Here is a 209,874-nt window from a genome sequence, read left to right as displayed (position 1 = left end):
ATCTAATCAGATCGTCTTCAGTGACATTCTGTGTAGTAAATGAAACTAGCCCACTAGTTGATATACAGTATTGCAAATCTTTTTTCGGAACATAGGTACTTTCAATGCAATAAGTTAGATTCTTGATTTGCAATTGACCAGTGTAAATTTCAAGACAACTTCGCAATGTTTCATATTTAATTCATTTGTTCGACTGCGCTGAACTGAGGTGCCCCATCGGATTGCATCGTTTGTTTGCGAAGATGCGATAGCCAGCGGTAAAGGGATTACAGTCGAACAAATGAGTTAATTTTAAAACATCGCGACGTTATACCGGGTGGTGAATCGTAAAACGGGCCATAGGAAACTCAATGTAAAATTCTAACTGTTGTGTGTGGCCTAATTTTGGGCTGAGAAACTGAAAAATGTATTACATTTTTACAAAATTTTGGAATATGTTTAATTCGTAGAAAAATTTTAACAGTTATTTTCAATATAGATTTTAATCATCTACAAATAGTTTCTAATGTCTTTTTTGATGTAAAATAATTAGGGAAGCAGAAATTCAACAGTTTAGAATTTTACATTGGGTTTCCTATGGCCCGTTTTCCAATTCACCACCCGGTATAGAATTTTACACTGGTTAATTGCATATTAGAGACCTCAGTTCGGTGCAGTCGAACAAATAAATGAAAAATGAAATATCGTGACGTTGTCTTGAAATTTACACTGGTTAATTGCAAATCAAGTATCTAAACGTATTGCATTGAATGTGCCTATGTTCCGAAAAAAGATTTCCACTACTGTATAGTCATTAAAATTACATAGTTATTGATTACAATATACTTTTGTAAACACAAGGTCGATGTTAACGGATTTTAATATTAATACTTAAAAGCAGCATGGCTTCTCTGCTCGAATAACTGAAAGGGTACTTGTCGAGACGATTGATACAGACCGAATGAATTTTTTAACTACGGTATACAGCCAATCACTGGGACTTTCCCTTTAATTTGTATATTAATATAAACAAAAAATACTGAATCCTTTGTAAAAGTTATATTTAAAAGACCCCAATAAGGGATACATCATATAAACACGACGTTTTCGGATTAAAAAATAATCCATCATCAGTGTTTAAAAGCCAATAGCATGCATGCGTGAGCCACCAAAAAGTTATGGGTAAAAACCCTGTAAATGTTGCAAGATCTTAAATAATACTACATATAAACAAAATTGATGGATGTTGCAAATATTCCTGGATATGACCCATGGCAACACAGGACTCTAACCCACGTGGATGTAATATGAAAGGGATGAACCTCACATATTGTGAGTTGAGTGTCAAGTGACACAGTTCCTCACAAATGAGGAGGTCCTCAGAAGAATGAAGAAGAACTGAGAGGTACTGACCACCATCAAATCTCCGAAAGTTAGAATACTTTGGACACACTACAACCTCCTTCCTGCGAGGAAATATATTTTTAAAGCGAAGTCCAGGAAGAATAAGAACATCCTGGTTGAAGAACCTGGTTCAACACAGCGTCTGTGCAGCTTTTCCGCACTGCTGCAGATAAAATAAAAATTGCCATGGTGATCGCCAACATTCGTTATGGATAGGCACATAAAGAAGAAGAAGGTGCAAGAAGGTATATTGAGATGGTTTGTAATTGTAAGAATGAGAACGTTGATTATGACCAATAGTCAAATTATTTTAAAATATTTTTTAAAGAGTTGTTTGGAATTTTTTTCTAAACAAATAAAAAACTATTGATTTAAAATACCGTGAAACATATTTTTTATATCCTTATAACCAACATTTATTTAAAGAAAACATAATTTACAAAAAGCCGTAAAATTTACGACAAGCGCCCGTTTAGGATAAATTAAATGGCGCGCCCGTTGGAAGGTTAAATAATTGTTACTACTTGTTACATAAATGTTTTGCGAGTACGTCTTCTAATACTCTCTATGTTAAATTAATCAACGAATAATCAAATTTTCAATAATTAACCGGTAATTAGGATATTTTTCACAAAATTCAACAAATCCTTAAAATCTACCAATTTTAAAATTAAATTAATGTTATAATATCGCAATAAGTTGTAATATTTATCATCATCATCAATTGGCGCTACTGCCATTCGTGAGCCTTGGCCTCCTTGGACGTGGACGATACGGCAGTCTTACGGGGCACGTTGAAGAATGGTCTGATATGAAAAGCATTGGCTACTTTATCATACAACGGAACGGGGCGACTCCGGAGACGTGCGCTTTCATTTGTTCTACGGCACGTATCGTGCACGCCCCGTCGTAACATAAATCGGCCTTTATTCGTCTATCTTTCCCTTTTTTTTCTGCATATAGTCCAGATATCTGAGTTTAGGTAACCCCTTCTTCTTTCGATTGTCCTATTTAGCATAGTTATTTTAGCAGGATCACCTTTATTCATTCATATATTCAAAAAGCACTGGCAGAGTTTCTCAAAACAGATGGAACACGACTTCTACGGAACACAAAAAGAAGTATGGAGAATGATCAGAGGGCAAAGAAAGGAGATGAACGAATTAATAACCGCGAATCACATTCAGAAGGAAACATGGGCAGACTACTTCCGATCTCTATTTGCTAAAGACGACGATGATGAATCACCAACACCTGAAGTTACAACAAACTAAGAAATAAACATCGAGGAGGGAGAGAAAGGAATCATTAAGAAAATTAAAAAATAGAAAATCTCCAGGAGAGGACAGAATGTCGAACGAACTCCTAAAGTACGGAGGACAAGATCTAACTAAACAACTATTAAAACTAATACAAAAAATAATAGAACAAAACAGAATACCACAAGAATGGAGATCAAGCATCCTAATACCTCTCTTCAAAAAAGGAGACAAATCGAACCGGAGGATTACAGAGGAATTAACTTATTAAACACAACATTAAAATTAACAACCAGAGTGATAACAAACAAATTGAATGAAAGCAGAAGAACAACAAGGTTTTAGGTCGGGAAGGTCATGCATTGACGCTATATTTATAATTAGGCAAGTTCAAGAGAAATCGTTGGAATACAACAAACCGGCATATTTATGTTTCGTGGACCTTAAGAAAGCGTTTGACAGGGTCACATTAAAGGACGTTATCTATTTGTTATACTCGAGAGAAGTACCTCTAGGAATAATTAAAACGATCGAAAACATCTACCAGAACAACATAATAAAAGTAAAAGTGGAAGATGAACTAACTGACCCATTTGAAGCCGGCAATGGGATAAGACAGGGGGATTCCTTGAGTCCTTTTTTGTTCAACCTGATCATGGACGAAATAATAAAAAAAGTAAGAACTAAAAAAGAATACCAAATGGGAAAAAAACAACTTCAATCTTCTATGCCGACGATGCAATACTAATCTCTCAAAGTGAAGATGATTTACAACGTATGCTGCACCAATTCAACATAATCGCCAGAAAATGTAACATGTTAATTTCCTCACAAAAGACAAAATGCATGGTTATAACAGCAGATAAGATGTAAATTGGAGCTAGAAGATCAGATAATAGAACAAGTGATGGAGTTTAAATACCTAGGCATCACACTATCTAGCTACGGAAGGCTCGAAACAGAACTGGAAGATCAAGTGAATAGAGCAAACAGAGCGGCAGGTTGCCTGAATGACACAATATGGAAAAATAAAAATATCAGAAAAGAAATGAAAGGCAGAATTTACAAAACAGTCATCAGACCAATAATGACGTACGCGGCAGAAACACGACCCGACACAGAGAGGACAAAAAGGTTGCTCGAAACAAGAGAGCTGAAAACCCTTCAAAAATCGATGGTAAGACTCTATGGGACAGAGCTAGAAGTACATATATACGACGGAGATGCAAAGTATATAATATTAATAACTGGGTAAGAAACAGAAGAATAGAATGGAGTGACCACATAAGACGAATGACAACAAATAGGGTTTTCAGGACAGCAAGAGACGGTTCCCAAATAGGAAGACGAGCAGTGGGAAGACAGTAAACGATGAAACGACAACTTACTAGAGGCACATTGAAAAAAAAAACAGACAGAGTTATGTCTATACGAAAAGAAGAAGACCTTTATTCATCTGCATAACATGACTCTCCCATCTTAAGCGGTTTATTTTGATGGATTTCGCCATAAATGATCATAAAAAAATAACCCTGACAGCTATGGGCATAAGAGGCAATCGATTATGTATGTACATATGTATGATCATCAAAAAGTTTATATAGTATGAAATTTACTGTTCGTTACCTCCGCCATTTATAATCCTCAATACTTTTCTTTCAAAGATTCGTAGTAATTCTTCATCTCGAGTCGCCATTGTCCATTTTCCAATCTGTAAGTGAACACTGAGCGTATTATTGTTGCTCTATTGTAGTGGATAATAGAGGTCTAGGACGCAAAAAGATGTAATGACTGTGTAATCATCAATGAACAGGAATACACAGCTATGAAATGCTTCGTAATGCTGCTAAAAAGAGAATAATTTAATCCAAGCTATCTAACATCTCACCTGACAAGACAATATAGGGTGGACGCCTACGTAGAAATGCACGGCACCTTAACAAAAAGAAGTAGTTGTGAACATACTTTTCGCTCTTAGTTGAGGGCCTATGCCAAAATAACAGCGGTTTTCCTTCTTCATGTGCCTTGTCGAAGGCCTCTACTTTTTTCATTAGTGTTGCAGTCATTGTCCACGCCTCCATTCTATATAACAAAACCGGGAATACATAACATTTGAGAAGTCGGATTTTGAAAAGTAGGGTGAGGCTGTTAGAGGTGAAAATTTACTTCATGCTAGTGACAGCGGTTACCCACGCCTATTATTTTTATTATTTTTTTGGGTGTGTTGTTTTTGCAGTCCACTAGTGACCCTAAGTAGCAGAATTCTTCCTCTGTTTCTACAGTTTCTTTACTTTAAGTTATTTTGTTGTATTATTTTAAAAAAATATGTAGTCTATTGTATATACTATTTTAAAGGAATTGTAAATGTAATATAATGTAAATATTTAATTATTGCAAATTCTTAGCTCATTGTATAATTTAAGAACTACATACTAGATTCTATACGATACTTCTGTGTTCATTTTATATTGACTATTCAATTTTAGTTTAGTACTGTTTATTTAATATTGCTCTAAATAAAAAAATAAAACAAATCGGAATAAAATTATTCTAACTTTAACTTAGACTACTTTGCTATGTCATGATCCGAATTGATTTTGCGAAAATGTACGTAGATGCGTGATGTGACCGTCTTAACTTGACGACGTGATAATTGTACGGGAAAAGAAAAAATCCTATAGGAATCTTACAAAAAGGGGAACAATGATTCTTCAACCGTTTTAACATATATTTAACCGACAACTTCTAACGAACTTTTTGTGGGTTGTAGTTTGTAACCTTGAAGCAAACAAAGTGGTTGCCCGTATGAAAATCAAAATATTTTAATAGAATTACAGAAATAAAAAATACATGAATAGACATAAAGTCCTGACAACAACCTAAGTGTGGCTAATCCCATATAACATTTAACTTAAACATGCCACAAGTCAACAGTTTTAGAAACCTATCATCAAGTACTTTACTTTTTTGGCAGGGAAGATCTTTTTTTCCTCCAGGGCAAGGGTCTCTGGACCCCGGACCGTTAAGGATCATAGTTTGACTTTTCTCGGCCGCCTGCATGAGGTCCCTGCTTTCCATCCACGTCTTCACTTTGTTGAGAGCTCGGTTCTCTCTAGTCATGATTGATCAGTTTTCGTTGATCTCTACCAGCACCACCAGGTCATCCGCATATGCTATTGTCTGTACACCAATGCCCAAGTCGGTCTCCAAAATGTCATTGCACAGAACATTCTAAAGTAATGGCCCCACGACGGAGCCCTGCGGAACTCCCTCCATGTTATTCATAGAGTTACCCCTCGCAGTGTTGAGGTATTTATCTTTGAAGTTGTCCCTGACCAAGTTCTGCAGATAGGGAAATATCCTCAGTAGTCATACGTCGGCATTTTAATCTTGTTCATGGTTACGATAATACTAAATCTATATTGGAATCAGAAAGCTAAAATCAAAATAGAAAATGAGACATCACAAGCAATAGAAATACGTAGAGGAGTACGACAGGGATGCATTTTCTCACCACTGCTATTTAATGTATATAGTGAAAGTATCTACCAGGAAGTCCTTTTACAAGCAAACGAAGGAATCGTAATCAATGAAGAGGTTTTAAATAATATTCGATACGCGGACGACACTGTAGGTACTAGTTGCAAAAAGAGTAGAAGAATTACAAGATTACAACTATTATGTACTTACAAACATAAATATTGCTTGCAACAATTTTGGCATAAATATCAATATCAAAAGAACCAAGTATATAATATTATGGTCTTCGGTAAAAACATGACACAACCAGCACATCTTAGTATAAACGGCATTCGAATTGAAAAGTATTACGTTACAAATACTTGGGAACTTTAATAAACGAAACTGGAGACCAAAATAATGAAATAAAAAGACGTATCGAAATTGCTAATACTACCTTCATAAAGATGAGAAAATTCTTCTGCAACAGAGATATTTAACAAGCTATATTATACGGTGTAGAGGCCTGGACTCTTAAACACAACACCATAAAAAATATTTAAAGTTTCAAGATGTGGTGCTACCGTCGAATGCTGAAGATAAGTTGAGTTGAAAGAGTCACAAACTTTCAAGTAATACGAAGGATAGGAACAGACCCAGAAATTATGTTAACGATAAAACGAAGAAAACTTGAATATTGTAACCTAATGAGAGGACAGAAATACGCATTATTTCAAAATATGATGCAAGGACAAATTAAGGAAAACGGAAACCAGGCCGTAGAAGAATGTCATGGTTGCGGAATTTGAGAGAGTGGTTTGGCTGCACCACTAAGGAACTCCTTAGGTCAGCTGTAAACAAGGTCAGGATAGCATTGGTCATTTCCAATCTCCGATAGGAGTGGCCCAAGAAGAAGATGGTTACGCTATTCACGACAATGTCTTATGCTGTCTCCAAGGCTTCAAATGAGGGTAAGGGGAGATGGAGCAGGTAAAATTCAGGACTAAGGACTAAGCTGGAATAGGAGCAATTCAGAATTCTCTTGATAGTGACGTCATACTTTTTGTTTTCCAAAAAAATGTGGGCAGCGTATTCCACAATTGACATTTTATATCATCATCAAGGCTTTTCATTCCTAATGGAATGTTTGCCGCTCTTACTTAGAGCTCTGATCCGGTTATTGCGGAGAATCGCATTCTTCTTGTGTGTTGCCGAAGTTTGTTGTGTGACTGCTTTCGTTACAATTTTCTTCCATTCATTTTGATATGTGCATAGTTCCCTCCAGTTTCTCACTTCCAGAATTTTGATATATCTCATGACCTGGTCCTCCCATCTCTCTCTGGGTCTTCCCCTTGGTCTTGCAATTTTGACGTTTTATATAGCATCACTAAATTGTTTCATGATTCTTACGTATTCTTAGCAACGGTAGGTATGTATATTATACTCACTTTAATGATTAAACGGGACATATTTTTACTGTAAGTATATTATTACAGAAATGCATTTTAAAAATGTACTTGTTTCTTTATGGACACATCATAAACCATGTTTAAGAATATTTCTTATGATTTTTTTCTTTATTTATGTGTTTTCGTTCTAAAAGAATGTAATTGTAAGGCATATCACTTTTATAGTAGAAAATTTCGACCACTCTGTAAAATGATGCTGTACCTACTTGTTTATACTGACTGATTTTTTGTGAAATCTATTGCTATCTCGAATGTATTATATATTGTATTCTATAGAACAGCAATAAAACAATAATATTATAAACTGTTATAATTTTTAACCGTGTTTCTCCCTAGTTTTAGTTAGACAAAGATACAGGAGCGCAATTATATCAGTAAAAACATATCAGCGTGCCGACATAGGATCAGATCACAAACCAGTCTTCTTCTTTTGGTGCCTATTCGTTTCGAATATTGGCGATCATTCTGGCTATAATTATTTTATTAACTGATGCTTTAAAGAGATTAGTTATTGTTGTGGAGAACCATTTCCTCAGGTTCTTTAACCATGATATTCTTCTTCTCCCAATTCCTCGCCTTCCGAATACTTTGCCTTGCAGGATTACCTTCGGTAATCTGTATTTAGTGCCGTTTCTCATTATGTGTCCGAGATATTCTAACTTTCTCCTTTTAATGTTGTACATCACCTCTCTTTCCCCATTCTTCATATTACGGTCTCGTTGGTTATCTTGTCCGTCCATGATATCCTTAGGATTCGCCTGTATAGCTACATCTCGAATGTTTCAAGTTTTTTCTCCATCGCTTCAGTGAGTGTCCAGGATTCAACTCCGTAGTATAATATTGAGAAGGTATAACATCGTAGGAGTCTTTCTCATCGTAGAAGCAATGGAAGAGATTTCTGCACTGTTAACAGAGCACAAGTCATACCTACACCCGAGAGGGTAGAAGGTCTAAAGATTATATATTTAATGGTGGTCAAAAGTTCTCTGTCTCTTCCCATTCTGTGCAATACCATTTCGTTTGTAATACGATCGGTCCACGGTATTTTCAATATTGTCCTAAAAAACCACATCTCAAAATCTTTCAGCTTTCTCATTAAGTCAACGTTAACAGTCCAAGCTTCGATACCATAAAGAAGATATATAACATTTTACCATGCGATATCGGATTTGTAGATTGAGTTTTGGGTTACTCAGAAATTTCCTAATCTTCAAAAAGGTCGCTCTTGATTGCTCTAATCTTGATCGAATTTCGGATTTAGATCTTCCGTGAAAAGGAGAACAAATAAATAAAATACAAAATTAAGCAAGCGAAAGAAGAAAGGCAAAAAGAACAATTCGCAAAAATAGTAGAATACCAGAAAATACATGATAGTTTTAACGCACAAAAAAAATTAAAGAGATGGGCGACAATAGAAAAAAAAAAACAGGAATACTGAAAGATATAAATGGGAAAGATTCAAATGAATCCTAACGAAAAATTAAAGAGATAGACAGAAAATATCAGTGAGTTCAAGCCAATAGAACATAACAGATGGAAGTAGGAGATGGTGTGGTGTTAAAGATATTAAAAGAGGAAATTAAAATATTATTAAAAAATAGCAAAAGTGGCAAAGCAGAAGGCCCAGATCAAATCCCAGTAGAAAGCTTAAAATGCATAAATAATGAAACTTTACATCATAGGAGACTTGTTATATAAATATGTAGACTCATGAGTAAAATAGTAAGGTGTACTATAGTAAGGAGTACGGACTCTCTCTCAATATCAAAAAGACGAAGTTTATGAAAATTAGTAAAAACAACCATAATACTAACGAAATCTTGATAGTAGAGGGTCAGCGGATCAAAAGAGTAAAAAAGTACACTTACCTAGGAACACTTAACAGAAAATAATGACTACACTGCAGAAATCAAAGTCAGAATCGAAAAAGCACGTTCTAATTTTATGAAAATGAAAAGGGTTCTATGTAGCAAAGATTTAACATTAGCTCTTAAAGTACGCCTAACAAAATGTTACGTATACAGTGTACTGTACTATGGAGTGAAACCATGGACTTTAAATGTAGAGACAATGAGACGACTTAACGCCTTTGAAATATGGACCTATAGAAGAGTTATAAGGGTTTCCTGAGTAGATAGAGTTACGAAAAATAAAGTACTGAGAAGAATAGGTAAAGAGAAGGAAGTTGAACTTACAATTAAAGAAAGAAAGCTACAGTATCTCGGACATGTGATGCGGGGCGAAAAATATGGGATCCTGCGACTCATAATGCAGGGAAAGAAGCAGAAAATGGCAGAAGAAGCATCGGAAGAAGACGAATTTCATGCCTGAAGAACCTGAGAGAATGGTTTGGATGCAGCTCAAAACAACTATTTAGAGCTATTACCTCAAAAATTAAAATAGCTATGATGATTGCCAACCTCCTTAGCGGAGATAACACCTGAAGAAGAAGAATTGTTATACTTACAATATAAAAATAAACAGGACACATACTGAAACAATGGTTACTCTTCACCTTTTAAGCTATCCCTAAAAATAGAAACGCTAAAGACTGCAGTGAATACAGAACAATATCATTAATAAGTCATGTTCTCAAATTATTTTTGAAAATAATACATGTCCGTATAAATAAAAACTGGAGGAAGGAATAGATTATAGTCAATTTGGGTTCAGAAACGGATTAGAAACCAGAGAGACATTTTATTGTGATAGCTCAAAAACGCATGGATATGAATATGGATGTTACGTTGAATTTTGAAAAAGCATTGACTGAATAATAACAAACCTTTACTGGAATCAAAGAGCACACATTGTAGATAACGATTAACGGACCCAGTTCAAAAATTGAAATCAGGAGATGAGTTACGCAGGGATGTATTATGTCTTCATTACTGTTCAATGTGAATACATTCAAAGCATTAACTTAAGAATAATAACAAACCTTTACTGGAATCAAAGAGCACACATTGTAGATAACGATTAACGGACCCAGTTCAAAAATTGAAATCAGGAGATGAGTTACGCAGGGATGTATTATGTCTTCATTACTATTCAATGTGAATACATTCAAAGCATTAACTTAAGAATAATAACAAACCTTTACTGGAATCAAAGAGCACACATTTTAATACATAACGATTAACGAACCCAGTTCAAAAATTGAAAGCAGAAGAGGAGTTACGCAGGGATGTATTGTCTCCATTACTATTCAATGTGAATCCATTTTTGAAGAAGCACTACTAGCTGAAAGTGAAGGAATAATCAATAACGGAAGAACTATTGACAACATAAGATATGCAAATGGCACCATGATTATAGACGGAGAATGGCAGAACAGAAACGACTGGAGACATTGGGTGAAAGAAGGAAGGCGGCGACATCTGTAAAAATCCTTATATAGATAGATAGTCCATGATTATGGCAAGCTCTGTTGAAAAATTCCAAGTAGGTACCGCTAAAGAATATAAGCAGTTTTTGTGAAAAATATGACCTAAAAATAAATATAGAAAGGGTTGATATGTACAAATACGTGGGAATCTTTTTCCTTTTATGACACCATTTCTATTGAAGGCCAACAATCACAGCGAATTAATATCTATTTTGTGCAACTCGAAATAATGAATATGAGTCCAAACCAATCCAATCTATTATATGTTCCGACCACGAATATTTGCGTTTTTGCGCCCTCTCTAGCCTTCTATTTTCTAGATAATTAAGTTCAAAAGCTTTGATCTACGCTTTACTGCTTTTTATAACATGGCTAAGGTATGATAAGTTATGTTACGAATTATCTCTATTTCTTTATTAGGCCTTTGAAGAACTTCCTCGTTGCGTACATAAATCGTTCAGGGTATTTTAAGATCTTCTGTAGATCCATACTTCAAAGGCTTCTAAGCGTCTTTAAATATTAATTTACTTTGAGCTTCTTGGTCATCATCAACATTCAAATTTTATAACCCTGTGTGGATCCTAGCTTCCTCAAGAATGTCTCTCCAGTCGTTCTTATCCATCGCCTTCCCCTATCAAGCATATATTCCCATATTTCTCATGGTCTTCATCGATATTATCAAGCAACCTTATTCTTTCTTATAATATAAGCTCTGAATGAATGCTTCTTAATTAATTAATGATTCTTAATGCTCTGAATTCTTTCTCTCTGCTAGAGGGTTTTCTATATATTTAAGTTCCTTATTTAAGAGATTTCATTTCTTTCTTTTGTGTATCCTAGTTGTTCTAGTTCGTCGGATAAACATTTTTCTGTAGGCTCTATTTTTTCTCTTGCTATACTCTTGCATTCATGGCCAAACCAATGATTTTTACACGTTTCTATTGCTATTTCATCTTTTGTTGTTGTTTGAATATCTTCTTTTATTCTGATCAAGTAGAGTAGCAAAGTAGTAAGCAAATATAACAGAATTTTATAAGCAAGCAAATATAAAATTGTGTACAAAAACTTTCAGCTGTTCAGAGAGAAACAGGCAAGAAAGATTACCGACTCAGATTATATTAGGCATTGTTTACTGTTTTATTTGTTTAGACCATGATTTGTTTTGATGATTTAACTTATTATATCATGCAAATAAACGCAATGAAATATATATAATTTTGAATAAGTTTGTGTCTATATTTATTTCTATATGTATAATACTCGTAAATATTAAAAAAGAAAATTGAATCGAACTGTATCTAAAAAGCTACTTATTTTGATGACATTCAACATATTTAACAATAATGTGTATAATGTATTATCTAACTTTGCAAAATATCGCATACGGCTAGCGACCTCACCTCTAAAACTATTTGTACTAATATATTGGTGTTTTATGTATAATTGAAAATAGGATATGACACTCTAACAGTAGATAAAAAAAGAGAAAGTATGATGTTGTGTTCGATACGTAGCACGAATTGTACCGATGACATTTACTGTTTCTTCATTATTTCTTTAGTAAAACAAGGAAAGCATGACTGGTAGATTTGAACGCAAGCATCACAAAACTATTATTTAGTGCGCAGACTCATGTCAAAAATTTACCACACCACACGAAATACAAATTTGCTTTAGTTTGAGAAAAGCTGTCTTAACGTAAGGTTGTAATAATGAGTTCCGAAATAAACGTTGGTGATTTAGTATGGTAAGACTTGTTAAATTTTTTTGATAAATTTCTCATGTAGTATAAATAAATTTTAAATTTTTTTCTGTATTCTAGGGCCAAAATGAAGACATTTTCCCCTTGGCCAGCTCGTGTAAGTATTCTTACCGCCACTAATTTTGATCCAACGGTAGCTTGGTCTTGCGCGCGTCCTTTGAAATATAAACTTAACCTAACTTGTGTTTGTTTTCAGGTTGTTCAGCCGGGTCCAAATACTCCAAGTAAAACAGGAAAGAAAGACATGCACTGGGTATACTTTTTTGGAAGCAAAAATTAGTGAGTATTTTTAGTTCAAATTTTTATTTAAATGCCAACATCACCTAATAGTTCTTACTTTTTAAACTCTTATGACATACATGTTGTGTCCTTGTTTACAAACAGAAACTATTTAAAAACAAAACTGTAACTATTTGATAAAGACTTTACAAATTTTTAAATCTATGGACAGTTTTTTACTGTAGAATGAATTTTATTACACTTATATCTGCTTTATATTCTGAGGGATTGTAACAGTATAAGAAGGGATGTTTCTTATGTCTTTCTTTTTTCTTTACTGTCAAAATTACTATGGCAAGTTATATTTTTATAATTTTTTCTGACTTGCTTGTCTTTTATCATGTTTTTTTTTTTTCAAATGAAAATGCAGCTAGTCCTTTTTCCACAGTTGTATTCCTTTTCTTTGCCTGTTCCTTTGGATATCGTACCCCTCAGTTGGTTTTCTTCTACTAGTTTTTTGACAATTACTCTGTTATTTTCTTTTAATTGCTGTTTTTCTTCATGCCACATTGATTACTTCACAATCAAATTTCTTATAGCCAATTTTTATCTGTTTTCCTTTACTTTTTGTTTCTGTAGCTCTTTTAACTATTTCTTTCAGAATTTCACTTTTATTTTGATGTCAGATCATTATTTATCTACATAGTTATGGTGCTTCGACTTCTCTTATTATCTACATAGTTATGGTGCTTCCAACTTTTCTTACTATTTATGTCAGGTTGCACCAACAAATCTTAAGCTCAAACTTAGGCAAACTCAGCTTATAGATAGGGCTGTTTTATTTTTCACTTACGTTGCACCATAATTTTTGATTCTTATCTAAGCAATCTACGTGGCAAACTAAAAATTGGTCCAGGACTCAATGGTGTAACGTGTATTTTTCGTAAGTGGAGCTTAAAGCATGTCTTCAGCTTTAGATCTGTTAGTGAAACCAGGCAGTAATGTCTCAATTTTTTCTTGTAGGTTTCTGTTTCTATTTTTGTTACATTCTTCAGTTTTATTTGTGCCTGCAGTTATTGTGATATGATTTTTTTTTTATTTAATGGCATAGACATTAGTCATTCAGCCATTTGCAATAAATATACAATCCGATCCCTAATACAAAATTAAACAGAATCAATAGACTAATACGCTAATACAATAAATAACACAATACAATAAAAACAATGATGGATTTCTGATAAAGTGATATAACATTTATGATAAAAAAGGATGCAAATCTGAACATAAATCATAAAAAATTTCACTCCCGCTTACAAATCTTATAGGACTGTGCGTGTATCTGACAAGAAATCTATAATGATCTTGTATATTTGTTGTGAGCCTGTAGCCAACAGAGACTGGATATTGAATTTTATTGTTTTAGTTTAGATTAAGCCACAATTTTACTTTGAAATTAAGTTTATTTGACATTTTGATTTCCACTTCGGAAATTGTTTTCAAAATACAAAACATTAATGCCTAGTTGCACCATTGAGTCTTAGATCAATTTTCAGCATACTACAATGGATTGTCTCGTGGATTGCATCTTAAACTTCGTCTCAGTTAAGATGTGCATAGATAAGAATAAAAAATTATGGTGCAACAAGTGAGACTTATGCCTGGTTGCACGAACAAATCTTAAGCTCCAACTTAGCCCAGCTCAGCTTATAGATAGGGCTGCTTTAAGTCTCACTTACGTTGCACCATAATTATTTTCGATTCTTATCTATGCAATCATGTTGGTGCAACCAGGCATTAAAGCGGTCCTATCTGAGCTGGTTGAGCTGGGCTAAGCTGGAGCTAAGATTTGTTCGTGCAACTAGGCATAATATATTTTATAAAATATTAATAATATAATATATTATTTTATTTTATCTACTATATATTAGTATACTATATATTAATCTATATATTATTTTTGCTGACCTGTAAAAGTACATTTGTACATTATTACCAATAAATACTCTACTCTACTCTACTCTATCAAAATTTGTTTATCACTTTTATTTTATCAAACTAAATAGTATAGGCACTACTTTTACTATACTTTGTTTGTCAACTAAAGCAGCCAAATAAACATAAAAAATGATGAAAATGGCAATATGACCCTTGTGCATTCCAATGGTGTACATAAAATTCTAATAGTATGTCAAAAAATGCGCAATAACTACCTCTTAAATTTCATTTGCATGTCCCAACCGGTTTTAGAGCAATAAATAAATTGTCAGTTTGTAAGAAAAAAGTCAACATCCTGTATCTCAGAAACGAAGCTTTTGCGGACATATGTTTATAAAGCAAACAGTCATTATTTACACACTGTATTGATGAAGAACATGGCTAGTTATTAAAGTACCTAACTTTTTTATTATCCGACATAAGTGAATGAATCTAAAAGTAGAATGTTAAGAAAACGTGAGGCTATAGTTGGGTTTTAATTTCAGTGTTTTATAAATGCTAGAATATTCCGCAGGGTGTGGTGAACTAAAAAAAAACACTGTTTGATTGGTACACCTGGTATACAATGAAAATTTACCTGTTTAGCAACAATATTATTACAGCGATATGGTTAAAGAATAAGACTATAACATATTAAAAAAAGAATGTGTGTGTACTTTGTACGCACGTTAAAAGTTATACTTTTATTATATATGATTTCAACCAAATTAATATACTTTAAACAGTTTATTTATATTTATTTAAATATTAAACTAATTTTAATACTTACTACTTCTCAAAATTTTTTATTAAAACAGTGCCAAAAATTAAAAGAATAAAACACACACAAACAAACACATTGAAAAATGCCACAAATGATTTCTGAACAATGTAGGAAAATTTTTTAATTAAATACGTATTTTCTGAAAAAAAATTATATAATAAATAAACTTACAATCATAAAATGTATAGAAAAATAAAAAATAAAAGTTTCCATTGGGGTTCGAACCCGCTTATCAGCGCAGTCAGTATTGAAATTCATTCACCTTAAACTTTTACCCACGGAGACCATATGTCATCATGTGCGAAGATCAACTAACTAAACGGATTAAACTTTTGACAGTTCTGAATTGAACCAAATTATTTTGATTTTGAATTGAAATTATTTAGAATTGAAAGAAATATTAAAATACAACAAAACATAGAGTAAGAAAACAATATATTAGGTGAATATTGATAGAAATTTTGATGGTAATCAAATTATGTAAATCAAAGCATTACATACTATTTTGGTAGGTTCTTTTTAAATTTTCCAAATAGGTAGGTAAGAATTACCTATGTAATTTTTTATTAGGATACCTACTGAAACATTTACAATTATTACATACCTGTCGCTTTTAAAACTATTTAAAACGTCACTACAATATTATAAACTTGCTTTTTTCTCTGCCATAACAACAATAAAAACTAATATACACAACATTAATTTGTTTATCCAAAATCTCCATATTGAACAATTATTGACAGATGATTTTAACACCCAATCAGATCCTGTATAACGTTTATACCATACTGTCGGTGTGCGCATGCGCCCAGTAAAATGAAAAATTTACCCTCCTGCCTAAAGAACTATAACTTCAAAAATCACTTAAATCAGACAACAGGTTTAGGAAATATGAGACATCATAAATGACCCATTTTGTGGGATGCCCGTTTTTTCTAACACGTAGTGTAGATATACAATTTGTGTAATCCAACTAATAAAATAAGTGCATTAAAGGAACTTCTTCAAAACAACACCATGGCGGTATAATGTAGTTTACCTCCGAGGTTGAGATATGTACCTAACATAAAAAGGTAACAGGAAGTTCAAACTAATTTTTAAATTACATATAGATTTACATCACAACAAAAAAAATAGTATTTTTAGTAGCTGAACTTTTAATAAACGTCAGTCACTTTGGCTTGTGATAATTTTTTTAGTCTCCTAATGTATTCAGTGCAAGTTAAAAATATCGACAATATAATATAGTCTAGTACAGCGTTTCCCAACCGGTGACGGGGCTCGTACAGTAGCTGAATAACGTACATTTATATCATCATAGGTGAGGGATGGGTCACGAATATGAAAAAACATCAGAAGGTGGGTCGCCAGACATAAAAGGTTGGGAACCCCTGGTCTAGTATAATATTGGCAGGTTCCTCATCCTCCTGATTCATTACTCTTTTCATTGGCACTGCCCCGTCATTTTCTTCATCTTGATTCTTATTTTCAGATAAATCAGTTTGTCCATTTCAGTTATTGTCTTTATCCATTGCTAGCAAAACTGTGTCATCGACAAATCTCAAGTTGTTGATTACTGCTCCATTAATATAAATTAAACAATAGCAGAGATAACTTCTTCAGATGTCTGATTTTTAATTCTAATGTCAGCTGTCTGATTCTAGTATGTACAAACCAAGTATTATTCGAATATGCTGCCCATCTAGACCAACATCATTCAAAACTAACTAACTATGTTAAAAAGTGTCAAATGCTTTCTCCTAGTCGACAAAGCAGCCATATACATCAATATTTACATCTCATAACTGAAGCCAAACTAATTGTTCTGTATTTTTTGCAGTACTTGCTATTAGCTGTCTTAGTCACCAATGTTGAATGTTGATACTTTACAAGTTCATCAAACATTCAAATCCAGTAGAAGTCCAGAACAATCTAGACTTTATTTTCCAATTCTTTGTCGTTTTTACAGGTTTTACAAATGTGTATGAAAAATTTAACTAAATGCACAGTTTTTCCTTCTTTGTTTTTACAGGTTTTAAACAATAAATATAACTAAATCCAGACTTTCTTAATCTGTCCTCTAATATGCTTTCTTTATTTCTCTCCCTCATTACTTTTATCCTTACGTTTCTGCTAGTTGTGCCATTGAATCATATACTCTGAATGTTGAATCTTCCCCAACCACCTGTTGGTATGTCTTTGATAGCAAAAGGCATTTACAAATATACTCACAGACAAAAATATTGCATATGCATGTGGAATGAAATTTTTTTTGCTGCTATCCTTAGCCCCCCTGTATCATAGGAATAGGATTTCTTTCCCGAATGCAATGTTTTAAAGTATCACATATTCACTAGAATCAGATTTAAATCTGATCTGGGCTATATACTGGCCAGTATAATTTTTAAATTGAATCTCATCAAGGTAAGTATTCACTATGCTAGCGACATGAAGATGTTATGTCATATCCAATATGACTTTCAAATGGCAAAACATGATCTGCTAAAACGTTTTCAATGTACATATCAGTTGGCATTCACCTAATCACCTTCACATGGTCGGTATGTCCTTTCAAAGCAATACCGCTCCGTAGCACTATGCCACCCCCACCAAAACTAACGCTCTGTATGAGGTTACAACTGATACACTGTTCGCCAATTCTTCTGTAGACGAAGTTTTGTAAATCGTGCTTCCATATAGTGAACGGTATACCAGATGTAACCTCATACAGAGTGTTAATTTTGGTGGTGGCAGCATAGTGCTATAGAGGGGTATTTCTTGGAAAGGAGATACTGAACTTGTGGAGGTGATTGGGTGAATGACAGCTGATACGTACATTAAAAACATTTTAGAAGATCATGTTTTGCCATTTGCCAGCCATATTGGATAACAAATTCGTGTTAATGCACCATAACGGAGGTCTTCATGTCAGTAGAATAGTGAATACTTACCTTGATGAGATTCAATTTAAAAATTATATTCAATTTAAAAATTTAAATCCATTTATATGATACATTAAAACATAGCAGTCAGAAAAGAAATCTTATTTCTAGGACACTGGGGCAGCACAAAAAAATTTATTTTACAGGTTAATTTCAAAATATGCATTATTTTTGTCCGTGAGTGTATAATGTATGAGAACAAACTTTTGGACTCTCAAAACGTCTTTAGAAAGATATTACAGTACTGTAGGTAAAAATCCCAAAAAGTATTTTTACAACGAATTTGTTTTTTGGAAATTGTAGATAAGGTTACTTAATTAAATCTTGGGTCATATTTATAGCTTTGTTTAAAATTAATGAAGTTGTAACATTTAATTTATATTTTTTTAAGTGCATGGATAGAGAGCAGTAATGTAAAGCCTTATGAAGAGTATAAGGACAAGTTTATTTCATCTAACAAATCGAGCACTACAAGTCAGTTCAAGAAAGCAATTGTCGAAATTGAAGAATTCAGAGAAAAACTAGCTGTAAGTATTGTGTGGTGGTAAAGTATTATTTAGAATTAGAATATTTGAACTAAGGTGGTTGTGTAAATTGTGTATATTATTAATTATCCTCTTTTATTTGTTTGTAGCAAGAAAGTGTTATATACATTATTATGGACCTTACAAAGCTGTCACATTTTTTAAAATTCTCAAATCGACGGAGCAGTTTTGATTTCTTCTTCCTTTACATTCCTTCATTGTTACATTATTATGGACTTTTTTTAACTATTTATAATGGGAAATAAGCCACAATATTATTAAAAAATGATTTTTATTAACGTTTCGACACCCAAATCGGGTGCCGTTGTCAAAATACAAAATACTATTAACATAAACAAAAATGTTGTTGCTTAGTAAAAAAAAAACTCTTCCAATAATTTATTTAATTTGACTCATTTATATCGGCAATTCAGATACATAATATGATACATTTTAAAGTAGAAGACTTTAAAATGATATTGCCAATATTTATGAGTTGCGTTCCTGGGATGACTTTACTGAAAGATAGTTCATTCGATTACATGAAATCAACCCCAACTCAAGAATATCCGTCACAAAAAAATCATAGCATGTGATCTGTCTTTAAAAAGACAACCACATGCAACGGTGACATTAAAATTCTCGCGTTAGAGATCTCATAGTAAATCACGAGGGAAAACCAGGAAAAACCTCGTGATACTATCCCGACATCGTAAGTATTTGGTCTTACATTTAATTTACTCTCAAAATTAATACCAAATTCTGACTTTACTATAATTTTGTTTAAATTATAAATAATATCAATAATACATGGATATATAAGTAATACTAAAATATAAAATATGTACTAACTTGACTATTGACTTACTAATTGTGGTATTTTCTTTCTATTGACTTCCTCTTTCAGTATGGGTATCCACATCCTACTGCATTCCACCGAGGAATTTGCGACACAATTGGTTTCGTTTACCATAATTAGAGCCGCTTCTTTGATTTTTCTCTTTTTACTATCTGTTTCTTTCAGGACTATACTTGAATCTCTCCACTGAACTCTATGTTCATTATCCCATGCGTGTTGACATATTTGAGATCTATCAAATTCTCTATTTTTAATATAAGATTGATGTTCACTTACTCTAACGTTTAATGGTCTTGATGTTTCACCTATATAAAACTGTTCGCATTCACAAGGTATTTTATAAATACAATTCTTTGTCCTTTCTTGTTCATTGTTAGGTTTAGTTTTAGATAGAATAGATCTCAATGTGTTGGTTGTTTTGAATGTTGTTGAAATGTTGAATTTATTTCCTATTGTTTTAAGTTTCTCGGATAGTCCTTTTATGTATGGTATTGATATTTTCCTCGGTATTATCTCTTGTGAATGTTGTAGGATCCCGTTCTATGTTGTTCTGTTATAGTTATAATTGTAAAAATGCCACAAGAAAATAGCTTCAGAACAACATTATTATGGACCTTACAAAGCTGTCACATTTTTTTAAATTCTCAAATCTACGGAGCATTTGTGATTTCTTCTTCCTTTACACAAGTAATTTTTTTGTTTATCAGCGGGTTGTGCCCTCTGCGAAAGATTGTCACTCCATCTCTTGAGTGATCGACCAATACGTCTTCTACCACGTGGTGATTTGTCCCCTGTTTGTGTCAGACATTCTACTGATGTGATTGTTCTATTCTTTTTTTATTTAGTGTCCGCTTGTTTATAAGCTGTGTATTAAATTTTTTCTGATGTAGATACCTACTAATTATTGTTTGGTCTCTCAGTATGTTTCCTGTACTGCCGTGCTTAGCTTAAAAGTGGTATCTCCAATTTTGTGCCAAATGGAGTTATGATGTTATACATATAAACCTTTACATTCTACATCATTTTTCTTAACTTAAAAGTTGTAAAAGCTTATAAAAATATATTGTTAAAAAACTTGTGGTATGTACAACAAAACAGCGCAGTAATAGTCTTAAACGTGGTATCTACTATTCCTTAGCTAGTAAGTGGTATGTTCTCAAAATTCTGTACATACCACTTTTAAGACCGGCTTTTAAGTAATTCACTGGCTTATGAATGCGCGCCTAAAAATGCAATGTTTGTTTTCATTTGATTTAAATCAAATCAACAAGTGTGTTAGTGTTTCATTCTACCCAGCAAATTTGCTTGTTATAATTTTGTTTTTACCTAGAAGTGGGCACAGTTTATGTAAGTGTAGTTCTGGGGAAAAAGTACAAGTTTGCAAATAATTTTTTATAACGACATTGGGATACAGTAAAAATAACGATCGAATACTACAAGACTGCTTTTCTAGAAACTCAGAAAAAATTATCTGTCACAGTATTAGTAAACAAGGTAAGCATACCAAGACTCCCAAAATTGATAGAAATGTGATAAGAGCTCATGTTGAAAAGTTTAATCCTGCTGTATCTCATTGTCGGTGCGAACACGCCCCAAATAAACGATACCTACCGAGTGATTTAACTATCCAGTTTTTGTATTCAGATTTCAAAGAAAAACATCCCAATTTTTTTGTTCTTACGAAATATATCGAACGGTAGTAAGTAAAGAAATGAATATTATTAAACTCGGCCATGAAGAGCGTTAAGCCTGTGAAACGTTTTTGCTACATAATCCGGAACATACAAAAGAAAATCCTTGTGTAGACTGCGAAGTTTGTTTATTGTGGAAAAACCATATCTTCAAGGCAAATGAAGCTCGTTCAGCCTACCAGCTAGACAAAGAGTATTTAAATAACAAAACTGTGTATTTTTCGGGAGATCTTCAAAAAGTTATCATGCTCCCCAGGTTGGATATGTTTAAAAAGGCGAAATTTTGTCCAAGAATCATAATATTCAATCAGAGATTTGTTCTGATTGGCACAAAACAGAAAAAAGTTATACCAATTTGCCTACTTTGGCATGAATGCCTCGCAGGAAGGCAAAAAGGAGACTTGGTGACCATGTATTACAATTTCTTTTTAGAAATGAGAGATTATGAACATGTTGTGTTATGGGTAGACTACTGTTCGTCACAAAATAAAAATTGGACGGTATTTACTTTCTTAACTTCCATTGTTACCTCACCAGAGGTCTCTATTAACGAGATTGTTATTAAATACTTTGGACCTTGGCATACGTTTTTGTCTGCGGTCAATTTTCATCATCAAGTAGAAGCTTCTATGAAAAAAATCCAAAGATATATGATTTTAAAGATTTTGTTGATGTTGTCCAAAAAGCTAATTCCAGCAAAGTAAAAGTTATTACACCTGAAAATTTTTATGAGTGGGATGATCATTCTTCAATTTATAAATTAAAGAAACAACAATCGCGCATTTATCTAAAGTCAGTGGTTCCCAACCTTTTATGTCTCGCGACCCACCTTCTGATGTTTTTCCATATTCGCGACCCATTCTTCACCCATGATGATATGCTATTCCGTACTCTGTACGCTATTTAGCTACTGTAAGAGCCACGCCGCGGCGCACCTGAAATGTGCCCGCGACCCACTAGTGGGTCGCGACCCACCGGTTGGGAAACGCTGATCTAAAGGATATTCTGCAAATTCGAGCAAAAAGAGGAAAACAACTTTGGCTTGCAAGAAAAAGTTTACCAAAGTTGAAGAACTTGAACTAAATTTTTAATGAAAAATGAGAACTTGAAAAATGGAGGGCTTTTTACCAAAAAGAATAAACCAATAAGAGGTATCACTGAAGAAAGGCCAATATTATTAAAACCGTGTCTTCCTTAATGCCAGCAAATAGGCTTACAATTTGGGAACATTTACAAGTTAACAACAAGGCCACTGATTTGCTAAGCAACGTAGAATATTAAAAAATATCCGTTGTGGTTATTTGCAAAATTATTATTCAATTTTATTTTCAAATTTATTTCTTTAGTATACCAACGTTGCCTACATGTTTTTTTTTCTTTAATGAATATGAATAAACAATTTATATGTACTCGTTTACATTTTTTCTCCTCCTGATTTATATCTATAAATATAACAATTATGATTTTTCTTAACTTAAAAGTGGTATCTTCACTGGCAGTACGTTACCACTGTTAATAATGTAAATAATTCTTGACTTGAAAGTGGTATTACCATTTAGTGGCTACCATTTTAAATAAAAACCAAAGTTAGCTACTTTTTTTATTCAGTAAGTTTAAATCTACCTATTACTAAATAAAATGCATCATAGTATTACACAATATAAATTTACATGGGGTCGGAATGTGTTTACAACTTTAAACCCCTTTTTCTCAGTTTCATAATTCTGGCAGATACCACTTTTAAGCAAAGCATGGCAGTGTAATTCTTCTAAGTATTCTCATTTCTGCTGTTTCCAGCAGCATCTCTATTCTTGCTGCGTTGGGTATTGTTTCTGATGGTACATCATTATTGATCTTATATTGGCCTTGGAGCTTACTGATTTCATTGCACAGTTAATGTGTCAGTCACATCATTAGTGTTAATGCATCCTATTAATCTATTTGATCTTTGCACTTGATCTCTTACTTCTTTTTCAATGTCTCTATAGCTGGGCAGTGTAATGCCTAGGTATAGTTCTGCAAGCAAACTAAGAGAGTCATTAATATTCAGTTCAGGGAGGTACTATTGATGGAAATGTGTATTTAAATAAACAGGGGATCATTCCATAAAACAGGTAGATCCCTTGTTTATAGAATTTCACAACTCAGACAATAGCACCCCGCTCAGCTGAATATTAGTGACTTTAGTTTGTCAGACTCTACTTTATTTCTATTACTTGTTCAATTGCTAACTCTGTCAACTTCCATTTCACATCTTATTGGTTCTTTACTTATACTATTGTTCTATACTAAATTTACAATCAAGGTGCAGTAGAGATAAACAAACCAAGACACGTTAAATGCTACTAGGAGCACTCCCGAATCATAATTTACAATGATGCATATACATTGTAAATTCCAAATCATGATTTCCGAAGTTTATAATACAGTCTCTCCCAACGAAAATTTGACCTACTCAGAAACCAGCAGCAGCTTCTTCAAAATTAAAAAAAAAAAATGTGTGTGTGTACTTTGTACGCACGTAAGAAGTTATACTTCTATTATATAATTTCTAAGAAATAAATATACTTAGGTTATTTGTATTTTAGGTAAATATTAAACTAACTTTCTTACCTACCACTTTTAAAAATTTTTTTATTAAAACGATACCAAAAATTAAAAAAAAAATATGAATCGTCCGGGATTTGAACCCGGGACCTCTCGATCTCCGGTCACACGCTCGCCACCTGAGCTATATTCCCTTTGCTTTGACAGGTTACAAGATTTCTCATACATACTGACAAATTTAATAGACCAAGTGAAGCATACAAAAATACTTTAAATATACTTACTATTATTATAAAATATCTTATTCCCGAGGAAGACAAATCCAAAGAGACAAAAGTTATAATAAATAATACATTTACTAAAAACACTAATATATCCTTTTAATGACTTATTTGCGCTGACTGATACATACATATCTTGAAAGATTAGCAACGAACTACATACTGCCTATGTGGGCATGCGCCCGGCATTATAAAATTTCACTCTCGATCGTAAAGAAGTATAACTTCAAAAACACGTCAAATTTTAATGGGGGGGGGACGAATTTTCGTGCAAAATTCATGCCCTCAAGTGTAACCCCCTACTGCCCCGCATTGACCCCCATTTTTGAAGTTACACTTTGTTAGGCGCGATTGAGAGTAAAATTTTATAATACTGCGCGCATGCGCACACAGATAGTATGGCGTTTAGTTGCTAAATCGTTCAAGTTGTGTACAAGTCCGTCTAATTTACTTACCGTTGCACGTCATTATCTACGCCAGAGATCTAAGTTGACATATTTGCCAAAGTATAAAAAAATCCTGAATCCATTTTAAATCAAATAGATCACATAATTATTGTAAACGTGGATTATACAACAAAACAAATGAATATTCAATGTAAATAAATAAAAACTTAAGAAATAGAGAACAAGAATTAAGTTATAATCTTTTAAGATTTGCACTGCATTGTTAATAATTATTAAAAAACGGCTCCGAACTCTTGGGAGAAGCCGATAGGTTTCTTTGTATATGTCTACAATAACAGCTAAAAAAGCTGTCAGATTCCTCGATTATTCCAGGTCGTGATAAAATTAGGTGAAATTTATATTTTTATAGTACAGGATCTTTTTATAGTAAAGTAAATAATAAAAACAGTAAATATAATAGAACACATACTTATAGTACAGAATATAAACAAATATGAAGTGTCATTACCGCAACTGTCAAATAAATGTTACCAATTTATTCTAAAATGTCACCTTCGTTCGATTACAGTTACAGTTTGTTCCAAACAAATTTGCTTCATAAAAACGCTTTATAATCCATTTTTACAAATTAAATGAAACATATTATTGTGTATTTCTTTAGGTTAACATTAATATAAATCTTCAAATATTATTTCTACGCTTATATAATAAAATATGTCTAGTGGCTGTAATTCCAGTGTACTCGTCAAAATGATTCGAAAAAAGAACACACCTGCCAAATATTTCGTGTTGGTATCATGCGACGTCACAGGCTATGACGCGGATGACGTACAACGGTTAGTAAATTAGACGAAATTTATAAATATATCAGTGCAAGAAAAGGTGTGAAAAGAATATATTAGTGTTTTTAGTAAATATATTTATTATAATTTTTGTGTCTTTGGATTTGTCTTCCTCAGGAGTAAGATGAGTATTATTAAAACATTTTATTGTATATTTATTATACTTCACCTTGTCTATTTGTTAACGTGAATTGTCATTAGATACGTCCGAACCGATACAGACACAGTCCTCGTAGCGTATTTGGTATAGCATTCGGCCAGAGATCGAGAGGTCTTGAGTTCGAATCCGGAGCAACCCTATACTTTTTTTTATTTTTTTGAAAGCGGTAAGCACAAAATTAGTTTGGTGTTAAAAAAAAATTAAAACAAACTGTTTAAAGTAAATTTATTTTTAAGAAAGCATATAATAGAAGTATAACTTCTTACGTGCATACAAAGTACACACACATTCTTTTTTTTAAATAGCAAGTGTGCTCGCTCTATTTTTTTTAATTTACGTAATAAGTTTGAAGATAACTTTGGACTTAACAAATCTATTATAAATTAGTTAAATCCAAAATTATCTTTAAAGTCATTCCGCAAATTAAAAACAAAATTAGATGGTTCTGTAGAGAAAAAAAAATACCTTTCAAATGATGTGCCACTCAACTACACTTGCTATTAAAAAAAACTGGTGGTTGATGCGGGGCAGGGAAATGGGGACGAATTTTGCATAAAAATTCGTCCCCCTTTCAATACAAATTGACATGTTTTTTTTTCGCGTCAAGATAACTCTATCTGGAAACCAATCAAAAACAAAAATAATCCAATAAATACTTCACCTCCAATTCGGAAAAACTCAATACCACCAGGACCATGGGCAAAAAGCAACAAAGAAAAAGCTGATTTATTTGCTGAACATCTAACTGAAGTCTTCAAGCCACACGACAATGACCAAGTACAAGAAGTAGAGCAGGAACTAGCCTTACCAATTAATCAACGAGAGCGACTAATTTTAATTACACCGAAGGAGATCAAAGATGAAATTAATCATTGGAATGAAAAGAAGGCACCAAGCACTGATCTCATAACAGCAACAATGCTAAAACAACTTCCTAAAAAAGGTTAAAGCTCCAAACATCCATGTTAAACATCCAAACTAGTTGAATGAAGTTATTGTACATATTAAATGCAATCTTAAGACTTAATTATTGGCCTATATCACTAAAAATTGCCCAAGTAATTATGATACCGAAACCTGGTAAAGCTTTAACGGATGTTTCATCATACCGCCCAATAAGTCTACTACCAATAATGTCAAAACTTCTTGAAAATCTGTTACTTAAAAGAACTATGAGCGATCTAGAATTCCAAAACTGGATCCCAGAACACCAATTTGGATTCCGGCAAGGTCATTCTACAGTGCAACAATGCCATCGCATATCAAATGTAATTAATAGAGCTTTGGACAATAAACAGTATTGCACAGCAGCCTTTCTGGACATCAGCCAAGCATTTGATAAGGTATGGCACCCAGTATTACTTTATAAAATCAAAAAATCTCTACCCAACAAATACTTTGACTTATTAAAATCATATCTAAATCACAGAGAATTTGAAACTAAAGTGGAGGATGAACTATCAAACCGTAACAAAATTCAATCAGGAGTCCCACAAGGTAGTATATTGGGTCCACTTCTTTATGTACTGTACACATCCGATTTACCAACCTCTCCACAAACCACCATTGGAACTTTCGCTGATGACAGCAATATTTGCAACTGAACCAGGATCCAAGAGCTGCAGTATTAAATCTTCAAGAACACCTAGACCAAATTGGACAGTGGTTAAAGAAATGGAAGATAAAAGCTAATGAAACTAAGTCAACACATATAACTTTCACACTAAGGAAAGACCAATGCCCATGCAAACAGAATATCGTCAAATACCTGGGGCTTCATCTTGATTCTAAATTAAACTGAAACAACACATTTTAAAGAAAAAGAAACAAATTGAGTTGAGAGTGAAAGAAATTAATTGGCTTATAGGTAGAAAATCTCGACTCTCAATTGAGAACAAACTGCTGATTTATAAAACAGTCATCAAACCTATATGGACGTACGGTATAGAACTATGGAGTTGTGCCAGCTAATCAAACACAAAAATTATCCAAAGAACTCAATCAAAAATTCTACGCACCATCGCAAATGCCCCGTGGTACATTTCCGACCAAACCCTTCATGCAGACCTAAACATCCCGTTAGTCAGCACAGTAATTCAAGAAAGAGCCAACAGACACCACGAGAAATTGGAAGGCCACCCCAACCAATTAATATTACCATTACTGCAGCCACTAAACAACAGAAGATTGCGAAGATTATGGCCCATGGATCTTCGCTGAAACTGAGGTGAAACCGCTGGGTGATGTACCTCATAACGCCATTTTAGTGTACAATACTACATTGATATATTAAGTTATTGTACTTGTTATCAAATTAACTCATATAATATGTAATTCTGATTGTTAATAAATGCTTACAAAAAAAAATTGTCAAGAAACTCTGGGTTTCTGAGTTACTGGGGGTGGGGTCAAATTTTCATTGGAACACTCTGTATATTGTAAATTATGATTCGGGAGTGCTCCTAGTAGCATTTAACATGTCTTGATTTGTTTATTTTTACTGCATCTTGATTGTAAATTTAGTATGGTTTTCTGAGTTGAAATCATCATGTTCTTGTTCATCTTTTGCTCTTGTATTAAATCTGTATCTGTGAACTAATCTAAATTTTGAATATCAATATTGCATAGTCTGCGTAACAGAGAATTTGTATTTCTTTATGTTGTCCTGAAGCTATTTCCGTGTGGCATTTTTATAATTAAGTATTTTCTATGGGAAATAAGCCACAATTTTACTAAAAAAATGAATTTATTAACGTTTCGAAGCCCAAATGGGGTTTCGTTGTCAAAATACAAAATACTACTAAAATAAACAAAAATGTTGTTACTAAGTAAAAAAAAAATAATAAGTAAAAAAAAAATAATAAGTAAAAAAAAAATAATAAGTAAAAATAAATAATAAGTTACTAGCATAGCTAATCTAAATCATATATTTTTTAACTGTCCCTTAAATCTCAATGCAAGTATGTGGCTGCTACAAGAATTGCTGAAAGCAGGTTTAAGTACTCCCCTAGACTTAAATGTGCTATTAAGTGTGGATAACATTAAAATTTTTAAACTAATTATGACATTTCTTCAAAAAATTAAATTAAAAGTGTGAATGTAAAACTAATCGTTTGAATGAATAGGCATTTCTTTTGTATTATGTAATGTATGAATGAGATATTTACTGTAATTAATTATATTATTTTGTAACCTATGTATTTTAGTTCATACCGTAGGGAAAAAAAAATTAATATAGTTGTATTTATTAACATAGTACGTAGGCATTGTTATTTGTAAGCTTTATTTTTTTTTTATTTTTTATTTTTAAGTGTATACTGGACAATTTATACTTATGAACGAATAATAATTTTATATGTAGTTACGTGGCTAAAGGTTCTGAACCAAGGCCAGAATAAAATTAAAAAAAAAAAAGTAAAAAAAAATAGTATATTATTAGGATATTCTTGAGTTGGGATTGATTTCATGTAATCGAATGAACTATCTTTTAGTAAAGTCGTCCCAGGAACGCAACTCATAAATATTGGCGGTATCATTTTAAAGTCTTCTACTTTAAAATGTATAATATACAGTTGAGTCCGCGAGTCTTTACCCGTGCGTCATTAATACCTGGCGAGATAAAACACATACTTTTTATCTAGCTTCATTCTCTTCCACGCATGAAACTCATGACAAACCAGCTGCCGTTTGTTATTAAGTGAAAACACATGTTATTTTTATGAACCATCTAGACTCAGTGCATTGAAAAGAGATAGGTACAAAAAAAGACGATTCGGTATGTTTTCATATTTTAAGCACAATTTGTTTGACGTTTCTGCTTTGTTTACTTTTGTGGCTGTCAGTCAGTTGAATTTTTTGCGGTTTTTGTCGAATTTTGCGTTTTGAAGTTTCTTTATATTACACAAATAGTTGTTTTCACAACTAATTTTATATTGGGCTTTGAAATTTTAAGGTAAATAATTATATTTTGGCAATTAATATTTAAAACATACAAAGCTAACGTCATTCACACAGTAAAGAAATGATTGTGTTTATGTTTCCGTCAAAGTGAATAAAATAACAAAAATAAAATATGTTATTGAATTTTTTTATAAATTGTTTATTTATTTATTAATATATAATAATAAAAAAAATTATTAAACTACTTCAAATGTAGCTGTAATTCTGCACAAAAATTTTGAAGCAAAACTTACATTTGACATTCTATATATTTGATAACGTCAAATTTTATAATAAAACCCGTAATCGGAACAGTAGCCACTTTCAGTTGTTGTTGGGTGAAATAGATTTCCGACTTATTTCGTATGCTTTAAATGATGACGCACGGGTAAAGACTCGCGGACTCAACTGTACGTCTGAATTGCCAATATAAATGAGTCAGATTAAATAAATTATTAGAAGAATTTTTTTACTTAGCAACAACATTTTTGTTTATTTTAGTAGTATTTTGTATTTTGACAAAGAAACCCGATTTGGGCTTCGAAACGTTAATAAATTCATTTTTTTAGTAAAATTGTGGCTTATTTCCCATAGAAAATACTTAATTTTATTTCTTTGTTCTCTATTCTGTTTCATCTTTATGACTTCATCCATGATTAAATTGAATAGCATAAGGCGTAGTAAATTTCCGTCTTATTATGTTGCCTGTATCTATAGGTTTGTTAAGTTGTCCATCTATTCTGACTTCCATCTTATTGTTTTGATGGACGTTTTCAATTGTTTTTATAATATCCAGCGGAATTTCTTTATTATACAAGAGATGCACTACATCTTTAAGCCTTACTAAGTCAAATGCCTTCTTCAAGTTAATCAAACATAGAAAGCGGGTCTATTGTATTCAAATGTTTCTCTGTAATAATCCACAAGGAAAAAGTTTGCCTGTAGTTGGCTGTATACCATGTGATACAAAAAACAATAAATCCTGTATAAAAGATATATTTAAAAAACCCTCAAAAGGGCCACATCAAATTCACATAGCTAGTTTTCGACTGGTTTACCAGTCATCATGTGAACAAGTCGTACCTAGATCTCAGATGTTACCTAGGGCAAATTAGATAATATTTTAAACATCCAGGCTTAAGGTAGCATTTTATACCAATGTTTTCTTGACGGACTACTTTTACTGGGCTTTGACCCACATATTTTTGTGTAATACTATCTTTAGACCAGGGCGCATCTGTAAAAATATTAGTACATTTGGACGTTGAGAGGTGACTAAAATTTTTTTTCAGAAATTGCTTGAAAATAACTCAAATAATAATATTTGAGTTATCCTCCCTCTCAAAAAGGTCCGGAACATTGTTTAAATAATCAAAATGTCAAAAAATGAAGGAAAATTTCGATTTTTTTCTTCGTTTTTTGATTATAACTTTAAAAGTATTCATTTCCGAGAAAACTTGTACTGACATAAAAGTTGCGTAATTAAATTTCCAACAATATAGAATTGGTTAAAAATTTAAAATATAGTCACCCTTGTTGCAAAATAGCAATTATTGCGAAAAAACCATACAAAAACAAGTATTCGCATTTTACGTTTTTCAACCATTTATACTAAGCTTAGGACCTTCATATTTCATTCACAGAAATTGTATGATACAGTAAAACAATATTGTAAATTTAATTAAGATTGGTTAAATAGATTTTGCAAAATAAATTTTGCAATCAAGCTTTCGCAAAAAAAATCATTTTTTCAAAATGTTACAGGACTGAAAATAAAGCAGATAGCAAGTTGAAATTTTTTTTTGCTTATAGAAATGTACTGTACCTTTCATTTGCAATTTGCAAAACTAAAATCCATTAACTACCACGGCGTCAGGAATTTTTTAAATAAACATTAATTATTGGTGTTACGCGCAGGACAGCGGATAGTTTGCTCTGATTGGGCATTCCAATGACCTTTGATAATGATTGATACATTTTAATTTTTATTAAATTTCGATATAAATAAATAAATTTGTTTATTGCAAAATAAAAACACATACTCTATCCTTTGAAATAACACTTTTTTAGCAAAAACTTTCTTTGTTGATATATTTTAACTTAGAGAATAAAAGTTTATTATTTTTAAACATATGCAATTGTTTAAACAATATTTCACAAACAATAATAAAATTAGTTTGATTTTTGTGGAATTAAAATATTAAAATACAACAAAATATAGAGTAAGAAAATAATATATTAGATAAAGATTGGAAGAAATTTTGGTGGAAATCAACTTGTGTGAATTCTACACCGCTGTCCTGCGCGTAGCACCAAAAATTAATGTTTATTTAAAAAATTTTTTTGACGCCGTGGTAATTAATCGATTTTAATTTTGCAAATTGCAAAGGAAAGTTACAGTACACTTCTACAAGCAAAAAAAAAATTCAACTTGCTATCTGCTTTATTTTCAGTCCTGCAACATTTAAAAAAAAATTAATTTTTTTTGCGAAAGCTGTATTGCAAAATTGATTTTGCAAAATCTATTAAACCGATCTTAATGAAATTTATAGTGCTGTTTTACTATATCATAAAGTTTTTCTGGGTAAAATATGAAGGTCCTAAGTGTAGCATAAATGGTTGAAAAACCTAAAATGCGAATACTTGTTTTTGTATGTTTTTTTTTTCGGAATTATTGCTATTTTGCAACAAGGGTGACTATTTTTTAAATTTTCAACCAATTCTATATTGTAGGAAATTTAATTACGCAACTTTTATGTCAGTACAACTTTTCTCAGAAACGAATAGTTTTAAAGTTATAATCAAAAAACCAATAAAAAAATCGAATTTTTCCTTTCATATTTTGACATTTTGATTATTTAAACAATGTTCCGGACCATTTTGAGTGGGAGGATAACTTAAATATTATTATTTGAGCTATTTTCAAGCAATTTCTGCAAAAAAATTTGAGTCACCTCTCAACGTCCATCTCAAAACAGATCCGCCCTGGACTACTTGGTGGTTAAGCATGTACATTGCACATAAACACTGATGATGACTAGTAAACCAGTCGAAAACTAGTTATGTGAATTTGATGTGGCCTTTTTGAGGGTTTTTTAAATGTACCTTTTATACAGGATTTATTGTTTTTTTTTCTCTGTAATGTTTTATGACAAATATTGCATTTGTATACGGCATTCCCATACAGAAATTATGTTGCTCATCTGCTAAGTTTATGAGCCGATTTATTTTCTTTCAAAATTTTAGTTGTACATTTCTGTGTAGCATTTAGCAAATTGACGCCTCTTTAGTTTTCTGGTTGTTTCTTATCGCACTTTTTGAATACATACTAGGATTAGCTAACTTGTACTCTATTCTTCTGGTATTTTATTTTGTCTCATTCATTTGGTATCTCATCAATATACATAACATGAAATGTTAATTTAACTTAAAATTAAATGAATAAACGATGATTAAGGATTTTTAACTGAAAGGGAATTATATAATTCAAAATGGGTAACCACATCTGGGTCAAGCCAGGGTTACCAAGGAACAAGAAAGTCATATACATAGTACGTTCTTTAACGGTAAACTATTGCAAAACCTATTGTGAAATGATATTCGTCCAAAGTAAGTCTGGAAATGGATAAACTGACTAATTTTAAGTAACTTTTGTTCTATAGACTTTTTTCCCTAAGTCAATACTTTTCGAGTTATTTGTCAGTGAATATATTCATTTTTTCAACAAAATAACCACGTTTTAGACGGTTTTTCGCAAATAGCTCAAAAAGTAAGTATTTTGTGGAAAAAAACGTTCTTAGCAAAAATATAGCATGTAAAAAATTTAAAAAAAATGGTGTATATATCACGTCTCTATACCTAGTAGAAGCGGAGTTATAGCTAATGAAAAATAGGTTCATATTCGTCAAATTCCAAATGGAATACTTTAACGTGAAATAACCAAAAATGAAGCACATTTCGGGGAAAACTTCATTTTTGTTTTATAAAAAAAGTTTCTAGCATCAAAACTAAACAAGTTACGCTCAAAACAAAGTTAGTCCCCTTTTTTTTGGTAAAAAAAAGGGAAAATCATTGCCTAATTAGTATCTCAAATGAACTTAATCGTTACGACTTCACAAGTTTCTTGACTCGCGTATGTATTGTTTATATGATCTGTAAGTTTCATCGGTTCAAAGTCCTTATTTTTGAAAGGGATGTAGTTAAAAGGGGTTGAACGAGTCACTAATCACGAATGTATGCAAATTTAGAAACACCAAATATTAATCAATTTTTGTCTAACAGAAAAACAAAAAATACATGATATTTAGAAAAGCAATGCTGACTTTTTTGTTTTTCGAGATTCTTGGTATCTCTAACAATTTTTAAGTTATTTTGAAAAAAACATATTTTTCAAAATTAAAATTTTTAAAAATTTTACTTTAAAACCAAATTTTTTCAAAAATAAGCACTTTGAATCGATGAAACTTACAGATCATATAAACGCAACATAAGTAAAATAATTTGTGGAGCGGTAACGATTAATTTCATTTAAGTGGCTAATTAGGGGGTCGTCTTCCCGATTTTTTTTGCCAAAACAAAAGTGACCAACTTTATTTTGAGTGTAACTTACTTAAATTTAATACTACAAACTTTTTATAACAACAGAAATAAAGCTTTTTTTAAACACTTTAAAAAAGTCATAATGGGTTTTTCCCAAAAAAGTGCTTAATTTTTTGGATATTTCACGTCGAAATATTCTATTTGAAATTTGGTGAATATGAATCTATTTTTCATTGGCTATAACTCTGGTTCTACGAGGTCCAGAGACCTAACGCGTACACCATTTTTTTTTACTTTTTTCAGGCTATATTTTTGCTAAGAACGTTTTTTTCGACAAAATACTTACTTTTTGAGTTATTTGCGAAAAACCGTCTGAAAATGTGGTTATTTTGTTGAAAAATGAACATATTCACTCGCAAATAACTCGAAAAGTGTTGACTTGGCGAAAAAGCTCTATAGAACAAAAGTTACTTAAAATTAGTCAGTTTACCCTTTTCCAGACTTATTTTGGACATATATTTTTTCACCCCAAAAAGGGGGTGAAAGTCACGTCAGGGCAAAAGCACACATCGGCACAATATCACTTTTTTTGTTTGACATGTAAGCTATGCGTATGCCAAATTTCATGTCAATCCAAGCGGTTCTTTAAAATTTAGAGCAAAAACCGTGAAAGAATGTACTAAGGCAGGAATTCAACAGGAAGAAGATCCATGCTTAGATATTTCGTGCAAGTAGAATAAGACTCAAAAACTAAAACGTCAATATTTTGGACTATTACACATAACATGAATTTGAATATCAATCAATTGACACTAAATCTCATATTCACACTAATATTCATAACATGGGAGTGGCTATATTATGAAGCATTGCCACATGTATCTCTTGTCTGTAGATGCGTTATAATAATATTAAGTTATCTAGGTTTCTAAACCATTGCAGCCATTGATTTCTTTCTATGCATTGGTATTTAATAACTACGCAAACAAAAGGGTTTATACCTTAAGAATAATGAATTAATTATTATTATATATGCGTTTCTGATTGATGTTCTTTATAATTAATTAAATATTTTTACATTATTTTAGGAAGATCCAAATTATGAACTACCTCTGCCTGAAAATAAGACTCCTTCGAAGGAGAAATCCGAGGAGGACCCTGATAAGAAATTCAACAAGCTTTTGTCATCTAAGAAATCAGTAAAGAAGGTAATAATCACATTTTATTTGTCCAATTTTTTTTAGCTACGTACTTAATCATTGTGAAGGTATTATTTTTTGAATCTCAGTTTAAATAGTCGAGGAAATGAAGCTGGAAAAATGGCAAAACCTCGCAATTTTTTCGTCCAGCATCGATTTCTACAAAAATTTGGGATTTGGCTCATTACACCCTCTAGTTCATTTTCTATATTGAGCCGTTGTACGCTTTTGGTTTTTTAATAGTGAAAACCACCCCTAATTGTAAATAATTATAAAATAACATTTTAAACTTTAATATTGTCAACATTTGCTACTTATTAGTTACATAATGATTGTTTTGTGCTTTAAGATATAATATCACAATATTTCAACCCTTAAAACCACCCTTGTTGGAGCTATATATGAGAAGTTTACTTATCCTAATAGAATAATTTCGGCTTGCATCAATTTATATAAAAATTTGGGGTTAGGATCATCTTACCCTGTACTTCATATCTTATATCATGTTCAAGGGCTTTGATTATTTTTAGGGGTGTAAACTACCATTATTTTCAAAAATTATATAAAAACATTGTAAACTTTAATAAAGGTAAAATTTGGTTTTGACTAGTTAAATAATGATTGTTTTATGCTGTAGGATATAATATCATAATATTTCAACCCTTAAAATTAAAAACCACCCTTAATAACATTGCAATTTTTATAAGTAGACAATTTAATAGATCTATACATAAAAAAAGTACAGTTAAAGAATTGCAAAAACATTTATTTACACAAAAATACGAATTTACAAATATATAAAAATACACATACAAATAGTTTTTTAGTCATCCAGTATACGAACCGGCTCTGTGGTATTATATAGGTACATTGAAAATGCCCTATAAGGGGACTATTCAAATTTTTCGAAAAAAAATTAGTTTTATAAACATAGCTTCTTCATTTTTGGCGATAAAAAGTTTTTTTCAATAACAGTTTTGTAGGATTTTTGAAGAGTAATACGACTGTGTAAATTAAATTCCGTAAGATCCCTTGATTTTTAATTGAGGTGGGTTTAAAGGGCTCGAATAAGGGAGTGTTTGCTCGTAAATAGATGTTTTAAACAGCTATATCTCGTTAACTGTTCACTGTAATGAAAATCTATGCATAAGGAAATTTTAGCTATTAAAAAAGCTACAATTTAGTAATCTATCATTTTTTTCGTATCTCCAGTATTTTCAGAGATATTTTGAAGAAAATGATAAAAAATGCAAAATTGCAAAAAATAAATTTTTCTTTAAACTGCAATTTTTCCTAAATTATGCCTTTTAAATAGGTCAAACTTCTTGGGTGTATTGATAATATAAATATAAAAGAAACTACAGAAAGGCGAAGACCAATTTTTAGTTACAAGGGTAGTTACGGGGTTGTTATCACTGTTTTTTTTTTCGTAGAGAAAAACAGGTACCGACTTTTTTTTGATCATAAGTTGGTCAATTTTTATGCTAGAAACTTTTTATTTTTTTTTTAAAGATCTTATTGTATGCTTAAAAAACATGAAAGTTTTCCTGGAAAAATGCAAAGTTTTTCCGTTATTTGGCTTTGATTATTTCAAATTATGCATTTGACGAAAAAAGCTAACCTTTAACATGCCGTACCTCGGTTTGTGTTGGTCGTAAAAATATTATAGAATACCAGTTTCGTTTGTGTTACTAAAAGATACAATTTTGATATCCACAGTTTTTTGATTAAATGCATATTTTTCGAGTTATTCTCAAAAATCCATCTAAAAAGTCGATTTTTCCGTAGAAAAACTGTTACTTCAACCACGAATAACTCGAAAAATATTAGTTTTACGAAGAAAATGTAGAAAACATTTTTTTCTTAGAATCACTTTTTACATCGATTTACATGGTTAAAATGTAATAAAAAATTCCCACCCCCGAGATGGGGTGGCAACTACCCCCAAGTTTATAGCGTACAGCAGCATGATATAGAAAATGATCCTTGGACTATTTCCTACCTTCTGTGAAAATTTCAAGTAAATCCATGCTGGACGAAAAAATTGCGAGTCAAAATGCTTCATTTCCTCGACTAAAATGATTTTTGGGAACAATAACTGAGAAATATAAATGTTTACCATTTTGGTTTTTAATGTATCGACTACTGTCAATATACATTGCCTCCTTTCTTATTGTCTGCCCACTACAGAATCTCTCGAGGAACTCTATCCTTATGCTTTCTAAAGACCAATGTTTTGCATATGAGTGTTTGTTTATTCCTGTATTTTGCCACCAACTGCCTTATAATTAGTGATGTAAGAAGAGAATATTCTCAAGAGAATATTCTCGAGAACGAGAATATTCTCGGCCAGAAAATTCTCAGCGAGAATATTCTCGAGCAGAAAATGATTTTCGAGAATTTTCTATATTGTTTTTGACAATTCACCTCGTATATTTTCTGCATCCGAAACATTATTATTCTTGAAGCTCAAACACCTACTTGCCGCTCCGCTTATGAAATGCTTTTTCGCTTTCACGCGATTTTAGATCAAATCCCCGAAAGTCTAACTAGCCGGAGCTGGGGAATCCCATGAACCACTAGCTAGGGTGTTTACAGTGTCAGTATTTATTGGTCCAAGAGCTGTGAGACATTTTTGAGTAGGTATTTTAGGCAACCTGAAAATTTTTCAGGTGACTCTTCCATGATAGCCTAATACAAAAATGCCGGTCTGGCTGGAGGGTAGCGGTTATTTTCCCCAAACATCCCCCCCAAAGTTAAAAAAAAGGGTAAAAATTGTTATTACAAAAAATATCATTGACGTGACTTTAAAGTAAATTTAAATATTCGAATATAAAGAAAATAAACAGGCCAGGCGATTTGAGGGCGATTTTAACTCTGCAAGATACTTGCATGGGCGCCCCAGGATTATTTTCAGGGGATGCATCTGAACTTCAGAAGATTTCATCTGAATCTGTACATACTATTAACGAGTATAAAATATACAACTATACATGCAAAGCTATGCACATTCCTTCCGGACAGGGAAGTACAATTATTATTTTGACAGGGTATTTTTTTAATATCAAAAATAAATATTCTAAAAAAGACAGAATTTTTTTTGGTGAAATTTCTCAACTGCCATGTGATCAAACAAATTACGCGTACATATAAATGAAAAGCGCTATAGGTAAGCAGCAGTGTGAGAAAGAGCGTATACCGATAGCTGTTTGCGTTCTCTGTTGTACCTGAGCGAGTCCGTTCGCTCTAGAAAAATCACGTGACCTGGCGATCCCATGTTGTTGTGTCTCGAAACGTTAGAGTAATTATTATATATTATAGTTTTTTAAGTAACTTTTTCTTAATTAAAGGAAAATAATACGTACTATACAATAGATTTTGCAAATATGATAGAAAAAGACAGATTTATTATTATAAATATATAGGTAGAAAAGTATAAAAGTATAAGCTAAATTAATTCTGTGTCCGAATCTTGTACTTCTTCTTCAAATTCCTCATCTGTGCTTAAATATTCACTGTCTTTTTCTTCGTCAGACTCCCCTCGAGACTCAGATTCCTCTTCTACATGATCTGTAAATAGTTGTAATATGTATTTAGAATTAATTAAAAATTAATTAGCGATAATTTAATTGAATTACTACGTATTCTCTGTCCTTTTATACGGAGTCGAAGCCTGGACAATCACGGGCGCATCTGAAGAAAGACTTGCCATTGTTGAGATGTGCTGTTATTGAATAATGTAAAAAATATCATGAACACAACACGTAACAAACACGGAAACATTAAGAAAGATGAAAAAGGCAAAAGAAATACTCAACACTATAAAGGAAAGAAAGGTGAGCCAAAATAAATATTCATTCTCTTCTTCTTCGTCAGACTCCCCTGGAGACTCAGATTCCTCTTCTACCTGATCTGTAAATAGTTGTAAATATGTATTTAGAATTAATTAAAAATTAATGTATAACTAATACTTAATACTTTTCCTTATATTATAAATTACATCATGTTTTTTATTTCTTAGTATATGACCAAAGTAGCTCATTTTTCCTTCCTTCATAGTGTTGAGTATTTTTTTGACTTTTTATCTTTATTAATGTTTCCGTGTTTGTTACGTGTTGCGTCCATGATATTTTTTACATTATTCGATAACACCACATCTCAACAATGGCAAGTCTATCTTTAGATGCGCCCGTGATTCTCCAGGCTTCGACTCCGTATAAAAGGACAGAGAATACGTAGCAACTCAATTAATTAATCACTAATTAATTTTTAATTAATTCTAAATACATATTAACTATTTGCAGATCATGTAGAAGAGGAATCTGAGTCTCAAGGGGAGTCCGACGAAGAAGAAGACAGTGAATATTTAAGCTCAGATGAGGAGTTTGAAGAAGAAGTACAAGATTCAGACACAGAATCAATTTAGTTTATACTTTTATACTTTTCTACCTATATCTTTATAACAGGGACGTAACTAAGGGGGGGCACGCGGGGCATGTGCCCCGGGCGCAAGTTGTTGGGGGCGCCAACACGGCCACAGATTTTTCTAATAAAAATTGTTGAAAATATTTTTAATGTGAGGTGTGTTGCAAAAGAAAATCATTATATTTATTATTTTTATTTGATTTAAGTCTAAGAAAATGCAAAGTGAAATGATGAATGCTCTCTGACTATTTACAAATCATGTTTACGGTCCGGATAAACTTGTACGGAACGAGTATGGGCACACTGTGTTATCTGTGGAATGAGTCACTCGGACGGCGCGGCGTCAGAACGAGCCATTACGAGGCTCCCATGAAAACCTGGATTTCAGTGACCCTAGATGCGGTAGGTTTTTGAACACTATTGAACTAGTATCTCATTACCATGCACCTCTGAAAGAGCACATTCTTCGCCATAAAAAAGACCAAGTCAGTTACTTTTCGCTGCTCATCCAGAATGAATTTTTAGACATTATTGCAGGAAAAGTTAGAGAACACATATTTTGTGACATCAAGGCTTCAAAATACTTTTCAATTATGTTTGACTGTAAGTACTTCCAACGTAAGTCATTTGGAGCAAATGTCTCAAGTCCTTCGTTATGTGAAAATCACCGAACAGGGTCCGGAGGTAGTGGAGAGTTTTATTGATTTTGTAACAGTTAGTGAAAAAACTGGATTGGGTCTTTCGCAAGAAATTTCAGAGAAAATCAAAAAAGATGGCTTAGATTTGAAGAACTGCCGGGGCCAGTGCTATGGCAATGGTTCGAATAGGGCTGGCAAATACAAAGGCGTCCAATCTAGGATTCTTGCCGAAAACAACCTGGCTTATTTTGTGCCTTGCGCGGCTCATTCTTTAAATTTAGGAGGTGCAAATGCTGCTAGTATGTCAGGGGAGGTACAGTCATACTTTGGAACTCTTAACTGCTTGTACAATTTTTTTGCTTCCTCCACCAATAGATGGGAGGTTTTATTAAAACATGTCCCTCTTTCTCTAAAACTACAAAGTAACACCAGATGGTCGGCTAAGAGGGAAGCTCTACAAGTTATATACAAGCATCTAGGTAAAATTATAAATGCTTTAAATGACCTCAGAACCATCCTAACTACCTCAGATGAAACAAAAACTGAAGCAACTAATCTTTTGAAAAATGTCAAGCAGTTTGAGTTTATATAGTTCTCTCCTGTTTTTGGTACAAGCAATTGACCCGCATTGACATTGTGAACAAACTCCTACAAGTGGAGAATATCAACATAGATAGATCGGTCAAACACATCAGTCGATTGATCTCTGAACTAGACTCGGAAAGGGCAAACTATTCAAACGCTGCAATGAAAGAAGCCAAAGAAATGGCAACAAATCTTGGCCTTGATCCGCATTTCAAAGTAGTTCGAAAGAGAAGAAAAAAGCGCATGTTTGATGAGAATGCCGAAGATGAAGCACCTGAATTCTCAGAAGAGAAAAAATTTCAACAGCAGCTATTAGAAATCGTCGATCGCATTCTTTGTGAACTTAGAGAAAGATTCAACTCTATTCAAAATGTAAATCATTTGTTTGGTTTTCTCAAAGGAACTAGCTTTGGAACAATGAGTGGGGATGACCTAAAGGCTAAAGCAATCGAATTAGCCTCCACATATAAAGAAGACTTGGCCAAAGACGAATTGGCAACCGAAGTGGAAAGTTTCAAATACCATGGTTTGGATTTGGTACCAAATATCCAAACAGCTAATTCGATTGATCTTCTGAAATTTTTGTGTGTGAACAAAATGGAGGATGTATATGTATATCCAAACATAATGACTGCCTTACGAATCTTCTTGACAATTCCGGTTTCAGTGGCTTCGAATGAAAGAAGTTTTAGCAAACTTAAAATAATAAAAAATTATTTACGAAATTTGACGGGGCAACAGAGGCTGACAAACCTAGGGATTATTTCCATTGAGCACCAGGTAGCCTCAAAACTATGCTTCAGTGAGATTGTCAGTACATTTGCTGCAAGAAAAGCCCGAAAAGTTAAATTCTAAGGAAAATTAAATGTTTAAATCAATATTTAAGTTAAATTTTTTATAATTTTATCTAATACTTGATCTACTTGTACATAATTTACTATCTTAAGGTTTTAGTATAAATGACGTTGTTTTGAAATAAACTATTTGTTTTTGAAAATACGTATTCTGTTATTTACCAAATATAATTAGGCCTATATACTTTGAACTTGAGGTTGAGTATTTTAAGATCAAGATAGTATTAATGTAGCGTGACGATGGACACACCACACTTTTTAAGAGGAGTTATAAGGAATTAGTTTCAGTCCAATTGGTGGGGGGGCGCCAAAATAGGTGTTTGCCCCGGGTGCTGAATAACCTAGTTACGTCCCTGCTTTATAATAATAAATCTGTCTTTTTCTATTATATTTGCAAAATCTATTGTATAGTACGTATTATTTTCCTTTAATTAAGAAAAAGTTAAAGTAAACACCATCTATCTATCGCCCGTCGGCAAATTCAAACAAAAATATAACTCCAGACCATCTTTGACCACCTTTAGTCCAGACAAATTAATATATGTATTTAATATATTTTTACCACCAAAAATGAGATGTTTTAATCAAATATTGCTTCAAATATAATCTGCAGAATAATTTTGAATCACGTTCCGCTAATGAACTTGCTTTTTTGTCCTTAAAAGTAGAAAAAAGTTTCAATTCTATTGCTTAATATTTCATCTAAATATAATCGTCTAACAATTTTAACTGTACTAATGCCCAAGTATACATTTTCAAGTGTTAAACTTGATTGATTTACAATGAGTAACCCGGTTGTAAAAATACCGGCGTGTGCTTAATCAAAGGGACATTGGTTTACTCGAATTTCATAACAATACAAATGTTATCTGTTTGAATTTGCCGACGGGCGAAATATCTATGGACCCGACTTTACTTAAAAAACTATAATATATAATAATTACTCTGACGTTTCGAGGCACAACAACATGGGATCGCCAGGTCACGTGATTTTTCTCGAGCGAACGGACTCGCTCAGGTACAACAGAGGACGCAAACAGCTATCGGTATACGCTCTTTCTCACACTCCTGTTTACCTATAGCGCTTTTCATTTATATGCACGCGTAATTTGTTCGATCACATGGCAGTTGGAAAATTTCACCAAAAAAAACCTGTCTTTGTAGAATATTTATTTTTAATATTAAAAAATACCCTGTCAAAATAATAATTGTACTTCCCTGTCCTGAAGGAATGTACATAGCTTTGCATGTATAGTTGTATATTTTATACTCGTTAATAGTATGTACAGATTCAGATGAAATCTTCTGAAGTTCAGATGCATCCCCTGAAAATAATCCTGGGGCGCCCATGCAAGTATCTTGCAGAGTTAAAATCGCCCTCAAATCGCCTGGCCTGTTTATTTTCTTTATATTTGAATATTTAAATTTACTTTAAAGTCACGTCAATGATATTTTTTGTAATAACAATTTTTACCCTTTTTTTAACTTTGGGGGGGATTTTTGGGGAAAATAACCGCTACCCTCCAGCCAGACCGGCATTTTTGTATTAGGCTATCATGGAAGAGTCACCTGAAAAATTTTCAGGTTGCCTAAAATACCTACTCAAAAATGTCTCACAGCTCTTATACTATATTGTTTTGGTGCTATATTAACGTGCAAATATTTAGAATGGATCGAAATAAAGCATAATTTACTAAAAAACCAAAAACGCTCACTATACTACTCGTGAAGTCGATGGAAGTTCAGCTAGTACCAGAGTGTAGACAGGTTTTTCATGCGACTTTGCTGCGCCTCGGCCTACTTGCATTCTGTGGCGGTTTTTGAGACCAAGTCAAAGGAACCGAAGTCCTTATCGCCCGGCGTGAATGTATTCCTCACGAAGTAGAACGAGTGTGCAGTGACGGGTACTTCGGACTTCAGTAAACTTTCCCGAAGTAACTTCGCGAGAGTGTGATGCTCGCTTTAAAAGGAATATATGGAATTACTGTAAAATTAAAAGTGTACAAGGTAAAACAAGTACTTTTGCAAATTTTGTGATAGTCAATGCTTGAAAAATGCAACAAGAATGACAAAACATTTAGTAAAATGTGTTAAATGTCCAGTGGGGGCGAGACAATTATTTGAAAAGGATCAACAGAAACATTCATCGACTGCTTTTCAGCCAACACAGTTGTTAGATTCGTCCAATGACGGTAAGCATGCCTTCATCCAGTGCATCGATTGAAAGAAGTTTCAGTACTTATGATTTTATCCACTTCTCTAAAAGAAACCGGCTTACTGGTGAAAGGGCTGATAAGGTAACTTTTATTAAAAATGGACGTCATGTCCGTGGTGATATTTTCCAAATCGAACATTCGCTATCTTTGTCATACAACGCACTGAGCCAAATAGAATGTGATGACAAAGACAGTGACAGTTTTAAATATTTGACATGGCATCGGAAATATTTTGAGTTGTTGATTAAATACTATTGATAGTGTATTTGATAAATAATTGATGTAAGACGTGAACTTAATAAAAAGTTATTTATTTTTTATTATTCTGTGATCAGAATACATCAGGATATATTCTGTGATCCAAGTATTTTTTTGTTAAAATGTTCAAAATTGTAAGCGTTCCATAGTAACAATATATTATTAAAAAATCACTTTACTCTTCCTCTTTTCTCGATTGAATATTAGTTTTTGTTGTACATATAAATTAATACAATCATTGAATACATAGGTAGTGAAAAAATTATCACATTTATTAACTGAATTAATAATTTGCAATTATACAAATAACAGTTATCCAAGAACATTCAAAAGCCATCTCTTTAAAGTTAATAATGACATTGTCAAGTCGAATGACATTCTAGTAATGTTTACATATCCATACCAGTGTGAATTTTACTACACGTAATTTGCCGTGTAAAGACAGAAAAATAGGGATAGCCGTAAAATATTTGCGAATTATGTACCGATGGTCTTAATAAAAAACTGTTATGTTGGACAGACAAATCGACATATTGGTCTCGTTTTCAACACATTAATAATATTTGAATAAGTCTAGGAAACTTGTCCCTCTAACCAATAGTTTGTTTCCTTTTCAGTCACCCAAAATATTGAAAATTTCAAAGACTATATTTAATAAAAAAGGATCAGGAAGCGAGGTAAATAAGAATCCTTTAAATTTTTGTGCATGTTAATACGAACCATTTTAATCATTAACAAGGCTTTTGGTGTTATCGGTTTTGTTGCTAACAAACCTATGTGTGAATCGTTTCAGTAGTAAAAAATAATAGTGTTATGGATTTTCATTGGTAGTGTTACGTTTGTGTGATTCAGTGTTGGTAGTAGTAGAAGAGAATAGTGTGATGGAACAAGAGAAGCAATAGTAGCAGCACAGGTGCTGGTCCAAAATTGTTACGATCAGAGGAAGGACGTGTTCTTATGCTTTTTAGATTACGAAAAAGCGGTTGATCGTGACCAACACCACAAGTTAATGCAGATCCTCGAGAAACTTGATATAGACAAAAAAAATAAAATGCATTGAAAAGTTGTACTGACAAACCCATACATATAAGAAGGAGTGGGGTGTTCGACAGAAATGTGTGCTTTCTCCTCTTTTATTTGACATTTATTCGGAAACATTATGTCAAGAGTCTTTGGAAGATGCAGAGATGGGAATCAAAGTTCCTTCAACTTATAATCGATGGTAAAATTGAAGGCAAGAGAGGAATAAGGACGCAAGAAAATGTTCTGGCTCCGAAACATAAGGCAATGGACAGGGATTAACGACATATAATCTCTGATACATACTGCAAGAAACAGAGAGTTAATGGAAAATGTGATCGCTAACATCCATTAGTGGATTGGCATCTGAAGAAGAAGGAGAAGATTGATTTTTATTGGTAGTGTTATAGTACGTTCTTTAAAGGTAAAATATTGCAAAACCTCTAAATTTGAAAAAACCGCTTGGATTGACATGAAATTTGGCATACACATAGCTAACAAGTCAAAGAAAAAAAGTGATATTTTATAGACTATATACTGTGCCTGATATTGTGCCGATGTGTGCTTTTGCCCCAGGGGTGAGTTTCACCCCCTTTTGGGGGTGAAAAATATATGTTCGAAATAAGTCCGGAAATGGATAAAATGACTAATTCTAAGCAACTTTTGTTCTATAAAGTTTTTTCACCAAGTTAATACTTTTCGAGTTATTTGCGAGTGAATATGTTAATTTTTCTACAAAATAACCACGTTTTCAGACGGTTTTTCGCAAATAATTCAAAAAGTAAGTATTTGGTCGAAAAAAAAATTCTTGCACGTAAAAAAGTGAAAAACGTGGTGTATAATATTAAGTCACTATACCTAGTAGAAGCAGAGTTATAGCTAATGCAAAATAGGTTCATATTCGTCAAAGTTAAAATCTAATATTTTAACGTGCCATAACCAAAAAACGAAGCACTTTTTTGGGGAAAACTCATTTTAACTTAAGTGTTTAAAAAATGCTTATTTTTGTTTTTTGAAAAAATATTTTAGCATCAAAAGTAAACAAGTTACGCTCAAAATAAAGTTGGCCCCTTTTCACTACCTAATTAGCATTTCAAATGAACTTAATTGTTACCACTTCACAAGTTTTTTTACTCGCGTATGTATTGATCATATTATGATCTGTAAGTTTCATCGGTTCAAAGTCCTTATTTTTAAAAGAGATATAGTTAAAAGGACTTGAACGAGTCACTTATCACGAGTGTATGCAAATTTAGAAACACCGAATTTTAATCAATTTTTGTCTTACAGAAAAACAAAAAAAAAAGAATGTGTGTGTGTACTTTGTACGCACGTAAGAAGTTATACTTTTATTATATGATTTATTAAAAATAAATATACTTTAAACAGTTTGTTTTCATTTTTTTGCTCCGGATTCGAACTCAAGACCTCTCGATCTCTGGGCGAATGCTATACCAAATACGCTACGAGGACTGTGTCTATATCGGTTCGGACGTATTACCTAATGACAATTCACGGTAACAAACAGGCAAGGTGAAGTATAATAAATATACAATAAAATGTTTTAATAATACTCATCTTACTCCTGAGGAAGACAAATCCAAAGACACAAAAATTATAATAAATATATTTACTAAAAACACTAATATATTCTTTTCACACCTTTTCTTGCACTGATATATTTATACATAACTTGAAAGATAGCAACTAAACACCATACTGTCTGTGCGCATGCGCGCAGTATTATGAAATTTTACTCTCAATCGCACCTAAAGAAGTATAACTTCAAAAATACAAAATATTCAGAAAAGTAAAGGTGACTTTTTTTATTGTTTAAGATTTTTGGTATCTCTAACAAATTTTATGTTATTTTGAATAAAAAAACATTTTTTTCAAAATTAAAATTTTACTTTAAAGCCAATTTTTTTCAAAAATAAGCACTTTAAATCAATGAAACTTACAGATCATATAAACACCACATAAGTAGAGTAACTTGTGAAGCGGAAACGATTAATTGCATTTAAGTTGCTAATTGGGGGGTGATCTTCCTGATTTTTTTTTTGCGAAAACAAAAGGGACCAACATTATTTTGAGGGTAACTTGCTTACATTTGATGCTAGAAATTTTTTTTATAAAAACAGAAATAAAGCTTTTCTTAAACACTTTAAAAAAGTTGTAATGTGTTTTCCCCAAGAATGCTTCATTATTTGGATATTTCACATTGAATTATTCTATTTGGAATTTTTCGAATATGAACCTATTTTTCATTATAGACAAGTCGAAAACGGCGTGTTCGTTGGAAAAAATATTCCCATGAGATTTTTTTGCATAATCACATTCGTGTGACTCCCCAGAATAAGGTTCAAGAAGACGCCCACGCGAAAAGTGGTCCAATTTTTTTTAATAATTTTTTTTATCAAATTGCAAAAGTCAATATTTTCGGCCCGGAGAATTTTTTTTTTATTTTTCGGGCCATTCCGGACAGTAAAGTTCTCTTATAATTTTTCTCGTAAAGTTGATCGTGTTCGAGTTATAAGCAATTTAAAATTTGAAAAACGCGAAAGTGGCCATTTTTAAGACTTAATAACTCGGTTAAAAATGATTATTATGAAAGTCAGAAAGTGACTAAATCAAATTTAAAACCCCCCTTCATGATCCTGAAGAAATTTGTGTCATTAATTTATTACTAAGATGTTATTTTTAATTATTAATAATGAGTGGTAAGATCGTATTGACGCGGCTGTAAATGTGAGTGCGAGTGAGATTCGCCATTGGACTGCCTGAAGGCATCTCTTTCGCACTCATCATGGACGGCCGCCTAATACGTGCATGGCGCTCATTATTTTTACTTAAAAATAACAGCTTAGTAATCAAATAATGACAAAAATTTCTTCAGGATCTTGGAGGGGGGGGGGGTTAAACTTTGATTTAGAGAATTAATGAAATTAAATTAAACTATCGCCATTTTTCGTTTTTTTTTCAATTTTAAAATGCTTTTACCTCGAAAACGATTAACTTTAGAGAAAAATTATAAGAGACCTTTTTAATTCAGAATGGTTCAAAAACCCCAAAAAAAATTGTTCCGGCCAAAAATATTGATTTTTGCAATTTGAATAAAAAAAATTGTTAAAAAAAATTTGGACCACTTTTCGGGTGGGCGACTTCTTAAATCTTATTCTGAAATGTCTCACGAATGTGATTATGCAAAAAAATCATATGGGAATATTTTCTCAAAAGAACCCGCCGTTTTCGCCTTGTCTATTAGCTATAACTCTGCTTTTGCTAGGTATAGAGACCTAATATATACACCGTTTTTTTCACTTTTTATAGGCTATAGTTTTGCTAAGAATATTCTTTTCGACAAAAGGCTTACGTTTTGAGTTATTTGCGAAAAACCGTCTAAAAAGTGGTTATTTTGTTGAAAAATGAACATATTCACTTGCAAATAACTCGAAAAGTATTGATTTGGTGAAAAAACTTTATGGAACAAAAGTTGCTTAAAATTAATCAGTTTATCCATTTCGGGACCTATCTTTTACATATATTTTTTCACCCCCAGAGCAAAAGCACACATCGGCATAATATCACTTTTTTTCTTTGACTTGTTAGCTGTGTATGCCAAATTTCATGTCAATCCAAGCGGTTCTTTAAAATTTACAGCAAAAACCGTGAAAGAATGTACTATTACGTTTGTGTGATTAACGCTTTAGAAGTTTGTCAAAAAATGTTAAAATGGACCATTTTAATCATTAACAAGGCTTTTGGTGTTATCGGTTTTGTTGTTAACAAACCTATGTGTGAATCGTTTCAGTAGTAGAACAGAATAGTGTGATGGATTTTCATTGGTAGTGTTACATTTGTGTGATTGTGATTCATTATATTAGCGCTTTAGGAATCAATTGCTTTGGTGGAAGTTATTTCATTTTGAGTCTGTGAAGCTAGGCCATAGTCATTGACGATTTATTCACAGATAAAATATGTACAATATTTAAATTACGTTTATTTCATAATTGTCATTTTAAAATTCATCAAAATAACAATAAAAGGTATAGAATTTGTTCAAATAAAGCGAACAAACACTTGTTTAAGAAGAAGCATAAAAACAGACAGACACACACAAAAGTAAATCCCAGCTCCAAGGGACATCGGAGATCAAAGAGGTCACGTCTTGTGGAGATGGTACCTCCCTAACCCCCCTCCCCCCCCAAGTTACCACCGACACCTCCACAATTGCTGACCTTACTTGTTTTTAATCTTGGTTCCCTTGTAAATGGGAACTCCTAGAAGCCTTTCTGCGGTGGTACCGCTTTCGTAGTGGTGGTGTTATGCTCCTTTCTCTCTTATTTCAATTTTATCGCATTAAATAAGAGATAATTAATTGTTTTTAATTTCATTAAATGAACCTTCGATTTAGATGATTTCTAATCATAACTATTTCGCCTGCCAATGAAGCAGAACAGACTTTGAATTTAGCTTTATAAATATTAACCCTTGTCTAGAGTTAGCTTCATTTAACCAAGACTCCCGAAATTTTTGTGCTGTGTTAGTATTGAAGCAAATTTTCTTTTTCGGTGGTTCACTTATATTTTGATCAATTAAACAACTAACAAAATATCAAGTATGTATATATTCGTTGGTTTGGAAGTAGAACGTTACAAGTCGAAAAGTTCTAATTTTCAGGAGCGACGTTTTAAAATTTTAATGTGCTAATTTTCATTATAATTTTGGTAAGGTAAAAAATAAGAGGTAAAATCTTTTACAATATTAAAGAGCCCATTATTATCATTTAAATGTAAATAGAAAGCCCTTTCTTGTTCTCACCTTTCTACCTGTAATTAACATTTGTAACAGTTTTTCCCAAAATTTGTTGTGAGTGAGTGAGTCTGTGGAAAATGGCTTGGATGCGAGTCCGTTAGCCACAGATTTTTATTTTATTTTTACCTCAATTTATTAGTTTTGTTATATTTATACGTATTTCACTTAAATGATTATATTTGTTTCTTTCAAGTAGTTTATGAGTAATTTAAATATTTCCATTTTATGACAACTTAGTAGATATTCTATACTAATTGGAAAATGAACTTGTGCTTGTCGTAAATTGTAATATAATTGATTTATATATCTCGTTAATTTTGCATTCCAAGAAAATATGGTTTAAATCTCTAATCGAAACATTATCACAAAAACATACTGATGAATTAATTATTCCTAATTTGTGCAGATGTGCCTCATATTTCCCGTGTCGAGTTTTTAATCTGACGATAGTAGAAATATCTTGCTTTGGCGGGTTATATTTAAATATGTATTCAGGTGGCGGAGGAAGTTCTTGATGTAAAGAAAAATATAAATTTGTTGAAATGTTACTTGTATTGCTCCTAATAATTCTATATAAACGCACATATTCTGTAAGGAATACTTACCTAAGACGAAATGTAACTGTCTTGCATTAAATATTAAATAAAAAATCCCCAAAAAATACGTTCCTTTTTTAACTTGTAATACTGTTCTCCAAAAAACACGTGGTAACTTCCACAGCAACTGAAACACAACTATATTGCGACGCTCTTCCATAAAAGGTAATGCATGGGTTTGACAAAGTCAAACTGTTGTAAGTCGCCATCTAGCAGTAATTACATGAGTGCAACTTCTGACAATTTTTCCCGTAATAAAGTTTAACATTTAGAGTTGGTTAGAGGATCATCATCATCATCATCATTCTCTTTGCCTTATCCCTATGCGGGGTCGGCTTCCCTAATTGCATTTCTCCACACAATTCTATCTTGGGTCATATCAATGTTAATCCCCTTTACCAACATGTCCTGCCTTATCGTCTCCCCCCAGGTCTTCTTTGGTCTTCCTCTCCTACTCCTTCCAGGAATCTGCACTTCAGCTATTCTTCGTATTGGGTGATTAACCTCTCGACGTTGAACATGACCAAACCATCTTAACTTATGCTCTCTCATTTTGGCATCAATTGGTGCCACACCTAGACTTCCCGACATTCAGTTCCGTGCATCATAGCCGGTCTTATGGCTGTTTTATAGAATTTTCCCTTCAGCTTCATTGGAATTTTTCTGTCACACAACACCACTCGCTTCTTTCCACTTCATCCATCTAGCCCTAATTCTACTGCATGCATCTCCATCTATTTCTCCATTACTCTGTAATACCGATCCTAGGTACTTAAAACTATTGCTTTTCACAATCATTTCACCATCCAAAGATACCATTTTATTTGTAGTAAGTCCATCTTTAATTGAACATTCCAAATACTCTGTTTTTGTCCTACTAAGTTTTAAACCTTTTTCCTCCAGAGCTTGTCTCCACTGTTCCAGTTTTTGTTCTAAGTCTCTTTCACTATTTCCTATTAACACTACATCATCAACATACATTAGGCACCTTGGAATACTACCCTCTAGTTTCGCTGTTATCTGGTCCAAAACTAATGAGAATAAATAAGGACTAAGCACCGAGCCTTGGTGCAATCCTACTTTCACCTGAAATTTATCAGTCTCTCCTACACCTGTTCTAACACTAGTCGTTACTCCCTCATACATATCTCTCACAATCTTTACATATTCGCCAGGGACTCCTTTCTTATTGAGTGGCCACCACAGAATCTCTCGAGGAACTCTATCATATGCTTTCTCAAGATCAATGAATACCATATGAGCGTTGGTCTCTTTATTCCTGTATTTTTCCATCAGTTGCCTTACAATGAAAATTGCATCTGTTGTTGATCTGCCCTGCAGAGTTAGAGTTGGTTAGAGGGTAAACCTCAAAAATGGCAATTTTTGAGTTGTAGCGTTCTTCTTCCAAACCGACGAAACCTTCCTAAGCACCGTGGTGCAATCCTACTTTCACCTGAAATTTATCACTCTCTCTCACACCTGTTCTAACACTAGTGGTTACTCCCTCATGCATATGTCTCACAATCTTTACATATTCGCCAGGGACTCCTTTCTTATTGAGTGGCCACCACAGAATCTCTCGAGGAACTAGTATCATATGCTTTCTCAAGATCAATGAATACCGTATGAGCGTTGGTCTCTTTATTCCTGTATTTTTCCATCAGTTGCCTTACAATGAAAATTGCATCTGTTGTTGATCTGCCCTGCAGAGTTAGAGTTGGTTAGAGGGTAAACCTCAAAAATTGCAATTTTTGAGTTGTAGCGTTCTTCTTCCAAACCGACGATATAGTTTACTAGTTCACATCACATCATTTCAATAGGGAACTTGCATAAAAATTCTAAAAAAATTCTATAAATCACAACAAAACATAATTTAAAAGATATATATCTAAGGAAAAAAGTTGTTTGTGTCTTTCATTTGGCCCTAATGACGATTAAAATCGAGAGAAAATTCAAATTATAGCAGCCAGCCCAAAACGCGCACTCATTGGTCGTGACGTTATATCATTATGTTTGAAGTCCGCGCCATTAATTCATTAGGTTTGGTATTCGTTTACTTGTAATCATTTATGGTGTAAAAAATGTTATCTCAATTTTATAAATCTTTAGATAGTTGCTGTGAACTTATTTCATAATATTTGAGTGTTTTTGTTAACACAATTTAAAGTTTTGTTAACACAATGTTTTAAAATGACCAAAGAGCGTTTTTCTAAAGGGCAGTATGATAACATGAACATAAATCTTTATTATTATGATTAGTTTATTTTAATTTTATAGTAAAAACGGTTCCGAAACATATTGTATAGGTAAATATCATTCAATATGTAATATAGGTAAATCTACTAAAATATACCAAGCTATATTTTCTTCTTGTTGAAACTTGAAACTACACTTGATTTATTAAAAAAAAACTACACTGACCGGCAAGAAAAGCGGGCACCCCACAAAATGGGTCATTTTTGATGTCTCGAATTTCCTAAACCTCTTGTCCGATTTGAGTGCTTTTTTTTAATAGTGATAGCTTTATTCTTTAACAATATCCCTGTAATTGTCATTGTGTACTGGGTGTACCAATCAAACGGTGTTTTTTTCTCAAAGTTCACCACACCCTGTGGAATATTCTAAAAATACTAAAATTAAAACCCAACTATAGCCTCAGGTTTTCTTAACATTCTGTTTTTTATTCATTCGCGTATGTTGGATAATAAAAAAGTTAGGTACTTTAACAACTAGCCATGTTCTGCATCAATACAGGGTGTTTTTAAATAAGTATGGCAAACTTTAAGGGGCAATTCTGCATGAAAAAATAATGACCGTTTGCTTTATAAACATGTCCGCAAATGTTTCGATTCCTAGATATGGGATGTTGAATTTTTTCTTAGAAACTGACGATTTATTTATTGCTCTAAAACCGGTTGTGATATTCAAATTAAGTTTGGTAGGTTTTAAGAGGTAGTTATTGAGCATTTTTTGACATACAATTCAGAATTTTATATTCACCATTGGCGTGCATACGGGTCATATTACCCGTATGCGCGCCAATGGTGAATATTAAATTCCTAATTGTATCTATGCCAAAAATGTAACATCTTAAAACCTACCAAATTTCATTTGCATATCTCAACCGGTTTTAGAGCAATAAATAAATCGTCAGTTTGTAAGAAAAAATTCAACATCCCGTATCTCGAAAACGAAGCATCTGCTGATATATGTTTATAAAGCAAACGGTCATTATTTGGTCCTGCAGAATTACCTCTTAAAGTTTGGCGCACTTATTTAGAAACACCCTGTATTGATGAAGAACATGGGTAGTTGTTAAAGTACCTAACTTTTTTATTGTCCAACATAAGCCAATAAATTAAAAAACAGAAAGGACATAAGACTTATGTCCTTTCTGCTGTACGTAACCACTTTTCCTTAGCGACTGGTAATCTAATAAATATTTTATTGGAGGTTTTAATGGTTTTGTGGGTACACAAAATGGTAATACTAAACAACACTTAAAGTATTTACTTTTATTTTCCATAGTCAACACCAAAGTCAATTCAATACTATCTCTTCAAAAACTGTTTTAACTCCAAAGTGGTATATAATTTTATATTAGATACAATATGAGAAATGTCATTAATTTGTATTTCTAAGTTATTATGAGGTTCTGAAGTGTGAAATTTTGGAAATCTTATTTTTAAACGAAACTTCTTATGTAATAAAACAAAATGTGCAAGTTCCCTATTATCATCACAATTGAGGTTTGATTATATTATGTACTCTAATTTTTCGGTGCTGAGTCCAACAATATCTTTAAGAGAGTGAATCACTCTTACAAACCAAATCTGATACCGTGAACTATTAAATTCCACAATTTCATTGACGTCGTTATTTTATTATTTTTTATTTTAATAGAAATTAATAACATCCTAAAACATGGTTTATGAAAATTGTATTAGATAAGGATTATTGCAAATGCATGATAGTACATAGTAAAAAGGAGTGTAATTATAATATGATTGTTAACACTGGCTTGACGATCGAGTTTATTTGGCAAGTGGTGTTTATCTCGCCAGCAGACCACCCGGAGGATTTGACCACCAAGGTCGTGTCTAAACGGTACACGGCCTCGTTAAGGAATCGCGATTGCTTCATCTGGGGTATTTTGCTTGGGAAAAAAATTCTGTCTGCTTTTGGATGACCTAAAATAGAGAAAGAAATTGGTTCAATGGTGTGAAGTGGTGGTGGGATGGGGCATGCACTTGCATGTGTATTCGCGGTGTGCAAGTATTTGGAAAGGGAAACGAGAAACGACCGTGCGCGAGTCGCGGAGAAATATTGCATCTATCTTAAATAATTCATATTGTCAATTGAAATTGTCAAATTGACGTATATTTCATACCTTCTGTCATTGACGCAGAAAAATTATATATTGCTCCACAATATTGATATGATAAGCAATTATTATATAAAGGTAAATTTAATTAATTGTATTTTGCTTGAAGTACTGCATTTTAATAACTGATTTTATTTAGTACATACAATTGTTTACGTTTGCTAAACATAACCTGCATCTTATTTTTTCTTCTTATTATTTTTTTGGACTATGGTCTTGACAATTATCCAGCAACCAGGACTAATATAATTGGCCAATATAATTAAAAGTGCGAAAAAAAGTACAGAGCGTAGAAATAGAGGTCGCTTTGCCGAACTTGCACGGTCCCAATAGTGCCCTCACATGGCTAGTGAATGTGTTTTTGTATTTATAAGTTTTTTTTATAAAACTAATTATTCTATGTTATTAAGTAACCTATTCTAACTACTTCACTTGCCATGACCTGTGAAATGCCAATCCACAGAGTGCCGTTTTCTACTCTTCGGGTTGATACCTAGTTGGTGTCTGGATCTTCTGTTCCTCACCAGTCGTCAAAGTTCGTCAAGTTCTAGGATCTAGGATCCTTATTTCTTTGGTTTCCTTGTAAAGGAACTTTTCGGAAACGTGTGTTAGCCTCCCTTATAGTGTGGAATCTTCTTCGTGGTGGTTTGACCCCAAGCTTACCATATGTTTTATCTGGTATGATGATGCTGTTTGCCATTCTTATCTTCGTTCTCGGGCGTGCTTCGTAATGTCTTGGTCGTAGTGAAAGCGCTGTTACATGTTGTACGTCTGGTACTCTACGGAGTGCGGTGTTGCCATTAGGCATAGGTTATATATCTAATTTAAAACTAAACATGCTGTATTTACCGCGATGGATAATGGCTATGGTTTACAGAGCCAGGTTGGCCTGATGGGACCAACAAATATTTTATTTGGTGGCCTACAAGAACTCATTGTAAAAAACAAGGTTGACCAACACCTTCGTTAAATTATAAAATAAGGTTGGTACCGTACATTCTAAATTCTTTCCATCTTGACCTTGGTCTTCCTATTCCCTTCTTTCCTCCCATTGAACTAGTTAGGAGGCACTTTGGTATCCTGGTTTGAGGCATTCTCTGCAGGTGTCCCATCCATCTTAATCTATGTGTCTTTATGATTGCTATTATTTCAGGCTCTTTGAATAGTTCTTTTAATTTTTGGTTTGTTCTGCGTGTCAATATGCCATTTATGCCGTTTTTCCGCCGTATATTTTTCTCAACACTTTTCGTTCCCATATCTGAAGTTTCAACTGCTGTGTTGCTGTTCCTGTCCATATTTCACTCGCATAGGTGACTACAGGTCTGATTACGGTTTTGTAGATTCTGATTTTGGAATCTCTAGATATGTGGTTACTTCTAAGCACTCTATTTAAGGCATATAGAGAGCGATGCAAAGCCACGACTCTTTTTTTGTATCTCCTCGCTGTTACCAGGTTCGCACGAGAATACAGCTCCCAGGTACTCAAATTTCTTGTCTTTTTCAAATCTGTAGGTTTTATTCTTTGATGTAGTCAGCGTGAGGTACTGTCCATTAATGAACGGTTCGTCTGTCCATTCCATATACAGTGATGAGCACGCTAATAACCGGCAAAATAACGCAAAATATGGAAAACGTATTAAGTTGTAAGATAAAAAGAAATGAAACTAGTGGAGGTGGGAAATTTAGCCATAAAAACATGTAAATTTATATTCTATTTATTGTTTCCCATCTTTAGACGTGTCAGGAGTATGTCAACTAAAACTGCCACTGTCACAGTGGCAGTTGCCAAACTCGTCCGATACGTCCAAAGGTGGGAAACAATAAATTATAATATAAATTTATAGGTTTTTATCGCTAAATTTCCCACCTCCACTAGTTTCATTTCTTTTTATCTCACAACTTAATATGTTTTCCATCTTTTGCGTTATTCTGCCGGTTATTAGCGCGCTCATCACTGTCTTTGGTTTTCGTTTCATTAATATACAAGCCCTTGCTATTTACTTTTTCTTCTATTCTCACTGTCTCTCTTAATTCTATTTTACTTCTGGCTATGATCACAATATCGCCTGCAAATACTAGGCATACTCTTGACTTGTCTATAACCTTACATTCTTTCTAGATGTTCGAGCCATTCTAGTTTATGATTTTGCACTACTTGTATTATCGGAGAGTTAGCATACAATTATTATTCTTCTAAATTAGTTCGTCTTCTCCATTCTCCATCTACTACTTTTCCACCAAAAATTCTGCGAAGTATCTTTTTTGCATTCTTCCAATCTGTTCTGTATGGTTTTGTTCATACACTGGTGTGCAAAATTAACCGGACACCTTAAAAATAAGTCATTTTTGATGTCTCGAATTTTCTAAACCTGTTCTCCGATTTAAGTGATTTTTTAATATGGTATAATACTCTGGGCTAATTAGCAAAATACAAGGAAAAGTTATTTACCAGCAATTTTATTGCTGGAATCGAATCTTATTATTGTATGTATTAATAATATAGATATGCAAAGTCCGCAGATAGTGTGCTACTTATTTTATAAACAAAATGGAGCCCGAAAATCGTGTTTTTTTCAATTTTTGCTGTATAACTCCAAAGATTTTACTTTCAGACCAAAAACACCCAAATAAAAATTTACCGCAATTAAATTCTGCATAGAGACGTGTTTTTTCCGATTTACTTCGACGAAAACTTCCCCGGAAAAAGCGAGTTTTTCCAACAAAATCTTTAATTTTCAACTAAACTTTTAGATAAGTAGTTGTTAATCAATAATTAAATAACTTGGTAACGTAAAAGCCCTTACCGTATATATTATAATTCCAGAAGTCTATGGAAATTGAATGAACAGTTTAGCAAAAATTAAAATGTTAATTAAAAATTTACGGTCGCTATAATAACGACAATAATTATGATGCATAAGAATAACTATGATTTTTTCATAAAAAGACACTATACCTATCTAATGTACTTTACAGAATTGAAATTGGACTATTTAAGCGGCCTCAGGAATATTTTAAAATTATAAACAATTTTTGAAGTTATACTTCTTTACGGGCGTAATGACGGTGAAATTTTATATGGGAAAACCTAGCGACCGGGCGCATGCGCATTATAACTTTGTTCTGATTGGATGTTCAAATGACATGACAAAAATTATCCAATATGGCAGCTGTGGCACAGCTGTGGGACTGTGTTTGGTTATAATGTATGCTTGTTGCGTTTTAAAATTTGTAGGAAGAGAAACAACAAACAAAAAGTTAGTTAATGGTTATACTGCCTTTTTAAATAGTTTTCATATTATATTTTTGGACTTATTTACATAGAAGAGATGATTGTTGCATGCCAATGTGAAAGCTCATCAAACTGCGCCTAGTATGAGTGCCGCAGATCTCGCTTATTCAAAGCTAAAGAATCTTTCACTGGTAAGTGTTTTATAAATAGTTGATCAAATTTTGTTATGATATTTGAACATAGCCACTTTGCACGACGCAAGTGATTGCGAAATGTATTAGTCGTTATACGGGCTCCGATACCTACCTTGAACCTACCAAAATACATAAGTAGTATGTAATACTTTTTTTTACATAATTTGATTACCATCAAAATTTATATCAATATTCACCTAATATATTGTCTTCTTACCCTATGTTTTGTTGTATTTTTTCAATTCTAAATCATTTCAATTCAAAATCAAAATAATTTGATTTACATAAGTTAAAAATGTCAAAAGGTTAATCTGTTTAGTTAGACGATCTTCGCACATAATGACAAGCTGCCTCTGTGGTGCAGTTTTAATGCGGGTGAATCCCAATACAACGCAAATACCAGCCGCGTGGTAAGTTGGTTCGAATCCCAATAGAAACTTTTATTTTTTTATTTTTTTTTATACATTTTATGATTGTAAGTATATTTATTATATAATTTTATTTTCAGAAAATACGTATTTAGTTAAAAATTTTTCCGACAATTAATGTTCAGAAATCATTTGTGGCATTTTTAATGTGTTTGTGTGTGTTTTATTTTTTTATTATTTTAATTTTTGGCACTGTTTTAATAAAAATGTTTTGAGAAGTATTAAGTATAAATTAATTTAATATTTAAATAAAATATAAATAAAAAGTATATTAATTTCGTTTATAATCATATAATCATATAATAGAAGTATAACTTCTTACGTGCGTACAAAGTACACACACATTCTTTTTTGGTTTATAAACAAATAGAATATCTCGGAAAATATTAAACTAAATTAAATCGTGAAAACGGTATTCGAAAGACAGCGGCAGGACGCTTCTTTTAAAAGAAAAAAGCGTTTAATTATGACGAGTGGTTCCTGAGATACAACCGGTCAAAGTTGACCGGAATTTACGGCAAAGATATAAACAATAGGATCATAATTTTCAAACCATCACCTTTCTATTTTTGTCCTCTTTCTCCGCACCAATTTTCATATCTTTAAAATCCTCATAACATATATTATTATAATAAAAACTATCGATAATACGTGTGAAAATTGCCAAAAATAGCAAAATTCCAATCAAAAATTAGGTTGGAGAAAATGTAACCCTCAAAGTTCAAAATCGGTATACGTTAACAAAATGCATTTTCTCGGCTTCCCATGGAGCAATTTCCTTCATTCTTTTTTTGTTCCCTAATAACTCGAGTAGAGCCATCTAACTAACGCATTATTAAATGTCAAACTTGCTTTTGTTTTGTTAATGGTTTGAAAATTATGATCCTATTGTTTATATCTTTGCCGTAAATTTCGGTCAACTTTGACCGGTTGTATCTCAGGAACCACTCGTCATAATTAAACGTTTTTTCTTTTAAAAGAGGCGTCCTGCCGCTGTCTTTCGAATACCGTTTTCACAATTTAATTTAGTTTAATATTTCCCGAGATATTTCAATTCTGTAAAGTACATTAGATAGGTATAGTGTCTTTTTATGAAAAAATCATAGTTATTCTTATGCATCATAATTATTGTCGTTATTATAGCGACCGTAAATTTTTAATTAACATTTCCATTGTTGCTAAACTGTTGATTCAATTTCCATAGACTTCTGGAATTATAATATACACGGAAAGGGCTTTTACGTTACCAAGTTATTTAATTATTGATTAACAACTACGTATCTAAAAGTTTAGTTGAAAATTAAAGATTTTGTTGGAAAAACCCGCTTTTTCCGGGGAAAGTTTTCGTCGAAGTAAATCGGAAAAAACACGTATCTATGCAGAATTTAATTACGGTGAATTTTTATTTGGGTGTTTTTGGTCTAAAGTTAAAATCTTTGGAGTTATAGATCAAAATTGAAAAAAACACGATTTTCGGGCGCCATTTTGTTTATAAAAAAAGTAGCACACTATCTGCGGACTTTGCATATCTATATTATTAATATACACAATCATAAGATTCGATTCCAGCAATAAAATTGCTGGTAAATAACTTTTCCAAAAATGGCCTATTCTCCGATATAATCAGCCCAGACTATAACCTTATTCTTTAGCAATATCGCTGTAATAATATTGTTGCTAAACAGGTAAATTTTCATTGTATACCGGGTGTACCAAGGAAACTGTTTTTTTTTTCTCTAACTTCACATCAACCTGTGGAATATTCTAGCATTTATAAAATACTCAAAGTAAAACCCTACTATAGCCTCATGTTTTCTCAACATTCTGTTTTTTGATTCATTCGCTTATGTTGGCCATAAAAAAGTTATGTACTTTAACAATTAGCCATGTTTTTGTCAATACAGGGTGTTTTTAAATAAGTATGGCAAACTTCAAGGGGTAATTCTACATGAAAAAATAATGACAGTTTGCTTTATAAACCTATGTCCGCAAATGCTTCGTTTCTGAGATAGAGGGTGTTGAAATTTTTCTTAAAAACTGACAATTTATTTATTGCTTTAAAACCGGTTATGCACATGAAATACTATGTACTTTACAGAATTGAAATTGGACTATTTAAGCGGCCTCAGGAATATTTTAAAATTATAAACAATTTTTTGGCTTATAAACAAATAAAGTATCTCGGGAAATATGAAATAAAATTAAATTATGAAAACGGTATTGGAAAAAAAAGCGGCAAGGCGCTTCTTTTAAAAGAAAAAACGTTTATTTTGATAAGTGGTTCCTGAGATACAACCGGTTAAAGTTGACCGGCATTTACGGCAAAGATATAAAAAATAGGATCATAATTTTTGAACCATCACCTTTTCGTTTTTGTCCTCTTTCTCCACACGAATTTTCGTATCTTTAAAATACTCATAACATATATTATTATAATAAAAACTATCGATATTACGAGTGAAAATTGCCAAAAATAGCAAAATCCCAATCAAAAATTAGGTTGGAGAAAATGTAATCTCAAAGTTCAAAATCGGTTATACGTAAATACGTTAAAAAATTACATTTAAATATTAAATAAATTACATTAAAATTAAATATTAAAAAATTACATTTAAATATTAAATACATTACATAAAAAATACATTTTCTCAGCTTCCAATGAGTCAATTTTCTTCATTCTTTTTTTGTTTCCAAGTAACTCGAGTAGAGCCATCTAACTAACGCATTATTAAATATCAACGTTGCTTTTGTTTTGTTATAATAAATTAATTTATTTATTATAACAAAACTTGATTTGTTTAAATAAAAATTATTTAAATAATTATACAGCTTTCAAATGAGAATATTTGTGTTTTTAACGTTAAAAGGTACACTTGTAGTAAGTTTATTTAAAAAAGTCTACAACTGGAAAAAATATTTAGTTTTCTTTTCTTATAAATAAATTAATGTATTATAACAAAACAAAAGCAACTTTGACATTTAATAATGCGTTAGTTAGATGGCTCTACTCGAGTTACTTGGAAACAAAAAAAGAATGAAGAAAATTGCTCCATTGGAAACCGAGAAAATGTATTTTTTTAACGTATACCGATTTTGAACTTCTAGATTATTACATTTTCTCCAACCTAATTTTTGTTTGAAATTTTGCTATTTTTGGCAATTTTCACTCGTAATATCGATAGTTTTTATTATGATGATATATGTTATGATTATTTTAAAGATACGAAAATTGGTTTGGAGAAAGAGGACAAAAATGAAAAGGTGATGGTTCGAAAATTATGATCATATTGTTTATATCTTTGCCGTAAATGCCGGTCAACTTTGACCGGTTGTATCTCAGGAACCACTCATCAAAATTAAACGTTTTTTCTTTTAAAAGAAGCGCCTTGCCGCTTATTTCCAATACCGTTTTTATGATTTAATTTTATTTAATATTTCCCGAGATACGCTATTTGTTTATAAGCCAAAAAATTGTTTATAATTTTAAAATATTCCTGAGGCCGCTTAAATAGTCCAATTTCAATTCTGTAAAGTACACTAGATAGGTACAGTGTCTTTCTATACAAAAATCATAGTTATTCTTATGTATTATAATTATTGTGGTTATAATAGCGACCGTAAATTTTTAATTAACAATTCAATTGTTGCTAAGCTGTTCATTCAATTTCCATCGGTTTCTGGAATTTTAATCTGTACGAAAAGAGCTTTTATACTACCAAGTTATTTAATTATTGATAAACAATTACTTATCTAAAATTTTAGTTAAAATTAAAGATTTTGTTGGAAAAACCCGCATTTTCCTGGGAAAATATTCATCGAAGTAAATCGAAAAAAACACGTCTCTATGCAGAATTTAATTACGGTGATTTTTTATTTGGTTGTTTTTGGTGTAAAGTTAAAATCTTTGGAGTTATAGAGCAAAAATTGAAAAAACACGATTTTCGGGCGCCATTTTGTTTATAAAAAATGTAGCACACTATCTGCGGACTTTGCATACCTATATTATTAATATATACAATCATAAGATTCGATCCCAGCAATAAAATTGCTGGTAAATAACTTTTCCTTGTATTTTGCTAATTAGCCCAGAGTATAACTGTGTTGGCTGCATCTCTGAATTGAACAATAATTGTATTGAACTGCACCCGTACCACTATGTAGTCTGTGGTATACTGAATTCGCTCTATCGAGATTCACTTTGACACTGACGTTAGTAATTTCTTTTTTGAAAAGTTCTGTTGTCAGAAGTGACTGGAAATTACTACAAAACCAACGCACCTGCTCATATCCAATATTATTAATAGTAAACAGACATAAAAATAACATAAGCCATACGCCACTCAATAAAATTATTTATTTGCACCATTATAATGTATTGATAACAAATGACAAAATTATTTATTGTACAAAATAAAAATATTTTGTAGAAATAAACTCCACAAAATTTTATGAGATTAGTAGACACTCCCACTATTTCTAATAATTCTTATTTTTTTAATGAAAGATTAAGTTGATTTTAGCAGTTAATAGTGTGAGGTAGGAATTTTTGTGTTGTATGTTTCCTATTCCGAATGTGTCAAAGTGAATCTCGGTAGAGCGAATTCAGTATAGCAGTAGCATTCTTTTAATGTTTTGTAGGATCCATGCCATCAGAAATTCATATACATACTAATATTTCGAATTTTTACCTGTTTTTTTTTTCAATTTTACTCCCTACCTACGTATGATGTCTTTAATTAACTAAGTCTCGTTAATTGTTTCAGACACCTACACAGAAGCGCAGGAGCCTCGATGATGGTTCTGGACCATCCACGTCTAAGAAATCTAGAAGATCGTCCCCAAGGCTAGAAGAGAACGGAGTTCGCGACTACTCTAAACTTCATGATCTCAGTTCAGATGCGATGCATCGTCGCGACGTTGGACTGGAGATTTTAAACAGACACGCACTAATGGATGAACCCGTAAGTAAGATTTTAAAATTTTCCCAGTAGAAATTTTTTACCCCAGTCAATAGGGAAAAAACGAGACCAGGGCGGATCTTTTTTGAGGTGGATGTGAGAGGTGGCATTCGGATTTTTGCAGATAAAGTTAGGTGACAACTTCAACAATAATAATTGACTTATGCTCCTTCTCAAATATGCCCGGAACATTAATAAAAAAATTTAGATATTTAAAAATTTCGAAAAATATCGATTTTTTTTCTACTTTCATTGCTTATAACTTTAAAACGATTCATTTTGGAACAAAGTCGTACAGAAAGAAAATAAAGACAATTGAATTTTGTATAGACTAGTTTAAAATGCCTTAAATTATTACCCTTTCTGCAAAATAGCAATAAATAGTAAATCAGGGGGCAAAAAAGACTGTTTTTATTCAATGTTTTTCAACCACTTTGGTTGCACTTAGAACCTTCATAATTCGCTTAGAAAATTCTTACAACATAATTAAACCGTCCACCAAATTTCATTAAAATCGACTTAATAGATTTTGCATAATAATTTTGCAATCTAAATTTTTTTAAAAAAGTTCAAATTTTTTAAATACTTTCTGAACAAAAAGTAGACCATTTAGAAGTTTGCTAATTTTTTTACATATAAAGAGGTTCTCTACCTATCTAATACACTTTACTGAATTAAAATCGGAATATTTAAGCGGCCTCAGCACTGTTTTTAAGTTATAAACAATATTTTGGCTTATAAACAAATAGAGTGAGGACGTTTGAGTTGGAATAAATTCATTTTCTTGAGAATGGGCGACTCTGGAGATAGATCCCGAAACGGATCGATTTTTATTTTTAAATTATAAATTTTTGTCATAAATATCATACTAGTGACGTCATCCATCTGGGTGTGATGACGTAATCTAAATATTGGGATTAATTTTATTCAATTTTTTTTTTAATTCAAGCCATGTATAAATACATAATTATGTTAATGTTTATATTAGTGAATACAAAATTGAATAGCCTTTCGATTGAGCTATTCTCATTTAAAAAAATCATCGATTACGTCATCACGCCCAGATGGATGACGTCACTAGTATGATATATATACCAAAAAATTGGAATTTAAAAATAAAAATCGACCTGTTTCGGGATTTTTCTCCAGAGGCACCTATTCTCGAGAAAATGAATTTATGCCAACTCAAACGTCCTCACTGTATTTGTTTATAAGCCAAAAAATTGTTTATAACTTTAAAACAGTGCTGAAGCCGCTTAAATAATCCGATTTTAATTCTGTAAAGTGTATTAGATAGGTAGAGAACCTTTTTTTTATGTAAAAAAAATAGAAAACTTCTAAATGGTCTACTTTTTTTTTCAGAAAGTTTTTAAAAAATTTGAACTTTTTTAAACAAATTTAGATTGCAAAATTATTCTGCAAAATCAATCAGGTCGATTTTAATGAACTTTGGTGAACGATTTAAGTGTGTTGTAAGAATTTTCTAAGCGAATTACGAAAGTTCTAATTGCAACCAAAGTGGTTGAAAACATTGGATAAAAACAGGCTTATTTTGCCCCCTTATTTTGTATTTACAGTGGAACTTGGATATTACGGCCTCGGTAGTTACGTCATCTCGGTTGTAACGTCAATTTTTAATAGGTCCGGCCAAAACCTATTCAATAACATTAATAAAAACCCGGTTTTATCGGCTAAAAATAAGGTAACCCTCGTCTATAGCGTCATAAAATTTTAAAGACACTTGTCATTTTTTTTTATTTTATTAAGGATAAAGTGCAATGGGTTTCCGGTTCGCAAATTTTATTTTTCGGAAAGGGTTGTGCAGAAGAAAATAATTGACTTTTTTCAGCATTAGAGAACTTTTTCATAAAATGTAAGTTTTATATACATAATAGGTTTTATTTCTTATTTTTTTATCCTAAATGCAGCAATAATGCTGTAATAAAATTTTGCCTCGATAAAATCTCATTTTTTTCTACCTCTTGTATAGCGTCACTCTGATATAGCGTCATTTTTTTACTGGACCCTTCAATGACGCTATAAGCAAGTTCCACTGTATTACTATTTTGCAGAAAGGGTAATAATTTAAGACATTTTTGACCAGTCGTTTATCATACAAAATTCAATTATTTTTATTTTATTTCTGTATGACTTTGTTCCAAAATGAATCGTTTTAAAGTTATAAGCAAAGAAAGTAGAAAAAAATCGATGTTTTTCGAAATGTTTAAATATGTTAATTTTTTTATAAATGTATAGGGCATATTTGAGAAGAAGCATAAGTCGATTAGTATTGTTGAAGTTGCCACCTAACTTTATCTACAAAAATCCGAATGCCACCTCGCACATCCAAAAATAGACGTTTTTTCACAGATCCGCCCTGGTCTAAACATGACAAAATGTTAGACAAGTTTGTGAAGGTGCTAAACGGTAGATGAGTGATTTAATTTTTTTATTTTTAGGGTAAAATTGCGATTTTGATACTGTTCATTTTCGTTTTCAGCACCATCAAAAACATAAAGTAAGACCAAAATTAGCTATAGGGCTTTTCATCGATTGTCATTTGTTTCGAGCTTCGGTCATATGTTGTATAATCTTTGTATAATATTAATATACACGGATTATACGACATATGACAGAAGCTCGAAACAAATGACTGTAAATGAAAAGCCCTATTCACCACACATGGTCAGTATCTCGAAAAATAAGCGTTATTTTGGGAATTTATAACGTCAACATTAAAAGTTGACTTTTAGCACCGGTTTTTTTATAAACATTTTGATCTATAAATTTCCAGAAAACTTCTTTGTACTCTATATTTTAATATAAACGTGATTAAAAGGCTAAATTTCAAATTTTGTCATTCAACTTTTGCGATTAAACTTTGCAATTCAGGAATCTGCACCTTTTACTTAAAAGAATTCATAAATTTTATTAGAATAAGGCTGAAGCTTGAAACAGGTCCCATTCAGGTCTTCAGGAAGGTGAGACATATATATAATATATACCATAAAAATTTCATAAAAAAATATCGAGAGGCAACATTAGCGCATCATCAATGTTACTTCGGGAAATAGTATCATATTTAGATATCAACAGTGACAATATTGTGACAATTTGTGACAAAGATAAATATTGTGACAATATACTCATAGGCGCTACAAATTGAAGTAATAGAAAACAATTTTATTATTGGTAAATAAATATTTATAAAAATAAACCAGAATAGGTGAAAATTTTATTAAAAGTGTGTATTTTGGTTTTTTTTATTTAAATTTTAAACTATTGATGATATTTCTAGAATAAAAAATCCTCCTAAAACTTTATATACACTGGTGGGCAAAAAATTTAGGTCACTAGGGGAATTATACACGTTTGATGCCTTGAATTTCCTAAACCTGTTGTCCGATTTGAGTGATTTTTTTAGTATCTTATAGCTTTATTATTTAAAAATCGCAGTGTATTAATATTGTTGCTAGACAGGTAAATGTCATTTTATACCGGGTGTAACAATCATACTGTGTTTTTTCCTTAAAGTTCGGAACACTCTGTAGAATATTATAGCATAGATAAAATATTGAAATTAAAACCCAATTGTAGCCTTAGCTTTCTTAACATTTTATTCTTTGATCCATTTGCTTATGTTGGATAATAAAAAAGTTAGGTACTTTAACAACTAGCCATGTTCTTCATCAATACAGGGTGTTTCTAAATAAGTGCGACAAACTTTATGGGGTAATTCTGCATGAAAAAATAATGACTGTTTGCTTTATAAAGATATGTCCACAAATGCTTCGTTTCCGAGATACGGGATGTTTAATTTTTTCTTATAAACTGACAGTTTATTTGTTGCTCTAAATCCGGTTGAGATATGCAAATGAAATTTGGTAGGTTTTAAGAGGTGGTTATGGCGCATTTTTTGACATACAAATAAGAATTTTATATTCGCCATTGGCGTGCATACGGTTATAAATATTTTAGATACATCCCGTATGCACGCCAATGGTGAATATAAAATTTTTAATTGTATGTCAAAAAATGTTCAATAACTACCTCTTAAAACCCACCAAATTTCAGTTGCATATCTCAGCCGGTTTTACAGCAACAAATAAACTGTGAGTTTGTAAGAAAAAATTCAACATCCCGTATGTCGGAAATGAAGCATTTGTGGACATTCGTTTATAAAGATAACGGTCATTATTTTTTCATGCAGAATTACCCCTTTAAGTTTGTCGCACTTATTTAGAAACACCCTGTATTGATGAAGAACGCTAGTTGTTAAAAGTACCTAACTTTTTTATTATCCAACATAAGCAAATGGATCAAAGAAGAAAATGTTAAGAAAGCCTAAGGCTACAATCAGGTTTTAATTTCAATATTTTATCTATGCTATAATATTCCACAGAGTGTTCCGAACTTTAAGGAAAAAACACAGTATGATTGTTACACCCGGTATAAAATGACATTTACCTGTCTAGCAACAATATTAATACATTGAGATTCTTAAATAATAAAGCTATAAGATACTAAAAAAATCACTCAAATCGGACAACAGGTTTAGGAAATTCAAGGCATCAAACGTGTATAATTCCCCTAGTGACCTAAATTTTTTGCCCGCCAGTGTACTCTCATTAGAATTTAAAATATTTTTACGTAAAAGTTACTTACCTATAAGTAGGTAAAACGCACAATTAACAATAATCTATTTTTTCAAATAATCCAACAACTTAGTTCTATTACACAAAAATATAATTAATTAATTAATTATAAAAAATAAACACTACTTCCCTATGGATCAACACTATCGGATGGAACAGATATCGATACAGATAACAGAACAGATAAGAGAATCGTGCTATTACACTAAGAAATCTGACGCAGGTTTGTCAAAATGACAGTGACAATTTCTCTGTGTTGCCTAATCAGTTATTAGTTATATGTTCGATTTCTTGTTAGAGATAAAATTTTTAGTAGTTCCAATGTAACACAAAATCTAGGCATGAGATAAAAAGTTTATTTGAAGAAAGTGTATTTTTTTGTTCATCTTAATGGCGGTACAGGCACGTTTTTTATAGTGTATTTAATTATAGAGTAATTTCCACATACTAACATATTTCTCAAATTGGGCTCTGTACCGCCATTCTTTACTATATTACGAATATGTGTGCCAAATATCTCGACAAAATATTCAAAATTAAAGCCGCAATCTTGGAACGCGTTTTCCGTTTTGATAACGCTTAAAATGGAACAAAAGTTGTAGTAAGTTCAACGCAAAAAAAGTGATTTCTTTTTTTTATTTTTAGGGTAAAATTGCGATTTTGACAATGTTTCCCTAAATTCAAAATAAACCTCATTTTCGTTTTAAGCACCATCAAAAACATACAGTATGACAAAAATTAGCCATTCACTACACCGTGGTCAGTACCTCGAGAAATAAGCGTTTTTTTGGGGGTGTGTCGCTTGTCTATTAAGAGTTTCTTCTTAGAGTGAGAGTGTATTGGGACCATGCAAGTTCGGCAAAGCGACACCTGGTTTCTACGCTCAGCAACATTATTCACACTTTTAATTATATTGGCCAATTATATTAGTCCTGGTTACTGGATAATTATCAAGGCCATAGTCCAAAAAAATAATAAGAAGAAAAAATGTTAGAAAAAATAAGATTCAGGTTATGTTATTAAAACGTAAACAATTGTATGTAGTAAATAAAATTAGTTATTAAAATGCAGTACTGCAAGCAAAATACAATTAATTAAAGTTACCTTTATATAATAATTGCATATCATATCAATATTGTGGAGCAATATATAGTTTTTCTTCTTCAATGACGGTAGGTATGAAATATACGTCAATTTGACAATTTCAATTGACAATATGAATTATTTAAGAAAGTTGCAATATTTCTCCCCTATTCTCGCACCATCGTTTCTCGTATCCCCTCCAAGTACTTGCACACCGCGAATACGCTATATGACTTATCCGTGATACGATATATTTTAATTTTTCTCTTAAGTTAAACCAATTAAAGGGTTGTTTGGAGGTGAAGGGGATGAGCTCAAAAATCGAAACTATATCAAAAAATTTAACGTTTTATGAATTCCATATATGTTAAAAACTATAGATTTAAGTTAGTTGTTTTATTTGTTCGACTTTGTAATTAGGCACACGCCACCCTTAGATATATTCAATTTTTGTATTTTGTCAACCTGACCTGACAGAACACTCTTATGTCATCCACGATTAAAAGCAGTTTCAAAATTTGTCACAATGGACCAAGGTCTAACATTCATCACATGTCAACGCAACAGTCCAGGAAACAGCAGCGGCCAGAGCGGCAATAAGAGGACTCACAGGAAGAAGAAGCAAATTAGCTATGAAAACAAAATTAAGACTGATAAATAGCATTATACTGCCAATAATTACATACGCATCTCTTGCATGGGGTCACACAAGTCAAAGTAACAAAAAGAAGATACAAGCTGCACACAACAACTGCCTCAGAGAAGCTGCAAACGTGCCCAGATACGTCGCCGAACGGTTCTTATTTAGAGACCTAAAACAAATAAGAGTACTGGATATTATGGAGGAAAAAGCCAGAACAAAATTTGCTGAGCTAGAAGACCACCCAAACCGGATCCTGCAAGAGATATTAAGGTATGATGTGTACCATAGATGGAAACACAGGAGACCCAAACAGCAAATATTAGTAAATATATAATAAAGGCTAGATAATCGTAGGCTCTATCAAAAGAAGACAACTTGCTCACCTTTGGCATCTCATTATATTTATTAATGTTGATTTTTATACGTTTCAGACATCCCTCAAAAAAAATATACAAAAAACTTAAAAACGGCTTCAGCCACTAAACAAGTCAATAAAATATTAACAATAGGCGAAAGCCACAAAAAAAAATATTAGTAACAAAACCCAAAAAACGGGCATGAGGGGCCCACATCCTCGAGCGCCGAGCCACCGAACTGGACATAGCCCAGAGCGGGGACTCGGCGCCCGAGCAAGCAAAACAGATCGAAGATAAGTCACTAGAGATAGCGAGAATAGAGCGCCTCACGCTGGCCTGCATTGATCGGGGTAGGATTTCATATGGGAGTCCGTGTACCCAAGACTCCCATATGATAAGCACTTTGCTGATTGAGAGCCCCTATAGCGCATCAGAGTGCTATCGGGGGGTAAGTGGATGGTCTGGAGCATTGAAGCGGGGTGGAGTGATTCCTGCTTACGGGAGTTAATCCTCCTCGCCCCAATGAATTGTATCACCCGAATGTCATTCTCTAGGGGTGAGCAAGTCTCTCAGGCTGGGTTAAATCACTATGCTTGCTTGCTTGCAAAATTTGTCATGCTGATTTTTATTTGCAAATTACATCAAAAACAACGTTGAACTAGCAATAAAAAAGATACAGTCCACTTCAAGAAGAATTTAAGCAACGATTACAAACAATATATTATATTTTATTAAATTATAATTCATTGGATATCTTTCGATATAAATTAATGTTTTTTGTTTCTTGTAGGAAGAAGATACTGACTTTAATTTAGGAGTGTCATCAAAACTGCTGGAGACAAAAAATATAAATCCTTCTACACTCAAATTTGGCTTCATAGGACTAGGTACTATGGGCACGGGAATCGTTAAGAACTTAATTAACTCCGGACACAAGGTGAATATATACAACAGGACGACAAAAAAGGTAAGTGAAACATTTCTTTAGAAAATTATTTAGATAGCAACTTTTGCAAATACAAAAAAAGTTACGCCTATACTGCTGGAAGTATACAGGGTGTAACAAAAATACAGGTCATAAATTAAATCACATATTCTGGGACCAAAAATAGTTCGACTGAACCTCACTTACCTTAGTACAAATATGCACACAAAAAAAGTTACAGCCCTGTGAAGTTACACGATAAAAATCGATTTTTTCCGATATATCGAAAACTATTAGAGATTTTTTAATGAAAATGGACACGTGGCATTATTATGGCAGGAACATTTTAAAAATAAATTATAGTTAAATTTGTGCACCCCATAAAAATTTAATGGTGGTTTTGTTCCCTTAAACCCCCACAAACTTTTTTGTACGTTCCAATTAAATTATTATTGTAGTACCCTTAGTTAAACACAATGTTTTTAAAACTTTTTTGTCGCTTAATATTTTTTCGATAGACCAGCTTTAATCGAGATGCGGCTTCTTTTTTAATATGATTACATAAAATTTTTATGGGGGTTCTGTGCCTTTAAACCCCCCAAATGTTTGTGTACGTTCCAATTAAACTATTATTGCGGTACCATTAGTTAAACAGGATGTTTCTAAAACTTTTTTGTCTCTTAGTATTTTTCCGATGAGGCACCTTTTTTCGAGATGTGGCTTCTTTTCTAATATGATTCAAAATATACCTCAAACTGTAATTTATAAAAAAAAATTCATATTATTACCTTCTTCTTCTTCTTGTGCCACTCCTATCGGAGATTGGAAATCATCAAGGCTACCCTGACTTTGTTTACAGCTGACCTAAAAAGTTCATTAGTGGTGCAGCCAAACCACTCTCTCAAATTCCGCATCCACGACATTCTTCTACGGCCTGGATTCCGGTTTCCTTCTATTTTTCCTTGCATTATATTTTGAAGTAATGCGTATTTATGACCTCTCATCAGGTGACCCAAATACTCGAGTTTTCTTCGTTTTATCGTTAATAAAATTTCTGGGTCTCTTCCTATCCTCCGTATTACTTCAAGATTTGTGATTCTTTCAACCCAACTTATCTTCAGCATTCGACGGTAGCACCACATCTCGAAACTTTCAATATTTTTTATGTTGTTCTGTTTGAGAGTCCAGGCCTGTACACCGTATAATAGCGTGTTAAATACGTAGCCACTTAGCATTCTTAATCGTAGAGGGATGCTTATATCTCTGTTGCAGAAGAATTTTCTCATCTTTATGAAGGTGGCCCTGGCAATTTCGATACGTCTTTTTATTTCATTGTTTTGGTCTCCAGTTTCGTTTATTAAAGTTCCCAAGTATTTATAACTTGATACTTTTTCAATTTGAATGCCGTTTATACTAATATGTGCTGGTTGTGTCATGATTTTACTGAAGACCATATACTTGGTTTTTTTGATATTAATGTTTATGCCATAATTGTTGCAAGCAATATTTATGTTTGTAAGTAATCGTTGTAATTCTTCTACTGTTCTTGCAACTAGTACAGTGTCGTCTGCGTATCGAATATTATGGTATTATATTATTATATTACCAATATATTATTACATTATATTACTACCAACATTATATTATTACCAGGTCTCTACAATCGTACGTAACAGTATACAAATATGTGGTGGATTTGACAAATATTCAAAATATCTCGATAAAAACTAGCTTGTCCAAAAAATACTAGGAGGTAAAAAAGTTTTATAAACATTGTGTTTAACTAATGATACCACAATAATAATTTAATTGCAACGTACAAAAAAGTTTGGGGGGGTTTAAGGGAACAAAACACCATAAAATTTTTATGGGGTGCACAAATTTAACTATAATTTATTTTTAAAATGTTCCTGCCATAAGAATGCCACATGTCCATTGTCATTAAAAAATCTCTAATAGTTTTGGATATATCGGAAAAAATCGATTTTTATCGTGTAACTTCAAAGGGTTGTAACTTTTTTTGTGTGCATATTTGTACTAAAGTAAGTTAGGTTCAATCGAACTATTTTTGGTCCCAGAATATGTGATTTAATTTATGACCTGTATTTTTGTTACACCATGTATATCCAATACATTTAAATTGTAATTAATTATTTATATGGGAAATAAGCCACAATTAAAATGAAAAAAATAATTTTATTAACGTTTCGACGCCCAAATCGGGTGCCGTTGTCAAAATACAATTTAAATTGTATTTGTAATTTGTCTATATATCCCCCATTCAAGTATAGAAAGTTTAATATAAGTTACTGTGTAGACCATTAGACCTCTCTAATACACTCCGGTGCAAAAAAAATCGATCCACTGAAAATTTGGTCATTTTTGATGTCTCGAATTTCCTAAACCTGTTGTCCGATTTAAGTGATTTTTTACCATGTTATAGCCTTATTCATTAACAATATCGCTGTAATAATATTGTTGCTAGACAGGTAAACCGTCATTGTATACCGGGTGTACGAATCAAACTGTATTTTTTTCTCAAAGTTCGCTTCACCCTGTGGGCTATTCTAGCGTTTATAAAATACTGAAATTAAAAACCAACTATAGCCTCAGGTTTTCTTAACATTCCGTTTTTAGATTCACTCGCTTATGTTGGATAATAAAAAAGTTAGGTACTTTAACAACTAGCCACGTTCTTCATCAGTACAGGGTGTTTTTAAATAAGTGCGAAAAACTTTAAGGGGTAATTTTACACATGAAAATAATGTCAGTTTGCTTTATAATCATATGTCCGCAAACGCTTCTTTTCCGAGATACGGGATGTTCAATTTTTTTACAAACTGACGATTTATTTATTACTTTAAAACCAGTTAAGATATGCAAATCAAATTTGCTGGGTTTTAAGACATAGTTATTGCACATTTTTTGACATAAATTAAGAATTTAATATTCACCATTAGCGCGCAAACGGGTATTATGACCGATCATATTACCCGTATGCACGCCAGTGGTGAATATAAATGGATGGATATTCGTTTTCGTTTTCTGTTCTTAGCTGTCAGCTTCCAATCTCTGATTCCCATCTCTCTGACATCTTCCATCACTACATCTCTCCATTTTGTTCGTAACCTCTTCTCTTGTTGGCCCCCAGGTACTCTCCAACCAATATTCTTGACTTGTCTATTACCTTGCATTCTTTCTAGATGACAGCCATTCCAGTCTACGTTTTTGAAGTTATACTTCTTTACCGACGATAGAGGGTGATTTTTTATATGTTAAAACCTATCAGCCCGGCGCATGCGCATTATAACTTTGTTCTGATTGGAAGTTCAAATGACATGTCAAAAATTATCCGATATGGCAGCTGTAGGACAGCTGTGGTTTGGAGGTAAAGGTAAAGGTAAACAAATGTATAATATATTAGTTTTATTGTTGTGAGGACAGAAACAAAAAAGTTTATAATATTGTAGTGACTTTTAAATAGTTTTTAAAAGCAACAGGTACGTAATAATTGTTAATGATGTATTTGATCTGCCAAAATACATAGTATATAATACTTTTATTTATATAATTTGATTACCATCAAAATTTCTATCAATATTCACCTAATATATTGTTTTCTTACTCTATGTTTTGTTGTATTTTTTCAATTCTAAATCATTTCAATTCAAAATTAAAATAATTGATCAATTTTCAAAATATCAAAATATCACAAGTTTAATCCGTTTAGTTAGTCGATCTTCGTAAATAATGACACATAGTGTCCGTGGCTAAGCGTTGAAGGCGAATGAATTCCAATACGAACCGCGCTTATCAGCGCTGGTTCGAGTCCCAATAGAAACTTTCTTTTTTGTTTTTTTTTATTACATTTTATGATTGTAAGTATATTTATTATATAATTGTATTTTCAGAAAATACGTATTTAGTTAAAAAAAATTTCGACAATTAATGTTCAGACATCATTTGTGGCTTGTTTAATGTGTTTGTGTGGGTTTTATTCTTTTATTATTTTAATTTTTGGCACTGTTCTAATAAAAATGTTTGAGAAGTAGTAAGTATAAATTAGTTTAATATTTAAACAAAATATAAATAAAAAGTATATTAATTTCGTTTAAATCATATCATAGAAGTATAACTTCTTACGTGCGTACAAAGTACACACACATTCTTTTTTTCGTTACTTTTTGATTGGAGGGTTAGCATACAATTGGTAAAACGTCTTCATTAGTTCGTCTTCTCCATTCTCCCTTTACTACTTTTCCTCCAAACATTCTTTTACTCCATTAAAATGTTACATTTTTTTAAGCCGTACCTTGCATTTGTTAGAGGAGTCAATTTTATTTCTTTAATGTGTAGGGGGGGTGAGTAGAAGCTTAAGTTCAAGTTTTTGGGGTAGCCACCCTTGTCCCCCGGCCGCCATCTTTAAATGGTGTGCAAAGGGGTTTCGCGCTATATCTCGTAAACTACCAACCCTACGGAAAATCTAATTAAACATAAAATGTAGCAAATTAAATTTTCTACAATTTTATTTCTATTACTTTTTATCGTCAAGTGACCAACGAAAAAGATATAAACAAAAATATGTAAAAAATTTTTAACAAGATTCCTTTTGGATGTTATAACTTTTTTTCAGTTCATTTTAAAATAAAATAACATTATAGCAATTTTGTAGAGGGTTTTTCAGCGAACAATTTCCACATAAATTTGTTTAATTCTATTTATTTATATAGGTGTTACAGCGCTCCAAACTTGACCAGATTCTCGAATGCTCATAGGGATATAATAACAAAAGTTAGGCTTACTTTTCTATCTATATATATTTTTTATTCATACAATTTATTATGATTTTAACATTCCTATGCTATTACTAATCTGTTTTTGACCTTTCTCCCCACTATAAAACTTATAACCCGAAGCATATAGAAACGGCCCAAGAAGTTGTTTGAGGACAAATTCGCCGGTTCAGAAGGAGAATGACGCAACCGCATATTGCAAAATTTTTAAGACGAGCAAAAAACGAATTTTTGTTATCAAAATCATAAAGTATGATCAAAATTGGCCATTCACCACGCCGTGGTCAGGATCTCGAGATATAAGCGTTTTTTGGGGTGTGCCGCTTGTTTATGAAGTAAAATAACTTTTTTCCTATTGTATATTTTGACTTAAAATTTTCCAAAAAACTTCTTCATGAATTATATTTTATTGCTGTGTTGGTTAAAATTATAAACTAAAAAGTTTGTCACTCAACTTTTTTAAGTAAACATGAAATTAACGAAATATGATGACAAAATGTTTTAAAAAACTAACAACTCCTTTTTTAATGTGTTTAAATATTTAGGACAAATCCCATTGTTATCTACATACTTCAGAGATTAAACAGTAAAATTTTCAAAAGGAAATATTTACAGCGACCAAAGATACAGCGAGGTAAATTTGAAAAATCATCAAAATTGATTTTCGGCATTTTTGTATAAAATTTGATTTTTGAACATGTTCCACCAAATCTAGATAAAAATAAACTTCATATTCGGATTCAGCGACCTCGAAAACATAAAAATAGACCAAAATTGGTCATTCACCTTAAATTTGATTTTCGTGGTCGGCATAAAGATTGCTGCCGCTCGACTAATATACAGGGTGTTTCATTAATAATTCCATATTAGTGTCCATATAGTAACTGGAGAAACCTTAGCACAAAATACGAAGATTTAACCTAAATCACTTAAATAAAATGTGGTTCCTTACTGAGCTACAGGGTGTTTTATCTAAAAATTTAAAAACTATTTTTGCTCAGCATTTTAAAACTGTTAGACGTATCCTTTTCATACTTGGCAGAAAGTGCGACTACTAGACACCCTACTAAATTATGATAAACAAACGTTTCTAGCTACTACCAGAGGCGTACGGCAGGGGATGGTTAATGGTTGACCCTTCTCAAATTCTACGCCACTGGAGGAATTACTATTTTAGTGCCATTTTTAGATTCTACAATACTTTCTACGTGCATAATATACTCTTCATTGGTAACGATAAAGTCATTAGTTTTCGAGGTATTTGAAGTTAAATATGAAACGGCACAGTTCTTTTAATTAATTTATTAAGTATATGATTCATATGATTAAAATTTAAAACTTATTTGTACCCAGTACTTTAAAACTGTTTGGCGTATCCTTATCATACTTGGCAGAAAGTGTAGGTACTTTACACCCTACTTAATTAAAATAAATAAGCGTTTCTAGCTACTACCAGAGGCGTACGACAGGGCATAGTAGCTGGTTGACCCTTCGCAAATTCTACGCCACTGACAAATTGCTATTTTAGTGTAATTTTTTTATTTTGCAATACTTTTTATGTAAATAATATACCCTTCATTCGTAACGATAAAATGATTAGTTTTCGAGATATTTGAAATTAAAAATGAAGCGACACAATACCTGATCAAAATAACCGTGTCGTTTCAGTTTTAGCTTCAAGTATCTCGAAAACTAGTGACTTAATCGTTACGAATGAAGAGTATATTATTTTTATAGAAAGTATTGAAGAATCTAAAAATTTAACTAAAATGGCAATTTCGCCAGTGGCGTAGAATTTGAAAAGTGTCAACCATTCACTTTCCCCCGTCGTACGCCTCTGGTAATAGCCATAAACGTTTGTTTAACATAATTTAGTAGTTTTTACCGTACCTATACTTCCTGCCAAGTATGAAAAAGATACATCGAATAGTTTTAAAATACTAAGCAAAAATAGTTTTTAAATTTTTAGATAAAACACCCTGTAACTCAGTAAGGAACCACATTTTATTTAAGGGTTTTAGGTTAAATCTTCGTATTTTGTGCTAAGGTTTCTCCAGTTACTATATGGACAATTATTAATGAAACACCCTGTATAGATAGAAAAGTATTTTATTTTATTGTATTCCTATGGGAATTCGAGAATCTGGTCAAGATTGGAGCGCTGTAAAACCTAGATAATAAATAAAATTAAACAACTTTATAGCGAAAATTGTTCATTGAAAAATCCTCTACAAAATCGCTATGATGTTATTTTATTGTGAAATGAACGGAAAAAAGTTATAACCTCCAAAAGGAAAATTTTCTCATATTTTTATTTATATCTTTTTTGTTGGTCACTTGACGATAAAAAGTAATAGATATAAAATTGTAGAGGGCGCAAAAGTCGAGGCCTCGAAAAATGATGGCGGACAGTTAATCTCAGAATTGGGATATCTGAAACAAAAAAATCGTACTGCATTTGAAAAGAAAGGTTTCTTACGTGACTTTCACTACTGGTTTCACTTAATAGAAATATGTTAATTTCTAAATGATGAATATCTTCGATTGGAAATTTTTCATATGGGTGATTGTAAAAATCTTTTTGTTGAGCAGATCTCTTCTTTTAGAAAATATCGCATGTTGTCAAAAAGAAATAACAAAAAAATGTGGTGTATCTTATTGTTTAGTTCGAAGGTTAAGTCAAAAACCTAAATAGGCTATTGATTATGTACTATAGAAAGGAACTACAACGTTAACGGGGTTTTATTATTTGATATGGTCAGTGAATCTCTATATATGAAAAAACCGCGGAGTGCTACCATTTAAAGGGGTGCGTTTTTGAGAAATGGGTGAATTAGTCCCTGGGCACAGGTTACATTAGGGTGAGTTCTATGCACTTTTGGTACAAATATGTCTACATAAAAATTGTTCCTGGTTAAATTTCCTATCTAAATATAACTTTTTAAAGTCAAAGATACTTTTTTTTACAAAAATATATTCAAAAGAAAAAGCACAAAGAAACTCAAAAGAAAGAAATTTTGTTTTTTGTCCCATAACTTTTGCCCACGGGGATATAGGTATACGATTGCCCACGAGGATACATTGCTTAACAGAAAAAAAACTAACATATTTTCTCTTTAAAATGATGTTTGGTAGAGGTCATTAGGATTTACAGTTTTCGAAATATGATTTTCAAAGTTCGCCACTCACAGCAATTTTGGGCAATTTTCCTTGTTATTTCGCAAATATTGTTCTGTAACTTTTTTCTACGCAACTTTAGGCATAATGCAATGGTACATGTAAGAGGAATAGAAATCAATTACCTTTAAAATGTTCTACTGTATAATGTTGTACGACTTCTTTTAAAGAGGTTATCATTTTCAGGATTTTATATTTTTAACGAGTTTTTATATTTTTTACGATTATTTTTTAAATTTCCCATCATAACTTTTTTTCTACATTTAGGTATATATTATATGTATAATAAAAGAGAAAGCTTATTCTGTTTTATAAGTATTATAAAAAATTCTAGGATTATTTTTGAATAAGATATGCTTTTTCAAAATGTAATAAGTACTTGCAACGATTTTTGATTTTTGGATTATTTTTAAAATTTCTCATTATAACTTATTTATGTGATTGTGTGTTATGATTGAATCTTATTTTTTAAAGGTAATACTTTCGATCCACTTGTCTCGGCCGGGCAAACTTCAAAATATGGATTAATTCCAATATTTACTGTCAAAGCTCCTGCACCACAAGCTTTGCTTGAAAAAAATAGCATGTAAATGTACCAAAGGATGTACAAAAAACTGCGGTTGTAGGAAGATAGGAATTAGTTGTTCAATATTCTGCAAAGGGTGCATGTGCACCACTAATTGTGGGAACTCTAAGATAACTGAGGTGTCAGAGGAAGATATTGAAGCTAATGCTAACGAAGAGATAGACTTTGATTTTGAAAATTTTTTAAATGTCAACGTTTAAATAATTTTAACCAAAGTGATGTTTTCTAAGACTAATGTTAATGTAATTTTTGTAAAAGAAATAATTTTAAATAATACAGGTAAAGAAATATCAAAGAATCACTCGGTTTCCATTATTTAGATATAGATGATACATCATTTTAAAGAACAGAAAGTAAGTCCTCTTTATTGAGCAATATATAGTATATTCATGTACAAGAAAAAAAAAGTTATAATGAGAAATTTAAAAAATATTCCTAAAATCAAAAATCGTTGCAAGTACTTATTACATTTTGAAAAATAATATATTATTCAAAAATAATCGTAAAAAATAATATTTTTTTATATTAGGTATTATATAATGTATAATATAATATATTATATATACTATATATAATATAATATTATATAATATATAATATATTATATAATAATATTATTTTATTTTTATATTATATTATAAAAATCGTCAAAAGTATAAAACTTTGAAAAACCATGATCTCTTAAAAAAAAGTCGTACAACGTTATAAAGTAGACCATTTTAAAGGTAATTGATTTCTATTTCTATTACGTGTACCATTGCATATACCTAAAGTTTCGTAGAAAAAGTTACAGAACAATATTTGCGAAATAACAAGGAAAATTGCCCAAAATTGCTGTGAGTGGCAAACTTTGAAAAATCATATTTCGAAAACTATAAATCCTAATTACCTCTACTAAACAACGTTTTAAAGAAGAAATATGTAGGTTTTTTTCTGTAAAGCAATGTCTATACCTACATCCTCGTGGACAAAAGTTATGGGACAAAAAACAAAATTTATTTCTTTTGGGTTTCTTTGTGCTGTGCTTTTTCTTTTGAATATATTTTTGTAAAAAAAAGTATCATTGATTTTAAAAAGTGATATTTAGATAGGAAATTTAACCAGGAACAATTTTTATGTAGGTATGTTTGTACCAAAAGTGCATGGAACTCACCCTAATGTAACCTTGCCCAGGGACTAATTCACTTATTTCTCAAAAACGCACCCCTTTAAATGGTAGCACTCCGCGGTTTTTTCATATATAGATGTCCATTGACCATATTAAATAATAAAACCCCGTTAACGTTGTAGTTCCTTTTAGCTATCTTATTTTGAATATAATCAATAGCCTAAAAGGAAAACATCATGTTACATCGATTTGTAGGGGTTGGTATGGCAGAAAGATTTCAGTTACTTCCAGAGGGCAACGATTTTTAATGAATTTGGCTGTAAAACACAGAAAAGTCACCCATAGCGATATACGTAATGAATTTAAAGAATCTGAGTGTTCAGTATCGGAGTCCACTGTACGCCGAAATTTGTATAGTATGAGATTCAAATGTCATAGACCAATTAAGGAACCAACTAAACAACCAAATATCACCACAAATGCTTAAAAAGGCTTAGTTTTAGCCAATTTCCATAAAGACCCTATAGTCGTATAGTATTTATGCAAATTGGCCGAAATTAAGCGTTTCGTGAACATTTGTGTTGATGGTTTTGGTTCCTTAACTGGCCTATGACATTTGAATCCCATACTGTACAAATTTCGGCGTACAGTGGACTCCGATACTGAACACTCTGCTTCTTCCAATTTATTCCTTTATCGCTATGGGCGACTCTTCTGTATTTTACAGCCAAATTCATTAAAAATCGTTGCCCTCTGGAAGTGACTGAAATATTTCTGCCATACCAACCACTCCGAATCGATGAAACATGATGTTTCCCTTTAGGTTTTTGACTCAACCTTCGAACTAAAGATTAAGATACACCGCATTTTTTTGCTATTTCTTTTTGACAACATGCGATATTTTCTAAAAGAGCAGTCACAGAAGAGAACTCAACAAAAAGATTTTTACAGTCACCCATATGAAAAAATTCCAATCGAAAATATTCATCTTTTAGAAATCAACATATTTCTATTAATATCTTAAAATAAATTAAAAAAAATTAAAAACTAACGTTCACATAGAACAACATATGAACAATATTAACACTCACCATTTGTAGCTTAATTATGTAGCATGATTATTAAGTAATTGTTATTTAACCCATTTAGAAGTTCCCTATCACTTTGAAGATACTTCAAGGTGCTTGAAATAAAAAAAAAAACTAATATTTCTCGGGTGAGTCTAATAAATTGAGCAGGGACTGCAGTTATGGATTCAAACTATATGAATGTTATTTGACACTTGGAGTGAGATTTTGTATACCACTTAATTATCTAGGATTTTTATCAAAAGCAGCAAAGTCTTTTTGTTTCATCTCATTGTCTTTACGTTCGACTTTTTAGTTAGACTATTTTAGCGTCTCCCACCAGATCTGCATTGTCTTCCTCTCATACTTCTTCTTCCAAAAACCTGCAACTCAGCAATTCTTTGTATGGGGTTATTAAATCTAGACGTTAAACATGCCTTAATCATCTGAACCTGAGCCTTCCCATTTTGGCATCAATCAGTGGACTCCGATATCTAGACTTCCTCTAGGACTGTATCCATTCTTAATTTTATCTTTTTTGTCAAAACATTCATCTAGCTAAACACTCTCATTTCCACCACATTCATTAGTTGTTGCTGTTCCTTTTTAACTACCCAACATTCATTTTCATTGGAATTTCATTCATCCTGGTGCATGGGTCGGCAACCTGCGGCTCTTTGCACACGCAAATATTATTTATTTTACCAAAATAAATATATACCAAAATATCGCGATAAAACCAGCGCAACTGTTGACACGAATTACTTCAGCACAGTTACAAAAAAAATTAAAGATGAATTTGCTGGCAGATTTGAACAATTCAAAACCACTCTAGCATTCATAGTAAATCCTCTCAACACAAATGGTAACAAAATCCACGTGGAGCCATTTGAAATAACTATACTGGATCTTTAGAAATGCAATTGATCGACTAAAAAAGTAAAGCTTTGTGGAGTGGAAAATTTACAGAATTGAAAGGCAAGTTGGAAGAGTTGGAGGTCCAGAAAAGTATGTACGTAACGCAACAAAAGTGGACAGCTTTGAAAGAAATGCCGCGAATTGAGGGACTTATATTCGACGCATGGAATAGTCTTCCAGATTGCTAGTGCTACAGTGAGGTAAAGAAGTTGGTATTTGGAGTGTTAACTATCTTTGGATCGACACATTCTTGCGAGAAAGCCTTCTCTTGCATGAATATAATTAAAAGTAAACTAAAAAGCCAACTAAAAAATGAAAATTTAGAGTCGTGTTTGAAACTTAAAACAACAAGTTATGAGCCAGATTTATCCAAACTTTCTAAAACCATGCAAAGCCAACGCTCCCATTGAGATTATTTGCTCAATTGTTTGTCATTGAAGTACAAGTTAGTGTTGTAAGTGAATATTTGTTTTAATTTTTTACTTGAATAAATGAAATGCAAGAAAATATATACATATGTGAAAAACACTATATAAATATTATGAATAAATAGATTAATTGTTTTTTAAAAAGAATTTTATTTATGCGAGTACTATTCACTGTTGACAAAAAAAATTGTGATTCTTTAAAAACTTTGAAATTTTGTAAATTGCAATTTTTTGGCTCTTCCGACTCAAAAGGTTGCCGGTCCATGTCTGTTGTAATTGCATCACGCACGTGAGTTATATTTAACTCACACCCTGTTTGGACCAGGAATTCTGTGAGTTAAATATAATTCACATTAATATTGAGATTCTGAACGTGGAACCTGAAGACAAAATTTTAATGTGGCGGCTAGTGTGTTAAGTATATCTAATAATACACATTAAGAATATTTCCTCAAATTGTGTTTCTCTCATCTTCCAGCTCAAGTTTCTTCTATTTTTGCCCTGAATAAAGCTTATTTTCTTATCTTTTAATATTCACTTGATTTTTTGTGGTCCCCTCTTGAATTCGTGAATATAAATATTTTTTTATGTATACATTAGTTTAATCACCATTTGTAAATACTTTTGATATAGTTACGATTATCTAGAATCTAGAGTTTCTGTCCATCTATGGGACACAACATACCTTAGTATAACTTAACGTGAAGTAAAAACTCCCGGGTGTAGTTGGTATATTTTAATAAAAAATTAAATTTTTTTATAATATCCGAAAGGATTACGTTTAAAACGTTTTCGGACTTATCAGTCCATCATCAGTGAACTCCCTGTCCTTGCAAAATAGCCACAATACCAAACACTGGTTAGGTTAATTGTTCTAACTACATAGCAAAAATTATAAAATAGTTTGGCTTAAAGTGGATGCCAATAGATTGCTTCCAGGAACATATGCTCTACTGCTCTACGTTAACATATTTTTTGTTATTAGGTCTGCATTGAACCACGTTTAGTCTGTCCTTGTCTGTCCAAAAATATGTTAACGTAGAGCATAATGTTGCTGGAAGCAATCCATTGGCATCCATCATCATCATTCTCTTTGCCTTATCCCTATGCGGGGTCGGCTTCCCTAATTGCATTTCTCCACACAATTTTGTCTTGGGTCATATCAATGTCAATCCCCTTTACCAACATGTCCTGCCTTATCGTCTGCCCCCAGGTTTTCTTTGGTCTTCCTCTCCTACTCCTTCCAGGAATCTGCACTTCAGCTATTCTTCGTATTGGGTGATTAACGTCTCGACGTTGAACATGACCAAACCATCTTAACCTATGCTCTCTCATTTTGGCATCAATTGGTGCCATACCTAGACTTCCCCTAATATACTCATTTCTAATTTTATCCTTCTTTGTCACTCCACTCATCCATCTAAGCATTCTCATTTCCGCCACATGCATTCATTGTTCCTCTTTCTTCTTCACTGCCCAACATTCAGTTCCGTACATCATAGTCGGTCTTATGGCTGTTTTATAGAATTTTCTCTTCAGCTTCATTGGAATTTTTCTGTCACACAACACACCACTCGCTTCTTTCCACTTCATCCATCCAGCCCTAATTCTACTGCATGCGTCTCCATCTATTTCTCCATTACTCTGTAATACCGATCCCAGGTACTTAAAACTATTGCTTTTTACAATCAGTTCACCATCCAAAGATACCATTTTATTTGTAGTAACTCCATCTTTAAATGAAAATTCCAAATACTCTGTTTTTGTCCTACTAAGTTTTAAACCTATTTCCTCCAGAGCTTGCCTACACTGTTCCAGTTTTTGTTCTAAGTCTCTTAAGTCTTAGTTCATTAAGCACCATGGAATGTTACCCTGTAGTTTCGCTGTTATCTGGTCCAAAACCAATGAGAATAAATACGGACTAAGCACCGAGCCTTGGTGCAATCCTACTTTCACATGAAATTTATCAGTCTCTCCCACAGCTGTCCTAACACTAGTCGTTACTCCCTCATACATATCCCTCACAATCTTTACATATTCACCAAAGACTCCTTTCTTATTGAGTGCCCACCACAGAATCTCTCGAGGAACTCTATCATATGCTTTCTCAAGATCAATGAATACCATATGAGCGATTGTTTCTTTACTCCTGTATTTTTCCATCAACTGCCTTATAATGAAAATTGCATCTGTTGTTGATCTGCCCTGCATAAAGCCAAATTGATTCTCGGATATTTCGGTCTCTTCACGTATCCGTCTATCAATTACTCTTTCCCAAATTTTCATGGTGTGGCTAAGCAGTTTTATAGCCCTGTAGTTTGTACATTGTTGTATATCTCCCTTGTTTTTGTAAACATGTACCAGTATATTGCTTCTCCATTCGTCTGGCATTTGTCCAACTTCCATAATTCTATTAAATAGACCTGCTAGCCACCTTGTTCCTGTCTCTCCCAATGCTCTCCATACTTCCCCAGGAATATCATCTGGTCCTACCGCTTTTCCTTTCTTTATTTTTTGAAGCGCTTGAGCCACTTCCTCGTTTGTTATTTTGGTGACCGTTGCTGCTACTGTGTCTCTGTTGACTCTACAGGCTGTCTGTCAAATTCTTCATTTAATAAGCTGTCAAAGTACTTTCTCCATCTCTTTTTGACATCCCTTTCGTGAACTAGTATTTTATTATTTTCATCTCGAATACATCCACTTTAAGCCAAACTATTTTATAATTTTTGCTATGTAGTTAGAACATTTAACCTAACCAGTGTTTGGCATTGTGGCTACTTTGCAAGAACAGGGAGTTCACTGATGATGGACTGATAAGTCCGAAAACGTTTTGAACGTAATCCTTTTGGATTTAAAAAAATAATAATTTTTCATTAAAATATACCAACTACACCAGGGAGTTTTTATTTCACGTTAAGTTATTTAACTAGATGGTATACAGCCAACTTTCGGGAATTATCCCGTTTTATTTATACCTTAGTATCTCACACGAGATCTGGTTTGGGTGGTCTTCTAGCTCAGCTAATTTTGTTCTGGTTTTTTTTTTCATCGTATCCAGTACCCTCATTTGTTTCAGGTCTCTGACCAGTGGCAACGTTCAGCGACGTATCTGGGCACATTTACTGCTTCTCTAACGCAGTTATTGTGTGCGCTTGTATCCTCTCTTTGTTGCTTTGACTTACCAGTCCATTCTTTCACGGTTTTTGCTCTAAATTTTAAAGAACCGCTTGGATTGACATGAAATTTGGCATACGTATAACTTACATGTCAAAGAAAAAAAGTGATATTGTGCCGATGTGTGCTTTTGCCCTGGGGGTGAAGAAATATATGTCCAAAATAAGTCCAGAAATGGGTAAACTGACTAATTTTAAGTAACTTTTGTTCTATAGAGCTTTTTCGCCAAGTCAAAACTTTTCGAGTTATTTGCGAGTGAATAGATCCATTTTTCAACAAAATAACCACATTTTTAGACGGTTTTTTGCAAATAACTCAAAAAGTAAGTATTTTGTCGCAAAAAACGTTCCTAGCAAAAATATAGCCTATAACAAAGTAAAAAAAATGGTGTAAGCGTTAGGTCTCTGGATCTCGTGGAACCAGAGTTATAGCCAATGAAATATAGATTCATATTCACCAAATTTCAAATAGAATATTTCGACGTGTAATATCCAAAAAATTAAGCACTTTTTGGGGAAAACCCATTATAACTTTTTTAAAGTGTTTTAAAAAAAGCTTTATTTTTGTTTTTACAAAAAGTTTCTAGCATTAAATTTAAGCAAGTTACGCTCAAAATAAAGTTGGTCCCTTTTGTTTTTGCAAAAAAAAATCGGGAAGACCACCACCTAATTAGCAACTTAAATGAAATTAATCGTTACCGCTCCACAAATTATTTCACTTATGTTGTATTTATATGATCTGTAAGTTTCATCGATTCAAAGTGCTTATTTTTGAAAAAATGTGGTTTCAAAATATAATTTTTAATAATTTAAATTTTGAAAAATATGCTATCATGTATTTTTTTGTTTTTCTGTTAGACAAACATTGATTGAGATTTGATGTTTCTAAATTTGCATACATTCGTGATCAGTGACTCGTTCAACCCCTTTTAACTACAGCCCTTTCAATAATAAGGACTTTGAATCGATGAAACTTACAGATCATATAAACAATATATACACGAGTCAAAAAACTTGTGAAGTCGTAACGATTAAGTTCATTTAAGATACTAATTAGGGGGTGATTTTCTCGATTTTTTTACCAAAACCAAAAGGGACTAACTTTATTTTGAGCGTAACTTGTTTAATTTTGATGCTAGATTTTTTTTTATAAAACAAAAATGAAGCTCTTTTTTAACACTTTCAATAAGTTGTAATGAGTTTTCCCCGAAATGTGCTTCATTTTTGGTTATTTCACGTTAAAGTATTCCATTTGGAATTTGACGAATATGAACTTATTTTTCATTAGCTATAACTCTGCTTCTGCTAGGTGTAGAGACGTGATATATACACCATTTTTTTTTAATTTTTACAGGCTATATTTTTGCTAAGAATGTTTTTTCGACAAAATTCTTACTATTTGAGTTATTTGCGAAAAACCGTCTAGAAACGTGGTTATTGTGTTGAAAAAATGAACATCTTCACTACCAAATAACTCGAAAAGTATTGACCTAGTGAAAAAACTCTATAGAACAAAAGTTACTTAAAATTAGCCAGTTTATCCATTTCCTGACTTTATTTGGACGAATATTTTTTCACCCCCAAAAGGGGGTGAAAACCACCCCCAGGGCAAAAGCACATATCGGCACAATATCACTTTTTTTCTTTGACTTGTTAGCTATGTGTATGCCAAATTTCATGTTAATCCAAGCAGTTGTTTAAAATTTGGAGGTTTTGCCATATTTTACCGTTAAAGAACGGACTATACAGTGGGTGATCATATTATTAGAGCCACCTAGTAAAATTCACTGTTTTAGAGGAAGGGTATATAATTGAGCTGTATCATATATTAATGCATTTGTTTCCATTTGGCTATCTTGTTACACTTTATGAAAGTGCATTAAATAGTCTGACGATAGTGGCAACACGCATGTGTGGCAATGCGTGACTCCGATGCCATTGTTTATCAGTGCTGCCCAGCCTAGCTTGCAACTCGTGTGCCTATTATTTTGTATTCTTGGTGTTTAGAGTTATAATAAACTTTGTGAGTTTCCATTGCTCTCTAGTGATATTCTGACGGTCCTATACTATATTTTGCGAATTTATTAAAAATTGCGCTTTCGTTACACTAGTGGTACCAGAACATCATGGGAAATTCAAAGACATCTCACCAAGGAAAATAGCAGAAATAAAAATTTTAATATTCAATACTAATCCCTCCAACAGAAACATAGCATCCATTTCTAAAGTTTCAAAGGCAATGTGGACTGTATAAAGAAAAAACTTACATACCATTATTAAACAAAAGTAAAATTTTCTGAGGTGACTCTAATAATATGATCACCCACTGTATGTGTTCCTATGCGAGAGATGCATATTTATGTAATTATTGGTAGTATGGTGCTGTTTATCAGGCTTAATTTTTCCTCATCTAAATAGTCAATTATAAAAATGCCACAAGGAAATAGCTTCAGAACAACAGGCTTAATTTTGTTTTAATAGCTAATGTTCTTCCTGTTCCTGTGAGTCCTCGTATTGCTGCCCTGGCCGTTGCTGTTTTCTGGACTGATGCTTTAACATGTGGTGCGAATCTTATACCTTGGTCCATTATTATTCCTAGGTATGTATTTAGCGTGGTTTTGCTGTTCTATGGATCTGTATTGCACTTTTAGCTGTTCTTCTTGGTTACTCCTTCTCTTTTTGAAAATTGTCTTGTATCGCTTATTTCTTCTCTGGATTTATTGATATTTTATTGGATACTCCATTCTTCTATGGTATCCAGTGTCGTCTTTAGATTTCTGCAGAATATTTTGCAGGGAAAGATTATTGGAAAGCGTGGCTTTAGAATGCGACGAATGTCATAGCTGCACAATCACAGGGAGTATGTATCTACTTTGATTACAGTCGGAAAAATGAAAGAATACCTATGAACGAGCACATCAATCGCTTATTTTGTATTTGCTGTCTTTTTCTATAAATGACAAACTTTTGTTATAGAAAAAGATAGCAAATACAAAATAAGTGATTGATGTGATCGTTCATGGGTATTCTTTCATTTTTCCGACTGTACTTTGATTACTCTGATTACTTCGTACCAATCGTATCAGAGCGAGTAACGACTATTATATCTACTTTGATTACTTCGTACCAATCGTAACAGAGCGAGTAACGACTATTGTACATATCTACTTTGATTACTTCGTACTTCGTGAAGGTCGTTATTATATTGGAATACGTATACAAAATACCTACCTACTGAGAAATACGATTCTCGATATGATTACCGGTACTCAATTGCAGAAGTAATCATAGTAATCAAATCATTTTTATCCCTTAAACAGATCGGTGAAGGTCGTTGTTATATCGGAATACCTATACAAAATAGCTACCTACTGAGAAATACGATTCTAGATATGATTACCGGTACTCAAATACAAAAGTAATCAAAGTATGGTATGTTTAACAGTAAATGGTTGAGTTCAATTAGTTACCACTATAAACATCCTGGACTAACCGATAATAGTATAAAAGGCCCGGTTTCAGGTAAAATTTATTTCAGGCTTTATTATGGGAGTACCGTCTAGTCAGTGTTAATTGCAAAAGACCAACTCTGTCTACCTCGGTGGCTTATCGCTCCGGGTGGGTCTTAACAATGGGCCAGGTCAGATAAATTAAATAATATTAACGACCGCACTAATTGAACTCAACCATTTACTGTTGAACAAACCATAACGAATACTGTAAATGATTACTTTATACAAAAGTACCGATTTGTAACCAATACTTGAAAGTAGCTATAATCACTTTTTAGAGCGGCTGTAAGCAGGATACAAATCATCATCAGATTTGTTTGGTAAGACTATTTGGGGTGAGGGTGGTCACATAATATAACGTCACATACATACAGCTATCTGTTTAGAGTCGGCTTGAAATGCTGGTTTTTGAAATTTCCATTTTTGGCAGCATTTTATATAAAATCCATTGTGCGTTGGTCGACTAAAATAGGTGGCATTTCTGCAAGATTATAAAGAATATACAACATTTTTAATTCTCAATACATTTTATTACCTAAATGATACTATGTAACAGTTTATTTTATAATCACATTCGAAAGGAGTACAACAAAGATATTTAATAAAAAATAGTTTTTACTCTCCATGTAAACCCTCTTTAAATGTGTAACCTCCAATTGCCAGACGAACATTTACATGCAATGGAGTGCTCCTTTACATACAAAAGAAATCAACTATAGAGAAATGTGACAATTGTACTACTACATAATTTTTCGTGTGTATTAATTAAACCAAGATTATTATACACCAAAATTCACCCTAAGGATATAACTGATGCAAATACATATTATACAAGTTCACATTCTATTCCTATATCCTATCGATTAACCTATTTTGAAAAGATCTATCTTCTGGAAGCATAACCTAAGAAATTACTACTCTACTTAAAAAGAGCCCCACCATAATCATACAAAAGTATTTTGGTTAAAAGTTTTTCTTCATTACATCCCCTTTTTGCAAGTTACCCCTGCAGGCGAACGGTTTACTTCTTAGACGCTTGGAAATAAAATATACCGAATACTTTTTTTTTTATTTCTTCCACACCCAACTTTTTTTATTCGATTCTCTAATTATGTATATTTCTCAAAGTTCAAATAATGTATTTTTTAATTTTTCCAAGAGGGCCGAAAATTGTTAACAAATAACTTGTCTAATAACTAATAAAAAAAAACAATTTCCCAGAGGACTTCGAAATAAACACTCTTTCTCTCTTGGTAATTTTTCGTTTGGAAAATATGTAAAACAAGTATTTGTGGTTTCTATCTGGCGAAAAACAGTTTTAAATTTAATTAAATATTTCTACGCGCAGCGCGCCTGTATCGCCACAACCGTTGCGTACAACCGCGGTAAACTGCTCGAAAGGATATCCCAATTATTTGGGTCCATGTATTCAGAGAGATAGAAACCGTTTACTCCTATCAAAATATTGTTACTTGTATTTTAAGGTTTAGAGATTATAAAGTTTTTTGTAGAATTGCAATTTATTTGGTAGTTAAAAAAAATCCAAAAAGCACTAATTAAGGTATTTTTCCAACAAATAATTGCAAATAATAACTCGCAAAGGAAGAAGCATTTTTCGAAAAATTACCGAGAGAGAAAAAGAGTTTATTTCGGAATAAGCGATTCGGAAAATGTTTTATGTTTTTGTTATTTATTAATAATAATTTCTGGCACACCTGGAAAAATAAAAAACATACATTTGAACTTTGAAAAATATATTAGAATCGAATAAAAAAAGGTTGATAGATATGCAAAAAAAAATCGATTTATGTTCTGCTTATGGGGGGTAAACCGCTCGCCTACTGCCACAATTAGGGAGGCTAAAATAATATGTATAAGAATCAGAACTGATTCAGTGATGTGTTGTTTTGAATAAGTTTAATTTTTTGCACGTGTTTTTCATAACTTGGTAAACAAAATAATGAATACTTTTACTTGTTTGTTAGCTTTTGAATGACATTGAATTTTAATCGTTTCTACAAAAAAATGTAGCAAAATATAACCATATGTTTATATTGCAAATATTGGAATGTCTACAAACTATTGAATAATTAGTGACAACTGTGTTGCTACCCCGGTTCCTGGTATACATATAGGAGTGGTCAAAATTCTGAAAACTTGACAAGAATTGATTTTCAGTAACACTCATGTTCTTATCATGTTTCATGATCGTGAATTATATAGTTTATCAATACAATTACATTGGTATTGTATTGTTTTATATTTCTCCTTATTTTATCTATTTCTCACTCTATATTTACATAATTATTTAATAAAATGTGGAAACGGAAAAAGAGATTTGTGAATGACTTGTGAGTCTGTCAATGTATACCACGAGTGACATGATTTAGTCGTCCAATTGGAAGCACATTCGTGCGACTTCGTGTTTATTAGTGACTTCGCGAGGGTTCGCAAGTACTCTTGATAAAGAAGGTTACACATGCTGAAATAGCAAACAAATTGAGTAGTCCAAAAAATCAGCAAAAAAAACATGCAGAAAACCGAAAGTTTGGAAAGCGAAGTTGGACGTTTTAATTTAGAGCAATATTAATGCAAAAAACTGTCCGGAAGAAATACTTCAAGCCAAACTTCTGCTGATTATCAGAGATTCGTTTGAAGAGGATGCTCAACAATGCGACTTACAGCAGGATGGAGCGTCCTGTCACACGGCCAAGACTTCCATGGAATGGTTGAGAAACCATGGCGTTACTATCCTGCCTTGGCCTAGAAATAATCCCGATCTAAACTCAATAGAAAATGTATAGTCACGGTTGAAAGTGTTAGTATCACGCCCAAGAAAGGGAGAACTGGAGGAACCCATTATTCAAAACTGGTTTAGAGTTATTCCACCCAAATATTTGGCTCCTCTCGTAAACTATTTGCCTCGCAGAATCTCGAATCTGTGTTAAAAACAAAGGCTATCCTGCCAAATACTAATTTTCTTCATAATATATTTTTTTCAGTTTCCACTTTTTCTTTACTAATAGCTGACGGTTATTATTTGATTTATTTTTAAATTTTTCAAGATTTAGTCCTTAAATATTAAGTAGAAACATAAAACGATGCAATAAATTTATAGATTATAGCTTATAGAAAATTAACCAACATACAAAAGGATATTCTCTTTACCTCGTCCGTCAAGTAAATTCTTTCTGACGAGCTAAAAATAGCGAAACACGTTTCTCAGAATCGCAGGTTAGACGAGGATGCATATTCCTTTTTATATACATATTGTATTTTGTATACATTATTTACATATTATTTTTATAGATAATCTTGTAAAACATATGTGGCCTGAAAAAAAAAAGAATGCTGCTGAGAAAACTAAAATTTTTAAATTTTTTAAATTTATTTGTCGAAAGAATTTTGAGGGCAGGATATTTGTTGTGGCAGAGATAACTTGTGGTGTAATTTCGAAAAACTTTTGAAAATATTTCACGGAACGATAAAATTTTTGTGATTAAACAATCCCGAATCGAAAATGTAGACATTATGTAGACACGAATACAAAACAATAGCATAAAAAATTCTAAATTAAATTCCAAATCGTTGTTTGAAGACAATTTAAAAATATAAATCACAATTATAGGATTTCAGGAATATATGTCTTGATGAAAAATTCAGTCTTTCCAAAAAATGACTAGTAGTAAATCTTCTTTCAAGTTTTAAACTTACACTAATACAAAACATAATAATCTTAACATCACTTTCACTGTGTAATAATTAACATAAAAGTCTTTTGGCAATTTGTGTAAACCAAAGAAAACGATTGATTAGCTCCACAGCTTCTAAGTTGGCACTAAGTCAGGCAGTTCCTACACGGTATATCGGCTCGTATCACAGTAAATTTTAACAATACGGAAAAGTCCAGTTAAGGAATACCTATTAGTGGAAACATGTCACAAAAAAAACGTTACCTTAACACTATTTTATCTATTCATAACATTAACATTGATTTTGTTTTGATTCATCGAACACTATTTTATCAATTCATAATATTAACATTGATGTTTTTTGATTTATCGATACTTTTATATACATATTTTGAAAGTGTCAGGAATATCCTATGGGAAGCAGTGAAATGAAACTGCTAATGCAGGTTAAGTTATGTCGTTTCCTCTACTGCGAGGATGATGAGCATGAGAAATAATAGGTGATTACCAGTTTGGCTTCCGACCAGAAAGGCAAAAGATTTGGGAATACAGCATAGATGTGCATCAATTTTTTTATAGTTAAACAAGCGTATGGATCAGTATGCAATTAAAGCCAGAAAACAAATATCTGGAACATGTCATAATAGGTGAGCGTTATCACTTGTTGCAATTAATAATACAAGGAAGAATACAGGGTAGAAGGAGTCGTGGAATACAGGGTACAGGAGATAGCATCTCGTGGTTAAACAATTTGAGAGCTTGGTTTAACTGGACTTCTGCTGATCTCTTTAGAGCAGCGGTATCGAAAGTGCGAATTGCCATGATGATTGCCGACTTTCTTAGACGAGATGGCACATGAAGAAGAAGATGGATCAGTAATCTGGTATACACTATGGAAGGTAGTGGTGGAAATGGGAGTACCCAGAAAGCTGAGCGGATTAGCTCAGTTTCAGATGTGTGTGCAGAATTCATGTACACGTATCAGAATTGAAAGCAGTATATCAGATGAGTTTCAAATCGAAGCGGGTCTAAGACAATGTGATCCACGTTCCCCTTTGTTATTCAACTTCGCTTTAGAACACACTAAGAAAGCACAACCAGAATTATCAAATGGCTTCGCTGCCCAGGGAACGAAAGTACTGTTAGGTTTTGCTGACGATGTCGACACAATTGTACAAAGCACCAGAGATGCAAAAGAAGTTACCCTTTTTGAAAGAGGTGTCAGGGAAGTTGGCCTTAAGGTCAATCAAGAAAAGATGCACGTAAATGGTGGTTACCAAAAATCCAAGACAACAAATTAGACAAAATTTTTCGATAAATAAATACAATTTCAAAGTTATCAAAGAAGCAAGCGGTATTTTTTAGTGACTTTTCTGATTCCACAGCAGTAGAAATAAGATCTATCTCGATATTCTAAAACTACCACCACACGTGAGGAATGTACAGGGAAATTAAAAATATACCATTGACATTTTTTGTGTTCAAATGTTTTAGTATCAAAAGAGTTTCTGTTGGTATAGGTTAGAACAAAAACTCTCTCGTTTACATACAAGAAGCTTTTTCTTACAAAAGTTTGTTACTCTCCATAGTTGATTTTCCCGTGAATTGAATACCTGATTTTTTTTTTATAATTTTTTAGTTTTTTTTCTTTGGTTTTTACATTGTTGGGCAAAGGTTTACCAAACCTCTCTTCTTAGCTTATACCGAGTGGAAAAGAGGAAATGTTTTTCTTGTTTAAGTTTGAGACACCCTGTAGGGAGGACAGGGTACAAGGGTGGGTTGGTATACATCGAAATCATGTTGTAGTCTCACGTTTTGTGAACGTTTTGTTTTTTTTATTTTCTTTGATATCTTTAAAAATAAAGAAAATAGATGGTTTTATTCTTTGGCATGTGCTTTTAAGAATAAAAAATAACAATTAACAAAACAGTCTAGTTTGTAAAGATATCAGGGAAATTAAAAAACGAAAATGTTAACAAAACATGAAACTACAACATGTTTTCAATATATACCCACCCTTGTACCTTCTTCTTCCTACAATGCGTTTCAAAGTTAACATAAGCAAATAATTTCCTTTCCTCCACCTGGTATAAGCCTAAAAGAGAAGTTGGAGTAAACTTTTGCCTAACAATGAAAATACCAAAGAAAAAATCTAAAATAAAATTAGCCGAATCCGTTAATATGTTTATTACGAGAAAACCAACTACGAAAATGAGCATAATTTTAGGTAGTGCAAAACTTTTATAGTTAAAAATGAATAACCATTTTCAATTTCGTTGCAAAACGAAAATACAGCCGAACCATATTCCAGTCCAATCAGAGAGTGCTGCAAGCACCTCTACCGGTTTCGAAACTTATTAGTCTCTCATCAGGAGGCACATATGCTGCTCTCCCTGATCCAACCAAAACAAACCCCAGCGTGCAGTCCCGAATTGCAACGAACGAAATGGCATAGATGCCCTAGCGGCAACTGCTAGCAAAAGACTAAGTTTTCACTCTAATGGCATATAACATATCCCACCAGAATGAAAACAATGGGAACCTTCTCTGGTTACACCTCCGAGGCTTCTACAATTTGCAAGCCATACGGATGCTGAGACTAAGGAAGATGAGGGAATTCTACAATTTACAATTCACGTCACATCTGCTCAGCGCGGTAAAGTTCCAACGAGACTGGTTCCCTTCATACTCCCTTCATACTGGGAGTATGAAGGGAACCAGTCTCGTTGGAACTTTACCGCGCTGAGCAGATGTGACGTGAATTGTAAATTGTAGAATTCCCTCATCTTCCTTAGTCTCAGCATCCGTATGGCTTGCAAATTGTAGAAGCCTCGGAGGTGTAACCAGAGAAGGTTCCCATTGTTTTCATTCTGGTGGGATATGTTATATGCCATTAGAGTGAAAACTTAGTCTTTTTTTATAGTTAAGTGTATTATAAACTTTAGACTGACGTATAATGTAATATCTAAAGTGCAATATTGAAAATTGTAGCAATATTCTAAATGAGCAGTGTCGTTCATTACACAAGACAACTACCAGTAAGTGGGAATGAGGTCATTATAAAGTGAATACATACTTAATAAACTCGTAAGTGTCTATACATTAAAGAATTTAGTAGATAATTTAAAAGTAAATATTGCAGAAAGTATTTGAAGACTATTTGATTATACTATTATGGAACAATTTGTGGTTTAATAATTTAAAAACATGTGAAACGCAGTAGCGTAATAGGAAATGCTGTTTGGCAAAGTGACACTGAAAAGAAACTCTCTAGCTAGATAAAGCTAGATGACTAACCTCCAATTTAAATAATGGTACAACACACTTGATAAAGCTATGAAGCTAAGGTACAGGGAATGAAATTTATTATAAGACTATTACAAACGACCAAATCATCCTTCTTGGGTCAATTGCCTGACCGGGATGATTGGATGGAATGAACCTGCACTGATCTATCGCAGCAGGCTCACGTAGCATCTGCTAGCAAGATTGGATTCAAGTCTAGCCAGGCATCCGGCTCTCATGTATCATTCCTTCAGGACGAGATCTTTGCGATCCTGGTAGGTGCTCAAGATATAATACAGAGGGCTTGCTCAGATAGGACCATCTCAATCTGCTCTAACAGTCAAGCAGCACTAAGAACTTTAACCAAAGTAGGCTCAAAACTGGTTCTTGGTTGCAAAAGAACACTGGCTGATGTTGCGCTAACCAATAGGGTCAACTTGATATGGGTACCGGGGCACACAGGTGAAGAAGGGAACGAATGGACTGACGCCGTGGCCAGACGGGGCTTATCCACTCCACTCTGTGATTCCTGGGCTAGTGGTGGAATTATCGGATGGACTAGACTCCACATAGTGGGGCCATAAAAAGTCTTACAGCCCAATTTCTCTTTCTAAACCGTAGAAGCTCTCTGGTGGTCAGTATGCTTACCAGTCACTGTAGACTCATGCGGCATGTATATCTGCTTGGATTTTCTGATGGCCCAAGGTGCCATCTATGTGATTAGGAAGAGGAGAAACCTCCTATGTCATGGAAGTGCCCGGAACTAACCTACCAGAGGTAGTACACCCTAGGTTCGGCCTTTATACAACCGAGCCAAATGAAAGAGTTACCTCTAAAAAAGACTTGTAGCTTTCCGTGAGGCCACAAGTTTAATAAAGGATTAGACGGTCGAAACAACAGGAAGAGCTCAAATTTGGAGCCCCTGTTTATTCTAGCAGTTGTGGGAACTCGGAATAGGCTGAGCCCCAGAAAGAGAAATAAGAAAGTTTTTATAGAAAAATTTCCGCATCAGAAACAGATATTATTTATTTACTTAAATCTAGATCAAATACATAGTATAAGGTAGCGTTTTTTACTTATAATATTCAAGTAGTCCCTCACCATAGTCCGTATCACTTATCTTGAATTTTCTATAACGAAGTCTCGTGTTGCACTGTCGATTTCGGTGGAGCAGAAATTCCAGATATCGTTGGTAAACTAGAACTCGGCACTATTTCGGGCATCTTAGCTTCGTCTTTAAGTAGACCATCGTAGCTGAGATCCGATAGCACGCTATCGACGAAACCAACCTTTCTGCACACCGAAGTAGTGGGTTCCTCCATCATCAAGAAGCCTCTAGGCGGTTCTTCGATATAATTGATGAAAGGTATTTCGGTGGGCGACTTGTCCATTACCGACCTCTCCGAAGGCGTGTAGTACAAAGACATTCTACTCTGCGTCACGTCTGTTAAACTAGCGTCTAGGTTAGCAAGTTTTTCTATTTTACTTTTTATGTAGCAGTCTACGCTCTCTGCATCGGTGGGATCGAACACTAGGGATTCTGCTCTGCCGCACGTCCCCGACCGACAATTTTCAAAATACAAGCTGGGAAGATTCTCCAACACTTTGTTGAGGGTCTGCTGTTGATACTTGTACGTCTCTCGAAGCTGAAGGACTTTGTGAGAACTGAATTTGCGGATCTTGTTTCGCTGGAAGACGTAGTTTTCTCTGACCCAATTCAGCTGACCCGTGGAGTAATCTCTTACTTTCTTCACCTGAAATTAAAAGATGTACAATAGGAGACTGGTTTATTTGATGTAGTTATTTTAAATTGATTTATTTGTTAGACATCAGTAACTAACAAATAAATCAATTTGGTTGCCATTCAGCCTTATCCTTGGAACCCATTCAGCCTTGTCTTCACTTATTGTAGCTTGAAGTGCTTTTGTCTTGTACTATGCTTAATAATTGATACTTAGACAATTGTAAGCAGCAATGAATATGTATATCTGGGAATAAAACTAACGAGTACAGGTCCACACTTGAAAGGAGAGTAAAGGGAAGACAGGTGATAGGAGCCCTGAATTCGGGACTGTGTCAAAAAATATAAGACCAGAAAATAAAAAAGAATTTACAAACTCAATGTTAACACCACCCATGGAGCTAAAGTCTGGCAATTAGCCAAGAAGTACGGAGTTAAATTACTAGCCACTAAGATGGATTTTTGGAGTAGGTCAGCAAGAAGATCAAGACTAGAACACATAAGAAACGACGACATTAGACAACAAATGGACAACCATCATGGATGACATCGAAAGACGACAGCTAGTATGGTACGGGCATGTACGACGAATGGAGGAAAAAAGAATCCCCAAAAAGTGTTAGAATGGACCCCCTCAGAAAAACGAAAACTAGGAAGACCAGCAACCACATGGATGAAGGGCATCTCCAAGGCTGTCGGAAAGAAATTTAAGAGATGAAAGACTACCACAATAGAAAGGAGTGGCGATTGGGAACGGAAAGGCGTATAATGTTATAAAGCCTGTTTAGTATACAGAGTTGGGATAAAGTATGAAACCAAGCAAATATCTTTGAAACGAAAATAACAATATTTATGAAACTTTGCATGCAAGTACAGTGACGCAAAAGGCATCATGCCATATTTTTTGTTACTACTCCACTTCCGGTTTCACTGGAAATACCCTTAACTTATTTACTTTAAATGGGACACCCTGTATATTTTTTGTTTGGAGGAAAAAAAACTATTAAAACAAGAAATAAATCTCTTTACCGTTAAAAAATAGGTTAATTTATTTACGTTAGCTAGACCAATGATATTAAAAATAAAAAAAAATAATTTCAAATGTTGAAAATGTTGCTGTTCACCTTCTGACAGCGTGCAAGCCTATAAATAAATTCGTGAGTCACTTTTTGTAAGATTTCTCCACGTATTAGTTCACGTTCATCAATTCTTATTCTTTGTCTCAAATCCTGCAAGCATGTTGGTCGCCTAACGTAAACACGTAATTTTAGATAACCCAAAGAAAAAAATCTAAGGCTGAGGTCCGGAGAACGAGCGGGCCACTCTATGAATCCTCTACGTCCAATCCATGGATTTGGAAAATTCACTTCCAAAAAATGAAAATTCACCTATTATCATTAATATTTCAATACGATCTTTTCCACTTAATTATCTACAGACACTTTTTAACAAATTTTCTCTACCAAATTTGGTATGTATGAATTAAAAATAACAAGTTCTTTTAAAATCCGCAAAAATATATAGGGTGTCCCATTTAAATTAAATAAGTTAGGGGTATTTCCGGTGAAACCGGAAGTGGAATAGTAACAAAAAAATATGGCAACAGATGCCTATCGCGTCACTGTACTTGCATGCAAAGTTTCATAAATATTGTTCTTTTCGTTTCAAATATATTTGCTTGGTTCCATACTTTATCCCAACCCAGTATAATATGTATGTAGTAATTGATTGTATAAATATTAAGAACTATTTTTGTTGAATGCGTGGAATAGTATGTTACTGATAAGATATGAATATAAGAACATAATGATATATTTGCAAATTCCTGATTGATCGAACAGCCTAAATCTGTCAAATTAATGTTCAATTTAAAATGCGACAACACAAATTGGTATCTATTTATGTCAATAAAACAAGTGTTACTTACTTGGTCGTAATATTGACCTCTCAAAGTGCTCAGATGAGCGGTACCAATGTCCCGAAAGTCTTTCAGATGTTTCGCCTGGGCCTGGTAGCTGTTTTGGATCCATTCCATCTGTTGTGCACAGTTGTCCTTTATTCTCGTCACCTGCAATTAAAGAGTAGTAGTAGGTACATAAATCTAACAAAAATAGTATTAGACGACCATTAAAACATATATTGCTAGTTATAAAAGCAGTAACATTCATCAAATTTTATTACTTTATTCATTTAGAAAAACACTAATAAAATTTCGAAAAATATTTCATAGTTGGCGTTATTTTGATCTAATTACTCACAGTAGATATATATGTCACGTCTAATAAACTTATGGCATTAGTAAATTTGCATAAACCCATAAAAAATAGTTAGATGCATTTCCAATATATAAATAACTAGCTGACCCGGCAGACTTCGTACTGCCTCAATAGATAAAAACAAACTGTTGTATACAATAAACTTAAAATTAACAAAAGGAATTCGTAATTAATAAACAAAAATGCTCGATGTGAATCAGGTTTTATTATTATTTTTAATTAATTACACATGATGTTTGAAATAATAAAGTTTAGTTAGAAGTAACAAAATAAAGTTTGTAGTGCAACAGTTACAATCTTAAATTTGTTTATCTTATAATGAATATAACAGCTTTATTATATCTACATTCAAAACAACCATCTATTTATTATTAGGTTCGGGGAGATTCCAAGTCTATAGGTGTTGATTAAATAAAATTAAATTCAATTAAAATTAAATAAAAAGTAAATGAAGTAAATTAAAATTAAATGAAATTGAATAAACGTAAATAAAAATAAAAAAAACTGAATAAAATTAAATACAAATAAATAAAATCATATTAACTTAAATACAATTAAATAAAGTTAAAAAAGAATTAAATAAAAATAATAAATAAATTAAAAAATAATAATAAAATTAAATAAAAGAAAATATAGTCTAATAAAAATAAATAAAATTTAATAAAATGAAATAAAATAAAATAAACAAAAATAAATAAAATACTTAAACTAAATAAAATTAAACAAAATGAATTAAAATTAAATAAAATTTTATAAAATAAACAAAAATAAATAAAATACTTAAACTAAATAAAATTAAACAAAATGAATTAAAATTAAATAAAATTTTATAATTTGCTGCTTGTTCTTTTCGTGTGCTCAGAATTTTTCTCCTGCTTACGGTTCCGTTTAGAGATATTTTTTGAAAATTTCGCAAAATTAAAAAATTCATATGTTGCCCAATTTGAGTCCCAAAGTTAAACTGTGCCACTTCTCTTCTATGAAATTTGTCGCTCGTTCTTCTTCTGTCCTCAGAATATTCCTACGGCTTGAGATATTGTATTTCGGACACCGATTGTGCTAGACAAAAAATTTTAGTACGGTTCTGCTCGGAATTCAGCAAGGAGTCTACCTACTTAATTTCATATTTTTCACGTCATTATTGTGAGAGTTACGGCGTCATGGGCAACCCCCTAATGACATACGGGTATGAAATATAGACAGCAACCTACTCCCAGTACAGTCCAATATACCTGCAAAATTTCATAAAAATCGGTTAAGTCGTTTCGGAGGAGTATGGTAACAAACACTGCGACCGGCGAATTTTTATATAGATGTAAAATATTTAAATGGCTATTAAAAAATAACGGTCTGAGATAAAAAATTGAAAATTTAGGATTGTATGTATCTTTTGCTTCTACATCTCATAAAAATAGTAAAAAACGGTTTTTCCAAAAATTAAAAAAATATATCAGGGGGGCAACACCCCTTATGACGTACGGGTATGAAACTCCATATTATCCTATTCCCAGACCGCTAGAATATACATGTAAAATTTCATAAAAATTTGTTCAGTTGTTCTCGAGTTATAAATGGTGTAACTAACACAACCTCGACTTTCTTTTATATATATAGATGTAAAATATTTAAATGGCTATTAAAAAATAACGGTCTGAGATAAAAAATTGAAAATTTAGGATTGTATGTATCTTTTGCTTCTACATCTCATAAAAATAGTAACAAACGGTTTTTCCAAAAATTAAAAAAATATATCAGGGGGGGCAACACCCCTTATGACGTACGGGTATGAAACTCCATATTATCCTATTCCCAGACCGCTAGAATATACATGTAAAATTTCATAAAAATCTGTTCAGTCGTTCTCGAGTTATAAATGGTGTAACTAACACAACCTCGACTTTCTTTTATATATATAGATGTAAAATATTTAAATGGCTATTAAAAAATAACGGTCTGAGATAAAAAATTGAAAATTTAGGATTGTATGTATCTTTTGCTTCTACATCTCATAAAAATAGTAAAAAACGGTTTTTCCAAAAATTAAAAAAATATATCAGGGGGGGCAACACCCCTTATGACGTACGGGTATGAAACTCCATATTATCCTATTCCCAGACCGCTAGAATATACATGTAAAATTTCATAAAAATCTGTTCAGTCGTTCTCGAGTTATAAATGGTGTAACTAACACAACCTCGACTTTCTTTTATATATATAGATGTAAAATATTTAAATGGCTATTAAAAAATAACGGTCTGAGATAAAAAATTGAAAATTTAGGATTGTATGTATCTTTTGCTTCTACATCTCATAAAAATAGTAAAAAACGGTTTTTCCAAAAATTAAAAAAATATATCAAGGGGGGCAACACCCCTTATGACGTACGGGTATGAAACTCCATATTATCCTATTCCCAGACCGCTAGAATATACATGTAAAATTTCATAAAAATCTGTTCAGTCGTTCTCGAGTTATAAATGGTGTAACTAACACAACATCGACTTTCTTTTATATATATAGATGTAAAATATTTAAATGGCTATTAAAAAATAACGGTCTGAGATAAAAAATTGAAAATTTAGGATTGTATGTATCTTTTGCTTCTACATCTCATAAAAATAGTAAAAAACGGTTTTTCCAAAAATTAAAAAAATATATCAGGGGGGGCAACACCCCTTATGACGTACGGGTATGAAACTCCATATTATCCTATTCCCAGACCGCTAGAATATACATGTAAAATTTCATAAAAATCTGTTCAGTCGTTCTCGAGTTATAAATGGTGTAACTAACACAACCTCGACTTTCTTTTATATATATAGATGTAAAATATTTAAATGGCTATTAAAAAATAACGGTCTGAGATAAAAAATTGAAAATTTAGGATTGTATGTATCTTTTGCTTCTACATCTCATAAAAATAGTAAAAAACGGTTTTTCCAAAAATTAAAAAAATATATCAAGGGGGGCAACACCCCTTATGACGTACGGGTATGAAACTCCATATCATCCTATTCCCAGACCGCTAGAATATACATGTAAAATTTCATAAAAATCTGTTCAGTCGTTCTCGAGTTATAAATGGTGTAACTAACACAACATCGACTTTCTTTTATATATATAGATGTAAAATATTTAAATGGCTATTAAAAAATAACGGTCTGAGATAAAAAATTGAAAATTTAGGATTGTATGTATCTTTTGCTTCTACATCTCATAAAAATAGTAAAAAACGGTTTTTCCAAAAATTAAAAAAATATATCAGGGGGGGCAACACCCCTTATGACGTACGGGTATGAAACTCCATATTATCCTATTCCCAGACCGCTAGAATATACATGTAAAATTTCATAAAAATTTGTTCAGTTGTTCTCGAGTTATAAATGGTGTAACTAACACAACCTCGACTTTCTTTTATATATATAGATGTAAAATATTTAAATGGCTATTAAAAAATAACGGTCTGAGATAAAAAATTGAAAATTTAGGATTGTATGTATCTTTTGCTTCTACATCTCATAAAAATAGTAACAAACGGTTTTTCCAAAAATTAAAAAAATATATCAGGGGGGGCAACACCCCTTATGACGTACGGGTATGAAACTCCATATTATCCTATTCCCAGACCGCTAGAATATACATGTAAAATTTCATAAAAATCTGTTCAGTCGTTCTCGAGTTATAAATGGTGTAACTAACACAACCTCGACTTTCTTTTATATATATAGATGTAAAATATTTAAATGGCTATTAAAAAATAACGGTCTGAGATAAAAAATTGAAAATTTAGGATTGTATGTATCTTTTGCTTCTACATCTCATAAAAATAGTAAAAAACGGTTTTTCCAAAAATTAAAAAATATATCAGGGGGGGCAACACCCCTTATGACGTACGGGTATGAAACTCCATATTATCCTATTCCCAGACCGCTAGAATATACATGTAAAATTTCATAAAAATCTGTTCAGTCGTTCTCGAGTTATAAATGGTGTAACTAACACAACCTCGACTTTCTTTTATATATATAGATGTAAAATATTTAAATGGCTATTAAAAAATAACGGTCTGAGATAAAAAATTGAAAATTTAGGATTGTATGTATCTTTTGCTTCTACATCTCATAAAAATAGTAAAAAACGGTTTTTCCAAAAATTAAAAAAATATATCAAGGGGGGCAACACCCCTTATGACGTACGGGTATGAAACTCCATATTATCCTATTCCCAGACCGCTAGAATATACATGTAAAATTTCATAAAAATCTGTTCAGTCGTTCTCGAGTTATAAATGGTGTAACTAACACAACATCGACTTTCTTTTATATATATAGATGTAAAATATTTAAATGGCTATTAAAAAATAACGGTCTGAGATAAAAAATTGAAAATTTAGGATTGTATGTATCTTTTGCTTCTACATCTCATAAAAATAGTAAAAAACGGTTTTTCCAAAAATTAAAAAAATATATCAGGGGGGGCAACACCCCTTATGACGTACGGGTATGAAACTCCATATTATCCTATTCCCAGACCGCTAGAATATACATGTAAAATTTCATAAAAATCTGTTCAGTCGTTCTCGAGTTATAAATGGTGTAACTAACACAACCTCGACTTTCTTTTATATATATAGATGTAAAATATTTAAATGGCTATTAAAAAATAACGGTCTGAGATAAAAAATTGAAAATTTAGGATTGTATGTATCTTTTGCTTCTACATCTCATAAAAATAGTAAAAAACGGTTTTTCCAAAAATTAAAAAAATATATCAAGGGGGGCAACACCCCTTATGACGTACGGGTATGAAACTCCATATCATCCTATTCCCAGACCGCTAGAATATACATGTAAAATTTCATAAAAATCTGTTCAGTCGTTCTCGAGTTATAAATGGTGTAACTAACACAACATCGACTTTCTTTTATATATATAGATGTAAAATATTTAAATGGCTATTAAAAAATAACGGTCTGAGATAAAAAATTGAAAATTTAGGATTGTATGTATCTTTTGCTTCTACATCTCATAAAAATAGTAAAAAACGGTTTTTCCAAAAATTAAAAAAATATATCAGGGGGGGCAACACCCCTTATGACGTACGGGTATGAAACTCCATATTATCCTATTCCCAGACCGCTAGAATATACATGTAAAATTTCATAAAAATTTGTTCAGTTGTTCTCGAGTTATAAATGGTGTAACTAACACAACCTCGACTTTCTTTTATATATATAGATTATTTTGTAGACAGATTAGAAAAAAAATTCATATATCAATATTTTCTAAATAAGTAGTATCCTGATATTCCCGAATACAGGAATATTCATTATTCCTCTGATTTCTTCTCTCCATTGTCATGCTGGTCTTCATATCGCTCTTCTACTCCATGGAACATAGTTTAAAGCCTATTTTGGCCATTTTTCGTCTTTCATTCTCATTACTTGTCCGTACCATAAAAGTTGTTCGGATTCTATTGTAACGAGCGATCCACAATTATTGGGATCAAAGTTAGCTGTGCAAAAAAATATGTATGTCTTGTTTTAATCTGAATTTATATCAATGGTTTATCAATTAATTTTGATTAACATTATAAGACATAAAAATCAGTCAAAACCTTTAACAAAGAACTTTAATCATAAATAAAAAGAATTAACAAAATTATAAGTAACAATCATAAATAAAATCAAACAAGATGCTGTATATATCCACCACCAACATCTCTACATAACCTAACTTTTCTTGTTAAGTTGACGTACACTGCAAAGTTGACGTAAACTGGAAAGTATATTTGAATTAAGAATAGACATGCACTGTATCTCTGTCGTTCAGAGCCACCTATGGTGACAATAATTTTGGATCACACGTTATATTTCTTTATTTGGGATGTAATCAAGTCTGGATATCTGACACGCTCTTCTTTAGATAGTCCATTTCTACCACAAGTTTTTTCTTCTCTTTCATCATTTGCCAACATTCAGTTCCATACGTCAAAATTGGTTCTACAACCGACTTGTAGATTGTCGTTTTTGTTCGTAAACTAATTTTAGGAGACCAAAGTAATGAGGTTAGTGTTTGTACCACATTTCGGCCCTGTTGTATTTTTTTATGAATGTCTCGTTTCGATGTTCCTTCCTTCGCTATCACTGTCCCTAGGTATTTAAATCCTTCGCATTTTTTATATCTCTATTCGAGAGTTGTGGGTCTCTTTCTTCGTCCTTTATTCAAAAGTACATATTCTGTTTTGTTAATGTTCTTAACGTTTCTGAGAAGAGAAGTCAGGTTTTCTCAGTCTGGAATGATAACAATTATTAAGTTGGCGGGAAAGTAGAACTGTTTAATTCCAGACAGACAAAAGCTGATAATATATCAAGAAGATTATTTTAAATCAGAGGTTCTCAATCTGTGGTACATGTACCACTGGTGGTACATACCATTATTGGCGGTGGTACACAAAACACATAAAAAATTAAAATACATAGTAGTACTTAGTAAGTATTGATAATACAATTTAAAAATATAGGTGGTACCAAAAATAATAAAAATAACTGTAGGTGGTACATCACTCAAAAAGGTTGAGAACCGCTGTTTAAATAATATACGGTTGATAACAAAAGAAAACAAAAAATTATACTTTGGTATTTCTTGGCAACAATTGCAAATTTTTGTGTGTTCAAAAAATGCTAGGAATTTCGGTCACACAATAAACACAACCGGCTACTGGTCCATAGTAAATGTTTTGATTTGGAGTTAAAATAAATTAATTTGTTGACATTGTCACCATAAATAAATTTTGGGTTTGATGAGACTTATCAAAGGTTTATGAAAAAATGTTTTTTTGAATTGCGTAGCCGGAATTCCAACATTCTGATAGGCATTTTTGTTATTTAAATAGACTATTTGGATCATATTTTTCAAGCTTTCAAAACGGTATATATTTACCTGCAGGGCATAGTTTTCTCGCAGCCTCTCGAGTTGTTGACTTTTGTATTGTTCAATGTTGTCGAGCATAGCGTATATTTGTCTTGCTCTTGGCGACACTCTATCCCGTTTGCAGAAGCTGCAGAAGTTATTGAAGACGCCGAACCTGGAAGAAATTTAGATTTAATGGCTTCATTTGTGATCTTAGTGTCTCAAAGATATAATAAAAATATTTCAATTCTTTCTCGTCTTTCAGATCTCCGAAATTATTAAAATATATATTTCACACCATGTGTATGCATGGTGTTTTCTCAATAAGAACTGAATTTATATCGTTATACAAGGTGTAGATAGCAGCACAAAAGTACGAAAGAATTCTTGTAAACAAAAAACGACAGTACCATTAAAAAATTTAATATTAAGAGCCCTAACAACTAACAACTCAATGTTCGGATAAACGACAATTTATTGAAAACATTCTCAAAACAACTTTGCTTGTTGAATTAAAAAAAAAACGAGATCAAAAATCAATTAGAAATCATTTAAAATATAAAATGTTAATAAATTAATTTTTTTGAGAACACTTTGTAGAATGTGGTTCTTATTGATTCTGAAATATATGTATATGTATCATGTAAACAATATTTTGAACATGCGAGTGATTTATCTATGCAGATACGCCAAATGCGTTTATGGTGTAAATTATTGCATCTAACTGATTCTAATTCTGGATGGATACAACTTTCATTTGTTTGCTTTTACAATTTATAAATAGCTTGTTACATCAAAGATTTCCTTGGTTAAAAGTAAACTAGATTTCATAAAAATTACGATTTTACTGTAAACATCATAAAACTTGATAGCTATTTAATTCATTATACTTATAATCGTTATAACTTTGTAGGTGGTATATAAATTTGTATTAAAAAATTAAAGAATTTTCTTAAAAAAATCATAAGTTTTACTAAAAGTACATCACAAACGTTTTCGGTCTTATTAGACCATCATCAGGTTAAACTCAAGATCTTAGTACATAGTTGAAACTAGCCACAGAAATTGGTCACAACATGACCTTTGTATTACAAAATTTTAGCCATTTGGGCTTAATAGAAAGCGACACTGAGTCGATGTTTATAGATTAAAAACTTTACAATGATGTCTTCACCTTTGCTCGAAACTTCATAGTGCACGTGCTTGTGTGAGAGAGCCAATCAGTCGGTTCCTGTTGGCTCAAATGGCTCAAATTTTGTAATACAAGGGTCATGTTACCAATTTCTGTGACTAGTTTTAACTACTAAGATATGGAGTTTAACCTGATAATGGTTTGATAAGACCGAAAACGATTGTGATGTACTTTTAGTCAAACTGGATCTTTTTTAAAAAAAATTTTTTAATAAAATTTTTGTCATTTTTACTTTGGTGTGCAGCGAATTAGAGGGCCCTTTTTATGAAAACTGTTTTTATGTCGTTCGTATGAATATTTCCATTCTAACTAAAAGCGATTTTACATATGAAAATCTTCGCCAATTTGATCATATCGGTCTGAAATATAACCGGAAAATTCTAGAGACTTACTCACGCGACAGTTGAACATGAAAAAATAAGTTTATTTAGCTGTTTTTATGTGTGTATACTCATTAAAATGCAAAACGTTTTATTTATCAATACCAACTTAAATATAGTATTTAAATATTTTTGTCTGGCATAATAACCATTAACTAAATAATGTAAATTGTTCGAAAACTACGTTGTTTTAAAAAAATAAATTAAAACATGGGAAAAGACCAAACAGGAAGAATCATTATCACTATTGTACTATTGTACAGAAATATTACATAAGGCAAAATACTCTTCCATTACCAACCATTAACAGAACAGTTTTGCGATGTTTTGAAAACTTAATGGCGGAAATAGAAAAAAAAATTGATTAAAAATATGGGACATTGAATCGAGAAATATTAGCTAAGAGCAGTTAATTATTTGTAGATTTTTTGGTAGATTGATAGCGAAAAATTAATATGAAATCTAAAAAAACTTACAATGAAGACCTAAATAAAAAACTTGTATAGTGATATATGTATAGTGATATATTTTTTATTATTTTTTTTTAAATCATCCAAATGGATTATAAATCTTCAAAACGTTTTTAATCTAGTCGGACCATCATCAGCCATATTTTTGGTTACCTATAAAACCTGATTTTTCACTGAATGATGGTCAGACTGGATCGAAAACGTTTTGAAGATTTATAATTCGTTTGGATGATTAAAAAAATAGTAAAAAAAATACCATTATACATAGTAAGTAAGAAGTTTTTTACTCCATTATAAGTTTTTTTTTTTTAATTGGGCTTTTTCCTTTCAATTTATTTGTTTTTTAATAAAATAATTCTGAGTGTAGATTTTCTCTAATTTGACTTTTTTACGATTCCACTAGGTAACTTTCTATTTTATACGTTCCCATATTTGGAATTCAGCTTTAAGGGTTCTAAAACATTTATAATAATCGACTTTTTAGTCTGTCTGCCCCGGTTATGAACGGCGCCTAACTTGGAATTGATATATTTTTTTTGAATAGCTAACTGCTTTTCGCTTTCGGCTTTTAACTTGAAATTTTAACATTGTTTTCCAAGAAAATTACATACTATACTTCTATACCGCTACCGATTCTATACAACTTCTATTCCAAATCTATAATATTTTTAATTAAAATATGAAGTATTTTTATGATGTGGAAAGAAGTCTCTACTCCCAATCACAATATTCGTCATAAAACAGATTCCGGATAAAAATTTAAATACAACAGACCCGCATTCCTATGTTTTATCGACGTGAAGAAGGCATTTGACAGAGTAAGACTTAAAATATGTAATACATCTCTAGTAAAATAAAGAGGTCCCGCTGGATATTATAAAAACAATTGAAAGCATCTATTAAAACAATAAGATGGAAGTCAACATAGATGGACAACTTACGAAACCTCTATGCTATGCAATCTTATCATGGATGAAGCCATAAAGAGCGTCAATAAAGGAGGAGGAGACAGAATAGGGTATAATGAAATTAAAATTCTCTTTTACGCAGACGATACAATAATGATAGCACAATATGCAGGTAACATTCGAAGACTAGTTCACAGATTTAATAAAAGAGCAAAATAATTAATTTAACAGGATTCAAGACTTAATGAACATAAAGGATTGAGTTTTGTTTCCACATCATTGAGATGAACTATTTCGACAATTATTTCATCACTTGTAAGTATTTTTATTAAATAAAAAGTAAAAACTTACTTGGCTGCTAAATATCGTAGGAACTGTATGATCAGGGTCAGCCCCAGGAATCCAGCAGCGCTTTGCGTTCCCACAATCAAGGAAATGATCCTGACGTGGTTCCAATCCGTGGGATCGATGTGCAGCAACACATTATCCGTTAAATTTGCTATCGGATTACTGGCGTAGCAGGTGTATCTTCCACAATCTTCTCTAGTTACGTTTTTAACCCAAAGAGTTCCGTTGTCTAGTATTTGAATACGCGGAGGGATCACTCTTAGAGGTATCATCAGCTGGTCGTGCGCGTGGGGATGTTTATTAAAGGCGTCTGGAATACTTTGATCCGGATTCCAGTGGTAGACTTCTCTCTTCGGCGTAACCCACGTTATAGAAGGAGAAGGATTAGCTGCAAATCTACACTCGAGTAATGCATCCGAGTTAAGTCGGTAGCGTCTAGTGGGTGTTTTATATACTATTCTAGGGGAAGTGCAATTAAGATGCTGTAAAGTAGGCAACATGTCGTTTGTGTAGGCATCAGGACAAGTTAGGTCTGACAGGACCATATTGCCCTTCATTTTGATGTTGGGTACCCAACTAGCAAACCAGTACATGCGACAATCGCACGCCCATGGATTGTTACTAATATTTAGCTTAGTTAAATAAGTTAGATTCGCAATAGATTGCGGTAGGAACGTTAAATTGTTGCCGCTGATATCCAGTTCGTTCAGAAAAGGAGTATCAGCGAAGACGTAAGTCTCTATAATTTTAAGTTTCTTATTTCGTCTTAAATTCAGTACATTCAGTTTGGGTACTCCCAACAGCTCGGTATTGTGTATTTTTTCAATCAAGGTGTTGTCCAATGTAATCGAAGTCAACAAAGGACTAAAATGTAACAGACCAAAGGTTAATTGAGAAAGTTTGTTGTGGCTCAGATCCAAGATTCTCAAGTTGCGCAAACCTCGGAAAGTACCGCTCGCCATGTTCGTCAACGGATTATTCGCTAGATTTAAGTACTGTAAATTGGAAAGCGAGTCGAACAAACCTTTGGCGATGAATTGTAGGGAATTAGTAGATAGATCGAGTCTCTTGAGATCAGTCAAATCAGCTAAACTATTAGAAGTGATTTTCGTGAGATTATTGTTGTTGAGTAGCAACACTTCGATGTATTTGTTGAATTTGAAAAAGTGATCTAGGAACGTGACGAGTTTATTGTGTGATAAATCTAATTCCCTTAGTCCTTCCAAAGGCGAAAAGACTTGAAAAGGTATTGCTTTAAGATTGTTATGGTTCAGACATAACACTTCCGTACTGGTATGCGACTTAAAAACGTCTCTGGGAAGATCATCGATGACATTAAAAGATATATTAACTTTGACTAAATTGGTGTAATTGCGAAATTGGTAATCATCTAAAACTGTAAGATTATTGAAAGACAGATCTAATATTTGTAAATTTTGCGGATTGACTATCGCATCGTTGATGACACGTATAGAGCTGTGTAACCATTTTAGCTGGTGAATGTTTTTTACGTCCAGACTTCCACCTGTAACATACTCCAGGTCCAGATGGATGACATCTGCGGGTATAAGAAGATTTTCTACCGTTCTGTTGCGACATTGCAAAATGTTGCTTCTGACACGAACGCAGTTGTTCGAAGAAGTATTTCTCGAAATGCGTTGAGTTATCACTCCATCTCCGTGCCTTGTGTGCGCTGCCGATATCCCAACAAATAATACAAACAGCAGCGACCATCTTGTGTTACCGGCTTTTTTCGGCCGGCGAAATAGTTCCATATTTTTCGTTACTCATTGTCTTAGGAGAAGTAAGGGCTTTCAGTTACCTGTAACAAAATAAGTTTAAACAATCAAAAGTTTCCTAGATAAATAAAGCTTATTTAAACACGTCAAAATATCTATAGTGCAGTCACTGAAGGTTTTCGCCTCCGATTTCGTTGAACCTCCATTGATTTTCATGAAAATTGGTGAGTAGTTAGAGAATACCTCAAGGAACAAAGGTGACATAATGCCAACTTGCGCTTTTATCCTGGGGGTCGCTTCCACCCCTTCTCGGGGTGAAAATTATTTTATTAAAAATAATACCATAAATCGATAGAGGGACAAATTCTAAGCAAAATTTGTTATATAAAGTTATTAAAATAAATCAAAACTTTTTGAGTTATTAAACATCAAAGATTTTAATTTTTCGTGAGAAAAATCCATGTTTTTAACCGACTTTTCATAAATAACTCAAAAACTATAAGTTTTTTCAAAAAAGTTCTAATTACCAAAATTGAAGCTAATAAAAAACGAAATAACTCCTCGCTTAAAAAGCTAAACTAATGTTAATTGAAAGTGAGTTAGGGGTAATTGACTGTATATTTTTTGGCGAGTACTCAAATCTAAGTATTCAAGCTTAAATAACGGGAAAACGATGCATTTTATAAAATATACGTGCAATGCACTTATCAAAGTACTTGGGAATACCTATCAATTGAGCTCCAGGAGAAGTTAATAGCATCAAAATTAAGCAAGTTATGATGAAAATAAGAGAGCCCTTTCAAATTTTTTAGGAAAAAGTGAAAAATAAAACATACGCCATTTCCACAAAAATTAAGATTAATAGTAATCCTTTTCAATAGATTTCAATAATTTTCACCGGTTTAGAATGCATATTTTTGAAAAAAGATGTAATTTAAGAAAATCAGAATATTTAAAATTATTGTAATTCTTATTTTCTCTTGATAATAACTCCAAAAATTCTCAATATACGTAAAATATGATATATAACCAAATTTTAGTTTTTTCTGTACCAAATATTCTACCGTTTTTACTATTTCCCTAGGGTAAAAAATAACCTAGATAGAAACGTTTAAAACTTAATTTTGCTGCGACAACCATGTAACCGGGACTATTTAACCTTTTATTTTTAAAAAAGTAAGAGGTTTAAAAGGATAAATTCGACTTGGTTTATTGTCTCTTGAAATTAGCTTTCAAATGGTTTTTAGGTGAACCTGATATCGTAAAAATTGACGGAGTTATTAAAAAAACAACACCATTTTTTGGAAAAATTTTGAAAAGATAAATTTTGAAAAATGTTTGGTGCATAAACTTTTAACTTTGAAAAATGTTTTATACTTTATGTTATAAAATGGAAAATTTTCCCGTTATTTTAAGATTGAATATTTGGATTTGGGTACTCGCCGAAAAAAATATACATTCAATTACCTATAACTCACTTTAAATTAACACTAAAATGTTTCTTTAGTAACGAGTTTATTTCTTTTTTTGTTAGCTTCCATTTTGGTAACTATAACTTTTTTCTAAAAACTTACAGTTTTTGCGTTATTTTAATAACTTTGTATAACAAATTTTGCTTAGAATTTGTCCCTCTATTGATTTATGGTATTATTTTTTATTTTATAAAATAATTTTCACCCCCGAGAAGGGATGGCATCCACCCTCAGGGTAAAAGCGCAAGTTGGCATCATGTCACCTTTGTTCCTTGAGGTATTCTCTAACTACTCACCAATTTTCGTGAAAATCGATGGAGGTTCAACGAAATCGGAGGTAATAGCTCATATCCACGTTCACTGACTCCACTACTAAGGAACACTAACTTTTTTGTCATAATATGTAAATCAATTTTGATTGGATTTTAGAAAGTGGCCTACCGTTATAATGCCTCATTAGTCAGAAATGTATTTATCTTAATTTTAGTGTATGTAATGTGTTTTCTCTAAATACAGAAACAAAAGTCAAGAATTGCTCTAATTTAATGGACATTTTTAAGATAAAAGTCAATACAAGACATAAAAATCTAATAACAATAATCTGTGTTTCCTCCAACAGCATTAATTACAGCTTGAAACTACTTTAGCATGTTTAAAATTAAATTATAAATATCATTTTTGGGCAATAGTATCATCCCTCTGTTGTGAGATCTTGAAGACTGAATCTAGTATGAACATTGTACAAATAAGAAGCAATCCGTCTCTAAAGCATATCCCAGCCATGCTCGATGGGACTAAGATCTGGCGATTGTGCTGGCCCCCTATAAAAGTATAATATCCTCATTGTAAAACCATATCTTAATGTTGCTGCAGTATGTGGCCTTGCATTATTCTGCAAATAACGCAAATCAGAACCTGCAGTGGTGGCAAATGGAAAGATAACATCTTTTCAAGATAGGATCAATATATTGATATTGATTGAAAATGCCTTTTATAAAAACGGGAACAGTTCGATGATAAAAAATTATTTCAGGTCATATAGTATCTTGTAGTGTAGACTACTGTATGAACGAACACCCTGTGTTCGAATCTTTTGTCGACCATATCCTCTCCAAACTCTCACTCTTATTGAATCATGATAGTTTCATCTCATTCAGAATGTAGTTTCATCTGTGAATAACACAGAACTTTATTCTTGTAAGACAAAATATCTTTAAAAATCAAAGTACTTTTTTCTTGTGCTTGAAGCACAAGTTTTCAAATCGAATGGTATGTATTAAGGGGGTAGGCGCAAAATCTTGGTCCAATGCTATTTAGATGCATTTATTTTTTTTCGAATCCTGAGAAAAGTAATAAGTATTTTTGAAAAATTTAGACGCAGAATGAAAGATTACATTATTACTGTTGGCCGAAAGTCCCTGAAAACTACTATAATGGTTATTTTAATAAGTTACCGGGGTGAAAAAAAGAGAAAATTTTGTGTGATTTTTAATTTCAAATATTGCATTCAAAAAAAATTTTTGTTTATTCTCAGTAATAATGTAATCTTTCATTTTGCTTTAAATTTTTCAAAAATATGTTTTAGTTTTCTCAGGATTCGAAAAAAACTAATTCATTTAAATAGCATTGGACCAAGATTTTTCGTCTACCTTCTTAACCAAAAAATGTTTAATTTTTATTGAAAGTGTAATAATAGTGTTGTTTCTTACACATTTTGGATGTGTATAGTTTTAATAATAAACAAAAAATTATAAGATACAATGTTATGCACTTTGTCAATTTGAAACATCGAGATAATAGATAAACTTTCAATCACTTTACGTATTTTAGAGATTGGTATTAGACCTCGTTTCAATTACTTGCATAGTACAAGAAATATCGTTGATTTCCCTAGTGACCCAAAGAAGCCTTGAACTCTCATAACCGTTTTAAAAAAATACGAGACTGGTGTCAGTTACAATTTCAAATCAACTGATCTTATTGGCTTATGATATCGATCGTACAATTGGACCAGAAACAGACGAAAATATCTCACTGATGCGTTAATTATCGATTGAGTTTTATTTTATTAGAAGTCGACAGGAATTGGCTGTGCTTCTCATATTTATAAAGCCTCTGTACAAGGTCGCCGAGTTATAAGAGGCGATGCCATTCATGTAACCTTTCGATCGAAAAGATCGGGATCACGGCTTGTATAACCATTTTCGTTACAAATGAAATTGGCAAATAACTTTTTACTAGATTGTCTCTGATCAGTAACCGCCTTTGAAAATGAATAACATGGTTTTCCAGAAAATTCTTTTATTTTCTTCTAAATAGTCTTTTAGTTCAATACAACGATTTTTCAAATTCTTTATGCCGTCCTAACAATACGATTCTGAAAGCTCTGCAAAATATTTATTTCATCAATTATCTCTTTGTTTGAGCTGAATTTTTTATGTACGAACCATCTCTTACGAGGAGAATAAGCTGGACGGGAAAGAAATTCGAAGCTCAACTCATGAATTTTTGCCATTGTCATAACTCTTATGGGTCGGTGTATTGTCCTGGAAACAAAAATTTTTCTTCTGCATATGGGGCCCTGTCTCACTGAGTTCCTGCTTCAATTTGTTCAATAATAATAATGCACAATAATATTGGCTATTGATAGTTTTACCTTTTTCAAGACAGTCAATTAAAATTATGCTTTTGCATTGAAATCGCGCCTTCGGAGCACTTCTGTCGGCTTCAGTCCACTGCCGTGCGTTTATTCTTTACTCTGGTTTGTAGTAGTGGATCCAGATGGTCCAAACACTGCTGAGAAGTGGTCACACGCTGGTGTTTTTGGTCAATGATCAGCAAACGCGGCACGCATCGGCAAGATAATTTTTTCAGATTCAAAACTTGATTCATATAACTAATGCGCTCTTTACTAATTATTATGGTCCCTGCCAATTCACTCACCTTCACTTTGCGATCAGCTAGAATTATGTCGGGACTTTCTTCACATTTTTCGGTGTAACTGCATCGGTGGGCCGTCTAGTACGTGGTTTATCCATTGTAGATATACGGCCACTACGAAATTCACGAAACCAAAATTTTGCAGTGTATTCTAAAGAAGCAGTAAGTCTTAGTCCCATAATATTTATCCAGCTTTTATTTTGTTTTCTTCGTCGATTTATTTCTCAAATGTTTAACGGGAGATTGAAAATCGTTTTTCTCCATATACATCATTTTTCCAAACATGTCAATTTTAGGACATATTTACAGAGGAGAAAAATACAACTTTCTACGACTCATAATGGAAGGGAAAGTGGAAGGAAACAGCGGTCCAAGAAGAAGAAAATGCTCCTGGCTGAAGAATGTAAGAGACTGGACAGGCATGTACACTTGTACTTCTTCTTCTTCTTATGCAATCCACTAATGGATGTTCTCGATCACGTTTGACCATTTTTCTCTATCCCTTGCAGTATGTATTAGGTCTCCTATGTTTTTTAGTCCTGTCCATTGTTTGACATTACGGAGCCATGACATTTTCTTCCTGCCCACTCCCTTTCTTCCTTCGATCTTTCCTTCAATTAAGGTTTGCAGAAACTGGTATCTTTTATTTCTAATTAGGTGCCCCAGGTATGCCGTTTTTCTCTGTTTAATTGTGCATAGCAGTTGTCGTTCTGTACCAATTCTTCTCAGGATTTCTTCATTTGTTATTCTTGCGGTCCAGGGAGCTTTAAGGATTCGTCGATAGATCCACATCTCAAATGCCTCTAGCTTATTCATTGTGTTTATTTTTAAAGTCCAATCCTTCCATGCCATATAGGAGCACCGACCGTATATAGCATTTTGTGAATCTTAGTCTTAGGTTTAGGTAAAAGTCAGAGTTCGTAAAGAAGTTTCTGAATTTCATGAATGCACTTCTGGCCCTTTCTATCCGACATTTAATTTCCATATCCGACTTCCAGTCTTCACATAGCCAGGTTCCCAGGTATTTACTTAAACTTTCTTACGCGCTCTACATCTTGGTTGTTATATGCTAGTCTTGCATTTTGATGTTGACATAACTGACGACTGATTACACTGGTCAACAAAAAAAATTGAAAAAAAATGAACAGACACTCTGATGGGTGTTCTTTACTAATTTTGGGTCGCTGAACTCGAATATGACCTCCGTTTTTTTCCATCACCCTCCATTTTTCCGCTCCCCCCTATTCTTGCCAAAATAGTGGTGAAATAGGTAAATTTCGTTTAATTTGCTCATTTCGCCGCGATAAATGCCAACTTATAGATTAAAATTACAGTAAAATAATGATTAAGATTATGCCCAACGATAAACATAATTGGGGATCCGAGGGGGCGAAAAAAGGGGAAGAAAGGGGTATTTTTCTGAAAAAAACGTAAAAAATCAGCATTTATCAGTATTTTTTTTAGAAAAAAAAGCGACATTACAGGCCTTTTGCCATTTTTTACACCTTCCCAATACCCCCCTTGAACCGCCTTGCATCATCATATCTCTCTTTTTCACCCTCCCCCCTTTAAAGCCCCCTCGTTCTTCAACAAGAACAAAAAACATAAATATGGATGTACAAAAAAAAAAGAAGTTAAATATTTATTTGAAACAAACTCTTATGTGGTTTTGATTGTATCTGAGAATTATGACAAAAATATGATTAGACAAGGTGGAGGGGGAGAAAAAGTATTGAAATTAATCATAAGGCTAAGCAATCAAAAAGTCTGAAAAAAAAACATACCTGCATCTACTTGGAAATTTTTCTCCTTTTGTAAGCGTCCTCCGGTGTTTCTCGAATTTGAGTCCAACAGTAGTCCGCCAACATACTAGGGTTCCATTTTCCAGCGTATCTCTTCTCCATTTGGGCAATCTGCTGATGAAATCTTTCACCATGCTCGTCCGAAACGGCTCCACAATTTTCCGGGAAAAAAAAAAGGTGGGAGTGGAGAAAATGGACTTTCAATGACATATTGCAACCTAAAGCCTTGTAAGATTTAAGTAGCTCATCAATTCGTTGTTGATAGTCATCTGACCTTTTGTTTCCAAGAAAATTGCGACAAACAAAAACAAAAGATTCCCAGGCTCTTTTCTCTTTTCTTGACAAACTGTTGGAGAAAGCATCGTCATCAAATAACTGTTTAATCTGGGGTCCCACAAATACGCCTTCTTTGATTTTGGCATCACTTATATGCGGAAATTTTTGCTTCAGGTATAAGAATCCTTTACCATCCCTATTTAGAGCCTTAACGAATTGTTTAAAAAGGCCCAGCTTAATGTGAAGTGGAGGTATAATGATTTTTTTTTGTCTACTAAGACACCAAAAGCGATGTTTTTACAACCGGGAATATCATTCACGCGCAAGGGCCAGTCTTTTCGAACACATAATGTTGATCTTTAGCACGGCTGTCCCATTCACAGAGAAAGCAACAAAATTTAGTGTATCCAGCTTGCAATCCAGTTAATATTGCCACTACTTTGAGGTCAGCACAAACATTCCATTGATGATGATCGTAACTAATTTTTCCAAAATATTTCTTAGATTGTCATATGTTTCCTTCATACTGGTTGCATAGGCAACAGGGACCGATGGTAGATCATTTCCATTATTAAGTAAAACCGCTTTTAAACTAGTTTTTGAGGAATCAATGAAAAGTCTCCAGTTTTCAGATACGTATGGTATTTTTAGCTCAGTCATTAGTCCTGCAATGTTGTTACAGCTAATTAAATCTTCATCATCATCATCTAGCGAGAAAAAAGAAATGAAGGCGGAATTTCTTTTTCTGAAAAACGTAATATTGACATCTTTCTGCAGGAGATTTTTCTGCTGAAGTCGTGAACCAAGAAGCTCAGCTTTTATTTTAGGCAGGTCTAAATCGCGAACTAAGTCGTTCAATTCCTCCTGAGTAAAAAGTTGTGGTTCGTTCGAACCGTTAGGCGTGTAGTCTCCATCTTGGCTCCCATGTGAGGTCTCCTCTTCCAGTGGTGACGCATTCTGTTCAGTTGCTGATTCTTCATCATCTAGGGTGTAGTTTACGGGTGGTATGGGAACAGGTAGCATATTACTATGTTCCACGGGTCTAATTGCCGAAGGGATATTCGGATAAGTGATGGTACGTTTCGATTTTCGCGAAAATCCAGATATTTTCGTCTTACAAAAATAACAGTCCTCGGCATGAGAAGTGGGCTCACGCCAGACCATTGGTACAGCGAAGGACATCGGACGTGATTTCCCACGTAACCATGAACTTAAATTAGTGTAACAACTATTGCAACATAATTTTGGGGCCCATGGCTTGTCTTGATCCCCGACTTTGCAACCGAAATAATGCTCATAAGCTTTTCTAACCATCTTATTTAAAGGTCTCCTTTGATTCTTAAAAGTTACTTCTCCACAAATATAACAGAAAGAATTCACATCATTCTTACAAAAACGCGGCATTGTAACTCCAAAAACTTTACAAAGAAATGTACTTGAAGCACAGAAAAAAAACACGTGTGCTAAACGCAAACACCTCACTTTTAAAAACTTCGAGACAGTCTGTCTCGAACAACACGCTCACTGCAACTGACAGGTGCTTGCTTGCGAATTCAAGTAGTGTAAAAGAGAGAAGGGGGGGGGGTGAAAAAGAGAGATAGGAAGGTGCAAAGGGGTAGTGGGAAGGTGTAAAAAATGGCAAAAGGCCTGTAATGTCGCTTTTTCTCAAAAAAAAATACTGAAAAATGCTGATTTTTACGTTTTTTTTCAGAAAAATACCCCTTTCTTCCCCTTTTTTCGCCCCCTCGGATCCCCAATTATGTTTATCGTTGGGCATAATCTTAATCATTATTTTACTGTAATTTTAATCTATAAGTTGGCATTTATCGCGGCGAAATGAGCAAATTAAACGAAATTTACCTATTTCACCACTATTTTGGCAAGAATAGGGGGGAGCGGAAAAATGGAGGGTGATGGAAAAAAACGGAGGTCATATTCGAGTTCAGCGACCCAAAATTAGTTAAGAACACCCATCAGAGTGTCTGTTCATTTTTCCATGTTGACCAGTGTAATTAGTGATACACCATTGTGCTTTCAAACAAAATTATGTATAATACGACTGGTATATTGGCGATTGCGTTAGGTGATATGCACACAATACCTTCGAAATTAAATCAAACTGGAGCTTTGAGCAGACCTCGGTTTTTTAATACATACCAACATTAGTTTCATCATTAATCTATTTTGTATATTTTACAGTAAATTTGTACAAACATTCGTTCTACTATGTCAGGGGTGGCCAAGCTGGTTGATAGTCCGAGCCATTTTTCAAAATTAGAAATTTTTCGCGAGCCGCAATTAAACCATTATTTAAAAAGTGTAAAATTTTTTCTCTCAGTGTTTGAATTTCACGAATTTTAAAGTGAAATTTAATGGTTCACATCATTGTTTCACCTAATATGAAAATAATTCTACAAGCAGCCTTTTCTATTTCAGGATACTACGATTCTTTATCATCCTTACATCTTTTTCTGGGACGACCTACTGATCTTCTATTGTCAGGTCTATCAAAAAACACTGTCTTTACCACTCTGTCTTTCTCTGATCTTACCACATGACCTGCCGATCTTATTCGGTTAGTTTTTATATGTCTGCCGATGTTTTCAGTACCATACACCAATTCAGCTTTGAGGCACCTTCTCCACTCTCCTGTCAATAAAATTTGCAAATTATCGTACTTGTCTTTTAGGGCTAAATATCATTCTGAGAACTTTACTTTCAAAAACCAGCAGCAAATTTATTTTCCGCTACGTAGCGTTCATACAATCTTAATTTAGATTGTCATTTTAGCAGCTTAGGTCTTAATAATGGTAATAAGGAGTCTAATGCTCTATTCCACGCAGGTATCCTTGCTGAGACCTCTTTTTATACGTGGTTGTCATCTGTCATCTGTGATTACCGCCCCCAGATATTTGAACTCTTTTATTACTTCGAAGTTGTGGTCATTAAAAGTTATGTTCTGCCTAACTCTTGGTCTTGAATTTTTGGTTACTGTCATGTATTTCGTGTTCTCTTCATATATTTGAAGGCCCAGACTACCTGTTTCTTCCTCGAGTTGTGAAAACACCTCTCTCACGTCTCTTGTAGAATGAGCGACTGCACCTAGATCATCAGCGAAGGCCAACAATAGTTTTGATCCTCGATTCGCAAATCTCCCTGTCACCTCAGACGATATTTTATTTATTACACATACTCTAAGGGCAAATTGAATAGCAACGGTGATAAGGGGTCTCATTCTCTAAGTCCTGATGTTACACTTAGTCTTCTATGTTTGTTGTCAGTAATTTAAGACATTTTGAAAGACAAAAATTAAAAGTAATTCAGGTACACTTATTGAGAGCCACAAACAATCCTTCAAAGAGCCACATGTGGCTCGCGAGCCACAGTTTGGCCACCCCTGTACTATGTCAATATATCTAATATTTAGTTCAACAAGTAGTGCTATTTTCTTGTTACATAATTTCCAAGTTCTTTAAACGTTATTAATGTATTGCTTATTGTAACTGTGTCTGGAATTATTCGATAAGCTAATATATTTTCCATGGTGACATATCATGATATAAACAGAATAATGTTGTTTGAACAAGAGAAATGACAATGTAAAAGTCCGTTTGGAAACACACACACGGTGGACTGGTAGGCCTAATTACCTGAAATGACTTTTGAAAAATAGTATCGTTGCTTTTGTCGATAAATAAATATAATTTATTCAGTAATTGTTTTCGATAAAAAAACATTCAAGGTGATTAAACAAGTATGTAACGACCAAATATAACAAAAAATACTAATTACGGAATAATAGAAACCTACTGATAAGTTAGTAGCTATTGTTTCACTGTTATTTTTATGTTTTTTTATTAAACCGCAACAATGGTATAATTACATAAAACCGTAAAGGAATATTCAGTTTTTTTATTGCAACAGTTTCGATATCATTCAAGATTGCCTACATACTTAGGCTTAGGAAATACTCAAAAGGAAATGTGAAAGCGATTCATCAATAATTTATATAGATCAAGTAGCCAGTACAGTATGGTTAAAAGGGGTAAAATTTGATCAATATTTAAAATTTTAAAAATCGTCCATTAAAATGATGATCCCAAAATTTTGAAATTGTAGAATAGATTTGAATGCAAAGGATATATCAGACATGGCAACTCAGCTACAAAATTACACATTTAATTGATAAACCAATGGTTATACCGAGCAAAAATGTGTTATCAACTAAACGGAAATTATTAAAATGCACGTTACGCAAGATATTCAACCTAATTTTAATCATTTAAAAGAATATACAGTGATGAGCGTGCTAATAACCGGCAAAATAACGCAAAAGATGGAAAGCATATTAAGTTGTGAGATAAAAAGAAATTAAACTAGGAGGTGAGAGATTTAGCGACAACAACCTATAAACTCACATTCTATTTATTTTTTCCCACCTTTAGACGTATCAGATGAGTATGTCAACTAAAACTGTCACTGTCACAGTGGCAGTTGCCAAACTCGTCCGATACGTCTAAAGGTGGGAAACAATAAAATGTAAATTTATAGGTTTTTATCGCTAAATCTTCCACCTCTACTAGTTTCATTTCTTTTTATCTCACAACTTAATATGTTTTCCATCTTTTGCGTTATTTTGTCGGTTATTAGCACGCTTATCACTGTATTACAATACTAAAATAGGGTGCCCCGTCGAAAAAGCTCCGACAAAATAGCCGCGGAACAATAGCTCGCCCACAAAATAGCCCCGACAAAAAAGCTCCCTTTAGAATTCATCATCAAAAATAATCCCTTAAAAAATATATTTTTTCGGAAATGGTAATTATTATCCTCTATTCAGATGTTTATCTTATCCACATTAAATAAAAATGGTCTTTTTAGAGAATTCGAACCCTGTGTCTTGCTGTGGAAAAAAAATTCCTGGTTTTTCCTCTTGATTCACTAACACGAGAATTTTACTGTCACCATTGCGTGTGGTTGTCTTTTTCAAGACTGATCACATGTTATGATCTTTTTGCAATGGATATTCTTGATTTAAAATTGATTTCATGTAATCGAATGAACTATCTTTCGATAAAGTCGTCCCAGGAGCGCAACTCATAAATATTGACAATATCATTTTAAAGTCTTGTACTTTAAAATGTAAAATATATGTCTGAATTGCCGATATGAATGAGTCAGATTAAATTAAATTATGTATTAGAAGAATTTTTTTATTAAGCAACAACATTTTTGTTTAATTTATTATTTTGTATTTTGACAACGACGTCCGAAGTGGAGTCGAAACGTTAATAAAATAATTTTTTTTTAGTTAAATTGTGGCTTATTTCCCCATTAGAATAGTGATTTAAAATAAATGGGACTCCGTTTTGGGGGTGTTTTCGCCGGGGCAGTTTTAGCCGGGGCTGTCTTGACCGCGGCTATTTTGTTTACGGGCTATTTTGTATCTGGGCTATTTTGACGGGGCTGTTTTGACGGGTCACGCTAAAAGAGTGATATAGGAGACAACGGAATTGACGCAATTGAGTAGGGGTAAAAAATAGTGAAGTGGAGAAAGTTCGTAACCAACTTAAATTACAAACTTAAATCAAATTACATTAAGTTTGTTCCAACACAACGAAAAACCGTCATGTAACGATCACGCTCCTGCGCACTAAACAAAATAACCAATTAGCGGACCGCGGTCCGCATCCGGACCGTGAGCTAGTTTTGTGCGGACCGTTAATAAATTCAGAATATACCTAGTGTTTGGCAATTTTGAAAATGTTTGGCCATGAAATTGTGTACTATGTTGAAAACATAAAGAATGAACTTTATTAAAAATCGGTAGAGCTCTCACTTAACAGATAAATATCTCAACTTCCTAAGGAGAATCAGTTGCACTAAACTCACTCCAAACTTCAGACAGGTTGTACATAACAAAAATGTCATTTTTCTCTCTGTCATCTCTGATAATTTAATTTTGTAAAGAGTTTTTCCCCTTATTGTTATACTTACTAATCACTAATTTTGAAATTAAGTAAAGTTTAATATAAAATTGTCGTGTGCATTTTTTTATATTCATTTCCTCTCTACTATATGTTAAGTAGGAGTAGATACTTTTCAGATGTGCATTTAATTAAAATAATTGTCAGATTTAATAAGTTTGCCACAAACACCTTGCAAAGAAACTCATAATGTAGGAAAGATAACATGTTAATTAGCATTTTGTACTATGATTATTTATTTTAAATTCCTCAGTTTCCTTTCTACAAAACTGGAGATGTCTAAAAACTTCATTAGCATTCAAAATATAAATTCCTAACTTTTAAAATATTCTCAGTGACAATTTATACAATACTGCTGTTTTCAAAATATACTGATAATAACATCAAAACAATACACAATGAATTTATATTTTAATTATTGTACCAGGAAAACTTACAGAAAAGTATACAGTAACCAAAAACCATCAGATATTAGTTTTCCTTTCCATATTAGTCCATGTCTGAGGCCACTTTCGTATGAAAAATGTTTCTGACTCGATTTCTTTGCGGATTCAAAAATGTCCCCTTTAAACAAATCAGAAGGGTGCCGGACGATACATTTTTTTAAGCAAATTCAAAATTACTTTTTTTGCCTCGAAAAATGTATTTTAGGTTGCTTGGGTAATTATAAACAAAAAAGGTCTCTTGTCATATTTCTGAAAAGTTGATAGTTTTCGAGTTATAAGCGATTTAAAATCTGAAAAATGCGAAAATATGCATTTGCGATGCTTGAAAACTCGCAAGTTTGAATAAAATGACAAATCGTTTTTGTTTAAGATGACCCAAAATGCCAAAAACATATTTTCGGGGGCAAAAAAGGTGATGTTTTGAATTTGTTAAAAAAAAAATGTTAAACAATTTCTGCCCAAAAATTTCGCCCGGCACCCATCTGATTTGTTTATAGGGGATATTTTTTAACAAGAATCCGCAAAGAAATCGAATCAGAACAGCCAGACACAGGCAGCATAAGTCCGGACCCCGGAAGTGTCATAGGTTTTCGAAACGGACATAGTCCTGTCGCCAGGGGGGGTACAACGGCCTCGTTAATTCAGATGGACTTACTCAAGTTTTTTTTATGTATTTTGACCCGTAGAACACGAATTTTTTGGGTAACAGTTGATCCGAATGTCGATAAGATTGTTATAGACCAAGAACTTGAGGAATCAAATAACAGCGATTTTTGGCAAAACAAAACAATATTTTGTATTTTTTGGGCCATTTTAAGTAAAAAATATTTCTACAAGTTTTTTCGTAGGATGCACAGTTTTCGAGATAAACGCGGTTGAACTTTAAAAAAATCGAAAAATTGCAATTTTTGAACCCGAATAACTTTTGATTAAAAAATAAAATAGCAAGTCTGCTTACCGCATTTGAAAGTTTAAGTCAAATTATATCGGTTTTGATTATTTGCATTGGTAAAAATTTATTTTTTTATTGTTTAACAAAGCTATAAACACGTAGGGTTTCCCGTGCTTTTACATGCGTTTTAACGCATGTAACGTAGAAATAGTCTTGATTGCACTAGTACCTATTCTACCTACTCGTTCGATTTTAAATGAGAAATCATAGAAACATCACTCACGCACTAGTTGTTTGTAGCTTTGTTTAACAATAACACAATAAATTTTTAGCAATGCAAATAATCAAAACCGACATAATTTGACTTGAACTTTCAAAGGCGCTAAGCAGAATTGCTATTTTATTTTTTAATCAAAAGTTATTCGGGTTTAAAAATTGCAGTTTTTCGATTTTTTCAAAGTTCAACCGCGTTTATCTCGAAAACTGTGCATCCTACTAAAAAACTTGTACAAATATTTTTTGCTTAAAATTACCCAAAAAATACAAAATATTGTTTTGTTTTGCCAAAAATCGCTGTTATTTGATTCCTCAAGTTCTTGGTCTATAACAATCTTATCGACATCCGGATCAACTGTTACCCAAAAAATTCGTGTTCTACGGGTCAAAATACATAAAAAAAACTTGGGTAAGTCCATCTGAATTAACGAGGCCGTTGTACCCCCCCTGGCGACAGGACTAACAATCAGGGAAACTAAATAGTGACCCCTGACCTGTAGAACGCACGATATACTGGATATACAGACACAGAACGCATGGAACATGGAACGTATTATTTTATAGTAACGTGATCGTTTTTCCTTGTGTTGGAACAAACCTATTATTTTTTAATCACAGGACAACTAAAATTAGGCTAATAAAGATAACAGAAGGCTTGTTGTATTGTTTATTACCAGAACGAGATAAGAACTCGTACCAGCTACGACTAACAATAGTATTTGTTGTAATAACAACAGGAAACTTAAAATTTATTGTGTTATGACCAAATACAATGTTTTAAAACGAGTTTCTACCTAGTTCTGATAACACAATTTGAAAAGACAGAAAGGTTTTTTAATTAACAAGGAATCGTTCTCGTATTTTGTTTCTACACCACTAACCAATAAAATGCAAAGCCTTGGTATTTGTTATTGTTTTTCATCAACTCAATCGGTACTTGCAAAATAAGGCATATTCCAAAATAAACAATGCTTTTATCCTACTCTGGCGCTTTTTTGTTCTGATATTAATAGTCTAGGACAGGATCCCACCGCAGAATCACTACGTTAATTAAAACATAGTGTCATACTGAATTACATAACTTAGTTCAGCGGTTCTCAATCTGTGGTACACGTACCACTGGTGGTACATATAATTATTTGCGGTGGTACACAAAACACACAAAAACTTAAAATAGTAGTACATAGTAAGTCTTGATTATACAATCTAAAAATATAGAAATACAATAAAATAAACTTTAGATGGTACATGACTCATAAAGATTGAGAACCGCTGACTTAGTTAATTAAAATTACAGTTTTATATAATATTATTATAAAAATTTAAGAATAGGAAAATACATTGAAAACAGGTTGCCAGTCAAAAAGTGGCCGCAAATAGTTTTAATTAAAAATAGTAATTATTCAATTTTTGAAAATTTCTTTCTTGACGTAGATGCATGCTTTTTATGTCAAAGTATGACTAAGTTCTTTTCTAATATAATATTATAATATGTGAAAAAAGGGCCACAAATTAGGATTGCCAGCCAGCTGTTAAAAGGGCGAGGTATCAGAGGTAAAGTGAAAGAAAGCTAGCGCGCAACGCCACTGGTTTGACAAGGTTTGATGGCGAATGCGAGTTGTTAGAGCAGTCATCTTGTCAAACCCGTGGCGTTTCGCACTAGCTTTCTTTCACTTTATATCTGATATTTAACATTTTTAACAACTGGCAACCCTAATTTGCAGCCATTTTTTCACAGGCAACCTTATATCATCGTATTTTAAAAAAACTTTAATTTGATATAAAAAACATGCAACTATATCATGAACGAAATTTTGTTTAAATGATTGTCAAATGTCATGAATCAAATGTAGTGATTCTACAGTGGGATCTGGTACCATACCTAGGCATATAAAACCAAAGTTTGAATAGATATAAGTAATGTTTTTTTTTTAATTAACAAGGATTCGTTATCGTATTTTGTTTCTACGTCACCTACCAATAAAATACTAAGTATTTTTGTTAGTGTTTTTCAGCTACTCGATCTGCACTTGCAAAACAAAACTCTCATATTCATATTCCACAATAAACAACTACTGCTTTATCTCAGTGTGGACGCTATTTTGTTCTGATAACAATAATAAAAGGCCCTGGTCAACATTTTCACAAGCTAGTCTTTATTTCAAGATTTATGATGACTAAACAATCATTTACTTAATGGGGTAATTGTTGAGTTGTTTGTCTTCATCTACCAAAAGTTTTTCCACTAGCTTTTATTTATGGTGCTGGTTTTTAATGTAGTCTGGGGTTTTCTAATATTTTTCTTTCCCGTTATAAGTAAACTTTTCACTGATTACTCAGCATTACACGATTCAGCAGCCATATATTATATAAAAAGCCATTTTAAAACGTTTGAACATAACATCTTTATTTTATGGCACTATTTTATTTATGAATGTCTCCGCCTAAAATTGATAACTTTTTAAAAAATTCATAACGTTGGTCATTTTAAATTTAGAAAGCTGATTCTCTGGATAATATTTATTTAGATGTTGGTTAAATAGGCCTGAAGTGGACTTCTTCTTGTGCCACTCCTATCGGAGATTTTGTTTACAGCTGACCTAAAAAGTTCATTAGTGGTGCAGCAAAACCACTCTCTCAAATTCCGCATCCATGACATTCTTCTACGGATTCCGTTTTCCTTCTATTTTTCCTTGCATTATATTTTGAAGTAATGCGTATTTATGACCTCTCATCAGGTGACCCAAATACTCGAGTTTTCTTCGTTTTATCGTTAACAAAATTTCTGGACCTCAAGATTTGTGATTCTTTCAACCCAACTTATCTTAAGCATTCGACGGTACCACATCTCGAAACTTTCAATATTTTTTATGTTGTTCTGTTTGAAAGTCCAGGCCTCTACACCGTATAATAGCGTGTTAAATACGTAGCCTCTTAGCATTCTTAATCGTAGAGGGATGCTTATATCTCTGTTGCAGAAGAATTTTCTCATCTTTATGAAGGTGGCCCTGGCAATTACGATTCGTCTTTTTATTTCATTGTTTTGGTCTCCATTTTCGTTTATTAAAGTTCCCAAGTATTTGTAACTTGATACTTTTTCAATTTGAATGCCGTTTATACTAATATGTGCTGGTTGTGTCATGATTTTACTGAAGACCATATACTTGGTTTTTTTTATATTAATGTTTATGCCATAATTGTTGCAAGCAATATTTATGTTTGTAAGTAATCGTTGTAATTCTTCTACTGTTCTTGCAACTAGTACAGTGTCGCAACCTCTCCATTGATTACGATTCCTTCATTTGCTTGCAAAAGGGCTTCCTGACAGATGCTTTCACTATATACATTAAATAGCAGTGGTGACAAAATGCATCCTTGTCTTACTCCTCTACGTATTTCTATTGCTTTTGATATCTCATTTTCTATTTTGATGTTAGCTTTCTGATTCCAATATAAGTTGAGAATTATTCGCAGATCTTTATTATCTATGTATTTTCTTTCAAGAATGTCTCTTAGCCTATCGTGGCGTACTCTGTCAAACGCTTTTTCAAAATCGATAAAACTTGCATGTACTTCTTGATTAACGTCTAGGCATCTTTGTGTAAGAACATTCAAACCGAAGAGAGCTTCTCGAGTACCTAGTCCTTTTCTGAACCCCATCTGTGTATTACTAATATCTGACTCCAACTTTTGATAAACTCGGTTGTGGATGATTTTTAGAAATATCTTTAGTAGATGGCTCATTAAAGATATTTTTCGATGTTCTGAACATTCTTTTGTGGACACTTTACGATAAATAGTTTTTTATTAAGTGAGGTTTCACTTTTGGAGCGAAGGAGTGGTGGATTGAAGGATGCGAGAAGTGTATACTTCACACTGTGTACACTACTTGTCGTTTCCTTCAATCACTATAAATAAACATTTTACATAGAATTAGCTTTCCAATTTTAAAAGAAATAAGTAATGTTAGCGGTTTTTTCGACTTTTCTTTGCGAAAATGAAATAAGGTTTTATAAAAAAAATTGTTTGTTTTTGATTGTCTACAAAAGTCACACTGACAATATTATGATTAAAATATTATGCAATAAAGATTTTTCACAAAAAGAATGAAAAATTAAATTTTTTAGATTTTTCATATAGAATTTGAGAAAATATAATTTAGGTACTTATAATTCATCGTAATGCTTAATGTCGTGCTAAATTTTACTTTAGCAACATCTTAAAGCGTTAGATTTCCTCTACCTTAACTAAATTTATTTTATGATTCAATAGAATTTTCTGTCAATACTTCTTGTCATTTTAATACTTTTTTCATACACATACGGTAGTTTTAAAATCACTTCTAACCATCTCAATAATGAACAAGCTGTCGATTGAAATGCACGACATTCCTTAATTCCCGCCTGGCCTATGCACCGTTTTTACACTAATCACCAGCCAAGTGAACAGAGTGCGGTCATCTTCACTTAATTAAATAATAAAAGGAAATGGCGTACATGAGGCGTTTCGTAGCTAGCGTCCTTTATCTGTGCTCTACTAACTTTTAGAACACATAACGCTTGCGAAAATATCAACTGAAACCGGTAATAAATATCGATGCGCTAATAATATCCTTGATATTTTAAGATTGTTGACCTATTATCATTGTGCTTATGAATAATGAATATGGCTGTTATATTATGTGAAATGTGAGCAATCGGCCAAGATTTTCAACACGATCATTTCGATGAAAACTGACTTTCTATCGCTTTATACATACAGAAAACTTAAAAGAACAGAAATTGTATAGTTTCTTCTGTTTATCCATCTGATAAGAAATGTTGATAAGCATCATAGTTATCCTATCATGTTAACAACAGTATCGAAACAATTTGTGATGTAAGGGAAACTGGTTCGGATATATCTTATCTTCTTCTTCACGTTCCATATCAGACGTTATTATCAGATGTTGACAATCACAAAATAGCGTAGGCGTAGAAAATTAAGGTGGAGATATTCTCGGAGGTGTATATTGACCATAGGCGCCCATACCCATGGGCAGGGGGGGCGTGCCCCCCTAGCTTTTCGGGTGCTTTAAACTATATATTGTTATCCATAATGTACAATGTGTAATGTGCAAAATCTTCACGTCTGCCCCCCCCCGAAAATTTTTATATGGGCGCCCATGGTAGTGACCGAATCATATTGGACTATTGTAGCATTTTTAAATATTTTCTTACTTGTTAGAAAATTTTTAGTAGGGTTCCACAAAGAAGGAAATATTTTATAAAATTGAATTACTGAAACTCATTGATCTCATGGCAAAAATTTATAGTAAATCAGATTAATCTTCAAAAAAGTGCAGCAATAAAATTTGTCCGAATGTAAGATGCAAATTCTTCCCACGAAATGCTAAATCATCTACAAGGAATTTGGCAAAGGTCCCAATATTATCTTGAGTCATCATTTTATAATATGTATAGTAAAAAATGTACAAGTATTGTATGCTCGACTCACGTCATTAATGTACTGAAAGTATTTAATATATTATGTATATCTTAAAATACAGCGCATAAAACACAACCTATGTCTAATGTTATTATTGAATATGAGGCCATGATAGCCAGAGTGGCCTAACTGATAAGAACATTACTTTACATAATCAAAGAAAATGATCAGAAGCTATCAATGTCCGATTGTTTTAGTAATTGTATGTTGACCAATACCTAATGATTTTTGGTCAACATAAAACTACTAAACAATCGGACATTGTTAGCTTCTGAACATTTTCTTTGATTATGTTAAGTAATGTTAAAATCAGTTAGGCCACTCTGGCTCTCATAGCCTCATAATAATATGTGGTTTATATTATGTAAGGTAGGGTGCATCGAAAAAATAAAAGTTGGAAATGTTATATCTAATAGCGTGAAAAAGTTGCTAGTGTTATTTTTCAGCATATTAGTATTTTTAAATCTTTTTTCTAAGCGAATTTTCTGCCCCCCGACCTTGAATTTTATTAAATATCTGATTTTTATGGAAATTTCAATTTATATTATTTGGAATAAAATGTGTGCAACTCGATCTATGATTAATTTAATCCAACTAAATTGGAGGACATATGGAAAAAGGCTTTAATTCCAATAATTTAACATACAAGAATTATTCAGCTTTTAAAAGCCTATCATGACAAATATATGAAACTTATGAAACCATTTAAGAACAGGCAAAACAGTGAATTTTACAAAAATAAAATTCAATGCTTTAAGAACAAAAGTAAAACTACATGTTTCGATATCGCAGCATGCAAATGTGACACACTGATTAATTGTCTTTGTAGTAAATCTCAAAATGTGCCTCTGGATGATCGCGAATTTCTATTAAATCAAAGAGTTCCCAGAAAAATGGTGATAAGCTCGATTGATAGGGAAAACAAAAACAAATATAATCAGAGAGAACAACGGTAAAAGAAGAAAGTTACCGACGCAAAGACAAAACTTTAGCTCATGTAAAAAACAGTACCAAGTTTTATGGTCAATCGATCGCGGAAGAACACATAACACTTCTTGTGCATGAGCCAGGGTGCAAATATTTCGTATATGGGTATCCGCTGTCTGGTAATCAAAAAGTATCAAATCCAGCTATTGCATGTGATGAAACAGTCGTAAATACTGGCGTTAAGGGTGATGTAATACGGCTGTTAGAAGAACATCTTAAAAAACCGCTTCAGTGGTTTGTATGTCTGCGACATTCAAATGACCTACCCCTTAGACATCAAAAGAAGTTTGCCAGTGACCAAATCAAAAAACGTTAGGGTCTTTAAACTTTCTCCTATAAAAATTTTGATTCAAACGACTACTTTGAGTTAATTAACTAACAAGAATTTCACCTTACAGAACCACCTTCTCTAGATTTTCGAGTGAAAATCTGCAAGATTTTATTAAGAATCCTAACTTAGACCCTTTTAACATTGAGATTGAGAAATATCACTGCCACAAACAATGTGTAGAACGATGTGTCAAGCTTTTGACACGAGCTTCTCTAGCAGTTTGTGGAACGTATTCGAGGGATGGATTTATAAAAACTCGAATTGATTCCAGAAAAACTATGCCTCACTTTAATGCTAAATCGGAAGACATCTTCGAATAGAATGCTTTTACAATATTTTTTGTAATATTTATATACCTAATTTTTTTACTTTGCTTTATATTTCTTTTAGTATTAAAAAACTTGGGTGACGTCAGGGAGACGGATAAGTTAGGCCATTTTGTTATAAAAAGAATGTTTTAGTAAACTTTTCTTAAGTAAAATTTTTAATTGACTTGTGAAACCAGAAAGTATTTTCCAATTTAAACCGAATTTATTTATTCAAGTTATATAAGGTATTAAATTTCCCTTAAAAAAATTCGCATATTAATGTATTTTTTCTAATTTTTTACTTGCCGTAGGAGGCAGAAAATATTTTTTTTATTTCAACGCAATTTTACTAAAATATTAAATAGTGTGTTAGGCAACTTTTGTGAGCTATCAGCTATATCATTTTCGTTTCGAAATAAAAATTTTTTTCGTCTGTTAACATTTTTTCAAAATTTTTAATTGTCTTGGGGGGCAGAAGATATTTTCCAATTTCGAAAAATTTTTATCAAAATTCTTAACAGTTGATTGGGCAACTTTTGTGAGGTATTACTTTTCCATCGCAAAAAAAAAATTTTTTTTCGTCTTTTTCGATGCTCCCTAGTGTAAGGTCAATAAATCAATGTTGACCCATGTTAACATGAAAAAAAATGTTGTTCCGCGTATTCCCTCCCGAATTTTTTATGTACCCGGGAAAAAAATGGTTGAAATGTTTGTTAGTCCCGAGATTCCTAAGAGGGAACATAGGACTTCCACTAACTGTCTCCACCGAACTATTTTTGTCGCTAGTACTTTGATTCCAAGCCAGGATTTTCCCATTTTTCCCTTCGTTAAGTAATTTTTTTCGTAATTCTACTTTTTGTCAGCCTTGTAGATTACAATCCAACACTGTCCTGGCAATGTCATCTGGGGTTCTATAGATAGAGTGTGTGGCCCGGTCATCTCCATTTTCTTCGCCTTATTTGTTTATGACATTTTCTTGATTGGTTTGATTCTGATTTCATAAATTTTCATTCGAGATTCGATTAGGCCAAAATATATTTCGTAATGCCCTTTTGATGAAAACTTTTAATCGGTGTAATAATTGTGCCGATATCTTCTACGTCTCAGAGCCATATAGTAATCCTGGATTTCCGTAGTAGTTTCTTTACCTTTGTTATTACTGAGTCCAGTACAGTGATAGTACAGGGGATAAAACATAGCTATTGGGTCAGATGTTTGCCGTTGTCTAGGACTTTGCTTTCTGTATACCTAACTGTAGAGTTATTTCAATGATAATTCGGTTTTTGCCTGATAGGCAAAAGAAGCCGGCTGAAGTTCCTTCCTTAACATTGGTTCCACACTGTTTTCTCTCAGTTTTCGCAATATCTATTGGTCACCATTTTTAGTGTTTTTAGTCCCGTTTTCCATTCTTTAAGGAACTTTTTCTCTATCCAGGCCCTTCGCAAGAGTGGTTTGATTAGCTTTATTGTTCTCTTTGGTAAACTTTTAACAACTCTGGTGGAATATTGTCAGGACTGGGTGCTTTTTGCGTTTTCAGGTTTTATTTGTCGAATTTAAACAGTTATTGACGTATCAATTCCAGTTTAACCAAACTTTTAGTATTCTTATCATACCTTTCTTGCCACTAGAATCGACTACCTTTTCAATGTTTCTATGCTATCCCTGTTCGATTTTTTCAGCTTGAGTCTTTTAAAGAAGTACATATGTATATAAAAAACTAATAGATTTCTAAATCAGATAAATACTTTTTTTCTCTATAAAAGCATCACTAACTCACATTAAGATATACTATGTCTAAAAGTCTTATTTTCAACATACACCGTATTAGTCCTGTCGCCAGGGGGGGTACAACGGCCTCCTTAATTCAGATGGACTTATCCAAGTTTTTTTTATGTATTTTGACCCGTAGAACACGAATTTTTTGGGTAACAGTCGATCCGGATGTCGATAAGATTGTTATAAACAAAGAACTTGAGGAATCACATAACAGCGATTTTTCGCAAAACAAAACATTGTTTTGTATTTTTTAGGTCATTCTAAGCAAAAAATGTTTTTACAAGTTTTTTCGTAAGATGCATAGTTTTCGACATAAACGTGGTTAAACTCAAAAAATCGAAAAATTGCAATTTTTGAACCCGAATATATTTTGATTAAAAAAATAAAATAGCAATTCTGCTTACTGCATTTGAAAGTTCAAGTCAAATTCTATCGGTTTTGATTATTTGTATTGCTAAAAATTAAGTTTTTATTTGTTAAACAAAGCTATAAACACATAGTGTTTCCCGTGCCCAATGCATGCGTTTTAATGTACGTAATCTACGTAGAAATTCTCTGTATGCGCGACTACTCGTTCGATTTCAAATGGGAAATGCATTGAAAACATCATTCAATCAGTATGTGTTTATAGCTTTGTTTAACAATAAAAAAATTAATTTTTAGCAATGAACGTAATTAAAACCGATAGAATTTGACTTGAACTTGCAAATGCAGTAAGCAGAATTGCTATTTTATTTTTCAATCAAAAGATATTCGGGTTCAAAAATTGCAATTTTTCGATTTTTTGAAAGTATAACCATGTTTATGTCGAAAACTATGCGTCCTACGAAAAAACTTGTAAAAACTTTTTTTGCTTGGAATGACCCAAAAAATACAAAACAATGTTTTGTTTTGCGAAAAATCGCTGTTATGTGATTCCTCAAGTTCTTTGTTTATAACAATCTTATCGACATCCGGATCGACTGTTACCCAAAAAATTCGTGTTCTACGGGTCAAAATACATACAAAAAACTTGGGTTAGTCCATCTGAATTAAGGAGGCCGTTGTACCCCCACTGGCGACAGGACTATATTTAATCATTCCTGAAAACTGTATACCTAATTCTATTTTCAAATTACATTGTTTCATGTTTTTAATCGAATGAACTTCCTAGACAAAAAGCGAAAGTTTTGAACCGCTGCCATTGTATTTTTGCTGTAGACTAACACTTTTAGTAATACTGAGTGGGAAAAATAGTATTTTTGTCTTTTACTTAACGACGTTCTACACCTTCGTTGCGGGGTATGCCTCTCAGAGGAAAGAAGGGGAAATTTATATGCAAGCGAAAGTTGGTAACAATGCATTTATAGCAGAATACTCAAATCATATGTTTCAGTATTGAATACTTTATAAAAATAAATTATAATAAATTACGGAATAAATTACGGAATTAATTATAATAAATAAATAAAAAATAAATGGGACGGTAAACAATCCTCATTTTTTAATATGTTATTCCTTACCAAAAAACCTTTAATTTAAGCACAAATAATTAAAAATCGTAAATTTGGGTCAAAAGTTATTAACTTTTTAAGAATTCCCATAAGAGCCCATGTTAAAACTTAACTTTGACCCTTAATAGTAATTAAACGGCACGGTAAAACAATTTTTAAAAAATCAAGTCTTAGTTTTTTGAAGTAAACTATAACATACTAAAATTTCATGCAAATCCTTAATTCTTTGCCGAAAGTGTAGAACGTCGTTAAATGTGAGATTCTGTATTTCTTGCGAATATAAAAATGATCGATGTGGCCCGCGAATATTATTTACAAAACAGATGATGCTTAATTGGTTTATAATAACAAATTAACTAAACACTCGATTTATTTTTAGTATGATTAAATAATAATCGGCGTTGAAATCTAAAGGTTAACCTGAGTTATCAGATACTTAAAACCTAGTTGGCACTTGATATAAAAAAAAGTGCAATGTCTTTCCGCTAAGTTATCATTACTCACTTCCTGTACCAACCAGAATTGTCACACACTTTTCATTTCGTAGCTGACGAGAGCACCGAGGTAATACAGACGGCAACGGTTGCGGTTCTTCGCCCTCTGTTCACTAAGCGACAAGATATTTTTAAAACGGCCAATTAGGAGAAGTAATTTCTCTTGAGAAATGCTTAGTGTAAACAGTGAAGAATTTCCCTAAGAAATATGTGAAAAAAATTAGGGGAAAATGTTCTAGGTTTAGTTACTAATAAAGTAATCTGCAAAATATGATCAACTATCTCTAAATCAAGTGTTACAATTTGCACGCAAAAATAGTTCAATTCATTCCAGTTCAGTTCAATGTAACAAAAAAAATATATACTTATTATTCCGTTAATTCTATTTTTGATATCAATTTATAGAATTTGGCGTATATTCCACATTATCCAAAACTATTCTACACTGGGGTGCAAAATTAACCGGCCACCTTAAAAATGGGTCATTTTTGATATCTCGAATTTTCTAAACCTGTTCTCCGATTTAAGTGATTTTTTAATATGTTATAACCTTATTCTTTAGCATTATCGCTGTAATAATAATATTGTTGCTAAAACTAGTAAACTAGTAAAACAGGTAAATTTTCATTGTATACCGGGTGTACCAATGAAACTGTGTTTTTTTCTCAAACTTCGCATCACCCTGTGGAATAATCTAGCATTTATAAAATACTCAAATTAAAACCCAACTATAGCCTCATGTTTTCTCAACATTCTGTTTTTTGATTCATTCGCGTATGTTTGACCGTAAAAAAGTTAGGTCATACTTTTTAACAATTAGCCATGTTTTCATCAATACAGGGTAGTTTTAAATAAGTATGGCAAAGTTCAAGGGGTAATTCTACATGAAAAAATAATGACGTTTGCTTTATAAACCTTTGTCCGCAAATGCTTCGGTTTTGAGATAGAGGGTGTTAAAATTTGTCTTACTGACGATTTATTTATTGCTTTAAAACCGGTTGAGATATGCTAATGAACTTTGGTAGGTTTTAAGAAGTAGTTATTGTAATTTTTTCACATAAGTACAAGTAAGAATTTAATATTCAGCATTGGCGCGCATACGGGTAATATGAGCCGTCATATTTCCCGTATGCGCGTCAATGGTGAATACATATTAAATTCTTACTTGTACGTGAAAAAATGTACAATAACTACGTCTTAAGACCCAGCAAATTGCATTTGCATATCTCAACCGGTTTTAAAGCAATAAATAAATCGTCAAATTTTAAGAAAAATTTCAACACCCCCTATCTCGGAAACGAAGCATTTGCGGACATACCGTTTATAAAGCAAACTGTCATTATTTTTTCATGCAGAATTACCCCTTAAAGTTTGCCATACTTATTTAAAAACACCATGTATTGATGAAAAACATCGCTAGTTGTAAAAGTACCTAACTTTTTCAGTATCCAACATAAGCGAATGAATCAAAAAACAAAATGTTGAGAAAACATGAGGCTATAGTTGGATTTTAATTTCAGTATTTTATAAATGCTAGAATATTCCACAGGATGATGCGAACTTTGAGAAAAAAAAACAGTTTGTTTGTTACACCCAGTATACAATGGAAATTTGACTGTTTAGCAACAATACTATTACAGCAATATTGTTATAAGAATAATATTAAAAAAATCATTTAAATCGGACAGCAGGTTCAGGAAATTTGAGACATCCAAAATGACCCATTTTTAAGGTGTCCAGTTAATTTTGCACCCCAGTGTAGAATAGTGTCATATATTATACATGAAAAGATATAGACAGCACAGTGAGAAGAAAAAATTATCCATAGTTTGGTTTTCGGAATGCCGAGGGTACGAGAGAGGTTCTATTTAGCATACCAGTGCATTTCAACGATGTAGAGACGTGACTTTGATTATGTATGGTTCATTGATTACCATAAAGCGTTTGATTTGATACAGTAGGTAAAGCCCGACAATGATATTGGAATTAAACATCGTCTATCCTTACGGAGGCAGGAGAAACTGATGATATCAAAATCAAACGTGGGGTCCGACAGGGATGTAAACTGTCACCCCTGCTGTTCAACATATACTCTGAGCAAATATTTCAAGCAGTAAGGATGTTGGAACCGGAATTTAGACTTTCACTAAATATTAAGGAAACAAAATGTATGGATGATCTCTATGAAGGAACGTCAATTTGGACGAATCAGTGTGAACGGCCACTGAATAGAAAGAGTAAAAACATACACACACCTACCTTGATATAAAAGTCGATGAAATTCATTAATTCCCTAGAAATCAAATGTAGCATAGAGAATGCGCAAGATCTGCATTTCAAAAAATGGCTAAGCTATTCAAATGTCAATGACTCGTCAGTACCATAAAAATCGAGTTACGATGTGACATCGTTCCTATACTGTTGTACAGAGTTGAGTAGTAGACTTTCAAAGGCGCCATATGGACGTTACTTAATCAGGACGTTTTATTAAGAATGCAAAAAAGAAAAATAGCTGTTAACCACAATAAAAAACAGCAAAATCAAGTACCTCGGTCACATCATTACGAACAGCAAAATATATGGAGTGTCGCAACTAATTTTACAGTGAAAAGTAGAAGGAAACGGATACCAGGAAGGCGAGCGATTGTCTTGATGGACGCCAACATCTGAAACGTATACTAGGCACTAGAAACTACTATTCAAAATAGATCTTAGAAATGCATTCATAAAAACAAGTGCTACTCTGAAAGCATGATTAACAACACAAACATGTAATAACAGATCTTTTGTATCCTCTCGTTTTAAAGAAACTGAGTCACAAAAATTAATATTATAGAGGGCGGATATGCACAAAATGCCAGCGATTGTATATCACAATAATTTTTAATCCCAGAGGTTTTGATAAGAACAATAATGCGTTTGATCTTTAATAATTATTGCAGAAAGCATTTTTATATACAGTAAAACCTCCGTTAACCGAAACATCGTTTAACCGAAATGGCTGACAGTTTCAATAATTTCGTCAACAATAAATAAATAAAAAAAAAGCTATAAAATTAAGGAAAATGAACATCTTGAGTGAGTTTTTAACGTAATTTTCTATTTTCTTTTGTTTTCCTTTGACAACGATGTTTTGCAGCTATACATTTCCAAGACTATGTAATTTGATACAAGAAGAATTCAAAAAACAATGTTATTTTTAACCGAAATTTTTGTTATCCGAAATGGCTTTCCCCCCAATTATTTCGATTAACGGAGGTTTTACTGTACATACAAATGTTTAATAAAAAAAAATTTAGCTGAGTTTTAATATTAATAAGCCTATTAATTATTCTAGATTTCTAATTTTGGTGCAACAAAGTATACATACACTTAAATAAATTCTTGATGATATATCTTAAGTGCTGTATACCAAAGAGATTAATCAAGAATTTTTGAGGTTTAGTATAACATCAAAAATATTTATAATATTTAATCTTATCAGCATGGACCTTGTATTTTCATATTTGCTTTCGAAATCGGGGTGAATCTTGAATCCTAATCAAATATTTTGATTTACATACCACATGCTGCATTTTTGCCAGATTATCAATTCTCAAAGAAGCGAAAATGGTTCTTAAAAATATAGAGTGTTAAAATAATTTTAATGGATTCTCAATGTAATGCTTTCTTTAAACTTTTCTGTGTGATCCCACACTGAATTTCATCTTGGGATTCTACATTCATAAGTGTTATGTTGCTTGTTTAGAGAAGGGTGAATGTTGAAGGTCAGATCCATCCAGCTTTTGAAATGTCTGGGATTAGTGGTTAAAAATTTATTTCAGATGAAACATTTTTTTATTTTATGTTCCTATATGAAGAATCTACTTGGAAAAAACATATGTATATTAAAAGTCTCTTGCATTACTTACAAATTAATTACTTTTAAATGTTCATGCTGATTACATACTTCATTAAAAATATATTTAATGATTTTAGGAGGGTTTAATGTCCAAGAATTTCAATTATATATGTTCCTATCTAGAATAGTTGCTGTTTTGTGCACTTATTATTCTTACAATAAAGATATTGGAAATGATAAAGGACAAAAATAACTATCAAAAATCATACAACTGGCTGTGGCCCAGATATGGAGTTGATATTACTTAAAAATACACTGCAGATATTGAGTTTGAGCCAAGTAAGCAATGCTGAATGTAGGGAAAAGTTTTGGTTTTCATTGTAACTTTTTGTATTGGAATTTGAGACAATAATAACTTTCTTTTCAACATTAGAGCTTCTTGAGGTACATTATCCTTTCATAATTTGAAAAGATGTTTGAACATAAAGTAAAGCTTCTTTTAACGGGTTTTCCTAGAAGATTTTCAGGCAGGAAAACTTTTAATATGCCACAAAAGGCAAGTGATTCATCATCGAAAAAAGTTTCTGCTGTAATAATTTTTAGTTGGTCTTCTATTGGTCAGAATCTCTCTGAATAAAATAATCAAAATAATGCAATTAGTGAACAAAAATAATTATCTCTGGTTTCTTTTATGAAACTAATACAAATATTTTTCTTGTCGAAATACAAGAGTTACTCACTCGAAAGCAACACAACAGCTATCTCCATAGCAAAAAGCATTTATATAATACATGCACTTTGCGGAACACAGTTACTCATTCTTCATTATTATCATTAGAACTGTTTTATTTAATAAGGATACTTGACGTTTCAAATATTTTAATGGCCAAATTGTGTTTGAAGCGCCATAGATAGTCACATCTCACAAAAAAGAAGAGTTTAATGGTATAGCTCTATAAAGAAATTGCAAGAAGTTTACACACTTAGCCTAGAACAAAGAGAGTGCATAAATTGACTGTTAACCTCGACACATATATGTTTATGTGTATGTATGGAAATTGCTTGAGTAATTATCTGAATGAACTTTCACATGACAAAGAAATGATCAGTGTAGGCTACCTCTATTTTTTAATTTCTACATTTAAAATAGTTACACATTAAATCAATAAATATTCTATCAATAATAGTCTATAATAAAATATGATTTGCGCATTGGATTGAAGGTTAAACAACATGTGTTATTGAAGTATTTCATTAATGACTAAATATTGTTGAACAATAGTAATTAAATTATAATTACATTTAGGTGATTGGTTGTCTGAACATCAAGCCTAAAAATATTTTTCAGAAAAAGGTAATATTAAATGGTTGATCCTAAAAATATTGTTGTGTACATTGACTTCAGCCATTTAACAGTTTAGATATTTCTAACCTACTATGTACTAAGAGTATAAGTCATAAATAAGACCTTTCTGCATTATTCTATATTTTGAATTTTATAATTAATAAGGTATTATAAAAATAGAAAGTAAAATAGTTAATTACTACAGTTATGAATCATACTTCATCACCATGTTGATATTCAGTTGTAATAGTTATTTCACCAGTGGTAATAACCTATGTCCTAAAAGTTTTGGCAAAAGTTTTCGCCTCATACAGGGCCATGTATCGCCTCATTTTTTGGCAAACCTACTAGACCATCGCTTTTTGTGAGAAAGACTTGGTTACTGCAGAACAAAGAGAACAGGCTTATGAATATTTAAGTTCAATAACACAGATTTTGTTCCGTTTGTAATGGCCCTAACTTCGAAGTCTAAACCTTTTTCGTCTTTCATGTATGGTCCAAATTTCAAAAAAAAACATCTCCATTATTATGGTAGAAGTCTGTGGCAATCGCTGAATCTGCTTGGCCTGATAAAAACATATTTCTCGAACGAATTAACCAATTACTTGCAGCAGTAGCCTCAACGGCAGGCATTGAAAGGTGCTTTTCAAGCTTTGGACTTGTGCATTCCAAATTACGGAATAATTTAGGAACCGAAAAGGCTGCTAAACTTGTATTCATGTTTAGATATTTAAACAGTTCTTCATACCAAAAACATGACAATTTGGAATGGATTTGGCCTGAACAAGAAACTGAAAGAAGGGAAAATGAAGAGGCAGAATTAAGTCTTGGGTACTTTACTGGTTTTGATTCCGACACTTCCGATGTTGAACCATCATCTTAATTAATTTTCTAAATTTTGAATTTGTTTTTTAAATGTTCAGAATTTTGAGTTATTTTGGAAAAATAGAAATACCTATATGTTTGAAGTTAATGTTTTCAATATTTTTAGATAATTTAGTTGTTACTTGGATACTCATATCATTTTGTTTTCTGTTTTTGTAACATACTACCATACATAGGTTTATATTTTTGTATTTTTTATTTAAGTAAAAATATATCTTTTATACTGTTACATTCTACATTTAGAGTCTTATTTTGGCCAATTTAGTTTCTCTATTGAAATGTTTTCCAAAATATCATAAATATCATATAAATATCACATTTTGGATAATATATCGGATATATATCATATAATATCCGATATTTTGATATTTATATAAATATCATGGATATTTTGTGCCCTGGTCAGGACATTCATCTACAGCTACGGTGTCCATATAAAATTCATCATTTCCCTTCATTTCAGAATTACTCAAAGTGAAATACTTTTCGTCATCTAAAATAATGATTTTCTCATTGCCAAAGTGTACTCGCCTCAGCTGAAAACAGCATCTTGGTATATAAAGGAGTTACGCTTGAATATTTGGGGCACTTACTTATCTTTCAATATTTCAGACTAGTCCTCTTCAATTCCAATGATATCGTACTCTTGGAAGATCTGTATTGATGAGCCAATCTCCTAGTTGACATTCCAACCTGGTTTTTTGCTCTTCTCACTAATCTTTCTGACCTCTGTGCACGTGGTCTTCCAATTTTTTGGTAGATTCAGACATGGTATACTTTGCTTGCACTCTGCACTCTTTTATTGTTCTATAAATTGTTCTGAAATGCCCAACCAAATTGTAGATACTTTTTCTTCTTTCTAATTTATATGACATCTTAAAGCGAAAACTTCAAAATAAATAAATCTCAACTGATTGTAAACAAACTTTTGTTTCCAAAGCCAAATTAGTATTATTTTATTTTTGTTAAAATTAAAACCAATGAATTTTGTGCCAAAACTTTAAGGACATTTTTGGCTTATACATTATACTGTTAATACATAGCACTATAGATTTAGTTATAAACCACATCAGCCTTCTAGAAAAAACATTCTGAAAGTGTTCAGTGTAAACATAGGGTGTATTCGGACGACCACTGTGGATAGTTGAGTAAGAGGTAGCATTCAGATGACACCGCTGGAAGTCAGCTGCTGAGAGATTTACTAAGCTTTCCCCATTAGCACTGAATGCAACCACTAAGCCGCTTTGTGCTGACAGTCAGCCGCTGTGGTTGTCCGAATGTATCCATAGATAAACATCAAATTCTGGTCTTTTTATGCCTACTGTTATGTGTTCTGTTATCTTAGATTATCAAAAACATCATCATAAAAATTGAGGGCGCAATGTAAAATGGAGAGATCAATGCTTGGAATAAGCTTGAGAGATAGACTATGAAACGAGGAAGTTTGTAAACGAACTGGACTGGAAGACATTATCAAAATGACATGTGGCAAGAAGGAAAGATGACAGGCGGACAAAAAAATTGCTTAAATGGAGACCTCAGGCACACAAGTGAAGCTGGGAAAGACCACCAAAGCCATGAATCACAAAAGAATTGTGAGTAATTGGATAGTAGAAGCGCTGAACCAAAATAGATGAAAATATCTGGAGGAGACCTATGTTTTAGCAATTGACAAATCAGGATTGATAACGATAGTGATCCTCAATATGGTATTGCCTCATCAATTTAGCTCCTTCATTAATTTCTTCTATTCAATATTTCCTGACAGCTTACCAGTGGACACTCTGATGTTTGTAGTTCCACATGAGTTTGAACATCTGAGATTTTCTGAGAATGATACATGAAAAGTAGAGAATTCAAACACTCAGGAATAACAAACATAAGTCCAATGGAGGGAACATCCATCACTAATTACTACGAAGCAAACAGCAAAACGAAGAAAAGTAAGGAATCAGCTCATATCATTTCACTGAAAGATGAAGTCAATAATAATAAAATACCAACACTGATGATGAGGTAACAGTATATTGGAGTCACATTAAACAGAAGAAATAAGAAAAAAATCAATACCACTGGTTGCTATAAGAATCTGAAGCATGTAAGACATAATTTTCAAATTTTTATGATAAGAAGACAGAGGAGATCAAATCAGGATTGGCAAACATGTATTTGATAAGTCATTTTATCTAAATGTGTTCAGTGCATACATAGTTGTTAAAAACGAGCTAGATTTAGAACACTTCTGAACCTTAAAATGTTTATAAAATTACGTTTTTAGTAATAAAATAATAAAATCATATTGTAGATGATGAAAGAAAAACACCTTGAAGCCCTCATTTCTTTTCTCTTATTGGCACATCTATTACGATTTCTATTGATTACAATAATTGATCCCATTTCAATTGATTTCAAGCTAGTATTTCAACGGGAGAAAGTAAAAATAAACATTCGGTAAATAAGCCAAAATACACATAAAAGCGGGGTGATACTTTCCCAAATTTTTATGAAATAAGAACTATACCAAATACAGGAATTGTATTACAATATTTGATATTTGTTTAGTCAATATTAATAAAAAAACCAACATGGTTAAATAACTGGTAAGTATTCTAATTTGAATTTAGAAAATACTAATATTCTTCTGAAACTATCTTCTTCTATGCAATTTACTATTTTTGTTGGAAATAGCCACAATTTTGCTTTAAAATAACGTTTATTTGACGATTCAATTTCCACTTCGGAAATCGTTGTGGAAACCGAAACGTCAACTAAACATTACTTTTAAAGTAAAATTGTGGGTTATTCTATTCCCAACAAAAATAGTAAATTAGAAAAATACTACCTAAAAAAAGGTATCAGGGCAAGTGTTTTACAGGATAAAGGAATGCCTTATATAATGTCTAAAAAGAAATAAAACTAAAATATAGTGGGAATACATTCTAAAACATAATTTCTATAGATTAACATAAAAAACATATATTTATTGAAATACGTAATTTATTGTGTTGGCAACTGTAAATATTTACCACAAAATATAGATATATTATGCAAATGGCATAAGCAAAACGGTACTTATGGTTATGATTGTTAAAAAGAGTACTAATACAATACTAACCAGCCATTTGTAACAGTAAAATCACACGTTTCCAGAGATATTACTGATTCAGATAACACGTGCAAATACACAAAAAACAAGCGAACTGAATGGAACTACTAGGACAATTGATCAATTTGCGATACTGATAATTTTATTCACATGTATTAAATCCGGACAAGAAGCTGTTGTATGTAATATACGTCAAAAATCGACCGATCCGCAAACTGAACCGTCCTACGTATAATCTCACTTCACAGCTGTTAACCAACGCTTGCTTTCTTGCTTTGTCGTTGTCGTTTTTCGAGCTAGCAAAAGCGCGCCGGACGAATCCATTCTCAGCCGATGTCGAGGTGAGGTCCGATACCCGAGTCGACCTAATAATTTGTAGTTTTACCTGTTTTTAACTAATTATTGTAGTCTTAGGACGTGGATTTTTTCTGATCTATTTTTACGTTCGGTTTGTGAATGACCGTTCCTAATACATTAAGTAAATTTAATTATCGTAAGAGCAAGATTTACGGTGAAATCGATAAGTTTTGCGAGGCATGTCGTGGGTTTTAGGAGTTGTTTGGCGATTTATGCTAATGCTTATCTGCTCGGGACCGATAAACTATCTACGATTCGCAAATTGTTATATTCCTAAAACATTACGTGGAGGAAAGTTCCTTATTTAGCTGGAAAGATGTTTTTTTATATCACTCAAGTTATTACTTTTATGCATCATCTTCGTGAACAGATACCGCCATCTTTACTCCTTGCTGGAACTACCGTAGATAGCTATTTCTTCGGTTACAGTTATCTACAGTACAGATTTACATTTCGATGGAAAGTGAACCAGACAAGAATTCCTTGTATTATGTAATTTTACAACTTGTAATAATCTCCATCCGTGTCGGTTAAATTAAAATGGGTAGGTTTCTGGGAAATCAAAATGATCTTTACAGCAACGGATTAAAAGAATTTTTTATACAAGAGTCATAACAATCTGAATAAATGTGTGTATGTAAAGCATGAAATTTATTTTAATTTATACATACCAACATGGCCGGCCAACAATCTGTCATTGGTTAGAAAAAAACTGATATTTCTAGATTTCCAAATAGACCAGGGCATTTAGGAAAAAAATTAATCGATTTTTAACCCTTAACTTACTATTGACGTGGATGTTTCTGGACGTAGACACTGGCATATGCGGTATGTCATACCGTTGTATGTCATACCGTTGCCTATTTACCCCAGTAATAGGGAAAAAAACATGAAAAAATGTTAATTTGAAGGTGCGAAACGGTAGATGAGAAATAACTGATGCTAATTCCGTGAAGACGTACAGCTAATTTTTCTTCTTCTTTTTTTAAGTTACAAAGAATGAAAAACTCAGTTTTTTGACTATAAAACGTTTCTTGTTAATTTTAGAGAAAAATGTTTTAACACCGTACCCCTCAGAGACCTTCCAGTAGTTGTAACCCCCCCCCCCCCTTAGGATCATCCTGGTTATGCCTATGGATTTTACTAATAATGGTAACGGATGTACGCTAAAATTAGTCTTTTTTGTAAATTCAACGTGGGACATATTATTATATTGTTATTATAACATCAAAAATCAGAAATTTCGCATAAAAACAAACGTTGTCAAAAGATAAACATTTCACATATCGCATTACTGTAAAACATAAACAGAAGTAAGGTCATACTGAATATAACCATGTTTTAAATCATTCCAATGTTTTACTTAATTATTTCACCACTATCAATTAAATGTTGTGCTAAAATGTTTATGCTTTTTATTTAATCACTTTTTGTTTTATCAAGAATGTTCCAAAATAAACGCAAGACAAAATTTGATTAAAATTATTTTTTCTTATAAAAAATAATTGTTAAATGTGTCTAAGGACTCTTCCCCTATAATTAGAACAGTGCAAACATAGATTTCTGCATTTAAAAACTGGTTCTACAATTTAAGGACAGTTTACGTAAAGTCCGTCCAAATGTCCAAGAACAACCAGCAATCATAATAAAAAATGCAAAATATGAATCTCATTAGGAACTTTGAACAATATCTTAGCCAAAGTTTGTTGAATTTGTGTTATTATTCGAATTTGAATGGCTGCTGCATTCATTCACAATGGAACAAAACCTTACCATACTTTGTCACACAGTTCAAAATATCATGGAAATCAGTAAATTAAAGTATGAATGGTTACAAAATCCACCCTATCCGCCAGATTTACGCCCTTCCGATTTCTGGCTGGTCTCACATCTCAAAAAATTCGTGTATCGATTTTTATCAAGGTAGAGATAGGTAAGAGCAGCCGTCGAAGCGTATTTTGGTCTTCCGGATTCTCGCTCCAGGGTTGGAATTAATAAGACTATTGGAGAAGTGTACTAAAGTTCAGGGAGATCATCATAATAAAATGTTCAAGAAACTAAGTTTTCAATCTAATAGCATATAAAACAACATCAAAAAATATTACTCTACATCCTAACAGATTGAAACAATGGGAACCTTCTCTGGCAACACCTCCGAGGCTTCTACAATTTGCAAGCCATAACGGATGCTGAGCCTAAGGAAGACGAGGGAATTTTACAATTTATAATTCACGTCCCATCTGCTCAGCGCGGTAAAGTTCCAACGAGAATGGCTCCCTTCGTACTCCAATCAGAGTAAACATGTAAATAAAAAATGAATAACCATTTTCAATTTCGTTGCAATACGAAACTATAGCCGCATTATATTCTAGTCTCTAGTCCAATCAGAGAGTGCAGCAAGCACCTCTACCGGTTTCGAAACTTATTAGTCTCTCATCAGGAGGCACATCTGCTGCTCTCTCTGACCCAACTAGGACAAACCCCGGCGTGCAGTCACGGATTGCAACGAAAGAAATGGCATGGATGCCCTAGCGGCAACTGCTAGCAAAAGACTAAGTTTTCATTCTAATAGCACATAAAGAAGCCTCGGAGGTGTTACCAGAGAAGGTTCCCATTGTTTTCAATCTGGTAAGATGTAGAGTAACATATTTGGATGTTGTTTTTTATGTGCTAGTAGATTGAAAACTTAGTCTTTTGCTAGCAGTTGCCGCTAGGGCATCCCTGCCATTTCGTTCGTTGCAATCCGTAACTGCACTCCGGGGTTTGTCCTGGTTGGGTCAGAGAGGGAGCAGCGTATGTGCCTCCTGATGAGAGACTAATAAGTTTCGAAACCGGTAGAGGTACATGCTGCACTCTCTGATTGGACTAGAATATAATGCGTCTGTAGTTTCGTGTTGCAACGAAATTGAAGATGGTTATGCATTTTTTAATAAAATGTTCCTTCTTTTCAGACTGTTGTTGTACGCAAGGATATGGTGACGTCATGATTTTTGATTGACTGTGATTGAGCATCACCATTATTTTTTTAAACAAAAATAAGCACTTTAAACCGATGAAACTTACAGATCATATAAATAATACATAAGTAAAGTAACTTGTGAAGTGGTAATGATAAAATTTATTTGTGATGCTAATTAAGAAGTGATTTTCGCGATTTTTTTACCAAAAAAATAAAAGAAACCAACAATATTTTGAGCGCAACTCACTTACTTTTAATGTTACAAGTTTTTTTAAAAAACAAAAATAAACCTTTTTTTAGACACTTTAAAAAAAGTTGAAATGAATTTTCCCCGAAAAGTGCTTCGTTTTTGGGCTATTTCATAGTGAAATATTCGATTTAGAATTTGATGAAGGAGAACCTACTTTTCATTAGCTACAACTGCTTCTACTGGGTCTACATACCTCAAGCATACACCTTTTTTTAAGTTTTTTATAAGCTATATTTTTGCTAAGAATATTTTTTTCGCTGAAATACTTACTTTTTGAGTTATCTCCGAAAAACCGTCTAAAAGCATGTTTTTTTTTTTGTTAAAAATGAACATATTCACTTGCAAATAACTCGAAAAGTATTGACTTAAGGAAAAAACTCTATAGAACAAAAGTTGCTTATATATAACGTTCTTGAACTCCTAAGTGGAGCATAGAGCTTTAGTGAAAACGCGCCATCGGGTTCTATTTTGCGCTAGGGCCTTCACCTCATCCCAAGACTTTCCTTGACTTCTTATCTCGTCCATGATGGATCTTCTCCAAGTTTGTGCTTGGCGACCTCTTTTTCTCTTTCCTTGGGGATTCCACTCTAGGGCAGTTTTTGCAATACTGGAACTATCTTTTCGGAGTGTGTGACCTATCCACCCCCACTTTCTGGATTTTATTTCATTTTCTACCCTCTTTTGTTGGTTCAGGTGTAGCAGGTCTTCGTTTCTGATAGTGTTTGGCCAGAAAATACGGACAATTCTTCGTAGACATTTGTTAACAAAGACCTGCAATTTGTCTGTAAGGGATTTTGTCACTTTCCAGGTTTCACATCCATAGAGTAGAACAGACATAACATTTGACTGGAATATTCGGATCTTTGTCCTTGTAGTATATTCCCCAGACCTCCAAACAGAGTTAAGCATGCTGAATGCTTGTTGAGCTTTTCGTATCCTCATACGAATATCGTCTTCTGTACCTCCACTTTCTGTTATGACACTTCCAAGGTACGTGAAGTTTTCCACATTTTCAATCTGCTTGTTGTCGATATTAAATAGCGTGTTGTTCCTTGCATTTATTCTCATGGATTTGGTTTTACCAATATTGATTTTTAAACCTATTTTATTGGCCTCAGTGGATAGTGTTTCCAATTGATCGGCCACATCCTGGAACCTTTGTCCTAACAGGCAGATATCGTCGGCGTATTCTAGATCACTTAGGCGTGTGGTTAACGTCCATTGTATCCCTTTTGTGTCTAAGTCTAGTTTGGAGGGAACATAGTCTAGAGCTATGTTAAACAGAAACGGAGAAAGCACACATCCCTGTCTGACTCCAGTAAGTACGTCAAATTCGTCACTGTTGATCCCATTGTGTGTCACGCTGCACGTCGCCTCAGTGTACAATAACTTTATAATGGAAATTATTTTATGAGGAATGTTTCTTAGCTCTAAAATTTTCCATATAGCAGCATGAGATAGGCTGTCAAAGGCACGTTCGAAATCAACAAAAACCATGTATAGAGGTGTGTTCCATTCAACCGATTGTTCCATTATTCCCTCACAGTATTAATGTGATCTATGCAGGAAGATTCTGGTCTAAAACCTGCTTGATTCGCTCGACATTCAACCTTGTTTGTTAATCTGTTATGTATGATGGTTGTAAAAATTTTATTTATGACGGTAAGCAAGGTTATTCCTCTCCAATTTTTGCAGAGTGTGAGGTTGCCCTTTTTTGGAAGCTTAATAGTGTTACCTTTTTTCCAGCCCGCTGGAATGCGGTTTGTTTCCCACACCTCTCGGATTATGGGGAGCAAAAGTTCAGCGGTTAGATGCGGGTCAGTTTTAAGTAGTTCGGCAGCAATGTTATCGATTCCCGGGGACCTGTTATTTCTCAGAGATTTGATAGCTGTTATTATCTCCGTTTTGGAAGGGGACTCGCAAGATATATGCAGGTCTATATTCTGCGGGTTTTCGACAATTTCATCTGCGTTATCCCTGGGGGTGCCTAGCATCCTGAAAGTGCTCTTTCCATCTCTCTACTTGGTCATCCGTTGTAGTAAGTAATTCACCTGTCTTGGATCTTACAATGTTCGAACAGTTGTTGTACGCTTTCAGACTGTTGTTGTACGCAAGGATATGGTGACGTCATGATTTTTGATTGACTGTGATTGAGCATCACCATTATTTTTTTAAACAAAAATAAGCACTTTAAACCGATGAAACTTACAGATCATATAAATAATACATAAGTAAAGTAACTTGTGAAGTGGTAATGATAAAATTTATTTGTGATGCTAAATAAGAAGTGATTTTCGCGATTTTTTTACCAAAAAATAAAAGAAACCAACAATATTTTGAGCGCAACTCACTTACTTTTAATGTTATAAGTTTTTTTAAAGAAACAAAAATAAACCTTTTTTTAAACACTTTAAAAAAGTTGAAATGAATTTTCCCCGAAAAGTGCTTCGTTTTTGGGCTATTTCATAGTGAAATATTCGATATAGAATTTGATGAAGGAGAACCTACTTTTCATTAGCTACAACTCTGCTTCTACTGGGTCTACATACCTCAAGCATACACCTTTTTTTTAAGTTTGTTATAAGCTATATTTTTGCTAAGAATATTTTTTCGCTGAAATACTTACTTTTTGAGTTATCTCCGAAAAACCGTCCAAAAACATGTTTTTTTTTTTGTTAAAAATGAACATATTCACTTGCAAATAACTCGAAAAGTATTGACTTAAGGAAAAAACTCTATAGAACAAAAGTTGCTTAGAATTAGTCATTTTATCCAATTCCGGACTTATTTTGAATGTATATTTTTCACCTTTGAGAGGGGGGTTTTCCCCTCCATTTTTGTAAAATGGAGGGGATGTAGAATTGTAAACTTTTTCTTATATAATAATAGACAATTTCAACTACCTTTTCCCAAATTTTCATCCTTCCTTTATTTTTTTTGGGGTCAGATTGTTCTTTGATCGGGCTATAGTCAAAAATCGTCAGCAAACAGTTAGCCAGTAGCCAGTGCGAGAACATAATAGTCATCAGTGATATCCCTTTAGGTCTGGATCCCGCGTATGAAAAAAAAGTTGATTAATAGCAAGCTGAAAATTTGTTAATAGCTTAAGGGTGTCTATTCGGACAAACTTTGATATATGGGAGCACTGGAACAGGGGAAGTTTTAATTGTGGAACAGGTTAAAAATTTGGAACGGTCAGACCACGAAAACGGCACATTTATTTTGTCCGACAGAATAGACTTAAACTCTCCGAACAGAGATTAAACTCTCATGCAAAAATCAGACTGCTATTTATCACCTGTCATAATTCCTCTCATTTGACATATTCTACATGTTCCACTCATTAAAACGCCCATTTGGTGATAAATAGCAGTTTGATTTTTGCATGAGAGTTTAATCTCTATTCGGAGAGTTTAAGTTTGTTCTGTCGGACAAAATAAATGTGCCGTTTTCGTGGTCTGACCGTTCCAAATTTTTAACCTGTTCCACAATTAAAACTTCCCCTGTTCCAGTGTTCCCATACATCAAAGTTTGTCCGACTAGACACCCTTAAGCTATTAACAAATTTTCAGCTTGCTATTAATCAACTTTTTTTTCATACGCGGGATCCAGACCTACTTCTACTCGCGCTGATCGACTATTCGCTGATAGTTTCTGATTGCTTTGACCGCTAGTTGGAACAAACCTATACTGTCAAGCATTATCATAAGAGAAGATCTACTATCCTATTATCCCGCTATCTTCCTCCAGCATCTGCCTCCAAGCCTTTTGTAGAATTGCAATACATTTAGTAGTTTTTTTAGAAAAAAAATTCAAAAATCAGTAATTAAGACATTTTTCAACAAAAGATTGCAAATAACTCGAAAAAGAAGCATTTTTCGAAAAAATAAAGAAAACAAGTATTCATTTGAATGAAATACGCGTAAAAAATTGTATACGAAGTGATTCGAGAAATTGTTTTTTGCTATTTCGGCACCATGGAAAAATAAAAAAAAAAAAAGAATGTGCACTTTGTACGCACGTAAGAAGTTATACTTCTATTATATGATTTCAACGAAATCAATATACTTTAAACAGCTTATTTATATTTAATTTAAATATTACACTAATTTTAATACTTCTACTTTCCAAAAATTTTTATTAAAACAATACCAAAAAGAAAAAAATAAAAGAATAAAACTCACACAAACACATTGAAAAATGCCACAAAGAAATGAGTTCTGAACAATAATTGTTGCCAAAAATTTTAACTAAATAAGTATTTTCTGAAAAAAATTATATAATAATATACTTACAATCATAAAATGTATAAAAAAAAATAAAAAAATAGTAACTTGCATTGGGGATCGAATCCGCTTCCCGTCGATCCCTTCGATCGAAAATCGAAGTTCTTTTCCATTGCGCCACCTTCGCGTATCTGTCATGTGGGAATATACACCAACTGAACGTTTACACCCTTACACCATAAACTTTTTGACAGTTGTTTATTACTTATATGAATTTAATCAAATTAGTTTGATTTTTGTGAAATTAAAGGAATATTTTGTGGAATAACAATATATTAGGTGAATATTGGTAGAAATTTTGATGGTAATCAAATTATGTAAATCAAAGCATTACATACTATTTTGGTATTAGGTTCATTTTAAATTTTCCGAATAGGTAGGTCTCTGTGTAATTTTTTATTGGGATACTGAAACATTTACAATTATTACGTACATGTCGCTTTTAAAAACTATTCAAAACTCACTACAATAATTATAAACTTGCTTTTTTCTCTGCCATCACAACAATAAAAACTAATATACACAATTTTTTGTATCCATAATCTCCATATTGAACAATTATTGAGAGATGATTTTAACACCCAATCGGATCCCGTATAACGTTTGAACGACTAATAATACCATACTGTCGGTGTGCGCATGCACCAGGAAATGTTCAAATTCACCTTCTTCTTAACGTGCCCTATCAAGTCCCCTTGACGTTGGCGATTAACATGGCGAAACTGTCTCTGTCTCGAGCTATTCTAAATAGGTGTTCTGCTTTCTTTATTCCTGTCCACTCCCGGATATTCTTCAACCAAGAGGCCTGCTTTCTACCAATTCCTCTGCGTCCTTCGATTTTACCCATCATAATGAGTTGAAGAATATTATACCGGTCTCCCCTTACTACGTGTCCAAAATAGGCCATCTCTCTATATTTGATGTTATCGAGCAGCTCGCGGGTAGCATTTGCTCTCTTAAGGACTGCCACATTTGTCAGCATAGCCGTCCATGGTATTTTCAGAATACGTCTGTGCAGCCACATTTCAAAGGCCTCCAAACGGTTAATGGTGGATATTTTTAATGTCCATGCTTCGACACCATACAAGAGGACCGACCAAATGTAGCATTTAATCATGTGCTCTCGAAGTTGAAATTTCAAGGTATCATTACAGAAGAATGACCTCATTTTTAAAAATGTCGTGCGGGCTATCTCTATTCTACACTTGTATCTCTTTATCTGGATCTAGTTGTTCAGTAATATGGCAACCAAGATATTTAAATCTGGGTACTCTTTGAATTATATGACCATCAACATATAACCGTGAATCTTAATGGGCCAAACGGCTAAATACCATGTATTTTGTTTTTGAACAGTTTATATTTAGGCCAAACTCTCTTCCCACTCTGTCAATGGCATTTAAAAGGTGTTGTAATCCATTCATATCATCACTTAAAATAACTGTATCGTCTGCATATCTGATTGTATTTATCAGAATTCCATTAACCTTCACACCCCATTCCAAATTATGCAGCGCTTCCTTAAATATTCTCTCTGAATACAAATTGAACAACAGTGGGGACAGTATACAACCCTGTCTGACACCTCTTTGTATTTTGCATATTTCTGTTGATTTTCCATTTATGCAAGCTGTCGCTGTTTGACGCCAGTATAATTTTTCTATGATTCGTACATCTTGACTATCAACTCCTTTATCCTTTAATATTTTAATTAATTTGTGATGTTTTACTCGATCAAAGGCCTTCTCATAGTCAATAAATACAGCAAAGACGTCTTTCCTTTCAACTCGGCATTTCTGCAATAACACATTTAGTGCAAAGAGTGCGTCCCGGGTTCTCAGTCCATTTCTGAAGCCAAATTGTGTTTCATCCTGGTCTTCTTCACATTTATCTCTGATTCTACTGTGGATGATACGTAGAAAGATTTTCAAGGTGTGGCTCATAAGGCTTATCATTCTATAGTCGCTACAGTTTTTCGGACGTTGTTTTTTTTGTAGGGTTATGAATTCGGACTTTAACCAATCTTCAGGGATATCACCAGTCGAATAAACATCATTGAAAAGTTTGACTAGTATTCCAATGTTTTCCTCATTTATGAGCTTTAACATTTCTGTAAGTATGTTGTCGGGACCAACTCAACGGCTTTCTTGTTTTTTGCCAATTTTATAGCATGTTGTATTTCTGATTTTAGTATTTCTGGTCCTTCACCTTCATCTAAAGCGTCCAGTTCTTCGGGTCTATCATCATTATACAGTTAATTTATATAATTATACCAGGTAGTTCGAATTTCGTGTTCGTCTATTATCATTTTTCCCGACGAATCGGTTATAGTATGTGGAGTTTTCTTATAATAAAGACCAGCTACTTCTCTAACTTTTTAAAATTTACCCTCGTGCCTAAAGAAGTATAACTTCAATTACATACTACTTAGAAAACTAGATTAAATAACTATTAGATTACAATTATGGATCCATCATAAATTTTTATTTTGCTAAATATGTACTTCTTTTCTGTTTCAGAGCGATGAGTTCAAAGCTAAAGCAGATCAAAATAACGACCTATCTGGTTTAGTAAATACTTTCATCACGCCCTGCGATGTCATGCAGAACAGCGACATAGTTTTTAGTTGTGTTAGTGATCCCACTAACGCAAAAGAAGTAAGTATCTTTGATTCTGAGCGGGCAATATTCTTTGGTACAATCTATTAATAAGATCCCTGGACATACAGAGGGAATGTTAATCCCTATTCCTATGGAATCCCATGGAACGTGACGTGGCACTCTTCGCCAGTTCACGCCGGCAAAAAGAAATAGAAAATAGATAATACAGGGAGTCCAGAAACTCTACTGACTTACGAAGACAGGAGATTCTTCAGATAATTTTAAGACAATTTAGCTCAATTCACCTAGTCCTGAAACTGGCGTCTTGTAATTAGTTTTTCTTAAATACCTCCAGAACGCTTCAATTTAGAAAAACGAAAATCGGTGCGTATATTTATCTTCCAGAGATAAATCGATTTCATCCATTGCGAATTTCTAGTACCGATCATAGGCGTCCGTTTTGGGTAGGGCAACGGTTATTTTATCACATAACTTTTTTGTCTTTAACTTTTGAACATTTTTGACACTGGATTATTAAATTGTGAGGTATTCTAGTAATAAAAGGTACTCTTGCTTTAAGTCAGTAGGACACAGGGTTTTCTAGAAAAATTGATTCGAAAATTTTTCGTTTTTTGAATTAGAAAAAAAAGTTGGTGTATTTTACCAACTTAAAGCAAGAGTAACTTTTAGTATTAGAATAACTCATAGTTTAATAATCTAGAGTCAAAAATGCTTAAAATTGAAAGACAAAAATGTTATGCGATAAAATAACCGCTGAACTACCCAAAAGGGGCGCATATGACCCGTACTAGAAATTCGCAATTAATGAAATCGATTCATCTCTGAAATATAAATAAACGTATAGTCCTGTCGCCAGGGGCGGTACAACGGCCTCCTTTATTCAGATGGACTTACCTAAGTTTTTTTATGTATTTTGACCCGTAGAACACGAATTTTTTGGGTAACAGTTGATCCGGATGTCGATAACATTGTTATAAACAAAGAACTTGAGGAGTTACATAACAGCGATTTCTCGCAAAACAAAACATTTTTTTGTATTTTTGGGTCATTCTAAGCAAAAATGTTCTTACAAGTTTTTTCGTAGAATGCATAGTTTTCGAGATAAACGCGGTTAAACCTTCACAAAATCGAAAAATTCCAATTTTTGGACCCAAATAACGTTTGATTAAAAAATAAAATAGCAATTCTGCTTACCGCATTTGAAAGCTTAAGTCAAATTATATCGGTTTTGATTATTTGCATTGCTAAAAATTTATTTTTTTATTGTTAAACAAAGCTATAAACACATAGTGTTTCCCGTGCCTAATACATGCGTTTACATGCATGCTACGTAGAAATTGGCTCGCTTGCACTTGTACCTACTCTACCTACTCGTTCGAATTGAAATGAGAGATCATTGATAACATCACTCAAGCATTAGGTGTTTGTAGCCTTTGTTTAACAATAAAAAAATAAATTTTTAGCAATGAAAATAATCAAAACCGATATAATTTGACTTGATCTTTCAAATGCGGTAAGCAGAATTGCTATTTTATTTTTTAATCAAAAGTTATTCGGGTTAAAAAATTGCAACTTTTTGACTTTTTGAAAGTTGAACCGCATTTATCTCGAAAACTATGCATCCTACGAAAAAACTTGTCAGAACATTTTTTGCTTAGAATGACCCAAAAAATATAAAAAAATGTTTTGTTTTGCGAGAAATCGCTGTTATGTAGTTCCTCAAGTTCTTTGTTTATAACAATCTTATCGACATCCGGATCAACTGTTAGCCAAAAAAATCGTATTCTACTGGTCAAAATACATAAAAAAACTTGGGTAAGTCTATCTGAATAAAGAAGGCCGTTGTACCCTCCTGACGACAGGACTAGTACCAGTTTTGGGATTTCTAAATAGTTTTTTTTTGAAATTTTTTTTGGAAATTCAAAAAAAGAAAAATTTTGAAATCGATTTTTCTAGAAAACGGTGTATCTTATCGACTTAAAATAAGAGTACGTTTTAGTTGTAGCATACTTCACAATTTAATAATCCAGAGTAAAACCTTAGAAATTAAAGATAAAAAAATTATGTAATAAAATAACTGTTGCCCTACCCAAAACGGACGTCTATGACCAGTACTAGACATTCGCAATGCATGGAATCGATTTATCTCTGGAAGATAAATATGTGTACCAATTTTCTTTTTTCTCATTAGAAGTGTTCTGGAGTTATTTAAGAAAAACTAATCACAAGACGCCATCTTCAAAGAGCTCTAGCTCCCTTAGGGAGCATTTTCAGACTATGTGAATCGGGTTAAAATATCTTAACATTATCTGAGGAATCTCCTGTCTTCGTTTGTCGGTGGAGTTTCTGGACACCCTGTATAATATAGTCCATTCTCTAACGGTAAAATATTGCAAAACCTCTAAATTTTAAAGAACCGATTGGATTTACATGAAATTTGGCATACACATAGCTAACATGTCAAAGAAAAAAAGTTAATACTTTTTGAGTTATTTGCGAGTGAAAATGTTAATTTTTCAACAAAAAAAAAGCACGTTTGTAGACGGTTTTTTGCAAATAACTTAAAAAGTAAGTATTTTATCAAACAAAGCATTTTTCGCAAAAATATAAATTTATAAAAAAGTTAAAAAAAAATGGTGTATGTATGAGGTCTCTAGAGCCAGTAGAAGCAGAGTTGTAGCTAATGAAAAATAGGTTCTTCTTCTTCAGGTGCCATTTTCGCTATGGAGGTTGGTAATCATCATAGCTATTTTAATTTTTGAGGCAGTAGCTCCAATTAGTTGTTTTGCGCTGCATGCAAACCATTCTCTCAGGTTCTTCAACCATGAAATTCGTCTTCTTCCGATGCTTCTTCTGCCATCTATCTTTCCTTGCATTATGAGTCGCAGGAAGCCATACTTTCCGCCCCGCATTACATGTCCGAGATACTGTAGCTTTCTTTCTTTAATTGTAAATTCAACTTCCTTCTCTTTACCTATTATTCTCAGTACTTCATTATTCGTAACTCTATCTACCCAGGAAACCCTCATAATTCTTCTACAGGTCCATATTTCAAAGGCGTTAAGTCGTCTCATTGTCTCTAGATTTAACGTCCATGATTCCACTCCATAGTATAGTACACTGTATACGTAACATTTTCTTAGGCGTTCATATTATAAAAATAGGTTCATATTCGTCAAATTACAAATCGAATATTTCAACGTGAAATAACCAATAAATGAAGTACTTTTTTGGAAAAACTCATTACAATTTTTTTAAAGTGTTCAAAAAAGTTTATTTTCGTTTTTTAAAAAAGTTTCTATCATTGTTTGGTATCTCGTATCATTTTCGAGTTACATGTAGAAAAATACAGATTTTTAAGAAAATTTAAAAATGCAGTCTATAATTTGATCTTATTTTTTTCAAAAACCATGTTACGAGTCTCTTTTTTTTTCATATGCTACAAAAATGTTTTATATAGTTTTTTTTCGTGAGATGCATAGTTTTTAAGGCATTTTCAAAAAGCCGTCAGAAAAGTGTCATTTTTCAATGAAAATGACACATTTTTAACCACGAATAACTCAAAGAATTAGAGCAAAAGAAAAAAAAATATAGAGCAGTTTTCTAGCCACTTCCGTGGTCATTTTAACCACAAAGATTTTCCACCCCTGAGAAGGGGTGGAAACCACCGCCAAGATATAAACGGCACAGGATATAGTGTAGACTTTGTTTCTTGAGCTATTCCCTACTTACTGTGAAAATATCAAGTAAATTGATGCAGTAGGATGGAATAGGGAACTTGCACTAAAAAATTTTTTTGCATAAAATTGTTAATTTATGTTTAAAAATGTTATATTCAAAATATTACGTCTTAACAATGAATAGTGTACGTACAACAACTGATAATAGTTCCGCGTCCAAAATTTCCGTTTCAAACAACTTCAAAAGCGCGAGCTGGGGTCTGACGTCACAGACCACTCGTATCGTTCGCCCGTTCGGTATTCTATTGCATTGAATGTAGTTTGCCATTGCCAGTTGTGCGTGTCGAATAACTGTGCTGTTTGCTCGTTATTTATGGTATTGTATTTAGTGTAGTTTAGTGTATTTAGTGTGTAATATGCTTTATCAAAATGGAAAACAAATCTGCGCTATATAAGTACTGTATAGTGCCGGGATGCAAAATCACAACTGTCAGAACATCCAACAAACATTTTTGATCCTTTGTAGTCGAAATGGTTATGCTAAGTACTAATAAACATTACAATAAAATATAATAAACTTTATAAAAATTTAGTTTCTTTATTATTATGCAAATTACACCGTAATCTTTTCCAGGATATACGAAATCTTTCTATTAGGGGTAGGTAGATCAAACCCACGGGGTAAACCGTATACTATAATATGTACCAAACTATTGTTATAGACGGTTTAAACATGCTTATTAATAATACTTACTAATTTTCCTTAACACCTCGCATTTCTCCAATAGAATAGCTTTCACTACTTTTTATAAAATTTGCCACCACGAAGACATCAACGGTAGGTAAGTTGTCAGATTGACCTTTTGAAAACCCCTCGTCCGTCATTTTATGCGTTTTAAATTCTTTACAAAGTAACACTCAACTTTATCAATTTCAATTTGAAACTAAGCTGATTGGGGAACTACTTACAATAATATAAGATGAACATAAATAATACCTAGGAATTTTCAATTAAAGACGATGAAAATGTACTATACAATCCCCAGAATAATAGGTCTGGATCCCGCGTATGAAAAAAAAGTTGAATATAGCAAGCTAAAAATTTGTTAATAGCTTAAGGGTGTCTAGTCGGACAAACTTTGATATATGCGAACACTGGAACAGGGGAAGTTTTAATTGTGGAACAGTTTAAAAATTTGGAACGGTCAGACCACGAAAACGTCACATGTATTTTGTCCGACAGAACTTCCAATTGATTTGTTACCCTTTCATTAAACTCTCATGCAAAAGGCTGCTATTTATCACCTGTCATAATTCCTGTCATTTGACATATTCTACGTGTTCCACTCATTATAATTCCGATTTGGTGATAAATAGCAGCCTGATTTTTGCATGAGAGTTTAATGAAAGGGTAACAAATCAATTGGAAGTTCTGTCGGACAAAATACATGTGACGTTTTCGTGGTCTGACCGTTCCAAATTTTTAACCTGTTCCACAATTAAAACTTTCCCTGTTCCAATGTTCCTATATATCAAAGTTTGTCCGACTAGACACCCTTAAGCTATTAACAAATTTTCAGCTTGGTTTTAATCAACTTTTTTTTTTCATACGCGGGATCCAGACCTATAGCCTAATCGCTTTCTTTTGAAAAACGGTCGTGAGTAATAGTACTTATACGTTATAAACACATTAGTAATTTCTAAAGATTTATAAATTTTACTTTGAAACTAAATAAACTGATTGTAGAACTATGCAAGAATACAAATAATAACTGGTAATTTCCATTTAAACACGATTAAAATGTAATATACAATACCCGTAATATGGTCGGTGACGTCAGACCAATAGAAGGACGTTCAAGAGCGTCCTAAGATATTTGAATTTTACAGAATTTTCAAAGCGTCGTAATTAGCGTACGGTTTAAAAATATTTGTTTTTTTCGCGTGCAAGCGTTTTAAGATCATGTTACCTTATGTTTTTTTAATATTTTTTTAATATTTAAAAATTTATGCAAGTTCCCTATTCGGAGCCAAATACCCTCATTGGCTGCATTAACTCCAAAACGGTCATTTACTGGGCTAATTAGAAAATTACCGCGGTTTATCTTGTTTTATTTAACTTATTTTTTAATGTATTTTGTCTCTTCCAGAACGTGGTAGGAAACTGCGGTATATTAAAGGCCGGCGATTACCTCGAAGGCAAAGGGTATGTGGAAATGACTAGTATAAATCCGAAAGATTCGCAGGACATCTGTGAAATGATCCGAAGTAAAGGTGGTAGGTACTTAGAAGCTCAAGTGCAAGGGTCAAAAAGAGAAGCAGATGATGGTACTTTGGTCGTCTTAACGGCAGGCGACCAAGCCTTGTTTTTAGATTGTCAGTCGTGCTTTAAGGCGATGGGAAAAACCAGCTTTTATCTAGGACCTGCAGGAGCTGCTTCTAAGGCTAGCCTGATATTACAAATTATTAAAGGTAAGTATCATTTATAATAATTATTTTAAGTAAGTATCCATTTTAGGGCCGGCGTAGCTCAGGCGGTAGTATGCTTGACTTGAGTGCTGGTAGGCCGCGGTTCAAATCCCACCGCCGGCAAGAACAACTAGACATTTTTTAACAATGTCTATAGGCCCCAGGTCCACTCAGGCTGAATAAAATGAGTACCTTGGGTAAAAGCAGGGGTAATAATAGGCGGTTGAAGCGTAGCACTGGCCCTGTTACCTTCCTTGTATACCGTAGGTCCTAGATATAGCAGACTACCCTGCTATAATCCCAAAGCCGCGTCAGCATATAAAACGGGAGACTATTATTAAGTATCCATTTTACAACTGGAAGCATGCGTGCATTTGAGCGGCCCGAATATACAGGGTGTTTCATTAATAATTGGAAATAGTTTAAATGTAGATTCTTGGGCTCAAAATAGTAAGATTTAACCCAAATCACTTAAATAAAATGTCGCTTCTTACTGAGTTACAGGGTGTTTTATTTAAAAATTTAAAAACTATTTTTTGTACCCAGTACTTTAAACCATTTGACATATCCTTCTCATACTTGTCAGCAAGTGTAGATACTCTACATCCTACTAAATTATGTTAAACAAACGTCTCCGGCTACTACCAGAGGCATACGACAGGGGAAAGTGAATGGTTGACTCTTCCCAAATTCTACGCTACTGGCGGAATTGCTATTTTAGTGCAATTTTTGGATTCTGTGATTAACAAATAATACTCAGCTCAATTTTAGCCCCCACCCCCTTCCCCCGTGAATTTTTTGAAATTGTTCAATTAATTGCAACCCACCTATGGTCTTGGAGAATACCCGTAATGTAACGATCCACTGTCAAACTCCCTCATACATATCTCTCACAATCTTTACATATTCGCCAGGGACTCCTTTCTTATTGAGTGCCCACCACAGAATCTCTCGAGGAACTCTATCATATGCTTTCTCAAGATCAATGAATACCATATGAGCGTTGGTTTCTTTATTCCTGTATTTTTCCATCAGTTGCCTTACAATGAAAATTGCATCTGTTGTTGATCTGCCCTGCATAAAGCCAAATTGATTATCGGATATTTCGGTTTCTTCACGTATCCGTCTATCAATTACTCTCTCCCATATTTTCATGGTGTGGCTAAGTAGTTTTATAGCCCTGCAGTTTGTGCATTGTTGTATGTCTCCCTTGTTTTTGTAGACAGGTTACTGCTACAGTAGACATATACTGCTTCTCCATTCGTCTGGCATTTGTCCAACTTCCATAATTCTATTGAATAGACCTGTTAGCCAACTTATTCCTGTCTCTCCCAATGCTCTCCATACTTCCCCAGGAATATCATCTGGTCCGACTGCTTTTCCTTTCTTTATTTTTTGAAGCGCTTGAGCCACTTCCTCGTTTGTTATTCTGGTAACTATTGTTGTTACTGTCTCCGTTAACTCCACAGGCTGTCTGTCAAATTCTTCATTTAATAAACTGTCAAAATACTTTCTCCATCTCTTTTTGACATCCGTTTCGTGAATTAGTATTTTATTATTTTCATCTCGGATACATCTAATCTGATTAAAATATTTTGCTTTCTTTGCTCTCTGTTTGGCTATTTTATATATCTTTGCTTCGCCTTCCCTGGTATCAAGTTGATCGTATAGGTTTGAATACGCTTCTGCTTTAGCTTTTGCTACTGCTACTTTCGCTTCCTTTTTGGCGACCATATAGTTTTGAAGATCTATGTCCGATCTGGCTTCTTGCCACTTTTTATATAATTTTCTCTTCTCTTTTATTTTTCCTTGTACTTCATTTGACCACCACCAAGTCTCTTTATCCTCAAACTTCTTTCCTGACGTTTTCCCTCCACGTGCTCAATCGTTTCAGGCTTATCGACGTAGACTAGTGACTTCACGTATCCCCACAGAAAATCGTCTAGCGGTGTTAAATCGGATTATCTTGGAGGCCAATTCATTGGTCCGACACACGAAAGTATGCGGTTACCAAACGTTTCTTCCAATAAATGAATAATTGTGGTACAAGCTGTGTGCCACGTTGCTCCTGCACATCATGGTTGTTCAAATGGGAAATGAAAAAGTGAGTAATCATGGCTCTGTAACGGTCACCATTGACTGTAACGTTCTGGCCAGTTAGAAAAGGCGAAAACGGCGGGTTTGTTGGGAAAAATATTCCCATGAGATTTTTTTGCATAATCACATTCGTGAGACATCCCAGAATAAGGTTCAAGAAGTCGCCCACGAAAAAAGTGGTCCAACTTTTTTTTAACAATTTTTTTTAACATTTTTTTTAATCAAATTGCAAAAATCAATATTTTTAGCCTGGACAAATTTTTTTTATATTTTTTGGACCATTCTGGACAAAAAAAGGTCTCTTAGAATTTTTCTCTAAAGTTGATCTTTTTCGAGTTATAAGCAATTTAAAATTTGTAAAACGTGAAAATTGCCATTTTTAAGACTTAATAACTCGGTTAAAAATTATTATTATGAAAGTCAGAAAGTGACTAAAACAAAGTTTAAAGCCCCCACTACATGATCCTGAAGAAATCTGTGTCATTAATTTATTACTAAGCTGTTATTTTTAATTAATAACAATGAGCGGTTAGATCGTATTGACGCGGCTGTAAATGTGGGTGCGAGTAAGATGCACAATCGGACTGCCGGAATGGCATCTCTCTCGCACTCAGCATTTACGGCCGCCTAACACGTGCATGGCGCTCATTATTATTACTTAAAAATAACAGCTTAGTAATAAAATAATGACAAAAATTTCTTCAGAATCCTGTAGGGAGGGCTTTAAACTTTGATTTAGTCACTTTTGACTTTCAGAATAATAACTTCTAACCTAGTTGTTAAGCCTTAGAAATCGCCATTTTTCTTTTTTTTTTTAATTTTAAATTGCTTATAACTCGAAAACGATCAACTTTAGAGAAAAATTATAACAGACCTTTTTTATCCAGAATGGTCCAAAAACCCTAAAAATAATTTGTCCGGGCCACAAATATTGATTTTTACAAGTTGATTAAAAAAAATTGTTAAAAAAATTTGGACCATTTTTCACGTGGGCGACTTCTTGAAGCTTATTCTGGAATTTCTCACGAATGTGATTATGGACAAAAAACTCATGGGAATATTTTTTCCAACGAACCCTCCGTTTTCGCCTTGTCTAAGTATCGTTTTTGAAGAAGTACGGACCAATGATTTTATCAGCCCATGAAGGTTCTAAGTGCAACCAAAGTGGTTGAAAAACATTGAATAAAAATCTTTTTTGCCCCCTTATTTTCTATTTATTGCTATTTTGCAGAAAGGGTAATAATTTAAGACATCTTAAACCAGCCGTATATGATACAAAATTCAATTATCTTTATTTTCTTTTCCTACGACTTTGTTCCAAAATGAATCGTTTTAAAGTTATAAGCAAAGAAAGTAGAAAAAAATCGATATTTCGAAATTTTTAAATATTTAAATTTCTTTATTAATGTTCCGGGCGTATTTGAGAAGGAGCATAAGTCAATTATAATTATTGAAGTTGTCAACTAACTTTATCTACAAAAATCCGACTTCCACCTCAAAACAGATCCGTCCTGGTCTATTTAGCTGTATCACTATTTTGTAGAAAATAATATATTATATAATCTTGTTTTTTTTTCAGGGGTAAGTTTAGTTGGGATGGCAGAAGCACTAGGCTTGGCGGATCGATGTGGTATCTCAACAAAAGACGTTCTAAAAATCTTCAATCTAACAGATCTTTCATCCGATTATTTGTCCAACAAGGCGGAAAGCATGATGAACAAAGGTTACGACAAACAAGTTCATCAAGCCCTCAAACACATGCAGACCAATCTGCGGTTGGTGTTAGATATGTCAGAGGATTTTAAACAACCACTGCTGATGACCTCCACAGCAAACGAACTGTACAAACATGCCAGAAGGTTGGGCTGCGATGACCGTGATGTCTCTTGTGTCTACATCAGGACGAAGCTCTAAATGATGTTTCATTATTCACATATTTTTATAGTTTACATTGTTTTTTATACCATGTTTTGTATGGAAGGTTTTGTAACACAAACAACTTTAATTTCATTTCTTTTGAAATAATTTTAAAATTAGTTTGAATGAGATAAATAATTATTTTATGTATAAGACGTGGAAAACTATGTTTTCTAAAATTTCCTCTTAGTTTTTTAACGTAAGGCACCTTTCTGAAGTTTTTTTATTTATGGATACAATTACAAGCATTGCAGCAATCAAACTACAAAAAATTCGACGCCACTTTAATAAACTTTTTGGAGAGAACCTTATGAGACAATAGACGGAGAGGCGGCGCCGAAAAATCTCTCTGAATTTACTAAAGCTAGTTTTTCACAGTTGATTACTGTGATTGTGTAGAGAAACATACTGCGGTCGGTCAATCGAAACGTAGAACAGGTGGTACTGACAGCTTGTCAAAGTTGCTTACCTGCTGAAGTAATTAAATCCATTTACTAAAGCTGAAAATCAGTACACACATTCCAAATTGAATATAAATAAAAGTTATTATAGTCGGCCAGCTGTATGGCGGGACAGATCCGGTCGGTCGGCCCCAATGAATGTACAGGGTTATTCACTATATTTTGATCCCCCTCTAAACTGCTTTATTTACAGAATTAGAAAAAAATGTAAAATACAAAACTTATTCAATTTTTAAATTATGATTTTTTGACATATATCTCGTACTAGTGACGTCATCCATTTTCATTTAAAGACATAGTCGATTACGTCATTAAGCCGAAATGGATGACGTCACTAGTACGACATATATGTCAAAAAATCATAATTTAAAAATTGAATAAGTTTTGTATTTTACATTTTTTTCTAATTCTGTAAATAAAGCAGTTTAGAGGGGGGTCAAAATATAGTGAATAACCTTGTACATTCATTTTGGCCGACCGACCGGCTCTGTCCCGTCATACAGCTGACCGACTATAATAACTTTTATTTATATTCAATTTAGAATGTGTGTACTGATTTTCAGCCTTAGTAAATGGATTTAATTACCTCCGCAGGTAAGCAACTTTGAAAACCTGTCAGTACCACCTGTTCGCTTGACCGACCGCAGTATGTTTCTCTACACAATCACAGTAATCAACTGTGAAATAACTAGCTTTAGTAAATTCAGAGAAATTTTTCAACGCTGCCTCTTGGACTACAACGTGTATAATTTTTTAAGGGGACTTTTAGTTTCTAAATTTAAAAAACTGAATTTTTAAATTTTTCTAAAAAAAAAACTATTATATTTTTGGTTACAATTTTTTTATACAGTGTTATAAAGGTTTCGAAGTTTACAAAAAAATTTTTTTGCACTTTAGTTGATTTTCACTACTGCAGGGGCGGCTTCCAAAAGATGCATTTTAATTTAGGAGACACTTTTATGCTTTCCTGTAACAGTTTTTTTTCAATTCCAACGGGATTCAATTTATGAGACTTACAAATAATAAGTAAACTTTTAAAAGGTTATTTTTATATTTTCATGGCTTCTATGCGCGATTTTTTGTAAAGATAGAAACAACATCTGTTTTGGGGGTGAATTTACCCCATTACTAAAAAGGTGGGGATTTTTGTTTAACTTTTTATATAGGTTTATTTAGTAGTCGTATACAGTGAGCACGTAAAGGTTGGAATAAATTCATTTTCTCGAGAATGGACGATTTTGGAAAAAAATCCCGAAACAGGTCACTTTTTATTTTTAAATTGCGACTTTTCCCATTCTCGTATTCATAGGTCTTTCAAATCCTGGTTAATACTATTAAACCATCCTTTCTACGTGTCCCAACCAACTCAGGCGTTTACTTCGTATTTCTTTTATGATTGTCGGTCTATTAAAAATTCTATTTATTTCGTGGTTCATTTTTATACGCCATTTCCCATTTTCCTGTATAGGTGTATATATTTTCCTTAAAATTTTTCTTTTCCATCTAAGAAGTTGTTCCACTTGTTTAGTAGTCATAGTCCATGTTTCTGATGCATACATTACTACATGTCTCATAATTGTTATGTGTATTTTTACTTTTGAATTAATAGATACTAATTTCGACTTTATGATATTCTGTAGGCTGTAGGTAGAAGCATTTGTTTCCAAGTGAAATTGCGCTGTTACCTCATCACTGTTTTTATTTCCTTTTGTAACTAATGATCCTAAATATTTGAAAGGGTTTAATCTTGTCAAGATATATGAGTGCCTTTCATTTGTACTTTTTCCCGAGTTGTTTTGAAGTACTTTGTCTTTGAGACATTAACTTCTAGATTCTAGACCCATAGTATGTGCTGCTTCTTTAAAATATGTATAAATCTTTTCTAGGTCTTTTAATGTCCAGCTGATTAGTAAATTTTGAGAAAAGTATTTTTACTGTAGTTTTAGGAATAAAATTTATTTTTCACTAATCAACGATATCTGGTGCATATTGGGTGCCCTTACTGTCCAGAAAAAGCTGTAAATGTTCGTTCAAAGCTTTTTCATAATTCTTCCCTCTTGTGATATGTCGCTACTTACTGTCCAGGAAAAGCTGTAAATGTTCGTTCAAAGCTTTTTCATAATTCTTCCCTCTTGTGATATGTCGCTACTCCTTCTATTGGCTTGAGCAACACGAGCTTCATCGATATTTTCCGACCATCTCGTTGCTATTTGTCCAATTTTTATTCCCATAATATGCATGGAACGCATCATTAGATATTAATTTTTTTTTTTCGAGGAACTAGGTAATTTAGAATTGTTTTCCGCAATAAACTGATTACCTTTACATTGTGTTTTAATATCATGCTTATTTCGATGTGTCCACTTACTTCGACTGCCTTTTAAATAACCTCCAGATCCAATTTTTAGGAGTGTTAGAACCCAACTGTCGAATTGCAGCTGCACAGGTCAGGCGTCTCGCGCGTTGTTTAATACAAACGAGTTTCAGCTCAGGTATGTACCGTGTAATGCAGCTAGAACTTCGTTTCCATTTCGAATTTGTCAATAAAATTTTAGGACAGTATTTATATGATACTAATTGATGATTTTACCTAAAAGACAAAAATCGATTTTTTTAATTCAGAAAGAAAAAGTCCCCTTAAATGATTCAATAGGAAGGTAGAAAGTCTGTTAAAATATCGACATAATTAATTAATCATGTCAGGGCTTACATCAAACTTATATTTTTTTATCATCCAATCAGTTTTTCTTATTTTTCCTTCACTAACCTTGTTCTTTAGCCCACAATGTAGTGCCCTATGTCGTAGCTGGGTCTCAGCGATTTTTCAGAATTTGCCTTTTATTTTCATTAGATTGGGCCACACAATACACTTCAACTTTTCTGTTTTTATTCGTACGCATTTTCTTCTATTTTTAGGTTCATATCGTATGTTCTGTTTGGTCACCTGTTTTAATTCATTCTTTCCACGTATCCGTATTGCATGATTTGTCAAGTTATTTGTTGGTGATCTCGTGTTACTCCTATCAACACTCTAGTCTCTGTTTCTTATATGCACACATTTTTCCAGCTCTTCTATAGTTTCAGCGTTTTCTGTATTTTTCTTATTAGTGTTTTTATACGTTCTATAGTGGATCTACATATTTCTAATTTTGTTGAAGTATTGGTTAATAAAGTATTAAATTTAGTTTTTCTTTTATTTTCACTTTTCCTTTCCATATTGGACTCTGTATATCCTATTTAACATATCTGTATAAATACGCATTTAAAGAAAAGATCAAGAGAAGAAAAGTTGTGAAAGGTGGCTGAAAAACATTCTACCAGTTTAAGGATTTTGTATTCTAGAGTCTCAGATCGGGTATAAAGTCTTTTATGACAATAATTCAGATTAGTATACAGTGTGGGCCAAAGAAAACAGTCCACCTCGATATTTTGCAGTATTTATTAGAATTTAAGGAAATGAAGGAACAGGTCGATTTTTGATCTAAGAGGGACACATTTTTAAGGTACATACATCTGTCATTTGTCAACCCCTTCCTTTCCACTTCCCCCACCCCTTATTTTTAAATAGGGAATAGGGGTCGTGTGCTAGCTCATTTGAAAGGTTATCCTATTCTCAATTCAGTAATATTAACATTGACATAATTATTTATACAGGGTGTCCAAGAAAAATTATTTTGAATTAAATTAATTGACACAAAAAGAAGAATGTAATTTATTTAACTCAAAATACATTCTACTGCTGACAGAAAACAGAAAAAATGTTTACATATTTGATAAATAAACATTGTTGCTTAAATTCAATATTCAACCTACCAAGAGGCAGATGGGTGGCAGTTTGAATATTGAAATTAAGCGAACAGTAATGTTTATTTATCAAAAAACATTTTTTTCTGTTTTGTTACGGCAGTAGAATGTATTTTGAATTAAATAAATTACATACATTCTTCTTTTTGTGTCGATTAATTTAATTAAAATATTTTTTCTTGGACACCCTGTATAAATAATTATGTTAATGTTCAGATTACTGAATAGAGAATTGAATAACCTTTCAAATGAGCTAGCACACGACCCCTATTCCCTATTTAAAAATAAGGGGTGGGGGAAGTGGAAGGGAGGGGGTTGACAAATGACAGATGTATGTACCGTAAAAATGTGTCCCCCTTAGATCAAAAATCGACCTGTTTCTTCATTTCCTTAAAATCTAATAAATACTGCCAAATATCGAGATGAACTGTTTTCTTTGGCCCACACTGTATTTGGATCGAAAAAAAAATTTGAACATAAATTTGATCTTTTACTTTTTTGCTTTTCATTTGTCTGTCCGTCCGTCTTAGTTTACTGCAGATACATAAAAACGGATTCTGCTTCAGAATTGAAACTTATGGAAACTGGATGTTTATATTCTTTGTTAGAAAAACGTTAGACAGGAACCTATCCTCGCCGTATTTCCTACTTTAGTTGTTGTCATTCTGCTTATATGATCGTTCCATTTCTCTTGCTTACCCATACCTTGATATTTTCCACCTGGCATCTCCGTCGTATATCTGTACTTCTAGCTCTGTCCCATAGATTATTATTATTATTACCATCATCCATTTTTTTTATGGTATTTATCTCTGCTGTATCTAGCATTCGTTTTGTCCTTTATGTTAGGTCTTGTTTCTGCCCCGTATGTTATTATCGCTGTAATGGCTGTTTTGTAACTTCTGCTATAATTTCTTTCTCGATATTTTTATTTCTTCATATTGTTTCATTCAGCAACCTGCGGCTCTGGTTGCTCTATTCACTTCATCTTCCACTTCTGTTTTGAGCTCTCCCTAGCTAGATAGTGTGTTCCCTAGATATTTAACCTTAGTATATGATGTTATAACCATGTGTTTTGTGGGGAGATTGTCATGTTAAATTTTCTGGCAGTTATATTTAATGGCAGCTAATCTTTAAAGCTCAACGTAGGTGGCGCTAGTGTAGTTGGAGGTCACGTCAACTGTCCAAATCTATATATTTCTAAGTAAAGATTGCATTTATTTCGCTTTGTGAAATTAATTTTACAAAATAAGATGCCTCAGTGTTGTCATGTACCTTTGTGCTCATCTATAACATCAGGACAAAGGATTCCCAAAGAAAATCTGATGAGAAAAAAGTGGATTGTAGCAATAAGAAGGGATAAATATGTGCCGACAATAAATGCACGTATCTGCAATAGATATTTTGTTGAAACAGATTACGTATTGCTCCTGAAATCGACTGCAAAAATATAAATAGATACTATTTCTTTGTCTTTTATTTTTTTGACATTATACACATTAAGATTATCCATATTGTTTATAAATGGTATTTTTCAGCCAAGGCTGGAACCATATTTGTCAAAAAACTCTTTGTCTTTCGGGATTATTTCATATGAATTAAATCATTATTTCTACTTATACCGGGTGGTGAATTGGAAAACGCGCCATAGGAAACTCAATGTAAAATTCTAAATTGTTGAATTCCTGCTTCCCTAATTATTTTACATCAAAAGTCATGAGAAACCATTTGTAGAGGATTAAAATCTGTATTAAAAACAAAAGTTAAAATTGTTCTACGATTTAAACAGAGTCCAAAATTTCGAAAAATAGAATACATTTGCCATACCTAAGTAAGTGCGTAAAAGTAAGGCCACACGTTACTATTTCTGAGAGTACGCAAACTATTGACTGAATAAAACATCTTTATTATTACTACTTTTTCCTCAACTGAGGATATCCTTTAGAATTTATTGTTTTTAAACAATAAAAACGATAAAATAAAAATGCTGACAGTTCAAAATATTATTAATATAATAATTTGATTGTTACCGAAGGCAACCCTATACACATTCTTGCACTGTGTGTGGCCTACATTTGGCAAATACTTTGATACAATTTATTATATTTTACAAAATTTTGGAATGTGTTTAATTCGTAGAACAATTTTAAAAATTGTTTTCAATAAAGATTTCAATCCTCTACAAATAGTTTCTCATGTCTTTTGATGTAGAATAATTACGGAAGCAGGAATTCAACAGTTTAGAATTTTACATTGAGTTTCCTATGGCCCGTTTTCCATTTCACCACCCTGTATAAATACATCTCAATATCTTTTGTTGTCCAAAATTGATGACAAAAGCACAGAGCTCACGACTAGTGACTAACATCTGAGTTTGTATCTACTTGATAATAGTAATTTGAATTAGATTTCAAACATAATTAATCATTTTTCATTTCTAAGTATGGTAAACTGTCCGAAGTAATCACTGAATTTGTTATTGAATAGGAACACTTAACTTTTAGCACAGTAGTTAGTGATCCCACAAGTCCCTCAGGAGAAGCAGCTCAAGGGATGGTCTAATAGTCTAATGAAATGAAAAGTCCACAAATAATGACATGCTTAGTATTTGCCTCCTCGTAGGCACGGATAGCCATTTTTCATATTTCTTACCCCAACCTGTTGCGCTAGAGCTTTTTGTTCAATTTTATGCAAGATTTAGGTTCAGTAGTAATTTTACAAAAGGTTTTATATTTTTTTTTTATCTGTCATGTGAATAACTTTTTTCCAGTAATTCTCGCATTTTTTCTCAATTCGCTTTTCAACTCAAAATTAGTCCAAGATCCGTATTTTCTGCCATAATTTATTAAATCGCAATAGTTCAAATAAAAATACCATATAAGCTTAAAGAACTGTCAAAATGTGTTGACGTTGATCTCCAACTACACTAGCGTCGCCAAGCGGGAGCAACGGCGTACATAGCTGCCATAGGGCTTTTCATTCACAGTCATTTGTTTCGAGCTTCTGTCATGTGTCACAATATTAATATACAGTGCGTCCATAAAGTAACGCATAAATTAATTATTTCGTAAACCGGCGACTTTAAGGAAAAATCCCGAAACGGCTTTTTATTTTTAAATTACGATTTTTTTGGCATATATATCATACTAGTGACGTCATCCATCTGGGCGTGATGACGTAATTGATGGTTTTTTTAAATGAGAATAGGGGTCATGTGATAGCTCATTTGAAAGGGTATTTAATTCTCTATACTCTATTCACTAATATAAACACTAAAATAAATATTTATACAGGGTGTCCAAAAAAATTGTTTAAATGAAATTAATTGACACAACAAAAATAAATGTATATAATTTGTTTGATTCTAGATACATTTTATGGACTTCTCTCAGGAAACATAAAAATGGTTAATTTGAAAAAATAAACATTGATTTTCGCTTAAACATAATGTTCAAATTTCCAAGAGGTAGGTGGGTGGCAGCTTTAACATTGAATTTACGCGAAAAGCAATATTTATTTGTCAAATAAACATGTTTTTCCTGTTTTCTGATAACCATAAAACGTATTCTGAATTAAATAAATTACATACATTTTTCGTTTTGTCTCAATTAATATAATTAAAAGAGCATTGTTTGGACACGCTGTATAAATAATTATGTTAATGTTTATACTAGTGAAAAGAGAATTGAATACCCTTTTAAATGAGCTATCACATGACTCCTATTCTCATTTAAAAAAATCATCGATTACGTCAAAGTCCAGATGGATGACGTCACTAGTATAATATATAAGCCAAAAAATTGTATATTAAAAGTAAAAATCGACCTGTTTCGAGATTTTTCCTTAAAGTCGCCGGCTTACGAAATAATGAATTTATGCGTTACTTTATGGACGTCATGCGTCACACGTTATTGGTATATCCAATGATACAAACCAAAGACATATGACGTAAATATAATATTATTATGTGAAAAATGACAGAAGCTCGAAACAAATGACAATCGATGAAAAGCCCTATTGGCACAGCATACGTTGCAAATCATATTCACTTCACATCTGATTCCTACTGAGTCTTCTGTATAGCAGGTTATTGTAAGTTGTTTTCCAATTTGGTACCCTTATTTAGTTCTTATTTTTTTTATTATTTCATGATCAGGTTAAACCAGTGGTTCCCAACCTTTTATATCTGGCGACTCACCTTCTCATGTTTTTTCATATTCGCGACCCATCCCTCACCGATGACGTTACGCTATTTTGTACTCTGTACGCCACTCAGCTACTGTAAGAGCCACACCGCGACTCACCTGAAATCTGTCCGCGACCCACCGGTTGGGAAACGCTGGTTAAACAATAGAGCACTCAGGGAATCCCACATCCCACTGTCTTGTTATCTTCACTGAGTATAAGTTTTATTGTGTTGTTTTGGTAGATATTTTCCATTGTTTTCATAGTTGTTAGAGGTATCTGTCCTGCTTATAATAAATGGGTAACGTCCTTTAATTTAACCCTGTCAAATTCCTTCTTAAGGTCCACGAAACATAAATATATCGTCGGTCGGTGCATGATCTTCCCGACATTTCAATTCCCCTTCCTCCAGCTTCTTCCTTCTCCCTTGTGGTGTCCACTTCAAAATCTGTTTAGGGATCCTGTCATCTGTCATGCTCTGTACATGGCCGTACCTTATTATTTGTTTTGTTTTTATTTCATCAATTATTATTGGATGTGGTACTCCTATCATTTCTCGTATTCTCTCATTTGGTATCCGATCTCTTCTTGATTTGCCTGATGATCTTCTCCAGAAGTCTATTTCTGTTCCTAGTAACATTTTCTTCGTTCTTTGTTTCAGTGGCCAAACTTCACTGCCATATGTGATTACACTTATAAGTATGTTACTGTATATGAGCTGTTTGTTCGCTTTATACAGGGTGTTTCATTAACAATTGACCATATCGTAACTGAAGAAATACGAAGCACAAAATACGAAGATTTTACCCAAAACACTTACATAAAATATTCTCCATACCGAGATACAGAGTGTTTTATTACAAATATTCTAAAATGATTTTAGCCCATGGTTAAAGCACCTTTTAATATTTTTTGTTCAAACTTGACACACAATTTACACATGCTAGCGTACTTTAACTAGTCTTACAAGATAATTTTCTGCTGTTACCAGAGGCTATATATAAGGATATATGAAGAGCAGAAATTCCAAACGTTCTAAGTGCCTTTCGCTATTTTTGTCAGGAAAGGAAAAAAACTGTCTAAGTCATAGGTCGCGTGCTTTGAACATTGTCATTCTTTAGGTAGGCAACACACCACGCTTAACAGGGGTTTGGCACTTGTAACGCTTTAGGTCTATTGGCGATGGCACATAGAACATATTTAACAGAAATATCTTATTTTGAAAAAAATGGCACTTAGAACGTTTGGAAGTTCCACTCTTCATATACTTCCTTTTCCCCCCTTACAATCTACGCCACTGTCTTAATAATCATTTCAGCATGTTTTTTATTCTTCGTTACTTTTTACGTAAATATCACCGTATGTCTCAATGCGATATAGTAAGTAGTTTTCAAGTTATTTGCGTTTTAATGTAATGGATTCAATAAGATTATGTATTTTAAACACATAATCTTATTGAATGTAGTTTAAAGTAGCCTACATAGTTTTATGGAATCCATTATCTTTAAACGCAAATAACTTGAAAACTACTTACATTATCGCAATGAGACAAAAGGATGATGTTTATGTAAAAAGTAACAAGGAATCAAAAAACATGCTGAAATGATTATTACGAGAGTGGCGTAGATTGTGAGGGGGAAAAGGGGGCGAGAATGAAGTATATATCACTACAGCACGCCTCTGGTAACAGGGGAAAACTATCTTTTAAGACTAGTTAAAGTACCCTAACATGTGTAAACTGTGTGTCAACTTTGAACAAAAAATATTAAAAGGTGCTTGAAAAATATCATTTTAGAATATTTGTAATAAAACACTCTGTATCTCGATAAGGAGGAATATTTTATTTAAGTGTTTTGGGTTTTTTAAAATCTTCGTATTTTGTGCTAAGGTTCTCCAGTTACAATATGGACAATTGTTAATGAAACACCCTGTATATTGTTTGTTCCCACCGTTTGTAGTTGGTGTGTGACGACATTGATAAAACAATGACAGTGACCTAGAAGAAAAAACAACCTAAGACAGAGGAGCATGCAAAATGGAAACTCAAGAGGTGGTAACAGCCGCAAAGTTTTCTGTTTTAGAATTTTGTCCCACATATCAGAATCAGTCATGACTTTTTCTGTGATAATAGATTTGGCAGCTTGTATTTGATGTCTAACGTACAAAGTAGAAACGTCATCCCTTGAGGAAAACTATCACTCTTGAGGAATGGTTTTTCTTACGTAATTAAGGTTTTCTGTAGTACAAATTCTTCCATACAAGTTTATTAATCTAGTAATATAATTTTTATAAATATTAGTTTAAGAACAAACCTAATTTTTATAACATAAGCCATTTGTTTCTTTATTGTTTATATAAGCAGAATGCATTGTTTAGTGCCTGTACAAAAACTATAGTTTAGATTTATCTGAAGGAATAAGTGCAAGTGCAGTTTTATAGTGTTTTTGCAATCTCAGGGGACTAATAAAATTGGAGAAGCAGGCAGTTTCAGGTGTGGGTGCCTTGGTGTCGTATGTCTATATTTTTTTAATAGTGACAGGTTGTCAGTCTACATTAAATGTTTGCAAAATATATTGTATATCTACAAAATATTTATAAATTAGCCCATCGTTGTTTTTTCATATGGTAAAAATATTTTTTTATTAATATTTAAGATTTAACCTCAAATAAATTCCTATTATGTATTACAATTAAAACCCAGTTTTTTCATTGTAATAAGTAATTTTAATAAAGATTGTAATTTTAAGAACTCTGCAACCATTTCTCCAGTAAAAATCATTTTGTAAAAATGAATTTATCTTCAGATTTTCAGAGTTAAAAATTGTATAAGAATCGGCAAAACATTTTTAGTGGCAGTCTCTATTAAAATATATTTTTGTTTGAGGCACCCATGCTGTAAATTTGCTTAAAATTTTGATTTATTACTGTGTCCCAATTGCGAAAAAATTATAAGTTTTTCGATGAAAAACTTTTTATTTTATTAGTGTTTTATATCATAATAAATTGTATTTGATCTGAATAGATAAATAAAAGTATAATTCACGTCATTTTGTTATATTTTCTAACAACGAACGTTAAAAATTACTGGATGACACAATAATGTAATCTAATGGATATTCGAAGGTAGTATAATTCATAAACAAAGAAAAATACAATGAAATAGGTAAAGAAATCCGAGAAAGAATTAAAAGTAGCAAAAGACCGATTGCTACAAGAATCCTGTTTAGAAATTGAGAAACTGGAGCAACGACAGGACAGCTCCCATTTGCATAAAAAAAGTAAAAGATTGAACAGGCAAAATCAAAAATTTATAGGCAAAAGATTCAAATAGAATAAAAATTAAAAAAGTAAGTTATCAATCGAAGTAGCACAGAAATGACAATAAATATCGTTGCCATACCACCAGATTGACAACAGGTTCTTTGGTTACACCTCCTGAGATTTAACCAGAGTATTATGCAGCTGCTGCATTTTCGTGTTGCAAAGAAATTGAAAACGTTTATACATTTTTAATTCATTTACTCTTTTGTAGGAGTATTAAGAAATCTTTCTTGTTGGAACTTTTACCACGCTGAGCAGATGAGTTCTGAATTATTTAAAATTCTCTCATCTTAATTTCCTCGGCATCCTGATTGATTTATAAATTTTGAAAATCTCAGAAGGTGTAACCAAAGAAAGTATTCCATCTGTTGTCAATCTGGTGGTATGGGAACAATATTTATTGTCGTTTTCTGTGCTACTTCGATTGATAACTTACTTTGTTTTTCGGTAGATGGCTCTAGTTCATCCGTGACATTTCTTTCTTTGCAATTCGGGAAGGCCCAAAATATGATACCTGGAGAAATCGGAGAGAAGAGGATATGGGACTACTGATGAGGGGGAAAAGACCTCCGAAACTGGTATATACTCTTCCTGTACTCTCCGATTTAACCAGAGTATTATGCAAACTATGCTGGGGGAGGCAAACATTCGACTAAACTAAACGTAGGTACATATAACATCAGATCCATGAATGAAGACACTAAACTCCACGAATTAGAAGAAGAACTAACTCATATACAAAGGGATGTCATCGGTCTGTCAGAGATAAGAAGAAAAGGAGAACAAAAAATACTATTAAACTCGGGAAACATGCTGTACTACAAAGGTAATGAAGATAAACACCAACAACGGAGTTGGTTTTATAATAAACAAGAGAATCGTTAGATACATACAATCCACCAAGGGTATATCGAGACAGAGTAGCCTACATTATGCTTAAATTAAAAAGAACGTCGTTGAAAATTATACAGGTATACGCACCAACAAGCACATATAAAGATGAAGAAGATATTGAAAACTTCTACGAAGAAATAACACTCGCTGTGGAAGAAAAGAAAACTAAATTGACGCTAATAATTGGAGACTTCAATGCCAAATTAGGGGTAAGAATAGACGAAGACGAACACAGAATAGGACAATATGGATACGGCGAAAGAAATAATAGAGGACATACATTAATGAACTACTTGGAGGAAAGACAACTTTTTTCTATGAACTCGTTTTTTAACAAAAAACCGCAAAGAAAATGGACATGGATAAGTCCCAACGGCAATACTAAAAACGAAATAGATTACATCCTTACAACAGAAAAAGCCATCATCAAAGATGTTACAGTGCTGAATCGTTTCTCAACCGGTAGTGATCATAGACTTGTCAGAGCCAAACTCAGCATTAATAGCCAATTCGAAACAAAAAAGAAAATGGAAAATAGATCGAAACTAGATATGGGAAAACTTAAGAAAGCAAAAGAGGAATATAAACAAAAAATAAGGGAAAGTATACCGGCCACTAGAGATTTGGAAAACAAAAATATCGATGAAATAAATCAGCTATTAACCGATACATTAGCAAAGGCGGGAAAAGAGGTAGCACAAACAAGAATAAAAAAGGAAAACTATATATCCCAGGAAACAAAAAACCTCATGAGCAAAAGAAAAACATTAATAGAACAAGATAAGAGAAACACAGTAGATTACAAAGAGGTAAACAAAGCTATCAGAAGGAACATCAAGGAAAGTCAAAGGAGAGTACAGGAAGAAAAAATAGAAAAAATAGAAAAAACCATTGAACAAAATAAAAATATGAAGTGCTTAAAACCACAGCTTGGAAGCATACAGATTAATAGTATAAAGAACAAAGAAGGCATAGAGACCAATAATATAGAAGAAATTATACAAATAACACAAGAATATTATAAAAACCTCTACAATACAAAACAGAAACCAACACAAGAAATCCTTAAGCAATTACAAATAAAAATAAAAAATGTCAATTCCGACTTACAACCAGAAATCAGTAAGAATGAGATAAAAAGAGCACTCAAGGAGATGAAGAATAATAAATCGCCAGGAAAAGACGGGATAGCTGTAGAAATGCTAAAAAATGGTGGGAAAACAACTAGAGAAGTTTTGTACACACTTATGAATAAAATATTAATGACAAAACAAATACCCAACACTTGGAACGAAGCAGTAACATTGTTACTATTTAAGAAAGGAGATAAAAAGGATCTAAAGAATTACAGACCCATAACTTTACTAAATGTGATGTACAAACTATTAACCAAGATATTAACAAACAGATTAACAACTAAATTAGATGGATACCAGGCACGAGAACAAGCCGGATTTAGAAAAAGCTTCAGTACAAGTGACCACCTTTTAACGATGAAGATATTAATCGAAAAAGCTAACGAATATCATATCCCGCTATACATGGCATTTATTGACTTCGAAAAAGCATTTGATAGTGTGGAACACTGGGCAGTAAAGAATTCCCTACAAAACAGCAGAATAGACTACAGATATACCGACTTAATTACAAATATATATGATAAGGCAACAACAACTATCAAGCTAATGAAACAAATGGAGCCTATTAAAATAAACCGAGGAGTAAGACAAGGAGATACCATCTCGCCCAAGCTATTCAACCAAGCGCTAGAAGATGTGTTCAAACAACTGCACTGGGATGGTTTGGGTATAAACATAAACGGGCAATATCTGAATCACTTACGATATGCTGATGATATTGTATTAATAGCAGAAAGAAGTGAAGAATTACAAAGAATGATGGAAGAACTAGATAGAGAATCGACAAAGATAGGACTGAAGATGAATTACAGTAAAACAAAAACCATGACCAATCAACAAGAAGAACTAGTAATTACAGTGGCACAAACAAGAATAGAACAAGTAAAAGAATATATATATATATATATATATATATATATATATATATATATATATATATATATATATCTAGGACAAATCACTAGATTAAATAAAGAAAATCAGACCGAAGAAATAAAGAGAAGAATAAGGTTGGCCTGGGCATCATTCGGAAAACTGTCTTATATTCTAAAGAACAGAAAATACCCGCAATACCTAAAAACAAAAGTCGTCAATCAATGTATACTCCCTGTTTTAATATATGGCTCTCAGACATGGACGTTTACAAAAGAGAATATGGAAAAAATAGCAAAGACAGAAAGAGCCATGGAAAGACAAATGCTGAACATTAAATTATCAGACAGGAAAAGAAACGAATGAATCCGTAACAAAACAAAAGTGAAAGACGTCTCTACCCAAGTAGCAAAGCTTAAATGGAAGTTCGCCGGACACACCCTACGGCAGAAGGATGAAAGATGGACTAAGATGGTAATACATTGGAGACCATGGAACCACAAACGAAAAAGGGGAAGGCCACAGATACGATGGTCAGATGACCTGAAGAAACACACTGGGTCAAAATGGATGCAAATTGCCCAAGATAGAGAGGCATGGAAGAAGGAAGAGGAGGCCTATATCCAAGGATGGATGTTTAGGGCTGATTAGATAGATAGAGATTATGCAGCTGCTGCATTTTCGTGTTGCAAAGAAATTGAAAATGTTCATACATTTTTAATTAATTTACTCTTTTGTAGGAGTATTAAGGAATGTTTCTTGTTGAAACTTTTACCACGCTGAGTAGATGAGTTGTGAATTATTTAAAATTCTCTCATCTTAATTTCCTCGGCATCCTGTTTGATTTATAAATTTTGAAAATCTCAGGAGGTGTAACCAAAGAAAGTATTCCACCTGTTTTCAATCTGGTGGTATTGGAACGACATTTATTGTCGTTTCTATTTTGCTATGTGATACTTCGATTGATAACTTACTTTGTTTTTCGGTAGATGGCTCTAGTTCATCCGTGTCATTTCTTTCTTTGCAATTCGGAAAGGCCCAAAGTATGATACGTGGAGAAATCGGAGAGAAGAGGATATGGGACTACTGATGAGGGGGAAAAGACCTCCGAAACCGGTATAGACTCTTCCTGCACTCTCCGATTTAACCAGAGTATTATTCAGCTGCTGCATTTTCGTGTTGCAAAGAAATTGAGAATGTTTATACATTTTTAGAATAAAAATTATTTAAAGATGACCAAAGAATATATCAAGAAACAACATCTAACAGATACAGGCCCATCGATTCTAATCTCAGAAGTTCAAAAGGCCACCGACCAAGCGAAACAAAGGAAGACTTCTCGTCCTGACGAAACATCCACAGAATTGTTAGAAATATTAGATAATGAGAGTGTTGCGATTATCACCTCCTTCTTTAACAAGATATAAAGCAGCGGCACAACTGGGTAGATTAAATATTTGTAACTGTTCCCAAAAGAAAATACACTATCTCACGAAACAGACTATACGAAGCAACAACTGAGCAATAAACTAGGAATACCAAAGAAACTAATACGATTAGTTAAAATGACGCTAACTAAAACAGTCAATAAGACAAAGGAAGTCTCTCAAATAAAAAGACTCTAGGATGGATTTTTAAAGATGGAATTAATACAAATAAAATGGTATCTTTGGATGGTGAACTGATTGTAAAAAGCAATAGTTTTAAGTACCTGGGATCGGTAGTACAGAGTAATGGAGAAATAGATGGAGATGCATGCAGTAGAATTAGGGCTGAATGAATGAAGTGGAAAGAAGCGAGTGGTGTGTTGTGTGACAGAAAAATTCCAATGAAGCTGAAGGGAAAATTCTACATATAAAACAGCCATAAGACCGGCTATGATGTATGGAACTGAATGTTGGGCAGTGAAGAAGAAAGAGGAACAACGAATGCATGTGGCGGAAATGAGAATGCTTAGATGGATGAGTGGAGTGACAAAGAAGGATAAAATTAGAAATGAGTATATTAGGGGAAGTCTAGGTGTGGCACAAATTGATGCCAAAATGAGAAAGCATAGGTTAAGATGGATTGGTCATGTTCAACGTCGAGACGTTAATCACCCAATACGAAGAATAGCTGAAGTGCAGATTCCTGGAAGGAGTAGGAGAGGAAGACCTGGGGGAGACGATAAGGCAGGACATGTTGGTAAAGGAGATTGACATTGATATGACCCAAGATAGAATTAGGTGGAGAAATGCAATTAGGGAAGCCTACACCGCATAGGGATAAGGCAAAGAGAATGCTGATGATGATGATATGGTAGGGGTATATTTACAGGATACAAGGTTTCTCCCCATGGCATAATATGACGCGCTCGGCTCGAGTAACTGCAAAAATCCCTTCTTGGGCTCCCCTATCTAGTCCAAGTAATGAAGCTTAAAATAGGACAAAACCTCTCAATTTTTACAGAATGGATCGATTTACTTGAAAATTTGAGAATAAGTAGTGGATAGACCAAGGATCAAAATCTATATGAGGCCGAAAGGCGCTTTTACCATGGGGGTGGTTGCCACCCCATCTCGGGGGTGGAAATTTTTTATTATATTTTGACCGCAAAAGTTGGTAAAACATTAATTCTAAGCAAAAAACGATCTATACATTTTTTTGATAAAATTAATATTTTTCGCTTTATTCGCTATCGAAAGTGTTAGCTTTATATCGAAAAAATCAATGTTTTTAACAAGTTTTCTGCTAATAACTCCAAATATTTTCGTTTTATCAAAACAACTTTACGTAACAAAAATTGTATCTTTTGAAAAATTGTAGCGTATTTAATTCCCAAGGAACTGGTTTGCAAAAATTTTATATACGGCAAAGAATGAATGAGCGATTGACAATTAAAACTTGTAATAACATGCAAAAACGACCTTTACTAACCCTTTCAAAGTCACCTCTTTTTGCTACTGAGGATTTTAAAAAGATTTAATATCAATAAGCTTATAGATCTTGTAAAATCCTACAAAATTATTTTTTACCAAACTTTCTAAGATAAAAACTAAAAAAGTTACGGTTAAAAAATCAGTATATTTTTTTGAAAAAAAGAACAAATCGAATTGGAAGGATAATAATGTAAGTTAGCGGTGTTTTTAGTCATTGGCCTTATTCATTCTTCTTTATTTATGTATTATTAATAGATTCTAGAAGTTTGACTGGCTCAGAATGATTAGTTTTTAAAAAACGAGTTAAAAGCGAATAACGAATTTTTGTAGTTTGGTAAAAAATGTTATTTTCTTCAGAATAGAAAGATTAGCATCTGAGATACGAAAAAATGTAAATATGAAATTGTAGGTTATTTAATTCCCAAGAAATTGGGTTGAAAAAAATTTTTCTACGGGAAAAATTGAGTGAATCGTAAATGAGTATATCGAAAAACTTTGATTTTTTCGATATAAAACTAATACTTTCGATAGCGAATAAATCGAAAACTATTAATTTTATCAAAAAAACGTATAGAACATTTTTTGCTTAGAATGAATGTTTTTATCAATTTTTGCGGTCAAAATTTAATAAAAAATTTTCACCCCCGAGATGGGGTGGCAACCACCCCCCATGGTAAATGCGCCTTTCGCATTCATATAGATTTTGATCCTTGGACAATCCACTACTTGTTCTCAAATTTTCAAGCAAATGGATTCATTCTGTAAAAATTGCGAGGTGAAAGCTTCGGTTCCTGGACTAACCATAGAAAAGTTATTAATGATTTTTAAAAAATCTACTTTTAAAAATCATCTCTTTGCAATATGCAATAATTAAGCAACAAATTAACGATAAAGCTTCACAAACTCTCATTTTAAGCCGCTTCCTCACTGGTAAAAATTTGTGACGAACCAGCTGTTCGTCGCAAGAAGGTCGCAAGTAGGTACCTATAATGCGTGCTTGAAGTAAATTGTGCTAATGTGGACGTGTTCGTCGCATAAATCAGACGCAAGAATTGTCGACGCACACAACGCACACGCTCCATCGGTTGTCGGTTTTTGAGCGAAGATCAAAAGATTTGCGTCGCATACGGTTTGCAGTGTGGACGCTTTTTTGGTACAGTGTGTGTTTTAAGTCACTCTACACAACCTGAGCAAACGCTCCCAACGAATGATAAACACATTTTCGATGGTCGAGCAGTAAAATTTGCGACGAGCCATAAGTTCAATACGCACACAAAAATTAACCAGGGAGGACGTGTCGCTAAAGGATTTTCTATACTTTTTCAGTAAAAATGGTCCTCTTTTCCATATACATAATTTAAAGGCGGCTACAGACCTTCAGTTTTAACTGCACACTTTCAACTGAACAGTCGAACTGTTCAGTTAAATATTATCTATAGGTACACGTTCAGTTTTACGCCTACACACATAGGTTTTCACTGAATAGTTCGACAGACCTTCAGTTTTAACTGCACAGTTTCAACTGAACAGTCGAACTGTTCAGCTAAAACCTTTACTACACACACTACAGTTTTGCCTACAGACATACTGGACAGTTCGACTGTTCAGTTGAAACTGTGCAGTTAAATCTGAAGGTCTGTAGCCGCCTTAAAGCAGTTGCTAAAGACCTGTATAGTTGTTCCATTTTAACTTTGCCCATGCGTCATGATTCATTTTCAAACAAATTAAATCAAAATATAAAGTGAAACGTATGTACGTCGATGTGTATATAATAGTATATTATAGTATTCGCTGTGTGCAAGAAACGATCGTGCGTCGTGCGCAAATGTTGCAACTTTCTTAACATATATTTCTTAAAGAATACATACATAATATTGTTAATTGAAATTGTCAAATTTACGTATATTTTATACCTACTGTCATTAAAGAAAATGGGATTTCGCAAATGATATTTATAAATAATTGTAAAAATTATATCTTGAATTATATGTTTATATGAAAAATATTGATATGATACGCAATTATTAAAGTGAATTTAATCAATGGTATTTTGCTTGTAGTACAATGTTTACTTTTTAATAACATAACCTCAATCTTACTTTTTCTTCTTATTCTTTTTTGGCCTATGGCCTTGACAATTATCCAGTAACCAGGACTAATATAATAGGCCAATATAATTAAAAGTGCTAAAAATGTCGCTGAGCTATGAAACCAGGTGTCACTCTTCCGAACTTGCACGATCCCAATACAGTATAAACAATGTATACAATGTATACAGGGTGAGGCAAATAAAGGGCCTATTAGAAATATCTCGAGAACTAAAGGCAACAGAATCATGAAAACTGGAATAAAGGGGTTTTGAAGGATGATCTATTAAATGAAAATATTTTCATCTCTTTGCAACTTCCGGTTATACCGGAAGTTGCTTATAACTTCGTTTTTTTTAATGGGACTGTATATTTTTACACTTTTGGATTCTCTTCGATGTCTCCTTTCTTAAAATATGAGGTTTTGTAATATTATACAGGGTATTTTAAAAGATAATTACATTTTTTTATTAATTTCGTAGCAAAATTAACACCCTATAGAATTGTAGTAGTTTGACATCTAAAACTCTACTTACGTTCAAATGATTTTTAATATACTCTACTATTGTTAAGAATCATTAGTATAGTTAAATTTTTAATTTTAGTATACAGGGTTGGTCGAAACTCGGAATGAGTATTTTCTGAGTTTTCTTAAACGGAACACCCTGTATTTTAGTATTGTAATGAAATGATATTTTATGGTACTTTTTTATTTCTTAAGCATTCCCTATACCTAACTGCTTTAAGTTGTCCTTAATTGTTAATCGCATCAACAATCTTAACTACGTAGGTATTTTGATAGCTAAACCATTATTGGTAATTTTAAGGACCACTCTGGATTAATATGTATTTATTTCTGAAAAATTATTTGGGATTGAGTATTTTCACGGCCAACCTAATAAAATTTTACGTATTTTTTGGTGCAATTAATGTTTAGCTTGAATCACCAATAACCCACAAATTAGAGCAGTTAGGTATAGGGAATGCTTAAGAAATAAAAAAGTTCTATAAAATATAATTTCATTACAATACAAAAATACAGGGTGTTCTATTTAAGAAAACTCAGAAAATACTCATTCCGAATTTCGACCAACCCTGTATACTAAAATTAAAAATTTAGCTATACTAATGATTCTTAACAATAGTAGTATTAAAAATCATTTGAACGTAAGTAGAGTTTTCGATGTCAAACTACTACAATTCTACAGGGTGTGAATGTTGCTACGAAATTAATAAAAAAACGTAATTATCTTTTAAAACACCCTGTATATCATTACAAAACCTCATATTTTAAGAAAGAAGACATCGAAGAGAATCCAAAAATATAAAAAATATACAGGGTGTCCCATTTAAAAAAACGAAGTTATAAGCAACTTCCGGTATAACCGGAAGTTGCAAAGAGATGAAAATATTTTCATTTAATAGATCATCCTTCAAAACAACTTTAATTCCAATTTTCATGATTCTGTTGCCTTTAGTTCTCGAGATATTTCTAATAGGCCAGTTATCTGCCTCACCCTATATGCACATCGAAGTACGTTTCACTTTATGTTTTGACTTACCTAATTTTAGGCGAAGCTATAAAGCACTAAAATCGGCCTTACCTCTGAAAAAAAAAGACAAGACGGATCTTAATAATTCTTTTTGCATTTGATTCGTGAATGAGCCAGAAAACTTTGTAACCCCGAACCATGATATAATATTGAAAAAGTGCATACAAAAATGCATTCTTAAAGTGCATCTCAAACAGACAATAAAAAATTCAGAACTCGTCCATTATGGGCGAAAATGAGTTCAATTTTGAAACCCGGAGTTTTTGAGGCCGCTGAAAACGAATATGACGTCGAAACTGATTTCCGGAGTACCTGGTGCCCAGGGTACCTACTGTTTACCTCGTCTTGTGGAGTTTTCGGCAAAAAAATGTATTAAAACATTAGTCAAAAATTATTACTCAAGAGTTTTTGTGTCGCTAACGACGAATATGACATCGGAAGTGATCTACAGAGTACGGTACCCAGGTTACTTATTGTTTACCTCGTTTTCTGGCGTTTTCGGCAAATTTATTAAAAAATTAGTCAAAATTCATTACTCGGGGGGTTATTGAGTCACTTTCGACGAATATGACATCGGAAATTATCTCCGGAGTACCTGGTGCCCAGGGTACCTACTGTTTACCTCGTTTTCTGGAGTATTCGGCAAATTTATTAAAAAATTAGTCAAACATCATTAGTCACGAGCTAAACAGTAGGTACCTTTGGCATCAGTTACTCCGGAGATCACTTCCGATGTCATATTCGTCGTCAGAGACCCCAAAAACCTCCCGACTAATGAATTTTGACTAATTTTTTAATGAATTTGCCGAAACTCCAGAAAACGAGGTAAACAGTAGGAACCCTGGGTACCAGGTACTCCGTAGATCACTTCCGATGTCATATTCGTCGTCAGCGATCCAAAAAACCCCAAGTAATGATTTTTGGCTAATTTTTTAATCAATTTGCCGAAAACTCCAGAAGAAGTGGGTACCCTGAGTACCAGGTATTCCGGATATCATTTCTGATGTCATATTCGTCGTTAGCGACTCCAAAAACCCCCAAGTAATTATTTTTGACAAATTTTTTAATAATTTTTTGGCGAAAACTCCACAGGACGAAGTAAACAGAAGGTATCCTGGGCACCAGGTACTCCGGAAATCACTTCCGATGTCATATTCATCGTTAGCGACCCCCAAAAACCCCCCGAATAATGATTTTTGACTAATTTTTTAATGAATTTGCCGAAAACCCCACAAGACGAGGTAAACAGTAGGCACCCTGGGCACCAGGTACTCCGGAGATCACTTTCGACGTCATATTCGTTTTTAGCGACCACAAAAACCTCCCGAGTAACAAAATTGAACTCATTTCCGGTGATAATTGACGAGTTCTGAATTTTTTTTATAGTCTGTTTGAGATGCAGTTTAAGAATGCATTTTTTGTATGCAGTTTTTCAATATTATATCATGGCTCGGGGACACAAAGTTTCCTGGCGCATTCACGAATCGAATGCAACAAGAATTACACTATTGTACAACCAATTTGCGACTGGAATGCAAAATGCTGTTTTTTGTTAATTTTTGCTCTCTGAATATGTATATGATGATAAAAAGTTCCTAACACGTAAGATTTTTGAGTTATGATTTTTTCAAAAAAATGAGTTATGCTTTTTGAGTTATGAGTATTTTACTAAAATTTGTTTAAAACAGTCATTTGTAATATATCGGTGAGCGATGTTATCAAACTAACGTTTTTCCTAAAAATTGTGCATACTTTGACAACACTGGGATATCTAATGTCTACGAATAACACATTAACATTTAAATAAAGAATAAACCAAAGGTAATCCTTAATCAGTAAACCTACCCATTTAAACTTATTAGCTCTAAACTCTAAACTGTTTTAACGACTGTTACTTCTGCATGACAAAAGTGTCTGGGTTTCCAAGGAAAGGCAAGCATAAAATTGAATATCCAGATATTATCTCAGCAATAAAACCGGTTTTCCATGGAGAAGATTTACCAGTTCCAGGACCCCCGGCAAATTGGGAAGAAGATTTGGAAATGTATGGCGATAAAAGTAAACCCGATGATGTATCAGAAAAGAATGATTCTTATTTTCCCGAAAGCGACGAAATAATATATTATTAAACGAGCATGTAATGATGGCTATTACTCACGATGATGAACTGTCGTAATTCATCAGAGTGAGTAATAGCCATTACATGCGAGTAGAATACTATACTTTTTCTACGACCTTTTTTATTTAAATTAGTAAAAAATTTAATTATCAACTACTCGAGCTTTAAATTATAATAATTTACGAAAATACCTAAATGCTATTTACCCCTAGTACGTGGCTGAATAATTGGTTGCCTACTATTACTAAATTCTTATTTATTGTAAAAGTACAACTAGAAATAGTCAATATAAGTTCTATTCGTTTCCGAAAAATTATAAGCTTAAATTTGTACCTACTGTCAGTGAATCTAATAAATAGGAAATGGCTGTTGTCGGTGGACGTATTTCATATATATAGTTATAATGTATATTTACATTTAAATATAATATAATATAATATAATATAATATAATATAATAATATAACTATACAACATAATATGTTATAACATATTTAACACAATATAACTTGAAAAACAAACACAATATTAGTTATAAATTCGAGTTAACATAAACAAAATGCGCTGATGTCACTGTCACTAAATTAAATGATAAACTTCAAAATTTTTAGTAAACAAGATATAAACGTAAAAAAAATACTGACATTGTTACAGTTAAAATTCCTTTAAAAATTTTTCGAAGTTAATTATTGGTATAAATTACAATAATTATTGTATTAAATAAACAAGTTTAAGTAATTTTATTTGCAGTTTATATACGATTAATATTAAAAGTGGCATGCGCCACTTGAATCTAACTTCAGCCCGTGAGTAATGACCCGTGAATAACTTCAGCCCGTGAGTAATGAATTATTACTCACGGGTACAGTAATGGGTGCTATTATCTATGAAAAAATAGCGAATAATGAGCAGATTATTAAACGGTCGTAGAAAAAAGAATTTTTATAATAAACAGCAATATTTGATACATTCTATAACTCAACATCTAACATTTCACCTGACAAGACAATGTATACGTGGACCCCTACGCATAAATGCACGGCACCTTAAAAAGATAATTCAAAATCTAAATAATGTATACGTGGTGGAAAATTTTAGTGTTTGAATTCGCATTCAGGACGCTTTAAACTCCCCGGTACAGCCATTTTAACATCAGTCGCAATTTTTTTTAATTTTTTTGTTGACTAGTGTTATTAAGATCCGTCTTGTCGTTATTTTTTTCGGAGGTTCAGTGATTTATTGCTTCGTCTATTTGTTTGCAAATGAATCGTGATGCATGGGCAAAGATAATATGGAACATAACTATATCAAAGATTGTCACGAAAAGGCTTTTTCCACCTACCTCTGTCGAAAGTATACTTTTCCGGACCTGATTGTATGGAGCGAAGTTGTACTTTTCCTCACTAGGGAGGAAAAGTAAAAGTGACGTCATGGTATTTCATTCGTGAAATATAACTTATTGACGCCCTGTACAATATCTATTTTCTATTACGTAAGTATCTATACATTTTAACGTTTATTTATAACACACCCTGTATTTTACAGAATGGTAAAAAAACAGTAAATTGTTATTTTGATTTAACAATTTTACATTAATAATTTGACTTAAATTTGACAGTTTACAGTTATATCGTTATATTGTACCTACTTGTTAGTTTTAGTTTTAATAAAGTTTGTTGGTTAGTTACATAAATAAATTAAGTAAAAATGAAAAAATGACTTGTTATTTGAGGAAGGTCGAAAATCCTTAGACCATAAAAACTGATAGACACGCCGTAATGCTATTCTCTCGTCTCGAAGAGTGAAGCAAACATAAAACGATTCACACAGCTGTGCGTGACGTCAGTTTACGGCAGAAAACGTTTGCCGTATTAGAGATTAGAGAAGTGCTTATAATAGGTGTTGTAAACTTTTTAAAGTGTTCCAATTTAAAAATTTTCAATACACTAATTTTTTAATTATGGTGTTATCTTGTAGAGCATTTAATTGTACGCAACGACAAAAAAAAAGGGGAAATCACCTAAAATCCAGTTTACAGCAGAATAATAAACAAGCGATTTTTCAAAAAACTTAAGAATTTATAAAGTATCTTAATTCACTTAAATATTCCAACAATGTTGAACCACTGCATCTAAGCCAAAGAAAAACTGGTTTTATTGGTATGATCATTAATTTAAAGTCACTAATGCGGATTTGGAAAAATTACGTAAAGGATAATATAGATGAAGGTCTGAAGTATCTTTCGTCTTTCGGCCTATAAACTTTCTCAGGATCACTTAGAAGTTTTCTTTAGTTCTATTATAGGAGTCATGGAGGTTACAACAACAACCCAACGGCAAAACAATTTAAAGATGCATAATATAAAAGACTCTTAATGCACACAAGTGTTACAGGATCTAGCCAGGCTAATTGTATAGAACAGACACCTTCCACATTTTTAGCAATGAGCACAACAAATACTGTGAAAATGAAAACTGTTGATCATACTGATGAAAATAATAGGGAAATAATAACTAGTAACCATGATTATACTGTAAATAATTTAAGTTTTTCAAAAACAGTCAGTCATCTTATGTTTGTGATGTTGACTATATCGCTGGGATTGAAGTTAAGAAAGTTAAGAAAACATTAGATTGTGTCATAATATTATGTTTGTGTGCAATTGAATGTGATAATTTACAATGTTCATTCATAAGACACAAAAATTATAGCATATTATCAAAAAAAATTTTAATTCAACCTTCTAAAGACGTCATTCATATTTGCAAAATAGGTCTGGATCCCTCGTATGAAAAAAAAGTTGATTAATAGCAAGCTGAAAATTTGTTAATAGCTTAAGGGTGTCTAGTCGGATAAACTTTGATATATGGGAACACTGGAACAGGGGCAGTTTTAATTGTTGAACAGGTTAAAAATTTGGAACGGTCGGACCACGAAAACGGCTCATTTATTTGGTCCGACAGAACAGACTTAAACTCTCCGAACCGAACAGAGATTAAACTCTCATACAAAAATCAGACTGCTATTTATCACCTGTCATAATTCCTGTCATTTGACATATTCTACATGTTCCACTCATTAAAACGCCCATTTGGTGATAAATAGCAGTCTGATCGGACAAAATACATGTGCCGTTTTCGTGGTCTGACCGTTTCAAATTTTTAACCTGTTCCACAATTAAAACTTCCCCTGTTCCACTGTTCCCATATATCAAAGTTTGTCCGACTAGACACCCTTAAGCTATTAACAAATTTCCAGCTTGCTATTAATCAACTTTTTTTTCATACGCGGGATCCAGACCTAAAATTGCTGAAAGCGAAATTAGAATTATGTAGGTACAATTCAAAAAAATTGAACGATTCTAAATTAATGACAAAATTGATCTTAAACGTGCATGGTCCTGTGTTTAACGAATACAAAGAACATAATATGTTTGATCATGATTTTGAAACAAACCAAATAATGTAATAAAAGTTAGAAGTAAGTTAACAGAAGCTATTTTGTTTTGTGGTCATTAATTAATAGATTTCCTACATATTTTTTCACCTAACCTGAAACTTACACCCAAAAGAAAATTACTCTCCTTTAAATTTATTTTTGATTATTAAACAAGAAGAGATATACCAACGATATACTTTCAAATAAAACATTTATTTTTACAAAATAAATTACTTTAAGTCAAAAATATTTATTAATTACTTTGCTAAATGATTTTTCTTCAATATTTTTTACAAAATATTGAAGTTATACTAAAATTAATCTAAAATTGGGTAATTTTATTAGTGCTTTGCTAAGAATCCAAACGAGTTCTTGCCGTATTGTGACGTCACTTTCGCGGAAGGTCTTTGCTTCAACGATTCGGTACAAGGCGTGTCTATCAGTTTTTATGGTCTAAGGGAAAATCCATATGTATAACATGGGAGTAAAGTGCCTTTTCCTCCCTTGAATGATTACTGCCCTCCGCTACGCGTCGGGCAGTAAACTTCATTCTCGGGAGGAAAAGTAGCACTTTCCTCTCTTGTTATACAAATAGCTATTGTTTTGCTAATATCTCTGGTCGAATAATAAATATTCCCAGTAAAAAAAAATACTAAAATGCCAATTTTCTATGAAAAATGAGACTTTAAACACCTGTCTCGCTGTCTGAAGGCCGATGATTTGTCATCCAAAAGTTGCAAGACACAAAAGTCTTCTAATCAGGGCCGTAACTACCATTGGGGCAACCGGGGCAGTGAAGGGGGGTCCCGCAGATGCCCCTTTTGAACCGTGCATAGATTTTAAGAGGAAAATAAAAATATGTATTTTAAAAGCCGATCCCAACAAAATATTTTCAAATGACACAATTTTAAAAAGACCTTACAGGAGCACCCTAGACCTCAACATAAAGTTTTATTTTTTCACTGGGGAAATTAGTATTTTCGACTAAAATGCAATTGGAACAGAACCCTCAGAAGGGGCTCCTGAGGCCTGAACTAAGCTGGGGCTCCCGAGACCTTAACATAAAAATTTAAATTATTACTCAGGAAATTAGTTATTTCGGAATAAAACCTAAAATTCCATTGGAAGAGAGGCCCGGGCTAAGCTGATGCCCCCGAAACCTATCGTAAAGATATAAATTGTTACTGAGGAAATTATTTATTTTGGCGAAATAAGAACTAAAATGCAACCGGAATACGGGCCGCCGGTCCCAGCTACTTTGTCTTAACCAATTTACCCAGACCACATATTGGTACTTGAACGGAACCACATATTGAAAAGAAAGGTAAGGGTAAGATGGAATGGGCACATTGGAATCAGTCCCACCAGTACCACAGCATAATAAATCTAACAGCAGTTACGGTACTCGCCTTCGAGAGTGTCACTGCTGAAGGTACCGGATATCGTTTTCTAATATCTTCGTCAAATAGGATTCTGCTCTCATTAGAGCTGTAGACAATTACGTCCCGACGGTCTCTTCCTTTTTGACATTTTCCTATCTCCTTCAATTTTTCTTCCACTTTTTCCATATCAAATTTTACCGCATTCTTGAATTTTTCTTCCACCTTTTCAATTTTCTGTATCTCTTCAGCAATCTGGTTTGCCTCTTCCTGCATTTTCTCTAAATAAACCTTCATATCTTCATATTTTTTCATTCGGTTTTGAAGTTTCAAGAAATTTTCTTTTTATTGATTCATTATATTATTAGGTATCTCATTTTGTTTTACTATCTTAGTGCAGTCACTGAAGGTGGATATGAGCTTTACCTCCGATTTTGTTCAATTTCCATCGATTTGCATGAACATTGGTGAGTGGTTAGAGGATATTTCAAGGAACAACGGTGACATGGTGCAAACTTGCGCTTTTACCCTGGGGGTGGATGCCACCACTTCGCGAGGGTGAAAATTATTTTATTGAAAATAACCCCAATTTGGATAGAGGGACAAATTCTAAGCAAAATTTGTTATATAAAGTTATCAAAATAAATCACCAATTCTGTACATTTTATACACCAGAGATATCCCTCAACAACGTCAAGATACTATTGCTACATTTGCAGATGACACAGCAATTATCTCAGTTGGAAATAATCATGAAGAAGCGGTACATAACTTACAGAACTCCATAAATCAGATATATAAATGGACTAAAGCATGGAGAATCAAGTTGAATGAAACCAAATCCATACATATTGATTTTACCAATAAAAGGAGGCAATACATACCAATCAGAATAAATGATATCCAGATTCCATATGAGAATACTGCAAAATATCTGGGTATCACTCTTGATGCACGACTTAGGTGGAAAGCACATATTAAAAAGAAAAGACAAGAGCTTGGAATCAGATATAAAAAAATGTATTGGCTGCTTGGACGTGACTCCAAATTATCAATCCATAATAAGTTGCTACTCTACAATCAAATCCTCAAGCCTGTCTGGAGTTATGGCATACAACTATGGGGGTGTGCCAGCGAAAGTAATATACAAATAATTCAACGCTTCCAAAACAAGGTACTAAGGAACATCGTAGATGCCCCCTGGTATATTAGAAACAGTATCATCCACAATGATCTGGGGATCGACACCGTTAGACAGACTATATCTAGATTTGCCCGGAACCACGAAGATAGGCTCCATCGTCACGTGAATGTTGAGGTCCTCCAGCTACTTGACAACACGAACCAGACCTGACGTCTTAAAAGAATCAAACCATATGAGCTAGCGTAGTGCGCATAGTGCGGTACTAAACCATATGAGATAGTGTAGTGCGCATCGTGCGGTAGTGTACACGTTAATTGTAGTGTAAATAGGCGATATGCTAATATAACCTAAAGAAATACTGATGAGTAAGACTTTAGCTTAGAAAAATGTAGTTAGGTTATGTTAGAATTAAGTTACTCATTGTTCCAATAGTGAACAGATTGTAATGTTACTCCGAGTGGAGCATTAAAAAAAAAAAAAATAAATCAAAACTTTTTGAGTTACTAACGATCAAAGATTTTAATTTTTGGTGAGAAAAATGCATATTTTTAACCGATTTTTCATAAATAACTGAAAAACTATATATGTTTTTACAAAAAAATTATTATTACCAAAATTGAAGCTCATAAAAAATGAAATAAACTCCTTACCAAAAAAACCTTTTGATGTTAACTAAAAGTGAGTTATAGGTAATTGAATATATATTTTGTTCGGCGAGTACCCAAATCTAAGTACATATTCAAGCTTAAATTACGGGAAAATTATGCATTTTATAACATAAACTTATTAAACATTTGTGAAAGTACGTAGAAATGTCTATCAAATGTGATCCCGAACAAGTTAATAGCAAGTTGATAGCATTAAAATTTATGCTCCAAACATTTTTCAAACTTTATCTTTCAAAAATTTTTCAAAGAAGGTTATCTTTTTTTTTAAATAACTCCGTTAATTTTTAGGTTCATCTAAAAACTATTTGAAAGATAATTCAAAGGACTATTAAAAAACGTTGAATTTAATCTTTTAAACCCATCACTTTTTTAAAAACCAAAGGTTAAATGGCGACGGTTTGCATGGTTCGCGCTGCAAAATTTAAGCTTTAAACGTTTCTATCTGAGTTATTTTTCACCCTACAGAAGTAATAAAACAGTTCGAATATTTGATATATAAAAAAATAAAATTTGGTTATATATCACTTTGTACGTATATTGAGTATTTTTGGAGTTATTATCGAAAGAAAATTAAAATGACGATAATATTAAAAATTCTGATTTTTTTCTAAATATATCTTTTTTCTCAAAAATATGCGACGGACGAAGTAATGGTATACATTTTTATTTTTTATTCAAAAATATGCATTCTAAACCGGCAAAAATTGTTAAAATCATTACTTATGCTAATACAAAGAAATTATTGTAAAAATTACTATAAATTTTAATTTTTGTGGAAATGGTGTATGTTTTATTTTTCACTTTTTCCTAAAAAATTCGAAGGGGTTCTCTTATTTTCATCATAACTTGCTTAATTTTGATGCTATTAGCTTGTTCTGGAGCTCATTTGACAGGTATTCCGAAGTACTTTGACAAGTGTTTTGCAAGTATATTTTATAAATTGCATCGTTTTCCCGTTATTTAAGCTTGAATACTTAGATTTAAGTACTTGTCGAAAAAAATATACATTCAATTACCCATAACTTACTTTGAATTCACATTAGTTTAGTTCTTTAAGTGAAGAGTGTATTTTTTATTATCTTCAATTTTGTCAATAATAACTTTATTGTAAAAGCTCATAGTTTTTGAGTTATACGTGAAAAATAGCTTTAAAACATGCATTTTTTTAAGAAAAAAATAAAATCTTTGATCTTTAATAACTCAAAAAATATTGATTTATGTTAATAACTTGATATAACAAATTTTGCTTAGAATTTTTCACCCCCAAAAAGGGGTGGCATTCACCCTCAGGGTAAAAGCCCAAGTTAGCATCATGTCACCTTTGTTCCTTGAGGTATCCTCTAACACTCTAACTGCTCACCAATTTTCATCAAAATCGATGGAGGTTCAACGAAATCGGAAGTGAAAACCTTCAGTGACTGCACTATCTGTTTATTTTGTTGTTTTTCTTTTAAATTTTTTAAAGCGAATAAAAAATAAGGTGATTTCAAAATTTTTTGTGTTGATCAACTAAAATAGTAATATGTAGATCGTAGGTACAAGAAAGAATATTATTCAGTCATACAATGCATTAAAATGCGTTTTCAAGGGGTTAAATATCAAACATTTTTCCGGACCCCGCCTTCCGCTGGGTGGTAAACCCACAGACCCCCTGCAGGGGGCCCCCAGATCACCTTTGCCCCGGGGCCCCTAACATCGTAGTTACGACACTGCTTCTAATCGGGTATCTTTTTATAAAAACTAGGTTATTTTGTCACAGTTTACTTGTGTTTAACTGTCAAGAGTTTACAATTATTTTGCGCATCTTAATTGCCATCTCGTGTATCGGATCAGACACGCGCACGGTCCCCTTTTGTGTCCCTTCGCCCCGCCCTCAGGCATTCGTATCCAAACATCGCGATCGTGTTGATTGCGACTTGCGAAAAGTCTCGAAAATCTGGAAAATCAAAAGATGGTTTGTTTATCTTTTAAAACAATCGAAACAGTTTGACAGATCGGCATAGCATAATGTGTTGAATGCGGAACTGGTTGCTTTTTTGTAAGTAGTGAAACAAGTTTGGGAGTTTTTTTATTGGAAATGTGAATTCGTAAGTGTTAAACTTTAAAATAGAGTTAAAGAGTGTGTCAAAAAAAGGTTCCAGTGTAGGTGAAATTAAATTATGTTTACTACTGTTTCAAATTGTCGTTAGTGTGTCAGTGGTTACCTAACACGAGCTGTAATTGGTTCTCAACAGGTTGGTATTTTTCTTTTTTATTAGACGTTCAACAAATAAATATATCATTTATTTATACGTTAAGGCCTATGGCATTTTCATAAAACATGATCTAAGATTAACTAAGTATTTTAAGAGGATCGGTACGTTTTTTCGACTGCAATGCTATTCAAATGGGGATTCATTTTTTTCGAATCCTGAAAAAACTAATAAGTATTTTTAAAAAATTTAAACGCAGAATGAAAGATTACGTTATTAGCGAGGGCCGAAAGTCCCTGAGAACTTCTATAAGTTATTAAGAATATATAAGAACTATATATTCTTAAAATATATAATATTATTTTAAAATATAATATATATAAAATATTCTATATATATATATATATATATATATATATATATATATATATATATATATATATATATATATATATATAAGAATATATATACTTCTATAAGAACTTCTATAAGTTATTAAGCTACAAAAGTATAATAAAATTAACGATTATTCCCGAAATGGTTTATGTAGTTGTAGTGGTTACGACGCTAAATTTGATCTGGCAACGGGCAATCTGAGTTCATTAACCGGCCATCCCAATAATTTTTTTCAATCTATGTCGAATAGAAAAAAATCTAGTGTATATTCGATGGACACTAGATCATTTGGGAGATAATGCGACAAAGGCGACCATTTATAAAGCTTAACGTGTAATCGAGAAAAATTGCATTCAACTTCATACATTTAATTTAAAAAAAACTTTGAAAAACTCCTGATACAAGAATAAAAAGCCGCTAACCGCCGTAAAAATGAGTGGCGCATACAATATTCCAGCTACAAAAGATCTGATATGAATATTACGTGGCGCGAAAATGTATTTTCATTTTGATGCAAAATAAAATTTTAGTTTTATTTTAAAAGATTTTTCCATAATATTTGCTAATTTGAAGTAAACTCGCCACCGATGGTTTATTGGTGCCATATTTTTTTGTTGATTGTGAAAATTTTTAAGAATCGTTGATATTGCTAATTTTCCTTATATCGAATACAGGGTGAGTCAAAACGCAAGTACATTCTTTTCTCAGAAATTTTAAATGGAACACCCTGTATTTTATATTACTATCGAAAAATATCATTACCGTACTTTAATTTTTGTATAATATTCCCTATGCCTAAATTTGTCAGTTTTCGAGATATTTTCATTTTTCAGAGCAAGTTAGGGTGTTCTATTTAAAATTACTGAAAAATAATGTACTTACGTTTTGACTCACCACTCACCCTGTATTCAATATAAAGAAAATTAGCAATATCAACCATTTTTATAAATTTTGACAATCAACAAAAAAATATGGCACCAATAAACCATTGCTGTTGTGCTTATTTTTATTTATACAGGGAGCTGAACTTATTACGATTTTCATAGAACATTGGTTATAACTTTGTAAATACCCTGTATAACATTTAACAAACCTTTATATTTTTGTGATGGGGAAGTTAAGAAGATTTCGAATATAAAATAAAATATAGGGTGTTCCATTAAAAAAAAAACAAAACTTTGGTCTGCCACTATGTTATCGAACACCCTGTAATATTCTAACTAATTTTGTAATGTGAAGCGCAAAGTTAGCTACAATTTTTGTTATTAACTTTTATTGCTATCTATTACTATAGCGGAGCTACTAAGCTTTTTCACACTAATCAATCACCCTGATTTTGTGTTTACCTGTACAAGTGTGCTGCGCAATAATGAACGCAACCTGTATCAGCAGCCAGATGGCCGGTACGGTGTTCGAGGAAGCATAGGGAACAATATTATGAAAAAATCAGCCGTCTTAAAATGATTTCTCGAAAACCTTGCTAGCTCTTAGACCATTACGAGTATTCTATATCTGTAATCAATCCTTGCGTTATCATTCCTTCTAATACGTCCAGAGAAAGCCACAAATGTCTGTTTTTATTGTCTGTAGGTGTTCTATAGTACTATAACATTTTCAGAAATCTCTCTTGTTCAAGGGCTGGTAACTATCGAATTTATTTGATAGCCTGTTGGTAGGTACTTATTTTGGTAAGCAGCTTGTATGGATGTGGTAACAAGCTTATTGATCTATAATTTTCGAGTTTGTGTTTATCTCTTGTCTTGTGTGGTAAAAGTACCGGCGCATTTTGCCAAGAGGCTGGAATAGCACCCCCAACCCCAAAGGGGCAATTGTTCATTAAGATTTTAACTGCCTGCAAAGTAGTTTGACCTTCAGCTGTAATCATCTCTTATTATACCGTCTCCAGGATCTACAGGAGTTTATATATCAGCATATTTTTGATTTCTTATACTTCCTGAGAATATTATAAGAAAAAATAATATATATAATATCAGAAATTTTGATATTATTTTAAAAGAAGGTATATGAAAATAGTTTTTCCTTCGTATATTAAACCAGCACACATCCTAAGTTATGTAACACGCGATACCATATTTTGTTAAACCATTATTCTCATAACTGAACTATGTCAGATCATATTTCGATACCTGTTAAATCCGAAATTAACCTAGTTAAACGTCCACGTTCAGTCGTAACTCCAAATACATCATTAATAGTTGGCGACTTCGGCCTCTGAGCCAGCAACCAGCGATCCTTTAAATCAGTGCTCCCAAACAAATTTATTGCACGGATTTTAGATATTGATTAACGGCTGAGCCTATTCGTTTCGATTAAATTTGAATGAAGATAAACAAAGCTTTGGTATGCTAATCGTCTCTAATAAATCGGGCCCTCTGTTGTAGTTTAAAGGCTATATAGTTGAAATATATATTGAACAAAAGAGTATAACAAAGAATATGAATGTCATTTTATGATAAACAATGTTTACTTGACATATCAACAGTATACGGAATAAAGTTTATTCGGTGACTTTGCATTGCACGGGGTTCAGATTAAGTAAGTAAGCACCGATTCAGCTGACAAATTATTGTGTATCTGTTACTCCAATTAATATTTTAATTTAATCTCTTGATGAAAATCCCATTGTCAATGAAAAATGGAATAAAATACAAAAGGCTGGGGAAGAAAATTTAAAGCCTGTAAAGACAAATAAAAAGCAGAAGTCGATGACTTCGGAAATTCCAGCATTAATGGAAGAGAGGAGAAAAGCCAAAGGGAGAAATGAGCCAAAATACAAAGAACTACAAAATAAAATTAAAGTAGAGATAAAAAAGGCCAAGGAAAAGTGGTTAACAGAACAATGCAAAGAAATAGAAGAGTATGACAGAAAATACGACAGCTTTAATATGCATAAAAGAACTAACAAGTACCAAAAAGCGAGCACACTATGGGATACTTAAAGATGATAACGGTAAACTCATCGCAGACATCAAAGATAAATTAAGGTTTTGGCAGGAATACATAATAAACTATTCAACGATGATAGAATGATACAAGAAGAACCACAGGAACAAACAGGACCGAAAATAATAATGTGCGAATTAGAACAGGCAATTAGAAATGCAAAGACCGCAAAAGCAGTCCAGACCAGATCAGATACCCACTGAGCTAATTAAATGCATTGACGAAGAAACACTGCATATACTTTTAGATCTGTTCAACAAAGGTATATACAACAGGAGTAATACCCCAGGATTGGTTGCTGTCCACATTTGTAACACTACCAAAGTCAATACATGCGACATAATGCTCCCAGTACAGAACAATTCCTTTAATAAGCCACACACTACTTAAGATATTCCTCAAAATAATACATGGAAGACTATACAAAAAAATAGAGGAATATATAGATGATACCCAGTTTGGTTTCAGAGGAGGACTAGGAACGAGAGAGGCTCTGTACGCTTTTAACGTTCTCGCGCAAAGACGACTAGATATGAACCAAGATCTCTATGTCTGCTTTATAGATTATCAAAAGGCTTTTGATAGAGTACGACATCAGAAACTCATAAAACTTTTAAAAGAGAAGAATGTGGACAGTCGAGATATACGGGTTATTGTCAATCTGTACTGGAATCAAAAAGCAACGGTTAAAATCTAAAATGTCGAAACAGAGGCCATAAAAATCAAGAGAGGTGTTAGACAGGGTTGCGTGTTGTCTCCATTGTTATTCAATATGTACAGCGAAGCTATTGTTAAGGAAGCAATATCAGAGGAAGAACAGGGTATATCAATAAACGGAAAAATCTTGAACAACATAAGATTCGCAGACGACACCGCTATTTTTGCAGACAGTCTAGATGCACTGCAACTATTAGTAAATAGATTACATCAAGTCAGTATGGATTATGGACTACAAATGAACGTTAAGAAAACCAAGTTCATGATTATTTCTAAGCAACATATAGTAGGAAGGTTGGATATCGAGCGAAAACAAGTAGAAAGAGTGAATAACTACAAATATCTGGGAACCTGGGTAAATGAAAACAATGACCAGGGTAGAGAAATCAGGACATGCATTGAAATTGCAAGACAAGCATTTATAAAAATGAAAAAAGATGTTTGTTAATCGAGACCTTCCTCTGGAGCTGAGGATAAGAGCCTTAAGATACTACGTGTTCTCCACTTTGTTGTGTGGAGTGGAAAGCTGGACACTACAAGTAGAAAATATAAAGAAGTTGGAAGCCTTTGAGATGTGGTGCTATAGAAGGATTTTGAAAATACCATGGATCCAACTAGTTACAAATGCAGAAGTGTTAAGAAGGCTGCAAAAGGATTGCGAGGTGATAAAGAACATCAAAACAAGAAAGTTAGAATATTTAGGCCACATTACCAGAGGTGCGAAATATGAGATATTAAGGCTCATAATGCAAGGTAAAATAAAGGGTAGAAGATCTATAGGTAGAAGAAGAATTTCCTGGCTGAGAAACTTAAGAGAGTGGTATAGTTGCAGCTCAGTAGATCTTTTCAGAGCAGCCGCCAATAAGGTACCGATAGCTGTGATGATAGCCAACTTCCGATAGGAGAAGGAACTACAAGAAGAATGAAAATCCTAATTCATCCTAAGTCATCATCATCATCTTGTGCTATAGTCCTTAAAGCGCCCAGACCTTCTCAAGCTGTCTACGCCATTCTGCTCTATATCTTGCCAGTTCTTAGCATTTTGTATTACGGCGTCTATCCATATTAGCTTTGGTCTGCCCCGTTTTCCAGATTCCAGGGCCTGGGCTACATGTCCTGCCCGCTGCAGACTTTTCGCTTGATTAGAGTGGTAATATCTTTTCCACCAGACTTATGGTTGCAGATATTCTGCAGTTGAAAATTATATCTGTATCCATGTTCTTTTTTTAAAGACCGCTCAGAATATTTTTCGTAGTACCTTTCTTTCAAAAATCGATAGAGAGGATCCATCTGTTGTGGTTAGGCTCCATGCCTCTGATCCATATGTGAGAACAGGGACATATAAGTCTTGTTCAATGGGGCTAATTTTATTTCAACAATTAATTTTCAACTAATTTCTTCAATAGTAATTATTTTTTTGCTGCTAATATACTTTTATTATCTTTTTTAGGACTCAATGGAAGCATTGCCATACCAGTTATATCAAAGGTAAGCCCATTATAATTTCATACTGTAATGATTTATCTTCTAATGTCTGATTTATTAATAATTTTACACTATTTTATTTTTTTACACTAACACTATTCTAACACTAAAACATAATTAATTTAAATAATATACATATACTTTTACTTATGATTACAATACGAGATAAACCGACTAACGAGTTTATATTTAGACTAACTCTTATAATATAAATTTCTCTATTTATATACTCCCGCTCTGTTTTCTCGAAATATCCAAATATACTCTACCTCTACAGGACATAGTCGCGTCACCGTTATTCGAAGGAGCCCCAAACACATCTAGAACGGTTGATCTACAGACAGGCAACGTGTTGTCAGGGCCGGCTTCACATTGCCCCCTTCTTAAGAGATGGTTCCTCCTGGAACCTTGTCAGGACTGGAACTGGATGCTGGTCTGTTCATGATTATGCTGTATAGTATAACCCAGGAATTTTACCTCCGCATCCCCCATTTTATATCCTTTCCCTTTGCGCGTTTCCACCGTTACCTCATCCATAATGATATTAAATAGTAATGAGCTTAGTGAATCAGCTTGTCGTATCCTACTATATACTTTAATGGCTTCTGTAAATTTCCCATTTACTTGCAGTTTAATTGTCTCTGTAAATGTCTTCAATTGTTCCAATTACGTTCTGCGAAAATCTCCTATTACGCAATAATTCGATGAGGTCCTCCAATAAATACAGCGTCTGTACACAAACTTCCAGATCTAAAACTTTGTTGTTCATCTGCTAGTATTGTAGCTGTAGCTCAAAGTTTTGGTGATTATTACATAAAATCCAGTTAGCATATTATGCTATAGTTGATTCCATCACAGATTTTTTATCAATAGATACCTATATAATTAAAAAAAAATTACACGCCATATCCAAATATGGAAAGCAGCGTATGCCCTCGGACTAATTGTTACATCAACGACCGTGAATGTTGTATGGTTTTATTTATATTAGGGTTATTATTAAAAGCATTCTAAAATGTTACGCGAAATATTTAACACGGTGAATATTGATGTAATTGATATTAGTCCACGAACAAACGCCACAATTTATGAATTAAAAATGGACATTGCTCTCTGCTTTAGATATTAAAATTGAATATGTGTGTTTTGAAAAACAAATAATTTAATATACTGAATCAATTAATTTTACTGATTTACCCAAATTAGATTTTAATAAGACATAGTTTCAATAACGAAGACATTGGTTCCTTCTTTTGTAGATTTTAGACGTCAAAGTTTTCGTTTGTGGTGTCAGGATCCGATTTGGGTGGTCTTCTAACTCAGCAAACTTTGTTCTGGCTTTTTCCTCCATTACATCCAGTACCCTTATTAGTTTTAGGCCTCTGAATAAGAACTGTTCAACTGAATTTCTCTTTTTGTTGCTATGATTTGTCTGTCTCCATGCAAGAGATGCATAATTATTAGTAGTATGATGCTGTTTATCAGTCTTAATTTTATTTTCATAACAAATTTGCTTCTTCTGCTATGAGTCCTCTTATTAAGGCTATGACCGTTGCTATTTTCTAGACCTAGACTGTCGCGTTAACATGTAGTGTGAATCTGTATTATGAATGGGACTTGGTCCATTGTGACTCCTAGATATTTAGCTTCGCCAGTCGTTGGGTATGTCTTGCACTGTTCCTCTGGATTATCTATTCTCTTTTCGAAGATAACCACTTGGGGTTTTTTCAGTATTTATTGCTAGTTTCCATTGGATACTCCATTCTTCTATCGTGTCCAGTGCTGTCTGTAGATTTCTTACAGGTATATTCAGGTTCCTGTGTTTTGACGCGATTGCAGTGTCGTCTGCATAAAGGCTGCTTAGTGTTCCGGGTGTCCTTGGAACGTCTGCTGTATATATGCTATACAGGAGGGGTGATAAGATTGTCCCTGTTGTACTCCAACTTCCGGGATTCCGTGTTCAGATAGGACTGGCCCTATCTGAACCCCGGTCCTCAGGTCGCTTAGATACAAGGAGATAAGTTGCTTTATGGTCCCGCTGTATCCATAATCTCTCATTTTGTATGTCAGTCCTTCATGCCACACACTGTCAAACGCTTTGCTTACATCCAGAAAGGCTTCTGTATATTGATTGTCGTTGAATCAAGCTGCTATGTATTCTGTAAGTCTGAGTAATTGTAGTTAGCAGGAATCTTGAGCTCTGGAAAAATATGTCGTTCTTTCCTGGATTTGGTATCATGATTACATGGACTTCCTTCCATCGGTTTGGGAAGAGCCTGTATCTTAGTATTGCGTTTGTTATGTTTGTAAAATATACAATTGCTTTCAAATAAAGGTACTTCAGAACTCTGTTAGTGATTATGCCTGGACCAGGTGCTTTCTTTGGTGAACTTTTTCTGATCAAAACTCTCATTTCTCTTGATGACGTGATATGTATTATTGCTTCTTATTCTTCGGGCGTTTCTAGTTGTGTTTCTTTGACTTCTTCGATGAAGTCTATGTCTTCGTCTTGGTGATAATTTAGTGTACACACTCTCTCAAGTGTTCTTTTCATCATGTGGGCTTTCTCTTCTGCACAGTAGACGATTCCGTTTTCTCCGTGTATAGTGGGATAAGGGAGCGTTCAAGTATTACGTAACGCGATTTTTGAAGATTTTTAAACCCGCCCCTACGTAACGCACTCTTATGGGATTTTAACTATTGCGTAACGCAATTTTTGAAGATTTTTGACCCCCCCCCCCCCCCAACCTGCGTTACGTAATACTTGAACGGTCCCTAATGGGTTTTCTATATTAAAGTTCTTTGGAGCCTCCATACTTCTTGCATATTTTGGCCCCATTATCCATTTCTTATACGTAATTATTCCACTTTTGGTTTCTATGTTCTATTAGTGCCTATTTGACTTATCGATTCACTCACACACATCAAAAATATTGACAATATCATTATTAATCCTCTACCTCTACCAGTCCTCTACCTTAAAATGAGACAGTTTTTATTATAAGGAGGATAGAGAAAATTAATTTATTAGTTATTTATTAAATTTTCAAAAATCTGACGATTTAAAATCTGACGTAAGGAAATGGGTGAGTCCCAAAGTTTCACAAGAAAAAAGCGAATATTTCGCGAAATGAATGACAGATCGAAAAACTGAAAAATACACTTATTCAATATTTTTGAAAAATCTATCGAATGGCACCAAACACGACCCCCACGGAGGTGGGGTAGGGGGTTACTTTAAAATCTTAAATGGGAGCCCCCATTTTTTATTGCAGATTTGGATTCCTTACGTAAAAATAAGTAACTTTTATTCGAGATATTTTTTCGAAGTATGGATAGATGGCGCTATAATCTAAAAAACGATTGTTGGAAATGGAAAATTAAATTAAAAATGGACAAGTCCCCACTAAAATGGAAAACTTTACTTAATTTTTTGGTTTTAGGACCTACTCTTCACAACCCAATAGGTCCCCAAAGCACTCGAGTGACTGCATATTTAACATACTTGCTTCCCTACCATAATTATTAGCTAAATTTGATTTTGAATATAATCTAAATAAGTTACCTATATAACCTACCACAGTTCACAATATTTTTTTCTTGCATTTCAAAAAAACATCGTTAGTTTTTGTATTTTACAGCACAATAAAAGCAAAAGCCGAAAGTGAGCACATAACTTGTGCATATCTGCCACTAACTTTAAATGTATAGGCCTACAACTGCAAACCGGGAAATAAAAGGGTGGTATCTGCTATATTT

General features: G+C 32.9%; 2 protein-coding genes across 3 annotated transcripts; one reads left to right on the top strand and one right to left on the bottom strand.

Moving 5' to 3' along the window:
* Positions 1-12,615: 12,615 nt before the first annotated feature.
* LOC114331953 (cytokine-like nuclear factor N-PAC) lies at positions 12,616-179,876 on the top strand. Of its 2 annotated transcripts, XM_028281643.2 has the most exons (11): positions 12,616-12,705; positions 12,781-12,817; positions 12,917-12,999; positions 19,034-19,169; positions 35,520-35,639; positions 45,224-45,283; positions 64,039-64,236; positions 71,761-71,937; positions 158,115-158,252; positions 164,047-164,368; positions 168,042-179,876. In XM_028281643.2, the coding sequence occupies exons 1-11, from the start codon at positions 12,671-12,673 to the stop codon at positions 168,374-168,376; spliced, it is 1,641 nt and encodes a 546-aa protein (XP_028137444.1). In that variant the 5' UTR covers positions 12,616-12,670; the 3' UTR covers positions 168,377-179,876. The 2 variants fall into 2 exon arrangements, with proteins under 2 accessions (XP_028137444.1, XP_028137445.1); XM_028281644.2 differs by lacking the exon at positions 45,224-45,283.
* Positions 98,635-148,181, bottom strand: LOC114331952 (uncharacterized). The gene is made up of 5 exons (XM_028281642.2): positions 147,753-148,181; positions 111,864-113,682; positions 108,593-108,737; positions 101,303-101,443; positions 98,635-99,388 (listed from the first exon to the last, which is right to left on the bottom strand). The coding sequence occupies exons 2-5, from the start codon at positions 113,633-113,635 to the stop codon at positions 98,765-98,767; spliced, it is 2,682 nt and encodes an 893-aa protein (XP_028137443.1). The 5' UTR covers positions 113,636-113,682; positions 147,753-148,181; the 3' UTR covers positions 98,635-98,764.
* Positions 179,877-209,874: the final 29,998 nt, after the last annotated feature.

This window comes from Diabrotica virgifera, chromosome 3 (assembly GCF_917563875.1).
Source record: "Diabrotica virgifera virgifera chromosome 3, PGI_DIABVI_V3a".
Lineage (NCBI taxonomy): Eukaryota > Metazoa > Arthropoda > Insecta > Coleoptera > Chrysomelidae > Diabrotica > Diabrotica virgifera.
This window is presented reverse-complemented; position numbering and strand designations above follow the sequence as displayed.

Coding starts and splice junctions, on each gene's coding strand:
- LOC114331953 (XM_028281643.2), top strand. CDS start 12,671: ATGAGTTCCGAAATAAACGTTGGTGATTTAGTATG. Junction 45,284..64,038: donor AAAAAGGATCAGGAAGCGAG/GTAAATAAGAAT, acceptor TAATTGTTTCAG/ACACCTACACAGAAGCGCAG. Junction 158,253..164,046: donor ATCCCACTAACGCAAAAGAA/GTAAGTATCTTT, acceptor TGTCTCTTCCAG/AACGTGGTAGGAAACTGCGG.
- LOC114331952 (XM_028281642.2), bottom strand. CDS start 113,635: ATGGAACTATTTCGCCGGCCGAAAAAAGCCGGTAACACAAGATGGTCG. Junction 108,738..111,863: donor CTACGATATTTAGCAGCCAA/GTAAGTTTTTAC, acceptor AATTTCTTCCAG/GTTCGGCGTCTTCAATAACT. Junction 101,444..108,592: donor GAGAAAACTATGCCCTGCAG/GTAAATATATAC, acceptor CTTTAATTGCAG/GTGACGAGAATAAAGGACAA.